At 37.6% G+C, this 288,358-nt stretch overlaps 1 protein-coding gene across 3 annotated transcripts; it reads left to right on the forward strand.

Moving 5' to 3' along the window:
* Nucleotides 1-96,448: 96,448 nt before the first annotated feature.
* Nucleotides 96,449-237,586, forward strand: LOC131046085 (nodulin homeobox). 3 transcript variants are annotated; one of them, XM_057979745.2, is made up of 19 exons: nucleotides 96,451-96,763; nucleotides 120,199-120,240; nucleotides 120,518-120,573; nucleotides 124,398-124,523; nucleotides 124,607-124,771; nucleotides 140,528-140,611; nucleotides 140,699-140,830; nucleotides 165,796-166,020; nucleotides 166,107-166,238; nucleotides 166,368-166,463; nucleotides 166,606-166,764; nucleotides 166,898-167,216; nucleotides 167,357-167,482; nucleotides 167,616-167,685; nucleotides 187,540-187,603; nucleotides 187,773-187,991; nucleotides 188,103-188,765; nucleotides 188,927-188,964; nucleotides 236,356-237,586. In XM_057979745.2, exons 4-19 carry the CDS (start codon nucleotides 124,452-124,454, stop codon nucleotides 236,996-236,998), a joined length of 3,207 nt encoding a protein of 1,068 aa, XP_057835728.2. In that variant the 5' UTR covers nucleotides 96,451-96,763; nucleotides 120,199-120,240; nucleotides 120,518-120,573; nucleotides 124,398-124,451; the 3' UTR covers nucleotides 236,999-237,586. The 3 variants fall into 3 exon arrangements, with proteins under 3 accessions (XP_057835729.2, XP_057835728.2, XP_057835727.2); XM_057979746.2 differs by lacking the exons at nucleotides 120,518-120,573; nucleotides 236,356-237,586 and adding an exon at nucleotides 234,384-235,143 and having other exon boundaries at nucleotides 96,449-96,763; XM_057979744.2 differs by lacking the exon at nucleotides 120,518-120,573.
* Nucleotides 237,587-288,358: the final 50,772 nt, after the last annotated feature.

A 288,358-nucleotide genomic window follows, 5' to 3' on the forward strand; every position in this document is an offset into this window, starting at 1 on the left:
ATCCACTGTCTATTACCCATTCATCCTTATCTTCAACTTTAGCAGCAAGGGCCTTTTGTTCAGGTCGATTCTTTTCCAGTACCAGATCATCTTCCTTGATAGCCAAGAATACCCATTCCTTTCCATTGTCGAAACCACTAGCAAAGTCTTGTGTCGGTTCATCATTAGAATCAGTCACACCTTCCTCATCCACAAAGTAACATGATTTATCTTTGTTTCTCCTATACTTATGCTTGTTCTGATATTCAAGATTAGGCTTAAAAAATCTTCTAGCTCTTTCTTCAAATCTTGAATTCCTTTCAGGACATCTAGATGCAAAATGACCTATCTTATTACATGCAAAACATTTAAAGGGTGATTTTCCTTCATACTTACTTCCTATCGGTCCTTTAGGTACTCTTCTAGCAAATAGGGCTTCAAGTTGCTCAAATTCTTCATCTTCCCTCTTCATATCTTCCAATTTCTTTGCATCCAAAGCTTTCCAATCTTGCTTGTCAGTTCATCTTCACTCAGAGATCCACCACAATATTAAATTCTCATGATAATTTCATTTACCCTTTCCATGAATGCAATAATCCTTTCATCTTCTTCCATCTTCAAATTTTCATATCTCACCCGGTAACCATCAATTTTAGCAATCTTAACAGTATGGTCACCTTCATTAAGAGTCTTCAACTATCCCATGTAGCTTTTGTTGTTGATTTGTCAGTCAATCCCATTATTTGTTGATCAGAAAGTGCACACAAGAGGACTTCTCTAGCTCTACAATCATTCTCAAGCTCCTTATCCAAGTTTATCAGAGAAGGATTTCCAGATGCTGGATTAAAAGGGGTTAGACCATTCTCAGTGATCTCCCAGATTTCCTTACCAAGACATCTCAGATGAATTTCCATTTGAATCTTCCATACTCTGTAATTTGTTCCATCAAGCCTAGGAATTTCTCTTTGAAAGACAACTGCAGATGAACTAGATGAACTTGAACTATTAGACACCATAGGATCTTCCTCAAGTGGTTAAGCTTTTGCAGAGAGGACCAGATCTCTTATACCAATTGTTAGATAGTTCAAATAACTGGAAGACAACTATGAGGGGGGATGAATCAGTTGTCACCAGATTACCGAAACCTTAAGCATATTAAACTTTAATATCAAAACACATAAGATCAATACTGGAATACATAAACCAATTACCAAAATAGCATATATACCAATTAAGCATAAGCAACAATTAGAGAAAAGATACCATCCACATGACACCAAGATTTGTACGTGGAAAATCCGGTAAAGGGAAAAACTACGGTGGGAAGCCTACCCACAATCAGATAATACTTCTGCAGTAAGTATGTGATTACAAATTGAGGGGCCTGCACTTGCAGGAAGGCCAGCAACCTAGAGCACACTGCTCATTACAAAAAGAGTCTCATTGACTACATAAAAATCCAGACTACAATCCAGAAGGAAGAATGAACTGCAATAATAGCATCTCCTATGCCTGAGAACAGTTCTGGTTAAGCTCAATACCTAAGCTCTTAAACCTCTTGCATAAACCCAACTCGATCACCTATGATCAACCAAATCCTCTGCATGAATGATTATTACATTATTCACTTGCATACCATTTTTCATGATCTACAAAGAGATTATACATACATACATATATATATATATATATATATACAAACCCTTGACCTTAACCAATTAGATCGGCTACCCAGACGATAAAACCTATTACTTAATTATAAAACATTTCAGCCTGAGACCAAACAAATATCATCCAACCCATAAGGCATCCTGAAAACACATCGAGAAGTGCCAACAACACGTTACATTAAGTCGGTCCATAACCTAGATAGCACAGACTAGGTTTGGTGCTAAATGCAACACCACCGATCAACTGGAACATGAACATGATAACCATTAGCATCCTGAATCGCTACTAGAAGCCGCACCAACACCACTTATGCATAGTATCAAAAGATCTTCAACAAAGCTCTGCCTGTGAAACCCTCACTCAATCAATAAACCAAGCTTACGAGCATATAAGATAGCATCCGATCACCAAATCAATACCAACTGACTGAACATAAATCTGAGTAGCTTGAATAGAAGATCTAAGCCAATTCCATAAGCCAAAACATATCGGAGTATACCGGATCAACATGATCTAACCAACTAGAAACCAAACATCCTATTGAGACCAACTAGATACCGGTAAACAACCAAAGCACCTAGTATTGACATCATTGACAAAACATCAATGCAACACATAATCAATTCCTCCAAATTGCCAACAACAACATTTACGTAAAAAGATATTACATCTAAGGGATGGGTTCATTTAAATTTTTAGTACCGCATTTGCATATTTCTTTACCATATTGCATCGCATATCTCCATTTCAGAGTGCATCGTAGTTGCTTTCATATCACCATTGCACAACATATAGTTGCATATCATTATTACTTTCTCATATAGTTACATCAATAAAACAAGGCAATTGTCTGAGTCATTCACCTGTCTGCACTAAAAGGAACAAAGGTGGTCTCATTTCCTAGATATTGTTACATGATTTTTTTAGGAAGCCTTAGGTCATTCATCTTCAATGTCACCTTGTGATTGATCTTTATCCATGGTTGTGTAGAGGTTTCACTATTGAGCCATGTTACCCAAAATCTATCGATTTCTATATCTCACACATTAATCAAACACTCTAGGTCATTACAGATACCTAGTTGGTCATGTGGCTAGTGAAAAATTCAATATTATACTTCAACGCCGCTATAATCGTCATACCCAAGTAGGTTTCATTACTTACAAGTCAAGGAAAAAAAAAAAAATTTAAAGTGTTATGCCAATATCCATATCAAAATATCAAGGCAAAAGAGCAATGATATATAACTGAAATATCATGCATTAAAGTACAATAAATTCTTGACTAAGGGAACATGTGAGTAACTCCATCAGGGCTATGGATGCCTACTGGCAATGGAGCAATATTCAAGAGATTACAATGTATAACCTCATCGGGGCTATAGACATTTGACTAGTAGCGAGGCTCTATCTAGGATACTTTTGAATTCTGAATAACTCACATAGCACCACATAGGATTCCAAGGGTCTCTAATGGTTACAAGAGTCAGAATAAATCCAATTACACACACATGGGAAAAATAAGATCAAAGTTTCAAGAATTGATGGAGAAGTTTTGTGCGCCTCCATTCATAAATCTTGGTTACATAATGTGTTAGGTTGGATGGTTTAAGGTTTTTTGAGAACGGATTGGACTCTTATCTCTGAAATGTTTCATACCTTTAATTCAATCAGTGCATTTCAGAATGAAAAACACATACAATCATCCTTGTTCGAATAAGAACTACATCTTTATCTTCATATTGCATTAGCATAGGTCATGCCTAAATTCATTATCTCCACATGCATCTCCTAGATCATCATGTCATATAGGTTTGCATATTGGGGGCATAGCTGAAAAAATCCTAAAAAATCAGATTAAATCTTTAAAAAATCAAATAAAGTCCTGAAAAAATCAGATAAAGTCCTAAAAAAATCCTAAAAAATCAAATAAAAACTTGAAAATATCATAAAAATCAGATAAATTCCTGAAAATATCCTAAAAATCAGATAAAGTCCTAAAAAAATCATAAAAATCAGATAAAGTCCTAAAAATCAGATAAAGTCCTGAAATCATAAAAATCAGATAAATTCTTGAAAATATCATAAAAATCAGATAAAGTCCTGAAAAAAAAATCCTAAAAATCAGATAAAACATGAAAAAAAAATCATTAAAATTATCCTGAACAAATACCAAAAAACATTGAAAAATGTAAAAATAAAAAACATTCAAAAAGCAATCCTGAAAAAAAGCACAAAAACATTGAAAAGCAAAAAATACCATCCAACGAAATCCTAAAAATCAGATAAAATCCAACAAAATACAAAAAATATAGAAAATCCAACAAAATACCCAAAACATTGAAAAATCCAACAAAATCAAATAAAAACATTCAAATACAATCATGAAAAAACCCTAAACATCGAAATTTAGCTCTTCAAAAAGAACTAAAAATAAAAAACAATCAGAAAACTTGCAATAAAATGTCTTGTAAGAATCAAATACCCTAGCGGATCTCCAACAAACACTTTGCATGAAGTTCGCAAAGGATAAAACTATCTAATCAATATCTGCAACCAAACTGATCAAATTGTCTTATCAATCGTATCAATATCCATATCAACGTGATCATTATCTTGTATTAAATAGAGATGGATACACTCAAAACTAGACAAGTCAATCTTAAACGAGATTCAAGCTTTCTGAAACTAGACAATCTATCAACCATCACATCAAGCAATTAAAACGAAGACATAGATCATCAAGGCTACCGAATCTTTGTCCTATTCTACTATGCTACTCAAGGATGTCCACAAGTGACTAGAGAAGCCATGATGAGCATGATTTTTTTCTTTGTTTGTTGTTTGTGGTGTGAACCAATGAAGTTCTGGAGCAATAGTTCCAATGGGTGTTTGTGATTGGTATGTTTATTTGGCAAGTATCCTATACAAAAAATGAAGTCAAGGATAACTATGCTTGTGACTATTGCACATACCTCGACCCCTGGTGCTATTCCCAAAATGGAGGGTGTTAGGACCCAAAGGCAACTGAGAGGGGGGGTGAATCAGTTGTCTATTAATTTCAACCCAAATATAACTTAATCAAACTTGATGCATAATACTGGTAAACCAAACTTAATGTTGGTTGACAGTTTAACAGTTAATAATAGTACCGATGAAGCTTAATGCATGAAACAAAAAGAGAAACAACATCCACAACACATAACATAGATATTTGTACATGGAAACCCTGTAAGGGGAAAAACCACGGTGGGAAACCTTACCCACAATCAGATGATACTACTGCAGATAGTATGTGTGTATAAATGGGGTTTGCACATGCATAAAGGCCAACTGCCTAGAACTCACTGCTCAAATGGGAGTCACAATGACTACAGTAGGATAGTTAAATCCTAGATAATGTACTGCTCAAAATAGCATCTTCATATACTAGATTCGGTATCGGTTAAGCTCTGATAATCTTCTTCAAACCTTCCTTGAATCTTCAAATGATGTCTGCGTGAGTAGCTCTGCTTATATTCACATATACCGAATATCACAACCTTATAATGCCTATGTCCTTTCCTATATCAATCTCACAATTGAGATCTTACATGTATACCAAAACCTAAGATCAAATGTGTAGGTCGGCTCACTAAGAATATTACAATTAAATCAATTACAAATGAATCAATATGTGATGCATCATGTCAGCTCAATGCATAGTCAATCAATAAATCATCTGCATAACGTGTTGTGCTGATCTGGAATAGATAACGCATGTCAGTCCATAACCTAGACCAATTTGTCGGTAACAACAAATATGCCAACTCGATTAGACCAATAACCAAATCTTCAAAACAAGTGTCCAAACCATGTCTTCGACATAACCAAGTAATCTCCAGATGATAATAGATCATCCTTAGTGCCGGTGAAAAATGTAAACTGCCCGTGAACCAAATACCAGTGATTGTGCATAAGTCACTCAACATGTCGGTGAACATAATGGGTCAGTTCAACATAACCAAAGATCTCTAAAAAGATAAGTGCTGGTAAGTGTTGACATCAATGACAAAACCAATGCAACACATCCATAATACCAACAATCTCCCTCTTTGGCATTGATGGCAACACAAGATGGAAAAACCATCTAAGTGCCAAAGCAGAAATGCCAGTAGACCAAAAACCAAATGATGCTCTACAAAACTGACAAATTAGATTAAAAACCTATGGTGTTATAACACACTAAAACAACAAGAAACAGGATTAATGTTAGTGTTATTCAACTAAAGATTAACCTAAGCAGACATATCAAAAGAGATACTAAGATCATGCTAACATATTTAACAAATGAAACAAATATAAGAAGACATCTCCAAATGTCTCTTAACATGTTCTTAGCTCCTTCTCCTTTGTTCCTCTCCTCTCCAAATTCCAAATTAGTGCAACTCTCAGCAGCTTTTTGCACTATGGATGCTTATGGAGGTTCAAGATTGTAGATGATTACTCTAAATGCTATGCAAATGTAGATAGAAGCTAATATTAGATGCTATAATACTAAAATGATTTATTTTATGCCAAAATAACAATTATATGAGTTGATTATGCTAAAATTCTCTCTAGAATTCACTATAGCTTAAATGCATACTATTTTTCAAAATTATGACTATGAATGTTAAATGCTTGAGGATTTGAAAATGAGGAATGTGAGCTCTATTTATAGGTAAAATGGAGCAATGGATGGTTGAGATTGAGTAATCTCAACAAGGGTCAGGATTGAATGAAATTCAATCCATGTGAGGGCTTTCAACCCAATCCCTAGTTGACAAGTGTCAATATGAGATGGGTTGAGAGGAGACGGAATAAGCATTAAATGTTTGACATGACCTGAGAGTTAGCTTGGGAGTTAAGGTCAAGGTTAGGTTGAGTGAATAAATTCTTTATTCAAAAATAAAGTCTTTATCCAATGGATAAACTCTTGTGCAAAGGCAAAAGGGATAACCATGGTCAAAGCAATAAATGCTTGAGGAGACATGTGAGTGCAAGTTGAAATAACCATAAATGGTTATGTAAGAGCCATAAATGGTCATGTAAGAGCCATTAGTGGTTTTGGAAGACTTTGGAGGTTAAATTGTTGAACACACAGCATTAAATATTTTTCAAAGTCTTTGAGAAATGACTCCAAGTTGCTTAGGAATGTGACAATAATTAGGGGATGAATTAGGCTAATTAGGAAGGATTTAGAAGAATCTAGAAGAGGGTTAGGATTGCAAGTGGATTTGGTGGGTGAGGGAAAATAGGATTTTTATTTAAAATAAATTAATTTATTTCAATAAATGTGTGCAAGTTGCATTTGTAGGAAAATGCAAGTGGGGGGGATTTATGATTTAAATAAATGTTTCATTTAATTTATTTAAAAGAAAAATAGGGGATTAAATGAAATAAATATGATTTATTCATTTAATTGATTTGTGAATTTGGTATAATGAATTAATTAAAATAAATTGAATAATTTATTTAATTAATAGGAGAATGTTTGAAGATGAATTAATTAAATGTTAATTTAATTAACTAATGGCTAGTGGATTTTTAATCAAATAAATAGGAAATATTCATTTAATTAAATTGGACCGATTTATGTGACTACATTTGCCTCTCTTTGAGATGGTGTGGTTTATCGCGTCGTTTCAAAGAAAGAGAAATAGGTATGAAGAAATGCCCCATAAAATGTTAATGGGTGGTATGCCCCCTCGAGAGAGGCCGAAAAAATTCGAAAAATTGAGCGATCGCTCGAAAAAGAATGAAAATTGGCAAGGTGATAGAAGAGAAGATTTTAGCAATATGGGTGAAAAATAGAAGAAATCGGAGATAAAATGGAGAAATAGGAGGCTCGGGAAGTTCACGGGGACCACGGCGGTGAGCGGGGGAAAGTTACAATGACGACGAATGGTTTATATGGAGAGAAAGGGGTGAAAACAAGGTCATTTGTTACCACGACCATAGTGAATTCAGAGCTCTGATAGTGACATTTTGGAGGAGCAAGCAGCAATCAGGATGCCGGTACCCATTGCAGAGCATTGTTTCGAGTGAGTCCGTCAATTCCAGCGGCCAGAGGACTACGGACCAGTGGTACACAAATTTGAAATTTTGAATTTGATACATTTTTGACATGTTTTTTGCTGAGTCCAAGTTGAGTCAGGACAATAGCGCTGAAACTATGTTTTGGCGCTTTTGTCCAATGAATTAGTGCTTTTGTGCCGCAATGGCACTAGTGTGTTGTTGTTTGAGCACTTTTGAAAAGATGAGCGCTATTGTATGCATGTTTGAGTGCTATTGTTTGAGTAGCGTGATTGAGGGGTCAATTGAGCGCTTTTGATGTTAAGTAGCGCTTTTGCGTAGCTTTTGTAGCGCTTTTGCGTAGCTTTTGTAGCGCTTTTGTGATTTGAGTGCTTTTGTAGGATTTATTAAGCACTTGTGTTAGGGGTTTAGCGCTATTGTTGAGAAAGTAGCGCGTTTGTTTGCAAGATAGCGCTTTTGTTTAGGAAAATAGATGCCCCAGTTTGTGTGAACAAAAAGCTCCCGATGCCAATGATGGATAGATAGGGAGGTGAAGTGAGAGTTGTTTTGAACCATAGCAGCCCTGATGAGACTTAGGTCATTAGGATAAATGTCTGTTGAAGTCTAGGTGTGCCATGATTGCTTACCTGTTGAGACCCAAAGATACTTGATCAAAGTATCTATTGATAGTCTAGGTTTAAACTTAAGAAAGTTTGAAAACAAAACAACTGATGATGATTGATTGATGCCCGTGTGCAAGAGGATCTACGCGTCTTACAGTTGCACGAGAGACATCCGGCTACACAGGGGTTACGCGATCAGCTGACAAAGGCTGAGATTGATTGCATTGCAGTGACTGGGCTGTATGATGTGATGCATATGCCCATGATTCGGATGAATCATGGTTTGATTACAGCCTTGGCAGAGCGCTAGCACAGTGAGACCTGCATGTTTCACTTAGCGCAAGGGGAGACGACGGTGACATTGGAGGATGTGTGGTGCATCCTACATATTCCCATTCGGGGTGAGCTGGTCACTTATGATAGAACATGGGGGACTCTAGCGGTGCAAAGATTCTTCGATGAGGACGTGTATATTGATGACGACTCCATAGCCTGGGAGGATATCATGGCATTGTATGAGCCATTACCAGGAGTTTTGTCTGGGATCGTAGGAGGGCTACTGTGTCCTGATAGGCGATCGCATGGTCTGGCCATTGGGTGGGGACAGGTGATAGAGCAGATGATGACAGAGGGGATCCGATTTGCTTGGGGACCATGCGTGTTAGCGCACATGTATCAGGAGCTGCATGAGGTAGTGTAGCATGGGAGAGGCTCCTTGGCAGTGGGAGTGACGTTGCTGCACATTTGGGCGTGGGAGCACTTATCGGTGACTCGACCAGTGAGTCTGAGATTTCGGGCAGTTGATCAACCCTATATGTTCATGTACAGCAGTATGATGAGTCAGCCCCACCTAGGGAAGTTAGAGTGGTGGCGGCGAGCGTTAGATGACATGGATGCAATGATTTGGAGACCCTACATTAAGTGTGAGCCCTGGGAGGATGATGCAGAGGCGATGCCATATGTATTTATGACCTGATTCCTCATTGGGTGGATATGCTATGATGTAGAGAGACAGGTGTCAGGCAGGGTGATGAGATAGTTTGGGCGACAGTAGGGATTGTCGAGGCGATTAGGAGAGTACACCAGAGTGGTCCGAGAGAGATATGCATGGGGGCCAGTACTTCCTTATGAACAGGCATTGGCGGAGTCCTAGATGCTTCAGGTGAGGCCATGGGATATACGACCGAGGGTGGTAGATGCAGGGGTATCGGAGGAGTATACACAATATATGGCGGCTCATCCGATTCTTCGGATATCAGATCCAGCAAAGTCGATTCCTGATTTTGAGGAGGAGAGGGGACGGAGATGGAGGAGGGGAGGAGGTCAAGAACCGATGATAGGTGGACGAGGGAGGGGGGATGGTGGTGATGGAGGAGGTGGAGGAGGTGGAGGAGGTGGCTGAGGTGGTCGGGTCCAGTGGAGAGGGAGAGGCGGATTTTGCCACTGCGGATATCACAGGGACCGTTGGTGCCAGGAGGAGTCAGATTAGGTGGCCGAAGTATGGAGAGGGAGATACCGATGGACAGAGGGGAGGGAGCCACTCAAGAGGCACCTATGGAGACAGGGGAGGGAGCGACAAGGGGTGGTGATCCTCGGGAGCATATGCTAGCATATTTGCATACTCGATTGACAGCAGCCGAGACATGGGTGGAAGATCTGGAGGTGGAGGTTGCAGCGAGAGATGTGAAGCTATTTGCATGAGAGTCAGAACTGTTTGTAGTGCTACAGGAGAGGGATAGTGCAGTGGAGAGATTAGCGGAGCTACAAGAGAGAGTCTAGGTTAGAATAGGAGCGCAGGGTCCTACTGGGGAGGTGATGAGACAGTTTGGACGGGCAGGGGCTGAGATAGAGTATTGGCGGGGATTATATAAGTAGGTGGTGCTAGCTAGTCAGCGAGCACTGAGCTATACACAGATGTAGCAGACCAGGTCATAGCGGTCTCAGAGGATAAAGAGTAGTGCGGGTGTGGTGGGTCCACGACGGAGAGAGGTGTCAGGTGGTGCAAGAGCTAGTGGGGGTTTGATGGGGCCTCCACGGAGAGATAGATCAGATGGTGCAGGGACTAGTGGGGGAGTAGGTGGCAATGGTGGTGCAGCATCTGGTCAGAGTGGCATCTGAGAGATTATTTTTACATGCATGTATTTGTATTGTTATTTTGGACTATGTCTTGGATGGCTCTTGGTAGCCGATTTTTGTAGACTTCATTGTACTCTGATACATGAGATGATATATATGAGGAGATCCCATATTTTTTATGATATGCATGTTGATATGTATGGATGTTATGCTTAGATGGATACTTGTATATGTATGCATTTATGAGATGATTCCTATATGCATGTTTTATGATGATTTGTGATGTTGGATACTGACATATGACTGCAGGTTTATACATGTGTGCATGTTTGGTTTGATGTAATGCTTTATGGATGTAATGCTATGATGACGATGTATGCTTATGACGATATAGACAGGATCTTGTGCTTCATGTTGATATAATGATGAGATAATGATATGCAAGGATGTTAATGCAATGTTTTGAATGAATGATTCTGTGTATGTAAATGCATCTAGATGGTTTTTAGATGAATGTAATATGGATAAACAAATGTAAAGTACAAATGTTTATATGATGATTTCTAAATGAATGCATATGTATAATGTATATATAAAATGGTATGAACCAATGTTTGAGACAAATGGTTTTATGATTCTAAATGCCTAAATATGATGAAGTAAAATGATAATGTGATGATAATACAACTTATGGTTTAATAACTGCACCTTAATGCAATTAAAAAGAGATAATGAATGCAATGTAAATGAATCCTAAAATGAGCATAATAAGACACTTAATAATGGATGGATGAATGCACTTTTTAACTAATGAATAGATAAATGAATGTATGCAACGATAAATGATAAAGGATAATAAAGGATGAGAAAATGATAATTGATAACTGACACTAAATGAATGCATAGTAAATGGCTAATACAATCAAGGACAATTGGTTTATATGAATGAATCTAAACATTATGTAATGATAAAATGATATAAGAAGACTAATGTTTAATAAATGATAATGAACTATATGCATTTTAAACAACTAAAATGATATGAAATGTTCTGGATACAAAATGCAACTAAATGTAATGATGATGATATGATCGTGATGAATACAAGGTGTTTTAGACTTTGCATGATGCATTGATGATGTATCAGAGTGCTCGGTCGCGATTGTATCCAAGACCAGCTTAATTTTTCACAAAACTACTCATTTTAACTTTGTTCACATTTGCATACAAAAACCATACATATGAATGAGTGGATGGATGGGCGCTATGCAACGGAATGCAACATATAAACAGATGAGATGAAATGACGATCCATAGTGCTTTATTTTTCATCATTGAGCTTTAAAATGTTGTAAGAAAATACAAGCATCTTGACATAATGATTCAAGATGACCAGAGTATTTCTTACATGGATTTGATATAGCAAGTTAATACAAACAACTTGATATAATGGGTCAAGTTGATCAGAGTATTGCTTGCGGAATAGACAAGGATCATCTCCGTTCATGCATGACTTGGATCGTCCTCCTTGATCTTGGACTGATCATATCCTGAGACAAGTTCATACCTTAATAAGAGACAAAAACCTTTATCCAAATTGGATGAGGAGGAACCAAAGAAGGAGCATTGTGCTTGCAAGCAAGCAGTATATACATAAAGAATAAAGAATATGGATCCTTGGTAATGGTTCATGCTCATATGGTCGAGGTATACGCTGTAGTCAGCAAGCCGTAGTGATCTATGACTGCATTTTGCATAAGATCACGTAGCTTAGTGAACTTTCCACATAGACACCATTAGTACATGCCCCAGAACTTCATCGAAATAATCTGCAGAAGATACACAAACAATGCTGTAGGAACTTGATATATATAAATGAATGAATAACTCACAAATCAATCAAGTATTTGATAGCTTTAAACAAAAAATTTCTTGTCAAAGAAAACGCCATTTTGTCTTTGTTTTGGTAAGGAAGGATGCATCCTTGTTGAAGACGGTTTGAGTGTTGATGTTGATTGTTTGGTCGATTTGAGAAGTGATCATCGTGCGAGTATTTTTCAATGCTTGTTTGGTATCTGCTTGGATGAGTATGTACAATGTGTGGCCATGTTTTTCTGTTTGATTTTTGATGTTTTCCGAGGTTTTTGGATTTTTGTGAGACATTTTGAATGTTTTTGGATTTTGTGAGACGATTTTGGAATGTTTTTGGTATTTTTGCGAGATAGTTTTGAATGAAAAACTTTAATGAATCACAAAACAATGTAGAATCCACTTCCATCAATAGGTTAAGGGTATTGCCCACAGTTTAGACTTTGACTATGAAAAAGCGGGATGCAAGATGCATGAAGTAATTTCTTGATTGCAGATTAATAACAAGCCATGGTTTGGATGGATGGATGTGTGTATGTAGTGGACGTGATCGCAACAAGTCTGAAAGATAATGGAGCCATAGCCTTTACGAGTGGTGCCTGTTTGTCAGGTTTTCACCATCGCACTTACCCAAGGTGCCACCGAAGTGGTTGTTCACCGTTTGGATGCATGATTTTTTCTTTACTATTTTGATGTTTTTATATTTTTCTCAGGTCATTTATCTGGATTTTTTTGGTATTTTTGCCAGTATAAATGGGAGGCTGATGCTCTGCGTAGCTTATGTATAAAATCATTTGAGGTGCATGTTGTTGATCAGATCTGCTAGTGATTCTCCTTCTGAAGTAGCCAACTGATATGCTCCGGACCCAAATACAGTAGTAATAACATATGGACCCAGCCAATTTGATTCAAACTCTCCTTGATGTTCTTGGTTGGGTTGGTTACGAGGATTTTCTCAAAGAACAAGATCACCTACCTCGAATGTACGAGGTCTAACTCAATGATTATAGCTTTTGCTCATGCGCTGCTGATAGGCCTTGAGGTGATTGTATGTAACTTGTCATTTCTCATCAAGTAGCTCTAAGTCTTGGAGACAAGATACTCTATATGCTTCATCATCTATGAGATTGTGCAAGGAAACCTGTAGTGATGGTATCTCAACTTCAATAGGTAAAATAGCTTCTGCACCATAGACCAATGAGTAGGGAGTTGGGCCTATAGGGATTCGAATGCTAGTTCGATATGCCCATAGTGCTAGATTCAATTGAACATGTCAATCACGACCGACATCATTGATTATCTTCTTTAGGATTCTTAATATGTTCTTGTTTGATGCTTCGACCTGACCATTGCCTTGTGGGTAATAGGGAGTGGAAAAGTGGTGTTGGATGTGAAACTTCTCACAGAGTTCACGAGCATCATGATTTTTGAAAGGAAGACCGTTATCTGTGATGATGGACATGGGTACACCATACCAGAAGATGATGTAATTGAGGATGAATGAGGCGAACTGCTTGCCGGTAACTTGGGTAAGTGGAACAGCTTCGATCCACTTTGTGAAATATTCGGTGGTAGTAATAATGAATTTATGGCCGTTAGATGAAGATGGATGGATTTTACCCACAAGGTCAAGGCCCCATTGACAAAAAGGCCATGGTGTTGTGATTGGTTGCAATTCTTGTGCCGGTGCGTGTATCAGGTCTCCATGAACTTGGCATTTCTTGCACTTTCTGACAAATTAGTAGGAGTCTTTTTCCATGGATGGCCAATCATATCCAGTGCGTAGGAGTTTCTTGGCTAGTGACGGATCGCTTGCATGAGTTCCACAAATTCCTTCATGTACCTCTTCCAAGGCCTTTGTTATCTCATCCTATTCCAGACATCAAAGGAGAGTACCATCAAGACTGTGTTGGTATAGGGTTTCAGCAATAATGGTATATCGAGCAGTTTGGCGAATGAAGGTTTTACGTTGGTTATTTGATTGGTTAGGAGGAAGGGTGTGATCGCGGAGATAAGTGTAGAACTCACCGTACCATGGGGATTCAGAACTGATTAGGTGACATATCATCTCGGATTCGGGGATATCATAAGCGGGGATCCAAAGCTGTTCTACCAAGAACTTGTAGTGTGTTGAATTTTGTGGAAGATCCAAGAGAGATGCAATGGTAGCTATAGCGTCAGCAGTGCGATTCTGATCTCTTGGTATCTGCTCAAAGGTGATAGTAGTAAATGATGCCTTTAATTTGTCCACCATTTGTTTGTATGGCATGAGTTTGTCATCCTTAGTCTGATATTCATTAGTTGCTTGTCGAATGACCAATTGGGAGTCGCCATATACTTGTATTTCTTGTAACTTCCATTGTATGGCGAGCCTGAGTCCGATGATCAAGGCCTCATATTCTGCTATGTTATTTGTGCATGGAAATGTGAGCTTGTAAGACTTCAGGATGCTGTCACCTTGAGGTGTGATAAACAGAATGCCTACCCCTGAGCCATGCCTAGCGTATGAACCATCAAAGTATAGTTTCCATGGTTGTGTTGTAGTGATCATGAATATCTCTTCATCTGGAAAGTTGGAAATGAGAGGATGATCACTTGTGAGTGGTACATCGACCAACTGATCTGCAATAACTTGACCTTTGATAGCTTTATGGTAAACATACTCGATGTCAAATTCATTGAGAATCATCACCCATTTGGGCAAGCGACCTGCCAATACTTCTTTACTGAGTAAGTATTTTAGTGGATCAATCTTTGCAATAAGTTGTACTTTGTGTGTTAACAAATAGTGCCTTAGTTTAGTGGTTGCCAAGATTACTGCTAGGCATGCTCGCTCAATGGGTGTGTAGTTGAGTCCATAGCCAACTAGTGTGTGAGAGATGTAGTAAACAGCACACTCTTTCCCTTCTACATTATGTTGTGCTAGAAGTACACCCAATGTTGTAATTGTTGCTGATATATAGAGTAACAGAGGTCTGCTTGGATCTGGTGGGATCAGCAATGGTGTATTCATGAGATAGTCTTTAAGCATCTGGAATGCTTGCTGGCATCTGTCATCCCATTAAAAGCGGATGTTTTTGTGTAGAAGATGTGTAAAGGGGTGACACTTATCTTCTAGTTGTGCAATGAATCTTCGGATGGATTATAGTCATCCTTGTAATGTCCTTAGCTGACTGATGTTCTTTGGTGGTGGCATGTCTATGATTGCTTTGACCTTTGCTGGATCGACCTCAATACCTTTTCTTAAGACAATGTATCCTAGAAGCTTCCCTGAGGTTACTCCAAAGACACATTTCTTTGGGTTGAGTCAAACATGATATTGTTCCAGTCTATCAAATATTTTATCTAATATGTCGAGATGACCTTCTCTGGTGAGTGATTTTGCTAATAAGTCATCAACATAATCTTCCATCATAGTATGCATCATGTCATGGAAGATGGTGGTCATTGCTCGTTGATAGGTCACTCCTGCATTCTTGAGACTGAAAGGCATTACATTCCAATAGTATGTGCCCCATGGACATGTGAAGGCTATCTTATGTTGATCCTCTGGTGCGATCTTTATCTGATTGTATCCTGAAAAGCCATCCATGAGTGAAAGCATCGCATGTCCTGCGGTTAGGTCCACTATAATGTCGATGTTTGGTAGGGGGAAGTCATCCTTAGGACATGTTTTATTTAGATCTCTAAAGTCAGTACAAATATAGATGCCCCCATTTGGTTTGCCGACAGGCACAATATTGGATATCCAATCTACATAATCAATTGGTCTAATGAAACCAACATCTAGGAGTTTCTTAAGTTCTTCTTTGACTAGTACTGTAATCTGAGGATGCATCTTACGAAGCTTCTGCTTGACAGGCTTGGCTCCTTCTACTACAGTGAGGTGATGCATGACTAAGTCAGGATCAAGTCTAGGCATGTCTGCATATGACCATGCAATGTTGATCTGACACTTCTGGAAGAACTCTATAAACTTAGGTTGTTCCTCTGGAGTTAGAAGAGATGTCAGATGTATGTGGTGAGGAGTTTCAAGAGTCCCCACATTGTATTCTTTTATTTCCTCAATGAGAATCATTGATCGTTCCCGTTGTGTGCTATAGGGAAGGATGTCAAACCTTTCATCCTCAAGCGCCTCAGAGAGGTTTTCACCATTGGATACGCTCTTTCTTTTTACTTTTGTTGGATCAAACAGTGCCACGGTGTGGTCTTCACTAGAAGATCCATGTTTTATTGTTATATTTTTGCAGCTGAAAGGTTTGGCATCCGCCCCGAAGTATGATACGCTATTAAGTTCAATGGTGAATCCAGCTTTGTGATCCCCACTTGGTATGTTATCCTGTAATTCCAAAAAGTCAATGAGTGCCTCATCATTTTGGAAAAGGTCAAGACATGGGGGATTAGGTTGGTTCCATTCGATGAGTTCTAGATGGATAATGGGCATTACTTCATCGATTAGGTTAAGTTCATCAGATGTGTCAGTGAGGGTTAAGACATTGTGGTGAAGGTCATTGATGGTACTCTCCCTGTCAGAATCAGGCATAGGATGTGATGTAGGGTCTGTGGAAGAAGTTTCCAACTCAGGAACCCAAGAGGTCTTTATCTGTGCTTCTCCGTAAATAGGGATGTCTTTGCATGGTGGAGGTAGTGATGTGTCTTCCTCATCTGAAGTATTAAGCTGGATGGAATCAAATTCCCATTCATGTGTGTCGGTCTCTAAGTCACTTTCCAGTATCTGATTACTATACCATACTGGGATGTCCTTTGAGTTAAACACTGCAGGTGTGATTGGTTGATGTACCTTTGTAGATGAAATGATCGGAGCTGTAGGAAGGATGATAGGGATCAATGAATCCGATACGGGGAGTATCGGTAGTGTTGACTCTGCTACTTCTGCTGGAATTGCTGATGTTGTAGATGTTGTTGTGGGTTCTGATATAGTTGTTGCTGCTAATGGTGCTATTGATGTTATTGTTGTTGCTGATGGGATCACTAGTTTGATTAGTGGGATGATGGGTATTGTAGGTGGTTGTGTTAGGATTTTTAGCCTCAGTGGGGCAGTTACGATGGTTTTCGATGCTGCTTTTATAATAAAAGGTGTCCTCTTTGCAATAGGCTGATATAGTGGTTTGCTGGGTTTTCCTTTGAATCTGAGCTTGGGAAAGATCTCCTTTTGAAAGCCTAGGCCTGTATTATCCTTGGGCTTCAATTCCGACAGCAGTGGTTCATGTCTTCCTTGTTTGCAAGGTCCCAAAGCACTCTGACCATCATAACCCATTCTTTGCATAATGAGAAGGCCTTTGCCATACTGATCTGTGGGAAGCTTAGCTTGTAGCATATCGGTGGTGATGGGATCTTTATAGATCCATTCTGCTAAGTCCTCATCTCTGGTTTCTTCTTCTTGACTCTTTCTTAGGATGAAAGGCATCAAAGTACATGCTAGCGTGATCAGTGGTTTTTGAAGTAACCGCTGAGGTTTTCCATGTGTTCTAGGAGAAGTAGGCATTTGTCCCACACAAAAGAGTTGACTCAATTTGTATTCTCTCGAGCCTTCCTCTGCTACTTTCATCTTGAGCTTTTCTTGCTTAGGTATAGTGATGTTTAAACTGGTAAGAGAAGTTGGACTTACATATGATGTGGAGGAGATGGCTTCTCTATTGTTGGGAACGGTAATCTCTGGTTGATGACTTATATTATGACAATATGCAAAGGGGTTTGCATCACCCAGGATTGTGATCTCTACACCATTATGTAGGAACTTGATACATTGATGGTAGGTGGATGGAATGGCTTGCATGGCATGTATCCAAGGTCTTCCTAACAATAGATTGTATGGCAGAGGAAGGTCCAGAACTTAACAGATGATGTGCTTCACCACAGGGCCCACTCAGATGGATAGTGTTATGCCTAGCATATCTATTTCCCCATTTGTTCTCCTTGAGTCAAAATGTGGCCCCCCTTTCTTGTTTTGTTTTTCTTCCTTTTTTGTTTTACCTCGGAACCCCGCGTCCCGAAGTTGCGAGGTCCCTTTTTGTTTTACCTCAGAACTCTGGAGTCCCGGAGTCCCGAGGTCTTCTTTGTTTGTTCTGACCTCGGAACTTTGGAGTCTCGGAGTCTCGAGGTCTTGGGTCTTTTGACCTCGGGACTCCGGAGTCCCGAGATTGTTTTGTTTTTCCTTTCTTTTGGCCTCAGGACCCCGGAGTTCCAGAGTCGTGTTTATGGTTTTCGTACGGACGGGTTTTCGGGAGGCTATAGATATGAGTTAATGAACTTTTAAGTTCATTTGCACAATCGACCTTCTCCTCCTTAGCTCCAAGTCACGAACCTCCGGTCTTCCGAAGCTCTCTCTCTCTCGGCGTTTGTTGGTTTTTCGATTCACCAGGTTGGTGAATCTTCCCTCCTTGCATGTTTTTCTTGTTTGGTTGTCTTTTTGTTTTTGTTTTTGTTGTTTTCCTTTCGTGTTTTGTAGTTGGGCGTGCCCTAGTGTCACCTCGGAACCCCAGGTCCCCGGAGTTCCGAGTTTCAATTCCATTCCACCTAGGAACCTCGGGTCCCCGGAGTTTCGGATTTCATTTCCAATCCACCTCAGAACCCCGGGTCCCCAGAGTTCTGAGTTTCTCTTCCATATCCACCTCGGAACCCCGGGTCCTCGGAGTTCCGAGTTTCTCTTCCATTTCACCTCGGAACCCCGGGTCTCCGGAGTTCCAGGTTTCATTATCATCCCACCCCGGGACCCCGTGACCCCGAAGTCCTGAACTAGATTAAGATTTATGTTTAGCATTGAGGACTAAGACTTGTGTTTTGCCTGCAGGTTCCAGTGATTAGATGGACACATCCGCCAACAAGAGGGGCAAAGAAATTGATAGACTGTCAACCACCATGAAGTACCAATATCAAGGACAGGTTCATGTTTCGAAGTTGGATGATCAAATTAGATGGGTCACAGACACCGAGGTGGGACACATAGAGATTGGGGATATTGTAACCCAACAGGATAAACCAAACCTAGATGCTCTCCACCGAAGAATAAAGAGGTCGGGTCTTGTGGAAGCTACTGTGTTCCCACAGTCCCTGCAAGCACCAGAGTTTATAATGACCATTGCCCCATTCTACAATCTAGACACCAAAAAGTGTACTGATGCACATGGAAAGACTGTTATTGACCTGTCACCGGATATGCTGGGTTCATCTTCAGAATCCCAACTAGGGAAGAGGCATTCTTATTAATAGAAGAAGAAGCTTTGAAGGCATGGAATGACAAGGTGTCAGCCAGCAAACGACACATGAATACCAACTGGCTAGAAGAAGAGAGAAAAACAAGGCTCAAAGCTACAAAGGTCCTAAGGGTGGATGTCAAAGAGCCTTAAAGGGACTTGATTATTACGCTCAGCAGGGCCTTCGGCAAGCCAGACTACAAACACTTCCATCCCTCGATGTTCTAGTTTATGACCACCATTCTAATAGGGAAATAATACTTTGACTGGCCACAGATCCTCTCTGACAATATCTGTAGGCAAATGAAAGAAGTGCAACAACCACAGAAATTCTTCTTCACATCATATGTCATCTGGGTAGCTGCCAGAGCTGGAAAATTCCCAGGCCTACAAGTGGATGGGCAGTTAGGAGAGAAAGAAGGATAGAAGAAGATATGGGAACATTATTCCCAGCTCACTCTAACAAATGCAAAGATACACTTTAAGAGGGTTAATGATGCTTTTGTCTTCCCTATAATCATTAAGTTGACTGGAGACGCAGGATACCGGATTAGCCCCAAGGCTATGGCTATCATCCAGGAGTGGGCGTGTTGGTTCATCCAGAACCCATGTTCCACTTACATCAGAGTTAGTGGATTCACAGGGAATCCAATGTTGCTGCCTCATTATTGCAATGATAGGGTGATCCTGTTGGAATATTTAAGACAACTTGTAGGCCTCCAATCACTCTTGTCATCAAAGCATAAGACAGGAATTGATTTCTCGGTGTCCATTGGGTACTTCGCCTGCTCTAAAATACAAGTGGCGAAATTGGCCAAGCAAGAGCTTTAGGATTTGAACCTGAAAGAATATAATCATACTAGGGAATTTTATGATCCCTACAGGAAACTTAAGCAAGCTATGCCTAAGGCATATGAGGGGCATAGGCCCAGCTTGGAAGACTTTTGGGCCAATTTGTAGGACAGCTTTGAAGTCAGGGAGAAGAATTATAACAAGTTGTCTGTACCGCAAGTCAGAGACTTTGGCATCGAGACTAACCTCCCTAAAGACCTGAGAGATGATGGAGAGTTACTTGATCCAATTTATAAAGAATCAGGGATAGACAAGAGGCCCCTCTCCCTAGTGAAATGGTCCACAAGAAAAGATACAGACACAGAGAAGGTCTCCCAAGTAGTCATCAATAGGACTAAGCAATGGTTAAGCTAGAGGGTCAGACCCAATGCATCAAAGACAAATCAAAAGGAATCCACCTCAGGGGTGCCGCAGTCGAGAGGTCATAAAGAGTATGCTCAGAAAACAAGGTCAGCGTCAAGATAGAATACCTCCACCGACCAAGGTGAGGAAGACAAGCCTCAAGAGAGCACTGAGGGCTTGTTGAAGAAACTCCAAGAAAAGATGAAGGAGTTTGAACTACTAAAGAAGGCTGCAGACCTAGGAGTGACCGATGGGCTAGGCGCAGTTCCACTTGCCAGAGTTCTCCCACCAAGGACTGCTATAGGCCACAAGGAAGGAGAGGGTACTCAAGATCAAGAGGAGAACCTAGAAGCCACCGAGGAGGTACCTGCTCAGCCACCCTCCATGGGTACAACAGGTCCTTCAAGCACCGCTGCTCCCGCACCACCAGTGAATGTTTTCACAGGGCAGCCTAGAGTGCAAGGATTTACATCCACTATTGAGGAAGTGAAAGTTAGAAATGTCGAGTCTGACTCTGACCAAGAGGAAGAGGACCTCGACCAACAATGGCCTCTAGGTAGTGAGCAAGAAGGAGGTGAAGCAGAAGATATCCTAAATGAAAGATTGATTCTAACTCCTCAAGACCAAGAGGATTTGCTTAAGGATATAGAAGCCAGGCAGATAGAGATGGAGCTAGGTGAAGAAGAAATGGCATTCAATCAGGAGGTAAGTGGTAAGCTAGGAGAGTTACATAAACAACAAGCTCTCCAAGCTGCTCTCCAGGTTAACTTAGCCCACCAAGTTTCATCATTCCAACATCCTAGCCAAACGAAAGCTGAAGCAGAGGAGCAGATAGAGGAGCAGGCAGAGGTGCATGTTATAACTGTTGAGATTGTGTCACATCAAGGGGACAAAGCTGAGGATATACCAAAATGGTTAGAGTTTACCTTTGAAAGAAAAAGAGAAAAGCAGAGCTTCCCAAGGTTACTCTACAACAAGCAATCACCGAGGAACCACCAAAGATTAAGAAGTTAAAGATGGCTCACCACCTGTCAAAAACTAGCTTCGATGAAGTGATTACAGATGTGGCAGTTCCATCACAGGCCGAAGGACAAGCTTCTCCCAAATACCAAGTATCACAGGTAAACCTAGGTAAGGAGACCAAGTGGGGAGAATTAGATACCTTGGAGCTAGCCACGAGTGTTGTTAGAGGGCGCATGGAAAAGCAACATAGTTCAAATGTAGAACTTAAAGCACGGCTTGGACAATATAAACATCTCTTGGTAGAAATGTGCAAGCCTTTGGACTCCTGTAAGACGGATGACTTGCCTTCAACCTCATCATTGCCAAAAGGGGAGGTAAAGGCACTACTGGAGGTGAGACGAGTAGCTGTGGCCGCCAAATCTTGGGCTCAAGTAAATGCAACCAAGATTAGATTGTTTTTATAGGATACAATGAAAATATACCGCAAGGCGGTACAGGCGGGAGGAGCTTTGGCAACATGCTCCACTCAATGGGAGCAGAAAGAGAACACCTTTAATAAGCAACTCCAAATTTTGAAAAGGATACTACGCTTAGGGGAGGAGATGATAGTATAAGAGGACCTTTTAGGATGGGATAGTTGTGAGAATCTACAATCCTACATATACATTCTGGAGTTGAAAGTAGAGATGTATTAGCAGTATATCAAGGAGATTACTAATATTCGGGACCCTCTCCTCAGAGAGATTTTGTCGTATGAGAATTTTGTGACAAATGTATTGGGGCCTTTTGGCATCTGAATAGCCGATACTGGAATAATGGACCAGCAGTGAGTTTTGAATCAATGGGATGCATATGAAGCACAAAACCTAGGACCTGCCGCCCAGTTCGGTGCCGCCCTTATGGATAGATATACACATTTGATTACTTAGTGTCAAGAGGTGGCGGCTATGGTGAAGGAGTTAGAGGAATAGGGAACACATGCAGATGAGGCCTTGAAGAAATATAAATTTAGAATTAAGCATGTGGCCAATCCGCCAGCCCAAGCAGTTGCATGTATAATTGAAAATTATAGGCTTTTTCCAAGAAATAAAGGATATTCCCAAAATTGCTAAAGATAGCAAAGCTTTTTTTAAAATTGCTCCTCTCACTCAAGTCCCAATTTTGAAAGAAATCTTGCATGATTACGAAAACGTGGCTCACCCAGCAGGGTCTTCGTAATGCTCATGCAGTGTCAGTTTTGTAGTTGTTATGTGGAGTGTCCAGGTAGAAACTTGCAAGTTAACTGTGACTCCTTTTTCTTAGTTCTTAATTTAGGGTAGAGTTATTTCCTAAATAAAAGGGTGAAAGAACTTCTATAAATTGAGAAGTTGAATTCATTTGTAGGGGTCCGCAAATTGATGATTTGAGGTCCAATTAGAGATTTTAGAGTATTTTTCAGATTGTTAAGAAGTTTGACTTATTTCTGTTATACATTCTTGGAGATTAATATGAAAAGCAGCTCGTAGATTGCCTGATCTAATTTATATTCTACCAAATTGTTCTATGTAATCCGGTAACGTCTATTATTTAGAGTTAGCAATGTGGTTTAATCTTTTTTTTGTCTATCACTTTATGAATCATATTGCGCATGACAGTGGTGTATGAGAATTATTGCGATAGGCCATATTGTTGATGATTTTTATTTCCATAGGCTTGTAAAATTGATGATATTGCAGGTTTGCTGGAGGTTCGTTGTTGAATGCTAACTTGGATAATATTTGATAATTGCTTGGATTGCAGGGAATTAATTGGATAGTTCATTAAGTTGTCATTATATTGGTCCTTATTGATGTCATGGAAATGGGGACAAGGCAACAACAAAGTTCAATGTTAATAAGTTAGTTTCAACCATAAAAACAAAACAAAGAACTAAAAACCATTCCAAACATATCAAGAGAGATTTCAAAAAGCATGAAAGAAGTTTAACAAAATAAAAGAAAGGAGAAGAGCCTCCCTAAGATGCTTCCATGATGCCTTTTGATACTTCTCCCTTGTTTCTCTCCTCTCCAAGTCCCAAATGAGTGTAGCTCTCAGCTTTTAGCACTAGCCATGGATGCCATATGGAGATTCAAGATGGTTGAATATGATAAGCAAATACTATGCAAGAGTAGATAGTGATGCTATGAAAAAGCTCTATGCTAATGCCAGTATAACAACAATACTCTAAATGCTTCTCCTTTTGCTTGAGGAGAAGGGTTCTATTTATAGAAGAAATGGGGAAATGAAGGGTTAAGATTGAATGGTTTAATCAAGGGCCAAGTTTGAAAGTTGGGGATCCATGTGCACAATTGGCACCAATAAAATGGTGACAAGTGTCAACATAGGATTGGGTTGAGAGAAGAGGTTGGAGGCATTAAAGGCCTGAGAAGACCTCATGGTTATCTAGAAGGTAAGGGTCAAGTCTAAATTAGGATTACCCACTGGATTAGGAGTTAATGCAAGGATAAACCTTTGTGCAAATGTTTAAGAGATAATCATGGTCAAAGCATTAATGGCCTGATGAGACCTTTGGGTTGGGTAGAGGTTGAGTCAAAACAAATGTTTTAACCATGTGGGAGGGTTGAATTAACCATTAATGGTTATTGGAGACTTTGGGGATTAAGTGGTTGAAGGTTGAAAGCCTTCAATGGTTATCAAAGACTTTGAGGGTTAATTTGTTGAACACACAAAGCATTAATTGCTTTTCAAAGACTTTGGAGTCTTTGAGAAGTGACTCCAATTTGCTTAGGAATGTGACAATATTTAAGGGATGGATTTAGGCTAATTAGGAAGGGTTTAGAATAATCTAGAAGGGGTTTAGGCATACAAGTGGATTTTGTAGGAAAATGCAAGTGGGAGAAATTTTGGTATTTTCAATTAAAATAAAATCATTTATTTCAATTAAATGGTGTAATTTGCATTTGGATAAATATTCAAATAAATATTAATTTATTTAAATGAGAAAAATGAAGATAAAGCATTAAAATGCTTGAAGACTTTGAGGGAAACCATTAAAGGCTTGAAGACTTTAAGGAAAACCATTAAAGTCTTAAGAAGACTATAGAAGGAAGCCATCAAGTTTGAAGACTTTAAAGCCATCAAGTTTGACTACTTTAAGGGAAACCATTAAAGGTTTCAAGTGGGTGAGGATAAATAGGATTTTAAATAAATAATTTATTTAAAATAGTTGTGCAACTTGCTTTTGTAGGAAAATACAAGTGGGTGGAGGATAAAGGTGATTTAAATAAATGATTTATTTAAAATAATTGTGCAACTTGTATTTGTAGGAAAATGCAAGTGGGTGGAGGATAAAGGTGATTTTAAATAAATGATTTATTTATTTAAATGTGAGAGGTGGGATTTTGGGGGTTTTAAATAAATATTAATTTATTTAAATGTGAGAGAAGATTTAATTAAATAAATATGATTTATTTATTTAATTAATGGTCTGAATTTGGTTAAGTGAATTAAATCAAATAAATTGAATAATTTATTTAATTAATAGGAGAATAGGGTTAAGATGAATTAATTAAATATTAATTTAATTAATTATTAATTGATGGTTAAATAATCAAATAAATACTAAGTATTCATTTAATTAAGTGGACATATTTATGTGACTACATTTGCCCCTCTTTGAGACGGTGCGGTTTATCGCGTCGTTTCAAAGAAAGAAAAATAGGTGTGAAGAAATGCCCCATAAAATGTAAATTTAATGGGTGGTATGCCCCCTCGAGAGATGGGCCGAATGTTTTTATTTTTTTTTATTTTTTTTAAATCGGGCGATCTCTCGAAAAAGAATGAAAAGTGGAGGGGAGGTAGAATAGAAGAAATTAGAACTAATGATGAAAGAATGGGAGAAAATGGAGTGAATATGAAGAAACAACAAGCCAGCGAGTACCCTGAGGTCATGCAAGAGATACGTAGCAGATGTAGTGTGGGGTTTGGATTGATGCTATACAATTGATCAAAATTGTTTGGACAATCTGGTGCAATCGGTTTAATTGCCCCGGTCAAGTCAAAGCGTGACAGTTGATGTCAGTTGGTCGCTTGAACATGATAAAGTTTGAGTAAGTGAATCAAAGTGACCTGATGGTGACTTAGACAATTGATGTAATTGCCCGATGAAGTCAAGGTATATGAAGCAAAATACTCGTTGAGATGTAGACAATTGATGTAATTGTCCGTTGGATTGTGTTTGATTGGTTGATCAATTGATAGTGTGTGCGTGTGATGGATGGTTGTGGGGAATCATGGCAACCCCGTTGAGACTAGGTCATTATGATAAATGCTTGATGTAGTCTAGGATTACCATAATCGATTACCTGTTGAGACCCGAAGATACTTGATCAGAGTATCTGTTGATAGTCTAGGTGTGTGGGAGTCGATGTACCTATAACTTGCTTGGCTTATTGGATGACTTAGGATAGGAAACACAATCCCTCCTATTTAGAGATGGATGGTGATGAACGTGGCTTGATTAGGTTGATTGAGACACGATGAAGGATATGTGATGTTGATTATTGAGATGGGGAGGGTTGGGGGGGTTCGATGTTAGAAGAAATGGAGGACCTATGACTCATTCCTATGGAAGAAGAGGAAAATAGAGTATGCATTATTATGACTATGTATGCATGATATGCAGCTATTTATAAATGTATGGATGGATGGAATGCAACGAAATGCAATATATACAGATGAGATGAGATGACGATCCATAGTGCTTTATTTTTCATCATTGAGCTTTAAAATGTTGTAAGAAAATACAAGCAACTTGACATAAAGATTCAAGATGACCAGAGTATTTCTTACATGGATTTTATATATAGCAAGTTAATACAAGCAACTTGATATAATGGATCAAGTTGACCTGAGTATTGCTTGTGGAACAGACAAGGATTATCTCCGTTCATGCATGACTTGGATCGTCCTCCTTGATCTTAGGCTGATCATATCCTTAGACAAGTACATACCGTACTAAGAAAATAAAACCTTTATCCAATTTGGAGGAAGAGGAACCAAAGAATGAGCATTGTACCTGCAACCAAACAGTATATACATAAAGAATAAAGAATAAGGATCCTTGGTAATGGTTCATGCTCATATGGTCGAGATATACGCTGTAGTCAGCAAGCCGTAGTGATCTATGACTGCATTTGGCATAAGATCACGTCGCTTGGTGAACTTCCCACGTAGACACCATTAGTACATGCCCCAGAACTTCATCGGAAATAATGCACAAACGATACAAAACAATGTTGAAAAGATCCCGATACAGATAAACGAATGAATTACTCACAAATCAACCAAGTATTTGACAGCCTAACAGAATTTTCTTGTCAAAGAAAACATCATCTTGTCTTTGTTTTGGTAAGGAAGGATGCATCCTTGTTTAAAGACAGGTTTGGATTTGTTAATGTCGATTGTGTGGTTTGATTGGTAAATGGTCATTGTGTGAGTATTTTGTCAATGTTTATTTTGTATCTGATCGGATAAATATGTACAAGGTGTTGCCATGTTTTTGTGTGATTTTTGATGGGTTTTCCGATGTTTTTTGGATTTTGTGAAACAATTTTGAATGTTTTTGGTATTTTGAGAGTCATTTTTTAATGTTTTTGATATTTTCTGATGATTGCCTGGATGAAGAGCGTAATGAATCATATGAGACAATGTAGAATCCACTTCCTTCACGAGGGTAAGGGTATTGCCCCCAGTTTGTAGACCTGACTATGAAAAGGTGGGATGCTAGACGCATGGAGTATTTTCTTAATTGCAGATCAAATAACAAGCCATGGTTTGGATGGATGGATGTATGTGTGCATGAATGTGATCGCAATGAGCCTGAAAGATACTGGAGCCATTGCCTTTACGAGTGGCGCCTGTTTGCCAGGTTTTCACCATCGCACTTACCCAAGGTGCCACCGGAGTGGTTGTTCACCGTTTGGATGCATGATTTTTTTTTTTACTTTTGTGAATGTTTTTGTATTTTCTTCAGGACATTTTCTGAATGTTTTTTGTATTTTCTGATGTGCAGTGGAGCCTGATGCTCTGTACACCTTAGGTATAAAACCTTTTGAGGTGCATGCTGTTGATTGGATCTGCAAGCGGTTCTCCTTCTGATGTAGCCAACTGATATGCCCCGGACCCAAATACAGCAGTGACAACATATGGGCCTAGCCAATTTGATTCAAACTTGCCTTGATGTTCTCTGTTTGGTTGGTTGCGAGGATTCTCTCGAAGAACAAGATCACCTACCTCAAATGTACGAGGTCTAACTCGGTGATTGTAGCTTCTACTCATGCGCTGCTGATAGGCTTTGAGATGATTGTATGCAGCTTGTCGCTTCTCATCTAGTAACTCTAAGTCCTGAAGACGAGATACTCTGTATGCTTCATCATCGATGAGATTGTGCAATGAAACTCGTAAGGATGGTATCTCGACCTCAATAGGTAAGATAGCTTCAGCACCATAGACCAATGAATAAGGAGTTGCACCTGTAGGGGTCCGAATGCTAGTTCGATATGCCCATAGCGCTGGATTCAATTGAACATGCCAATCACGGCCAGCATCATTGACTGTCTTCTTTAGGATCCTCAATATGTTTTTATTGGATGCTTCGGCCTGACCATTGCCTTGTGGGTAATAGGGAGTGGAAAAGCGGTGTTGGATATGAAATTTCTCACAAAGCTCACGAACATCCTGATTTTTGAAAGGAAGACCGTTATCTGTGACAATGGACATGGGCACACCATACCGGCAGATGATGTAATTGAGGATGAATGAGGCGATCTGCTTGCCGGTGACTTGGGTAAGTGGAACAGCTTCGATCCACTTGGTGAAATATTCGGTGGCGGTAATAATGAATTTATGGCCATTGGATGAAGATGGATGAATCTTACCCACAAGGTCAAGGCCCCATTGACAGAAAGGCCATGGTGTTGTGATTGGTTGCAGTTCTTGTGCTGGTGCATGTATCAGGTCACCGTGAACTTGACATTTCTTGCACTTCCTGACAAAGTAGTAGGAATCCTTTTCCATAGAGGGCCAATAGTATCCAGCTCGCATGATCTTCTTGGCTAGTGATGGACCACTTGAGTGAGTCCCGCAAATTCCTTCATGTACCTCTTCCAAAGCCTTTGTTATCTCACCTTGTTCTAGACATCGAAGGAGAGTACCATCAAGACTGCGTCGGTATAGGGTTTCGGCAATAATGGTATATCGAGCAGTTTGGCGAATGAAGGTTTTACGTTGGTTATTTGATTGGTTGGGAGGAAGGGTGTGATCGTGGAGATAGGTGTAGAACTCACCGTACCATGGGGATTCAGAACCAACAAGGCAACATATCATTTCAGATTCGGGGATATCATAAGCGGGGATCCAAAGTTGTTCTACCAAGAACTCGTAGCGTGTTGAATTCTGTGGAAGATCTAGTAGAGATGCAATGGTAGCCATAGCGTCAGCAGCTCGATTCTGATCTCTTGGTATCTGCTCAAAAGTGATAGTAGTAAATGATGTCTTTAGAGTGTCCACCATTTGCTTATATGGCATGAGTTTATCATCTTTGGTCTGATATTCATCTATTGCTTGTCGAATGACTAGTTGGGAATCGCCATATACTTGCAGTTCTTTTAATTTCCATTGTATGGCTAATCTGAGTCCTGTGATCAAGGCCTCATACTCTGCTATGTTGTTTGTGCATGGAAATGTGAGCCTGTAAGACTTCGGGATGCTATCACCTTGAGGTGTGATAAACAGAATGCCTGCCCCCGAGCCGTGCCTAGTGTATGAACCATCAAAGTATAATTTCCATGACTGTGCTTCTGTAATCATGAATATCTCTTCATCTGGAAAATTGGAAATGAGAGGATGATCTCCTATGAGAGGTGCATCAGCCAACTGATCTGCAATAACTTGACCTTTGATAGCTTTACGGTCCACATACTCAATGTCAAATTCACTTAGAATCATTACCCATTTGGCCAAGCGACCTGTCAATGCTGCTTTGTTAAGTAAATACTTGAGTGGATCAATCTTTGCAATGAGTTGCACCTTGTGTGTTAACAGATAGTGCCTCAGTTTAGTGGCTGCCAAGATTACTGCTAGGCAAGCTCGCTCAATAGGTGTGTAATTGAGTTCATAGCCCACAAGTGTGCGAGAGATGTAGTAAATAGCACACTCTTTTCCTTTTGCATTATGTTGTGCCAGTAGTACACCCAATGCTGTACTTGTTGCTGAGATATAGAGCAATAATGGTCTACTTGGATCTGGTGGCATCAGCAATGGTGGATTCATGAGATAGTCTTTAAGCGCCTGAAATGCTTGCTGGCATCTGTCATCCCACTGAAAGCGGATGTTCTTGTGTAGCAGATGTGTAAATGGGTGACACTTATCAGCCAATTGTGCAATGAATCTGTGGATAGATTGAAGCCGTCCTTGTAGTGTTCTTAGCTGACTGATATTCTTTGGAGGTGGCATGTCCATGATTGCTTTAACCTTTGCTGGATCGACCTCAATGCCTTTGCTTGAGACAATGTATCCTAGAAGCTTCCCGGAGGTTACTCCAAAGACACATTTCTTTGGGTTGAGTCGAACATGGTATTGTTCCAATCTATCAAAGATTTTATCTAAGATGTGAAGATGTCCTTCTCTAGTAAGTGATTTTGCTAGTAAGTCATCCACATAGTCTTCCATCATGGTATGCATCATGTCATGGAAGATGGTGGTCATTGCTCTTTGATAGGTTGCTCCTGCATTCTTTAGACCAAAAGGCATTACATTCCAGCAGTATGTGCCCCATGGACATGTGAAGGCTGTCTTATGTTGGTCCTCTGGTGCGATCTTTATTTGATTGTATCCTAAAAAGCCATCCATGAGTGAAAGCATGGCATGTCCTGCTGTCAAATCTACTATGATGTCGATATTTGGTAGAGGGAAGTCATCCTTAGGACATGCCTTATTCAGATCTCTGAAGTCTGTACAAATGCGGATGCCCCCTTTTGGTTTGCCAACTGGTACAATGTTGGAGATCCATTCTGCATAATCAATTGGTCTAATGAAACCAACATCCAGGAGTTTCTTGAGTTCTGTTTTGACTAGCACGGCAATCTGAGGATGCATCTTACGAAGCTTCTGCTTGACAGGTTTGGCTCCTTTTGCTACTGTGAGATGATGCATGACTAAATCAGGATCAAGCCCAGGCATGTCTGCATATGACCATGCAAAGTTGATCTGGCGTTGCTGGAAGAACTCGATAAATTGAGGCTGTTCCTCTGGAGTGAGAAGAGATGCCAGATGTATGATATGAGGGTTTTCAGGAGTCCCCACATTGTATTCTTTAGTCTCCTCAATGAGGATCGTTGATCGTTCCTGTTGTGTATTAGCAGGGAGAATGTCAAACCCTTCATCCTCAGGCGCCTCAGAGAGGTTTTCACCGTTGGATACGCTCTTTCTTTTTACTTTTGTCAGATCAAATAGTGCCACAGTGTGGTTTTCACTAGAAGATCCATGTTTTATTGTTATATTTTTGCAGCTGAAGGGTTTGGCATCCGCCCCGAAGTATGCTGCGCTATTAAGTTCAATGGCGAATCCAGCTTTGTGATCCCCACTTGGTAGATTATCCCTTAATTCCAAAAAGTCAATGATAGCCTCATCGTTTTGGAAGAGGTCAAGACATGGGGGATTTGGTTGGTTCCATTCGATGAGTTCAGGGTGGATAATGGGCATTACTTCATCGATTAAGTTAAGTGCGGGAGATGTATCAGTGAGGGTTAAGACGGTGTGGTGAAGGTCGTTGATGGTACTCTCCCTGTCAGAATCAGGCGTAGGATGAGACGTAGGGTCTGTGGAAGATGTTTCCAGCTCAGGTACCCAAGTGGTCTTTATCTGTGCTTCTCCGTAAACAGGGATGTCTTTGCGGGGTGGAGGTGGTGATGTGTCTTCCTCATCTGAAGTGTTAAGTTGCACTGAATCGAATTCCCACTCATGTGAGTCGGTCTCTGAATCACTCTCCAGCATCCGATTGCTATACCATACTAGGATGTCTTTGGAGTTAAATACTGCAGGTGTGATTGGTTTATGTATCTTTGTGGTGATCGGTGCTGTAGGAACCGTGATAGGGTTTAAAGGATTTGTTACTGGAAGTATTGGTAATGGTGACTCAGTGGCTTCTGCTGGAATTACTGGCGCCATAGATGTTGCTGCGGGTGCGGAGATAGTTGCTGCTGCTATTGGTGTTATTGATGGGATTACTGGTGCGATTGGTGGTATGTTTGGCACTGGTGATGGTGGAGTTGTGAGCCTTGAGGGGGCAGTGGGGATAGTGCTTGATGGTGCTTTGATTATGAAAGGTATCCTCTTTGCAGTAGGTGGGCAAAATGGTTTGCTGGGTTTTCCTTTGAATCTGAGTTTAGGAAGGATCTCTTTTTCAAAGCCAAGGCCTGTATTACCTTTGGGCTTGAATTCTGGTAGTAGAGGTTCGTGTCGTCCTTGTTTGCAGTATCCCAAAGCACTCTGACCATCATATCCCATTCTTTGCATAATGAGGAGGCCTTTGCCATACTGGTCCGTAGGAAGTGTAACTTGCGGTTTGTCAGTGGTGATGGGATCCTTATAGATCCAGTCCGCCAGGTCCTCATCTTGTGTTTCTTCCTCTTGACTCTTTCCAAGGATGAAAGGCGTTAAGGCACATGCTGGCGTGATTAGTGGTTGCTGGAGCAACTGCTGTGGTTTACCATGTGTTCTAGGAGAAGTGGGCATTTGTCCCACACAAAAGAGCTGACTCAAGTTGTATTCTCCAGGACCTTCCTCTGCGACTTTCATTTTAAGCTTTTCTTGCTTGGGCATAGGGGTGTTCGAACTGGCAAGAGAGGCAGGATTTACATATGATGTGGAGGAAATGGCTTTCCTATTATTAGGAACAGTAATCTCTGGTTGATGGCTGATATTATGGCAAAATGCAAAGGGATTTGCATCGCCCAGGATTGTGATCTCTACACCGTTATGTGGGAACTTGATACATTGATGGTAGGTAGATGGAACGGCTTGCATGGCATGTATCCAAGGTCTCCCTAATAATAGATTATATGGCAGAGGAAGGTCCAGAACCTGACAGATGATGTGCTTTACCACAGGGCCTACTCGGATTGGTAGTACCACAGCTCCTTTGGATGAACGCTCTGCATCATCATAGGCCTTGATGGTGATCTTCTTGCGAGGATCCACTGATTCTATTGCATATCCCAATGCTGTGACCAACTGTAGTGTACAGATGTTTAGGCCTGCTCCATTATCTATCAAGACTCGCTTGATCCTGTGTTGCTTGACAAAGCCTTCAATGTGGAGTGAGGCGTTATGAGGTTGTTGGAACGAAGAGTTGTCACTTTCAGAAAAAGTGAGACAAGGTGATGACTTTAGAGTTCCAACCATGGCTTGAAATTGGTCCGTGTTTAGGTTTGCAGGGACTGACGCCTCTTGGAGTGCGTGATCCAAGATTGTTTTATGAGAGGGTGACAGACGCAAAAGCTCCAAAATGGATATAAGTGCAGGGGTTTTGTCTAATTGTTCCACAAGATTGTATTGCTTCGGGACAGAGGTGGTGCCTTGTGGAGCTGCCTTGATGGTGACCTTGCCACGACGTGTAACAACATTGCAATTTGAGATGGGATTTTTGAAGGTGATAGTTGCAATTTGTTCACTGGCATCATACAGGTGATTTACAGTGTAATTATACGCAGCTTGCGTATAATCAGTGGTATCAGGACCTCGACTGGACGTCGAAGGACCCCTTTGATCTTGCGATGGAAGTGGATTCTTGAACATCTGATGATCATTATTGGTTGTTTTTGGGTCATGCCCTTCAATTTCAATTTCTCCTCGGTCAATAAGATCCTGAATGAGATCTTTCAATCGGTGACAATTACTTGTCTTGTGTCCTCTTCCTTGATGGAACTCACAGTGTTCAGTATCTTTCCACCATGCTGGTTTGACTTGAGGCTCATAGTTTGATAGCTTAGGTAGAGTGACCAAATTTTGAGAGAGGAGTTGTCGCAACACTGTTTCAATGGGTTCCCCTAAGGGAGTGTATGTGCGTTTTTGTTTTTGTGGACGAGGTCTTGGTTCATCATGAGATGTGATGCGACCTTGATTAAGAGGAACATTTGTGTTATTTTGAGGTGGAGGATTTTGTCCTGCAAACCGAACCACAGGTTGTGCATTTTGGACAGTCCGAGCATCCACAACTCCATCGTTAACGATATTCTTATTCTTGTTCCAGAAGTTCGGTTTATCGCTATTGAAGCGCGGGCGAGGACCATCTTTGGGTTCATTAAAGATTTTGATGAGTCCTTTTTTGATGAGTGCCCTTTCACATTTTATACCTTTGGTGATCATATCGTTAAAAGAATCTGTGTCTTTGACATCCAGGTGAAATTCCATTTCTTCGTTTAAGTTGGAAATGAAAATTTCCACTAGTTCTCGTTCAGGTAACTGAAGAGAACGTCTGCTAGACATTTGGCGCCATCGTTGCAGGAATACTGAGAATAATTCACCTGGTTTTTGTTTGGTGTTGCATAGATCAGCCATGGTGATGTCGCGTTCAATATTATAAGAGTAATGAGATAGGAACTTCTGGATGAGTTCCTCAAATGTTCTTATGCCACCTGGTAGTCGGGAAAACCATGATGTGGTTGTTCCTCCCAAGCTTTGGGGAAAAAGGCGCATTAAGTAGGTGTCTTCATATGCAACTTCGAGACAAGCGAAATGAAATTCTCGGACATGATCGCGGGGATCTCCCTTTCCTCTATATTTTTCAAATTTTGGTGTTTCGAACCCGCGTGGAAAGGGTGGCATATAAAGATTCCTATCAAACGGATAGGGACAGATGTCGTTAAGTGAGAATTGATTGGTCTTAACACCACTATGAAGTTGTTGGGCGAGATTCTCGACTTGTTGCCGCAACATCTCCATTTCATTTGGAGGAGGAGGTGGTGGGTTACCTCGAGGGATGTTATATCTGATGGGATCTCTACGCCTTTCCTCCTCATGGCGACTTTGTCTTTCTGATGCTTGTCTTAATTGGGCAAGATCAAAGTCAGAGGGGAGTTTGGCTCCTTCTTGAGCGAGTCTTAAAAAGTGAGCATCCGCATTGCTCCTTAATATTTCATCAAATAATCTGTTAAAATGAGGGTTATGCTGAACCCTTTCGATTGTTGAAGGAGTGGGTGTACCTGGGTTTTCATCATTCCCAGTTCCTCCAAGTGCTTCTTGAAATTCATTGAGGTTGTCCTCTTCTTCCTCAATTTCTATTTCTCGCTGCCTTGATCGTGATCGGGTTTGAGCCATTTTGTTTGCAAGTTTGTTTTGAAGTTGATTGAAGATGATGATGAGTTGGTGATGAAAGATTGATGATTGGTGATTTGTGTTGTATGGGGATCTCTAGCACTTTTAAGGTAGATGTAACCGAAATTCCTTTCTTTGAATTGCTTGTTTGTTTGATAAGTTTGGATGTGATAAGGTGTAGAGAAATCTGAGATGTGTTACAGATTTTGACTACCTAGGAATGAGAGGATTCACTCATGAACTAGTTTTAACCTGCGTAGATGTGTCTCTTAGGATGAGCTTATCCTAGATGTAGAAACAATCTAAAAGTGATGTGATGTGTTTTGATTTCAAGCAATATCTAAAAAGGAATCGTGGGACAAGAACCTCTTAATGTTTTGAGAGTTTTGGGATGGATTGATGATGGAGTGATGATGTATGAGTGAGATGATGGATGAAAATGTTTTCAACTTCAATCTTTCAATAAAAACTTTGTGTCACAAATGGGACAAACTCTATCTCTTCCCTTTCGGGCGTTGGTGGCACTTCTCGAGCTGTGTTGTAGGTGATACAGATGTTTGGGAAGAAATTGGGATTAATCTTTCCTCCTTGATTTTTGTGATAACTCAGAGCTCTATATTGCATAAAAGCTCTGCGGTTCAATGATTCTGAATCAAACTCGTTTGTTTTACCTTGAAGGTATAGACGCATGCGATGTAGAAAGACTCTATGGGAGACAAAGATTTGTCGATTGATATAGAAGAATTTCCTCCTTTTGATTAAAGCCTTTGAGCTTAGTGGTCTCCTTTTCAAGGTGATACTCTGATGACACTTCTTCTTTCGCAAGATGTGAAGAATGGTCATAAAAGTTGTGACTTTGTGTTGTTTGCACTTTGTTTTTGGTATTTTTGGTTGTGTTGACAGATGTTGGATGAATACTTTGTTTTTGGGATTGATTTTCTGATTTTCTTTGACAAGAAAACAAAGCAAGCACACAAACACAAGATTGTAGCCTCAAAGGCACAAATGAGTATGGGTCTAGATCAACCCAATTCTTGGACTTGTTTTTGACCCTTCCTTTAGATGTATTTTAAGGTGTATTTCCAAAGCCTGAAGTCGGCTCAATTCGCACTAGGTCTGTAAAATGAACACACTTCAAACATTTTTTATCCCTAAGGTCAAATGGCCAGTTGTGATAAATTTAGCCCACATCTTGATATTTCTTCGACTTTGGTACTACATACCTTATGAATCCCGCCGTGGCAGGTAAGGATGTGATATACTAAGTCTTGCACGAGCATAACAAATAGATGATCCCTATGATGGGGGAGTCACCACTTTTATCAAGCCACAAGTGACTTTTCAAAAAGCTATGTTTCTACTCAAGGAAATATGTATGGTGAGTATCTTGGGAGCAAAACCATCTATGCTCTTGCACTAAATTATACCTCAAATATCCTCAATCAATAGAACAGGTGGGCTACTACTTAAAGGTGTTTAGTCATGTTCGATGGCTTTGGACATAAGTTCATTCTGCAGTGACTCACTTAAGAGCCTTGTAACTGGTGGTGGGGCCCATTTGTCCTTTCGGCCAGTTACACTGTAGGAACAGCTATACCCAAGGCTACAGCTTTCGCTCTCACCTGATTTCTATAGCGGCTCGAAGGATTTACCGCTCGAGGTCGTTCCCAAGAGTATCGATCCCTTAGCAGGCCTCTCTTAAAAAGATAAAATTTTGAGTGTTACTAACACTTTTCTCTTGCACCTAGGACCACGAAAGCCAAGGGAGAGGATAGTGTGTGTTAGAAGTAGGACCACTCGACCAACTCTTTGCACAAGTGTGCCAAGCACGAAAAACACCTGTTCTTTTTAATCTATCATTGCAATGTGATCTAACTATTTGGAGATGTTGCTCCAACAATCATGGTGTTCTTTTTAATTTTCAAAGGCAATTGTTTGAGTAAACTAGAATTTGAAAATCCTGGTCAACTTAATGAAAAACACGTTTGCATGAAGTAAGATTGCTTTAAAAATGAGACAAGTTGATTGTGAATTTTATTTGCACCAAAAATGGAAGTGTGGATTGTGAGTTTTATCTTGATGCAAGAAATAAAATTTGCCTTGTTGATTTTAAGCACCAAAACGAAGTTTGTTTCCTAACTTGCAAAAAAAAAAATAAAGTTGTTTTTGTATAAGTTTGTGGTTCTTTTTACCTTTGAACAATGAAATTCTTTTTAAGAGCCCCAAACAAATGTGTGATTCTTTTTCAAAAGCCCAAATTTGAAATGTGAAGTTAATTTTAAACCAAAATAAAAAGTGAATTCATTTTTAAAACCAACTTCAAAAACAAGTTAGTAAAAAATATAAATCTACTCTTTAATCTAATTTAAATCTGCACAAAAGAGAAAAATAGTTAGTAAAATCTGCCTATTTGGTGGGCTTCTACAAGCCTAAATTTTTTATTTTTTTTTTTGGTTACAAGGTGATTTGTACAACGTTTTGTTACAATAGCGCTAGTCTGCGTTTGAACAGAGGCACTATTTAACACAAACGTATTAAAAGAAAGGGAAAGACAGAGAAGGGAAAAGCACTGAAACAGGGGGAATAGCGCCAAAATAATGCCAAACGCACCAAAACAGTGTCAAAATCGCAACCTGTGTGACATTTTCAACATTCAAACATGTTATTGGTTAAAAAAAAAAAATGATCTTTTTGGTGTTTGGATTCACGTCGGGTTCACCAAATGATGCTCTGCAAAAAGGATTAGAAAATCTGTTTGATGGCAACACACACAAGAGCACAAGAAACAAACGTTAGTGTTAGCAACAAAAGATTATCCTAAACAGGCATATCAAGAGAGATATTAAGCATGAAATAGAAAGCATATAAACATAAAATGAAATAGCTAATCAAGATGCTCATAGTTGCTCCTCCCTTGTTCCTCTCCTCTCCAAGTCTCAAATGAGTGTAGCTCTCAGCAGCTTTTTGCACTATGGATGCTTATGGAGGATTGAGATTTAATACTAAGCTTCAAATATGAAATGAAAAGCTAAATACTATGCTAGAGTAGATAGTGATGCTATGAAAAAGCTCTATGCTAATGCCAGTATAACAACAATACTCTAAATGCTTCTCCTTTTGCTTGAGGAGAAGGGTTCTATTTATAGAAGAAATGGGGAAATGAAGGGTTAAGATTGAATGGTTTAATCAAGGGCCAAGTTTGAAAGTTGGGGATCCATGTGCACAATTGGCACCAATAAAATGGTGACAAGTGTCAACATAGGATTGGGTTGAGAGAAGAGGTTGGAGGCATTAAAGGCCTGAGAAGACCTCATGGTTATCTAGAAGGTAAGGGTCAAGTCTAAATTAGGATTACCCACTGGATTAGGAGTTAATGCAAGGATAAACCTTTGTGCAAATGTTTAAGAGATAATCATGGTCAAAGCATTAATGGCCTGATGAGACCTTTGGGTTGGGTAGAGGTTGAGTCAAAACAAATGTTTTAACCATGTGGGAGGGTTGAATTAACCATTAATGGTTATTGGAGACTTTGGGGATTAAGTGGTTGAAGGTTGAAAGCCTTCAATGGTTATCAAAGACTTTGAGGGTTAATTTGTTGAACACACAAAGCATTAATTGCTTTTCAAAGACTTTGGAGTCTTTGAGAAGTGACTCCAATTTGCTTAGGAATGTGACAATATTTAAGGGATGGATTTAGGCTAATTAGGAAGGGTTTAGAATAATCTAGAAGGGGTTTAGGCATACAAGTGGATTTTGTAGGAAAATGCAAGTGGGAGAAATTTTGGTATTTTCAATTAAAATAAAATCATTTATTTCAATTAAATGGTGTAATTTGCATTTGGATAAATATTCAAATAAATATTAATTTATTTAAATGAGAAAAATGAAGATAAAGCATTAAAATGCTTGAAGACTTTGAGGGAAACCATTAAAGGCTTGAAGACTTTAAGGAAAACCATTAAAGTCTTAAGAAGACTATAGAAGGAAGCCATCAAGTTTGAAGACTTTAAAGCCATCAAGTTTGACTACTTTAAGGGAAACCATTAAAGGTTTCAAGTGGGTGAGGATAAATAGGATTTTAAATAAATAATTTATTTAAAATAGTTGTGCAACTTGCTTTTGTAGGAAAATACAAGTGGGTGGAGGATAAAGGTGATTTAAATAAATGATTTATTTAAAATAATTGTGCAACTTGTATTTGTAGGAAAATGCAAGTGGGTGGAGGATAAAGGTGATTTTAAATAAATGATTTATTTATTTAAATGTGAGAGGTGGGATTTTGGGGGTTTTAAATAAATATTAATTTATTTAAATGTGAGAGAAGATTTAATTAAATAAATATGATTTATTTATTTAATTAATGGTCTGAATTTGGTTAAGTGAATTAAATCAAATAAATTGAATAATTTATTTAATTAATAGGAGAATAGGGTTAAGATGAATTAATTAAATATTAATTTAATTAATTATTAATTGATGGTTAAATAATCAAATAAATACTAAGTATTCATTTAATTAAGTGGACATATTTATGTGACTACACTTATTGTTACTTTCTTATTTCCCTTATGCTTCGCATTTTATTTCCCCAGAGAGTCTTAAATCACAAAATACAAAAAAAAAGGAAATACAATTGTTCATAAACTAGCGGGATTTAGTTTTAACCAGCAGGCCCCTTTATAGGTATAACTACATCGGCCATTGAGCTATCCATCACCGTCGAGACCCGACAACAGAGACCTTGGGGTAGTGAGTTCTTCTGAACCCGTTACTTTTCAGGAGAGGTGGTGAGTGTTTGCATAAACTACCTGACTGTTGGTGAGTGTGTCCAAACACTCGTCAACAAGTAGTACCATAGCTCCTTTGGATGAATGCTCTGCATTGTCATAGGCTTTGATTGTGATCTTCTTGTGGGGATCCACTGATTCTATTGCATATCCCAAAGCTGTGACTAACTGCAGTGTACAAATATTCAAGCCGACTCCATTATCGATCAAGACTCGCTTGATCCTATGCTGGTTGATAAACCCTTCAATATGGAGTGAGGCGTTATAAGGTTGCTGGAAGGAGGAGTTGTCACTTTTCGAGAAAGTGAGACAAGGTGATGATCTTAGATTTCCGACCATGGCTTGGAACTAATCTGTATTTAGGTTTGCAGGGACTGACGCCTCTTGGAGAGCTTGATCCAAGATTGTTTTATGGGATGGAGATAGGCGCAATAGCTCTAAGATAGATATCAGTGCGGGTGTTTTGTCTAACTGTTCCACAAGGTTATACTGCTTTGGGATAGATGGGGTGCCTTGTGGAGCTACTTTTATGGTATTCTTGTTGCAACGTGTAACAACATTGCAAGTGGAGCTGAGATTTTTGATGGTTATAGTTGCAATTTGTTCACTGGCATCGTATAGGTGATTCACAGTATAATTATACGCAGCTTGCATATAATTGGTGGTATCTGTGTTTCTCCCTGAAGTAGAAGGACCCCTTTGATCTGGTGATGGAAGTGGATTTTTAAACATAAGATGATTATTGTTTGTTGTCTTTGGGTCATGTCCTTTGATTTCTATTTCACCTTGATCAATAAGATCCTGAATAAGATCTTTCAATCTGTGACAATTGCTTGTCTTATGTCCTCTCCCTTGATGAAAATCACAATGTTCAGTATCCCTCCACCATGCAAGTTTGACTTGAGGTTCATAGTTTGATGTTTTGGGTAGGGTTACCAGATTTTGAGAAACCGGTTGTCGTAATACTGCTTCGATGGGTTCCCCTAAGGGAGTGTATGTTCGCTTTTGTTTTTGTTGACGATGTCTGGGTTCATCATGAGATGTAATGTGGCCTTGATTTGGAGGAGCAACTGTGTTAGTCTGAGGTGGGGGATTTTGTCCTGCAAATCGAACTACAGGTTGTGCACTTTTGATAGTTCTTGCATCCACAACCCCGTCGTTGACAACATTTTTGTTTTTGTTCCAGAAGCTTGGTTTGTCACTATTGAAGTGTGGGCGAGGACCATCCTTTGGCTCATTATAGATTTTGATAAGTCCTTTCTTGATGAGAGCCCGCTCACATTTTAAACCTTTTGTGATCATGTCATTGAAAGAGTCTGTGTCTTTGACATCCAGGTGAAATTCCATTTCTTCATTTAAGTTGGAAATAAATATTTCCACTAGTTCTTGTTCAGGTAACTAAAGAGAACGTCGGCTAGACATTTGACACCATCGTTGTAGGAATACTGAGAATAGTTCACCTGGTTTTTGTTTAGTGTTACATAGATCAGTCATGGTGATATCACGTTCAATGTTATGAGAGTAATGTGCCAAGAACTTCTAAACTAGCTCTTCAAAGGTCCTAATGCCACCTGGTAGTCAGGAAAACCATGATGTGGTTGTTCCTCCCAAGCTTTGGGGAAAAAGGTGCATGAGGTACGTATCTTTGTATGCCACTTCGAGGCAAGCTGAGTGGAATTCTCTGACATGATCACGAGGATCTCCTTTTCCTCGATACTTTTTGAACTTGGGTGTTTCGAACCCTCGTGGAAAAGGTGGCATATAAAAATTTCTATCAAAGGGATAGGAAAAATGTCATTGAGTGAAAATTGATTAGTCTTTACGCCACTACGAAGTTGTTGGGTGAGATTTTCAACTTGTTGCCGCAACATCTCTATGTCATTTGGAGGAGGAGGTGGTGGTGGGTTTCCTTGAGGAATGTTATATTTGATGTGATCTCTACCTCTTTCTTCCTCATGGCGACTCTGTCGTTCTGATGCTTGTCTTAGTTGTGTGAGATCAAAGTCAAAGAGGAGCTTGGCTCCTTCTTGAGCAAGCTTTAAAAAGTGAGCATCTGCATTGCTCCTGAGTATTTCGTCAAACAGTCTATTAAAGAGAGGGTTGTGTTGAGCCCTTTCTATTGTTGCAGGAGTAGGAGTACTTGGGTTTTCGTCATTCAAATTTCCTCCAAGTGCTTCTTGAAATTCATTGATATTTTCCTCCTCTTCTTCTTCAATTTCTATTTCTCATTGCCTTGACTGTGATCGGGTATGAGCCATTTTGTTTATGAGTTTTTGTTGAAGTTGGGTGAAAATGATGATGAGTTGTTGATGAAATGAAAGATTGATGGTTGGTGTGTTGTTTTGCATGTGGATCTCTAGCACTTAAAGGTGGATGTTACCAAAGTTCTTTCTTTGAATTGCTTGTTGTGTTTTTGATAAGGTTTGATGTGATAAGGTGTAGAGAAATTTGAGATGCATTACAGACTTAACTACCTAGTAATGAGAGGATTCACTCATAAACTAGTTTTAACTTGCATAGATATGTCTCTTAGGATGAGCTTATCCTAGATGTAGAAACAATCTAAAAGTGATGTTTTGTGTTTGATTCAAGCAATATCTAAAAGGGAACTTTAGGACAAGAACCTCTTAATGTTTTGAGAGTTGAAATGAAGTGAAGATGATGTGTGAATGAGATAATGGATGAAATGTTTTAACTTCAATAAAAGCTTTGTGTCACAAATGGAACAAATTCTACCTCTTCCCTTTTGGGCGTTGGTGGCATTTCTCGAGCTACGTTGTATGTGATACAAATGTCTAGGAAGAGGTTGGGATTGATCTTGCCTCCTTGGTTTTTGTGATAACTCAAAGCTCTATATTGCATAAAATCTTTGCGGTTTAATGACTCTGAATTAAATTCATTTGATTTGCCTTGAAGGTATAGATGCATGTGACGTAGAAAAACTCTATGAGAGACAAAGATTTGTCTATTTAGATAGAAGAATTTCCTCCTTTTGATCAAAGCTTTTGAGCTCAATGGTCTTCTTTTCAAGTTGATGTTTTGATGAAGATTCTTCTTTCTCAAGATGTGAAGAATGGTCATATAGTTTGATAAAAAAAAATTTGTTTTTGATCTTTTGGTTGGATTTGAAAAATGTTTGGTTGGATGAATACTTGTTTTGATTTTTGGATTTTTATGATGTTTCTTTGACAAGAAAACAAAGCAAGCACACAAACACAAGAATGTTGCCTTAAAGGCACAAATAAGTATGGGTCTAGATCAACCCAATCCTTGGACTTCTTATGACCCTTTTCCTTTAAGTGTATTTTAGGTGTTTTTCCAAAGCCTAAAGTTGGCTCAATTTGCACTTGGTCTTGACTAAAAATGAAAAACACTTCAAACACTTTGTATCCCTAAGGTCAAATGGCCAGTTGCGATAAATTCAGCCCACATCTTGATATTTCTTTGACTTTGGTACTACATACCTTATGAATCCTGTCGTGGCAGGTAAGGATGTGATATACTAAGTATTGCACGAGCATAACAAATAGATGATCCCTATGATTGAGGAGTCACCACTTTCATCAAGCCACAAGTGACTTTTCAAAAAGCTACGTTTCTACTCAAGGAAATATGTATGGTGAGTATCTTGGGAGAAAAACCACCTATGCTCTTACACTGAATTATATCACAAATATCCTCAATCAATAGAATGGGTGGGCTACTACTTAAAGGTGTTTAGTCATTTTTTATGTCTTTGGACATAAGTTCATTCTGTAGTGACTCACTTAAGATCCTTGTAACTTGTGGTGGGGCCCATTTGTCCTTTCAGCAAGTTACACTGTAGGAATAGCTATACCCAAGGCTACAGCTTTCACTCTCACCTGATTTCTATAGCAGCTTGAAGGATTTACCATGTGAGGTCGTTCCCAAGAGTGATGTGTCTCTTGGCAGGTGATGGGATGGGGTTTGGGATAGACTAGCCTAGTTTATGCTTCTAGATCCTTCCCTGGGATCACCTAGTGTTCTCTCCACACCCTAGGGTCTCTAGGACTTCCCTTTGCTTGAGGAATCCCTTGACCTTGCCCAATCCACCCACCAATGAGTTGCTATGCTGCTCCTAAGGTCTCACCTACTCATGAGACTCAAAACCCCTTATTATGGCTAATAAGGGCTAAGGCTTGTTCCACACTTTCCAAGGTCTTAGTAAGGTTAAATCAGGCCCTAAACCATGTTTTGCATCCCTCCATGTGCCCCCAAGAAATGGCTACCTTCATCCTTCCTACCGATTTCACTGTTTTGTGTTTTTGCTTACAAAACAGGGCTACAAGGATTAGGACCAATTAGGCCTCCTACCCGGTCCTTTAGGGCTTCCTCTCACAAACAATGCTCAATCAACCCAAACTCCCAAAATGGACTACCATTCAACTGGCAAGGGCTCAAGGATTTTCTAGGTTTTGGGCCTCCAAGTGGTCGTACGGTGCCTAGGGTGAATTTTGGGGTTTTTAAGGGTTTTGTGAGGGTTTTATGGTCTGCCCGGGTCACAGTGAGTGTTTTGTGTTTTAGCCACCTTGTCTGGATTGGTGGAGGCTCCTCCTTCACACCAATGATGCTTCAAACACTCCTCTACACCTCCTCCAAAGGGTGTACTCTCCTCTGTCCAACCTTGCTCTCCAAGACCTCTGCAACTTACCCTTTCCTAGCCGGGCACTGTTCAGTCTCGCCTAGGATTGGGTCTTTGCTTGGCCTTCCTGCATTTTCAAGGGCCCTGCTTGTTTTGTAGTATGGTACAAGGTCTGCACTCTCTTTCCCCATGGTTTCATGGTGGTTCCACAATGGGGAATGGAGTTATGCAGCCATTTACACAATCCTGTCCAAAACTGGACAGAAAGAAGACTATTTACAGACTATTTACAAACACACTCAATCTGCAAATAAGAACCTAAAATAATTGCTTGAAATGAAAGTATTTACACCATGACAAACATTTCACACAGATTTAGATGTTTCTCAATCCATTAACTGGCATGTTTTCTTCATTCAAACTGACTGGTAACAGTTTCACAGTCTCAGTCTGATCTTTTTGCTAGGGTCGTACAATGTCTGTCATCCAACCCATTCATTTAGGGTTTGAAATTACTTATACCACCCATACCTCGATTGGTGTACCAAAATTAGGGCTCTCCACGCTCAACAAGGGTCTAAGACCATTTTAGGTGGAAAAGTTGCTTGACAACTTTTGCATCTTTTGAGCAACTTTGCCATTGTTGCTTTTCATGACTCCTAAGCCTATTTTGGGCTATCCTAAGGACATCAACATGCCAATAAGGCCTAACACACATCCAAGGCACACTTAACCTCTCCTGCACAAGAAATCACAACAAAACACTAAGGACCTAAAACTAGGACCTAGTCTAGAACAAATGAGCTCATGGCTCTTATTCATTTACAATGGCTTCAAAAGAAGCATAACACCAACAAAACAAAGAAGGAGGGAGAGCTTGAAAGGGTGCTCTTGCACCAGCAGGCCTCTCTTAAAAAGATAAAACTTTTGAGTGTTACTAACACTTTTCTCTTGCACCTAGGACCACAAAAGCCAAGGGAGAGGATAGTGTGTGTTAGAAGTAGGACCACTCGACCAACTTTTTGCACAAGTGTGCCAATCACGAAAAGCACTTGTTCTTTTTAACTTCAAAGGCAATATGTTTAAGTAAACTAGAACTTTGAAATCCTGATCAACTTAATGAAAAACACATTTTTTGCTTGAAGTAAAATCGCTTTGCAAAAAGAATGAGACAAGTTGATTGTGAATTTTATGTGCACCAAAATGGAAGTGTGGATTGTGAGTTTTTTCTTAAATTTGATGCAAGAAATAAATTTGTTTTGTTGATTTTAAGCACCAAATGAACAATTAAGCCTAACTTGCAAGAAACAAAGTTTGTTTTGTTTGATTTTAAAGCACCAAAAACAAATGATCCTAACTTGTAAGGAAAAGAAAGTTTGTTTTTGTTCAATTTTAAATCACTAAAAACAATTTTTTGATTTTTAACGAAGTTAGTTTTTAGACCTGCACAAAAAGAAAATAGTTAGTAAAATTCACGCATAGGGAAGGCTTCCAAAAGCCTAAAAAAAAACATTTTTTTGGTTACAAGGTCTTCCTTACAATGTTCTATTACAATAGCGCTAGTCTGTGTGAAAACAGAAGCGCTATTTAACCAAAAACACGTTATTACAGAGACAAAAGCGCTGAAAGAAAGACTTGACAGTAAATGCAAAAGCGTCAAAACAAACGCAAAAGCGCTAAAACAAACACAAAAGCACTAAATGAATGTCAATAGCGCCAAACTTGAGACAATAGCGCTATTATAAAAACAATAGCGCTAGAATAACAAGTTGCAATAGCGCTACAATGTGATCAAAAGTGCTAAAGCGCGGTCTGTGTGTCAAGTTCAACATTCAAACATGTTTGTTAGTTTTTTAAAGAATTGTTTTGGGTGCTTGGATTTACGTCGGGTTCACCAAATGATGCTTTGCAAAACTGACAAGTTAGATTAAAAACCTGTGGTGTTATAACACACTAAAACAACAAGAAACGAGATTAATGTTAGTGTTATTCAACCAAAGATTAACCTAAGCAGGCATATCAAAAGAGATACTAAGATCATGCTAACATATTTAACAAATGAAACAAATATAAGAAGGTATCTCCAAATGCCTCTTAACATGTTCTTAGCTCCTTCTCCTTTGTTCCTCTCCTCTCCAAGTTCCAAATTAGTGTAGCTCTCAGCAGCTTTTTGCACTATGGATGCTTATGGAGGTTCAAGATTGTAGATGATTACTCTAAATGCTATGCAAATGTAGATAGAAGCTAATATTAGATGCTATAATACTAAAATGATTTATTTTAGGCCAAAATAACAATTATATGAGTTGATTATGCTAAAATGCTCTCTAGAATTCACTATAGCTTAAATGCATAGTAGTTTTCAGAATTGTGACTATGAATGCTAAATGCTTGAGGATTTGAAAATGAGGAATGTGAGCTCTATTTATAGGTAAAATGGAGCAATGGATGGTTGAGATTGAGTAATCTCAACAAGGTTCAGGATTGAATGAAATTCAATCCATGTGAGGGCTTTCAACCCAATCCCTGGTTGACAAGTGTCAATATGAGATGGGTTGAGAGGAGACAGAATAAGCATTAAATGTTTGACATGACCTGAGAGTTAGCTTGGGAGTTAAGGTCAAGGTTAGGTTGAGTGAATAAATTCTTTATTCAAAGAATAAAGCCTTTATCCAATGGATAAACTCTTGTGCAAAGGCAAAAGGGATAACCATGGTCAAAGCAATAAATGCTTGAGGAGACACATGAGTGCAAGTTGAAATGGCCATAAATGGTTATGTAAGAGCCCTAAATGGTCATGTAAGAGCCATTAGTGGTTTTGGAAGACTTTGGAGGTTAAGTTGTTGAGCACACAAAGCATTAAATGATTTTCAAACACTTTGAAGTCTTTGAGAAGTGACTCCAAGTTGCTTAGGAATGTGACAATAATTAGGGGATGGATTAGGCTAATTAGGAAGGATTTAGAAGAATCTAGAAGGGGGTTAGGATTGCAAGTGGATTTGGTGGGTGAGGGAAAATAGGATTTTTATTTAAAATAAATTAATTTATTTCAATAAATGTGTGCAAGTTGCATTTGTAGGAAAATGCAAGTTGGGGGGATTTATGATTTAAATAAATGTTTGATTTAATTTATTTAAAAGAGGAATAGGGGATTAAATGAAATAAATATGATTTATTCATTTAATTGATTTATGAATTTGGTATAATGAATTAATTAAAATAAATTGAATAATTTATTTAATTAATAGGAGAATGTTTGAAGATGAATTAATTAAATGTTAATTTAATTAACTGATGGCTAGTGGATTTTTAATCAAATAAATAGGAAATATTCATTTAATTAAATTGGACATATTTATGTGACTACACCAACAATCTCCAAAAATCAATTCCAGAAATCAAAATACAAAGAGTAACAATCTATCCCCCAATGAATAATCTCTCCCCAAAGGATAATGTGTTTTTCCATAGACATCTCTCCCCCTTTGACATCAAATGCCAAAGCAATACAAATACCAAATATAACCAGTTCATAGAACCAATTACAAATACCAACTTATCGAACTACTCCCCCTGAGAAGTAGCTCTCCTTCATCAAAGCCAAAAAAAAGGTTTCTCTGTTAATTTTTGTCGATCTGATGCCAATCTCCAATTGTCTAAGTCTCTACTAGTGAGGGTATTACCCCAAGATGCTCTCTGAGATATTCAAAGGCTTCTTTAGGTAAAGGCTTTGTAAAGATATCTACAATATTCTCTTTAGTATTCTCATAAACCAATTTCACTTCCTTTGCTTCAACATTCTGTTTCAAAAAATTATATTTGATAGAAACATGTTTAGTTTTAGAGTGAAATACCGGATTCTTTGATATATCAATTGCTACTGAATTATCACAATAGATGATTATAGGTTCTTTGCATTTAACTTTTATGTCCTTCAACATTTTCTTAATCCATAATACTTGAGTACAATTAGTTTTTGCTGCAACATATTCTGATTCTGCTATTGATAATGTTGTACAACTCTGTTTCTTGCTCAACCATGAAATCAATCTGCTACCAAGAAAGAATGCTCCGCCGGTGGTGCTCTTTCTGTCATCTACATCTCCTGCCCAATTTGCATCGGTGTATGCACATAAATCAAAAAATTTATCTTTAGGATACCATAAACCAAGATTTGTTGTGCCTTGTAGATACCGAAAAATCCTTTTTACTGCTGATTCGTGATTTTCCTTAGGATTACTCTGAAATCTTGAAACAATACATACTGCATTCATAATATCAGGTCTCATTTATGTCAAATATAGTAAACCTCCAATCATAGATTTATATCTTGTCAGATTAACAAGGGTTGAATCATCCTTCAGTGATAGTTTATTAGTTGTAGTCATAGGTGTACTTACCGGTTTAGAGTTTTCCATACCAAATTTCTTTAGTAGTTCCTTCAAGTACTTTGATTGGCATATGAATATACCTTTATCAGCCTGTGAAATCTGCAATTCTAAAAAGAATTTTATCTCCCCAATCATAGACATTTCAAATTCTTCCTGCATCTTATTAGAAAAGTCTACACACAATCCATCTTCTCCTCCAAAAATGATATCATCAACAAAAAATTCAATAACCAAGATGTCATCATTAGTCACTTTGAAATATAAGTTGTTGTCAGCATTACCTTTAGTGTAACCAAGCTTCAAAAGATATTTGTCCAATCTAGTATACCAAGCTCTAGGAGCTTGCTTCAATCTATATAAAGCTTTCCTTAACCTACAAACCATATCTTTGTGATTTGTCAAAGAAAATCCATCAGGTTGTTCATTGTAAACTTCCTCTTCAAGATCACCATTCAGAAATGCACATTTAACATCCATTTGATATACTTTATAGTTCTTGTGTGCTGCAAATGCAAGAAATAGTCTAACTGCCTCAATTCTAGCTACTAGTGCAAAGGTTTCATTGTAATCAATTCCCTCTTTCTGTGAATATCCCTTACATACTAATCTTGTTTTGTTTCTGATTACCTTACCATTTTCATTAAGTTTGTTTCTGAATGCCCATTTAGTTCCAATTACATTTTTATTTTTAGGTTGGGGAAAAGGACAAGTTCTTTGAAGACACAATAAAGAAGTGCACATAACACATGAATACATAATTACGGACACTGAACTCTACAATTTTGGAATACAAGGAGCTTTACAAGGAAACATGCAAACCCCATCTTTTGACAGAGGACTTAGAAAATGAAATCAGCAAAGTACAGAAACAAATAGATGACATAACTGATAACATAGTTGGTTCATCCAAACTTATATCAGTTATTGAGCTGGAAATAGCAGGTTTTGAGGAAAAATTGGAGAGAAAAATACTTATTCAAAGAAGATCGTTTGCTCAGGGGAAGCACATCTTTTTGGAAACTTTTTGGACTTCAATTTTTGGAACAGGTTTTTGGATTTTTCTCATGAGTGTTGCCATCAATGCCAAAGGGGGAGATTGTTGGCATTCTACACTCTTATGAGAATAGTTGATGTTGTGATTGATGGAAACCATTTGGCAACCATTTGGTAAGCCACCGACAGTTACCGACACCGGCAATAGACTTCTACATACACCGGCAAGCACTTCACCGGTAGTGACAACAATGCATACCGACACCCCAGTCGACATGGAATAGACTTTTGTTTATTGTATTTTAATGTAATTTTCTTTTGTAAAGCCGACATGATATATTGTAAAAGACTCATATATATGTATGAGATCTTATAGTTTATTTTGAGCATGATAGTATGAGAGAATGTAGAAAATAAGAAAAAGGAAGGATGTTATATGCGAATGCATAAGGCAAATTTTGTATAAGGTTTTGGTTATAGACTGAGCTTAAACCGGCACTGAACCTGGCATAGTTGATGCTGATTTGAAGCAGTACATTGTATTGGATTTCATAATCCACTTTTGTAGTCAGTGTGACTTTTATTGAGCAGTGAGCTCTAGGCAGTTGGCCTTCCTGCATGTGCAGGCCCCTCATTGTAAGTAATATTTATTCATTGGCTAGTGAGTGAATATTGTGGGTCACAAATCCCACCGAGGTTTTTCCCACACTGGGTTTCCTCATTAGATATCTTGTGTTATGGTGTGTTCTCTATGCTATCTCTATTATTCTTATTTGCTACATTAATTCTTATTTACCGATACACTATTCTGGGATGCAAAGTTCTTAATAAGTTTAAATATTCTGCTAACTGGTTAAACACTGATTCAGCCCCCCTCTCAGTGTCTTTGGGACTGTCATTAATCCTAACAGAGGGTTCACTCCTTGTCTGCTACATGTTTGTTTTTTACAATGAGATATCTTTACATCTTGGTTATTTATACCCTATTGTACACAACTTCATTGTCACATAATAAGGCTCAATGATGAATATATATTGCACTAAAAAATAAAATTACAAAATATTGCGATTCCATCATCAATCTCATCATGTTGATTGTCTCTTCAGATCATTCTCTCATCAAGCATCTTTTTTGGATCAACCTTTTCAATTATTTTCAATCATTCTTTCATCTAACATAATCCCTCTCATCACTTAATTCCAATCTTTTCATCTATAATTCTATCATTTCCTCATATCAATTATTCTATCTATCAATTATTCCTCACCTTCATCATATTTCATTATTCATCCAATTTTGATCTATCATTTGTCTTATATGGGATTAGTCCTTCCTAAAACTAGACACAATCATCTATCTTTGTCTTATACGGGATGTATCCTTCCTAAAAACAAACATTTTGATCATCTGTCTTATACAGTATGTGTCCTTCCTGAAACCAGACTTTATCTTTATCAAATCAATCCTATCCATCAAATCAATCTAATCAATCTCATCAATCCTATCAATCTTATCATTTAGTCAATCTTCAAATCATTCTAACCATTTTGTATATCCAATCAAACCCATTCATGTCATAAGTTATGTTGGCATTATGTGAACCGGCATGAGCCTTATGTAAACTGGCATGAAGACATAATGATATTGTATGTTGTCATTGAATTCAATATGAGACATGGTGAGAACCGGCACACATGATAAGTGAAGAGAGAGGAACCGGCATATGTATGAACCGGTTTATATGCCAAAGTGAAGCGGCACATGTGTTCAAGGTGAACCGGCATGTAGTTATGTGAACCGGCACATGGAAGTATTGTATGGTTACCGGTTGGTAGGTAGCTTCCACTTCAGGGTTTCCGGTTGGAGCAACTCAAGTGACTCAATCGGTAATCTTTGTGTGATGAGTTAGCAGTATGATGGAGGACAGATCATGTTGCCACGTAAGCTCTATGCGTGTGAAGGATCTTGCATGAAGAAGACTATTCCTATCCACCTCGGGAAAGTGCAAAGTCTGTCAAACAGTGATAATGCGTGATGGGTTATCAGCCGCCATGAAAACGGTGGATAATGGATGATGGAGAATGTCTTGAGATCAATTCAAGATTGTTGCATTTAATGCAGTATGATTCAACGGTCAGGATCAAACGGTTTGAATTGCTTAACCTAACAAGTTTAGGGTTTAGGGTTTTTGCTACCGACCTGTATGTTTCCTATAAGGTCGATGTTGGGTTTCTATCTGAGGTTGTTGGCAAAGTTGTGAGTGTGTATCCAAGGAAAGTGATACATGATTCTTGCCAGACCATAGGAGAGAAGAGATACCTACAAAGTGAATGTGCAGAAGGAAAAGAGGAGCTTAAACGGATCTGCATTAGCATTAAGTGTTGTTAACAGATCATTGTAATACCTGTTGATCTCTAACAACTTCAACAGTTGTAAAATCCCCTAACAGGGTAGCCTTAACTGGCTTGATTCAAAATCCATTAAATTGGGTGGTCTTAACCAGCTTGTTTCAAATCCCTTAACCGGGTAACTCGAGGCTAATGAGTTATGAGAAGCTTGAGAAGCTTAGGAGATCCTTTCAGCTATTGAGTTCTTGAAATCCTCTAACAAGGTGACCCTACCGAGTTTAACCCTTAACCGGGTATCCCTTAATCGGGTGATCCCTAACAGGATCGGTTCCTACCAGAACCTATTGTAATGTCCTTAACCGGACAAGGCTCCTAACAGAGCGGACTTCTAAAGAGTTCAAAAAGTAGCTTGTGGGTATTCATCCCCACCGTGGTTTTTCCCAGTTGGGTTTCCACGTGAAAAATATGTGTCATATGAAACGCTTTTATCTTGTGATGCTTTGTCTTACCTGTTAAGCATATGAAGGTTCTATGTTTTATGCCCGTCTATAAAACACATTGAACTCACTATTGTGAAGATCTAATGGTTAAGTTTACTTATTTATGCATGAGAATATAATGATACTGTGGTATTGAGCCAAGAGGAAAGCTTATGGAGTGACCGGTTCATGACTGGTTGAGCTATACTGGATGTTGCCGGTTGCACTCTGTTTTACTGGTATCCCTGTTTGTTAGTCTTTTGGAGTATTTGCTGTCAAACCGGTTTTGGATGATATTGGTGTCTGTACTAATTCACCCCCCCCCCCCTCAGTACCGGTTTGGTACTAGTGGTTCATCATTGAGTTATCAAGTTAATCATTCTTCATCTTTCATCTAACATTCTTCTTCTTTCGAGAGATCATTCATGCCTTCAATGCACAAAAAATCTCTCAAGGGGGCATTATACCCTAGCGTCACTGGAGCATAGTAGAGAAAAAAAAATTTAATTTTCTTTGAAACAATGTTGTTTCGACATTGTCTCAAAGAGGGGCAAATGTAGACACCTAAAAATGTCTCACTGATCATTGCTAATTATTTGTCTTATTAATTGAATAATTCTTCAATTATTTAATTAAGCTAATTAATTCTTCTCAACTAACCTAATAATCATTATTCATTTTTCTTACTAATTATCCAATTTCTATCATTTAACCCTTTTTCAAATATTAATTAAATATTAATTAATTATGATTAATTTTATTAATTAAACAATCTTTATTATTTAATTAATCTTATTTCTAATGATTAAATAATTTCATTTAAATTATTTAATTAATTAATTCTGTCTTCCAATTCCCCAAATTCGAATTTCAACTCATTTCATCAAATTAACATTTCACCGGATTTGCATTTCAATGAATTTCAATAAATTGCATTTGAATTTCATCATTCGAAAATCAAAATGAAAATGAATTGAAATTTCAAAGTCCTACAACATATGTTGAAAATCCTAACTAGTTCATTAAATCAATTAACTCAATTAACTCTTCAATCTCCCCTTTTCACTCTCAATCACCTTTTTTGACTAATCAATCTATTTCAGTCATCTCCCTAATCAATTTAGTCTACTAATCAATCAATTGAGTCAATTATCCAATCAATCTTGTTAACAGATCAATCAGTCCACTTAACTGATCAATCAAAATTAGTGAACTATCAATCAACACTTCAATTTCAAATCTCACCTCATCTCACCTAAAAATCTATAAATACCAGATTGATTCATCAATTCAATCTAGAATCACTATCTTTGAAATAATTGTGTTTGTCATATGCAGGAATCCTAGTGCAACACCTAAGAGCCACCTACCACACAATTTGGAGAATAGCAATGGAAGCTTTGTTGAATCAATTGAGAGAGTTTAATTAGAATTTTGTTATTAAATTGATTTAGGCATTATTCCATTGCCATTTAGGAGTATTTCTAATTAGATTAGAATTGTGATTTGTTCTTATAATCTGATTAACTATGATTGAAATTACCCCTGAAAACACTTTCAATCAATTTGTTCATTTAATTGAGTAATCATTTTTCCTAGAATTTTGCATTATTCAATTATTTTGCAACTTAGATTCTGAAATTTCAAACTTCAAGTTTCAAATTTACAAATTCCCTCCCTTAGTGCATGAGTTTTACTACTATTAGTCCAACCTACAGTATCCCCGTGAGAAGAAGTTGTGGAATTAAGGCTTCCCAAGGTTTAATTACTGAGGAGATTGAGCCTAATTTGGATAACTTTTTCAATGAGGATATTGGTGGTTCTTCCAATCCTACAAATGTCCTCATTTATCTTCATTCTTTAGATAATTCTCATGATGTGGAGGAATCACTAACTAGGGTTTCAGTTGACCAATTGGAGAAGATTGACAATCAATTTTAAAATCTTCACCAATGGATGAGTTAACAATACCCGAAAAGTGAAGCTCTCCCATTGATTGAAATATTAAAAAGAATGGTTCAAAGTGATAAACTTGGTGTTGATATCTTGCGTGGTATTGCTCATATTGTTGATTTGAATATTATGCCCATGAAGAGTTGTTTTGAAGCCTTAGGTTATACACAGCCTCCTAGTCAAGTTAATCATTCTATTCCTTTTACTACTCCTATGGCTAGTGTTCCCACATTTACATCAAACATCATCGCTACCTCTACACAAAATGTCATACCTACAAATGTTAGTCAAGGGGGAAACTCCTCTTCTTTCATTCATCCTACCATGAGTCTTCCATTTGTTACCCAATCTTCTCCTATACCTACAAATGTTAGTCAAGGGGGAAATTCCTCTTCTTTCATTCCTCCTACCACAAGTCTTCCATTTGTTACCCAATCTTCTCCTATACCTACGAATGTTAGTCAAGGGGGCAACTCCTCTTCCTTCATTCCTCCTACAATGAGTCTTCCATTTGTTACCTAATCTTCTCCTATATCTACGAATGTTAGTTAAGGGGACAACTCCTCTTCTTTCATTCCTCCTACCACGAGTCTTCCATTTGTTACCCAATATTCTCCTATACCTACGAATGTTAGTCAAGGGGAAAACTCCTCTTCTTTCATTCCTCCTACCATGAGTCTTCCATTTGTTAACCAATCCTTTCCCATATTCTATCATAATGTTTGACCTCTTTATTCTCAAACCTCGCCTTCCTATAACAATATCCTTCCTTATTATCAACCCTTTCCTTGAATCAACAATGTTACCCCTCCCTCTCAATCCAACATCTCCAATTTCAATCCTTCTACTGAAGCTACTAGCAATAATCTAGCTCAAATAGTATCTTCCTTACAACAACAAATAGCTTCTATGAATCAATCTAAGTATAATGTGCCCACATTTAATGTAGCGAGCCCATTATCCAATGACATTATCCGATTTGTCCCTCCTAAACATGTGGAAGTCCCTCAATTAGAGCTTTATAATGGAAAAGGTAATCCCTTGACTCATGTTAAAACATTTCAAACTTTGTGTAGTGACCTTGCTCATGACCAAATATTGTTGGCTAAATTGTTTACTAGAACATTAAGGGATAAAGCTTTGCAATGGTATTGTTCTTTGCCTCCTTATTCTATTACTTCTTTTCAACAATTGGATAATGCTTTTATTCAACAATTTCACAATAATATTGGTCCTAAAATTACTTTTACTGATTTGATGTATTGTGATGCATGGAAAAGGGGACAAGCCAAAGACAAGATTCATGTGTTAGTATGTTAGTTTCCAACCATAAAACCCAAAACAAATGAACTAAAATCTTCCACATACACATAAAAAGAGATTTAAAATGCACACAAATGAAGCATGAACAAAATAAAAAGAAGGGAGAAGAGCCTCCCTAAGATGCTTTCATGATGCCTTTGTTACTTCTCTCTTGTTTCTCTCCTCTCCAAAATCCAAATGAGTGTAGCTATAAGTGTTTAGCACTAACCATGGATTCCAAATGGAGATTCAAGATGGTTGAAAATGAAACACTAATGCTATGCAAATGCTTAACTAGTGTTGCTATTGTTGGCATATTGGCATAACTGATAGAGATGATGATGTACCGGTAAAGGATGATGATGATATATTGATGGACTGTTGGTGATGATATAATTATGATATGATGCTCTATGATCAATTATTTATGTTTTCATTGATGGAAACCATATTTGTTTATGTTTGGTATATCATCTAAGTTATCTAAGCCTAACTAGTAATGGAATGAGTTGGACAACAAAACTACTAAGTTGCAGTCAACTGGTAAGCATGAACAGTGAAGGAGATGGTTGTGGTAGTGATCCATGTTGAGTTAAGTGTTGCGGTTTGGAATGTATGCTTATGACATTGTAATCAGTCTATGACTATAACTGCATCATGTTTGGAGAATCGAAAGCCATGTTTGTAATTGACTATTGTATATTCAGTGTAGGGTTTGAGAACCAGTAACAAGATCTTTAACCAGTGATGTTTTATGGTTTGGCGGTAAATCTTATAATGGTCATTACTTAGTGATGATGTGTCAGAAACCGTGTCTGATGATAAGATTACATTTAAGCGCGTACAAGGATCAGATTTCTCAGGAAACAACGAAGTGCTTAGCAGAATGTGTTAAAGGGTTTGATAGCTTATCAAATTGATGTGTGGTGATGTGTTATGATTATTCAACGACTGTAATTGTCTTGAAATTTGTTGTAATGATTTGTATGATGAACTATAAATGATTTGCAATGGTCTATAATGATTTGAAATGTAAATTCAATGTATTTTGAATGTTTCTAAGGTTTTATAACTAACCTAATTATAAAGTGTATTTAGGTCAAGTTTGAGAAGGTTTAGTGTGTCAGAGATCAGAGAAGAAAAGTGTGTCGAACCAGATTGAGATTGTTAGGTCCAACTAGGAAAGCTAATGTACTGAGAGGGGAGGGGTGAATCAGTACTTCAAAAAAATTCTTCAAAAACAATCTTACTAATAAATATAAACTGTGTATAGCTAATCTCATAATATATAATGCTAAAACATAATCATAGAAATAACATCCATACACATTTCACTCCATAACTCAAATATTTTGGTTACGCAGAAACTCTTTGTTAGAGAGAAAAACTGCGGTGGGGATGGCACCCACAACTTCACTACTGCAATAATAAAGGTTGCTCGGTTAGAGCTACATGTTTAGCTATTTCTGATATCTTACCCTGTTAGGAGTATCAAGATCTTTAGATCTACCTTGCTAAAGGATTTTATAAACACTTTTACAAAATGTTGTACCTGGTTAAAGGCTTTACAATTTATAGACTTTGTTAGAGTATTTTACCCTGTTAAAGGTTTCTATTACAAATCAAATAATTAATCAATCAAAAATCTTTACAAATACCTACAACTTTATATCTAAAATGTTATAGCAGACTCTATGTGGTCAATATGAAATTACCTTGCTCATAGCATCCCTCGGTAATTGATAAATCAACTCGGTGACCTCTTCTGTATACTTTGTCCCTTAAACTGTTTTTTGAAAAACCTTCTCGGTGACCATTGAATATCTCTGTCACTCTTCATATCTTATCTTCTCTCATGATTTTCATTTTCAAATCATCAATCTTCCCTCACTATATTAGATACTCAAATAACTCTGAATATATAGATCTTTGAGGCAGTGATCTTGTTCATACATCGATCATACAAACACGTTTTATCGAATGAATAAACATAGAAATTATTTCATTGGATAAACTTCCTCAAAATCATACAAAATCTTTAAGTGCAATTCCCTATGTAATAACGATTCCCTATTCTCGAATCTTGTAACACGTTTCCACATATGTGTCCAGGTTCATTGAATCTGGTAACACGTTTCCACTCGGTTCAAATTAACTCGGTATACCTTCTTTGCTGCTCGTCAGGCATAGGAACTTTACTCGGTAGGCAGCTCGGTATCTCTCATCTCGGTGACTAGCCTTTCTTCTGTAACCGACAGTCTTAGTACATACCGACTGAATATTTCGGTAGTATTAACCGACTAGAGTATATAGGATGACTTTGGACATAAAACTAATGATAACTTAGTAAATAGTAACAGAGATATCTGCATGTGTGAAGCAGATTGGAGTTGAAATGGATTTGTACTAGCAACCAGAGAGTGTTGTGATCAAGTCATTTACCTATTGTTTCCTAATAGTTGCAGCAGTATTTAAATCCCTTAACCGGGTAGGTCCTAACAGGCCTGATATTGTAAATCCCCTCACCGGGTGGCTCATTAACTTGAGTTTAAATCCTTTAGCAAGGTTACTCCTAACATGGTAGAGCTCCTAATAGGGTTGAGGTTAAAATCCTTTCACCGGGTGACTCCTAACAAAGTCTTCTCTTAACCGGGCATTATTGTAAAGCTCCTAACCGGGTTAGGCCTTTAATAGGGCACATTCCGAAAGAGTGCAAATTTTGTGGGTACCAATTCCCAGCGTGATTTTTCCCATTTGGGTTGCCACGTGAAAAATCTCAGTGTTCATATGGTGGTTGATTTATTTATGTGTGGATTTGATATCATTACATTGCTTACATGTTGATGAACACATGAATGAGTAGTTTGCTAAATCTGCTTTAAGTGTTTGATTGAGTAGTTACTGGTACTGGTTATGAACAATTTTTGATAAGTATTTTCAGATTGGTAAAAGATTTCAGTTTCTTTTTATTACAGATTCACCCCCCTCTCAGTGATAACCAGATCCTCGCAATAACAGCTATGAGAAAGCTTAAGTATCTATGATAATTCCATTATAGTAACAATGCTAAAATGCTTCCCTCCTTTGCTTGAGGAATGAGGCTCTATTTATAGGCAAAATAGAAGATTGGATGGTCAAGATTGATCTAGTTTGTGGAGGGCTAAGATTGCATGATTCATGATCCATGTGATGGTTTTCAACACAATCCCATGATGACAAGTGTCAACATGAGATGGCTTGAGAGGAGAGGCGAGGAGAATTTAACACTTAAGATGAGATGAGGGTTACCCTCCATGGTTGGGGTTATTGGATAAAGCTATTATCCAAGAGTAAGATTATTATCCAATAGGTAAACTCTTGTGCACATTTTACCCATGTTTAAGCCTTGACTAAAGGGTCAAGACCCATGTGGGTTAGTGTGTTGAAGAAGATAAGCATTTATGACTCTGTAAGAGTCTTAAATGGTTGAGATGATGGGTTGGGCGTTAATTTTGGTTTAGGATTGTGCAAATGACTAGAAGAGGGATTAGGCTAAATTAGAATGGCTTAGAAGAATCTAGAAGGAGGTTAGTGAGCAAGTCGGTTTGGCAAGTGGTGAGGATAAATAGGCCTTTTAATTAAATGTTTTATTTAATTAAAATAGGGAGTGCAACTTGCATTTGTAGGTGAATGCAAGTGGATGGGATTTTTAAATAAATATTGATTTATTTAAAACATAGATTTTATTAGGGTTTTTACATAAATGTTTAATTTATTTAAATGAGAGGAAAGGGGAATTAAATAAAAATATTAATTTATTTAATAGATGGGACCATAGTTAGTAATTAAATAAATTTATAAAATTTATTTAACTAGGATAGAAGAATAGGCTAAGGTGAATTAATTAAATGTAAATTTAATTAATAGAGGAATATTAGTGTATTAAATAAATATTAAATATTCATTTAATTAGTGGACATATTTATGTGTCTACACATTGTAAACAAGGTGTGAAAGAAAAAGTGACTGATTTTATTGGTAGATATAAGCATTTGTATTCTCAAATTTCTTTTCCTATGCCTAATCAAGATATTCAAAGAATTTTTATTTCTAATTTGCAAAAGGATATTAAGGATAAACTTCTCTTTTCTGAGTTTACTTCCTTTACACAATTGTGCGCAGTACTTCACAACTATCATCTTACTAAGAGTCAATTGGAACAATCATCCTCTTCAATGGCTTCAAATGATATAGGTGAAAGTGCTCAACAACCTTTTGTGAAGTTCAAACTGAATAAGAGATTCATCAAATTCAATGACAACAACAACACTTAAGTGGTAGCCGCAATAGGTGTGCCTCCTTTGTCCAAATACTTTAGAAAAGAATTCACTCCTCTTAATGAATCTTTCCATAGTATTATATCTCAATTGATACAAAGAAATGTGTTGAAACTTCCCCCTATCAAACCAATTGATACAACCAAGCCTTTGCTAGCCTCTTATGATTCCAAAGCCTTTTTCCAATACCATCGTCAACCTGGTCATGATACTAAAAAGTGTTATTCCTTAAGGAGTAAGATTCAAGATTCGATTGATAACAATACTATATCTATGGCTGGTGTGAATGATAAATGAAACAAATCAGTAGCTCCTCCTAATCAAAACCTTCAAATTTTCACTAATCCTTTACCTTCCCATTCCACTAATGTGATTGAGACTGATCATCTTTCCTTCTCTCCCAATGATGTTGGCCTTGAGTCTAATAATGTGGTGAGCCTTGTAGATCAAAAAGAACCTCTTAAGGACTTGCGCATTACATTTGATCCTAGTGAGACTACTAAAGCACTTGATGGCCCACTTTATATAACTGCAAGAATCAAAGGCATGCCTTCTTAAGGAGTGCTTATTGATACAACTTACTTGGTTAATGTGATAACAAAATAATTTCTTTATACTTTGCAATTGCATCAAGTGATATATGATGATACTAATGTGGTAGTTAGAGTTTTTGATGGCTTCTCTTGTCTTGGTATTGGTTCTATCACACTTCCTATTGATGTTCGCACTAAATTCTTAGATGTTCTCTTTGCTATCATTCCTACATCTGATCATTTTTGTGTGAAGTTGGGAGATCCTTGGATCTCTGCCATGAAAGTGATTGCTTCTCCTATTCATAAGTATTTCAAATTTCCTCATAATAATAAAATCATAACATATATCAACCTACGGTGAGGCCTAGAGATATTTGTCTTGATTATTTTTGGTCTGAACAATTCAACCTAGAAGTGATGCTCTCTTTAATTCATATCAAAAATGGAAAAATGAGATGATTTTGTCATTGGGTAAACCTAGAAACCCAACACTTAGCCTTACTCTTGATGATCATATACCTCTTCTTGAGGATAAGATTATTCTTCCTCCTAAGGAAAGAAATAATCTTCTTCCCAAAGAGGAATCTATTCCTTCTCCTATGGATGAGTCCACTCTTCCTCCCAAGGATAGAAATGTTCCTCCTCCCAAGTGTCAAGCTATTCCTCTTAAGGGTAGACCTATTCCTCCTCCTCATGATGGACCAAGTCTCCTTCCTACACCTCCCATTCCTCCTTTATATGGTGTGGTTCTACCTCCTACATCTTACAAAGGGAAGCGACTAGCCTCTCCTATTGTTCAACCTAAAAGAACTCCTCCTATGTATCCTTCCTTAAAAGAAAAGAAAAAAGCCTATACCTGATGAACATAAACCTTCACAATCCTTAGCTAAAAGTTGTAGTGTCATAAATTGTGCCTCCTGCAATTTTAACCACATTTTAGGTCCTCACCACGACGATGGCGTCTTCTTCCCCAACCAAGACCTCTTTCTACATTTTCACCCCTTGCCCCTTCATGTTTGAGCCCTGAGATAGCCTCAAGACCCTGTCCGAGCCCCAAGATAGGGTAGGATAGGGGTTTGGCACCCCTGTCCCACCCTCTTAGGGTGGCCCCAAGATAGGTCCCCTCGCCCCATCTGCACTTCGGGATCCCAAATCTCCCCGATGTCGGCCTTTTATGAGATGAATTAATCTTCAAGAGGCATGTATAAAAGGGAGTTGGTTTTCTCATTTGCATAAGAAGGAATGGGAGGCAAAATTCAAGTGAAGTGGATCATAAGCAAGCATTCAAGTCCTATTCATTCATCCATTGGAGAAATATTTCAACATTCATTTGCAAGAATGTATGTGTGTTAGGGTTTTGTCATGTTACATGCCATTCCATGCAACACTTGTGATTACATTCAAGAAGCAAAGCAATCATCATCAACAAGTTGCAGATCTACAAGGTATACATTTTCATTGTTTACATTCAAGCATTTGCAATTACTTTCTTTCAAGGTTGATTCCTCAACCGGGGTTTGACTAAGGTTAACCCCTATCCACAACCCCTTTTCCTCTCTTTTCTATGTGTAGGTTACAGGTGCGCAACTACAATTGTAGGTTTGGGCTTCATTTGCAGAGACAAGAGAACTCTTTTTTGTTTCACGGATTTTGTGGAGGACCATGTACATTCCCGCCATGGTCCCAATGGATTTTCTCCAAATTTGTAGGGCAGATCTGTATCAGTCTAATTAGCTCAAATCCGAAGTTACAACGCGATCCCGAACTGGTAGCTCTTCATTTCACTCATTTTCTCTCTCTTTTCCACATAGTCAACAAGTCAACTTTCTCATTTACAAAAGAGGGAAAATCACACTTAAACCCTTGAAATCCACTTGGAATTAACATCCTTGTCTCTCTTGGATTTGGATCTAGTGGATTCAAGCCCCTCTTTTAAATGTAAAGTTCTCCCAAGTGAAAATCATCCTAGTGGATTCCTTTCTCTCTCCTAGGTGGGGAGTCACTAGGATCCAATTTTCCACTTTACATTTTGGTGAACCCGATGTCTTACACATTAATTCTGATTTCTCATTATTAGATCTAATTAATTGCAATTTGAATTTCAAATTTTGATTTCCAAGTTTGATCTATTTGCAAATTTTAGAGGTTAATTGCATAAAAACCCTAGTTTTTCATTTTGAGGAAATTAAGCTTGTGAACTGCAACATTTTAATTGCTTGTTTCAGATCTGATTTCTATTTCAAAATTATCATTTAAATTTGTCTCTTTCTTCTAAAAATTCAGTGGTTAAATCATAAAACCCTAATTTTTAAGATCCTTTTATTTTCGACCTTTGACTGCAAATTTGATCGATCTAGACATCTCCAAATCAGCTATTTTTTTTTGGATTCCACAATAATATCATAATACCTATCATCCCTAAAAAATTTGAAAGTTGGAAGGACCGTGTGCACTTTCGCCATGGTCCGCGACTTTTTCCCAAAATTTTAGGAGACGGAATTGCCTGTGTTTTTCTGCTTAAATCCATAAAATTGGCGTACTTTATCAATTTTAACACCCTCTAAGGTCAAACAGAAATTCAAATTCAAATTTCAAATTTGCAGTTCAAATTCCATTTTCCCTGCTTTATTAAATTTTCTATGCATGTATGGGGTGAACATTATTCTTGTTTGATCATCAATGAATATGGAGTCCTTATCTTATTTTGCTAATTCACTTTTGAGTTACATTAAATATGTTCATGATGTTCCCTTTCATGCATATGGTGATAATTCAGTTCTCCCTTTCATTCATAGCTTTGATTTACCCTCTCCCAAAATTGATCCCATTCATGAGGGCACATTGGTGCAAAAAGGAAATATGTACACTTTTTTCATAGATCTCCCTCCTAAAGATGAATATTTGGAGAATTGTGTTCCTTCTTCTCCTAAAAAGTATCTCCATCGTAAGGATTATTTGGTGCAAGAGGATGATATTATGGCTACTTATCCTAGTGATACCATACCTTCTTTTCACGATTTGCCCTCTAAAGATGAAGCATTAATTACATATGATAGTCCTTTTTCTAATGAGTGTCTTGAACATAAAGATACCTTAGAATAAGAGGATGATATTATTTTTCATCATAATGCTCTCTCTCCAAAAAATCAAGAGCCTAACAAATATCAAATCAACTCCATTCATGTTCCTAGGAAACCAAAAATTCTTCTCGATTATCATGTTGTGCCTTACACATATACTAATGAGGTAATTGATGAGAACATAAGTGAAGCATCATATGCTATCTTAGTTCCTACAATCCTCTCTTCAATTCACTCAAATACCCCATCTCCTACCAAAGAAGTTCCTAAAGAAGAACTCTTAGAGGATGATTGGGGGTCCTTAGATTTCACTCCTACCTTTTCTAGAAAGTCTAAGATGCCTGAATTTCATATTCCAAATTTTTCTCTTAACACAAATCTTGAAATTGATTGGACCTCTTTAAAATTCCATCCAATTCCCCCTAAGAGTGAACCTTATTTTTGCATCTTATGCAATGGACAGATGCTTGAATGTGAGCGACGAAGTCATAAGAAATCACACTTTCCTTTGTCCACATATTCTTCTCCATTGTCTTGTACATCCACACCTTCTCATTCTAATTTTGAATCACAATAAGAAAATGTGTTGACCAATCTTCTAAATTCCAAATTCATATTTCCTCTTTGTCCTAAACAAAGAAGAAAGCATAAACAACATTCTCAAAATTCTTCTTTTTGTAAATATCATCAAACCCATGGCCATTCTACTAATGAGTGTCAAGCTTGAAAACACAAATACAACATTGCATTGATTTAGGCATTTTAAAAATAACATCTGACAATGAATGGCCTATTCATCATGATCATTTAAAATAACATTCAAGTTCCTATTATGTTGCTCCTCACTATGTGACATAGTTAGCCTACTTATTGGGGGCTCTTTGTCATTCGTGGTGGTACGATTTCAAGTGCAATCATACTTAGTGAGCAACATAATAGTCTATTTATTTTTGCCTCTATGCTTGGAGGACAAGAATATTTATTTTCCTCTTTCTAAGGTTTCACTGTTTTCTTTATGGAGTCCATTATTCATAAACTTGATGTCCTTTCTGGCATGGAGTATTCCTTCATGCAAGCGCATGTCTATTCCGTGAGTGGGATCTTCTCCTTGCTTGAAATGGTATGTCTATTATGAATAATCTCTATCTATAGAACCTTTGTCAACCTTCTTCTTCTTTCTCTCTCTTTGATGATTACCTCTTTTATTTCATTATTCATAAAATTGATGTCCTTTCTAGCATGGAGTATTCCTTCATGCGAGTGCATGTTTGTTCCGTGAGTGGGATCTTCTCCTTGCTTGAAATGGTATGTCTATTATGAATAATCTCTATTTAGAGAAATTTTGTGAACCTTCTTCTTCTTTCTCTCTCTTTGAAAATTACCTCTTCTATTGTGTTATTCATAACTTGATGTCCTTTCTTGAATGGAGTTATCCTTCATGCGAGCGCATGTTTGTTCCTTGGTTAGGATATATTCCTTGCTCGAAACGGTATGTCTTTTATGAATAATATCTCTCTAGAAGTTGTGTAATTCTTCTCATTTTCCTACACTTGGGGGGAAATGATCTCTCTCCCTCTCTCTTTCTCTAAGGATCAACTTTTCTCTATTGTATGGATGGTGTGAACTTTATTACTTGATGTCATTCCTTGTGTGAAATTGTTGGTTGTTTGCTCAAGAATTCTCTCTTATACAAGTGATGTAAGTCCTTGATTACAACCTCTTTTCCATTTGGTAATGTACATCTATGATAAATTCACCCATCTCTCTTGAGGCTAAACGTGAGTCATCCTTCATCAAGAATCCCTTTCACCTAGCAATAGGAGGAAGAATTTCATTCTTGTTCTCTTCTACGCTTCATTCTAGAAGATGTTATATTTGTCTAAGATAACTCCTCTTGGGGGTAGATGTCTTTTGAACAAAGATCTCTTCTCCTCCAAGGATCACCTTTACACTTACAACAAGATATCTCTTTTCAACTATCTTATCCTTGCTTGAAGAGTATTCCCTCTCTTGCTTGGATTTATGACATTGTTGCATAATGAATATCTTCTTTGTGATGAAGGTAGACATCCTTGTTCTTATTTCCTTAAGCTATCAACATTAATCTATGTTGACATCTTAAGGGGGGGGCACCCACGCTGCTCCTTTGTACTATACTTCTTTCATGCATTGTATAGTGGGACATTCTTGGAACCAGAGGGCGACCTCTTAGAGCAAGGTGTCATCACTTTTCTTGTACAACGGGACATTCTTGGAACCAGAGGGTGGCCTCTTAGAGAAAGGTGTCATCACTTTTCTTGTACAGTGGGACATTCTTGGAACCAAAGGGAAGCCTCTTAGAGCAAGATGTCATAACTTTTCTCTTGTACAGTGGGTCATTCTTGAAACCAGAGCACAGACTCTAAGAGCAAGATGATGCCACTTTTTGCAGGGTGATTATTCTTGGAACCAAAGCACAGACTCTTAGAGAGAGATATCACACCTTTCTTGACACATGTACCATACATTCTATATAGGTTGTAGTGTACTCGGGCATAGAATCCTATGAGGTGCTTTGAACCTCACTTGCACATACACGCATGAGGTTGAGTGGAACTAACGGTGTTCCCACTCTCTCTCTTTACATGGATCACCTAGACAGGCTCTAGGGGCGAGATTTTCCATGTCCTTCTCTCCATGGATCACCTAATTTTAGGGGCAAGATGTCCATGGTTTCTCTCTTGTTTGCCTTTCTTCTCATGGATCACCAAAGTGTGTATTCATGTTCTCTCTCTTCTTCCTCTCATGAACCCATAGTTTTTCTATTGATGGTTCATGGATGATGTCATCTTTTCTCTTTTATGTGATCACTTGTGTTTATCTGGTGGCAATGGTCTTTGTGTCCTGATTAGTTGTTGAGATATCTGAGTATAGAGGTCTCTTCAGCTAGTTGGTTTCTCATCTTGTATCTGTTGTGTGTTTTTTGCGCTTTGTTTTTGTTTTGTGCGTCTTGTTCCTTTTTGTTTTGTGTGCTCTTGTATATGTTTGAGTGAGTTAAGATCCTAAGATTGGGGGCTTGGTTCCTCAAGATTAGTGACGTCTTATACTCCTTGTGATCTTGCTCTGTATCTCTCAATTTCTTCTACTTTACCGACAATACTGGCGTAAGTCATACTCTCGCTAAAGTGGGGGCTAAATGTAGTGTCATAAAATTGTGCCTCCTACAATTTTAACCACATTTTAGGTCCTCACCACGGTGATGGCGTCTTCTTCCCCAACCAAGACCTCTTTTTATATTTTCACCCCTTGCCCCCTTCGTGTTTGAGTCCTCAGATAGCCTCAAGACCTTGTCCGGGCCCCAAGATAGGGCAGTACAGGGGCATGGCGCCCCTGTCCCACCCTCTTAGGGTAGCCCCAAGATAGGTCCCCCCGACCCCATCTGCACTTCAGGATCCTAAATCTCCATGATGTCGGCCTTTTATGAGATGAATTAGTATTTGAGAGGCATGTATAAAAGGGAATTGGTTTTTTCATTTGCATACGAAGGAATGGGAGGTGAAATTCAAGTGAAGTGGATCATAAGCAAGCATAGGTGAAGATATACATCATCAAGCATTCAAACATTCAAGTCTTATTCATTCATCCATTGGAGCAATATTTCAACATTCATTTGAAAGTATGTATGTGTGTTAGGGTTTTGTCATGTTACATGCCATTCCATGCAACACTTGTGATTACATTCAAGAAGCAAAGCAATCATCATCAACAAGTTGTAGATCTACAAGGTATACATTTCCATTGTTTACATTCAAACATTTGCAATTACTTTCTTTCAAGGTTGATTCCTCAATCAGGGTTTGACTGAGGCAAACCCCTATCCACAACCCCTTTTCCTCTCTTTTATGTGTGTAGGTTATAGGTGCGCAACTATAATTGCAGGTTTGGGCTTCATTTGCAGAGACATAAGAACCCTTTTCATTTCGCAGATTTTGTGGAGGACCATGTATGTTCTCGACAATTCTTCTCTAAATTTGCAAGGCAGATCTATATCAGTCTAATTAGCTCATATCCGAAGTTATAGCGCTATCCCGAACTGGTAGCTCTTCATTTTACTCATTTTCTCTCTCTTTCCACATAGTCAACAAGTCAACTTTCTCATTTACAAAAGACAACAAATCACACTTCAACCCTTGCAATCCACTTGGAATTTACATCCTTGTCTCTCTTGGATTTGGATCTAGTGGATTCGAGCCCCTCTTTTGAATGTAAAGTTCTCCCAAGTGAAAATCATCCTAGTGGCTTCCTTTCTCTCTCCTGGGTGGGGAGTCACTAGGACCCAATTTTCCACTTTACAAAAGTAAACAAAACCGTTGTGCGAGAGAATGTTGATGGAGATGTCGTGTGAGATCTCATGAACTTATAAATCATGGATAGTTTCAATATCAATTTTCTCTATTTATAAATCATAAGCAACAAGAATAATAAGAAATATAATAGAAGCTAATTTTGTATCATGAGAAAAAAATTCAGCAAAATCAACCCCTACAACTTGTTAATAGCATTCTCCCACCAATCATGCCTTATACCTTTCCAACTATTTGTCAACTTTGAATTTATTCTTAAATATCAATTTTCAACCAATTAGATTACTTTCCTCAAGTAACATAATGTTATGACCCCTTTTTTTTTCGCTAACTATTTCCTTATTGTAATAAAGGCTTGGATGCATATGCTTTGTAATTTGTCCCTTGAGCTATTACATGAATAATCTCATTTACTTAAAAATAGTAGTTAGATTAAATAGAATATGAATATAAGGGATAGGATATTGTCAAGATATCCATGAATTATATTATATTGAGCATTTCTCAAATGATTTTTCTCCCTCAAAGAGGCTAACAATATTAAATGTTATGTAATTTTGTTTATCAAGTATTATTCTCCTATCTCCATTTAGCATTTGTTTCTCTATATTTCATATTTATGGCTAACTTGTGGAAAGAAGGAACATTGCATCTACCATTAATTCTCTTTCTAGGTCCAAGTTATGTTGTAATAATCTTTCCCCTCAAAGCATATACAATTGTCCACAATATGTTCTCATCTTGACCTTTCAAGATCTTGGTGGCTATAAATGGTTGAAAAATTGAAGGCACTAAGATTTCCCCCTCCCCCCTTTTAGATAATATTTTCTTTTAATTTTTAGGAATCAAAATCTATAATAGGGCTCTTTAAAAGCACAAAATGAGTTAGTGTTTTGGGCAAAGTTGGGTCCCCCATAGAGATTCCAATGAAATTCAGAGGGAGATAGTGTTTTATTGCAATGTATTTGATATTAAGAAGTTTGTTTTCAAGATCTAGGTTTAATGATAGGAAAATGATAACTTTCAACAATAAGTAAACTACATAATAGAAAACCAACATAGTAGGCCAGATTTGGAAAGAGAACCCAAAAAGGAACCTGAAAGTGTCGGATTGGTGCGCTCTATGCCCCATTCTGATGGTGTCTATGCAAACAGAAAGGTGTACATTTGTTATTAGGAGGTCCTATAAGTTTGTCTATATGAAATTCAACTAAAAACAATCTGACACATATATTGGGCATCTTAGTCCAAGGGTTTTTGCTTATTCAAAATTTGGGAATGTTTGTCACTATTTGCTCTACAGATCTGTAACACTCCTTACTATTGGATCTAAATTTGCACACATGAAAAATGTGAAAGAAGGGTTATGTTGTATAGGGGCTTGCCTAAGTCAAACCTCATTTTTGTGTTACCACCTCCACAACAACTATGATTGATGAAAAAAGAGAGCTTGCACTTATAAGAAAAAAAGATAAAACAATAATGGAAATGCTTAAATTGACAAATATTACTTAAAATATGAAAATAACATAGAAATAGTCGTCCACTTTCTTTTATTACTCAATGAAGAAACAAATTACAATCTCATGACTCTTCACATTCCACAACCACTTTTTTATCAAGCTTTTTTGGTGGTTTACAAAGGTTGGTTTATATATAAAAATAACAACCAACTCCATTATTAAATAATGAGCAATTTTTGCTTCAGGGGAATTCCCTTTAGTAGCCCCCATTGGGGGCATTGTCCCCATACCTCTATTGTGGGCTTCGTGTTTGGTGTGGAACCTGATCAGTCTCCAAGCGGGAGATTGTTGGTATGTGGTGATTGATAATGCTATTAGGATTAAATTTGGGTGACTTTGTTAGCCACATTTTCTCCCCAAATCAATTAATCAAGGAGTGTAGGGGGGGTAGATCCCCTCTTGTGAGGCCCGAGGGCGAAGCCCATGATAGGGGTCTAGGGGAAATGCCCCTAGGCAGGGGTTTTGGGGGTAGCACCCCTAAAGCACAAAAAAGCCCATTATTTGATAAAGGAGTAAACTATTATTTTGGCATGTAAAATGACCTTTACAAACCATTAAAAGACTTGATAAATAAGTGGTTGTGTATTGTGAAATCGTCATATTATAATTTTCTCTTCACTGAGTAATAGAAAAGAAGTGGAAGATTGTTTCTTTGGTGGATGTAGCCCACATAGGGTGAACCACATTAAATATTTTATGTTATTGTGATTTGTTATTTTTGCCTCTCTTATTATACATTACATTTGATATTGTTTATTACCCTAATTTTCTTTAAAACCCTAACAACTGGTATTAGAGTTGTGTATTTCAGTCATTTGGTAGGAGTGTGTAGATTCAAGCGGGAGCGATAGCAAAATAAGGCAAGCTTAAGGTTGAGAAGTTCGAAAACCAAAACTATCAGCTATGGAAGATGCAAATAAAAGATGATCTATATCAGAAGGATCTTTATTTCTTATTGGGTGGAGCAACAAAGAAGTTGATGACTATGATAGATCCACAATGGGATGTTCTCGTTAAGAAGGTACTAGGAATAATATGACTGTGCCTAACATAGTTAGCGACTTTCAATATAGAAAAATAAACAACAATGTTGGATCTAATAGCGACATTAGAAAAACTATATGAGAAATCCTCAGCCTCTAATAACGTATTTTTTATGAAACATTTATTTAATATGAAGATGATAGAAGGTGGGTCTCTTGTTGATCATTTGAATGAGTTTAACATAATTTTTAGTCAACTAAGTTCTGTAAAAGTAATTTTTGAAGATGAGGTTAGGGCTCTCTTGATTTTGTGCTCATTGCTAGAAACTTGTAATAGCTTGGTCATGGTCGTAAGTAATTTTGTCTTTGGTTCAAACACTTTAATATTTGATGATATTGTAGGTATTATCCTTAGCAAGAAAAAATGATAGAAAAGCACAGGTGAGACATCAAGTAATGCTTTGATTATTGAGAACAAGGGAAGATAGAGGGAAAGAGGAAAGAGCAACAAATCATGGGAAATCTAGGAAGGGCAAATCCAAATCTAGGGCAAGGTTGGAGTGTTGACATTATGGGACAAAAGGACATGTGAAGAAAGATTGTCGGTCTTGATAGGAAAAACAAAGGGATGGACAAATAAGAAAATAATAAGGAAGCAAATGTAGCAGGTGATGTTTTACAAGATGCTTTGATTATTTCTTTAGATAACATTGCTGATTCATGGGTCTTAGATTCAAGGGCTTCTTTTCATGCCACACCCCATAAGAAATATTATCTAGACTATGTTCAAGGTGACTTTGGATAGGTTTATTTGGGTGTGATGAACCATGCAAAATTGCTGGGAAAAGCAACATATATATAAAGTTACTAAATAGAAATCAATGATTGCTAAAAGAGGTGAGACATGTTCCTAATTTGAGAAGAAATCTAATTTCAATAGGACAACTAGGAAGCGAAGGTTGCACAGTTACATTTACAAACAACTCATGGAAGGTTAGTAAAGGCTCATAGGAGGAGAAAAGGTAGGAACATTGTATGTATGTACTAGTAATTCTAACTATTCTATTTCCACGACTTCTATAAAAAAAATACAACATTATGGCACAATAGACTTGGGCACATGAATGAGAAGGGGGTGAAGATTGTCCATTCCAAGAATTTATTGCCAGGTGTAGACGTATAAAAATGACCATATTCCTAAATGAATATTTTATGTTCATTTCTATATTTAATTAAATCCAATTTAATTAAATCACCCACATTCCTCTATTTTAAGTAAATTGCTCAATTTATTTAAATTAAATTCACTAAACCCCTTTTGCATCATTTAATTAAATAAATCAATGTATTTAATTAAACCCCTTCCTAGCTACTTTTAATTAAATTTACATTTAATTAATAGTCCACCCCAAATTGAATAAATCTAATTTATTCAATTTCCCAACTTGCAACCAAATTGAAATAAAGCAATTTATTTTAATAAATTCTATTTTCCCTCAACCACTTGCATTTTCCTACATCTACCACTTGCCTCCTAAACCTCTTTCTAACCTCTTCTAGATTCTTCTAAACCTAATTAATTAACCCAAACCCATCCATTATCCCTTTCCCCTAAATTTGAGGAGGTCACATCTCAAATTTGGAGCAAAGTCTTCAAAATGCATTAAAGCCTTTATCCATTCAACGACCCCAAAATTTGGAAGGACTCTTATAAAGTTGTCCCCAAAGTCTTCATAACCATTAATGGTTAACTCAAACCCTCTTACATGGTTAAAGAATTTCCATAAACTCAACCCCCATCTAACCCAAGGGTCTCATCAAGCATTTATTGCTTTGACCATGGTTATCCTTGAACCTTTGCACAAGAGTTTATCCTTTGGGTAAAAGCTTTATCCATTGGATAACCTTAACCTAACCTTAACCCTTAAACCCTAGGGTAACCATGAGGTCTTCTCAAGCATTTAATGCTTCTTACACCTCCTCTCAACCAACCTTATATTGACAATTGTCACCATTTCATTGGTGCCAATTGCAAACATGGATTCCCAACTTTCAAACTTGGCCCTTGATTGCCTCTTCCAATCCTGACCATCCATTGCCCTATTTTTGCTATAAATAGAGCTCTCATTCCTCCATTTTTCATATATCCAAGTCTTTAGCATCTCACTTATACTCAAATCCATTCAAGCTTTCATATTTTATATGCTCATCATTTAGCTTCTCTTTTAAATAAGGAATTAATCTAAATATGCTGATTTAGAGTATGTTCCTTATCATATAGCTTAAATCATGAACTAATATAGCATGCTAGGATAGTTTTGTTTACTAACATTGTCATCTTATAGCTAGTTTATTGCATTTGTAGCATCATGCATAGCTTAGGATGCATCCCATATTAAAATCAACAAAAGCATCCCTTGTTCCTGCATTTGCCATCCCTAAACCATTTTGCTCAGTGATCTGAGAGCAAAAACATTGGTTTGAGGGACCGTGCAAGATAGAGAACCATGGAACCATCCTTGGGAAGCTGAGCCATGCATCATGACTCCGTAGCTTGCACCAAGAAGTCCTGTGGGTGTGTGAGCAAGGCTCCATAAAGCTCAATTTTTCACATATTGAGTTCTATCGGCCCGCTTTTCCCGCATACACCAGGTTTGAAGCAAACTGATTTGGATTTATGTAAAAAATGTGTTTATGGAAAACAAAAGAGAGTCAATTTTTTCAGAGTTGGAAAGGAAAAGAAGAGTGAAAAGTTAGAGCTTGTGCATTTAGATATATGGGGACTAGCTCAAGTATCATCTCTTGGTGGCTCTTATTATTATGTTACTTTTATTGAGGATGCAACTAGAAAGACTTGGGTTTATTTCACTCTAGAAAATCAGATGTATTTGATACTTTCAAGAAATGAAAAGCTTTGGTTGATAATGAGATAAGAAATAAGTTGAAGTGTCTAAAATTAGTTAATGAAGATGGATACTACATCAAAGAGTTTAATAGTTATTGCTCATACCATGGGATTCATAGACAAAAGATGGTTCCAAGAACACCACAAGAAAATGGTGCATCTAGAAGGATGAACAAAACATTCATGAAATGTAAAGAAGTATGAGATTGTTTGCAGGATTGCCATTACAGTTTTGGGCAGATGCTATAGATACTGTTGTTTACTTAATAAATAGAGGGCCTTTAATTTCCTTAGATGATGGTATTTTAGAGGAGATGTGGACAAGTGAAAAGTAAACTACTCATTTCTAAAAACTTCTGGTTGCAAAGCATTTGTCCATATCGACATAGAAAACATAACAAAGCTTGAGGCAAAATCTAAGAAGTGTACTTTTCTTGGATATGGAGGTAATGATTTTGGTTATAATTTATTGGATTATGAAAATCACCAAATCATTAGGAGTAGAGATGCCATATTCAATGAGAAGGTCATGTATAAAGACCAGTTTCAGGGAAAGAAACAAGAAAAGGAAAACACATAATACACGATGCTTGATGAGATTCCAAAAAAATATATACTACCATCAGTGCTAGAAAGAGCAACCAGAACACCAACAAGTACCTCAAACTTCTGTAAGAAGATCTACCAAGACAAGTGGACCCCCTGAACGACTCTCCCTCATTATATTACATTTTATTGGCTGGTTCTAATTAACCAGAAAGTTATGTAGAAGCCATGCAAGTAGAAACCAGAAAGAAGTGGGAGCAAGGAATGAAAGAGGAGATGGACTCTTTGATACAAAACCAGACTTGGGACTTGGTTGAATTTCTTAGAGGTAAAAGAGAATTTCCAAACAAGTGGGTTTATAGGCTAAAGGAAGAACATGGAGGCAAGAAAAGATATATGACAAAACTTGTGGTGCACTGGATAAAGGTATTGATTTTGATGAAATATTTTCTCCTGTTGTTAATATGACTTCATTCAATATGAACTATTGTAAGTCTTGTGGCTACAAAAGAATTGCATCTTGAACAATTAGATGTAAATATAACTTTTCTTCGTGGATATTTGGAGGAAGAGATTTATACGCAACAACCACAACAATACGAGGTCAAAGATTATTGTGCAAGTTAAATAAAAGCTTATATGACCTAAAGCAAGCACCTCAACAATGGTATTTAAAACTTGATAGTTTTATGGCTGAACAGGGTTACAACATATGTCATTTTTATCATTGTGTTTATTTTAAGAGATTAGATATTGGTAGCTATATTATCTTGTTATTATATGTTGATGACATGCTTGTTGTTGGATCTAATGTGTAGCATATCAATAAGCTTAAGAAGAAAGTAGAAAAGTCATTTACTATAAAGGATTTTGGTGAAACAAAATAAATCCTTGGTATGAGAATAACTAAAGACAAAAAAAATCACACATTAACATTGTCTCAAAGAGATTACATGGAAAAGGTATTGAAAAGATTTCAGATGTAGGATGCAAAACTAGTTAGTACACCTTGGCCCAGACAATTTAAATTGACTAAGGAAATGAGTCCCAAGATACAAGAGGATATGGACTACATTTCCAAGGTTCCATACTCTTTAGCCATTGGCATTTTGATGTATGCCATGGTGTGTATAAGGTTGAATATTGCACATGTAGTGGGAGTTGTAAGTAGATATATGAATAATCCTAGAAAGGAGCATTGGAATGCAATAAAGTATATTCTTAGGTATTTGAGAGGTACTACTACCTAGTCATTACATTTAGAAGGTTCTAACTCTACTCTACAAGGATATGTTGATTCAAATTTAGTAGGAGATATTGATAGCAGGAGGAGCACAACAGGGTATGTGTTTACTATAGGTGGAGCAATAGTCAGTTGGATTTCACGATTGCAAAAGGTTGTTGCACTCTCTACCAGAGAAGTAGAGTATGTTGCTACTACTGAGGCTAGTAAGGAGATGATTTGGTTACAAAGGTTTATGGAGGAGTCGGGAAAGAAGTGATAGAATATCAGGTTGTGTAGTGATAGTTTGAGTGCCATTCATCTTGTAAAGAACTCTGCCCTTCACTCCATGACAAACCATATACAATTTAGATACCATTTCATACACTCAATTTAGAGGATGGACAATTGAGGACGGATAAGATACACACTAGCTAGAATGCTATAGATATGTTGACCAAGGTAGTAACTCGAGAGAAATTAAATTCCTACTCAGTTTCTATTGACCTTCAAGCATGATAAGAGTGGCAATGAGAAACAAGCCAAGTCCAGGTGCCTAAATTCAGTGGGAGCTATACCTGTGCAACAATGTTTATCTACGACTAGTCTCCAAGTGGGAGATTGTTGGTATGTGGCAATTGATCATGTTGCAAGGCTTAAATTGTGGTGACTTTGTTAGTTGTGTTTTCCCCCCAAATCAATTAATGGGAGAGTGCAGGGGGCAAAGCTCCTCTTGTGGGACTAGGGGACTCATCCCCTCAATGAGGGCTGAGGGTAGAGCCCACAATAGGGGTCTAGGGGAAATACCCACAATGAGGGTTGTCAAGGGGCATCGTCTCCAACCAGGGGTTTCTGTGGCAACACCCCTAAAGCAAAAATTGCCCATTATTTGATAAAGGAGTTGACTATTATTTTGACATGTAAATAGACCTCTGTAAATTTCCAAAAGGCTTGATGTGTATTGTGAAATCATCATATTGTAATTTTCTCTTTGTTGGATAATAGAAAAGAAGTGGATGACTATTTCTTTGGTGGATTTAGTCCACATTGGGTGAACCACATTAAATCTTTGTGCTATTGTGATTTATTATTTTTGCCTCTCTTATTTTACATTACATTTGATATTGTTTATTGCCCTAGTATGCTTTAAAACCCTAACACTTCACCCCTAGGCCCCCACTGAGCCTTACAAGAGGGGCTTTGCTCTCCCTATACTCCCCCATTAATTTATTTGGGGGGAAAATATGATTGGAAAAGTCACAAAAATTTAAGTTTGGCAGCATGATAGTTGCCATATACCAACATTTGTATCAATCGATCTTTTTCATTATTCCTATTCTCTCCAAATTTACTCTTTTTTTCTTTGTTGTATTTTTTCTATCTAGTTTTATGAAAGCTCCTTTTTCTACTAAATTTATATAAAATATTTTTATATTTTTTATAATTCTTCTTCTCTTGGTTTTTATTTTCTCTTTTGATCTTTTTGCTTTGAATTTTCTTCATTATTCAATTTTGTATCCTCCTCCTTGTTCTTTCCTTAAGGATAGCTAGTTAATTTAATTTCTTTCCTAGAGAGAGCTCCCTCCCCCTCATATCTGTTGACAAATATAAGGATGAAATTTGGATGGAAGCAGTCCTCCCAAGAACAATCTGGGTAACAGAGATGGGCTATGAGACAGATGATCATATAATTGAGACTTATGCTAAAGCACTTCTGGAAGCACCAAATGAACCAAAGGAAGAAGTATTTGGTAGTGCTGAGACTATAGAAAAACAAATGCAATCTAAGAAGAGAGTGAAAAAGGTTGAGGCAGTTGTGAGAAGAGGCTCTAGACAGGCAAAGGCTATTAAAGAAGATGTGTTAAAACAAACCGGTATCACTAAGGATGAGCTAGGAACTCTACAACCTGAGACTCATATATCACCGGTAGGCACTTCTTTGAAGAGTGACATGCCTGCAGCTTTCAAAAGAGTTGTAAGGAAAAGAGATCCCTCATCGGCAACCACACCCTCACCTAGGAGGACAAGACAAAAACAACAAGCAGTGAGATCTTTGGTTAAGAAGACTACACCAAAGAAGAAACTGACACCCAAGAAGAAGAAGAGAACAAAACAAAACTTGGCTCCTCTTGACATACTATTGAATGAAATTACAGAGGAAGGGAAACTGAAGAATATAGAGAAATTGTATGACACTCTGTCTGCAAATGAAAAAGAACAAGTAGAAAACAGTGTTATATTGCATATGGACATGTATAAGAAATTTTTGATGGAAGTTGTAAATGAAGTACTAGATGAACTATTCAAAAGACTGGAAGCAAGGAGACAAGCAGTAATAGAACTTGACAAGAAAATCAAGATAGACGAGCTACTTGTTGTGTACCCAGTGAACTCACCTAAAGAAATTGATGATTTATTTGCTGAAGCCAACCGATCAGTATTGTCTACTGCACACCGACACATTACATTAATGGTTGGAAGATTCAATGAGGTGACTGAAGAAACAAAAAATGGATGGGATATATTCCTAGTTGAAAAATAAAAATAGGAAGAATACAAGAACCCCAAACTAATAAAGGTATATCAGAAAGAAAGAGACAAAGGAAAAGGAAAGGTTGGTGGACCTCTGAGTATCAAAGTAAAAGACAACTTACCCCCACCTCCTTTTACATCATCGGTAACAACAACTACAAAAGATCAACAGACAGTTGAAAGTATGGATCTAGAGGATGTCAATCCTAATCCTGAAGTCTTATACACAGTAGATGTTGATACACAAAAGATCAACATTGTGGTAGACAAAGATACAACTGGTAAGGCTGAAATGGCTAGTGAGCCACCAGTAGCTGAGCAAACTGATAAAACACAAGAGAAACCGACAGATGACAAAGAATAACAGACTGAGACAGTACAACAAGAAGAGCAACAGCAACAGCAACAGGCTCCAAAACAGGTACAGGAACAGGTTCATGAGGAGACAGTGCAACCGACAACTGGAGAAGTACACAAACCATTGCTTAAAGAAATGCAAACACAAACATACCTACCAGAGGTCACAACAAGCGTGGTTACTTCTTCCACCGACGGAATTCAAAATGTTGGTTCCTCCTCAGCAGGCCACAAATCAACAAATGTAACTGAAGTACTTTTGGATTCAATCAAAAGGATAACAGATTGTAGTTCACAGGCTTATAAAGCTATAGATGACACAATCCCAGTTTTGAAGGTAATTGCTCCTAACTGTAATATAGACAATAAAGATTCTTTAGGACAACTTGATACTTTGTGTAAATACATCACTGAGAACATTGAGAAAATAAAGGAAGAGACATTGAAGGACAAGGTAGAAATTGAAAAGAAAAAATTCATTGAAGATCAGATAAAGAAGTGTACTAGGGAATTTGACACACTTCTACCGGAACTGTGCAACTTATTAAAGGAATACAAAACTCTGTACAAAGACACCTGCAAGACAAACTTTTTGACAGTAGACACAGATAAGAAAATAAGCAAGGTACAAGATGTGTATATGGTGAAAATGGATAACAACAATGATGAAAGACTAAATGAATTCAACCACAAAACCCTAGCCTAACAACAACAAAGATCCACCATAACATATGAAGATTACCTAAGACAATGCAAATCAAATGAAATCACAAAGATTATACCATCACATGTCCAATAGGGTTTGAATCTCCATTCTTCCTATCTCCATTGATCTTGCTTGATATATTTGCTCTCAGATTTTATATGTGCACAAGAGCTCAACAAAGAACGGAAATGTGGTTGCAAGTAGGATTGCATATGAAAAGCGTAGTGTAGTCAAGTGCATAAATTGATTAGCCAGTCAGGGTTTGATAATGAAGGAAGCATCTCCTTATATAGGAGACACTATATGAAATGGAGGGATAAGATTGAGAGGTGTAAAAGAGGTCGGTTATGATTAGAGGGTAGGTAAAAGAAATAATAAAATAATGAAAGGGGTAGGTAGTGTGTGAATTAAGAGATGGATGACATGTGTCATGGGTAGAAAAGGTTAATGAATTAATTAAATAAATAAAGATTTATTTAATTAATAGAAGTGGGATCAATTAAATAAATTAGATATTTATTTAATTTAAGAAAAGGGTAGTTCAAATAAATAAATGTATTTATTTAAATGAGAAATAAGGCTAGAAGAGGATAAATGAATTAATTAAATAAATAAAGATTTATTTAATTAATAGATGAATTAGGCTAAAATAATTAAATAAATAAAGATATTTATTTAATTAGACGTGACAATTTTAGGTGTCTACATTTTGCCCCTCTTTGAGACAATGCAACTTGTCGCGTTGTTTCAAAGAAGATAAGATGAACTGATACAAAGTTGCCCCAAGATGGGAATGATATGCCCCCTTAAGAGATTGGATGATAATGTCTGAAAAGATCGCAGACAATCTCTCGATAAGAAAGAAAGGCTAGAATGGACTGACTGGATAAGATAGAGTGACAGAGTCATAGGATAATGAAGACTGACTCGGGAAACGAAGGTTAGGGTAGTCTATAAGATAGACCACGAGGGGAAAACATCCTCATTGTCATCCACACATCCAAGAGATCAGAGTGCAGAGTGAGATAGAGCAGCAGCAATGGCATTGGTTCACAGATTCGATCGCGTTCGCCGATTTCAGAGGCCAGCAGATGCAGGAGAGCCGGTAAGTATCGCAAAACTGCTTTGTACTTTGTCGCAATAAATGTTGTCATTAATGCATGCTAGATAGTGCATTTAATGCATGTTAGAATAATGTCCAAAAAATGTCAAAAAGTCGAGGCGCGTATGTGCTGGTGCCAGGCGCGTCTATGCTGGCTAGGCGTGTCTGTGTTTGTGCCAGGCGCATCTATGCTAGAAAAAGCGTTTGTGCCAAATGCGAGCGTGTCTATGTTGTTCAGGCGCATTTGTGAAATATGGGCACGTTTGTGCAGGACAAGCGCGTCTGTGCATAGCATAGGCACGTCTGTGTATTTCAGGCGCGTCTATGCTGAGCAGGCGCATTTATGCAGTCTTTAAGCGTGTTTATGTCATAAAGGCACGTTTATGTCTTCAAGGTCAAATCGACAGTTCTGTGATGAACATATGCTGTTGATTGTATAAGCTGTTGAGAGGATACACTCAAGTAGGTCCTCTAGGGAAGACTAGGATAGCAGATAGGGCTAGGATTGACAATTCTGTGATAGAACATATGTTGCCAATTAGGAAACTACTCAAGAGGATTCACTCAAGTAGAGGCCCTAGGATAGGATAGGTCAAGGCACGTTGTGATGAACAATGAGTACCAAGACATAGTACTTTGTGATGAATAGGGAGTACTAAAATATGAGTAGCACTTTGTGATGAATAGTGAGTGCAAATGTGAGCAACACTTTGTGATGAACAGGGAGTGCAAAACACGTAGTACTTTGTGATAAACATGGAGTACCACTAGGATAATCAACAACACTTTGTGATGAACAGTGAGTGTCACTAGAATAGAAGCAACACTTTGTGATGAACAGTGAGTGTTACTAGGATAGAGTACCATATGCACTTAGATAAAAAGTAGCATTTTGTGATGAACAGTGAATGCCACTATGACTGACATGATTGATTTGCTTGACTGCAGGAGTATTTGCCTATGCTGGAGTCGCAAGAGAGATTCCCGTCGACTCAGAGGTTGCGACCAGAGTTGACGTTCGACGACAAAGCTTCCATTGAGGGTATGGGCCTGCGATATATTATGTATGTGCCTGAGTTTCGGGCAAACATGGGGTTGCTGACTGCGCTGGCTGAGAGATGGCACTCATAGACATGTACGTTCCATTTGCCGATGGGTGAGATGACAGTCACCTTGGAGGATGTTTACAGGATACTGCGGGTACTGATTGATGGGGAGCTGATACCCTATGATCGAGAGGGAGATAGGGAGGCCCTGAGACGAGTGTTTCAGGATCCTGGCCTAGAGATGAGAGCTGGACACGTGGCATGGGACACAATGACAGCGACAGGACTGGCACTACCAGCAATGGTAGGAGGAGTGATTACTGGTGAGGCTGAGACAATGCTGAGGGCTAGGAGGCAAGCGACAAAGGATACAAGGGCTGGACATGCCTATGTTCTGCGGGCAGGGGAGGAGATAGGTTACTGGCGAGACCTATATTACGGGGTAGTGCCACCAGAGCAGCAGGCGAGGAGCTTCCGCAGACCATCACGGACAGCGACAGCTACGGGAGGGAGCCAAAGGAGACAGGCGTCTAGCGGTGGGGTTATGGGTCCTCCACCACCACCAGATGGAGGGGACATGAGGGATGATCCTGGGGCGGGTCCTTCTAGGGCTCAGACTCTGTTGAGGCCAAGCGGCTCTGAGGGAGGGAGTTCATCATAGCCGTAGAGGGCTCCCTATGTATCAGTGTGTTGGACCATTTTGTATTATGATGTAGACAGCTTCGGGTGATTTTGTAGCCATATGATTTTGACATCATTGTATCATGACACTTTATATATATGAGATGATTCATCTTTGCGGCAGCTATATGCATGTGTACCTATGTGATGAGATGTTTCATGATGTATGTTTCTATGTGATGGATTATGATATGGATGTAAATATGTACATAATGAAATGCAATATTTTTGTTCTTTTATGTTTTATATGTTATGTATGATGCAAATGTGAATGTATGAAATGCAGATGAATATGATAATGCAAATGATTATTTACATGATGAGAATGTAAAATGTGCTAACATTTGTTGTGTGCAGGATGTGATGCAATTGTAATATATATATGTATGTATGAAATGCTTAATATGTGGTAATGCAGGTGCAACTACATGAAATGCAAATGGTTTTGGCATGTCATTATACTCAATCATGTGATAGCAGGCTACACGGACTCAAGAAGGACGATGGAAATCAATCAAGAAAGGGGGATGGAAGATAGAAGATATGAAAGTGAAAGAGCTTCTTGTGCGTTATCATCATTGAGCTTTATTATGGCAAGTAGGTTATGACAATCAAGGCATATGTTTGACCCAGAAAGTCATTGTACCTGTTTGCATGGAGATAAGACAGTCGCAAACAAGGAATGCCCCAGTTCATACTAGACTCTCAGTGTCCTCATATCCTTGGACAAGTCATAGCATTACTAAGAGACAATCCACAGACAACAAAGAAAAATAGGTGATGATACCCCATCCTCGCCTTTCTAGTCAAAGACATCTTGGAGATAGAATCTCTAGTCAAAGACATCCTGGAAAAGCTAAAAGACATGTCACCAGAAAGATAAAATCAAAAGAAAACTAAGACTCGACACCAACATCCACTGTAGTCCTCAAGTTTAGTGTCTCTTGTCACTTGTATAAGTCTTATTTGATTGTGGTCACAATGTTTACTTTCACAAAAAGGATAGATAGCACTGAACCATAATGTTGTCTGAGTCTGTTGAAATATTTGATTTGTTAAAAGTCCATTATTGTTGTTGTGTCTCATCTGAAACTGACTGAATCCATGAAAATGATACTTTATTGCAGAGAAGACGGAACTTTATTGCGGATCTGTGATGCAAATGTTGCTTTATTGTGGATTGGCGATGCAAGTGTTGCTTTATTGCGGATTGGCGATGCAAGTGTTGCTTTATTGCGGATTGTGCACGGATAGACTGAAGAAAACTGGAAGAAACTGTACTCCTCAGAACGTGCGACTAGACGTAGGATTTGCCTTAGCCACAGATAGGAGCCGATTTATTATGAATGGAAAGGGATGAAAAGGGGGTTATTATGGATGGCTAACCAATCTTAGGTAGATCAATGACAAGCCATGATGGGAATGGGTAAGTTTATTGTGGATAGATAGGTTGTGAGTGTGTGCAAAGTGAAGAATGAAGGAAATGGAATCCTGAAGGAGGGAGGAGCAATGTCTCTACACATGGCACCGGTGACCTGATTTTCACCATTGTACTTGCCCAGGGCGCCACCGCAGTGGTTTTCACCGTTGGACGAAATTATTTCTCTTTACTTTTTTTTTTTTTTTTTTTTTGTGTCATAAGGCGCCTGTTTGCCAGGTTTTCACCAAGTAACAATTTTTTTATTTTATGATTTTTTTGTATTTTGAATTAGGATACTCTGAAGAGCTCTGTGTAAAACCTGCGAAGGTGCATGTTGTTGATAGGATCCTCTAAATGTTCACCCTCTGTGGTTGAGAGCTGATATGCCCCAGATCCATATGCTACTATAATGATGTAAGGACCAAGCCAGTTTGGTTCGAACTTGCCCTTCTTCTCTCTATCTTGCTGATTTTTAGGATTTTTTCTGAGAACTAAGTCACCCACCTCAAATATGCGAGGCTTGACTTTATGATTGTAGTTGCATTGTTCCTTGACTGAATGATATGTAGCTCGAGTGACTGTCTTCCTTGATGAAGGAACTAAGATAGAATTATTAGTGTGTGGACTACATAGGCCCATATGCATGTCACCTAAAGAAGTTTGGGCATCCCTAATAACAAAGTCCCTCGAGGAAGCTCCATTAAAGGTCCATGATGTATCACTAGAAGGGAATGGATGTCCGGAACAAGTGGATGAGTGATGAAGGCTTATGATTGTGAAAAGAAGTGAAAGTAGGATAGCATGATGGAGACTTAGGATCAACAAGTATGCTTTTTGACTTAAAATTGTAGAACTTTTGCCCCCAGTTATTTTGATATTAGGGGTGATCATCTCTTTCTCTTTTTCTTTCATAGGAGTTTTATCCTTGACTTTGATTTTTGTAGAGTCCAATGGCTTTTGGTTTTGATTTGTACTAAAGGACTTTTCTTTATTTTTGACTTTTAGATTTTTCTTTTCAAGGCTTGATTTTTTATCCCCAATGAGTAAGGGCTTTTGTAATTCTTGTTGATTCAAGTCTGGGAGTGGAGTGGAAATGGAATGAGCGAATGATATGGTAAAGCTATGTGAGCTCTCAAGAGGGCTGGCGATACGCTCAAAAGATTCTTTGCTGGAACCACTCTTAGGACTATTGATATCAAGAGTTGCTAGCACCACTAGAGGAGATTTGCATTTTGACTTAGTAGCCACAACACTAGGTGGTTCACACCCAATTCCTTGGTATTGGAAGTTGCTTGTAGACTATTCCTGTTGACTTGATACCTTAGGAGATAGTGGGAGTTGATCAACATGAAAGATATACTCACCACATCCCATGTCTTTAATCTTGAACTTTTCTTTGATCTCTGCTTGTTTTGATGTAAAAGATTTCAAGGATTCTGGATCCACATATGTCGATGAAGGAATAGCCTTTCGATTGGTTGGAATTGTCATTTCTGATCTAGGTCGCAGATTGTTGCAATATATGAATGGATTTGGGTCATCTTTGATTGTCACTTCAACTCCATTGTGAGGAAACTTGATACATCGATGATATGTTGAGGGTACTGCGCTCATCTCATGAATCCATGGACGTCCTAGCAATATGTTGTATGTGAGATCCAAGTCTAGGACTTGACAAACCACATCCTTCGTAACCGGCCCAACTCTGAGAGGCAAGGTGACTATGCCTTTGGATGAACGCTCTTCATCATCATATGCTTTGATGGTAATTTTGTTTGTAGAATTCACAGCTTTATTGGAATATCCCAATTGTTTAATAGTGCTCAATGTACAAATGTTTAGACCTGCTCCTCCGTCTATCAGGACTCGTTTTAATCGATGTTTGTGTATGAAGGCTTCAATGTGTAAAGGTGCATTATGTGGCTGACTCACAGAGGCATCGTCAGCTTCTGTGAATGTAAGGGAGTGTGGAACAGAAAGGTATCCCACCATGGCTTGAAACTTGTCCACGTTTAGATCAGTGGGGACCGAAGTGTCTCTCAAGATTTTGTCAAGAATGGCTTTATGTGCAGGAGATATGCGTAAAAGCTCAAGGATGGAGATGAGTGCGGGTGTCTTCCCTAACTGTTCTACGAGATCGTACTCAGGTTTGGTTGACAAGGAAGCTATGTTTTTAGCTGGAGCACTTTGAAAAGTGAATTTACCTCGACGATTTGTAACATTACATTCAGAGGTAGGTTAGAAAGAAGATCCAACGCCTTTTAGGACAATCTTGGGTCTTTGGGTAGAATTTTCAGGTGTTTTGTCCTTGATGATAATGGTAGAGACATAATTGTCCATCGAAATGTGATTGACAGTTGAATCATAGTTATAAAATACTTTGGTATAGTTGGTTTGGTCATCTATGGCTTTGTCTTTTCCCTTGTCATGTTTTGGGAATGGTTCTTTAAAAATTTCATGTTCTTGGTTGGATGAGTGTCCTTTAATTTCGATGTCACCTCTATCAATAAGATCTTGTACGATATTCTTCGGTCGATGACAATTTCCCGTCTTATGACCTTTGCTCTTATGAAATTCACAATACTCATCATCATTCCACCAATTTGGTTTGACCTTTGGTTCATATGGAGGAAAATTTGGAATTGTGATTACCTTATTTGCCACTAGCTTCTTGAAAACTGACTCAAGTGGTTCTCCCAATGGAGTGTACTTCCTTCGTGACTTTGAAGTTGTTTGAGTATTCACTTGATTGTTTTGATCCAGAAAAAAACAATTTTTGGTCATATTGTATTGGCATCAACAACACCATCATTGACTGTATTCTTGTTTTTGTTCCAAAATCTTGGCTTATCTTTTCCTTTAAAGTCATCTTTTTTTTCCTTGAATATCTTAATGACTCCTTGTTCAATTAGGACCTTCTCTGTTGCTAAGCCTTTTTCAATGACATCCTTGAAGGTGGACAAACAAGCTTTTCTTAGGTCATAACCAATGTCTTTGTTAACATTCTGGGTGAACATCTCTACCATTTGTTTTTGTGGAATTTCACAAGAGCATCTGCTGGCTAGATTTCTCCATCTTTGTAAAAATGATGAAAAAGACTCTCCATCCTTTTGCTTGGTGTTGCACAAAGTAGTGATTGATATGTCTATCTCTATGTTGTATGAGAAATGTTGGATAAATGCTTCTGCTAGATCACCCCAAGACTTAATTCCAGGTGGAAGTTGGGAGAACCATTCCATAGCTTGATCACCTAAGCTTTGCGGGTATAATCTCATCAAATATGTCTCTTCTGCTGCTACCTTAATGCAGGCTATGAAAAACTGTCTTATGTGTGCCTTAGGATACCCTTTTCCTCTGTACTTATCAAACTTAGGTGTCACAAAGTGTGTAGGAAATGGAGGCATTGTAATGCTCTTGTCAAATGGATAGGGACATATGTCTCTCATTGTGTAAGTTAGCTTCGGTGTATTTATGTCCTCCATTTTCTTTTGTAAGTCCCTGATTTGCTGTTCCAAATTGTTGTTGGGTGGAGATCGACTTCTTGGACCATACCCCATGCTTGAGGCACCAATTGGAGGAGGAACATGTTGCATATATGGATGATATTGATCATACACATGTTCATATGGAGGAGGTCTATAATGATGCTGCGTATATGGACCACTTGGTATAGAGTCATGGTGAGGAATGGAATATCTGCTTTGTCCATGTATACCATACTCTATAGGAATGTCATGAGTTTGTTCTAGTGTGTTGCCCCCAAATTTGACGCGGGGTTTCCTTGTGTCCAAATTTTGAGCATGCCTTTGAATATCCAATTGCTTTGGTGGTTGATCCTTAGCATTGGTATGTGATTGAGCATATTTTTCTGCATAAGACTTCCATAATGGTCTGCGAAGGTGATTATCATATGCTTGACCATGTGTGTATGGGACCTCTGGTTTTTGAAACAAAGATGATGGTGATTCAGGCACCATATGTGGTCCTCTATTGCCTCCACTATTAGGCCTCCTTTGATCCATGTTGAGGTGAGGTTGTTGCAAAGGTTGATTTTCCATTATTTGAGACATGTCTAAATTATGAGGTATCTTGGCTCCACTTTGTGCCATCATTTGTAAGAAATACTGTCTATCCCTCCTCATTATTTCCTCAACCAATCGATTGAAATGGGGATCCATAATGGAGTCTTCCACTTCTGCTGAATGTATTAAAATGTTGTCCATATTGTCACTATGTGTATCATTGTTGTTTATAGTGTCCATGTGCTCAACATTTGGAATGTTTCTATAGGCATCCATGTCAAGTAATGTAGTATGATCAGAATTGAAAAATATATCATTGTCATATTCATAGGCACTCATGTTTGCAGACTCTTGAGCCTCTTTAGCTTCTCTCCTAGATTTTTGGTAACGAGTTTCAACCATGAACTAGGTTTTGACCAAGATGTGTGAGACTAGATGAAAATGGAAAAGAGTATGGAAGACCAAGAGTTGGATGGAATGTAAATGAATCTGAGGTGTACTTGCAATGTCCAAAGTGTAAGACCAAGTATGTATGTAGTAGAGTAGGTGTGGCTTCCAAAGAGATGATAGTTTCTCTTGATGAGGTAAGTTGACCTTGACTCTAAGTAAGACCAAATGAGACCCAAAGGTGATAGACCTTGATGAGGGACCACTTAGCAAAATGTTGTTGTATGTAATGTGTTGACAAAGTATGATGAGGACAAGCAAGTGACCTTTTGACTCAAGTTTAGACAAATGTGAATGTAATGTAAGGTGTAAAGCAATTATGGACTTTGTGAGACCCAAAGATAGGTTGAATGCTAGATGAAAACCTGAAGAGATAGCCTAGGAAGCTCAAGAATTTTGAAACTGATTGCTCTTGTTTGATGGACCGTAAAATTTTCCAATTTGTGAAGTTGTTTTGTTGTGACCCAATCTGAAATTTTGACTATATTTCCGTGACAAGATGACATAGTGTTGATGAGGACTCAATGTTTGCAATTGTTTAGACAAAAATGACTTAAAGAAAAGTCTGTTGTTTGATGTAAAATTGTTTTGCATACACTTGAAGACACAAAAGACACAATGTTTTGTTGTTTGGTCTTGAATGTTTGACTGTTTAAAATAAGTCAAGCACAATTCTTATGGCTGGCCAAGACAATAGTTGTTGATCCCACATAGGGTTTTACCCCCAAGGCTACGCTATTCAGAGCGGATACTTAGATGCTTGACCCCACTTGCTCCACCCTCGGCACTCACTTCTCGAGGCAGCCAAGCATCAATCCCCACAAAAACTCCTTGTGGTGAACTTTGTATCTCTACTAAGAACCGTACGTGTGTGGGTCGCTACCAGAGGTCTGACCTCCTGCCCCAACAACTAGAAGGATTTGGGCTTCTAAAACAAAAAGGTGCTAGTAAGGGCATCCGCTCGTGTGGCCATACATGCGGCACTTTCAGCTCTATAAATACAGAAGGCTCCCAGCTGGTAGGGGTTACACCCTACAAATGATCAAATAAATTTGTTCAAACGGGTTTATGGGGAGACATAGTGTCGGTACGAACTAATCAGCACACGTTATTCATAGTTTTCACCATGAATATAGTTATTTATAGTGGTTTGGAAGAAGATGGCTTTTCTTTTGCTACCACTTGGGTCGTTCTCTCCTCACTAGTAGTCCTAATGACCACACGGGGAGACAAGCACTCTAAAGATTAAACAAAAAGAGCCTATTGCTCAAGACACAAAAGACAATGATTCAATTTTAAAGCACCAATTGAAGTGTTTGCTAGTCTATGAAAACAAGGCACACAATAAAAATCCAAAAACCCTTGCCAAGGTCCTGCAACAAAGATTTGTTAGTAGTTTGGATTGTTTGAAATAATCACCCCTTCCTCCAAGCACACAAGTTAGGTAAATTTTAGATCCAAAAGACTTTGTGAAAATAGGGGTCTTCAACAATGCATTTTGTTTTCAAGACAAGCTGCACCAATTTCGTTAGCTAGATCTGAAAATGTTAGCTCAAAATAAACCAGATCTAAAAAAAACCGAATGACTAAAAAACTGAATCAATGAAAATCCCCCCCAAAAAAACAAACTAAATCAGTGTGCACAGACGCCGGTATCATAAACACAAACGTGGCTTCTGGACGTAGACAAGCTTCTGTGAAACACAGACACGGCTCCGTAACGCAGACACGGCTTCTGGACGCAGATGCGCCTGAAAACCCCATAGATGCAACTAGGGAACACAAACGCGATTTTCGGAATCTGCAAAAAAAACTAAAAAAACTGTCAAAGGTGTGGATGCGATCCTAGATGTCGCAGACGCAGCTGAAAACCAAAAACGCGATCCGAAAGTACACAGACGCGAAAATAGCAAAATACTGTCGACAATGTCAAATCTGCAACTTCAAAACACAAAACCTGCAACAAGGATGTTAAATGCAAAAGGGACGAGTCCCACCGGGTGTGCCAAAATGTTTATGGTGAAAATGAATAACAATAAGATTGAAAGACGAAATGAATTCAACCACAAAACCCTAGCCTAACAACAACAAAGATCCACCATAACATATGAAGATTATCTAAGACAATGCAAATCAAATGAAATCACAAAGATTATACCATCACATGTCCAATAGGGTTTGAATCTCCATTCTTCCTATCTCCATTGATCTTGCTTATTATATTTTCTCTCAGATTTTATATGTGCACAAGAGCTCAACAAAGAACGGAAATGTGGTTGCAAGTAGGATCGCATATGAAAAGCGTGGTGTAGTCAAGTGCATAAATTGATTAGCCAGTTAGGGTTTGATAACGAAGGAAGCATCTCCTTATATAGGAGACACTATATGCAATGGAGGGATAAGATTGAGAGGTGTAAAAGAGGTCGGCTATGATTAGAGGGTAGGTAAAAGAAATAATAAAATAATGAAAGGGGTAGGTAGTGTATGAATGACATGTGTCATGGGTAGAAAAGTGTGAGATTTTGCCAAGATCAAGAGGCAATGGAAAGCACAAATAAGAGAGACAAAATATATGATAGAAATAAACTGTATTCTATCAAGATGAAAAATATGATCAACTAGATCATTATGCATTACATACAATGAATATAAGCCTGCTTATATAGGCAAGGCTATATGAATATGTGAGCACACAAACATGACATGTGGCTCAAAAGAAACAAGGGTAGGTAGGAAATAGGTGTGGGTAGGTAGGAGAAATAATATAATAGTCCACATGAGGTGGATCACCCATTGAATGTGGAGTGTAACAACAAGATCACACCATAAAAGGTGGAAATTCTCCTACACACACTATCCCAATGTGGCACAAACACCCAAGTGTCTCATACCCAAACTATTATAAAATGCATTTCCTAAGTAAACTTAAGTGTAATAATATCCATGATGAATAATTATTTACACCAACACCCCCCCTTAAGTGCAACTTAGGGGAATGCACTTAAGTCTACAATGCAACTAAGCAATGCAAGATGGGTCCCGGCTACGAGGCCATGTTAGGTACCCATGTACAAATGCAAATGCATGAAAACCAATGCAATGAAATCTCTCACAAAGTGGGGAAAGAGAGAAAAACCCAATGGGAAAAAACCCTCCCCCAAAAGAGAGATGAAAACATACAAGAGAACTCTCATAGAAGAATGTGAAGAACAAAACCCCATGTGAGGAAAAAGTCCCCCCCATATGAGAGAAGAAGAGAAGCTAGAAAGCCCCCCCTCAAAGTGGAATCTACACCAATGATAGAAGCTCGATGTATGAAGAAACTGCTCCACGAACGACGAACAACATTCCTCCCCTTAGGAAGAAACAAAACCAAAGGTGTATCCATGAAGTCTCCCCAATCATGAAGGGAAGATGTATGAAGAAAACTCATGATGAATGGAATCTCTGAAAAACGCTCAAGTATCCCCATGTCGATGCTGAAAGATACCCCCTCCAAAGGTGGTAAACTGTGCCACACTGCTGAAAAAGGCACTCTAAGATCTAGTGGAGATGGATGTAGAACATGTCCGAAAGACTCACATGTCTCCTCAAAAGATAAAGAGACCTCCTCCAACTGTTGTACATAAGTATCCACAATCATGTCAACCTCGAAAGAATGATCATGTAGAGAATGAACAAGAGGGTCAGAGTGTTCCCTCACAACAATCGAAGAAGGATCATCTTCATCAAAGAGAAGATGAATGTCATCAATGATGTCTCCCAAATCTGCAATGTAGGATTCCATAAATAAACCTACAATGTCTGTCAAGTAATCATCCCATGAATCTGAAGCTGGAAGACAATGAATATCCTGCTGCACTGAATCACATGAAGGCAAAATTGTCGCACTATTTGCATCATCAAGTGCAATAGGTGATGTGATATCAATACGAGGAGATGAAATACAAGACTCAAGAACGGGTTCACATGTGAGAATCCCCATGTTCAAGTGCCCAAAGTTCTCCTCAAAATCTGAACCATCACAAAAAGTGTGCTCATCATGTGTAGAATCATCAAATGTGAAATCATCATCATCAACAAAATCTGAAAAGGAGTATAACCGAGATGCATGATCAACCAGCCCAGTTGCAATGATAGCTCTAGTCTCCAAGTCTCTAATGAAAACTGACTCAGGTGTGAACTCCACAACTCTCTTAGTTGCGTCATGTGTGATTTGATAGATAGAAAGGAGATTGTTTGTCAAGTGGGGTACACACAACACATCATCGAAGGAGTTATCCCCAATGTCAATAGATCCTTTCCCAATCACATCCATGTATGTATGATTTCCCATCAAAATCTGTGGCATGGTGCAAGGCTCAAATGTAGAGAACATAGACTGCGAAGATGCCATATGATGAGAAGCCCCTGAATCTAGAAGCCATCTCTCTGAATCATGACTAATAGTAGCACATAGAGCTTTTCCTTTTCTTGTTCCAAAAGAGTGAGTCTTCCCACTTGTAGAAGCCATGAATGCTTGCCCTTTTCCTTTTGAATGTGAGGAAGTGGAAATTGATGAATCATCCTTCTTGTAGACTTTAGGCAAATCAATGTTATTCTTTTTAATGATATGTGTGAGCTCATCAATCTTCTTAAAATGGCAACGATGCTCCTCATGACCAACCTTTTTACAATAGGCACAAGTAGGTCTCTCCCTCTTTGGTGAATTATCTCTCTTGGAAGAGGATGAATCTCCTTGTTGTGGAGAAGATGGTGCTTTGTCCTTAGGCTTTGATTGCCATTTCTTCTTGTTTGAGTTGTCCTTTCCTTGATTTCCTTTGATCCCTTGATTTGCCACTAATGCTTGAGACTTAGAAGCCTTAAGAATGCCCATGCTTATCAACTTAGTTTGTTCCATCATCAACATTTCATTGAAAGCATAAAATGTAGGCATTGTGTAGCTTGAACCCATTGTCATCCTATGGGTTTGGAAACTAGAAACAAATGCTGCATATTCTTGTGGAAGCTTGCCTATCAAGTTGAATATCAATTGAGCATCCTTCTTATCAATACCAAAATCTTTGAGTTGTGCCCTCAACTCATTTGCCTTAGTGACATAATCTTGTATAGTATCAAAGTTCTTGGGATCCAACATGGTGAGATCACTATCAATTTGATATCCCCTAATCTCATCAACTTGACCATATAAGTCTTGAAACTTTTTCCAAGCATCTTTGATTATAGTACACTTCTCAATATGAAAAATGAGATCCTTTGATACATACTTTCTTAAGGTACAAATTGCCATGATATTTTTAGTGAGCCAATCCAAGTGACCAACTGGATCAACCTTAGGATCAACGAGAGCAACAATAGTTCCATCAATGTAATGAGTGAGTCCTTTTTCCATAAGTTTACTCCATGCATCAATTTTCCAAGTAGCATAATTATGAGGATTTAAGAGAGGAAACTTAGAAGAACCCATAGCAGCAAAAAGGAAGGAACACAAGAGTACAAAAGAACAAGAGACACCCCCCAAATTCACTCAATCAAAGTACCCCCCAAAATAATGATTTTGGCACTTTATATGTAGTGCATGTACAATAGGCCACTTGCAAAACAAGGCTAAGTGGACTTCTGATTTCAATTTACAACTTCTCAAAATGAGATCTAAGAGACTTCAACAAATACTGCTAGTGATCTAAACTGAGATCCAAGCAAAATGCAAGTACCAAATATGCCAAAAATGGCCAAATAATGAAAGTACAATTTCTACTTAAAATTATTGCAAACAAATGGCAGATTATGAAAGTAGATGAAAAAATTTGCACTTTCAAAAAAAATGGCACCTGAAAAGGAGTCCATATGAGCCCAAATGAAGCTTCCAAAGTTGTAAAAATCGGGATTTCATGATTTCTGAAAAACCTATATCCGAGAAACAGAAAAATCCTACACCATTGTACAGATCACGAAATTCTACCCCAAAACAAAAAAAATTGCTCGAAAAAAGGAGTTCGGATGAGTGAGATATCACTATTTGAAAAATGCCTGCAAAATTATAATTTCTGGAAAATTTTCGCCGCGGCTTCAAACTTCAAATGCCTCTAGATTTGGCCTCCGAAGTCCGATTTGGATGAAACAAAAGGCAAAACTGACTTTCTTGGACCTTCTCAATCCAATGATGACCTCATATTTGACCCATCAAGCTTCAATAATAACCTGCAATAGAAAGATCCAAAATGCAAACCCCAAATAGCATCAAATTTCTCTCAATTAGCAAACCAATGACACTCTAATGCCTCTGATACCATGTGAGATTTTGTCAAGATCAAGAGGCAATGGAAAACCCAAATAGAGAGACAAAATATATGATAGAAATAAACTGTATTCTATCAAGAAGAAAAATATGATCAACTGGATCATTAAGCATTACATACAATGAATATAAGCCTGCTTATATAGGCAAGGCTATATGGATATGTGAGCACACAAACATGACATGTGGCTCAATAAGAAACAAGGGTAGGTAGGAAATAGGTGTGGGTAGGTAGGAGAAATAATATAATAGTCCACATGAGGTGGATCACCCACTGAATGTGGAGTGTAACAACAAGATCACACCATAAAAGGTGGAAATTCTCCTACACACACTATCCCAATGTGGCACAAACACCCAAGTGTCTCATACCCAAACTATTATGAAATGCATTTCCTAAGTAAACTTAAGTAAGTGTAATAATATCCATGATGAATAATTATTTACACCAACAAAAAGGTTAATGAATTAATTAAATAAATAAAGATTTATTTAATTGATAGAAGAAGTGAGATCAATTAAATAAATAAGATATTTATTTAATTTAAGAAAAGTGTAGTTTAAATAAATAAATGTATTTATTTAAATGAGAAATAAGGCTAGAAGAGGATAAATGAATTAATTAAATAAATAAAGATTTATTTAATTAATAGATGAATTAGGCTAAAATAATTAATTAAATAAAGATATTTATTTAATTAGACATGACAATTTTAGGTGTCTACAAGATGAAATCAATAAACTTGCTGATAATTTTGTTAACTCACCTGATACATTATCAGTTTTTGAGCAAAGGATAACAAATTTTGAGGAAGAGTTACTTAAATTAGAAAGAGAAAAGGAGAGAATAGTGAATAAGGCAAAGCATTTGAGATTAAAACTAAGTCCAAGACTAGACTATCTAGCATCATTGCGGAAGGAAATATCTGAGGCACTAATACAGGGATAGAAAACACCGACAGATGAGCATATGCAGTACCTCACCGGTACAGTTAAAAGAACAGAGACAACAATAAGAGACAGTAAAAAGTTTATGGAGAGTATAAACTTGATTTTGGCGGATCTATTTCAAATTGTAACTACCCAGTTACAAGGTTGAAACTACAAACTCTACTGACATCTTGACAACCTTTGTCATTGATGCCAAAGGGGGAGTAGTGGTATGAGAAAATTCAATATCACATGAATCATATGCTCAGGGGGAGCACACATTTTTGGTAACATTTTTGACTTCACATTTTTGGATACACTTTTGAAATTTCTCATGAGTGTTGCCATCAATGCCAAAAGGGGAGATTGTTGGCATATGCACACTCCAATGAGACATTGTATGTGATTGAAGGTTTTGTCATTGATGGCAACCTTACAATCCTATGGCACCGGCAAGGCATTACACCGACAAGATAGTTCACCGGCATCAACAAATCACACTCTACACCAGCACTCAGACCACCGACACCTGCACAGAGAAAGGAAGCATACTGGCACAGAGGTCGACAGGATTTTTGTTATATTATATTTTGTTTATTATTGAAAAAACTTTGTAAGCTGACTTGGCAAGTTGTAAGACGACTCTTATATATAAGAGAGATCATTGTAGACATTTTGTAAGTGATGGAAGCAAAGAAAAAGAAGATATTAGGTAGACCTATTATGCGAAATATAGGTTAAAGGTTTTATGTAAAGAATAAAGTAGAAATCGGTACTAGATCAGGGATTATAGATGCTATTGTAAAGCAGTACAAGATATTTGATTTGTATAATCCACATTGTAAGTCAGTGAGACTTCCCATTGAGCAACGAGCTCTAGGCAATTGGCCTTCCTGCATGTGCAGGCCCCTCTTATAAGTAATATTCTCTTATTGGCTAGTAAGTGGATATTGTGGGTCACAAATCCCACCGAGGTTTTTCCCACACCAGGTTTCCTCGTTAAATCCTTGTGTCATGGCGTGCTTTTCATGTGGATGCTTTTAGTTCTATTTATTGCATTATTTCTTGCATATCGGTACACTGTTATAATATGTTTTGCATGTTTTAAGTTGAGAAATTCTAATTACTGGTTAGATACTGATTCACTCCCCTCTCAGCATCTGTGGGATTCCTAACAATATCTATTTAACTCTTTGGGTTTGCTACTAATCTTTTAGTTTTTTCCTAACACAATCTCATCCTTGATGATGATGATCTAAAATATTGATGATAAAAAATACTACACTATTACATTCATAAATGCATGCATTTTAACTTATCTTTATTCTTTAATCACAACACTAAATTTTCTTATCCTCCTTATTTCATTTCTTAAGATAAAATGTATAAATATACTCCTCATTTAATTTCTTAAAATAAGATATATAACAACTTATTTATTGTTTAGTCTAGATTAAATATATGCTTATATTCTATTAAATTAATCTAAACTGAGCTTAAAAATTATTCTTTTCCCATTTTAATATTAGATTTAATTAACAAATTTGTAGTGTGTTTAATATGGAAAGAAGATATCGGAACCACGTCAAGTAGAACTCTGTTTTTTGGAGGGCATGTCATGATGTAAGAGGAAAATCTCGGATGAAATGTATAAAAAGTCAACATGATTAATAGATGATACCGTCATATATAAATAGAGATTATCAAAGGCAAACAAATTTAGATATAAGGATAATCAGACAGAGAGCCTACACAGTTGTAATTTCCATAGCTGTAATGGCGTAAGGAGATAATTGATGATGGGCTGCTGCTGGGAAAAGCGCATGACTGGACATCCAGTGTGATTGTCCTTTGCTTCTTCGGGCCTAGGGTTTCAACTTTTCAAGGTTCCAGACTTAAAAGCTGTTCGGGGACAGAGTAGCTTTTCTGCAGATCCGGTAAAATGATTTTCTAAGCTTTCTTAAGTAAATTCTTTATTTGGTGAAGAATTTAGCTTTTTGGAGAGTAAGGTGAGGCAGTGTACCCTTGCTTTATTTTCTGCTGAAGGGCATAAGAATTTTGATAAACAAATAAGTGGAAAATTTCGGGTTTGAGGGTTTTTGATTTTGACATGGATTGCATTGCAATGCCACTGCTCCAAATTGTGGCAAGAGATTCTAAACCCGGGAGGAAGCTGCTAAAAAAAGAAAAAACGTTGAGAACTGTAGAGTATTGGACGAGACAAAACTCTGGTGCTTTAGTAAAAAATGCTAGAAGTTCAACGTTCTGTTTGCACGGTTAAAATGAATAAAATACATTGAATATATTGAATAATATTTTTCCTGTGGGCGTGTTTGGGTTTGGAAAAGGACCCGCCAAGCTTGCTGGTCTTCCATTTAAAATTTGAAAATTTGGGTGTTTGCCTTTATGTGTTTCTTTGTTGTGGGTTTTGTGTTTAGCCGTCATGTCACGAGTGTCTTTTTATAGGCGATTGTAATAAAAATTATTTCTAGGACTCTAGTCTGATATTTTTGCAATTGGTTTTAGTGCCCGAATGAACTCTTTTTTAATAATTCAAGACAGAAGGAAATCTCACAATCAATAAAATGATGAAAAAAGCAGTCTGAGAAGTATGAAGCCTTGTTAGGACCACAATGGCTCTGAGCAGTCTGAACCAATATTAAAGGTTGAGTATCAGAGCATCTTAAGTAAGCCTATAATGAATACTGATAACCTGTGGTATATCCTCTATTAATCAAATCAATAGGATTAGGCTGTGTTTATCTCTCAGCCGTACATGTCTAATATCTTGCTCTCTCCTCTTGGAAAAGTTAAAGAAGCAGCAGCTTACAATTTGTTCCAGGATTTGGACCAGAGCTGACTATAATTGTGCATAGAAAACTTGTGCAAAAATTGCAAACATATGTAGTGAAACTCATTTAGTACCTCAAGCTAGCCGCTAAGAGTATAGTAAATGGCAATAAATTTTAGCTTGAGCACCACTAAATCAAATTCTAATTAAATCTGTCATTTATGCAAAAATTGATGGCTATTTAACTACGCTGACAAGAGAAAATGCCAACAATATCATATTCTCTACAGTTCTTATATCTGTTATTGTTGAAAAGTGACTTTTCTGGATTGAGTTCATAATTTGCATACTGGTTTTATTTTGGCCAGTTTGGACTTAAATTACTATCATATATTGTTTCAGACATTATGTTCCATGTGGATGCATACCCACTGTTCCCCTCGTCCCTTTATCCATGGGTATCTAGTTTCCTCTGGCATAGTATTTTTGACAAACTTTTAGGCATCCTTTTCTTATCTTTAACACCTGCAAATGTATCACACTAATGTATCTCATCAAACCTGATCGATTCTCATTAAAACTAACCCTCATGTTCTCCTAAGTGTATGGATGGGGCTTATGCTCACATTTACACAAATACAACCATGGGAGTGCAATGAGATTGATGGTAGAGAGCTAGAGTCTTGTAAGGGTAACCCAGTCAGTATGCAGCATTTCCCAAACACAATGAACTTTTTTGTCTTAATTTGCCCGGTAGGCCATTCTACAGTGAACTTTGGTAATTGCCAAAATTTCATATTACAAGATTCTCTAATTTTTAAAATTCGAACACAAAAAATTTAAAAACTATAGCTTGCGACTTATTCGTTGATCAGCTTTGATGCCTTTTGTTTGCTGTGTTACATATTGATACATCTACAGAAAGTGAGTGGAGCCACTGCAACTGTCCAGTAAGTGATATGTGAAGCAACTCCATTGATTCATAGTAGAATAGCCAATTATTAATTTATTAATGAAGAGTTATGGGAGGGGATGATTTGAAAAACAGTTGGCAATGGTTCTTGGATTCTTCAGAGTTCTTGCAGCAAAAGATGGTCACTGCCAAAAAGTTGCATACATACAGTTATTTTTGGAGTTGAATTGAACAAGAAATTACTGTTGTCAAGAACATACTAGAGAAATATGAAAAGCCCTGAAAGCCTTAACAATAATATTTAGGTATCAAGTATCTATATTTCTCTATATTGTACCTTCAATTTGTTTGCTGGAAGTCCTTAATCAATAACATGACAGGACAACGTCCTTCATCTGGAAGGAATGGTGCAACAACCTGGACAACCCAGCAAAATAGATTGTTTGAAAAGGCCATACCCTTATGTGACAAAGATAGTGCAGACTGCTAGGAAAATCTGGCTGCCATGGTGATGGGAAATACATTGCTGAAGTGAAAATCCATATGAGATTCTAATACATGAATTGAATTGAATTGAGGTAGGCCAAATGCATTTCTCCAAAAACAAATCTTCAGTATCCAACAATGGGGAGGGCTTTGGAGACAAGAATTCTGGCAATTGGTAGACAAGGAAAGCAGGCATATCTAGATGTTATTTATTTGCAATCATTTAATGCCTTTTCTTAATGAAATTCATAAACCTTTACATGGTTAAAGGTGTTTGAAGTAATGATGTTGTGAGCTCACAAAGTGAAAGATGTTTCAGATTATTTCCTTCTTTGTTCTGAAGTGTTTTGCACCTGTTTCCCTGTTACTTGGTGTCTAACTCACTTGTACGGTGTAGATTATTGTCTTAAATTAGTTGGAAAATAGGTTCATTTTAAGAAAATGTGAGTGCTTTGGGTTTGATAGGGAATTTTTGGATCTCAATTATTTCAAGAGGTTGAAATTAGGGTTGTGCAGATTGTGTAGCACCCTTACAAGTAACTCTTTGGATCTATATATTTATATAAGCCTTGTGTATTAATTTTTCAGCACTGTCTTGTCAAGGCTACTAGAGACTTAAATAGCACAAACATATTGGCATTGTTTTATTGGGAACATTATGACATCTATCATACCATGCTAGTTTTTCAACCAGGTCAATTCTATTTTTCACTTTTTTGGAATACATGGTGACAAGGATATGGAGTTTTGTTTTTTATCATTAGGCTCCCTTTAATTAGGGGTTCAATATTCTATGCCATAGGAGAGCAAGATTGCATCTCTGTGAACATCCTCTACACACAAGTACATGTGGGTAGTCATGCTAGGAATTCTGAACTTATTTCCATTTCATGAAAGTGAAAAGAGAAAGTAATCTTTATGACATCTCAACCATTTGCTTTGGAAAGTTAAGTGAGAACCTACTAATGATTGTATATATTGACTTGTATTTAATTCAGCAAAATGAAGTTTTGTGGTCAATCAAGCTATTGATCACACTCTTTCAAAATCAATTAAATGTATGTTTCCTGCCTAACCGATAAAGTCTAAAAATCTACTGTTATCAATAACTTAAAGTGAGTTTTCTCTTCCTGTCCTCTTGTTGCCTGCAAACTTTCACTATGCTACATTTATTAAGCCTGGTAACAAATGATGCATCAGTTATTGTCAACTGGATCCCTGTTTTTTTTTCCATTTATGGGTGTATAATATATGCTCTGAGAGAAAACCTGTTGAAATAAACATAAAGAACCCAATTAAGCATGGCTAGTGGGATTTATCTTGTTACTTTAAGCAATTTTATAGGATTGCAGCCAAGAGTTGTTCCTATTTGGCTTTTGTATATATAAGAGAACAAGCTTTCTAGCACCACTCAATTAACAACTTGTTTGTGGCTGTGGGATTTCATTGTCAAGATTCCTGTGAGAACCCCAAATGTATCTTGAAGTTTTAATTTATCATAATTGTTTGCCAATAATCTGATTATAAAGATACTGTATCTCATTTTTTGGATTATTCCAGGTCACGAACTTCACAAAGTAGCATGTATGAGAAATTTTATCATCTTTTTGGCTACTTTTGCCTTAATGGAAGGTCAAGATATGGTTGTTGGCCCATGGTTCTTTTAGAATGCTGGCTTGTACATAAGACATTGAGCATCAGACATCAACCCGAAATGATTGTGTCTTCAGAGAAACGAAATACAAAATTCAACAGAGGAATTTATAACTGTGAAAGCTACACATTCCAAAAACCCTAGCTCTTACATAAAGATGTGTCAAAAATACATACAAATGTGGCCTTTGCCAAAGCAAAAGCAGCCAATCTCCATGCTGGTGAATCATTCTGATGAGAAGCTAGATTTTGAAAGCCTACCCTTCTCTTGTGGTTAATCTCCCATAAACAACATTGGATGCCCCCCCCAAAATGGATTACATACAAATAAGTAAATAATATACTGTAAGTAATTTGTAGTATGCATATGGAGCTGTTATCATCTACTTTCAGATATCTACTTCAAGAGAAAACAAAAGTTTATTTTGAAAATAAATACATTAAATGTAGTTTCATAAAGCTTCAAACATTTTAAATGTTGGAAGGCAAAAATGCATGCATTTGTAGATGTGTGTAAGCGAGGAGGAAATGGAGAGCATATATTATCAAATACCCTTCTAAGAAAAGTAATTAATACCATAATGAAGATCAGAGGGCAGAAAAAAATGCAATATGTAAAAATAATTAACAAAAAAAGTAAATAATGCAAAACACATTTATGCAAAATTAGTTTCATAAAGATTCAAAATTAATAGACGTCACCAAGGCAGAAATGAAGCCAATCCACGGCATTAATGATTATCATGCCCATTAGTTTGCATATTAATTGCTCTTAATCACAACTCAGAGTTGTGATGCATAAATTTCTGAAAATTAGTTTTCTTTGCATGTGCAAGTGTGGTTTCAGCGCAATTTCTTGACTTGTTTGTTGAAGTAATAGCTTTGATTATTTTCATTAGAGTGAAAATTGTAGGAATAATATCATTGATATGATATTATTATACATTTTGAATAAAATACCACATCGTTATGTAAATGTTAATAATAATAATAACACATCATTATTAACATGGGTAGTTTGGTAGTTAGATAGGCATGTCTGGCCTGATTAGTTATTCTCTTAAACTGAGGCTTCTTTGTATATTTTGTATTCTGCCTCCAATAGTGATAGTGCTATGATATTGATATTAGTATTCAATTGCATAGTTTTTGAGTCAAACTCATTGACCCATACTTCATGAGTAGTTGTTCACAAAAACCCATCTCTCATGAGAATGAATGGTTCACTTAGCACTCATTCCATTAAGATGATGCTCATAGGGGTGAAGCATTGAGACTTCCTAGGAGGTCACCTATCCTATTACTATTACTCAATCACACTTAACCATGAAGTTTCCCCCAAGGTCAAGTCCACTTAGCTGCTACCCAATTAGCAAAACCTTCAACAAGTGTTTTGCTTTATGAACCATTCATCATAGAGCTCCTTGAGCTCATTAATTGATAAGTAGGAGGTATTTTCTGCAATGTCATTATGATATTAATATCAAGAGTGAATTGCATAGGTTTTTGAGTCAAACTCATTGATCCATATTTAATGAGAAGTGGTTCACTCAAAAACATCTCTAATGAGAACGAATAGCTCACTTAGCACTCATTGCATTTGGGTGATGCTCATAGGGGTGAAGCATCAAGACTTCTTGAGAGGTCATCCATCCTAGTACTACTCCAACTCAACTGCACTTAACCATGGAGTCTCCCCTAAGATTAAGCCCACTTAGCTTATTACTCCATTTGCAAAACCTTCAGCAAGTGTTGTGCGTTATAAACCATTTGTCACAGAGCCCCTTTAGCTCATCAATTGGTTAGTAGGAAGTATTTTACACAGTGTGTCATAATGATATTAATATTAGGATTTAACTACGTAGTTTTTGAGTCAAACTCATTGACCCATACTTTTTGACCCTTTAGCTCGTCAATTGGTTAGTAGGAAGTATTTTACACAATGTGTCATTATGATATTAATATTAGGACTTAACTACCTAGTTTTTGAGTCAAACTCATTGACCCATACTTTTTGAGTAGTGGTTCACACAAGCCCATTTCTTATGAGAATGAATGGTTCACTTAGTACTCATTGCATCTAAGTGATGCTCTCACAAGGGTGAAGCATTGGGACTTTCCAGGAGGTCACCCATCCCAATACTACTCCGACTAAAGTGCACTTATCCATGGAGTTTCTCCCAAAGTCAAGCCCACTTGCTTGCTACCCCATTTGCAAAACTCTTGACAAGTGTTATGCCTTATGAATCATTGATTATAGAGCCCTTTTAGTTCATCAATTTATAAGGATGTGATGTACCCAAACTGAACCTCATCAAATATTGTTGATATTGAGAAAGCTCCTTGTATTATCTTTATAATGAAGTTGATGCAATTGAAACCAAATGGTTTGAGGACAATGTATTAATAATGATCAAGATTATTATCACATTGATCAGCATAACCAATCAGGGCTTCATATTCAGGCAGTATGATTATATAAGGAGATCTTTTCTTCACTACAGTTATGGTAAGAACTGAGAGATTGTCAATGAATCCAACTAGTGCCAAGTCTACCAAGGACAATACATACTATCAAAGAAGTCCATATCTTTGTCAGGATCAGTAAATGCCAGTTAGCCACTATCAATCATATGTAAATCCATATCAGCAACTCAATCATTATATGGGTACCACACATAAGCGTACTTATCATAATCGATCATTCATCCTTATTGTTGTACGATAAGGTTAAGAATATGGATCACCATATCAACAAGGCATGGTTATAGACAATGATCAACTAATCGGATGATTAGTTATCCGATAAAATTGAGTAAGATGATCTTATAATATACCTGTTAAGATGTGAACAAATGATCATCAATTAATAATTTGTGTTCATGGGGAAGGTGCGATTAAGCACAAGTAACCGACGGCCATGAAATAACAAATATTTATGGAAGATTGGTTAAGAGTGAAGGGTATAGAAACATAACATACTGCAGCCTAACAAGATTATTCTACAGCAATTGTACTTAAAAGGTAGCAAATACAATCAGTGCTAACAACGAATAATCATGGGGAAGTATGATTGGAACAAATAACTAATATCCATATATGAGACACGATTAAGGAAAAAGGATACGACTCTTCACCATCACACCCTCTCACCGCATATTAAAGGGACTGCATACCATTCACAATGAGAAAGGGGATGGAGTCGGGAGGAATGGTCTTGTGGAAATATTTGATAATTAAACCATTGTGCAAGAGTTCAGTGAAATTAAGAAGATCATTTGTAGCTTGTATCAGGCTGCCCTCAAACTCTTATACATCAGCAAACCGTACTCCTATAAGCTGGTCTAATCATTATTCAGAGACACCAGAGGAAGAGATTTTGCTTTTGTTTTTAGTATATTCTATGGGAATAATTCTACTGGACTCAAGCAGAACTCAGAAAATATATATTAATTCAGCAGCCTATATAATTATCTTGCAATGTGGAAGCAGATTATAAAGGAAGGACCGCCATGTGGGGGGGGTCTTTGATCTCACATAGATGTCAAAATTAAAGAAAGAGGACTTCAATAGGAATTCAGATTTATTAGTATTAGAATAAATTTGTCAAAAGTGTTTTGTGGGCCCCAAACAATAATTACTCAGATTCCAAAAATAAAAGAATTCTCAAATGGTAATTTCATCAATTAGAAAAGGTTTTGGAGATTCCACAATTATTTTGTGTTTTTTAGCAGCAGCTCCACTAAATGGAATGGGACTTCTTACTTCGAAGATTTTGAAATATTGGTAAAAGGGCAGAGAAATATGTCTGAGTAAAATAAATAATATATATTTAGAGAGTGGAACAGTGTGTGTTGGAGGTGGAGAAATATAAAAAGGAAGATTATTCAAGGACACTGAAATATGAATAAATAAAGCAAATATAATGAAATATGTGTAATATATTAATTAAATAAAGAAGATATCAAAAAGGCATGTCTTTTAGATGAAAGACACAGTTTAAGGGTATATAAGGAAGAAGTGAAAAGTATGAAGGATAGAAAGAATAGAATATATTCTACAGCAAGAGAAAAGAATAAGTAGATGCTGGGAGAGAAATAATATTATATCAGATCTACACATAAGACAAGAGGTTCATACAAAATAGAGGATAGGTATATGTATTAAAAAAGTCTATTTAACATAGGCATTGAGGACATGGATGAAAAAGAAGATTGCAGATCCGATGAAGAGAAGTGTACAGAACTAAGAAGACTATTGCAGATCTATGGAGGATTGTATTAATAGATTATATAAAAAGACAGTGAAGAATTTTATGAGAGACTTATGAAGAGGTTGTAAGAAGTTCTATAGTAGATTTGTAAGGAGATGGGAATCAGTTTATGGGAGGTTTATGATCAGCATAAGTCAGAGAAAGCTTCCAGATAAGTTCTATCTTCCAAGCTCTTCTTAGAATTTTCAGTTAAGTATTATAATGAAATGTATTCAGTTCTGATAAAATTATATTTATCAATATATTACAACTCTCATCTGAGTTAGAATTGTTGTCTTAGGAATAAAATATGGTAAATCTTATCGGGCTTCAACTAAATAGTTTTTGTGTCAAAGTCACTAATCCATACTTTTTGAGTAGTAGTTCATAGTGGGGTGAGCTAAAGGGGCTCTATGATGAATGGAACACTTGTTGAAGGTTTTGCAAATGGGATAGCAAGCTAAGTTGGCTTGACCTTGGAGGAAACTTCATGGTTAAGTGTGCTTGAGTTAGAGTAGTAATGGGATGGGTAACCTCCTAGGAAATCTTAATGCTTCACCCCTATGAGCATCACCTTGGTGCAATGAGTGCTAAGTGAACCATTCATTCTCATGAGAGATGGGTTTGTGTGAACCACTGCTCATGAAGAATGTGTCAATGAGTTTGATTCAAAAATTATGCAGTTAAATACTAATATTAATATTACAACACTATTATTATTGATGAGTCAAAGGGGCTCGATGAGATTACACCCTTGTTTGGAATGAAGGATAAAATTGGGGATCGAGTGTGTGTTTGGGTTGATTGGGATTACCATTATCAGTTTCATTACCATCAAGTTGGGTTAAGAAGATTCTCCTAGAAGGGGAAACCATTCTACGAGGGATTGATTATGGAAGGGATTTTCTTTAGGTGTGTCATGTCTAGCAGTTTGCCTTGTGCTGGGAGCTATTAGTCTTGGATTGAGATTTGATATCATGGAGGATGGGTATGGAGGACTTGATGGAATCAGATTTGTTTGAAATTAGTGATGAAGGGGAAGTCCTTTGAACTCAAAAGCTTGGACTTGTGATGATAATGTCAAAAAGGAAATTGATTCCTAAATGGGTAATAGCTTTAGGTGATCTTTGTGGATGACTTTGTAACAAATTGGATAGACAATTTAGATGGAGAGTGATTCCCAAAAGAGGGAACAAAAGATTGGGTGGAACGGATTTTCTTGTAAAACTTGAATTAAGGTATATATTACATTTTTGGATCCTAAGGATGGTTTGATTGGACTTGGATTTTGTACTATACAAATGTTTGTAGAATTCCAAGGATTGGACTATGGGCCCTTAGATAATTTAAGGGTTCCAAAGGATGGATTAGATGATTGATTAAAAAGAGCTCGAAAGGATATATTTCAAATGTGTCCAAGGATTGCTTTTAAGGATTATAGGATTTGGATTATGAAGGTGTATGGAGAATGGTGGTGAATTAATGATCAAGGATAACGTAAGTTTTTCAAAATTTTGGGTTTGATTTGAGGATGGCTAAGGTTGTGAACCAATTTGGACAATGGATAATGAGTAACAAAGGGATGAGTCTCTTGAACCCAAAGGTTTGTGGTTTATCAATTTGGAAAATGGAGGTGAGTTAAGATTTGGATAGTGGATATAAGACTAAGGCTTCAAGGGTGTGGGTAAAATGGATAGTTTGAAATGGAATAAGGTTTTGGTTTAGATGAGGAATTTAGGACAAAAGTCCTATGGCGTAGACTAATAGGAGAATAGTAAATGATGACAAAAGGAAAATGGGTAGTTGTTATAGATGATGGATTTTGGATGGACAAAAGGATGAGTATGAACGAGGACTAAGGTTTGGGGAAATGTGCTAGGTGTTTGTAAGGTATGGATTATGGTTTTATGGGCTATGTGTTTTGGAATGGGGTTATGACTTTTTGAACTAAGACAAGGTGAATTGACTTTTGGTACTAAGGTTGTGGATGCTGGATATCCTAAACTTGGTTTCAACCTTTTGTTTCAAGTGTGCCAATTTGAATTGTGTTTTCAAACAAAAGGGTTTTTGAAAAATTGGACTTGATTGATTTGGTATGAAGGTTTTCAAACAAGTACTTGGTATGCACAACACTCAATCAAGAAGACACAACAACATGCCTAATTGTTTAATAAAGGTGTATCAATCCTTGTGTGCCGACAAATATATTATCTATTGAGTGATGGATGGTTAGGGAATGCAAGGTCATGTACCACCAATGCATCCCTTACCTCGAAGGCGAAAGCCTTAACTAAAGCTAGCTCTATCTTCCCACTTCGAAAGTACGATGGGATTAGCTTCCTAGCCGATATCCAATGCACAATAGGAAAGAATGGCCAATGATCTTAAACTAGGCTACACAAGGATTTCTAAGCGTATCTTTGAAATACCACAAAGGTATGTGAGGCCTAATCCATGTATATAAAAGAAAAATTTCAAATAGCTTGTAGGAGAGGGTAAACCTCCCTCTTCACTTTCCCAAGTTATAAAGTTCTTGGGGGTGTAGCTCAAGTTACAAAATTCCCTTCCATGAGGTATGCCTTTCAGTTCAGTCCTCTCTTTTTATTTTTCATCAAAATGCTAGAGTTGAGATCATCCCCTTTGTGATTGTTGATGTGTATTTTGTACACAGCCATACACAGAATAAAATACCCAAATGGTACCTTATCCTCTCTTGAATAAAGCCTCTGAATGCTGAAGATATCGCGAAAAGGATCAATAAGGATGACTTCAAGGTTCTTCGTTGTAGGATCTCTACGTGCAGATAAGCACTAGTGGTATGATGTGATTTGCTGGAATCACAAGGGGACTTACACTTGACGACCTAAACGTCTGATTTGCTATGAATGTTGCTGGAACACAGGATTTTACTGGCTTAGATTTGAAAAAAAAAAAAAAAGGAAAAAGGACGAGGTCGAGGAAAGGATCTAATTCTGACACTAAGAATGTAGGAGCAATGAATGATCTTTGATGAAATTCTAACTAAGTCTTGTTTTGACATCCCAGGACCATCTCCACAAGGTTAGTGCGATCTTCGGAGGAAAGCTTTATGATGTTCAAATCATCACTACAGGCATAGATACCATCAAGCTGATGCATGTCAATGAAGAAGCGACAATTGAAGTTAAGCTTAAGCTTTCAAAAACACACATTTACACCAAATTTGTATAACATATATGATTTCCATGATATATAAATTAAATTTTTTTGGTAATACATAGCAACAAATGCAAGTATCATAGCATAAACCAAAAACCAAGTGCAACATATGAATAAGAGTTCAATACATATCAACGTATCATAGTGACAAACTCATAGAGTCATAGAGTCATAGACCACAAAACAAGAACCTCTGAAATTTTGATTACATATCAAGTTCAAACTTCAAAGTTTGGTATCAATGAAAATAAGAAATCATAAATTGCGTCTACGACTAAAGCTCAAAACAGATTGTGGCCGCTGGGTGGGTGGTGCTGAAGTAGTGGCAACATCCTCAACACTAACAGGTGCCTCTGCTGCATGATCAACCTCCTGCTCCTCCTCACGTGCTGCCACTTCCGCATCCCATTCCTCTCCTGCCCTCTCCAACTCACTCAGCTGCTCATTAGTAAGGAATGGATCCAAATCATTATCAACATCATCAAGAGAAGCAACCCATTCTGCTGCATATGGATCAATGTCATCCAAGTCAAGTGCTTCATGTGAATCTTGCCCTAGCACCTTATTCTCATGTAATCGAATGTTGTACCGCACATAGACAAGATCATTCAAGTGTTGTTGAGTCAACCTATTGCGCTTTTTTTCGTGGATGTTCTCAAAAACACTCCAGTTGCGCTCACAACCAGAAGCACTACAAGGCTGTGATAATATGCGGATGGCAAGCTTTTGAAGATTAGGTGTTGTGGCACCATAATCTTCCCACCACAAATCTGCAAGGATACAAAATGTGATTTATAACTTGTAAAGATTTCAATAATCTTAAAGAGAGAAATAAATGGTAAAAATTAAACATATGTTTTTTTTTACCTGGTCGTAAGGTGGCTCTCCTACGTTTGCAATCAGGTGAAGAAAACAATTCCCCTAAGGCCGTCTTATAGCTCTGCAACTCATCAAGTATCAGTTCTCGAAGGATCTCATCATCAACTAATCTCCGAATGCATGTGTCAAGGCCAATTCTAACCTCTGCATCTGCTCTGAAACTCGGAGAGTAAAAAAACTTGGGATTCAAGAAGTAGGCAGCAGCATGAATATGTTGGTGGAGTTGATGGTTCCACCTCCGATCAATTATGCGCCATATGGGTTCATACTTGGTCTTGTTTGACCCATACAAGTGTTGAATCGCCTCTTTGGCCTTATCCATGGCCTCGTATAGATACCCCATGGACTTATGATCCCCATCCACCATTCGTAGCACCCTCACCAACGGTTCCGACACCTAGATATAAAAAATCTAACAAAATCAGCAGATTGAAATATTAGAAAATTAAATAATAAATCATCAATTAAAGTTTCAAAACTTACATTGATGATCTCCTCCACTATCTTGGCAAAATTAGTATCAAAAATGGCAATCACAACCTTCTTTGCTTCAGGCTTTGTAGCATAAGGACTCCCCAACCATCTTTCACTCATGAACATCCGCTTCAGGTTGGGCAATGTAGCAAGTATGCTCTGCAAGGTGAGGAAATTGGTAGCAAAGCGTGTGACCCCCGATCGCACAAGATCCTTACCTTCAGTGTGCTCTCTCATAAGATTCAGGACCCATGTGTGATTGTAGATGTATTTGGTGATATTCCTTCCATCTTCAACCACTTTCTTTACCCAACTTAGTTTCCCTATGTCCTCAAGGAGCAAGTCAAGACAATGGGCAGCACAAGGGCTCCAAAATAATGTCGGATGTCTAGCCATTAGAAGTTTGCCGGCTGCCACATATGCAGCTGCATTATCAGTCACAACTTGGATGACATTCTACACTCCCACATCCATCACCACCTCATCCAACATGTTGCACAAGGTCTCCGCATTCTTCACTTCATTGGAGGCATCAATTGATTTTAAAAATACTAACTGTCCTCCTGAAGCAACTAGAAATTTGATGAGTGTCCTATTCCTACCATCTGTCCATCCATCAGAAAGAATGGTGCAGCCATTCTTTTCCCAAATAGTCCTTTGCTCTTCCACTAATGCATGAGTGTTTTGGACCTCATCCTGCAATAACGATCCACTTACCTCGTAACGGCTTGGGGACTTGAACCCCTTACCTGCCACAGTCAACGCGGTGACCAATTGGTCCCAAGATGGACTAGAAATAGCATTGAACGGAACATCGTTGTAGATAAAAAATCTAGCACACGCCACCTTGGCTTGTTGGTGAGCCTCTTTATTCCATGCAGTGCCAAGCAATCCATGTTGTGCACCAGGAGTGTTACGTGGAATAAAGAAGTTTTCCATGTTGCTGTCCAAAGTTCCCTTTGCTCGTATCCGTGGCCCAAGGGAAGAACCAGATGTCCCCACATCTGTATGTGACCCTATGGAACTCAAATCTGCCCTTGGGGCTGCCATTGCCTCTGCTGTTCTCTTTTTTGTTGCCTTCCTTTGATCATATGCTTCAAGCGTTGCTATTGCATCTCTCGTAGCCTCTTCAGTACATTCTGTACAGCTTGTGGTATCTCGGCATTGAATTTTTGCAAGGTGATATTTGAACCTATTAATGCCACCTTTTACAATTTTTTTGCAATGGTTGCAAAAAACATCTCCTTGTTTTGGACCTGGTCTCCCATGTTTCCAACAAGGGTCTCTCTTTTTGCCACCAACTTTAACTGTAGAAGCTGAATCCATTTTCTTTCAAAAAGATGTGGAAAAGAACCTAGCAAAAGAGAGACAACATTTAGAGATCAATAACATTGTTAACAAAAAAAATCACGAACATCCAAAAATTACAATGACTGTATAACTGTATTTTATTTACAGTCATCTATTAATAGATGACTATCTAAAATTAAAATTTTTAATTGGTTGTGTATTTTTTTAAGTTTTTAACTTCAAATTTAAATTTAAATGAAATACTTTAATACACATTGACATTACACAGTTGACAGTCATTTCAAATTAGACTCACGCCTGCTGTGACTAGAATCCGAGCTTGTGCGACCAAAAACACCCCTTCCACCGTGACTAGAATTTGAGTCCATGCGACCAGAAACACTCGCGTCTATTGTGATTGTAGAAACCTTCGTCACGGGACAAAGAGAAGTCGTCGTGCGTGGAAAGAACAAATGCAACAAAAAAAACGACCCATGATTTGTCGTAGAAAAGTAACCCACGATCCATAAAAAACAGGCCACGAACATGTAGGAAAACACTGAAAATTGCTGCCTCACACGAAAATTGCTGAAAGGAAACCCTTCATGCAACAAATTCTCAAAAATATCCTTTGTTTTTTAATAAAAAAATGGATAAAAACTTTTGAAAATAATTCAAGTAACAAGACAATTTTTTATAAAAAATCGTAAAGAAACTTTTGGAAATAATTTCCAGGTAAATACTTAGGATTTAAATTTTTTTTTTGTCAAAGAACTTAACCTGCTCTGATACCATGAAATGATAATTGATTGATTCCATATTTACAAAGGAGGCAAAAGCTCCTTAAATAGAGAATATAAGAGGATCTTTCCATAACGGAAACAATCAAGAATAGAAACACAAAAGACAAAGAGGAAACTTCCTAGCACTAACTAAAGACGAAAGACATAAAAGTAGGTGTCTAATTACTAACTAAATGACTAAAATGACCATTGTATCAATGTTACAATATTATTTTAATAGAGTTGTCTATGAAATGATATGGTTATATTGCATCTTGACAAGAATGGGTGTACTTGAGACACATCCTATAGTTTTGTTCTACAACAATTGTGGAGTGCTAAAATTTGGCCATAATCTAGTTTTTCATGAGCGCACTAAACACATTGAGGTTCAATGCCACTTCATCCATGAGCTTGTCTAGTACTAGAATATTCATCTCTAATATTGTTCCCCTCAAGAGCAATGTGTTGACATCTTTACTAAATCTCTTGTAGTTGTGAAGTTTGAAGCTTTTTGCACCTTCTTGATTTGTACTCTTGAGAAAATACTATCATAATTGGTGGATTGTTTTTGATAAGTTGGGAAAATGTTCGAGTCCCTTACATAACGCGAGAGTTCAAAACATAGCAGGTGGATTATTGGAAAAATATTATTGATATAATATCATAATATATTATCAATAAACTATTACAAATTTACAACATTGTATAAATTATAATAACACGGTATTATTAACATGGGTGGCTTGGTAGTTGGATGAGTATGCTTGTCCTTGTCATTTATTCTTCTATTTTGAGTCATCTTTGTAAATATTCCATTCTACCTCTAATAATAATATTGATCAATGCTTCTCCCAAATTCATTTGAAAATCTTATTTATACATCATATTGGTCATTATGTAATATGCACAATCAATGTAGTTTTAGAATTTAACTAAATATAACACTTTGTTGCAGCTTCCCTAACAAACTCTATACGTGAATGGAAAAGATGATATAGCTAATAACATGCAAATGAATAAAAAATTATCTAATTACAAAAATATAATGTGATATCTATGCTAACACTATTTTGGAATATCTATGCTAAAACTATGGTGGAATATCTATGCTAACTTGCCCACCTAATACATCATAGTCTTAAAAATTCTTGGAGAAGAAATCTTGAAATGCGTCAAACTTAACACATGCAAGTGGATTTGTGAAGATATGTGCACATTGTTCCTAAGTGGTGCAAAATAAGAGTTTAATCTTGTGTTGTTTAACGTGTTTGTGTATGAGATTGGCATTGAACTTCAATGTGTTTGGTATGCTAATTGAATACTAGATTATGAACAATTTTTAGAATACCTTGATTGTTGTACTTTAGGATTATTGGATTACTCAATGGTACACTCATACATGCAAGATGTTTCAACCATGTCTCTTCACAGACAACTCCTCTTATAGCATGTTATTCTGGTTTGGTGGAAGATTGACCAAATAATTGCTACTTCTTAGTTCCCCTAGAGATTGGTCCAAAGGTCAAAAAGAATAAATATCTAGATGTGTATTGTCTTTCATCAACAGATCTTGCATGATCTATGTCTAGTATCCCATCAAGAATAGTTGATCTCTCTGCTTTTACTCTAGTTGTACACAATAGTTGCATAGACATATCTTGACACTTGCATCATTGTGTTCTACTGACACACTTTTGGTTTTGGCATGAACTGCAAAAGATTATTGATTGCAAAGTTGATGTTTGACTTGGTATAAGTCAAGTAAATGAGATCTCAATCAATTCTTGTTTGAAAATAACATTTAGTTGTGGAGAAAATTCCTATTGTGAATGCTACAACTCTAGTTCCATGGGAGTTGGCAGTGATTTATAGTCTTTCATGTGAAATTTCTCAGGTAAATGTCTTAGCATATTTCATTTGCGAGATGAATATACAATGATTGTTTGCCACATCTCTAAAGCAATAGTTTGTCATGTGAAATCTCTTAGGTAAGAGTCTTAGCATATTTCATTTGCGAGACAAATATACAATGATTGTTTGCCACATCTCTAGAGCAAGTTAATGGTGTAATAGACCATAGTTGGTTGTATCAAATGGTTTTTTCAAATCTTCCTTAGCTACAAAAAGCATCTTTCTATGAATTCCTTTGATGACCAAGTCATTGACATACACAATGATTATAATGACCTCCCCACCATACTCTTAATGTAGAGGTTTGGATTAAAGAGACTCCATTGGAAACCATGTATTCTAAAATGCTCATTGATCTTCACCTTGTATTCTACAATGCTCATCAATCTTCATATACTAGGCTCTAGGAGCTTGTTTGAGACCATAGAAATTTGCAGTTCCTTTTTTTTTCTCCCTTGTGCAATAATTCCCTTAGATTGGGTTATGTACACCATCCTTCTAGTCTCCATTAAGAAAGGTAGTTTTTATTTGTGTGATGGACCTTCCAACCAAATGGTGGATCTAGAACAAATATCATCATGACAATCTTTATCTTTGTCATAATCAATGCCTTCCTTTTGAGAATTTTGGTTGAATCTTTCTTTCTGCTTATCTATGCTGTCTTTAGACTTATGTTTGGCCTTTAAGATCCATTTGCATCTTATAGCCTTCTTTCCCATTGGAAGATCAACTAGTTGCTAGGTATTGCTCCTCATCAATGCTTGATGTTCAATGTTCGTAACATTCTTCCAAGGTTTTGACCTGATAGCTTCTTGAATCGTAGATGGTTTTAAATATTCTACTAAAATGCTTACCTGGGTCATATTCACCTCATCACAAGGGATGTGACGTGTTTTGATCTTGTGGCAAATATGTCTACAACTCCATCAATCCCAAAATATCTTGAGGTTTTTATGTATCACTTGGGTAGTCTCCATTTGTGAAAGAGTAGATTAGGTTGATCCTATTACCATTAACATTGTCCATCATTGTTGTTTTTGGGTTTCTCTTTATCATCATGCTTATATCTAGTGTCCACATCATCAGGAAACACCATTGGAGTAGGATCATAAGTAGTTTATTGGGGAGAAGTTGAGAGTGGTTCATTCTTATCATCAAAGATCAAATCTCAGCCAATAGTCTTTAGGCCTTTGATTCATCAATATAGCAAAGTAGAATACATTGATGATATTTGTCATCCAATTTCCATTGTGTCTCCTTTGGAATGTGCATATATGTTGTGCATCCAAAAACATAAAAACGAGAGATTGTCTCCTTTGGAAAATGCACATGTTGTGCATCCAAAAAATCAAAGATGAGAAATTGATGGCTTGATGCTAGTCCATGCTTCTTCAGGAGTAATCTCATCAAGTGTGGTTGTGGGAGCATGGTTCAACAAACATATTGTAGTGCGCACAATTTTTGCCCAAAAATAAGGTGCATGGTTAGAGTCTTTCAACATAGTGAGCAAATGTAATACTATTTTGTTCTGGTGTGTAGGTAGTTGCAATGTGTTGGCAAATGCAATACTTATTCAGGAAAGTAAAAAACACACTGTTAGGGAATTTCCCTTGTGATTTGAGTGGAGTACATGGATATGATGTCTAGTGAAAATCTCTACTTTAGCCTTGAATTCTTGAATGTAGTAAAATGGCTTTATCTTTGTTCTTCAAGAAATATTCCCACATCTTGCAAGTGGGATCATCCACAAAAAGTTGAAAATAGATAGTTCAATGGAAGCTAGGGTCCATGGGTTTGCAAAGATTGGTATGAACCAAATCTAGAGTCCTTTTGCTTGTGAGTTAGAAGCCAAATGACCTAGAGTAGATGGTAATATTTGATCAGTGTTAGATAGAATAGATTGTAATATTTGACTAATTTTTTGTTTCAAGATTATTTTGGTGCTCCAATCAGTTAACAGTACTTATAAGAGATACACTAATAATGACCTTGAATTCTAGGGTCTATAGTCAAATTAAAAGGTTAAATGAGCCTCTATGATTAAGATACTAGCACATTGGGCCAATTGATTGGAGTAGGTTCGGTTCTTTTACACTTTGAGCTCAACAACATTCAAGGTGATGATCTTTACAAAGATCTCATAAATTACTTAAAGAAATTGTTATGAAGCCTATTGCAAACAAAATTAAAATCCTATGACATAGAATTGACCCCAATGAATTTGTCAATAATAATTTTGTCTCACTTTTGTGTGAAATTGCAATTAGAGATATAGAATTGTAGATAACATAATTAATCCATATATGCATGAGTAAAGGGTGAATGAACAATCACTTTACCAAGTGATCCTTAATACCCCTAAATTCAATGTGGATTTGTGAGTTAATAATTGCATAATTTACACATGAGAAATATGTCATTTAAGATTTGTAAGTGTAAGATCAATAGCTAATGTAAGACTAGTGCCAATTTCATTAAAAACAGAGTCAGCAAATTGAATTAATTACAATGATGCAAATAATAACTCATATTGTATGCACTTAACCTATTTACACCAAATTTTCAGGACAGGGATGGTAGGGGACATGTTTTTGGGATCGATTATTTAGTAAGCCATCTTTTAGGGGACGTATATTAAAAGAAAAGGGAAAATTTAAAAATATAAGAAATTTCAAATATTCTTATGATAACATTGATAAGCATTCATCATATACATTATAAAATTTTCATACATAACATTAGACTTGAATTGAAATTTCACAGATATTAAAAGAAAAGGGAAAATTAAAAAATATAAGAAATTTCAAATATTCATATATAACATTGATAAGCATTCATCGTTATATTATAAAACCTTCATATATAAAATTAGAGTTGAATTGAGATTTCATGATAGTCGACAAAAAAATTAACAAAATTTAATTGTTTTCATTATCAATGTGCATATATATATAATAAAAATTACAGCTAAAAATCTAAGGCTGCAAATCATAATAATAATTAATGTTATAAACATTAATATTATAATAATTAATAAAAAATCGGAATTCTTTTACCTTCAATGTACTTTCAATCATCATCAAGGATTTTTTGTTTCACAACTTTTCCTTTAGTAGTTTTTGCATCAGGCCATTGTCCCCACTTTAGATTAACTATCATCAATTGTAGAGCCTTCTACACCTCATGCATCCTCTCTAACAAAATGAAATAACTGGTATATTTAGTCTCCATACGTTTGAGGAATTCCTTCCTCGAGAAAATCTTGAAGAGGACAGGTGATGTGTAGTGATTGCAAATGCACATCTGAATATCTCTAGCTTCTACCATGATTTTCTTCACCCAGTCTATCTTTAAGGTGTCTTTCAATGCATTGTTCAATGGATGAAGTATGAACACAACATTTAAGCTTTAAAAGATGTGCTACCAAGCAAGCACCCTTCATCATCATGCTGGCTAATTTGCATGTGTCCTGAATCAGTATCACTTGTACAACATTTGAGGCCCCAACCTCCTCTATGATCTTCCAAAATCTGAAATTGGAAGTTCGCATCCTTGGACTTCCTTCACAGGGTAAATGAGGGACCAACAAAATTGCATCTTTGAACATTTGTATGTCATAGCTGATTGTGCAGACTCAATTGGGATTGGCATACCATAGACCTTGCTTTGCCGTCCATAAACAATCCATTAACCTTTGCCTTCTCAGTTGTCTTTATTTTTGGAAAAATCTTAACCCCTTGTCCTATAATGCCCAAGAGGTGACTATATATTGGCATGGCTCCATGTAAAATCTTTGTTTTGAATATGACACAACCACAATCTACTCTCTTTCAAATTTTTCTATTTGTCTTTGTCTAGAGTTGTCAGAAATTGGAGAAGAGGTTCAGAGAATTTGAAAGGGATCTTTGTATAAGTTCTAAAGAGGGCTAAAAGGCACTCAAATAGGTAAAATGTGGTTGTCCTTCACACACACCATTCACAAACTTTGATGAACCTCCAATTTGTGCTTGGAACTTTTATATTTCTTTCTTCTATGTCTTGTTCACTATTGTTACTGTTGCTATTGATGTTGTTTTGTGAAAAAAGAAAAATTCAAGTGCAAACTGGAAATAGAAAAAAATAAAATTATTCCTTGAAACTTCAAAAAAGAAATAAGAAAAAAAAAGAAACGTTACCTTTCTACTGCCCTACTTCTCCTTAGTGCGCACTGCTTGCTAATCATGCACCTTGCTACCCTAGTTTTGATACCTCAAGTTGCCTTGCTCTTTACAATGTGTTTTTCTTATTCATCAACTTTGTTGCTGCAATTTTTTCCAGGTATGTAAGTATGGTTTGGAATGGACAAGGGAGCTATGTTTTGTTGCATTTAGCATTAAGTGTGGTGTGGGGGCATAGCATAAAAAATTTATATTTTTAATTCAACTTGGGTGTTTTTTTTTGACTCTTTTGGAAAGTGGACAACTAACAGCCTCTAATTGCTTGATGTCATTTCCTCCTTGCTTCCAGGATGTTTCTGATTGATGTTGAGAGGCAAGGGATGTGTCCAAGATGTTCTTGCATCCCCAGTATGGGTATGCATCCAAAAGGGTGGAGAATGTGTCCCCTTGGAACATAGGTTTTAACCAATTTGCTCTGTCTTGTAGAGTTCAAATCCTCAAGTGCATTCTTTTTTAAAGCTTGACAAACCATTCTTTTCCATTACACACTTATTAGAATACTGCAGATATTAAGAGAAAATCTATAGCCACTACTTGAATGGAAAACTAACTAATCGTTAACACAGGCACAGCAAATGTGAGCCTAGTGCTTTTTTAGATTCCCTGAAATATTCAGTAAATTGTGGAGACAATTTGTAAAGAAAACAAGAAGATGTCTTACATTGATTTCTAAAAATAAAATTACACCTTCAGAGCACTATAAAAATTCATATTACAACAGAGCTAAGACTAATCCTACTCTACATAAGTGAATATCCTATATTTATAGGAAAGGGACAATGCTTACCTCGCATAGATGATTAACACTTGTCCCTGTGATTTAGAATATTAAGATGTGAATTATCACAAAATGCAACTTGTGATGAAATAAAACGGGGGCTACAATACACTCAATTACTAGGCCTTCAATGGAGAGCTTGCATTACCCAACGTTTAGGAAGGGGAAACAATAAAGGATAATCCACACCTTTTTCAAGGATTAGGGTGAGTGCAACCAAATGCCACACCTTTTTCACTGTCTTTGGTTCTTACTTTCTCTCACTAAATCATGTCTTTTTCCAACTAGTTTTGAGCATTAAGTGCAAGGCGTTTAATAGAAGGCAACAGTAGCTATTATTTTTTACCATCTAGCATAGAAGGCTGAAAAAGATGTAAGTTTGCTGCTTAGTTTCTGGATTTCACTGGGTAGACTTTTGTTTGCATCAACGTTTGGGATCATACTCAATGATCCATCATCAGGATGAGAGAGCTGTAGGATGTAAGTTCTCAATATTCACATATGAATACGTATTCTTATACGGAGGTTGGTCTAATATGAACGTGTCATTACCCACTTGTTTAGTAATTCAAAATGGACCATACCTAAGTGGCTTATGCTTCCTAGCTTTACCTCACCATGTTTTGTTTGCTTTGGCTTATCAGTTCCACTATTTCAGGTAGGGATGCAAATTTCTTTAGCAAATTTTGGACCATATCACATGAGAGCTTGGGCACAAGGCTGAAGAGGTCAACTGATTTTTGTCCACAAATAGATAGCCAAAGCAAAGTAGACAACATATCATTGGTGCAGCTAACGGCCGTGAAACACTAATTACTATGTGTAATAACAAGAGTAGTAAAAATGGTAATAAGACAATTAGGATTGTAACATTGTTTCTCCAACAATAGAGGATGCAGATATATATATTCCATTTCTTTGCCTACTCTTTGGGAAATGTACATGAGCAAATGATTAATGCATGGTTAATGTGGAATTTGTGTGGAGACTAGAAGGCTTTATCATATGGCATAAATTGAATAATCTATTGACCTAAATCAATTTTCTCTCAATTATTATACCATGCAAATACCAGATAAATACTTAGCCACATGATACTTAGCACTTGAAATGTAGTAAAACTAATCGTAAAGGTATTGGACTAGAGGAATGTTCCTCAAATTCCAATCATAACAAAGTAGTAGTCTAATCTACCTGTCTTGTCTAAGTGGAAATTAAATGTAAACTAGTCTAATCTACTTATATGTTCTGATTCAAAAATTTTCCGTGTTATTTACCATTTGAATTTATTTCAAAGTTTAATTTTTTTTTCTATTTTGAATTCCCTGCTTTCTCATTCATGACAATTTTACAGTTTTAGATTACTGAGTTTTTCTGGAAAATCCGTCAAGTTTGTTTTGCCAAGGAATGTAGGCATTCTGAAAAAAGAAGTAATAAAATAAATATGGATATCTCCTTTATAGGCTTGTTCACAAATACTTTTCAATTCATGGTTTTATGGCTGCATTTCTAACTATCACAGTTAATTCTTTTCAGATTCTATCTATTTAGCTATTTGTAGTATATGATGCAATAAAATATCATTGTACTCCTACGAAAAGTTGCCAACTGAATAGTTAAATTTTTTTGTTTGGATTCGCATTGAAGTTATAATGATATTGTTATCTCGAGTTTTATTGTGACAAAAAATAGTACTTTTTTAATTACGAGCAAGTGTGCTAACTATTGTTTTTTAATTTTATCAGATGAAACCTATGAAGGAAGATTCAGTAAGGCGTAGTGATCATGTGAGTAATTTCATTATTTGAATGTAGAAATATCAGTGCACCAATTGAAAGTATTGTATATGTTTTAGAATAATTGTTGTTATAAAATAATAATGTTTAAGGTTGTCTGTGTGCTAGATACTTCTAATTGATGGTAGTTGTAGTCTATTTCATAGGGTTCACCAAATTTTGGCCATGAAATTTGAAATTCAGTGAACATATTTTATCATTAAAATCATAAAAAATTGCGTATAAGTTCATATGGATTAAAAAATTTGATATGCGTTTTGTCGAATAGGTAGTAACTCCCTCATTTCAAGTGCTCGACTCTTGCAAACTTGCACAACTCTTCAGGTAGGGTACTTTTTAGGGTTTTGCTTTTTTTAGGATTTATGCATATTGAAATTGAATGGAAGTTTGGGGACTTGGAAATACTTGTTGCCTCCTTCCACATTCTTTTGTGGTGTGTGCTTCATTAAAAAGTGCATAACAAACATGGAAAATGCTCTGGATGTGTGGAAAACTATGGTGGGAAGCCCAAATCTTGCGCTCGACTCGTGAACTCACAATGTAAACATGTTGCTTATTATATAAATGGGAGGACATAGGGAAGTCTTGATCATATCCTCTGCATTTTTCATTCGCAGCTTCAGCTATTGCTTGAACAGGCCAGCTAGCTTTTAGCATGTTTCATAAGTATTCCACTCATATGAATTAGAACATTATCGATGCTTTTGATTCTTGGTGGCAGGGCTTTGATGGGAGGCATGGGAAGCAACACTAGTCATATGTCCACACCAGGACTTGAACCCTTGATCACTTTGTCCACTTGAGCGATAGGCACAACCATCTGTTTAATTGAGACCCAATAGGGCATCAACTTACTTTCATATCTGAACACTAAACATGATGTTCCACAACTTCAATGTGTTTTTTTCGTGGCTGTCTTTCATAAAATTTTATAAAACAATATTATCCAAACTTTTAAGTATTGTTTTATTTTATTTTAACAAATTAAAATATTAAAATTGCTCAAGTTAAAATAAAACAATACTACTCTTTAAATTTGTTAACAATCATATCCACAATTTATGTGTTTTCTTATAGTATTTAATTTTAACAAATTTAAATAATTAAATTAAATTTTAAACTTATTAATCTTTTAAATGTAATATAGTTTATTTAAAATTTTTAATAATTTTTTTACTATATATAAAAATAGCAAATTTAAATATTTAAGTTAAATTTTTAAATTTATTACTTAATTTTTTTTAACTCAAATTTATATAAGGGGAATTTATTATCGAATTTTTTTTCCCTTGCTTCATTCAAATTTATTGTTGTCGTACACAAATAAAAAATCAAACCTTGTGACACAGGTTGCAGTATGTCATTCTTTAGTCCAATTGGTGCCGGTGCAACACACTTGAGTAAATAAATAGGAAAATGGCTGAAACAAATATTTGAGGAATTGCTAAATTAGTTAACAGTGATGAATGAAAAAAACAATGCCTGATGTTTCGTGACTAACATGTAGAAGGATTCTTCTTAAGGGTTACTTGTTTTGGATGAGAATTTCATCAAATGATTTCAAATCTGATGCAGTCAAATTTAATTCATGATTATGGTTATAGATACACCATACATATTCTGGAGTAAAATTTTCCTTTATAACTTTCATACTTGAACTATAATACATTTAGATAAATTGTAAGCTTAAAGAACTCAAGGTGGACCTTAATGGACACCAACGTGATATACTAATTAATTGCAGTCATATAAATGAACATATTGTGGAAGACTGTTGTAAAAAGTCGGTTATTTGTTTAAAATTTTAGATGGCCAATAATATGCATCATTCTTGAGGTTATATCAATAGATATTTGACATGTTTGAAAGGCAATATTGCATTCAATGTTTTCACAAACTATCTGCAATAGAAAAAGCATAAAGGATTGGCATAACAGTTTGGCAACAAGATTGGGCTGAATTAGTGATACTCACTTATTGCAACTTTCTGTGATAAACACAGACAATCTAGTGCAATTCTAGGCAGAAATGGTCTACTCAAATAATTTAGTTGCAAAACCAAAATTAAGACCTCTCTATGTGGATGACACAGACCCGATGACTTGTAGTTGTTATATTGATAAAAAATTAAGAATTTACGACCAGTTAATGATTGCATATAACTTTACCCTACTTTTGTAAATATTTGAGACCATAGTTCAAAGACTTTGTGAGTACTTTGCAAGACTCAACAAACTCTCTAAGCTGGCCAGGCCAAGTCGACCAAACTCTCGTGCCAAGTGTGTCCGAGTCTTGAACATAACAAACATAGTGATTGAAATTTCAAATTTTGGGAGTTTGAGGATCATATGACATGTGCTATGTTTGAATTATGACAATTGTTAGTCAAATTAGACTTCTATGTTCTCTAAATGCACTGATTTCTTTTTTTGTGTAATTATGAGGTTTTTTTTTTTTTGCCAAGAATGTGCCGAGTCTCGAGTCCGAGACAAAATTTTGGGCTGCTGAGTCAAGTCCAAGTCCAAGTTTTGAAACTATGTTTGAGAGCATACCACAAAAAGTTCAACTAAGAGAGATTGGAAGATAATGCAATTTATGGATAATGATAGAACTCTTGCTGGATATTACAACCAGAAATGGCAATACTTGATTGGAAGAAAAGGCAAAGGTCATGTAGGCCAATATCTAAGCCTATGTTTAGATAGTACTTGCAGTAGTGCTATATAGAATGGATTTGCTACTACAAACAAAAGAAGAATAACAAAAAAAAAGGTGGACTAAAAAGTAAAATACATGGTAAGAAAAGCTCTACCAAGCCGTTGTATTGATATTGTAAAGATTCAAGAATTTAAATGGTGCAGGGCAAATGCCTATTTATACAATTAAGGAGGAAATCATAATTTGGGCATGATAATTTTAACTAGTAAGGGATATTGAAATTAATTTTTCAATATAGCTAATCTCACTTAACTATTCTGCTGTAGGCATCTTTGATTTTTTGTTGGCCTCTTGGTTCTTCCAATGTAGGTGCCTTTTATATCCTTTGCCCTGGGTGACTCTGGTAGCTGAGGAGTTGGGTCATCTGTCTGCACATTTTCTCTAGCACTGACAAGACATGAAAAGTAGTGTTGTAATTGAATGGATTATTTGGATTAATTTTGGATGGTACTACCTTGTCATAACAAAGATTTAATTTGAAGTGCCAATGCGACACAATTTGAGTATACTTTAAGCATCGCCTCATTGAACAGTCAAGGGGAAAATTTCTGGACTCGTGTGAGTTGATGTTCTCAAATTTCTTTTTCCATAGTCCATAAGCAGAGAACCTTCTTGTTTCTGAGCGGATATCTCCAGTCTTCCGCCTTAGGGAGATCTTCATTTCACTGCTTTCTCCATTGCCGTCGATGATGGTGTCTTCCATGATGTTTGCAGCCAGCACAACATTATTGTTGTCTCTTATTTTGGGCATCAAAACTTCAGATTTGATTTTTTGTTGTGTGGGGCATTTCTCAGTTGCTTGCCCCCTCCTTGGGCATTTATCACTTGTTATGATAGTGCGAGGTGATAGTGTTGTGCTCTACTTTATACATAGTTGCCATACTTTCCAGTCCCACTTGCAGTTTTACTTTAATTATATGAAGGCTTTTATATCTTGAATTTCTTTATATTCATGTTTTGTGGTGGTTATTTTTTCGTCACAAAAAAATTTCAACTATAAGCAATCACGGGTATTTGGAGCCAGTCCTGGTTCTTGTCTTGAAGCAATAAATAATAAGATGAAGCTCACTTTGAAGAAAAAATTCAACGGAAAAGTCCCCAGGAGGCTCACTGCAGATTACAGGATTTTCTTGACTGTTGTGTTGGAATCATGTTTAAAATTGGGAAGCTCAGTCGATCATTAATTTCTTGTGATTCTTTAATTAGTATGTTTGTTGCTATCATGGACATCCTTAGCTAGGCAGCTTGTTGGAAACTTTATAGAAAGTATTAAATAATAAATTTTATAATTATGTTAGAATCATCTGCATTAGCCATCTATATTTTGCTTTGACACTGGAAATGGTACCCCTCTGTTACATCATGTTGAGGTATGAACCTAATTTACAGATACTTTGTAATAATATATTTTTTTTTTTGGCGTTTGGCAGTTCCTGGATCCTTATTTGGCAGTGGAAGAATTACATGGCCTCAGTTCAAGGGAAATGAACAAGCTTTTGAGGGATTCTGACAATTTCTCTTTGCGTGTCAATACAGGCAAAGGTTCCTCCATGCAGGTAAAGTATTCATTTTATTTTGAGACTAGTGTCTTTCATAACTCTGCATGGAATTGCATTTTAAAAGAGATTGTTTTGTAAAGGTAAATATGGAAAAATTAGCTGGATGCTTGCCTCTGCACCTTTTAGCGGTGCTTGTATCTTCCAGTGGGGGGGAGGGACCCATACGACTGCGATATCTGTTACATAGTGTTCGACTCTTGTATTCTCTTGGTGATCTTGCTTCTCGACATGCCAAACTTGAGCAGGTATTGTATTCATTTATTTGATTTTTCCATGTTCATTTTATGTTTCTGGATCATATTTTTCATGTAGAGATGGAAGTTTTAGCTTTTTGATCTGTACTCTTTGCATATATTGATATTAATGGTTATTTATGGATGATTCAGTATTGATTGGCAATCCAGTGAATAATACACTAAATTGTTGGATCTTAGATTTGTTAGTAGACAGGAGCAATTAATCACAATAGTTTTAACTTAGACATTAGTCTAGAATTGTAACTAAATGAACCACAGATGAATGAAGTTAAACATATACATGAAAAAGGTCAATATCTAAACAAAATATTAAATAATTAAGTCATTAATTTGAGATTGAGGCTATTATTCTGATTATTACAAAAAGGTGGCAATCTTGAGAAGAGATATGAAGCTACCACTTTTCTCTTTGCTTTCTTTGATTTCTGCATGAAGTAAATGATTAAGGACCTCCCTTGATGTGCAACTGTATGTGTCGCCATGCGAGGAAGAGTAGATGAAGCAATTTGCATGTAGAATCCAAGGAGTCATTTTGGAAAGAAGTGACTTGTCTTGATTCCTTGAGTGTCCGAAATGCTTTGTAATGAGTGTGTCCCCCAACAAGTGAAGAGGATTTGTTGTGGAGTGGAACTAATTCAGACAGAATTTTTTGGTTTTCAATTTTTTTGGGATTCCTGATAAATTTTTGTATTTTGCATTTTTGGGGCTCAACGGATCTTTCTATAAAATTTGATGAATTATGAACTGCAACCCTAGCAAGGTGAAAGTCTTAAGAGGAGGTGCTCTGTCCTGAATTGCCTCTTGGATCAATGGAATAAACAATCAATTGCCCTAAAGCATTTTTAACACTGTATGTGTTCTCCTCAGGATTTTAGTGACACAAATTTTTTGCAATACGTGATTACTTAGCAAGCTGAATGATTTGATGCCTATTTATCCAAATTGCCCTAACGTATTTTTAACACTGTATGTGTTCTTAGGATTTTAGTGTCACAAATTTTTTGCAATACATCATTACTTAGCAAGCTGAATGATTTGATGCCTATTCATCCAAATTCATTCTTGGCAACCAGTTGAGATGAAACCAGCATTCCACTAGGTATTGGTCAATGACAGAATTTCTGATTGTATATAAATGCTGGAAGGTTTATGACATATAGGTCGTTTCTTTGTCAGATACTTGTTGTGACCTTTTCACACATCGCCCCATTGCAAATGGGGACCCCCTACTTTTTAGGCCCTCCCGGTCTTTTGGCTTGCGTTTTTGGGGTCTTTTCGCAGCAGTCTCTTCAATCTCTCCGCTTTGCGGATGTTCGGGGGTTAGTTAGAGTTAATCTGCTTCTCTGTCGAGCGAATTCTATGAAGTCTAGGGCCTGTTTTGTCATTTTTCTAGGGTTTTGCCTTTTGTCCTAGATTTTAGGGGTTCCTGTTAGGGTTTTTGGAAAACTGAACATATGATTGGAATCAGGACCCTTCAAGGGACCTCCCAGTAAAATTTGAGCCCAAACGGAGCAACTTTCTATTTTTAGAAAGTCCCTATGTTTTAGGGATTTTTCCGAGTCCCGGAATGTCGCCATTTTGCCAAAAATCAAACTTACTATTTTTAATAAATTCTATTTTTTAGTAAGTTTCTATTTATAGTAAGTCATTATTGCACCCTGTTGGGGATCTAATGCTGACACCTGGAAAGTTTCTATTTTTAGAAAGTCAATACTGGCAGGGTTAGTCAGACAAGGTGACAGGGATCAGGCATTCGCAGACATTTCTAATTCCGGAAAGTCAGACAACAGACAAAGATAGCCAGAAATGGGTCAAGTGCTGGAAATCCATGCCTAAAATGGAAAGCTCAGGAAAACACTTCAAAAGCACAGGAGGTCAAAATATTCTAAGTCTGGAAGCCATTCACAGGTGGGAAATTCCATGTATCCATGGACAGGGCTAAAATGCGCCCAAGACTGGGCTGGGGCGCTGTTGACGTGTATTTTGTACACAATCATACACAGAATAAAATACCCAAAGGCATCTTATCCTCTCTTGAATAAAGTCGCTAACTGCTGAAGATATCGCAAGAAGGATCAGTTAGGATGACTCCAATGTTCTTTTTAGTAGGGTCTCTACGTGTGGATAAGAACCAGTGGTCGTTGTGATTGCTGTGTCATCAAGGGGCCTTACGTCGCCGAAGATTTTTATGAATTAAACAAGCTTTTCAAAAAAAATATCAAAAGGATTGGGTTTGCAAGAGGTCTAATCTAGTCTAACCCTAAGAATGACTCAATGCGGACAAGACTTGGTGAGATTCTACCAACTTCAATATTGCCATAAATTAACAACTCAATTGAAATTGATGCGATCTTCTAAGGTAACAAATGATTTTTCAATACATCAAAGATCAGGGACACTACCATGAAGGTACATATCCAAGATACAACAATGATTGAAGATTTAAGCGATTCAAATATCTCCAGTCGACCACGCAAGGCGTTCCTACAATCAGCAAGAAGCTAGTGGTTTGGAAAGCGAATCCTACCAAAGATCAAGTCCAACACTTTGTCCTTCGAATTAACACACTACTTCGATTGAGAATGATTCAAGGAAAATGAACAACCATGAAGATAACCAAGAGAATTGCAACAAAACACCATAACTTCAATATTTCATTGATCTCAAAGCCATCATGTACAACAATTGCTTGAATTCCTTTCTCAAAGCTCAATCTTGCTACAAAAGTAAATTGCTTCTAAACTCTAATCTCTCTAATACATCAATAATTTCTAACTCTCTGATTTTCTAGTTTTTAAAATGAAATGAAATGAGGGTATAAATAGCATCCTCAATTACAATGAACGGTCCAGATCAAAAAGCAGATCAACGGCCAAGATTATGACACCTAAACCCTAATTAGGGTTTATTACAAATAGCCCCCTTTTTACTGAACAATATTAAATGCATAGCCAAATATTAAATTTGGCACAAAAATCTAGGAGACATAGACCAATGACAATTAAGGTGCCATGTCATCTATAACAACCTCTCATCTAGAATCTTATTCCCTTTCCAATGCTCCTTTTTAGCATATGCAATGAATCTTGATACAATTCCTTCGATCTCAGCAATTGGAATCTCGGGAAGATTCCTCATTCTTTCTTCTAAGTGGATGACCTGATCAAATGCCTTGAGAAGAGCAGCGTCCCACTCAGGTTCGAGTTCCTTAGTCTTTTCAATCAGAAGCATGGTAGCAAACATCTGGTCCCGTTGCTCATCTGTGATAACATTAGCATCCTTGCAAAAGATGGCCTTGATTCTATCCTCCAATTCCTGCAAATCCACATCTGTCTCAACTTCGATCCTCCTGCCAAGAATGGTACGTAGTACCTCAAATACTCTGTCCTGGATCGGGTGGATAACCTCCTCAACATGGCTACATCTAGTACAAATGTCCTCAAAGAGAACTTCCTTCATCTGGAGTAAGGTTGACCACTGAAGTAAACTGTGAGGTCCCCCATCCATGATCTTTTCCTGCGCTAAGACCTTCCTTGATGTTTGTCTGATTACTTGCAAGACAGGAATGATAACATCTTTGGTATGAGCAAAAGCGGCTACCGTTATCATCAAATTGTGGATGATCTCAAGAACCTGAATAGCCCTATGAATGGTCTTCATCATCCCTGTTGCAAATTCTACGGCAACTGTATGAGATTTGTCAATCCAAGTGCTCATAAGTTGGACCATACTCCTGAATCTCTCTGCCTCACTAATGGATTGAAGGGGAAGTGCCTGTACGGGTGATCTTGCTGGATCTTGACGTCCCAAAGGCTGATTGAGATGACTGAAATATGTTCTCCATGCACCGACCTCTCTTTCAAGCTTCCTATTTTTCTCCATTTCTTCTCTAAGCTTGTCCTTCAATGCCTCAAATGAATCGGTGGCATCATCCATTGTCTGCTCGGCTGTGGATGGACCTAGCTCAAATGTCTCTATATCATATTCCTCTGCTAGGATCTCACCTTCATACTTGTCCACTGCCGGTGTAGCTATCTGCAATTTTCTGGACCCAGTCTCATCTCTGATCATCTTGGACATCTTAGTAGCCTTCTTCTTTTCTGTCACTTCCTGGGAATGTCCAACAAGGCTCTCTAAATCAATCACATTGTCCTCGTCCTCGATCACAATTACCTTTGTTAATCTTTCCTTCAACCAATCTGGAATGACCGATCTTGTTTCTCTAACCTGTATCTCCTTATGTAATGTTTCTTCTTCTCTAGGAGGAGATGTTACCTCGTCATTGTTCTTGTCTTCATGTAGCTCATAATCTTGGAGAGATCCACTTGGTGACCTTTGATGTGCCTGTCCTTCTTTATCATTCTGTACCATCGACTCCATAGACTCTTCCACTTCAAGTGTCCTTTTCTCTTGTCGAGAAGATGTGCCGGATGAACGATCTCGGTTGGCCTCTTGCTTCTTCTTGGAAGATTCTCTCTTTTCAGGTCTCTCTTTCCTCTTTGAGCCTTTTGGATGGAGATTGCCTTCACTTGCACTTCGAAGATTGCCCTCACTTGTATTTCTAGGATTAGGATTGCCTTCGCTTACACTTGCTCCTCCTTCAGCTGGTCTCTCCTCCAAGGTGAAAGTCATAGCTATGCCCTGTTCTCTCAACTTCTGATGCTGCACATCAACCCATCTGCGAGTACAAGACAAGATTGGAGTCATCAAAGCATCAAGATCCACAACCTCGGGCTCATTCCAATCTAACCTTACTATTTTGCTTTCTCGATCATAGGATGATTGGAGATGTCTGCCGCTGTCCTGAGCTTGGTCGGCCACTCTGTAAATCTTGCATTTCCTGATGAAATCCAAAGGCAATCTAGAATGCATCTTTCTTTATACTTCAAGATCATCCAAGAGATTCATCACAAAATCCTCTATCTGAAACTCATGCTTAAATTTCCTACCGACTGTCTCCTCTATATATCCATGTGGATCAAAGCTTTCTCTCAAGGCAAAGAATGAAAAAGAATACAAAGCTAACTCCTTCTCTGCGTCATCCATGGCTAAAGCATTAGGACATACCTCAACTGAATTGCCCAATATGATAGGTACAGGAACTCCATTTCCATGTCTGTGTCTGAATGCCTTCACATAAGCTGCCAAGTGTCTTGTTACCTCAAGTAACACCATTCTGTCTGTCGGATATCTCGGCAACATGTATGGAGGTGAAGGACATCCATGGACTCTAACATATGTAAATTTCGGGAATTGGATAAACCAAGCACCGTACCTCTTTACTAGTTCTTGTGCATCCTGAGATAGTCTATTGTGAATCCCACCTTGCAACGACCTTGTGATATTCATTGTGAAGGTATCATTAACTAGCTTGTAGTTACTTCCTGGCGGATGATGCAAGTGAACATAGGAATCACAAACTCTGACCTCGCCGGGTCCTCTTCCAATCACTCCTCTGTGAGGTAGTCCTGCGTACTCAAAACTCCTGATCAAGGCATATATGACGTATGAACTCATGTGGAAGGACTTGGTAGCCTTGAGTCTCCTCAACTGTACGTCCAAGCAATGGCTAATCATTCTAGCCCAATGAATTGTTCCTTTTCCCTGAACTATCACCTGGATGAAGTAGAACATCCACTTCTCAAAGTAGAAGGCCTGAGAGGCTCCTGTGACTCGGTTGAGCATTGTAATCAAATCTCTGTACTCCTCCTGTAAATCGATCCTATGTGGTGTGTTCGGGATCTTGCTCAGGCGAGGACGACTCTTGAGTAACCAGTTCTTGTTGATGATGCTTAGGCAAGCATCTGGATCATCTTCGTACATGGACCTAGCTCCTTCTATGCTCTTGTATATCATATCTTTGTGTTCTGGCAGATGAAAAGCCTCACTTATAGCCTCCTCTGAAAGGTAAGCCAAAGTTTTTCCCTCCTTGGACACGATCGATCTGGACTGTGGATCATAATGGCGAGCACACTTGATCATCAACTCATGGCACTGGATTGCTGGAGGGAAGCCGGCCGCCTTAATGATGCCACTTTCAATTATCCTCCTGGCGACAGGTGATGGCTTGCCAATGTAAGGGGCCTCTCGAAACTTCTTCGTACTGAAGTTGTCCAAGTTGGTATCTCCAATGTTGCTCCACTTAGACACGATCTTGGTCTCCACTTCTTCGTTCTTTTGATCCTCCTTCACGAGAGCTGGACGACTGGTGGATGCTCCCGTCTTCGGGGTTGCCATTGTAACACCTACACAACATTTCATAATAAGTAATAGATTTTGCAATGTATAACTATAGATTAGAGATTAAATTTAGGAAACTTCATGATAAGTCCTTGAGTTATCATTTCCTAAATACGATCGAGCTACTGAAATTCAAAATTTCAAAATTCAAAATTTAAGGCTATGACGATCAACATTCAAAATTCAAGACAAGGGATCACATCGCCATACCTCTCTTGAGAGCTAACTCTAAAAAGCAAAACAAGGAAATTCGCCTAGGCAAAATCAAAATTTGAAGCTTTCCCACGTGATCTTCCTCAAGCGAATGTCCTCCCTAGCAATTCGCCACCTTTGGGGGGTCTTCAATCGAGATCTTGGCAAGTTCGCCTCACTTGAAACTAAGTTCGCACTCCCCTTTGATGATGTTTGGCACTTTGTATTCTTGATGAAATTCGCTCCTCCTTGAACACAATTCGCACTCCTCCAAAATCGCATATGAAAAGATGATAAAATAATGATTTGAAAAACAATATCACCTCCCCCCTTTATAGGCGCTTCCCTCATCAATCCCCATAGGCCGACTTTGTAAAAATAAAGTAATTAAAACAATTTTTAAATAAAAACCAAGGGCCGACTTTGTAAAATAAAGCAAATAAAACCCAAGCGTCCCAATTTAATTTTTATTTAAAATAATAATTAATTAATTAAATGCCTTCGTTTTTAATTAATTCGATTTTTTAAATAGGCAAAATTAATTAATAAATGCTCATGCGCAAATTTTAAATGCTAACTTCAATTGAATATTCAAATTTTATTGATCTTTAGCATTTAATATAATTTAAAAAATTGTGTGAGCGCCAAAATTTGGGAGTTGGAAAAATACGAACCATATCGCTCTGGTCCTTGGGAGAGGGACAGCAGCGAATTAGCACTTTAACCTTGATTCTCTTGCCTTCTACGTTCAAAATCATCTTCTTCACATTGCAACTGACATCTTTGACAAAAATCTTGTGCTTGATTGACTTGATTTCGTAGACGAATGTCCCTTGTGATCATTATCGCCCTGGTCCCTTGGTGAGGGACAGGAGCGAACTTGGATTTTCTCCTTGACCTTTGTCTCTTCGATCACCAATCTTCATCATGAGGCAAGTAACAATGTTATCCCTTCACTCCACACATACTTTACTCGTCCTTAACTAGGCACATTTGATGTTTGAATGATTTTCGCCTTGGTCCCTTGGTGAGGGACAGGAGCGAACTTTATGCTCTAGCCTAAATTCGTCGTTTTTACACCTTGGCTTCTTGTTCATTGCCTTCCAAATGACGTTTTCAACCTTATATAATCTTGCTTTGATGTGATCTTTGGACGATAATGAGTGATTTAATGAATATCGCCCTGGTCCTTGCCTGAAGGACAGGAGCGATTTGCCTCCTTGTTCAAGTTGACCACCTTTTGACGTTTAACTTTCTCGCATATCATCTTCTCAAGACACTTCTGACTTTGTGCAACCTTGTACGTCCTCGACTTAGCGTGATTTTTGAAAGAACTGGGTAGTATAATGAATATCGCCCTGGTCCTTGCCTGAAGGACAGGAACGATTCTTGGTATCCTGGGCTCATCCTTGTTCCTATCAACTTGCGATCGCCTTCACAATGTAGAATGAGGTCCTTTGATCCTTCTTGAACGTACGAAATGTGATTATCATTCAAATCTTAAGCCTTCATAGAAATTTCGCTCTGGTCCCTGACTGAGGGACAGGAGCGAATTTAGGCATATAGTGTAAACCTTTCATCATATTAACTTGCAATTGTCTTCAAGGCTCAAAATGATGTTCTTTACTCCCTTTCGAACATTTGAAATGTGAGTGGCAACTTGAATTTGGACACATTTGAACATTTCGCTCTGGTCCCTTGGAGAGGGACAGGAGCGAACTTGGGCATTTTAGTGCAAATCCTTCATCTTTGGCGGTCTTTGCAACTTTATTCTTCGTCGAGACACCTCAAACACCATTGCTACCTTGCACTTGGACTTAGAGTGGTTTAAATTTGGGAGGAAGGCAAGATAACTAACATTTCGCCCTGGTCCCTGGCTGAGGGACAGGAGCGAACTTGCATTTTCAAACTCAATCACACTTTGCTAACTTCCAAAATTATCTTCAATGGACTTGTTGTGCACCCTTTCATTCATCCTTGGCCTGGAGTTCGTTCTGACTTGGTGAGAAATTGGTCTAAGGGAGAAATCGCTCTGGTCCCTGGCTGAGGGACAGGAGCGCCTAGGACAATATGGAGTTCACCTGGCGTCTTGCAATCTTCAAATTATCTTCAATGGGTCCGTTACGCCACCTTTACTTGCCTCAAACTCAAAACTTACTTGCTTTTTTGTCCAAAACATGCCTTATAAGGAAATTCGCTCTGGTCCCTGGGAGAGGGACAGGGGCTATCACTGAATTTCGCCCTGGTCCCTGGCTGAGGGACAGGAGCGATTTAGCTTCTAGGTCCAATTTTCTTCACGAAGGCACTTCCAAATTATATTCAACTGATGAAACATATCTCCTTTGATCTCCTCAAATCGTCAAATCGTTCAAATCCTGCAAGGACAAGGTAATTTTAGGTTTTAAGCTCCGGTCCTTCAGTGAGGGACAGGAGCGATTTTTGCTCCTGGCAAATTTCCATGCTTGTGAAATTCTTCAAATTATATTCAACGGAAAGAACATGCCTCCCTTTATCTCTTCTAATCGAAAAATCATCTTGATCCTGCAAGGACAGTAAAATTTTGAAAAACAAGCTCCGGTCCTTCAGTGAGGGACAGGAGCGATTTTGCTTCCACAGGCCAAAATATCAAGATTTCAGGACTTTAGTCATTTCACAAGGCAAAAACAAGTCATTTCCCATGCCTGGAATCAATTATCAAAATTCTCAAAATTTGGTCAAAATTACTCAATCGGACAAAAATATCAAAATCTCATCGCCAACACTTAAGCAAAAAATGGGAGTTGCACTCAAAATTCCGACTGAATCCAGACAAACCTTCTTGACCCCTGGCGAATTTACCTCATTTCAAAACTGCATCCTACGGGAGGAAGCTCAAAAAGTCTCAAGATGGTCTGGACTTTGGCCTGAATACACAGAACGAAAACCCTAAGGCTTGACCCTAGTCCAGACGACTGGCACACTAAACCAAAACCCTAAAAAGCAGAGAAAAGAACAGGCAAAACGAGCAAAAAAGAGGGGGTCCCCATTTTAATGGGGTGATGTGTGAAATGGTCACAACAGGCGCTGAAACCAATAATGCATTCACAGGTGGAAAAATCCGTCACTCCATGGACATGTTGAAAATGCGCCCAAGTCTGGGCTGGGGCGCCAAAACCAAAAAGGCATTCACAAGTGGAAAATTCTACCAGTCCATGGACATGTTGAAAATGCGCCCAAGTCTGGGCTGGGGCACCAAAACCAAAAAGGCATTCATAGGTGGAAAATTCCACCAGTCCATGGACATGTTGAAAATGCGCCCAAGTCTGGGCTGGGGGGCCAAAACCAAGAAGCCATTCACAGGTGGAAAAATCCGTCACTCCATGGACATGTTGAAAATGCACCCAAGTCTGGGCTGGGACGCCAAAACCAAGAAGGCATTGACAGGAGGAAAATTCCACCAGTCCATGGACAAGGCTAAAATGCACCCAAGACTAGGCTGGGGCGCTGAATTCAAGAATGCATTCACAAGTGAAAAAATCCATGAATCCATGGACGTAGTGAAAATTCCACCTGAGCTAAAAATTGGAATTTTGCCTAAGGCATGGAATCCAAGGAGTCAAGGAGGAATAAAAAAAGCAAAATTCCCCTCGGGCGAATTTTCGAATATGCTATTTTTAGACACCAAATCCCAACCAAATATGGAAAATTTTATAGATTCGGAATCGGGATGAAATTCCCCATCCAATGAGGTTGGCTCCTAAATTTTAGGAAGATCCCTAAAAAATAGGGATGTGTTGAAGGAGCCATGAAAATTCCTTCGAAAGAACGAGATGACAAGTTGGAGTAGAATCGAGCAAATCCTGAGCAAGATCCTTCAAAATTGGAAAGAATGAAATCAACGAGTTGGCAGGAGGAATCTTCCAAGTATAACGCATGACTTGGAGCATTTAAGGAAAATTCTAAATTTGAACTCATACGCATGGGAAACCACCTTTGCATGGCGTAGTAATTAAGGAAAGTATGACGCATCATGCAATTACTAAATTAATGCCTCTTGAGAATTCTATATAAGTTGGGAAAGGCATTTCATTTTTCACGTGCAAGATTCAGGAAAGGAGGAGTGGAGAAGTGAAGATTGTTCATACTTAGTTCAGGAAAGGAGGAGTGGAGAAGTGAAGATTGTTCATACTTAGTCTCTATTTTCACCATTTCAAAGTGCTTCCAAGATGGCAGAACCCAACAAGGCAGCTACTATCTCCAGGCAGGCATTGATCAAAGCGGAGATGAGGGGTTTTCTTCCTCATTCCCGGTTGAATTCAAGATGGGAAGAAATCAGCGATACTAACCTTGGCACATTCAACTTGGCTACATTCAAGATCAGAATGTTCGGAAAAGCAGGGCATAATCCATCCCCAACAGCTGTCAGAATTGTGAGAAGTGGAATAGTTGCAGCAACTGGCTTTCCTCCCGCTATTCAATGCCCAGATCTGGTCTTGGAATGTGCAACACATTACAATCTGGAGCGGAAAACAATCTCAATGCCAGATGGCAAGTTACTGGCAACATTGACTCCAGAGTCAATTGGTGAAGCTTTCGGAATCACTTCACATTATTCCATGACGTACAGGACCAGCAGCGGAGCTCAAACGGTGTATGAAGCAGGCCCCGCCAGGTGTGCTGATTTGATCAACAAGCAATGGTTGCTGAAGCCTAGAGTGCACGCTTCCAAGATGCCCAAAACTCTCACAATCTTCGAGTTCAAGCAAGAGTATGTGGACCTGATAAAGATGCTGAGCAGAGTAATGGGATGCTCACATTCGGTGAACTTCGAGCCCTGGATGTTCTTCTATATAGGCGAGATCATGAATTCAAATACACTGATCTACTGGGCTAGATTGATCAGTCACTACTTGCATGAACAATTGAAGAACCTGAAAGAGAAAAGGTCTCAGTCCTTTTTCATGAGCTCCTACCTGGTCTATATGCTTGTACGAAGGGGAGGATTCGATGGGCTGCCAGCAAGAGGAATCATGGGCTGCAGACCAGCTCAGTTAAAAGTGCATGAGTGTTATCCTTAGCTACATCTCTCCAATGTTAGCTCTTACAGGCTGGCGAATGACACCTTCACCATGTACCTGACACGACTTATGCAAAATAAGTTACACATGAGGTTGTCTCCACAAGCAAGTGCCTTGGTCCAGAGGTATGGCGCTGCGTTCCTACAATTCCCCAAATTCACCTACATTAGGACGCAAGGGTTCTCCTTCCAGTCTTACAAACTGCCCAGATATCCGTCAGACAAACTTATATTGCTCGAGCTCATGAGGCAGTTAACTGCCTATGATCAGTTGCAGAAGAAGAAGAAGAAGCAATCAGTTGAATTTCCAATTGTCTTGGGGGATTTCATGGAGATATGCCCAGGTTTGGAGGCCGCTGAAAGTGCAGCAGGAGAATTGGCATTCTATCGCCTACCATTTTACACATCCAGGGCCCAATATGATCCTTACAGCCAGATTAGGAAGGTTGCCGGTGTCAAATTCATACACAGATTTCACTTAGAGGATTATTGGGCAAGTGCCGAGGATGACCTTGAGGTCAGGAGAAGAATGCATTCCAGACTCCCCCTCGACACCATCAGAATAAGTGAAATTCATCAGGTACCGGATCAGGTGAAGGAAGATTCAGATTTGACGCAACCCGAATTCGAGAAAGTGAAGGATCAACCTATCTAGTTGCCAGATTGGTCAGAGCCTGAGGAAGATGATTTGAACATCTTGGCTAGACCAGTGCTAAAATTCACCAAACATTGGATTGACAGGCAGATAAGAAAGTTGGTAGAAGACAATGTCCATTTGACATACCAGCTTATGGGAAATCTGGACTCCCACAGCGAGGGAACTGAAAGCTCTTCACAGGTTCAGGCAGAAAGAGAAGCCCAGATGAGCAAAGGAAAAAATGCCCCAAAGAGGCCAAGAGCAACAAAGATGAAGGATATCCAACAAGAAATCCCACACGAAGTTCAACAAGAAGCCCAGCAGAAAGGACCTCCACAAAAGAGAGCAAGGACAAGAAGGGAGCATTCACCAGTTCGCTCCTCGAGCGTACAGGAAGTGGAGATGTTTCCACATCCCACAGGCCCACTTCCAGGGAACGTTCCAGCACCGGATATACTCAACATCAATGCTTCACAAGGCCATCATCAACCAAGAAATCAGAGGCAAGAAAGTCCCCCGCACCAGGAAGAAGTTCACCAGGATAGCTTTGTGGAGACTAGCCCTGGTGAAATGGAAGAGGAATCTCAGGAACAGGTACATGCAGACGATCATAGCCATTCCATCCCCGCTCATGATTGGTTGATAGGCAGATTGGGGAATGAAGCAGAAGGAGGAACCAATCCTACTCAAGAGTTAGAAGAATTATTGAAGAGGATGGATCAACCACCGGAAAGGAAGGCTCCCCGAAAGTTTTCCAAGGTAGTCAGGGAAGAATCCGGATCCCGGACTTTGCACATCGCTGAACCTGCAGTGGATAAAGATAGGAGTGAGATTAGGCAAGAGGATTACATCATCAGACAGGTTGATCTTGGCCATGCTTCCACCGGTCAAGTTGTGGGGGATTTTGAAGATTCCTCCTTAGCCATGAAGGAGAAGTTGCTGAAATCAAAGGCAAAATGTAAGTGGCTGAGGGAGGAAAATAGATTTCTATGCGAATACGTCAGGAGTTTCAAAAGACCCCTCAGGGAAGCAAGTCCTTCATCCACTCCTTCTCCCTTCCTTCCCAAGGAAGTAGTTGATGATGCAGAACTTATTAGAGCAATGGCACAAAATTCTCGGGAATGGGTAGAGGATGTCTACGCCGAGGCAGGAAAATTCATTGAGGATCTAGCTCAGCTTCATTCTAAGTTCGTGGCCCTCCTAAGCAGATTAGAGACAGCAGAAGAACTATGGGAGGATGTAGATGTTTACCAAGACTTAACCATTTCCCGACTCAGGGCTCTAATGAAGACTCCAAGGCAAACCCTGGTGGACGGGAAAGTGATCCAAGAGAATGAAGCCTACGACTTTCCCCGATGGTTCTACGCCATCTGTTCAGGAAAGAACACCCTTGACAAATTCAGCATTGATTCTGTCACCTTGAAGGAGTTTATCAGAGGGATACAGGAAGAAATCCTTAGTGCCATGGAAGCTTTATTTTCAAGGAAACTCAATGACGTAGGAATAACGGTGAACTCCTTGAAATCCCAGTTGCACGATTTCTTCTTCTTCGGTTCGTTCCCTAAGGAACATTTTGCAAATGTTTCTTCATTCTTCGATATGATGAAGAAAACGCAGGAAGTCATGGCAGAGTGGGAGAGCTTCTTTTCCAGAAGCAAAGAAGAAATTGCCTTGATGGAATTCAACATTGAGAACGTGCCAAGTGTCTCCATTGGAGAACTAGAAGCCGTCGTCGGTAGATTCATTGCATACGCCATTAATGAACGAGATAATGGTCGTCCATTTTTGGACGAAAGTCTTTTGACTGAATAGTGATGGCGTATTTATTGCTGAAGGAATATTGACTAGGCGTGGACCAGTCAACGCATGCCACCATCGGATAAGGAATCTTCTTGCATGTCGCCTTCTCATTATGGTTTTATGATAGATTCTTTGTGCATGCCGCCGTCACTTGGAGGATGATGGGCATTTATGATGGTGTCGGTTATATTCTGGGCATGGTCAACATCATGAGGCATTTAATGTGCTGAGTGGGCGCTATTTTAGGCTCTTTTAATCAATTGTGCATGGGCATAATGGGTTATTAATTGCAGATTCCCATCTTGTTGCACCTTGAGTGGGGAATCTTTAGGGCAAACCCTAATTAGGGTTTTTGCATGTAATCATGGCTTGAGGCCTATATAAGGGGGTGACCCACTCATTTGTAATTAGGAGAGACTATTGTCAGAGATTGTTGCTAAGAGTTTTTGAAGCAAACACTTAATACATTGTTCAATTGTTGGTGTGTTCTTGTGTTGTTTTGGAGCTCGCATGGTCTCCTTCTCTTCATAGATTAGATTTGCTTTCATGCTGTTAGACGAACTGGATTTGATAGGATTGCTTGTTGCAAAATTCGTGCTCATACTTTTGGTATGCAGCTGATTGTTGCATACTGTGCAAAGTTAGCTTGAGCCTCCGTTATATGTATAAGTTTAACTTCGATTATCAGGAGAAGTTGTTCGATTTGATGGTTTCTCTTGATGATTTGAAAATCCTTAAACACACCCCTTGAAGATTGCACCGCCTTCGTGTAGTTGTGCGTTGCTGGCAAAGCGAAGCGTGGTTGGATTTTGCGCAAGTTATCCCGTCTCTTTGTTCATAGGTTTAGACTACTTTTAGTTTAGTCTTTCTCTACCCTATTCCTATTTACTTTCTGCACAATTCAAAGTCCAAAGATCCAAAACAAGAGCTTTTATTGCAAATCATCCGTACAAAAGATCCTTGAGCTTGTATAAGTTTCTTCAACATACGTAAGGCCCCTTGGGTTATCAGCAAACCCATCAAACAACTGAGTCACATCCACGCACTGAAGGAACCTTAGGAATTAGTCGTTTGAACTTTAAGTAATCCTAGCATACGGACTAATCTTGATCAAGAGAGAATAAGGTGACCGTTGGTGACTTTATTCTGTGTTAGACGCGGTCATAAAAAACACATCAACAATACTGAAGTGTGAATATACTTTAGGGATGTTAGTATCAAGCCATCTATTGTTTCCATTGCAGTGTTTGTTAATATGCAGTGGTCTCCATTCCCTCTCATACCAATTTTGTTTTAACACATTGTCCATGCTTGCAGGTAAGATCTGTTCTGACACTTCCCTTTGATTGCAAACATAAAAACTTTTTTACTTCTAAGTTCTATTCATCAATGTGGTGTACTATTTTCTTCACATATCAGTTTTTTGTTCCTTGACACAATTTCTCAGGTGGCTATTTCTTGCTTATTATACCATTTCCTTTTTTAATTTTCTTTAACTGACATGTTGGGTTTGATATCAGTCAATATGCTTCTGTGTAGATGCTTCAGTTATTTACAAATTTGTCATACATTGTTCTATGCTGCGAATAATTGTCTATTGTTGAGAATATATTTGAAGTTTATCCTTCTAATTTTTTGAGTATTATATACTATGGTTTTCCAAAATGTTACAGCTTTGTGTTTGTGTTCCCACATTTATTATTTCTCTATTTCCATAACATAAGTTAAATGAAGAATAGAGAAATGGAATATAACAATCATGTTAGTTGAAGTATGCTGCTGTGAAAAATATCTTGAAATTTTCTTGGTCTCCCCTCAGATGTTGCTTGAAGATCCGAAGGCAACTGAGCAAATTTTGGATTTGGTGATCTACATACTTCTGGTTCTTGCACGTTTTGAGCCGGTACTAGGTTTTTCTGTTTTGCAGCCGATAAATTTTTTTGTTATGTTGTTTCAGCTGGTAATTGTTGCTGATGGTTTCATTCTGTAGGAAGGCCGTGTTGGGAGCTTCTTGACTCTTCATCAACACGCAGCTTTGGTTGCATGCAGTCTTCATCTCTTAACTGTTTATGTGTCTCCTCAATGGCAAGATATTGCAAATGTGCTGCTTGCACATTCAGAGGTTCTCTCTCAACTTTGTTAACCTTGCAACTGACTTGAAATTTACTGCCAAATTCAACTATTCTTGTATGAGGTATGCAAAAGTTGGCAGAATTGATTGAAATTCATTTAGCTTCTTGGAAATTTTTCAATAATCATAAAGATGCAAAGGTGAAGCCATAGTTACAATGTTCCTTCAAATTTTGAAAAACATTTTACTTTCCATATTTTATATTGACATCATATAACATGGCAGATCACTTTTCCAACTCAAGCATTGGCTGCAAGTAGATAATATATTTTTTCCCAGGGTTTTTTCACCAAGGACAATATTTCAGTATCTTGACATCTCAACAAACACCTATCATACTGAATCCATCATCCTATTGTCTTTCTTGGTTAGGATAATAGGAAACATTACCAAGCCCATACTGGTTTCCGGAGATGAACAGCTCTTAGCTTTGGATGTGTTATCACATGCTCATTGCCTGCGGAACTGTGAGTTGACCTGTTGCAATGTAGAGCTTTGAACTTCAGTCTCATTCTTTATGAATGCACTACTTACAATTCATTGGGACCCTAGACACATTAAAAATTGATTGGAAAGACCATTACTGCTAGGAAAAATGTTTTTGAACCTTGAGCCATGAAAATTCATCCCATCATTCTTGAAATCCATTGATTATGCCAACTAAATCTCATTGAAATAGCACATTATCACCCTGAAGAAGGCTTCACCTTGAAAGGCTGTTAAGTATTGACAATTTTTGACAGCCAACCAAGGTAGCAACCACCTTATTTCACCCCAACTAAAATGCCTTGAGAAGATCATAACACACTTAGAATCGGTAATCAGGAGCAGAACCAGCAAGATACATTTTATACCTTCCTCTCCATTGGTTAAATGAAGAAACAGACCTTCCTCAAAACATGTTACAAATCTTATGTGAGAATGTATTTTTCCAAAGTCATTACATTTGCCCATAGAAAATAAAGAGAGAAGACATGTATTGATCCCTTCTATCAGTACTCATCCTTAGTTTATTTTGGCAGCTAAACGATAAAGGAACACAAAACAGTCATATATATCCAATTGAATTCTCCTTATTTGTATAATGCAGAGAACAACGGCTCCTTTCATTCTGGTAAAAGAAGATGCATTTCATTTTCTACAGAGCAGGCAATGCAGAATTCAATTGTCATAGTGCCAATCTCTTTTTTACTGAATTGCTTTCACCTTTCAGCATCTCATATTTGCAAAAGCAAATGAATCAATCCAAGGCATGGGTTGAACTGAAACATACAACATGCGAGAGTTGCTTTTTACTTCACGTCGTCCGATATCATAGAGAACTATATAAGCAGAGAAGAAGAGCCTAGAAGAAACACAATTTCTTGGCTATCTGTTTCTCACACTTATTTTGTTGAACAGCAGATGCAAGAATGAACGGGGGATGCCTTAATTTTTACACCATCTTATGCAGATGCATTTCAACAGTAAGTGAAAAATAATCAGATTGATATAACCACTTTTCCATACCCATCATTTTATAAAACCAAAAGGAGCACCTTCTGAAGTATATTTTAACAAGTCTTGATCAGCTAAGCATTGACAGAATCCAGAAATACAAAATCAATAACATAAAGGGGCTGCTTTGATATTGGAAAATTAGCCATTGACACTTTTGTTTGAGTGAGCTGTCTTAGTTACAGGTTATTGCAACCAGTCCTTAACAGATTACTGCAATATCCTTATCATCTATTCAAAACAGCGTTAATCATTCTATAAGTCAATTATTGTAGTTTTCACAGGACTAGCTTGAATTTCACTATCAACATTTGAATCTATGTTCCAACATTGGATGAGGGAGCTGAGGGAGCAGGGGAATTTCAATGTCCCCATTTTTACATTATCTTGTTTTGTGAGCGTTGGCCAATTTTCAGGATTTTTGGTAGGTTTCTTGATGTATTTGGGGGACTCTAGTGTTCTTGGTGAGCTTAGTGAGAAGCACATAGGAAATACTGGGGAATGGGAGGGGAATCAGTATTTCAGTAATTTTAAAACTATTAATGCATGAAACCACATAAAGCATAAAGAGAACAACCATTAAGACACAAACACAAGGATTTCTTGTGGAAAACCCTTTCAGGTAAAAAACCACGACATCAAATAGCTTTCATTAACATAAGAGGGCACCAACCCTGATTACACAAATTTTTTTTCTGAGAGCACCAACTCTCCAAGAAGCTTAATGAAGAAGCACCTACTCCATCATAAAGAGGCACCAACCTCTGAATCTCTGATTTTTGAAATATTTCTGAACTTCAATTCATTATGCGTCCTTCAACCTCTACAGATTGATCACACTTTCACTTACACCACACTCCATGACTATCTCATCTCACCAAGGAACCTCAATACCTTTCATGAAAACTTACACCTGACACCAAAAACAATTTCCCTCCTAAAAAAAAACTTCAATATGAACTTCACATTATTTTGATCTCTACGTTTTTTTGATTTTCTGAAAGCTGCATACAGTTGTTAGAGAGTGCCACCACGACTCTTTTCATTTCTTATTAGTTGGACGGGGACCAGCCCAAAATTCTTTTGAATAACAATATAACCTGTCATTTGATACAGCTTCAACAACCTTTCTGAGCATCGTATCTAAACATATATGTATGCTCTCAGCAGTAAGGTCAAAAAGAAATTTTAAATGTATACACTGTTTTTTAAAAACGCCCCTGTTACACATGTTAATCTGTATTCAAAAGATTGACTTTTTCAAAAAAACATTCACTTCACAGCAGGAGAAACACATTCAAAAAAATCTTCAGCAAGCATATATAAAAAAAACTTTACGCACTACTCTGAGAAATGTATATCAGATTCCTTTCTAAACAGCTCGCATTCATTGACAGCTCTGTAAAAAATAACTCTGCCAGCTCCAAAAAATACGTTTTAATGCTGATATTTCCTTTCCAAAAAGGGTCAGTATCAACCATAACACCCAAGAAGAGAATCGTGTGAACTCTTTCAAAAAATTCTGACAGCCCACGACTCATATGGCAATAACAGCATTAATTGATAAGTCTGAGCCATTACAAACAGCAACGTATAGCATCTATATCCAAAAAAAAAAAACCGGACCCCACGAAGCAAAGCTTCAAAAATCAATGCAGCTAAAAACATTTGCTCCACTCACACCTTGAAAAAATATTGGCTACTATAAACAAATTTCATTGAAGGAAAAGATCATCAATATCAAACCTCATATAAAAATCTCCTTTGACAATTCAAAGGTGACATGGCAAGAATTCTGACTTAGCAGCTGACAAAAAGACAAATTTGCACACAACCAGCTTAGCCACACATATAAGCTGCTGAAGTAGATAGGCAGGTGGCTGAAGTACACACCCAACCAGCTGAAGTATACATGCAGGTAGCCGAAGCAGGCAACCAAGTAGCTGAAGCAAACAAGTAAGCAGCTGAAGCACACAACCAACCAGCTCAACCAAGCAAGCAAGCAGGTCAAGCAGGCAGACAAGGGGCTCAAGTAGCTCAAGCTCGTCAAGCAGCTCAAGCAGCTCAAGCACGTCAAGCAGCTCAACAAAAATCTGATAAATAATCAGTAGCTTAAAAAATATTTCATTCCAATTCTCTTTTCAGGACTCAACCATTGACATCAATGACAAATTCTGCAACACTTTAGTTCTCAATTTCAGTGGGTTTTGACAACAATTCTATTTTTGGCATATGCTATTTTTAGTAATTGCCATTTTGGGCACTAGGCATCGGTTTCAAGTTCCAACTCCGTTTCTGTGTGAAGTGTTATCTTTTTCAGTGTCGTGGTGTTGTTGCGAAGTTTCAAAGGTAATGAAAAATAATATTTTATATTTCTTAAGTGTTTGAAAAGGTAACTTTAATATTATAACTTAAGTGATTAATATGTTATAAAAATGTCTCCGAAATGGGGACGCCTGGGCTTGGGAGACATAAGTTGTGTTTTGAAAGTCATATGGGGGGCTTTTGCAAGGGAATGTCATATTTGATATTCAAATTTGCTCAAATTTCTCCCTCCAAGTCTATATATTTGGATTTTGGCTCTCATTCTCTCATTTTGAAATTGCACCCATAATGAGATGCTGTTGAAATGAATCTTGAGAGTTCTTCTTGGGATTGTTGAGGATGATAACCCTCTACAATTTGTCTAGTTTCAGTGGTGCAACGTCCACCCTAGCTAGTTGTTTTCAGTCAGAGTTTTTAGTGATTTTGCTAGAGTTTGGTGATACAGGATTTGATGGAAATGAAGATTTACAAAGTATTTTGATTTGGGGTTTCCCTTTTTGGTGTGATTAATGTATTTTTTTGAGTGCTGGTTGATTTTCAAGAGTTTGAATGACATTTTCCATGGAAATGAAGATTTACAAAGTATTTTGATTTGGGGTTGCCCTTTTTGGTGTGATTAATGTATTTTTTTGAGTGCTGGTTGATTTTCAAGAGTTTGAATGACATTTTCCAGAGCTGGCTGTACTTTTCTATCTACAGAGGAAACCAGTTTTTTGCACATATCTTTTGGAGGACTCCTTTTCTGCTTATGGGTATTGTTTTAAATGATTCCTCTGTGCTGGGCAATTAGTTTCATACCATCAAACCATAGTTTCTTGTAGATGTTGAATTTTCCAAGAGGGCTGTACTAATCTTGTAGGCTGGATAGGTTTGGGAGGTTATGAGCAATATTTTGAAGGGTTAAAAGTCAAAATTTTCCTCAGAATTCTTCCTGAAACTGTGCGCCCTTGTCTAGTAAAGACTCACCAAAGGTTGTAGAGTGAACAGATGTAGCATGAATTTGTTATGAAGTTTTAGAGGCAGCCGCCCCTGTCCTGTAGCGCCATTTCCAGCAAGGATATGACAATGTTTCATTCCAGATCTTTAATGTGGGCAGTCTGTGAGATTTGGGAATGGTTTGTCTAGCTTGTAGGATGCTTGAATGGTGTTTGGGCATTGGGAGACATAACCTAGCATTGATGGTGAATCTACATGGCTTATGAACTCATAGTTTTAAAACTCGTGGACTCGCCACGGACTCGCGAGTCCATGGGAGCCACGAGTCGACTCGCCAAGGACTCGCAAGGCAAGTCCTGACGAGTCCATCTGAAAGACTCGCGAGTCTTTTGCACGGACTCGCGAGTCTTTCAGATGGACTCACGCGACCCAGAATAAAAGTCATGCAAGCTTTAAAATTGAGTTTTTAAAATTTTTTTTTGCCTTCATTTGACCCCAACTTGGGGGCGCTGCCCCCAAACCCCCGTTGAAAAATATAGGGGGAAACTGCGCCGATGGAAGTAGGGAAAATTTAACCTCCGAGTCTGATTAGGTTCCATATAACAGCATAATTAGCATTGAAGAAATCTTGGTGTTATACATTTTAGAGTTGAAAGTTTGAAACTACAAGTATGTGACATGTGTAATGTTCAATTATGGCTCTTATGTTCTTTAAATGCATTAATTTCTTTATGTTTTTTTGTAAAACTACGGTTTTTTTTTTGCCGAGTCTTTCACGAGTCCGAGTCCGAGTCCAAATTTTTGGTTTGCCGAGTCCATGGCGAGTCCGAGTTTTTAAACTTTGTAAGAACTCGCTCCTGTACACTTGCATCCCACCTGGAGTTTCCTGATTTCAGAATGTGTGAACAGTATGTTGATCATTAGTCTAGTCAATAGATTTGTCCTTTGTTGGCTCAATGTTATTCCTAGTTGGATACTTTCCTTATTATTTGCTTGAAAAGCAGTGTTCTATCATTATAAACTGTTCGCAGAAAATTATGACTGCCTTCTTTTAATTCTTCTGTAGCAAGTCTAAACGGCTAATCAATGTTGCAATTAAGAGGTGATTTAAAGATTTGATTTGTTGTTTCAGTTATGCTATTGATACATATTGAAATGCTTTGTGTGAAATGTCAAATCTTCAATAACATTGGAACAGAAATTTGAATGGTTATTGAAAGAATTCAAACCAGGAGTCTTAACAGAAAGAAACACTCATTTTGCATTGACAAGTTGACTCTTCTATTGGCAAATCATTTCGAAAACCAAGGGCTGATTGTTAGCAACAAACCAACTGGCAAACCATTGCAAGAAATTAAAAAAAAATAGGGGTACACATTACAGTGGTATCAGAGCTCAGTCATTCTTGCCAGCTCGTTGGGTTGAGTTATGCAACCACTGATTATACATCAGTATCACTTGAGAAGGAACAAAACAAATCCCAGCTTGCCTATCCAACCAGCAGAAGACATAAAGCCATTTTCAACCAATCAAACAGTGCAAGGGTTTTTGGATAGCAGCAGTGACAATTCAATGGAAAGTACTCCAAATTTCTCAAGTTTACTGGGTGGTATGGCAGAGGAGACACAAAGGGGGAGCTGGTTCTTTTAGTCCCAATACAAGGATGGAAAGAAAGTTTGATGCTATGATGAATATGATGTCACAACTATTGGGTTAAATCAATCAGAATATACCTCTAGTGATTCAGAACAACTCACAGGGCAATCAGAGACAAAGTGGGGAAACTAGTTTTTCAAATCAGCAGGGTAATAATGTGAGACAAACTACAACAGTAGGGTCTAGGTCAGTGCCTAGGTCCCTACGACCCATTTTCGTACGCAAAGATGTGGTTTGGGTTGCTCATTAGACTCCACTTCTGTTGGTAGATGAAGTGAGACATATTTATATAGAATATGACACCCTTTGTGAAGAGATCAAACATGGCTTAACATTTAATGAGTTCATGGATCAAAAGAAGAAAAGGGGAGAAGGTAGAGCTGAACAGAGAGGACTAGCAATACAAAGAGATTTACAGCAGGCCTTGAGCAAGATTACTATTGCTCACTTTGATGGGAGTGACAAATGCACAGCTAGATCTTGGGTCTAGAAGCTAGATAACTACTTGGCTCTTAGACCGATGGCTGAGGATAAGGCAACTAAGTTTGCCTCACTACGTTTGGATGGTATTGTACATGAGCGGTGGCACCATGGCCTAATCATATGGGTCATAGAGCAATCACCACATATGATGAGTTCACCAACAAACTCATCGAGAAGTTTGAGAGGAAGGACTTGGAATTGCATTTCAGGAAGCAAGCATAGTTGAGGCAACATGGTACTATGTATGCCTATATTTCAGAGTTTCAGAGGTTATCAGTTGTTACTTGTTTTGGATATCGCCGAGAGTAGTTTGATAGTCCTTTTCAGTGAGGCCTTTGATACACCTAGTTTGTAGTAGGCCATGAGGAAGGCTAGAAGCATGGAGCTTGCTATCCTAAAGAACAAATTCTCGTCTAAAACCCTTTAGGATGAAAAAGGGTAGGAAACATGATAACAAGCAAAATAGTCAACCCAAAGAGCCCTCCTCGAAGGTGTAATATGACTTCAAAATAGAGCTAAGGAAGTAAAATTTTTGTTTCACATGCAAGGAACCATGGCCCCCAAGTCATAAGTGTTTGGAAAAGGGAAAAAACTGTCAATTGGAGGTATATTCAGCTAATAAATCTGAATCGGAAACTTCAGACCAGCGAACAGAATTAGAGGATAGTGAGGGAGCAAAATCAGCAGAAGAGTCTGAAGAAGGGAAGGGAAATGGAGGTATACTTGCTAGACTCTCTAGTCTTAAAATTAATGATTCATTCAGAGTTAGAGGCATGTTGGAAGGACAGAAAATTGTTTCTCTAATTGATAGTGGTGCCACACTTAATTTCATTGATGAGGACATAGTAGCACAGAGAGGGCTAAAAAGTAAAAATTATGAAGTTTGGTTGCTTTAGAGTCATGATGGTGAATGGATACACTATGTCTTGCATGGGGAAGATTCCTCAATTGAGGCTCCTTTTGAACCACTATGAAGTCAATGATAATTTTTATGTTGTGAACACAGGAGGCTCATAGGTTGTTCTTGGTATGCAGTGGTTGTGTTCTCTTGATGATGTCACCCTGAACCTAAAATCTATGGGGCTGAAATTTCAAAGTGGTGGTGTTAGGGGGAATGACATAGGAGGCATCCCAAATCGCTACATGCCAAGTGATGTAGGGAGTATTCGATCATGTACCAAATACAAAGTCACAATAGGGAGGTAATGATGATTTTCAGATTTTGGATAATTCCCTTTTTGACGTTAATGTGGAGTTTGCATTTCATAATCCTCTTTTGAAGATGCATGTTGATAGTTTAGCTAAGTTACCGGTACCTCCAACTTTTTCGCCGAATCCGGGTACGGTACGTGTCTGATTCGGATTCGACTTTGAATCCCAATGGATTCGGACAGGGTTCCTCTTTTTTGCTCCTGAAACGCATCCCCGTTTTGACCCACGAATGCCAACGCATCTGAGGTTGACATGACGATTCCATGGAGTTTTTTTGGATGAATCCACGTCACACAATTTTCGAGGGGGTTTTCATTGAATTTGCAGAATGAAATTGGGTCGTTTAAAGTTTAAATCCTAAAACGAAAAGACAAAATGCATTTCGCTTGTCTTCGGTAGAGAAAAGGGCACGACGCACAAAGGAAAAGGCAAAGAAAACCAGCGACGACACAGAGGTAAACGACAGAGAAAACCAGCGAGGGCACGACGACATACGACACATGACACACGACACACAACACATGGCACAGAGGTAGACCAACGACGACCAACAACGACGGAACTAAAATCAAAATTGTTTAATTTGTTTCTATAGTTTTGTTGATGTCTTGTTTGTATTTTAATCTTCATCGATTTATTTTGTTTATGTTTATTTTCTATAGTTTTGTTTATGTAGTCTTTGTATTTTTATTTGTATTTTGTATTTTAAACAAAATAAATCGAGTCTTGATATAAATTTATTAATTAATGATTTATATATTAATTTATACAAATAATAAATATTAAATATTTAAATTTTATTTAATGTGAAAATAAAATATTAATTACATATTTAATTTTGATTTGTATTTTTATTATTTTAATAATGAATATTTTAACTATTTTGTAATTAATATTTTATTTTCACATTAAATAAAATTTAAATATTTAATTATAGGTTACTTTCATAATTATATTTAATTATGGGTTACTTTCGTATTAGAAGTTTGTAAATATTTAAATATTGTTATAGGTTACTTTCATAATCATAATAATTCCACTTTCACTTTAAATTAAATTTAAATGTTAAACATCTATAATTTATTGTTTAATATTAAATGTTAATAATTATTTAAATTAGTTGTAGATAGCATAATGGCAACGACTGCTAGCTCTATTCCTCAACGGGCTTTCAAAACCGATCCAAATTCACCCATATATGTATATATTTATGATTTTCATATCTTTTTGTACGGACGTACCCAAACTCCCCCCCCAAAAAATTGCCACACTGGCGTACCATACCCATGTACCCGTACCTGTACCGGCAACTTAGTAGTTTAGGGAAGAATAGGTTCTTAGTGATAGTTTGCTTCTTATGTTGGGTCATAATGGATGGGTTCAGTATGGCATGATGGATTACTTCGTGGATTCACCACAAGGAGAGGAGTACTATGGTGCCTTAGAGGTTGATGGACCTTTGCATGGTGGAGCCTTTTTGGGGGTGAGTATCTATGCCTAGGATTGTTTGCATGGCTTGTTGGGAATTAAACATGACAAGAGAGACATACCATGGAAGATCCGAAAGGTGAAAGAAATGCTACAGTTATCTCTTTGTACAGTCATTTGAGTCCATTTGTGTTCATACAAGTGGATTGTAGAGAAATTTTGAACAAAATTTGGATCTCGTAAGTGTTGGTGACTCATGGAAGTGGGTTTGCAGCCAAGGGAATGATTAAAAACCTCATTTTGGCCAAGGATTTTCAGTATCGCAGGGATTGTTCTTTTGGGGTGATGAGTTTTGAAAATCGATACTTAAACATTTGCAGATTTGAGCAATTTCAGACCATTCAGCCTCCAAACAGGGTTAGTTTTTGGTTTCACATGAAGGGATAAGTGTAGCAACTGAGCAAGTTTAGTGTTGGATGGGTATGTAGGCATCAATGAGTGGTTGCCTCTTGATTTCAGCTTGCACTTATGGATGGGACAACATGTTACTTTATGGTGATAACTGTAATCTTGATGTGCAGGGTATTGAGAATGAGAGAATTTACATTTACTTTCTTGAGTTTGTTCCTATGGTGCCTCAAATTTATGATTATGGAGAGCAATTGGCTAAGGGGTTGGCCGAGTTCTTGTGGTGTTTGGGTACTCTTCTTACAGGAGGATTTTAGGAGATCATTTGTGAAGTAGCCCAACATTACAGTGTTTTCAGCAGATGGAGCTACAAATCTCACTGAATTTTTTCTGGGATCTATCAGTTTATGAGTTGGCATTGCTTGGGGAAAAGCAATTTTTGGGGAGGGAGGATTGTAATGTCCCCATTTTTATGCCATCATGTTTTGTGAGCGTCGGCTAGTTTTTAGGGTTTTTTCGTAGGTTTCCTGATGTGCTAGGAGGGCTCCAATATTCTTAGTGAGCTCAGTTTTAGTTTTAGAGGGTGTTGACAATAATTCTTTTTTTGGCATATGCTATATTTAGAAAGTGCTGTTTTGGGCACTTGGCGTTGGTTTTGAGTTCCAACTTCGCTTCTATGTGAAATTGTAATTTGAACTCCATGGAAGAAATAGGAAATACAATGTTTGAATGGTTAATATATTGTTCATGACTCATAACATAAGATCAACATCTAACCCAACAATAGACTGTAAAGAAAACCTGTGTAAACTGGAATCCATGGCAGAAATAGGGAATACAATGTTAGAGTGGTTAATATAAATTATAATGGTCATGTTAAAGCCATTCTTATTTCATAAAAATACATTGATAGAGGAAACAAATGTACAGTATCAAAATGTAACATTATGCTTTATAAGTTAGGTGTAAAGGAAGATGTGTTTAATAATTAATCAAAGGTTAGGTGACATTTGGTTGGTCATCTCCCACTTTAGTATTCATCCATTTCATTTCTGATTTAAATGAAGCCTAGCACAGGAAACTGCAACTCTATTTTATGAATTTTTCTCCATTTCCCATTCTCCTATGGTATCAGATCAATAGGTGAAAGGATTTAGGGTAGATAAGGAGAGGTGTAAGGGAGGAAATGGATGTTTAAATTCTCAAGTTGTAGACCCACAATTAGTATTTGAGTCTCTAGCTGATAAAGGAGAAACTAGTACAACTTCAAGACATTTTTCATGGGTTTGGAAGTAGAATTCTGCCGTTTTTAGAGTGGTACTGCCAACATGGTTTCTTTGAATACTGTAACTCCAACCTGCCTACAGAGATTTATGATCAGATTTGATTCTTGAAGCAAGTTTTGATCCACCGAAACCTTTAGTTCCTCCAAATCAGATAAGCAGGCAAATTCAAATATGGCTTAAAATGCTCAAGCAGATTTGGACAAGGCCTAAACAGTGTCCACAACGTCAGAAATTGTAATTGAAGCCCTCAAATGTTAAAAATCTTCTTCAATCTTCAATTTTCTTCTTTACTTCTTTTGCCGTTCTTGCTTCTCTTATGCGATATGTTTAGTAGCTCCTTCCTCAAGCACATAGACTGAAACTGAAGGGTTCCTCCTTCAATTTCAGTGAAAAGTTGAGTGATCCAAAGAAGTATTATGTTTATGATTGGGAGTTTTATGCTATAGTTCAAGCAGTAAAGAAATGGAGACATTATCTTCTGTAAACAGTTATTTCAGAAATGGAGACATTATCTTCTGTGACATTTTGTTGACAGAAAATTCTGACTGTCTTTTAATTCTTCTGTAGCAAGTCTAAACAGCTAATCAATGTTGTAATTAAGAGGTAATTGAAAGCTTTGATTTGTTGGTTCAGCTATGCTATCGATACATATTGAAATGCTTTGTGTGAAATGTCAAAACCTTCAAGAACATTGGAACAGAAAGTTGAATGATTATTGAAAGAATTTAAACCTGGAGTCTTAAGAGCAAGAAACGCTCATTTTGTATTGACAAGTTGACCCTTCTATTGGCAAATCATTTCAAAAATCAAGAGCTGAATGTTATTAACAAACCAATTGGAAAATTATTGCAACAAATTAAAAAAAAATCAGGGGTATACATGACATGTGGAGATAGTTGAGCTTGTCATAGTTATTTTTTACGTTACTGGTGGCACTGTGTATGGCGGTTGGGTCTCGTTCTGGTTGGGCCTGGGTGTGGGTGCCAATTTGTTTCACCTGGGAGTCTGGATAAGATTCCATGTAATCCTTGCGGGGTTTGTCTTGGGCAAACTGAGATGAACCCGTGGTGAATTTGGTGGGTGCCCATGCCACATCTGCAAATTTTTTGCCATTTTTTTGACTTTTTTACCCTAAAAGCCCAATTTGCCCTCGAAAGCCAAAAATGTGGCATAGAAAATATCCAAAAGGCAAAAGCAAACTCATTTTTGATGTTGTGAATGAAAAATAAAAATATTTTCCTGCATTGCATAGAGTTGAAGATTGATCGTTGAATGCTCCAAGCTGGTTGTTGTGCTACTCCTCCACATCTGCAAGAGTTTGTTTGTTGCCAAGGAGAACGTAGAGGACGATTTCTTCAAAAGTGGTAGTTTTATTGAAGTTTTTGGTTTCTTTTTCCTACTTTTTTTTTTGAATAGATGAACTCTCTTGTTTTGTTTTGAAGTTTTTGGTTATTTTTCATTCTTTTAGGTATGTATGACACATGCTTAATTTTTTAAAATGTATTAACTATTAAGTTGTATATATATATATATATATATTTTTTTTTTTTCAAATTTCTTTTGTTTCAAATCTTTGAATGTGTTTTTTATTGAACCTGTTGTCTCAGGTATTACAATGGCAATTGATTCTAGCTCCGTGAGTCAACCCTGTTTCAAAATAGACAAAACTCTCCCCTTTGGAAATATGTTGAAATGGTACAACAACTTCTAGGTGGTTGGGGCTATGTTTGGGTTTTTGGTGAATGTAAAGTTAGATATTCAAGCTCATACAGTTGAGTGAAAAGGCATTTGTGCAAGATCCTTGCTCAAGTCGTCAAATTTTGTCTTGGCATAGATGGGAATAGCATTCCAGAAGCACAAGTGTTGGCATATTTTGAATAGCAAGAAAAAGCAGATAAAGTAGCAGGCTGTAAATCAAATCATCCTTTATAAAAGAAAGGATCTCAAGGGATGAAGCCCCCCTGCACCACCTTCTCATTTTCAACCTACAAAGGGCCATCCATTTTTGTCCACATCTGAAGAACCACTTGTGCCCTCTACACATAATAGATCAAAGGGACTGTTGGAAATGACATTTCATAACAAGTCTGAAGAGATTGTCAACCAGCACATAGCAAGATGTGTCTATGCAAATGGATTGGTTTTCAATGTCGTTCGCTCACCATACTGGCAACAAATGGTGAAAGTAATTAATGAGGCTCCAAAAGTGTACAAGGGCCTAGGTTGTTTTGAGCATAGCAGCAATAATCGTTTGGGGAAAAATTGGCAAATCAAAAGTATATTTTTTTTTTGAAAAAATCAGGAAAAAATAGGATTTTTTGGATTGAACGTATATTACTAATATGCAAAATTAAATGACATTATAGGTTAACTGTTTTTTGTCATCAAAGTTGGGTTCTATCTAACTGCAAGACCATGCAGGGTTTGTGCCACTTATGTCTGCTATTACAGAAAGGAATCCTTTATGGTTACAAAAATCTAAGCTTTAGGCTGTTTATATCTATAAAACTGCATATAATAGGTCTGTAGCTGTAAGTTGTAACTATTTATGATTGTCATTAGAAGTTCCTGCTGCTTCTCCACTGTAGGAGTCTAAACCATTCCAACCCATGGGTGGTTCACTTTTCGAAAGGTCGTGGTTAGATATCACCACCTCAATTGTGAAGTCCTCTACTTGGTTGACATGAAAATTTTCTCTTTCATTCTGCCCCAGGCCTCTCTTCAGTGTCTACACAGAGTATTTGTTGTTGTACTTCCTCTAAAATTTGTAGAATCCCTTTAGGAAGGGAATGCTATCTGATCTATTGAACAGCCAGTGCATCACATATTTTACTTCTGCTTTTTTTACATCCACAGTTCCATTCTTTATCAGTTCGACAAACTTCTTTTTGGATATCTTCATGGTTATAAGCACTTGCATATAAATATCATGAAAAGTGTGCCTTCTATTAGACTTAGTAAGTACCCTCCTATTACCTTGGAACCATTGCTCATTTCTCTTTATCCATGAAAACCATAAATTTCAGTTGAAAGAAGCCAAAAACAATTAATAATAAATGGTGAATTTAAAGTTAGATATTCAAGCTCATATAGTTGAGTAAAAGGCCATTTGTGCAAGATCCTTTCTCAAGGCATCAAATTTTGTCTCGGCATAGGTGTTAATGGCATTCCAAAAGGACAAGACTTGGCATATTTTGAAGAGCAAGAAAACGTAGATCAAGTAGCAAGCCATAAATCAAATCATTCTTTGTTAAAGAAAGGATCTCGAGGGATGAAGCCCCCTACACTACCTTCCCATTTTCAACCTACAAAGAGCCATCCATTTTTGTCCACATCTGAAGAACAACTTGTGGCCTCTACACATAAGAGATCAAATGGATTGTTGGAAATGACATTTCATAAGAGTCTCAAGGGATTGCTGATCGATACATAGTGAGATGCCTCTATGCAAATGGATTGGCATTCAATGTTGGTTGCTCACCATATTGGCAACAAATGGTGAAAGCAAGATTACAAGGGCCTAGGTTGTTTTGAGGATAGCAAGAAGAATAATTGTTTGGGGGAACGATCGACAAATCGGAAGTATAAGTTTTTTTGAAAAAATTGGGATTGGGGAAAAAATTGGATGTCACAAAAATGAATAATATATTATAATACAATAATATAATAGCTATATCGTATTAATATATTATAATAATATTTTATGATAATATATTATAAATCTATTATTATTGTATTATAGTTATACTATTTTATTATTTTAATAATATTATAATATTATATAATTTTATTTTTTGATTGGTAAAAGTTTTCAATTTATTAATTAAGAGCTAATTTTTTGCCTGTCCAGAACTAGGTGGGGCTACAACTAGGGAGCCGCCTCCCCAAATAACAAGGCAACAAAGTGCAAAGACCCTTCAACAGGTCATCAAATCAAGTCTTTTGCTTAGCTTCAATCATGTGATGTGAGTGAGGCAAACAATTGAGCGAACTGTCCTTCATTGCTCACTTGAGCCTCTTCCCCTACACCTCTATCTACCCTCCCCCCTACTCAGAAACTCCCAGAGTCACCTCAACAGAAACACCAAATGAAACCCCTATTCGGCTCCACTGTGCTATTTGAACCAGCATGGCTACCATCTCTATCCACCATAGAACATCCAACTTGTACATTGCCCCTAATTATTGACACCAACCCCTCTATCACTTTTGCAATTGAGGGGTCTGATCTTTGCATACCCTTGATTGTTTTATCAGCCTCCTTGCTTGCATCATCTAGATTCAGATTTTTCTTGTCGATTTTATCAACTTTCTTTCTGTTTCCCTCTTCTTGCAGGAAATATTTTTCTTTCTCAACCAAATAATGGTGGGGGGATACCACGCTCCACCAGGTAGCTAGTCCTTTTGGTTTTTTCTTGTCACATTTAGCAGCCATATGCTTTGTTTGAAAGCATCTTCTACATCTAAAGGGGATACTTTTGTAATCTACTAGCTCGACCTAGTTCTCCTTCGTTGATTTCAAAGATAAATATGTAGGAGTTGTAGACATGTCCATCTCTACTAAGATGCGTGCATAGGTAGTATGCAAAAAACCTAGAGAGCCCTCATCCACCCCCGAAGTGTTTTCTATAGCTTTGAAACGAGATTCAAACTAGAACTGTAATGGTCAATTTGGTAGTCTTACCCATATTGGGATTTTTTTGAAAGACTCCGTTACTGGGTTGAAGGTTGGATAACATGGTTTCAATAAAAGTACGTGCTTCTCTTCCTAGCACCAGAGAAACTCATAGAGGATTCTCTTCTTGTCCTTCACGTTGTTGAACACTACCACAAAAAAACCACAAGCACCTGGATAGATCTACTCACCCTCCAAAATGGGGCTTCAACATTCAATAATCCACTTGTGTAACTTTTCTGGGCTAGGCCAAAACCCTTTAAACCTCTCGATCAAACCCATCTCAACAAAATAAAGCTTGTTCTTCTTCACTTCTTTAGCAGTCTCAACATCAAAACACACAGATGGCCTAACATTCATAGGCTCAAACCAAAAAAATGGATAGCTGTACCTTTGGAACCCCCACTCCAACAAGCCCCCATGCCCATAATACCCATTTTAGCCTCTTTCGCCTGTATATTTTGAACTCCTTGTTGTTCCATCATCCTCCACGCAATGTTGCCATCATTGTGTACAGAAGAGGAGCCACATTTTTGGCTGCCTTCCTGCAAAGCCCTACCATCAATAGGAAGAGAATTGGTTGCAAAGAGAGAATAGGAGCCTTGCTCAAAACCACTTGAGGATCCACAAGATTGTTGGCCTACTTGAGAAACACATCCATGTTTGCGAACTCTTGTAGAAACCCTAACGGTCAGGGGGAAACACAACAACAATATCTTTACTCCTGTTCAAATATGAGCAATTTTACAATATTATATAATTATTAATATATTATTATATTAATATATTTATTATAATACAATAATAATTAAATCAATTCAATAATAATAGAATTATAATAAATTATAATTATATATAAAATAATAACTATATTATATAAATATATTTATTATAATACAAAAATTATAATATAGCATTATATCAATGCATTGATACAATAATAATATAATTATAATATATTATTATATTAATTTAATATAATCGTTATATTATATTAATATATATATTCATTATCATACATGTTATTATATTAATTTAATATAACTACTATATTAATATATAATAACTATTGTATAGTTTAAAAATATTAAAAAAAGTAGTGATGGATAGGGTCTACACACGCCTTGAGGAATAGGTGAACTTGGCTCCATGGCCACAGGCCCTTGTAGCTTTCCACACTAGGTATTGTGGCTCCTCGGAAGGCTGATAACTCACAAAAAGCACCTGGAATCTGCTCCTACCATTATGAGTTTTTTGGAAACCGTAGCTACGCTGCCATGGCAATTTATTTGCCAATTTATTTTGGATTTGAACGCTTGATGCTTCAATAACCCTCAAATTTTGTAGGTCAATGCATTTTAAATAAAAAGCGCGATAAATTGCTATTTCATGGGTTATTCTTAGGGTTTCGTGGGTTTTTTGTTGTGATTTTTAATGTTTTTTTGCCCATTTTTTTGTGATTTGAACACGATTAATTTGCAAAAAATCAATGAAAATTGGTTAACAATTTTTAATGTGATTTGTGATTTTCAAGGGGTAGAAATTGACATCATTTGTGATTCGTGATTAATTGCGATTCATTGTAGACTAGCTATGGTTTTGAAGGTGCATGGCACCTTATTGGAAAAAGTGGACTCCTTGAGGCCTAATTAGCCCGCTAGCCCTTTAGAATTGTAGGGGGCTAGAATAAGGTTGGGTGAGATTGTAGTTCTGAAAGCAATAGCCCATAGAATAGTAGGGGCGTGTGTGGGATTGGGTGGGGGGCTAAAGGGAATTTTAACACGTTCCTCATTCTAGCAGGCTAGCAAGTTTCTCGAATTCCCTTATCATTTGAAAGGGCTAGCGAGCTGATTCCTTTAGAATAGTAGGGCACTCACCCTACCCCCATAGAATTGTAGGGGGCTGGGACTGATTAATTAAGAGGTATCTCGAATTGTGGGGGGTAAAGTATCACCCTACAAAATAATGGTTGTGTGCATTCATGCATGGGGAGATAGTTAGGGCAATGGTAGGGAAGGGATTTGTGGGTTGCAATAGGGGTTTCCATCTTTTTTGATGGATGGGAAGATGCAAAAAAAGATGACCATTGATCAATGTTATTGTAGTGCTTGCTAAAGGGGCAAAGTATTTGAGAGCAATGGATTGTGAATGGGAGGTGAAGGATGATGCATTTATAGATAACATCCTTTGTCAAGCCATTGATGAAGTTGACGCTTGAAATGTTATGCATGTTATAACAAACAATGCCAAAATTTGTAGAGTGGCTAGGTTATTGGTTGAGGAGCATTATTCACATTTTTTTGGACACCTTGTGTTGTCAACTCCATCAACCTCATGCTACAAAAAATTGGCACCAAAATTGATTGGATCAAATAGGTGTATGTTGTGGCCAAAGAGATGCAAATGTTTCACCAATCACCATATGTCACAAGGCATATTTAGCACATTCTTGAAATTGGAACCATCGAAGGTAAGTTAAACAATAAATATGGTTCATTTTAGTAAACTTGTTTGTTTATTTTATATTAATTTTTGTAAATTTTAATTTTTTTTAATTTTTAATTTTCAAATAGGTAGCTAAGACTCGTTTTGCCTCCAGCACAATTGTGTTGAGACCTCCAGTACAATTGTGTTGAGACAACTTGTGTTGTTGATGAGGCACTATCTAACATGGTCATCAACCCAAATTGGTCCATATCGAGGCAATTTAGCACTACAAGGGTAGACAAGGTTAAACAAATGATCTTAGATGACATTTAATGGGATTGTGTTGAGTATCTCCTCAGTTTCATTGAGCCCATATTAAACATGTTCAGCTATACCAACATGTAGAGATTTTGTTTGGATGAGTTATATGATGGCATTGTCACAATGATTGAGAAAAAAAGAGGACGATCTTGAAGAAAAAATCTTCAAACAATTGCACAAAATCATTGAAGAGAGATGGAACCAAATGACCACTTGCTACATCCTCTTGCCTTTGCATTGAGTCCCAAATATTAGAATGTTGAGCTCCTTTTTGTTATAAGAGTTGCTCCGTATAAAGATGTTGAAGTCAATCAAGGGTACAAGACAACATGTCGTAGGCTCTTCATTGATTGTGACATACAGGATGTAGTGAGGGTTGAGTTCATAGATTTTGCATGTTCCAACATTTTGTGGTGTTGATGCACTTTGGGACAAGTATATGGTCGATGCTCATAGTTGGTAGTACTTTCATGGCCAGCCATTCACACACCTACAACCCCTTGTGATCAAAATTCTATTGCAAGTAAGTTTTATAAAAAAATCCTTGTCTTTTAAGTTTTATTTACATTTTAATTTTATAATACAAATTTTGTAACTCTTAACTCTCTAATTTTGTCCTAATAGGTTGTTAGTTCATCTGTATGTGAGAGGAATTCGAGCACATACTCTTTCATCCACTTAGTAAAGCACAATTGACTACACTCAAAAAAGGTAGAGGACTTGGTGTATGTGAATTCAAACTTGTGGCCCCTTACACACAAACAAAGTGGCTATAAAGAAGGGGACACAAGAAAGTGGGATATTGAATGGAATTATTTTCTATTTCGTGCACCTATATAAGGACTTGGGGAAGGATCTATTATCTAACATGATTGCTAACTTTCCTACATTGGTGAAGTCTGAACAACTAACCTTTTGTCTGTTTTCTAACTTCATACACCGAGGTTTGAACAAAGTCTGATAGCCTGTGATATGAGTTTGGATGAATTTACCTTAAGACAGTCCCTAGCATTGATAGAGAACTCTCTGCTCTTTGTGATATTTTTGATGCAGAGTTTAAACCAATTCTCCAATTTATTTAGTCAATTGGCAAAGTTCCAAAGGATCTCCTCATCCAAGAAATATGGGGCAAGCTTCTAAATTCTAGCCCACAAAAGAACATTAGACAAAAATTCTTCTTTGGCATTAAAACGAAGTGTCTAGGGTCTCAAATACATGCCAACACTACCATAGAAGCTCAACTAGGATCCACCATGAAATATGCCATATTTATCTGTTGCATACTGGAAGGCTAAGCTCTCCATTTTTAACCCATCCATCTCTTTCAATCGTCATTGCTTGGCCAAACCCAAATTTACAAATTAGGGCTTTCTTAAACAGGTCTTTTGTCACCTTATCCAAAATCTATATCTTTGACATGTTCAAGTAGAATCTGTAAGAAACTTGTAAGGACCCGCTAGTCCTAACCTTGGAAAAACTAACCTAATTGATTCCTAATTAAATCTAGGTAAATTTCTATTTCCATAAATGCAAGATTTGAGGTAAAATATTATGCATTTAATAAATATCAATTGCCATTAATAGGAGTGCATTCAATGAAAAGAAAGTAAGATCCATAAGTTATGAATAAGGAATGACAAAATGGATAAATGTGAATGAGTTAAAATAAGGATAACCACATGTTAATGTATATGAAAACTATGAAATACGACTTTTACAACTAACATCTAACCCGAGCATCGTGTATTCAAGGAAAACTCATCAAGAGAAACGCTTACGTAATAGTTCATGCGCGTGATTAATGTGAACAACTTAAACAAACATTCATGAAATGAAGGAAAACTAAGCATGAAAACACACATACCACAATCATACACAAGTAGGACATGTGTTAGTGGGTTAGTGGTTAGTAGTTTTCCTTATTTCTGTTAGTTACATCCTCTTGGCGACTTCTTGTTGCATTTTCGATAGTAGGTCTCATAGACCCTTTTACATAGCTTACATAGCTTGATCATACATAGCTTACTTAGCTTGATTATGAGACCACATTGGTCTATTACAAGAGATCATTAATATATCATACGATATTACATAAGATTTTACAAGATATACATTATTCTCTGTCTCCGGATGTAGTGTCTTCCTCGCTATCAGACTCACCTCCATCTGCGATCTGGAAGACGGACAAATAACCCAGGCATTTTATCCACCCAACCAATTGAAGCTTGCGCTTCCCGATGCTCATGATAAACTTTTGTCCCTCACGACGAAGTATCCTAGCAAGCCGACATCAACTTTTGGGAATGGACCAGTGTGTGCATGTAGTATCTTACAACAACCTGTTGAACTTATCTACATGTGATATGGTAGGGAGAAAAATTAATAAAGTATTGGCCAACTAAACCCTTTTGGGTAGGTGAAAACACCCTTCCCTGTTTAACCCATAATCAAGCACCCTATCCATTATACATCCCTCATAGACAAAGATAAAAATTACCCCTCTCGGGTATTTTGTTTATATTTACAATTAATGTTTTATTGTATCATGTTTGTCACTTCTTTTTAAATTTAAGATTCCATTCAATTGAATTAAAAACACGTCATATATATATATACATTTATGAAATTTTATATCCATTATAGACCAAAAGAGAATATTTACATCTCGATTAGTATTTAATAAATCAAAATTTCCTAATTATGTAATTTATATAACTGTTAGAATCTCTTTAATTAAATTGATAGACTCAAAAATCGACTTAGCTTATCACCAATCTATGTAGTTAGTTGTAGAGATAAGAAGGAAATTTAATCGACTTCTAGAAATAATCAGTTATCAACAATCAAAATTGAGATCCATTATATAACAGGTATATTGATCCTTAGAATAAAAACACAGAGGGAAGAAAGAGAGGAGATGAGGAAAGATTTAATCCACAAGGGGTATCGGCTAAGCCTGCTTCAACCGATCCATGCCAACCTACAACGATTCCTCTGTCAAGTTATCAGATTACAAAATTATCGATCCTTGTCCAATGCCTGACAGTAAAACAATTAAATCGACCTACCACAGAGATTGTTTCAGATGGGAAAGAAGAATAGTAGGGGCGTTATAACGTAGCTAAACAAATTCAAACAAAACTATATATATACAGATCGACCCATATTAAAATCACAGAGGGGAAGAGTGTGGGTCGATTTATTCCACAAGGAAATCGGCTCAGAAGAAAAGCCAGCCAAATTAAATTTGGTATCAAAGTCATTGCAGGTTAAAGAAAATATATCAGGAGGATCTATAAAATTGATTTGCCAGTTAAATCTGATTCAAACCAGATCAGATGCCAACCACATTGATGAATTTAAGAAAAAGAGATAAGGGGGGGGTGCGATATTCTTACTACCAAATTGGTCCACCAACAAAAAAATACAGCATCAATCCACCAAAGAATTTCCCAGAATGCTAGGAATTGATTTAGGCAAGTCATAAGTAAGCAAAGTAAATGCAAAGTGGCAGAATAAACAATTTTGAAGGAGGCGATAATAACAAATAAACCAAAGTTTACCATACAGCCCATGTGGAAGAGAGTTAGTTTTAGTCAAAAACCAGAATGCTTAGCCAAATGATTCGCCCAGGAAGAAAATAGGAGAGGGGGCGATAATAATAAACCCCACAATTTTCCTGCAACACGGGTAGAAGGCGAGGTATTAGAGAGGAGGAGGTCGCGCCTGGCTCCAGCTAACCTAGACGCCTTGCAAGCAACAACGGACTCGACACAAAATAATCCGATGGATATATGGAAGTCGTCCCCTCCAATATTCTTCCTGCATAAAATTAATGTGATTTTTGGATGTAAAAATATTGTAGTTGGATGCATATATTTATAATTATCTTTGTCTGGGGTTTGATCCAAGAAAAGTGGATCTTGATTGGAGAAATTCAGGAGTGATTGGTAGTTGGAGTGATGAGAACTAATTTAGATTAGCCAGTTAAGAAGATTGATCAAGAGTTGGACTAGATTTATTAGCTAGTCAGGAAGAGAAAGTTGAAAGTTGTCAGGAAGTTACTAAGAGTCAACTTTCCATCAAAATTTGAAACTCAAAAGTTAAATTTAAAACATGCTGGAATTCAAATAAGTCATTAAATTAATATTTTAAACATTTATTTAATATTAAATTTTAATATTTTATGCTTAAATTATATCATAATGTTATTTATTATCGACTTCCCAAATCGACTTTATTATTTAATTAATTACTTTAATTTATTTGTTTAATTATTACACGTGTGTGTGTGTGTGTGAATGCACATGCCATATTCCCTAGGTTACTGCCGACGAGCTAGAAGACGACTCCTCGGTTATTTGTCCACCTTTGACGGTCGACCCTGCATCCACCTCGCACTCAATAAAATTGTCAAATCATCATGATATTAGAAATTCACAACATAATTAAAATAATGTTGTTAATAGCATCATGACATTAAAATATTGTTTTTCAATTAAATAACATCAAAATATCATTAAATAGCATCACAATTTAATGTCAAACACATCAAACATTATTATAATATATCTCAAATTTAAATCAATCATCCATAATATCAGTATCCATCTTATCAACTTAGACTAAAAATTATTCATCTAAATCGAGTTGTGACAAAACTTGAATGGATGGATCTCCAATCTGCACTCCTGATATTCAGGTCCTAAATCATCCATTCCGATGAGGATATCAACCAACTCAACCTTATCTTCCTTGTCATTAATTTTTGTATTGCCCTTCTGCTGCAATGATTAGGGCCTTCTTGGAGACCCCTTAATCCAAGTGGTTGTAGCTTGAAAATCTTCACTATTCAATCTTCCACCAATATCCTTGTTTAGTGAATCACATCTCCCTTCGTCATTGTCTCTGCATCTACATTTAACATTGTGATCACTTGCAAGCAAATCAAGGCCAAATTCTTTAATTTACAAAAAAAAGTTATTGAATATGCAGATATCCTTGTGTATTATGGATAAATGACTGTTATGCTTTTACTATATAGTTCTATTTTGAGATTATTGTGTGGACAGCCATTGGTTATTCATTGAATATCTGTTTTTTTCACTTTTGTAATTTAGAAATCACACTAGAGGAATTTCCACTAGTAAACCAATCTTGTAAATACCTATGTTGTTTAGAGTTACAATTGAGTCCCTTTCATTGCATAGTGGAGGATTTAACATAGTCAAGCTTCAATCTTCTAAGTTACTGACAGTAATGTAATTGAGCTTCTGCCATTCCATCTATTAAGCCATCCACTGTGTCATGGAAAACAGTACTAGAAATTCCTTGATGACTAGAGGTACTCACGTTTATAAGCAATATTCTATGGGAATATAGCTAGAGCATGTAATGGAAATATTCAAAATTCTAAAATGATTTTGCATTATAATGTTACTTCATTTACATAGGGTGTTTTGGCTCAAAGTCCACGCAAGCTTCCAACATCAGTGTAGAAACCAGATTCTTAGGCAATGTTCTAAGATAATGAATATTCAGAAGAAGTTGAAGTTTTATAGCTATCAACTTGAGGTAATGGAATGATTTACAAGGCTAAGAGATTTGGATTCCAATTGGAGAACACATTATGGAGATGTAGTCCAAGACAATCATGCATACTTGTTGAGAGCCAACTAGGAGATTCCATTAGTATTTCTGTATTCTTAGAAAACCATCTATGGAATAATCTTTCCTTGATATTTCTGGATTTGTTTTCATTTTTCTGGATACCAGTTGCAGCAATGCTCATTTGTCACCATTTGTTCTGTGCCTTTGTACCCAAATACTGCATTATTTGTTGTATATTTTTTTTCGTATATTGAGTTTGTATATTTCAGTTTGTTCTGAATGATGAGAGGTTCATTATTCCTCCTTTCATTTGATGTATTTAAAAATTTAGAACAAGGATCCCTGTAGTGGTTTTAGCTAGTATTTGTTGCTTAGAAGTGAAAATGAGCTCATTACTAACATTAAAAAAGACAAAAGGATTCTAGTAATATTTTCATTCTAGTAATGTTTAGCTATTATTTTTTACTTGAAAAACAAAGGTTTGTTACTGCTATTAGAAAAAAATGCAGCATGAATATGGTATCTTGCAAGTTGTAGTACATATTTAACTTATGGCTTCTGGGCTTGCAACCATTTGAATATTTTAAAGCCAAAAGTTAGCATTTTTACATTCTGTTTAATCTGTAAAATAAGATACTATGCTGAAGCCTGAAACACAACCAAAGAGACTGACAGATGGTTTGTTGTAACAGGTGGACATATTTATGGATGCTGCATTTGATGCAGTAAGAAAAGACATTATTTATTTCCAAATTAAATTACGTACATTGAATGCCAAAATAATGACCAAGAAAACCACCCTTCTTGCTGCTGAAAGAATAGCACACATAGCTTCCCAGCATTGTGAAGCTTCTTTGCAAGTTCTTCAGTCACTTTGCCTACACACGTTATTTAGAGAGCGGCTTCTCAAAAATAAGGTCAGAAGTACTCGCCATGTTTCTTCAGGTAATGAAATTTTACTTTATCCTTTGCAGGCAATGACATATTGTGTCTAAATGCCCAGGAACTGTGTAGGAATGGAGGCATACTTTTGTTGGCATTATCTGTTCTGAAATTTCAAATGCCATCAAGTTTCACAGACTCATCATATGTGGTTGCTTCTGTGTCTCGTCTAAAGTCCAAAGTTCTATCAATTGTAAGTATCTGTTTGATGGCTTTTGAAGTTGTCTCTTTTGGGATATTTATTCAGGCCCCTGTGCGCTCTGTCCTCTTTAAAATCAGATGAATTGAATTTTTTTTTAATTTGATGTTTTCCTCCTGCCAGTTAATGCAGCTTTGTGAGACGGAAAGTTTCTCATATTTGGATGAAGTTGCAAGCTCACCTAGGAGTATGCGTTTGGCAGTATTAGTAGCATCAGAGGTGTGGCTCTCAAAGAAAGATGTTAAAAATTTATGGCAAAGAATGTTCTAAATTTCTAATTTACATCAGCATTGTTTGTTTTCAGGCTTCCATTTCTAGCTTCAGCTGTATCATATGTTTAATTTTTTTTTGTTGTTGTTAGGTCCTTGATTTGCTCAAAGGAATATTGCATAAAGAATCCACACAAGTTGAGGGTTCTTCAGACAATATTCCGAAAGGTCATCTGCTTCTCAATTCAATGCGACTGGCTGATATTTTCTCAGATGACTCTAATTTTCGTTCATTTATAATGAATAAGATTGTAAGTACCTTAATATTTTATAATGAATTTGTGATAAGTAGTTTTGAGATTCCTTTTGTGCTCATGAGGAAAAAGTGGAAGATTTTAATGGACTTGGCCTCCTTTTAACTTGCTTGCCGTGGTTTCTGTTCAGACACAAGATCTAGCTGATATATCAGCTTTACATCCATCAGATTTTTTAGCAAGTTGGTGTGCCGATGATACACAAGTGTTTGAGGAAGATGCAACTCTTGTTTATGATCCTTTCCGTGCTGCTGGTACTGCTATGCTATCACTTAAAGGTGGTGGATCTGTTTCATCAGGCCCAGCAGCTGGACTCCCAAATAAGGCCACCAGTATTCGCAATCTAGTAGGGAATTGCATGCCACCTACTTCTCATTCTCAGCAAAAGACAGCATTTCTGGTCAAAATATTTGCAAATTTACACTGCTATGTCCCAGATATTTGTAAAGGTTATATATGGTTTCTAGCTCCCCGTTCTTCCATACAATGATCTTTCTTGTTCTATGTTAAGTCCTCAATTGTTTCTTTCCACCATTGATGTGCTGGCTCTATAAAGTGGGTTCAACAGATCTTGTTTTTTTGTATGCAGAGCAAGAGAAAAATCAATTTTTCAAAAAGTTTATTCAATGCTTGTCCTTAGGACCTCTTAATCCTACAAGCAAACTATACTTTTGGTCAGAAGCACAAACTGCTGTTAGAATATGTGAAAACCTTTGTAAGTCTCTATCCTTGTTCAAAGTAGGAAAATGTGACAACATAGTCTCTTTCTAGGTTTCGTTATTAACATCTGCTTGAATTAAGGTATTTTCTGGGATGCATATTTTTATAATTCATAGTTTAATGTGCAGGTAGCTTATGGGATCATGCAATGCCTCTAATTCCCAGTTTGTTGAACGAGGAAGATGTTATACTTCTCAGGTGTTCAGAAAATCTTGATTGATCCAATTTGATGTTAAAATTCAATAACTTGGTATCCTATCATCATCAAATATACAATCTTAGTATGAAACTTATATTAAGATTTCTATCATGTGATTATTTTCGTGTCATTGGTTTTACTATAGCTGCCATTCAAGAGAGGATGGAAAGTACTTGTAGAGCACAGGCAAGGCAGTGCTAGATGCTAAGCAGGATGTTGCAAGAGAAAAAGATCGTCTGTCATAATGACATGCCCTCTTGTTTTTGAAGTGTTTTGATGTTGAGTTTAAAATAGTTCAGATAACGACCAGCACTCAGTGAAAATGGAGAGATGTTTATAAAACAAGAAATATGTTGTACCTATAGATGATGTAATGGCTATAAATCTTTGATACCTGGACAACACAGACCAACCTTCAACCCAACAATAGACCGTAAAGAGAAAACTGTGTTGATTGAATTCTACAGCAGAAATAGGGAATACCTTAGGGCCTCTTAATCCTACAAGCAATTTTTTCATTTGGTCAGAAGCACAAACTGCTGTTATAATATGCGAAACCTTTGTAACTCTTCATCCTTGTCAGCATGAAGTAGGAAAATGTGATAGCATACTCTTTCTAGGTTTCATCATAAGCATGTCTGTTTGAATTAAAGGTATTTTCTGGGATGTATATTGAAGCCATCGGCTATTTTATTTATAGATCATAGTTTAACGTGCAGGTAGCTAATGGGATCATGCAATGCCTCTAATTCCCAGTTTGTTGGACGAGGAAGATGTCATACTTCTCAGGTGTTTAGAACAGTTCCATTAATAATCAATGACTTGGTATCCTATCATAAAAAAATATGCAATCTTAGTATGAACCTACATTAAGATTTTATCACATGATTATTTCCATTTCGTTAGTTTTTTCTATAAGGGCCACTTGAGAGAGCATGGAAAGTAGAAGTTGTAGAGCACAGAAAAGGCAGTGCTAGATGGCATCTGCTTGAGGAAAAGATCATGCATCATAATGACATGATCTCTTCTCTTGAAGATTTCTGATGTTTGAAACTAAAACAGTGAAGATAATAGGCAGCAATCAGTGAAAATGGAGAGAAGATGTTTATTAGGGTAGTGAATTTCTTTTCTATACATTAGGAAAATAAGTAGGTTGTACTTATAGACGGTTTAATGGCTGCACGTCTTTGACATCTAGAGAACATAAGATCAACATCCAACCCAGCAATGGACTGCAAATAAAAAATTGTAATCTGAATCCATGGAAGAAATAAGAAATACAATGTTAGAATGGTTAATATAATGGTCATGACTCATAAGATCAACATCTATCCGAACAATAGACTGTAAAGAAAACCTGTGTAAACTGGAATCCATGGCAGAAATAGGAAATATAATGTTAGAGTGGTTAATATAAATTATAATGGTCATGTTAAAGCCATTCTTATTTTATAAAAATACATTGATAGAGGAAACAAATGTACAGTATCAAAATGTAACATTATGCTTTATAAGTTAGGTGTAAAGGAAGATGTGTTTAATAATTAATTAAAGGTTAGGTGACATTTGGTTGGTCATCTCTCACTTTAGTATTCATCCATTTCATTTCTGATTTAAATGAAACCTAGCACAGGAAACGGCAACTCTATTTTATTTTTTTTCTCCATTTCCCATTCTCCTATGGCATCAGATCTATAGGTCAAAGGATTTAGGGAAGATAAGGAGAGGTGTAAGGGAGGAAATGGATGTTTAAATTCTCAAGTTGTAGACTCACAATTAGTATTTAAAGCTCTAGCTGATAAAGGAGAAACTAGTACAACTTCAAGATATTTTTTATGGGTTTGGAAGTAGAATTCTGCCGTTTTTAGACTGGTATTGCCAACATGGTTTCTTTGAATACTGTAACTCCAACCTGCCTACAGAGATTTGATTCTTGAAGCAAGTTTTGATCCACCAAAACCTTTAGTTCATCCAAATCAGATAAGCAGGCAAATTCAATTATGGCTTAAAATGCCCAAGCAGATTTGGACAAGGCCTAAACAGTGTCCAAAATGTCAGAAATTGTAATTGAAGCCCTTAAATGTTAGAAATCTTCTTCAATCTTCAATTTCCTTCTTGACTTATTTTGCCGTTCTTGCCTCTCTTATGCAATATGTTTATAGCTCCTTCCTCAAGCACTTAGACTGAAACTGAGGGGTTCCTCCTTCAATTTTAGTGAAAAGTTGAATGATCCAAAGAAGTATTATGTTTATGATTGGGAGTTTTATGCTATAGTTCAGGCAGTAAAGAAACGGAGACATTATCTTTTGTCTAAGGAGTTTGTTTTATTTATTGATCATCAAGCGTTATAGTATTTGAATGTTCAAGGGAAGTTAAATTAAAGACATTTGAAATGGGTTAAATTTTTGTGAAGTTATACTTTTGTTTTGAAGCATAGGAGTGGAAAATCTAATAGAGTTGTAGATGCCTTAAGTAGGAGGCAAAATTTGTTCACAAAAATGCAGGTTCAAGTGTTTGGATTGTTGAAATAGTAGCTAGCTCGGATACCTATCTATTGTATTTTAATGTTGTTAATGATTATTAAAATACACATGTATTATCTATTATGTAAATTGAACTTAGGGCTGGGCCCAAATACATGTAACTTGTAATTATGTCTTGTTTGGGCAAGACCTATATATAATGTAACTTGTGGATAGGACAGGCCCTATAAATGTAACTTGCAATTTGGTCTGACCCTAATTGGGCGATGTAACTTGTGGTCCTATACTGAATGTAACTTGTAGATAGGGTAGACCCAAATGTAACAATTAACTATGTTTTGGGTTGGGCTCAATTGTAATGTGGTGGCTATTGGGCTGGACCCAACCTAACGTGGGAAAATGTATAATATCTTGCAAACCGACTTGAGTATGTTTAGCGCCAAAAAGGATGGTATATAATCCACTTGAAGATGAAGTCATTTATACAATCATCCTTAGGAAATGCAATCTGCTCTCCTACAATTTAGCGAACTCTTCACTTGTGCGAATTCAGTCAAGGATATTGTTGGGCGAAGTTGTCAAGATCTTCTGCAATTTTGCTCCAGCCTATTGTTGTCATTTGCTGCTGATCCTCTCTTTTGGTCATCTACTGTTGATTAGGGCTGCATCCTTCATTACCTTGTCAACTTGCTGTTTGGACAGCAATCTGAGATAAGTTTGCTATATTGTAATTGCCTACAATTGAGATAATACATATCATATTGAAGGCTGGGTTTTTCACCTCCAAGAGGGAGGTTTTCCCAGGGTATTGGCGTCTTGTGTCTTTTTGTTTTATTACTATTATTGTTTATTCACAGTCTGATTATAATTAATTGGTTAGATTAACATCTGATTGCTTGAAATTAACAGGATCCAATGAACTCAAGAGTTTGTATTCAATGGATTTTGACTTTTAGAAGCTTGGAATGCTTGTATGGAGCCGACTACATTCAATAGAACAAAGTGGTTGAATTACATAATCCAAGATGGTATGTTGTTTAGAGGAAGCCAGTTGTGCATTCCAAGAAGTTCCATGAGGGAGAATTTGATTAAGGAGAAGCATAGTGGAGGACTAGCAGGCATTTTGGTCATGATAAGATCATTTCACTTGTTGGAGAATATTATTATCTGCCACAATTGCAGCAAAATGTGAAGAAATTTTTGTAGAGTTGTAGAGAATGTTAGATGGCAAAAGGAACTAGGCAAAATACAAGGCTATATCAGCCTTTATCTGTACCAGAGAGCAAGGAAGCAATAATCGTTTGGGGAATTAATCGGCAAATCAAAAGTATAAGATATTTTCAAAAAACTGGGAAAAAATCGGGAAAAAATCGGATTTACAAAAAAACATAAAAAATTGTAGAAAAACAATCAAAAACTACTTTTTTTTATATATTAAGGCATTTCCATAGCATAGAGATATTGTAGGCAAATAAAGTAGACACTTGAACACATGAATTGCAGGAAATAGATTTCCGTTGTTTATATTCATATCACCGATTACGTTGCACAAAATATACTACACCATAAATAATATCTAGATGGTGATAGATGTCAAAATGTCAATTGCAATATAGTTTGTGACTTTGAACAAAGTCAACTTGTAAACTAAGTACAAAATTCCAAAATATCAAATGTAGGCAATCGCATGCTAGAGGGCAGGAGGCTCTGATGATGAAGCTCTTGGGTGAGAACCTGTCCTAATTCGATCCATCCATTGAGGAGCAAAGTTGGCTTGCCTCATGATATCAAAATCTTCAGTCTCAAGTGGACGATTAGCAACAACATCATCATCATCATAAACATCATCATCATCATCATCAGCATCTTCAGCAACAATCAACTCACACTCTGGATATATCTCATTGAGGTCAATTGGCAAGCCATCCTCAATAGTTCCTGATTTTGCCCATGTAGAAATTAGTGTTTCCCTTACAAGTGAAAAACACAATGAATAGTGAATAGTGAATAGAATTTCAAAAACTGCAACTATATATTAATATTCTCACCTAGAGCTTTCCTTATCTTCAAGCGAAGGTTGTGATGAACAAATACCAAGTCATTCAGCCGTTGTTGTGATAAGCGGTTGCGTTTTTTGGTATTTCGTCTCCAAAAGAAGCCCACCATGTAGCTGAAAAACACATCATATGGAGATGATATTGTAAGACTAATAATATCTTATAATCTTAACGAGCTTAATGAGCATGTTGGCAAAATAAAGAGATTGTTAAAAGTTTATAGTCTACCTGGTTGAATAGTCTTTCTATTTTGTATAGCAGCCCTAGAAGAGAGAAAACCCTTAGCATGCTTGTACACTTCCAACTCTATCATAGCCGCATCAAATTTTTCCAAGTCAGGAAACATTTTTTCCAAGCACTTGAAAAATCCTCGTTTGATCTCAGCATTGATTTCCAAGAAGTCGGTCTTATAGAATAATAAAGGATTGAGAAAGTATCCTGCAGCATGGAGAGGAGTGTGCATTTGTCCATCCCATCTCCTATCAATTATGTCCCACAATGGCATATACCTATCCCTGTTATTTTCCAGCTTACTCCTTATCACCTCCTTGGCCCTATCCATGGCCTCATACACATCCCATGGGGGGTTTTTCCCCATCGACTAGTCTCAAGACTTTTACTAAAGGCTCTGAAAATTTTACAATCTGCTCAGTTGATTCCCAAAAGGTTGTAGAATACATATACTCTGCAACTGCTTTGCCATTTGCTTGAGTTGTGAAGCCAGACTCCATCCACTCAGCTGAAACAAACATTCGCCTCAAATTACCTTTCTGTTCACATAATGTTTGTAATGCAAGGAAATATGTTGCAAATCTTGTCACCCCTGGTCGAACTAGCTCCTTGCCTCCTGTGAAAGAGCGCATTATAGCCAAAACCCTCGTGTGATTATAAACAAATTTGGTAACCTTGTGAGCCTTCTGAAAGGCCGCCTTAACCCATTCTATTTTTCCAATGTCCTCTAGGGTTAGATCAAGGCAATGTGCTGGACATGGTGTAAAAAACACAAAAGGGTATTTATCTATCAGAAGTCTCCCTGTAGCAACACAAGCAACAACATTGTCTGTGATAAATTGAACCACATTTTGTGGCCCTACATCCATAACTACCATGTCATACATCTCAAACAATGCATTTGTGAATTTCATCATATTAGATGCATCCACAGATTTTAGAAAAACAGTGCCAATCTCACAAGAGACAAGGAAGTTAATGAGAGTTCGGTTCCTTCTATCTGTCCAACCATCTGACATGATACTGCAACTAGTTCTAGCCCACTGTAACCGATGTTGTTTAACAACATCTTGAACATCCTCTACTGCATCTTTCAACATACCAACCCTCAATGACTCATAAGATGGGGCTTGAAACCCAGGTCCTATAGCTGCAATAGCATCTACCATGGGTTGCCAATATGGATTTCTCGAAGCATGGAATGCCATGTGAGAGGAGTACCAAAAATTACCAATTGCCTTCTTTGCTTGTTTAGTGACAGTTTTCCTCCATCCTGTACTCTCCAAAGTGGTTTGTGATCCTGGTGTAGTATGAGGTTGGAAGAAAGTATTAATGTTTCCTCCACCTGTGTTTGGTCCACGTGCTATAGAATTAAGAGTTGACCCACATTCCCTGAAACTCCCATCTTCGCCATCCTCCTCACCCAAATGGGTCGTCCTGGGATCTGCAGAACTAGAACCTAGTTCAACCCCAATTCTTGCCTTTTTTGACCTTACTCTCAGCAATCCCGACAAGAGATTGCTTTGCCTGATACGAGACATTTGCAGGGCATGCTTTGCATATCATGGTGTTATTTCCTCATTCTTTGGACAAATGCCATTTGAAACGATAAATTCCACCACTGATCTCTTCTAGACACCAATTGCACTTGATCTTCGTGCTACCAGGAACTGCTATGCAATGTGTCCACGCAAAGTCTTTTTAACGCGACATTCTGATCAAGAATCAGATCTGTAAAAACATTACACTCAGTCTTAAACTTTTGAGGGATCTAGGGTTGGGCTTGTGTATAATAATTGCATTTTAATTACATTGACATAGGAAATTGGAAACCTAAATGTAATTGAATTTCAAATTTACACCAATGGTATACTTCAATCATTGCTCAATACATGGGAAATAAAGCCATTGAAGAAGAATTTCAGACCCACTAGAAACAGCAATACATTCTTCTTAACCTTATATACAGTTAAATTATACGTTTTGGGAAGACAAATTTCTGTCCAACAGTAAAATATATACAGTATATATTTTATATTTAGTATATCTTTCTGAGTACTTGTATATTTTAGACACATTTTAACAGTATAGTTAGATAGATTTTTCGATTTTAACAGTATATATTTTAAGAATATAGTAAGACAAATTCAGTTGGATGACAGGAACTATGAAAGAAGAGTAACAAATCTGAAATGTTCCTTGCATTGCATTTTCCATCTTGAAAATGCGAACACATTATAAAATGCAATACAGTGCAGCTTATGACATTGTATTTGAAAGATTCAAAAGTTGGTCTCTAGAACATGGACTAGATTTCATACTACTTCAGTTATTACAATTTTATCCGAAGATTGAAGTAAATTGTTGTCTCAAGTAATGTTCAAATTAGTTATACTAGTAAATTTAAGTTAATTAGTTAAATAAGTAATTTTATTTGAACATGTGCTTAGGCTAGGGGTTGATTAGTTAACCTGTTATATTAAACTTAACTGTTACATATATATACTAACATACTGTTAAATTTAACAATTAAATTTAACTGTATATATTTAACAGTATATTAAATTTAACTATATATATTTAACAGTATATCTCTCTTGATATGTCTGTTTAGGATAATCTTTTGTTGCTAACACTAACGTTTGTTTCTTGTGCTCTTGTGTGTGTTGTCATTGAACATATTCTCTAATCCTTTTTGCAGAGCATCTGTATATATTTAATAGGTATATTAAATTTAACTGTATATATAATCTTTTGTTGCTAACACTAACGTTTGTTTCTTGTGCTCTTGTGTGTGTTGTCATCGAACAGATTCATATACAGTTAAATTTAATATACCAGTTAAATATATACAGATGCTCTGCAAAAAGGATTAGAGAATCTGTTCGATGACAACACACACAAGAGCACAAGAAACAAACGTTAGTGTTAGCAACAAAAGATTATCCTAAACAGGCATATCAAGAGAGATATTAAGCATGAAATAGAAAGCATACAAACATAGAATAGATAAATTATACTCCTCCAAATGCTAATCAAGATGCTCATAGTTGCTCTTCCCTTGTTCCTCTCCTCTCCAAGTTCCACATGAGTGTAGCTCTCAGCTTTTAGCACTAGCCATGGATGCCATATGGAGATTCAAGGTGGTTGGATGTGATAAACAAATGCTATGCAAGTGTAGATAGTGATGCTATGAAAAAGCTCTATGCTAATACCAGTATAACAACAATACTCTAATGCTTCCTTCTTTGTTTGAGGAGAAGGGTTCTATTTATAGAAAAAATGGGGAAATGAAGGGTTAAGATTGAACAATCTTAACAAGGGTTAGGATTGAAAGATATTCAATCCATGTGAGACTTTCAACCCAATCCTATGTTGACAAGTGTCACCATGAGGAGGCTTGAGAGGAGAGATAAAGAGCATTGAATGCTTGAGGGGACATGATGGTTACCCTAGGGGGTTGGGTTAGGGTTAGGTTAATGGATATTCCTTTTATCCAAGGGATAAATGAATGTGCAAGGGTTAAATGGTTACCTTAGTCAAAGAAATAAATGCTTTGAAGAGACCCATGAGTCAAAAGGTTGGTTAAGTTAGAGGAAAGTCTCTAACCAAAGGTAAAAGGTGAGTTAACCATAAATGGTTATGTAAGAGCCTTTAATGGTTTGGAAGACTTTAGAGGTTAACCATTTGAAGACTTAAAGCCTTAAATGCCTTTCAAAGACTTTGAGGGCTTTGAGAAGTGACTCCAAGTTGCTCAGGAATGTGACAATATTTAGGGGATGGATTAGGCTAATTAAGAAGGGGTTAGAAGAATCTAGAAGAGATTTAGGCTTGCAAGTGGATTTTGTAGGAGAATGCAAGTGGGGTGAATTTTGGGATTTTCAATTAAAATAAAATCATTTATTTCAATTAAATGGTGTAATTTGCATTTCAAATAAATATTAATTTATTTAAATGAGAAAAAGGAAGATAAAACATTAAATGTTTGAAGATTTTAAGGGAAACCTTTAAAGGCTTAAGAAGACTTTAGAAGGAAGCCATTAAGTTTGAAGACTTTAAGGGAAACCATTAAAGTCTTAAGAGGGAAGCCATTAAGTTTGAAGACTTTAAGGGAAACCATTAAAGGTTTCAAGTGGGTGAGGATAAATAAGATTTTAAATAAATAATTTATTTAAAATAGTTGTGCAACTTGCATTTGTAGGAAAATGCAAGTGGGTGAAGGATAAAGGTGATTTAAATAAATGTAAATTTATTTAAATGTGAGAGATGAGATTTTGGGGGTTTTAAATAAATATTAATTTATTTAAATGTGAGAGAAGATTTAATTAAACAAATATGATTTATTTATTTAATTAATGGTTTGAATTTGGTTAAGTGAATTAAATCAAATAAATTGAATAATTTATTTAATTAATAGGAGAAAAGGGTTAAGATGAATTAATTAAATATTAATTTAATTAATTATTTATTGATGGTTAAATAATCAAATAAATACTAAATATTCATTTAATTAAGTGGACAGATTTATGTGACTACATATACTAATAAATTTAACAGTATGTTAGACTTAGTATATATGTAACAGTTAAGTTTAATATAATAGTATATTAAATTTATTAGTATATATTTAACTGTTAAATTTAATATACTGTTAAATATAATTTAATATATTGTATATTATACAGTATATTAAATAAATTCTATAAGACAAACTAATAAATTAAATTAAACTATATTTATTATATAGTTAAAACTTAAATATACTGTTAAATATATTTAACTGTTAAATTTATTATACAATATATAGTATATTTAATATTTAACTATTAAATATACTGTATATTGTATAATAAATTTAACAGTTAAATTATTATACAGTATATTTAAATTTTAATATATTGTTAAATATATTTAACTGTTAAATTTAATATAATAGTATATTAAATTTAACTGTTAAATTTAACAGTATATTTAACAGTTAAATTTAATATATTGTTAAAACAAACTAAGAATTTAAATAAAATAAAACATAATATTAAATAAATTCTATTAAAACAAAATTTGTAAAACAAAAATATAATTTGTAAATACCTGGAAGGCTGGGTGAATGCAGTGTTGGCTTGCGGCTTGGTGATCCCTCTGCGCTAAACCGTAAGAAACAGTCCGACTTGGTGATCTTCTTCAATCACCGTAAGAAACAATCAATCTCAGAAAATCGAAAGCCCGATTAATAACGAATAGGGACTTCAAATTTTCGACTTGCAGACTTTGGACGAAAAACAATAGGGAGGCGGCATCCATTTGTAGATTTTTCTGCAAAACTTTGGCGCCTTTTTCGTGTTTTTAGGGTTTTCGTGCGAATATTTGCGATTTTATTTTTTTTCTGATTAATCGACAGATATTAATCGGGATTAATCGTGTTTAAACGAGAAAAAATCGTTGACCCACGGTCAACACGTATTTCGCTATTTTTTCGGGGAAAAAATCGGGACCCTCTACGATTCCCGATTAATTGCGATCAATCGTGATTTTTTACCGATCATTGCTTCTATGCCAGAGAGTCCATGGGAGGATGTTAGTATGGATCTTGTTTTTGCTTTACCAAGGACTCAGAGAGGACATGATTCCATTTTCGTGGTAGTAGACAGATTCTCAAAGGCGACACATTTTTTCCCTTGTAAAAAGACTAATGATGTTCATTTTGCAGAATTATTTTTCAGAGAGGTGGTGAGACTTCATGGTCCACTAAAGAGCGTAGTTTCAGATTGAGATATAATGTTTGTTGGTTATTTTTGGAGGACATTGTGGAAAAAATTGAAGATCGATTTAAAGTTAAGTTCAACACACCATCCACAAACCGATGGGCAAACAAAAGTGGTGAATAGAAGTTTGGGTAACCTATTGAGATGCTTAGTAGGAGTCAAGCCCAAGGGATGGGATTTGATTTTACCACAGATAGAGTGTCTTAGTCAATAGCAGTATTGGTAAATCACCAATCCAAATGTATATGGAAGTAGTCCAAGAACTACTTCAGAGTTAATGAAGATGGATAAAAGAGAAAAGAAGAGTTCTGAAGTTGAAGTCTTTGCAAAGCACTCGAAGAATTTGCATGAAGAGGTGAGAAAGCATATCAATAATATGAATATTCAGTACAAGGCTAAGGTAGATCAAAAGAGGAGATAAAAGGAATTTTAGACTGGAGATGAAGTCATGATCCATCTAATAAAAGAGAGGTTTTCCACAGGAACATATAATAAGTTGCAGATGAAGAAGTTTGGGCCATGCAGAATCTTGAAGAAGCATGATTTAGGAAATGCTTATGAGGTGGAGTTCCCAAGTGGGCTTAACATTTCACTTGTGTTTAATATTTCAGATTTGATAGAGTATCTTGGAGGCATTGAAGATGAATAAGTAGAAGCACAGTGGAATATTCCAACTACTACTTCAAAAAAGGAGGAAGATAGAAGACGTCTTGGATAGCCGTGTGGGTAGAAGCACAAGAAATAGGCAATATGAAGAGTATTTGGTCAAGTGGAAAGGAACGCTTGTTGAAGATTCACCAGGGTTGTCTAAGGCTGAGGTTGACCATTTTGGTTTTCCTTAAAAACCTGAGATGTGACAAGTTTACTTCTCAAATTACCTTGGGTGTTTGGTGCAGGAGCATTTAGTGGTGTAAGGGCAATCTCACATCACCCAAAAATATTGTATTTTTCTTTAGTTGTTTTGGAGCTTATGACACTTATGAGATGTAGGACATTTAGAAGCTTGAAACGACCATAAATGTTCACCTGCTATTTTTAGTAAGTTAATCTATTTGGGTTAATATGGACATGTAAATTGACCCCAAGGAGTGAAATTGAAAAATAAAATGATTGGTGAGAATCATCCCAATGTCTTGCACTTTTTTGAAGATATTAACGTTTTCATCTCGAAAAATTTCCATTGAAGTTACAAACTCAAAATTCGGACAAATAGATCTTCAAATGTATTTGGTGTTGTAAATCTCTTCATGAGCTTTCTAACAATATGTTATGATAGCAAATCAGATGCTCGAGTCAAAAGTTATGGCTCTTGGAAGTTATGACACCGAAAGTCAAGTTTCAATGAAAAATCCACTTGGGTGAGGAAATGAACTGCTGAACTGTTTGGTGTTAAAAGAAGAAAAGTTACACTCTGTAGAACATTTTAAGGTGGTTATTGGTGCTAATAAAGAGGTGAACTAAGGTTTAAAAGGAGACAGATCCATCAGTATAGATTGTGGCTCCAAATTGTAGGGTTTTCTTACAGATTTGATTTTCTTTGTAATCATTTGAGTCCATGTGGTTGTAGCTTGTAGTTTTCTCAATGTTGTAGTTCTCGTTTCATTGGGATAATAGAAAGAAGGTGTTTCTTTTTGGTATTTTTTGTTTATTTCTCTATTGTTGTTGTGTGTTTGGGTTTTTAAGGGGAGTACCCCTTATCACTAATCTTTTCATTTCCATAAAAATTCAACCCATTACATGTGGAGGATATTATGCCAATATTAGCTATACAAGCAATTGAATAAAGAATAATGTAAGAAGAAACAATTGTTGTTATTTTATTTAGCATACCATTGACTTTGCGTAGGAGACAACCATTTACCAACTTAGTGCAAATCATTATGCCACATGCATTTGCTAATTTTTTTGGATAGCAAATCTGAAGCCAAATTGAATGATAATAATTTGCTTACTTGAATTCCGAGTTGTTTCATTGCCACTATCAAACATGAGGTGACAAACCATTGTTCGTTTGTAAAATTGAATTCTATCATCATTTACAATGTTCTCCCCATGCTCATTTATGATCAATTTGGACCTTCCTCTTGGCTTGGTGTACATGTTGCTTAACTTATCAGCAACAATTATACTAAACTTATTAAAATGAATCTTTTCTTGCCTTAGAATCCTGCTTGGATCCCATACTCTAATGCATAACCAATCTTGAAGAGAGAAACCTACCATTTATGCATTTTTTTTGAGCAAAATATTACTCAGGTCCCGAATCCTTATGCATCGATACTTTTGAATTTGAACCAAAGGATCTTTTTCCCCTTCAATATGAATTATGCCTTTCACTTTCCACCTTCTTAGAGTGTCTTCCATGATGGAATGAATGCAATAAATTGCACTCTTATTTGATGGTGAAATCATAGGGGTAGCTGAGAAATTTGTACTTGTACCTTCTTTAGCTGTGGAATTTACTTCAATACAACCATCTTTGTGATTTAGAATTGTAGTGCTAGAATCAGAAACTTTTTCTTCAATTACATGCCTATCAATGTGTTAAATCTGAAATTTTATTTTATAGGGTAGAGGCTCAAATTTTAGAAGATTATTTTTAATTAGTGAAATTTTACATTCAATCTGTAATGTTTGTTTCTTCTTGACTTCATTAGTACATACATTTTATTTTTTAGAAGTTGCTAGCATACCTTTCTCCACCAAGGATCCTTCACCTTCAACTTGTATGGCAGAATCTTTTGGTTCTTTCTTATTGATTTGTTCCTTCTCACTTTTTGGTAGCTTTTGTTTTGTCTTTTCTTCTTGTTGCCTTGGTTTTTGGCACCCCATTTCAAAAACCATCATTTTGTTCATCAAATGGCTAAGTCAAGGTCTAGAGGTCTTTAACACTTAAAGTCATTTTATTCCATGTTGGACTTTTGTCTTGGTTTCAAAACCATTGTCGGGTTTTGATAGGGCTCTCACAACCCGCCTTTACCCTGATGAAGTTATGTCTTCAAAATGTTCTTTTCAAGTTAAAATCATTTGTCTCTATTTTTTGGTCTTGTATGTTGGTTTTGAAATCAATGTCGAGCCTCGACATGGTTTTCACAACCTATCTTGGACCCGACAAGTTCTTTGTCCTCCCAAATGCCAAAACTTTCAAAATAGTTTTTTTTCTTTTAAGCGTCAATCTTAGGTAAGGTTTCAATAACCATTTCGGGAGTAGTCGGGGTTTTCACAACTCAGTGGTTTTATAAGAGGGGTCTCTTTCAAAAAGAAAAAGTTTCAAGAAGATAACTTTTCTTTAGAAGTGGCACAATCACTTGGTTTTGAAACCAATGTCAGGAGTCGACAAGGTTTCCACAACCTTGTTGGGACCCAACATAAAACCAAAAACTCAAAGATGGCAAAGAAAGTCAAAAGAAAGAAAGAAATGAAAGTGCTTAAGGGCGTAAGTTTAAAGAGCTGTGACAATTCCGTCAGAAGCTGACAATTTTTACACAACTTTGTCGATGGCCAACACATGAGTCGACAAGATTTCCACAATGTTGTTGGCGGCCGCCACATAAGTTGAAACTTTCAAAAAGATCTAAGGCTACCCAAATCCAAAGAAAGGAAAGGGATTATGGAATTAAAGCAACCTAATTTGAGCCCAATACTCTTTGTCTAAATAAGTGAATTTGAAAAGTGGCACCAACCAAGGCTGACTCCTCTACATTTATTGTTGTGAGAGCTGAGGTAGTTGCACTGAATGTAGAAGATATAACCAAAGCAAATGCCCAATTTAACTCATTTTAAACAATTGCAAACTTAAATTTGGGGTTTGGAGAGCATGGAAAACACAATTGAAGCAAAATTCCACCAACGATTAAAAGAAGAATTATCTCTTAGTGCAACATCTCAGGCATCAAATCAGTAAGTTCTCACACTTGGTTATATAGCAATAGCTGCTATTGCTCATATGTAGCATTTCTTTCAAATTTTTCAAAGCAAAAATTGCCACGACCTAGGTGTTACGTTGCCAAATTTTTCCTAAAATCAATAGAGAATAGTTCTTAGCTAAAAACAAGTAAAGATTAAATACAAGTATGTGGGTTATGAGCATTTGTCTAGTTTAGATAGTACACTGCTTGTGATAGAGGATATGAGGTTAGGGCATATTAACCTAGGAGAGTTCAGGGAGATACTAAACAACCTGAACCAACACCCAATCACATAGAGAGTAGTAGAGAGTGGCCTACTTGAAGTTGCTGCTTTCCTAGTTGTAGTACAATGTACAAACTTAGTACTAGAGTGCATCAACCATTATAATCCAAGTACTAGGGAGATTGGAACGAGTGATGGCAAGTTACCAATCACTCTAGATAGAGCCACAATTGGTGGGTGTTTAGGTTGCCTGAGAGTATTGAATATGTATATTTTGACTTCACAACTTTACAGGGGCATTTCAGTATAAAGACAAGGGATTATAGAAATGTAATTACCAGAGAATGTTTGCAATTCTGAAGAAAGGCAAGTCTTAGTTGCCTAAAAACATGCATAAATCTCCTTTCAAGGGGGAAATTGCGGATATCATAACTTGCCGCACAAACTAAAAGGTAACATGAATGCTCATGAGTTTGAAAAATGGATGGTCTTCTTTGTGCAAATCATTTGTGCAAGACAACAATACTTGGATTGGGCAAGCCTAATTAGTGATAGACTTCGTTAGATGATTTCTAATTTTGCCCTTAATATTTTTTTTTATATGTCCTACCTTTTCTATGCATTGGCTTACACAAGACCATGGCCTGGACTTAGGCATGTGGAAGACTTTGATGATCATATCCAGATTTTCAACTACTACCCTAACCTTCAATTGGAGAAGAGCTATCACAAGTATAGAAGGGTGATGTTGAACACACCACATGACTGAGAGGGGGAGGGTGAATTAGTTCGGAGCACTAATAATACTTAGTTTCTGATTTTTAAACTTTAAACCTCAACCATATAATCATAGTAGTAATAAATCATGAAAGCATAAAGCACAACAAACACATGAACACCAGATTTACGTGGAAAACCCAAGTAGGGAAAAACCACGGTGAGAATCGAACTTATAATATGAATATAATTTATTACAATGTTGCATCCGGAACTCACTGCTCCTAAGAGGACTTGTAGAACTAAGGTACACAACCTTAGGGCAAGATACAAATGACTTGCAGAAGTGGAACACACTGTCTTAGGGCAAGATACAAAATACTGCCAAGAGATTCATTGTTCCGACAGAGAAAGGAATAGCTGAATTGAAAGTAACAGGATCTCTTGATCATGAAATAGTCCTTGCATCATTGTGCCAAGTGACCAAGATCATGTCAATCACATCTGACTTCAAATTCTATCATAATACATTGTCATACAGAAGATATTATCATCAAATCTCTTCACAATTGATTTTCACACAACTCCAACTTCAAATCTGCTTGCAAATCATTAACATCTGCTGCTTGTCAATTCACACTCCTCCCATACCTTCACCTTTACATCCACACTCCTTTATATACAAGATTAATCATTAAAACCCTTAACTAGGTCGGTCACATATAAAACAAACAATATTACATAAATTTGGCCACTTGGATCAATGACAACCATTACGGTCCACTCCAGGAGATAAATAGGACCCAAAAACATCATACCACATCCATCTAAATTGATTCTAACAAACCACACACGTTAACAAATCCTCCAAAGTCGACTTCAAATGAAATGTGTACATTGACATTAAAGCATGTTAACCAGTCGGCCCAAAACTATCCTCCAAAGCAAATTACACAATGTGGATCTCCACATGCTAGGGTGAGACCCAAAACACTAACCAAAATCATTCTCCAAAGCAAACTTGGACCAAAAGAATATGATCCAAGTAGGATACATCACCAATGTCAACCACAAACTAGACTAGCTAACAAACCAAAACTCAAAACGTCACAACTCCACTTGCCAATCAAATCATCTCTTAAAAAGTGAATCGGAACACTGCACAAACCACATGAATAAGTCTTCCAAATCGCAACACTTGAATCCACATATCCGGAAGCCACTAGGCATTCTTCGGACTTGTTTTGACAAACAACCTTATTGTTAGAGACAACAACAACCAATTCTACATTTTGAGCAACAAAGGACCTGCAAATCTGATAGTGCAATATACACAAATCATAAATATTGTATTCAGAGCCATAGCAATAATCTTCACATATCAGAGGAATGCAAAGCATTCTTCCATTGGGACATTAAATATTGTTCCTTGCATATTGAAACTTCCAGTGCACCAACCGTCTGGAAACACTTCAACATCTCTACAAGACAACTCAAGAATAATAGTTAATAAATTCTCTTTCCTGCATATTGAAACTTCCACTACACCGCCCTTACTTAAACATCAATGACTATAGAAGACATGTTGACATCAATGACAACACAACACAACTCAGGTTTCCAACAGGTGAAAGATGTATTTACCATGAGGCTGGTTAGAGAGCTATGAGGACATTTGGGCCAAAGAATTTCCCTTGAGGCCATTCATTTAGTAAAACACTATGGAAGCTATTTTATGTAGTTACAAAGTTCACCTATATTAGGGTAGGTAGTTTTGATGGTTTGTCTCTAAATTGCCTAAGTATGTAGAGGATAAATTTATTTTGATTGAGATCTGTAGGCAAAGTTTCATAAGTGAATAAAAGATGTGCTTAGAGAGAGAAAGCAGGTGTCCAATTCCCTATCTGGCTTTGATATTACTCATGCAAGTCTCGGTCAGGTGCCCTTAACATTAAAAGGGACTTGATCAAATGCTTCATCTCCACTCATGATGATTATAGGTTTCCTTTTGACAGTAAAGATTTTTTAAAGAATAATTTGCAGCTTGGCCCTACATTTCATCATATTCCACACACAGGATTTTTGGGTAGACTGTTTAGATGATTATGAAGTGAGGAAGAGAAGTTGGGTGAGAATGAGCTTGAGGCAAATTGTAGCATTCAGATGGGGTTGGGATATAGATGGCGTAGAAGATGATGAATAAGTTTTGAGTGATCATATCTATATTTCACACATCCAAATGCAGCCACTAGTTCCAATAGACTGGAGCCTCCAAGAGCATAAGGATCTTCAGTCAATAACTGCAGTGGTTCTGAGAAGAACACAATTTTGGTTGGCTAGGGAGGCAGATGCTTCAAAAGTCTATACAAAGGGAGGGAAAAGGCCAGAGGACAAGCCAATTCAAGTTCAGTAGGAACTTCTTCCTCAACGGTGCCCACTCCTACCCAACATACTGCTGCTCTAGAAGGAAGTGGAGGTGGAGATGAGCCACCTGAGAAGAAGAAAACTCCAGAATAGGCTTGTGGGGACGGTCCACCGAAGGATACTAAAGCAGATGAGTAGAAAGAGAAAGAAACGGAGAAAGACAAAGAGAAAGAAGGATAAAGTTAAGGACAGGACAAATGAACAAGAACAAGAAATTGAAGTTATGGAAATAGACTCCTCTATTCCTACACAAGATTCTGAGAAAACTCCTGAAAAAGATCGAATTCCTTATTTTCCATTTAACTTGCAAAATATGACAAGGACTCCCCCTTCGAAAAGGGCACTCCAATTTTCTCTTGATTCTTTATCACAAGCTTTAGGTTCCACTTCTTCTCCATCTTGGTTGGAGAACACATTGACTAAGAAGAGAAAAACTATACCCGTTAGCCTACCAGAGGATAACATTGTGAGACAACTTCTGCAAAGGTCCCCTAAACCCAAAATGTTGAAGACCACCTCTAGGCTCATGGAGGATGAAAATTCAGAGAATTTATTTGTTGAAATTGCACATCCATCAGTACAAAAAGAGCCCAGTCAGGCTACTATAGCTGACTACAACTTGATTAAGGTAGATTTGGGGCCTCTGAGCAGAGGTGGAGATGTTCATAACTTTCAAGTGGCTGCTACTAGGCTAGTAAGGAGGATAGAAAAGGACAAGCAAGATAAAGATGAATTGAAGGAAGTGGTAGAACTGCTTATTAGTTGTTTGAGATCATTGGTAGATTCATCTGCACAGCCTGTTAGTTCATCAGAGGCTTCCTTTGATCCAAATCTAAGACCTGGAAAGAAATGGTTGGCAAAGTACAAAAGGATAGCCATTTTGGTAGAACTACATAGTAATGGATTAAAGACTTGAAAGCTAAGGAACCTCCCTTCATTGAGAAGTTGAGAAGAGTATATAACAATCTGATTGTAGTAAGGAATGGTGGCAGTACACAAATAGCCAAGGCAAAGCAAGAAGAGGCTACATGACTACATATAGAACAAGGACTTAAGAAATTATTGACACGGGTATGGATAAAGCTGCAAAAAAAATAAAATTGTTCCTGATGCTAATGATACCAAATGCATAATGTGGAAGGAAAGTTTCAAGTGGAAAGACACCTTCCTCAAACAAAATATTAAGGAACAAAACAAGTTGTTGAGGGAATGCAGTCAAATGCAAGCAGATATCATTAAGAATTCAAAGATGTTGGATGTGAACTCAAAACAAATGAAAATACTGCAGACACCACTGTGGATGAGTTGAAACGTGAATTACAAAACACAATTGGTGTTTTCTTATACGAAAAAACTTTTAACAAAGCGAACTTGAAGAAGTTGGCAAGAATAGATTTAGTGTTAACCTGGTATTATGGCCATCCGACAAATTTTTCTGCTAGAATTGATGTTGTGCGTGCAAACAAAGCCCTATGGAGACTCAAGACTCAGAATCTGCTCACTCTTCAACATGAAGGAATCTATGCCATGATACAATCTCTAAATGATTACAAAGCTTGGGCGGCAGTACAACAGTAAGCTCAAGCTCAGGTGGATGGAGCCAATGTGGACCAACATCACTACCTCAGCCTTAGTTATCTTTTGTTATTATATAAAGTTTTAATATTTTGTAAAGTTATAAATGTATTTAAAACTTTATTTTAATGATTCATTTAAAAATAATCAGTTTCAAAGACTACTGGATGGTTACATGTGACATCTCTAGAATATTTCTTATTTGGTTTATCATTATGTATTTGGCTTTCTAAATAAATTTATGTTATTTTTATCAAAAGGAAGTTGCAACTCTGTATACTAATTTCATTAGTTTTCATTCTTCATAACTACTCTCTAATATGACTATAGTTGGACCATATACGTATCAATTTGTTATTTACTAATTAGTGTTAAATAAACACATTTTAATTGTTCCGTCACTTTGATGATGGTCAAGGTTTAGATAACAATTCATTTTATTTTTGCTGTTGGCTGGTTATATGTCTTTGCAGTGAGTTCCTTCTACAGTTGCATAAATCAATATGTCCTGGACAGCCACAAAATGGTGCTATTCAGGTGAGAATTTTTTAAAATACATTTCAAAAAAGGAATTTCAATCTACTAAATGCAAATTTTATGTTATAACCACTTTTTATGGACACTAGTACTTTTCCCATCCTCCCTGACTAGGTAATACAAGTTTAGCTTTGTCTAATTAGTACAATTTTGTATTTTTCATTTACAGGAGGAACCTATGGTTGAATATTTAAGAGAAAAGCATGATAACAAGTTCAAGGTCACATTTGAGAAGCACCAGCCATATGAGTGCTATACAAAATCTCACAATAGTCCTGAAATTGATGAAAAAGATCAGATAACCACCGGAATTTCGATTGACAGAGATATTGAGAATCAGCCATCTGCTCATGAAGTCTCGGAGAAAGATGTCCGCCAGATATCTGAGGTGACATTTATCATTAGCGGCTAATGTTTTTCACAAAATTTACTCAGAAAATTTGATGTTTGCATTAACATTTTCACTTTCATGCATAATCTGCCAAATTGTATTTTTCAGGAAGCTGTTAGCACTGGAGGATGTGGACCATCAACTGAGAGAAAACAAGAAGGAATAATGGTAGATGAAAACTCAAGTTTGCAAAATGTGAAGAGGGAGCCTGAAGAAAATAATGAAATAGATGATATCGATGCTATCTCCCAAATGGTAAATGTTCAATTTCAAGTGGCCCAATTTAAGGAGACAAAAGTTGATATTCAAGAAGTAGATCAATACAAGGAGATGGAAATTGAACAAGCAAGTACTAAGAATGAAATCTTAGATCCAGATGAGAACCAGGAGGCTATAAACAGTAGTACTAGAAGTGAAGTAGAAAGTGCTCCTGAGATTGATCACAATGATAAGAATCTTGAAATCAGAAATGAAGATAATTCAATGGCCATGGACAAGGTCTACTTTTACAACCAAGATGCTTCAAGGGAAACTGGAGAAAATCAAAACCGTGTTGATGGTGAAAAGGAGGATGAAGGTGCTGGATCGATGGCACAAGCAACAGAGAGGGTTGATACCAACATTAGTGAGGACAAACAACCAAAGAAAAGAAAACGGAATGTTATGAATGAGCAGCAAATAGCTTTAATTGAGGCTGCTCTCCGGGATGAACCAGAAATGCAGCGAAGTGCACATTTATTACAATTGTGGACAGAAAGACTCAGGGAATATGTAAGTATAACTGTTTACGCACAAATTCAAATGCAAATCTCAGAGGTTTCAAGCTGTATGTCGTTAAATAATCTCCTATTATTAGCTCAATTTACATGTAGTTTAATGTAATAGGGTGATTATATAGCTGGGTGATGAAGGTTCTTTTTATTTTATTTCAGGGTAGTCCAGACCTTACAACCTCACAGCTCAAGAACTGGTACTTTCTTTTTATTGTTCTGTATTATGATTTTCTAAGTATCCTGTTCTCAGTTTCATATAGTGCAGCTTAGTGAATTTACAACTGCATAGGGATGATGTGGATATAATGTGTGATTTATAGTTACAGCCGTTTGTATATTGTCTCCATAGTACACTTACAAGTTAACCTTGTGTGTTAAGTATATTGAGGTAGTTTCTTAAAGATCAGTTTTTCAGAATGCGAAATACAGAGCAGAATAAGTGGAAATATTGTGTGTTAGCATGTATTCTTACCTACTAGACTAAGGGGAAATTTTAAAACTCGGGATTTTCTTTCTAATAGCTTTAAGATGGATCTCTGATTTCCTAGCAAATGTAGATCTGAATAAGACCTCTTTTGGGATTATTGTTATTGAAATTACATAAAAACAGCAACAGCTATGATAAATCCAGAGCAAAATTTGTATACAAGGATAACAGTTTTGACTGCACTACTACAAGGAGTATTTATACATGAAGTAGTCATCGTACAAAGAAACACAGGTTGAGAGGTCCTTTAGGTCATAGGAGTCAATTTTTTAGGAAAGATTATGCTCACAGGAGGCCATCTAGAGGTAGGAGTTTAGAGGCAAAATGACTTGTGTGGCACAAGATTTAAGGAGACCAAGAAGGGAAAATGGCATAGGTTAGGGATATATTTAATTAAAAGTTAAAAGGGAAAAATTTTAAATTAAAAATTAAAATGAACAGAAAAGGGTAATGGAGAATGGGGAGGAAACTTAAATGAAGGAAAAATAAATAAATAGTGCTCCCAAAAGCCTTGTTTCCTATAGGGGATGTTTTTGGGATGTGGGGATGCCTAGGAAATGCCCCCTCCACGTCCCCTTTTTGTGCCTATTTCAGGAAATGTTTTGGTTTGGGCAGGGGATAGGTAGCTGTCTGCTACGGCCCAGCAGCGTTTGGCATGGTTTTTAAAAAGAAACAGCACATTTTTAAATTAAGAAAAAGGCGTAGGCACTTAACTCTGTATTTTCACGCCCAAACAAATGACAAATGAAACTACCAGTTGAGCCAGATACAATGATATTTCATATCTGCTCTCTGCTTATTTTACAAGGTGCAACTACTTTCTAATAATATGCAATGAATGAAAACCATGCGTGCTTTTAACCAGAAAGCAAATGAAAGGTGTAGCTTTTAACTAGAAAGCTTTAAAAGGCAATAATAACAACTAAATTTAGAAACAGATAGAATGCAAGGATTCTATACTGAAATATACAGATCACAACAACTTCCAATTAAATCACTGTTATAATATCCATTCAAAGATGAATCATCCATGACACATGCATGAATAAAATTTCAATCACTTCTAAAGACGATAAGAAATTATCCAAACAGTGATGCATTCAACATAATAAGAATAAACCATTCATCAACCATAACACAAAGTTCATGATTTTCAGAAACCTATTCAGATAGCTCTCACTGATTGTCCCTTAAGTAATTACATTAACACCTCCCCAAAAACAGTAAAAAGAAGGATCCCCTATAGAGGTACTCCCCACTCTAATTTTTAGCCAAGTCTTAATAACTGTCATAAACGATAACAGCTTCTTAAGGACAGCCATTTTAAAGGTAATGGCCCTCCAGAGCCTATAGTTTATGAGATGGAATAAAATCCTTTCAAAGCTTGCAAAATAAAGCTAATTAATTACAATGGCCGAATGTCTTTTCTCTCACTAAAATGATTCCATCCCCTTTCTGTGAATACATCCACCAATCGGTCCCGGTTTGGTATTTTCGAAGCTTGTGCGACAGTTTTTGAATCAACTCTTGTAATTATAGCTGTCATGAGCTCGAATTTTCTGGGAATCAATAGGAGAGATATTTTCATGCTGCATTTTCCTCAGGAGATCCTGAAGGCATGTGTCTCCCATATTTGTATCCTTTATACCATAAAGGTCGTCTTCTATTTTTGGTGACATTAGAGAGGACCAGGATTTCAAGCACAATAAACTATCAACCAGAAATATTGTAGTACTAGAGTTCAGTAGGTGAGTTTGCAAAAAGACTCAGAGGGATTGTATTACACAGACTCATGAGCGAAACACTAAAGCTTTCGAAACAACTCGCTTTGAAAGAGTGCTTACATTAAAAAGAGAGGGAGTAAAAGAACTGGGATAGATTGATTCTAATCTGTCTCTTTGCTTCTCTGCAACCTCTTTCCCGTCCTAGAAAACTCAGAGTTGTTGCTGTTGCATGCTTTTGACGAAATGAAATTAGAAAGATGGCAACCATTTTAAGGATCTAGGCATTAATTGCAGTTAATTCTGATGGCTATGGCATTGCATTCTTTCTTGAAAATTGTGTTAACACATTTCGCATGCCTTTGACCACCTAATGGCTATTATTAGACTAGATTGATTGACGTCACGAAAGGACAACACCTCGAGGGTTGGAAATGCTTTGTGTTCGGTGGTTGGTAAAATGTTGAACTGCTGAACCATGTTGGCGAGGGTGCACAACTTCCAATATCTCTCGACCGACCGACCATAGAGACTCATAGAGTACAAAAGACTGGCAACAAAGGCATATGCATTTAGGATAGTCGGGCGGTCAAGAATTTCTTGAACCTATGAACCGAAAGAAAAGGTTCAAAAGCTTGTTAATCTTGCCGACTGGATACCAAGACTAGACAAATGTCCGATTTCAAACAAGACTTAGCAACGTTAAGTGGGCAAGTCAGGATAAAGAGAGACATATGAGCCAAGTGTTGTGATATTTTCACACACCGCCTTATTGCAAATGGGGATCCCCACTTTTTTCGCTTTTTAGGTAGATCTTTTGCTTAGATTGTCTTGGCGTTGCAATAATTATTTGGTTTTAACCTTTGCTTTTGAGAGGGTGTTGTATCAAGATTAAAGTTGTCAATTAACTGTCGAATTGCAAGGAAGTCATCTAGAATGCTAAGTTGTCCAAGTGGTTGCAAGCTAATGTAAATTATGTGATGACAGATGAAAAGTCCCTATGGAGGTTGATTTTCCACTCCTGAGGGTTTGAATTGAAGAAATTGATGTTGAAAATCCATTTAGTCCCTATGGAAGTCGAATCTCCACTAAGCAAAATAGGCATCATTTTGTCCCTATGAGGTTTGATTCTCCACTACAAGCCTAAAAATCAACTTACCTAAGGGGGGGGGGGGGGGTTACGTCAAAAGTAAGGACAAAAATAAGGATCAATTTGTCCCTATGGAGGTCGAATTTCCACTCTTCAAGGCATTGAAAAGAATTTGAACAGATTCATAGGAACAAATCAACTTGAAATGAGGATAAATTCTGTCCCTATGGCTATCAAATTTCCACCTTGAAATTGTCATTAAAAACCGCAAGCGCTACACATTAATTGATCATTATTTAAATCGCATGAAAGGAGAAAATGCCAACCCAATCATTAAGTCCAAAGCAAATACGAATTTTAATTAATTTCAAGCAAACACAAAACGTTTGTAAATGCAGGTCAGATTTGCAAGGTAATGAAGGGATGCAATTGTTGATGATCAGACATATATAAGGAAGGAGGTAAGCGCTCATTTAAAACCAAACTCAAATCTGCTCTTCTAAATTTTCATCCAAGGGAATTATTTCAAATTTGTTTAAGAAGAAGAATATAACCAGTTCGCATAAAAAGAAAGAAGATATTTAAAGCCACAGCCAGCATAAGAAATTCAGTATTAAGAGGCGAATTGTGGGAGATTAATTGTTCCAAGAGGAATTCAAGAGGGCTGATCAAAGATCAAAGCCCAGGTCGTCCTATACCAAGAGGGAAAAATTTAATTCTAGGACAAATATTTAGCAATCTGAGTTAAAATCAGAACTTTTCCAGGAGAAATTTGTGAGAATTTTCATTTTCAGGTATTATCAAGCATGTTTCCTTGAAGTGTCATTTTTAATGTTGAATTTTGATCTTAGGATTTGAATTCTGAACTTATAGGTAAAATTAGAACTTAGGAAATCTTGAAATTGATTATCCTTAGCATTTCAATAGCTCTTTAAGGTCATTAATTTCGTGCTTCATACAGGATCATGTCAGGATCAAAGTTAGGAGTTGCTGCTAGGAAGACACAAATGAAGAAGGTGCGTGAAGGATTCTATCGAGAATCTCAAATGTCATCTAAGTGGAAGAAAGTTGGAGATACCAACTTCAAGCAGCTAAATATGGCCAAGATCAAGCAAGGGATGTATGGAACGAGGAATCAAATGCCATCCTCTTTCGTAGCCAACATGATGAAGAATGGGATATGTCAAGCAGCAGGCTTTCCACTAGCAGTGCAATGCAATGAATTGGTAGTTGAGTGTTCTAGATATTATGATCCACAATTAAGGACTATAAAGACACCTAAAGGAATGGTACTTGTGTTCCTCAATGAAGATTCAATAAGGGAAACATTTGGTATCCCTTATCATCAAGGAATGCTAACTCAAACTAATGAGGAATCTCAGGCAATGTTTGAGAAGCCGGATGCACGAATGACTCTCATCAACATTGAATGGGTCAGCTAACCAAGGAGACATCATTCCAAGCATGGTGATATGATATTCCTATTGAATAGGATCATGGGGGCTCCTCAAGGCTCACTATTTGAAACATGAACGTTCTACTTCACAGAGGAGATTTCAGCTGGATTGGAAATGATAAATTGAACAAAGATGATAAGTGACAACTTGTATATTCAGCTAAGGAACTTAGAAAGAACAAAGACATTTTATATGAGTTCCTATATAGTATACATGTTGGCTAGGCATATAAAACATAAAGGGCTGATATGCAAAGGTGAAGTGGGAGGTAGGAGAGTTCAACTCAAGGTATATGATTTCTATCCTCAGCTGCAATTGCATGAGAAAGGACAATATAGAAGAGTGAATGATATGTTCTCAATGTATCTCACTCATTTGTTACAAGGTGGATTACACAAAAGATTATCCAAGGAAGTGATGGCATTGATAGAGAAGTACGGATCGTGGTTTATTCAATTCCTGATCTTCACTTACATAAGGATTCAAGGATGCTCATATAATCCTTATAAACTTTTGAGGTATTTGACAGATAAATTGGTGTTGCTTGAGATAGTGAGACAATTGTCTGAGTTTGACTCCATCTAGAAAGAGAAGCATAGACCCGGTGTAAACTTCCCTATCACACTTGGGAAAATGTTAGGGATATGCCTTACAACTTTGGTAGTAGAAACGGCTACAGGGTTGCAATTCCATCAACTTGGAACATACAAGTCTAGAACTCACTTTGGTCCTTCTCATAAGATCCTCATAGCTGAAGGAAAGAGATACAAGCATAGAATCGATCTAGAGGACTGTTGTGACCATTTCACACATCGCCCCATTTAAAATGGGGACCCCCTCTTTTTGCTCGTTCTGCTTGTTCTTTTTCTCTGCTCTTTTTAGGGTTTTGGTAGTTTGTCAGTTGTCTGGATTTAGGGTCAAGCCTTAGGGTTCCCGTTTTGACATTTTCAGGCCAGAGTCCAGTCAGTCTTGAGAGCTTTTTGAGCTTCCTCTCGTAGGATGCAATTTTGAATAAAATGAATTCGCCAGAATGGTCTATCTTCAATTAGAATTTTGAATGCGGAGTCTTAATTTGTCTAAGTGTTGATGGTGAAAATGTGAATTTTATCCAATTGAGTAATTTTGACCAAATTTTGAGTTTTTTGATTTTTGATCCTGGGCATGGGGAATGATTTGTTTTTGCCTTGTGAAGTGATTAAACTTGTAAAATCATGATATTTTGGCCTGTAGGAGCAAAATCGCTCCTGTCCCTCAGTAAAGGACCGGAGCTCATTTTCAAAAATCTTACTATCCCTGCAGGGTCAAGATGAATTTCGAATTGGAAATGATAAAGAAAGGCGTGATCGTTCCGTTGAATATAAATTGAAGAATTTCACGAACACGGAAATGCCCCAGGAGTCAAAATCGCTCCTGTCCCTCAGTGAAGGACCGGAGCTTAAAATCAAATATTGCTTTGTCCTTGTAGGATTTTAACAACTTGACGATTTGAAGAGGTCCAAAGAGGTGCATTTTACCTGTTGAATATAATTTGAAGGCACAAACATGAAGAAAAATGGACCTAATTGCAAAATCGCTCCTGTCCCTCAGTCAGGGACCAGGGCGAAATCCATTGTAGCTCCCGTCCCTCTCCCAGGGACCAGAGCGAAATTCTTCATGATGCATGTTTTGGGCAAAGATCAAGCAAGTCTTAGGTTTGAAGGCAAGAAAGGAGGTGAATTGAACCCGTTGAAGAGAAATTGAAGATTACAAAACATCAACAAGGGACCCAAATGCCCAAGTTCGCTCCTGTCCCTCAGTCAGGGACCAGAGCGATTTTTACCTTAGACAAGTTTCTTGCCAAATTACAATGAATTCCAAGGCATGGACAAGTGAAACGGAGCGCTACAAGACCATTTAAGATAATTTTTGAAGTTAGCGAAGTGAGATGAAGCCTACAAGAGCAAAATCGCTCCTGTCCCTCAGTCAGGGACCAAGGCGATATGGTGATTATGTTGCCTTTTTGCTAAGTTTAAACCTCTCCGAGACGAAGTACAAGGGTGGTGAAGGCGTTTTGAGGCATCTCGATGAAGAACAAAGTTGCAAGGACCGCCAAAATGAAGGATTTTGCACCAAATACCCTAGTTCGCTCCTGTCCCTCAGGCAGGGACCAGAGCGAAATTCCTATAAAGGCCTAGATTTTGAAAGTTTACCAAGTATTAAGCGACCAAGAAGGATTAAGGGACTACGTTTTACCCAATGAAGGTAATAGCAAGTTGAAGAAGGCAAGGACGAGCTCAAAACCTTGAAATTCGCTCCTGTCCCTCTCCAAGGGACCAGAGCGATATATACTATATTTGCCAATTCATGCAAAATTCATGCCAAGTCAAGGTTTTGCGAGGTCGCACAAGGTCTAAGGCGTCTTAACAAGATGATATACAAGGGTTTTAAACGTCAAATGAATACCAATTTGTACAAAGAAGCTATATCGCTCCTGTCCTTTGGACAAGGACCAAAGCGATTTTTATTAAAACCTTCATGTTCCTTCAAATGCATGACAAGGCAGGGTCGCACGAGGTCAAGGACGCCATTTGGAAGACTATGAACAAGAGGCAAAGATCAAAAGTTTGTAAATTTGAGCCAGGACACAAAGTTCGCTCCTGTCCCTCACCAAGGGACCAGGGCGATAATCCTCCAAACATCAAATACGCCTTGTAGAAGTCAAGTGAGACAAGCATGGAATGAAGAAATAACATTATTGTTCGCCTTATTATGGAGATTTGAGATTTAAAAAGCAAGATCAAGGAGAAACTATGAAGTTCGCTCCTGTCCCTTTCCAAGGGACCAGGGCGATAATGGTCATAAGAGGCATTCGTTCACACAAGCAAGTCAATCAAGCTCGAATGACTCAACGAAAATGGCAATTTCAACGTAGGAATGAAGATTTTGAACGTCAAAAGTACAAGGATCGAGACTAAAATGGTAGATCGCTCCTGTCCCTCAGCCAGGGACCAGGGCGATGAGGTTTGTATTTTTCATCTTCAAATTTTGGCGCCCAAAGCAAACATTTTTTGAATTTATTTAAATGCTAAAAAATCGATAAAGTTTGAAAATTCAATTAAATTAGCATTTAAGTATTGCGCTTGATCATTAATTAATTATTATTTTGCCTTGTGAAAAAATCGAATTTATTAATTAAAAAAACGATGGCATTTAATAATTAATTATTAATTAATAAAAAAATTAAATGAAGCGCTTGGATTGTGAGGTCGGCCTTTATTATTTATTTAAAAAATCCATTTTAATTGCTATATTTTGCAAAAAGTCGGCCTAGAGGTAAATGGAGTTGAGCGCTTATAAAGGGAGGGTGAAAGTTTCATTTTTACATTGTCATTTATCATCTCTTATATGCGATTTGGAGTATGCAATGAGGAAGCGAATTTCATAAAGGAGAAGTGCGAGTTTCTATCCAAAGAGGTGCGAATTGTATTCAAGGTGGTGCGAATTTCATTTCAAGCAAGGAAGTGCGAACTTGAAGTTTGAATTAAGGCGAAAGAAATTGAAGAATACGTCAAAGACTCCAAGGGTGGCGAAGTTGATAAGAAGGACGTTTGTTTGAAGATCACGTTGAAGGCTATCTAACGTCAATTTTGCCTAGGCGATTTTATTCATTTTGCATTCTAGAGTTAGTTCTCTAGTGAGGTATGGCGATATGGTTTTATTGTTTTAATTTTAATTCTAGATCGTCATAGCTTAAATTTTGAATTTTGAAATTTTGAATTTCAATAGCTCAATCGTTTTTTAGGAAATGATAACTCAAAGACTTATCATGAAGTTTCCTAAAATTAATGTAATCTATGTTATGCATTGCAATATCTAGTTACTTATTATGAAATGTTGTGTAGGTATGGCGACCCCGAAGGCGGGAGCATCCACCAGTCGTCCAGCTCTCATGAAGGAAGATCAAAGGACCGAAGAAGTGGAGACCAAGATCGTGTCGAAGTGGAGCAACATTGGAGATACTAACTTGGGCAACTTCAGCACGAAGAAGTTTCGAGAGGTCCCGTACATTGGCAAGCCATCACCTGTCGCCAGGAGGATAATCGAAAGTGGCATCATTAAGGCGGCCGGCTTCCCTCCAACAGTTCAGTGCCATGAGTTGATGATCGAGTGTGCTCGTCATTATGATCCTCAATCCAGAACAATCGTGTCCAAGGAAGGAAACACTTTAGCTTATCTTTCAGAAGAGGCTATAAGTGAGGCTTTCCATCTTCCAGAGCACAGAGATATGGTCTACAAGAGTATAGAAGGAGCCAGGTCAATGTACGAAGATGATCCAGATGCTTGCCTAAGCATCATTAACAAGAACTGGTTACTCAAGAGTCGTCCTCGCCTGAGCAAGGTACCGAACACACCACATAGGATCGATTTCCAGGAAGAGTACAGAGATTTGATTACAATGCTCAACTGAGTCACAGGAGCCCCTCAGGCCTTCTACTTTGAGAAGTGGATGTTCTACTTCATCCAGGTGATCGTTCAAGGGAAAGGTACCATACATTGGGATAGAATGATTAGCCATTGCTTGGACGTACAGTTGAGGAGACTAAAAGCTACCAAGTCCTTCCACATGAGTTCATACGTCATATATGCTTTGATTAGGAGTTTTGAGTACGCAGGACTACCTCATAGAGGAGTGATTGGAAGAGGACCCGGCGAGGTCAGAGTTTGTGATTCCTATGTCCACTTGCATCATCCGCCAGGAAGCAACTACAAGCTAGTTAATGATACCTTCACGATGAACATCACAAGGACGTTGCAAGGCGGGATTCACAACAGATTATCTCAGGATGCGCAGGAACTAGTGAAGAGGTACGGTGCTTGGTTTATCCAATTTCCGAAGTTTACTTATATCAGAGTTCATGGATGTCCTTCACCTCCATACATGTTGCCGAGATATCCGACAGACAGAATAGTGTTACTTGAGGTAACAAGACAGTTGGCAGCTTATGCGAAGGCTTTCAGACACAGACATGGAAATGGAGTTCCGGTACCTATCATTTTGGGCAATTCAGTTGAGGTATGTCCTAATGCTTTAGCCATGGATGACGCAGAGAAGGAGTTAGCCTTGTTTTCTTTTTCATCCTTTGCTTTGAGAGAAAGCTTTGATCCACATGGACATTTAGAGGAGACAGTCGGTAGGAAATTTAAGCATGAGTACCAAATTGAAGATTTTATGATGAATCTCTTAGATGATCTTGAAGTGAAACGAAAAATGCATTCTAGATTGCCTTTGGATTTCATTAGGAAATGCAGGATTTACAGAGTGGCCGACCAAGCACAGGACAGTGGCAGACATATCCAGTCATCCTATGATCGAGAAAGCAAATCAATAAGGTTAGATTGGAATGAGCCCGAGGTCGTGGATTTAGATGCTTTGATGGCTCTAGTCTTGTGTTGTACTCGCAGATGGGTTGACGTACAACATCAGAAGTTGAGAGAGCAAGGCATAGCTATGACTTTCACTTTGGAAGAGAAACCAGCCGAAGGTGGAGCTAGTGTGAGTGAAGGCAATCCTAATCCTAGAAATTCAGGTGAAGGTAACCTTCGATGTGCCAGTGAAGGCAATCTCCATCCAAGAGGCTCGAAGAGGAAAGAGAGACCTGGAAAGAGAGAATCTTCCAAGAAGAAACAAGAGGCCAACCGAGATCGTTCATCTGGCACATCTTCTCGACAAGAGAAAAGGACACTTCAAGTGGAAGAATCCATGGAGTCGATGGTACAGAATGATAGGCAGGAGGAAGGACAGGCACCGCAAGGGTCACCAGATGGATCTCTCCAAGATTATGAGCTAGATGAAGATAGAGAAGGCAACGAAATAACATCTCCTCCCAGAGAAGAAGAAGTAGTACATAAGGAAATTCAAGTTCAAGAGACAAGATCAGCTATCCCAGATTGGTTGAAGGAAAGATTAACCAAGGTGATCGTGATAGAAGACGAAGATAATGCAATTGATTTGGAAAGCCTTGTTGGACGTTCTCACGAAGTAACAGAGAAGAGGAAGGCTACCAAGATGTCCAAGATGATTCGAGATGAGACTGGATCCAGAAAACTGCAGATAGCTACACCGGCAGTAGACAAATATGAAGGTGAGATCCTAGCAGAGGAATATGATATACAGACTTTTGAGCTAGGACCATCCACAGCTGAGCAGACGTTGGATGATGCCACCGATTCATTTGAGGCATTGAAAGGCAAGCTTAGAGAAGAAATGGAGAAGAATAGAAAGCTTGAGAGAGAGGTCGGTGCATGGAGGACATATTTCAGTCATCTCAATGAGCCTTTGGGACGTCAGGATCCAGCTAGATCACCAGTGCAAGCACTTCCACTTCAATCAATTAATGGGGCAGAAAGATTCAGGAATATGGTCCAGCGTACGAGTACTTGGATGGATAAATCTCATACAGTTGCCGTAGAGTTTGTAACAAGGATGATGAAGATTATTCATCAAGCTATCCAGGTTCTTGAGATAATCCACAATTTGATGATAACAGTAGCCGCATTCGCTCATACCAAAGATGTTATCGTTCCTGTCTTGAAAGTCATTAGACACACATCAAGGAAGGTCTTAGCGCAAGAAAAGATCATGGATGGAGGACCTCACAGTTTGCTTCAGTGGTCAACCTTACTCCATATGAAGAGTGTTTTCTTTGAGGACATCAGTACTAGATGTAGCCAAGTGGAGGAGGTGATCAATCCGATCCAGGACAAAGTATTTGAGGTACTACGTACCATTCTTGGCAGAAGGATCGAGATCGAGACAGATGTGGATATGCAGGAATTAGAGGATAGAATCATGGTCATCTTTTGTAAGGACGCTAATGTTACAGACGAGCAATATGATCAGATGTTTGCCACCATGCTCTTGATTGAAAGAACAAAGGAACTTGAAACTTCATGGGACGCAGCTCTTCTAGATGCATTTGATCAGGTCATTCACTTAGAAGAAAGTATGAAGAATCTTCCCGAGATTCCAATTGCAGAGATCGAAGGAATCGTATCAAGATTCATTGCATATGCTAAAAAAGAGAATTGGAAAGGGAATAAGATTCTAGATGATAGGTTGTTATAGATGACATGGCACCTTAATTGTCATTGGTTTATGTCTCCTAGGTTTTTGTGCCAAATTTAATATTTGGCTATGCATTTAATATTGTTCAGTAAAAAGGAGGCCATTTGTAACAAACCCTAATTAGGGTTTAGGTGTCATGATCTTGATCGTTGATCTACTTTCAATCTGGACCATACAATGCAATTGAGGAAGCTATTTATACCCTCATTTTTCATTTCATTTGAATAGTAATGTAATAGAGAATAGAGATAGTCAAGAGATTAGAGAGATTAGAGTTTAGAAGCAATTTACTTTTGTAGCAAGATTGAGCTTTGAAGAAAGAATTCAAACAATTGTTGTACATGATGGCTTTGAGATCAATGAAATATTGAAGTTATGGTGTTTTGTTGCAATTCTCTTGGCTATCTTCATGGTTGTTCATTTTCCTTGAATCATTTCTCAATCAAAGTAGTGTGTTAATTCGAAGGGCAAAGTGTTGGACTTGATCTTTGGTGGGATTCGCTTTCCAAACCACTAGCTTCTTGCTGATTGTAGGAACGCCTTGCGTGGTCGACTGGAGAATACTCGAATCACTTAACCTTCAATCGTTATTGTATCTTGGATATGTACCTTCGTGGTAGTGTCTTTGATCTTTGATGTGTTGAAGAACCATTTGTTACCTTAGAAGATCGCATCAATTTCAATTGAGTTGTTATTTTATGGCGAAATTGAAGTTGGTAGAATCTTGCCAAGTCTTGTCCACATGAAGTCATTTTTAGGGTTAGATTAGATTAGACTTCTTGCAAAACCCTATCCTTTTGTTATTTTTTGAAAAGCTTCTTAGTTTAGTAAAATTTTAGGCTTTCGGAGCGTAAGACCCCTTGAGGATACAACAAATCACATCATACCACTGGTGCTTGTCCACACGTAGAGACCCTACTAACCAGAACATTGGAGTCATCTTAACTGATCCTTCATGCGAATCTTCAGCAGTTAGAGGCTTTTTTCAAGAGAGGATAAGATGCCTTTGGGTATTTTATTCTGTGTATGATTGTGTACAAAACACACGTCAACAAGGACTATTGGGCAAACCTAGCTAATGAATTGTGGTCAAGAATATCCGTCGACTTCATGAGGAAGTGTGATCTCTTTTCAATTCCTAATCAAGTGAAAGACAGTGGGAACCACATACATCCTCAATATGAACAAGAGAAGGATAAACCTGTTCCGGCACCATGTTGGTCACAACTAGAAATAGCAGATTTAAACACGTTGATGAGAGAGGTGATTGATTACTCAAGGGAATGGGTGGACCAGCAAATCAACAGGCTAAGGAAACAAGGTACTCCTTTAACATATGGAAGAATAGAAAATGTTGAATCTTGCACTGAAGAAGATGAAATAATGAAGAGTAATGAAGAGGTAAATAGTGAAGGAGAAATTTAAGTTTCTAGAAAGAGGAAGGAAATGGCTGAAAGTTCACAAGTGAAAGACAAGGAAGTTGCTAGTCAAGAATCAAGGCATAAGAAGCAAAAATCCAATACCACTTATCCACAATGAGCACTTCATCCATTAGAGAGATTGATACACATAATACAGGAAATGAATCAAGGCAGGAATCCGAGACAAAGATGTTATCTCAAGGTGATCATGATTAGCACAAATCACCACAATTAGTACATCATGAGCAAAAGCAAGGTTCAACTTCTTCAACCATACGTCATTTTGAAAAGGAGATAGAAGAAAATTTGGGAGAATCCAACGATCCCAATCATAATGAGGAAGTCGATGAGGAAATCATTTCAATGTTGAGAGGACTTAATGATGATATTCAGCTTGAAGATGGGATGGAATTATCCATGGTTTCTGATTGGTTGAAAAACAACTTGAAAAAAGACAATAGTGGAGGAAATTCAACCAATTGAAGATATAGATGATTTTTTAGCTTGAATTGGTAAAACTAAGGAATAAAAGAAAGCTAAGAAATTCTCTCAAATTAGTAGAGACAGGGAAGGATCACTCATCTTGAGGTGTTAGTGCAAATGGTTGATAAGTCGAGAAGAAATCACTCTGATGGACTATGAAATCAAGACACTTGACCTTGGACCATCAACAAAGAAACAAGACTTTCAAGAACCCCATGATACTACCAAGGCAATTAAGGCAAGGATGGACAAAATTGAAGAAAAGAAAGAAAGGTTGGAATTGGAAAACATGAGGTTGAAAGAGCTCATACAACAGTTGATGAACTCAATGAGGCAAGAGGATTCTACATTTGTCTCACCAATGTCTATTCCTCAAGAATCATTTGATAGTTATGAAGAAATGAGGAGTACAAATCAGGAAGTGAAGGAATGGATCGAAGGCATTTCAAAGCAAGCGGAAGAGTTCCTAGCTAGATTCATCCAAGTATGTGATAAGACGGTAATATGCATGAGCAAAATACAAAGTTTGGAAGGAGTATGGGAAGATTTTCAAATAGTTCAAGATAAGACATTTCCACTGTTTACTCCCTCCTATGGTGAGTTGTTCAAGTTCATGGAATAAACAGGAAGTACACACAAAACATATAACCAACAACTTCAATTATATTCAGAACATAATTTAACAGTCATAGTCACAACACTATGGCAGAAAGATGTTTCCTTTATTGCATTCCAAAAACTAGTACATCAACAACATTGCCATGGTTCCCTTACATTGCACTAAATAAGACCCAACGGTTGGCGGAGATATCGACTGCCACAACTGTCGACTAATGCCTACTGTAACCAACGACTGTCTTATTACACAAAAACATAACTTAGCAAAATTATAAGTATTAGCCTAATTGCCGCGTAACATCACCCCCCCCCCCCCCCCCAAAAAAAAAAAAAAAAAAGTAGTTGTCTTCCAGACGATGAAGACAAAATGGGAGTTGGGCAAACTGAAAACTAAGACTAAGAGGTATTAGAAGATGTCCATGGGGTGGTAGAAGCTGGAGCCTGCTGTCGGGATTGTTGAAGTTGCTTCGTGCGGAGCCGTAGGTTCTTCTTGGCAACCAACTGGCGTTCACGAGCTTTCTTCACCATGATAGCTGCCTCCATCAGATTTTTATCATGGTGCTCCACCTCACGTGTCAGGAACGAGACCCTCTCCTCCAATGTCTTCATCTGAATACTCTGTTCCGCCATAGGGGTCTTCTGTAGTGCAGCCGCGTCCTCTAGCTCAATTCAAATCTGCTTTTCCACAACAGCAAGTTCTATACGTTTATCCAACTCCTTCTGGAGTCCAGTAGTCTCTTCCTTAGTAGCTCGTTGTTCAGCTTAGGCCCGCTACATCTGGAAATATAGCTCCCTGTAGGAGCTCTCCATACCATGCAAGGTGGGGCCAAGTGCCGCTTGGCTGTGCATGATGTGTGCTCCCCACTAGGTTGCCACCATCTCAGAAGTCTCGGTTGTTGGCCAGCCATGTTGGACGAACTTCTATGTGAACTCCTCTCGACATCCAGAGGTCATAAATGCCAGAAGCTTCTTCGCTTCTGGTAGGGCTCTTGCATCTACTCGTAAGGCTAGGTCCATGATGCCTCTTGCTACCTTTGTAAAGCCCTGCAACTCCGTCATGAACTACCCAATGGAGCCGACGGGGTCCTGTAAATTTGGCTGTGAAATGCGAAGACTCCCGAATGGATCCTTCCCAGGTGGCGACTCCGTGTCCATCATCTCGTCGTTCTCGGATTGGAGGCTCTCATCCTCCAAATTGATGACACTATGCGTATTCTCTTGTTCGTTCTCCCCCTTCCTCGGGGTCTGCCCCATGTTTTCGATCCCTTCATCCTGAATCTACTCCTCGCCAACTGCCATTATGCGTGGTGAAGGGGGAGGTGGTGCGTGGGGTGCAAGAGCAAACTTCCCCAACCAACTGTCCAGGGATGCATCCATGTCTTTCTCTTGATCTATCTCCCTTGCCACGAGAGCATCAAGTACAGGCAGTTCCTCTTGTATTGGCCCTTCATCTGTATGCACTACGCCGTCTACACCTTGAACTACTTCGGCCACAGTCACCTGTACATCTCCACCCGAAGGTACTGCCGTCGGTACACCTCCACCCGAAGGTGCTGCCACTGTCATCCGTACATCTCCCGAAGATGCTGCCACTGTCATCCGTACATCTCCCGAAGATGCTGCCATTCGTACGGTGAACTACTGGAGGTGCGCGTACGGCTCCCTCAGCTGACCGTACAACCCTGGCTATAGGTGTTTGTGCGGCTTTGCCCCTCGTCTATACTACCCCTTCGATGGCCAGCGCAACTTGGGGCAAGGACACTCGGACAAGTGCTCGTGGGGATCCTTTGGGAACTTTCAAAAATAACACATCGACTGGGGTGGCATCTCCCAGCGGCGTGGCCACTGTCAATACCTGCAAGGGTACCAGGTGAGCCAAAGGGGACAACTTTGGGGATGCAAACTTTACCCGTGCTATAGTTTTTTCCTATACTCCTCCTTCAGCCGTGGGCCACTCTACCTCTTTTCCTCCTCTTGATTGCACTTCCACCCCTTCCTTTTCTTCAACTTCATCTGAGTCCACACTATGCGGTGCCATCCAGAAGCCTTCCTCACCACTACGACTCTCCAAGTCTTCGGTCTCTTCCTCTTACACTTTTGTATCCTCGTCCGAGCTTTCCTCCTCTACATCTTGCTTCCTCTTCTTCCTAGCCGACTGGATAGTGTCACTACCGAGAGTGTCCCAGTGAATCTAGTAGTACATGGCAGGTTTATTTGGCTCTACTCTTCCCTGCGGCTGAAATTTCCCCCACTTCTTCGAGGGTACCTACGTATGGACAACTTTCGGGAACAGGCAGATGGTGTGGTGGCACATGTAGAATTTTTTATGTTCCAGGGGAAGAAAGTCATGGATTCTATCCGAGAGCAGTTGCGACCAATTATACACGCTACCCAAGCTGAGCCCATTCATCAGGCTTATCATCCAAATAGCAATATCCGAAGCCCTACTAGCCCTGTCAGCCTCCTCTTCACCAGGTCCATCAGACACTGCCTGTCGCCATTAGCAATGAAGGAGTGTTTTAGCCCTCTGCTATTGCTACTTGCCCACAAGCTCTTCCATTCTGCAGGACTCAAATTGCTATGACACACCAGCCTCAACAAAAAATCTTTCCTCTCCTTCGTTATTTTGGTGGTTGGTTTCCATGCGAACTCTCCTCTGTCTGGAATTCCAAATACCCTCTGGAAGTGATGCAGCTTGAAGGAAACGATGATAGTGCAACTCTGGTACTCTATAATGGATTTCTGTCTGTGGGGCTCATAACCAACCACCATGGTTCAGAGAACCGGTTCGAACTCCTTTATGTTGAAGGTCGGCATTTGAATGGCGTGATTTACTTCAGCCTTCCTGAGAGACTTCTTCAATGCGTAGTCCAGAGGGGTTTCCTCCCACCAAGTGCGACATTCACTTCCCGTGACACTTTCAAGTGTTAAAGTGTCCACTATCACTTTCTCTTGCTGGTCACGTTGAATTTTTGGCTTTATTTTGGCCTTCTTACTACTGCTACTGGGCTCTCCTGTACTTGTCGCCATCACTACTGTCTGCCTGGGATTTTATGCTTTTCCCTTAACTTTTTCTTGCCCTCTACCGTTATTATAATGGTCCGAATTCTTAGTGCAATTGGGGTCTCCCCAACTTGTTCTCACCACACTGCCAATTCCGACGGTTGTTCGTGGTACGGTGCCATACAATGCCGTTAGGTCTACACCATACGGACTCCCTTCGGCTAGCTCTGTACGAACTCCCTGCAATCTCATATGAATGTCGGCAAATTTTTGTTTGACTTTATCTCGCCTTGTATGAAATCTTCCTTCACACTGGTTCATTCCTCTGCTGGCTTCCTTTAGCTATACGGGTCCATACGAGACTAACCCCTGCGTGTTTGCTGCTTTTTGTACGGGTCTGTATGGATTCTCCTTTCCGTGTTTGTTGCACGACTCACTACTATTGTTGTACGGAGATTGATGCTGACACCAACACCGCGATTTCTTGCTGCCGGCATACGGATTTTTATGCTAACGCCATTCGTGTCCGTACGGCCAATGCCCTGCGTGATGTCTATTCTGTACGGTGTCGTATGACAACTCGTACAACAATCGTGGAAGCCTTTCGCCAATGCTATACGATGATTTCTCGTCCCCTCGGTTTGTGATGCCGTGTGATGTCATCTGTGGTATGAACTCGTACGGTGGTGTCTCCCCTGCCCTGCTTGTATGGATTCATACAATCTTGCCTTCCTTGCTCATGCGGGTGCATACAGATTTTGCTCATATAATCGTCCTTTCTACAATCGGCTGAATGCTGTGCCAAAACCTCTTCGCCTGTTTGCTGTGCTTAGAATGGCCATATACAAGCATTTATAAAATTTCTTTATTATTAGGCTTAGGGCATATTCTTCAATTTTCCATAAAATATTCTTTTCCTCACCATGTGCAATTTTCCTTTTTGTAACTTTACAATATCTCCCATTTGTTTTAATGTTTTAATATCTCCTAACCCTCTCTCTTTAATGTTTATTACTTGCCTTATTTTTTCTATTTTTAGTATTCTCCTTTTAAAATATTCCTTTAATATTTTTACTTGGCAATACTTTTTTAATTGTAGCCTTCGTACCTTTAATTTTCCACGGAGCTTGTCAATTTGCTTCCTCTGGTTTCTTTTCTGTCGCTTCCTTGTACCACCTTTTCTTTCTGGGCTTGTACTGTCTTCTTCTGTTTACGCAGCTTGGCTTTCTACACCCAACATTTCACCCTTTTACCCAGTGTTACTCTATTGCAAATTCCTTTCTCCCTTATCTTCTTGTTCGGTCCTTTGTCGACATCACTCTCATTATCCAAGTCCTACATTTTCCTCTTCACTCTAGTGGGATCTTCTTGAGGTCTTACTTTGATCTCCGAGTCATGCCACCATGCACATACATGCGGCTGTTGGTACCATGTCACTTTCTCACCATCTACCTGCGGTGGGCCCGCAGGGTTAGGGATCACCCAGTAGAGTGCATTGGGGCCCGCTTCCTGCTCACTAGGTCGTGATGCTATCACAAACAAGTCTTCAACTTTTAGTACCATTTTGAAACACGGTCCTAAGGTTGCACCGTACTCCAAATCTACGTCTTCTTCCAAGTCGACCGACTCCTCTTCCTTCTTGGCAAGTTCCGTCTTTCATTTAGCCTCTTCTTCTTCATCAATGTCGTACGCAATATAACCTTCGCGAAATCCTTCGTATGGAGCTCTCTTCCTCCAATGCCCCCTGATCCTTATCCATACGACCGGATCACCAAAATAGGCATTTGTAAGGTGCTTGTGAATTTTCGGTACTGCAATGCCTTCGACTTGTTTGGGCACGAGTCTTTCTTCTATGAACGTGAGTTGCTTAGCCCAATCTTCGTAATGTCTGTAAGGCTCTGCAGTGACCACAGGATCTTCCTCTACTTCCTTCTTCCAATGGTCTAGTCTCCCTTCATTGCATACCCCAGCATGTTGATTGATACGACTGGTTTATCACGTTCCCGATATAGTTTCAACTTTGAGCCGTTTACAGGGTTGCGTATTGGGTTATCATCCAGGGTGGAAAGTTTTACTGCTCCATTGTTCCCTACTTCTCTGATTTTATAGGGCCCCAACCAACGAACTTTGAACTTCCTAGGACGAAATTCGTTGTGGCCGTTATACTTGAGGACCAATTGTCCGGTACAAAAGTTTGTCTGTTGGAGATGTTTGTCGTGCCAGTACTTCCACTGACGTTGGGCCACTTCCGTTGCCCACTGGGCCATCTTCTGTTGTTCATCTAACTTGGTGAGGTTCATGAGAAGGACACTTAGACTCTCATCCCCGAGTCGGTTTTCCATAGCATTCTGTAGGCTTGGTACGATATATTTTGGTGGTACCACGACCTCTTGGCCGTACATAAGCTGGAATGGTGTATGGTCTGTGGCTACTTTGTACGTCGTACGGTACACCCATAGTACCACTAGCATACGCTCTTCCCAATCCTCTTGTTCTACTCTGCATGATTTATAAATAATGGACACCAACACTTCATTTGTAGCCTTCGCCTGACCATTTGCCTGGGGGTAGTACGGGCTTGAGAGGTTGTGAAAGATTTTGAATTCCACCGTCATCGTATGGATCACTTGATTGAGAAAATGAACTCCTCCATCACTCATGATTTGGATAGGGATCCCGAATCTGGTTACGATATGTTCATACAAGAACCTCGTCGTATTGATGGCATTGTTGTCAGGAAGAGCTTTGGCTTCTGCCCACTTGGTCAAGTATTCCGTGGCAACCACTATGTACCGACACCTATGCATGTTACTTACTTTCAAGGGTCCCACAAAGTCCAACCCCCATCTTTCGAACAATTCTTGTGGTTGGGAGGGAAACATGGGCATAAAGTCTCGCTTGAGGGGTTTTCCCGTACGTTGGCATGTATCACACTTAACAACCCATTCACGTGCATCGGTGTGCAGAGTTGGCCACCATAGTCTTGCCAGTAGTATCTTCTGTGCTATGGCATCAGGTCCCATGTGACCTCCAGCAAGCCCATCATGTGCCTCCTTCAGTACCTCGAGAATTTCTTCTTCCATGACACATCACCGAAGGATTTGGTCAGGCCCCATCTTTTAGAGCAGGCTGATGATCAATTGGAATGTTTTACTTTTTACTGCCAACTTACGATGGTCTCCTAGTGGCATGTCCTGTGGAAATGTGGAAGTGGACAAGTACTGGCCAATATTCTCGAACCACGAGGGTAACACTGCTATTTGAAACAAGTGTGCGTCTGGGAAGTCCTCATTTACTCCTTCTGCGGGCTCTCCGGATTTGATCCTCGACAATTGGTCCGCAATGACATGACTCTTTTCGGGCCGTACTACGATGATGAACGTGAAATCTTGAAGAAACAACAACCATTGGCTTACCCATCCTTGGATTATCGGCTTATTTACCAAATACATCAAGGCTTGGTGGTCCACATAAAAAGTAAATGGTGTCGCAAGGAGGTAGTGGCAGAACTTCTGTACAGAGTACACCATTCCTAGTGCCTCCCTTTCAATCGTGCTGTGGTTCCGCTCGGCCTTGGAAAGCAATCAGCTGGCGAAAAAAATGGGGTGATCCAATCCCTGTATGCCCACCCGCACCAGAGTGGCACTGATGGCATAATTGGAGGCGTCCATGAGAACGTGGAACTCCTTGTCCAGTCGGGGTACGCGAGGATTGGTGCACTCACTAGTTGCGATTTTAACTCCTCGAAAGCTTTTCTTGCTCCGTCCCCCACTTGAATGGGTCTCCCTTGTCAGCTTGTCCAATGGACAAGATACTTGCACAAAGCTCTTGATGAACCTCCTATAGTAGCCGACATGTTCAAGAAAGGATTTCTCCCCCGTGACATCCACTGGACCCATGTTCACAATTACCCCTACCTTGTCGGGGCTCGTCTTCAACCCTTCCTTGCACACAATGTGCCTCAACAACTTCCCTTGTGGTACCATGAATCAACACTTCTTGGAGTTTAGGGCCAGTCGGGCCTGTTGACATCTCTCCATGCATTCTCCGAGTGCATTCAAATGGGTTTCCTACTTACTGTAGATGGACCAGTCATCGAGGAAAGCCTTGAAACTTCCAACCGACATCCCCTAAAAAATGTGCAATATGATCCGCTGGAAGGTTGCTGGACCATTACACAGGCTGAAGGGCATTTGATTGTATGCATATACCCCATCCTCCACTATGAATCTCGTTTTTAGCTTGTCTTCTTCCGCGATACTAATCTGGTTATATCCAGAAAATCCGTCCAAAAATGAGTAAATCTCATGGCTCGCTACCTCCTCCAAAATGCTGTCAGTGAACGGAATTGGGAACGGGTCCTTGATAGTCACAACATTCAGGCATCGAAAGTCCACACATATCCTGATCTGGTTTGCTTCCTTCTTTAGAGAGATGACAATTGGCGATACCCAGTCACTGGTTTCTACCTTGAAGATAATTTTGGCCTCCATCATCTTTTCAATTTCTTCATTCACCTTTGTTGCATAGTTCTTATTTATTCTGTACGGTCTCCTTCGTATGGGCTGGGCTCCGGGTACGAGGGGTATGCGGTGTATGCACAACTTTGGAGGTATCCCCTTAAAATCTTTGTACGTCCAGGTAGAGACGTCCTTATACTCCAAGAATAATCTGAAGGCTGCTGCTTTGAGTATGGGGTTCCAATCATCCCCTATAAGTATCACCTTCGGATCGTCATCCTTGCCCAAGTTGACCCTCTTCACGTTTGATTCTTCGTACTTGATAGCTTTATCTCGTTCAAACCTATGGGTAGGTGTTTCATCCACCCGTGCCACACCCTCATGATACTCCCCGTACTCTAGAGGGAATGCTGCATCCTCCGTACCATCACCTGACTCTTCGATCTCACATATCTATAGCATGTGGCACTCCGGATGGAACACTTCGTAGTCTTCCATTTGCTAGTGGAAAAGTCCAGCCAGAGAACTGCTTTCATCCTCGGAGCATCCTTCTAATTCTAGTACCCCTTCGTCATTGGGTTCCATCCTCCCCTTGCCTTCCTGGGAACCCCATTCCTAGTTGTGTGGGTCATCCGAATTGGAATCAAATGATGCTAGTTCCTCGCTTATAGCTTGGTTCCCTAAGTCAATCACGTACTTTCGGCCTTCACTCTCAATGGAGAGTGTATTCTTCTTCCAATTGTGGTTTGCCTTAGCTATAATCAGCCATCCCCTCCCGAGGAGGGCGTCATAGGCCTTCCTCTCCAGCGGAATGACCACAAAATCAGGGAAGAAATGTTGTGTACCCACAACAACCTTCTGTGCCATGAGGGTTCCAAGAGGTTTGATGTCGTGTTGGTTTGCACCGACAAGGTGGAAGGTTGGTGGCCAGAGGGTTGGTTTGCCCAGACCCCTCCATGTCTCTTCTGGCAGTACATTCACTTCGCAGCCGTTGTCCACAATTTTGTTTGTCAATTTCTGTCCCATTATTTCCATTTCCACCACAACCGACTTCCGACCGATACTCACAATGAGTAGCATGGCGTCTGTGACAGTCGTGCCAAGAATTTTTGGTTCTGTTATGGGGTTTGTACTAGGTGATTTTGGCTGCCATTGAATGGCGTTCCTGGTCGACGGGGTTGTCACTGACTGCATTTGTGAGAGCCATCCTCAATTGTGGCATTGTTTGTAGAAGATCGGATACCCATACGGGTACGATGGTTTGCAACATCTGCTCGATGATATTCTTTTCAGGCACTGACCAAAGTGGGGTGTTGGCAACGTTGTGCGAGGCTCTTCTTTCCTCCGCCATCGCTCGTTCAATGTCTGCTTTTGCTTCTCGGAGTCTCTCCTCCTTCGTACGGGGATTGAGATACACTGCCTTCTTGCTCTGCAATCTTGTGATTGCCAGTACCTCCTCCGGTTCCTTCACGTCCAACATATTCACCCTCTTTTGTTTCGGGCAATCCGTGTCCTCGTTATTTCCCGGTCCGCACCTCTTACACAACAAGCTCCCATTGTTATTTCTGTTCTGGCACTCCTGAGCAAAGTGGCCCCATTCATTACATTTGTGGCATTGAATCATAGGCCATTGTTTTGCGTCGTACTTGATTTTACTCCTTGGCGTGTTGGTATTGGACCGATTATTCCCTCGCTGATTGTTGCGATATCCCCCTAGTGAAGCATTGGAGTTTGCTAGTTTGGGTGGTGTGGCTGGCGAAGTGATTTGCTCCGGTTGGGTTAGGAGAACTTGTGTGCTCCGCGTTTTTAGATTGTATGGGCTTTCCTTGGTGGAATGCCCCAGCACTTGACAGATGCTGCAAAAGGATTTCCGTGGGCATGTTCCCTTAGTGTGACCTTCTGCCTTGTAGTCGGCACACCAGAGTTCTTTACCCTCTTTGCCATTCTCCTTGTCGGCCTTCAACTCTCTCATCACCCACATCATATCCCTATGGAGGGCCTGTACGGTCTTGGACTCGCCATCACTACCTTCATCCATACCGTCATTGTCGCTCGCCCTCCTCTTCCCTTTTGATGTTTTGCTTTCACTTTCAATGTCCATTGCTCTATTGTAGGCCTCATCATATGACGACGGAGGGACCACCTTCATCTTCCTTCTGAGGGATGGTACGAGGCCCTCCACAAACCATCTTTTCTTCAAGCCATCAACCGACTGATTCTCCATCTTGTTTAGCAACTCCTTCAACCTACCGTTATAGGCTAGGACACTTTCACTTTTCCCTTGCTTAGTACTATAGATCTCGGCCACGATCTCATTATCATCCCTCAGGAGCTTGAATTCCTCCTGGAAGGCCCTCTTCAAAGTATTCCAACTTGTTTTGTGTTGGGCATCCAGGTCTGTATACCAGTCAATTGAGATCCCTCGGAGAGTGGCTAGGAACGCTTTTAACCAATAATCTTGGTCGTCTTGGCTGTTCACTTCACATATGGTTACACATGTTTTGCAATGCCGTACGGGGTCCTTTGACCCGTCACCCATGAATCCTGGAAGTTTCTGTCTCTCTGGAGTATTCTGGTTGTGTGCCATTGCTTTTACTTGGAAGGTACTCTGTCCCGCCTGGGAGATGTTATGTGCCGCTTGGAAGGTGTTATATGCCACCTGGAAGGTATCGTATGTGTTCAACCAGATTGGACTGTTCGGCTCCGTACGCAAGCTTTCTATGCGCCCCCCTCTATCCTTCGCACCTTGGTTACCCTCACTCCTATAATCCTTCCTTCCAAAGGTTTTTGGCTCTGGCACTCCTAGTTTTGGTTGTTCCGTGAGAGACAAACTTCCAATTCTATACAGATTACTTTCAAAGAGTTCGGCGACCTCACCCTACAAATCCCGTGCAACCTCTTCGTCATGGTCAAATTGCTCTCAGATTGAGTTCCGGTTTCTTCACTCGACGTCGAGTGAGCGGCTTGGTCGACGAGATCTTCCTCTGCTACGTCCGATAGTGGTAGGTTGCTCGCAACCTTTACCAACTGGTTCCACGTACGCGGTTTTTGCCTCTCCCAACTGCGGCTCCGACTCACGTTCCGACTCACGCTCCGACTCTTGTTCTGCCTTTTCGGACTCTCAGAGCCTTCAACAATCTCCCTGAGCTGACGTCTCCGCTCGTTTTGTTCTCTGATATGTAGGGATCTTCGTACTGACCCCTTGCCTGCTTCTTCGTTGGTTCCACACTGTCGGTCTTTATTGGGACGTAGGGGCATTAATTGCCACTGGTACATCGTCTGCTCGTATACCTCTCTTCCTCTTCCCTACGGCTCCTTTCTTCGCACTGTTGCATGATTTGTTGCCGACGACGTTCATGACTGATTTCTTCCCTCTGCTCTTTCCGTTCAATGAGGTTCTGTGCCAGCAGTCTAGGAAGGCTTCCAAGAAGATCAAACACGGTAGAATTTACTGTGAGTTCCTCACGTACCGTGCCCTTAGGGACCGCTCTCTCCCGAGCCTCCCTCTGCACGTACTGAGTGACGGAAACGTCCCACAGTTCCACCAAATCCTTCGTCAGTTGATCCTCCAGTACTTCCGCCTGGGTGGCCTCTTCATGCGTATCACCTTCAGTGACTACCAACTGTTGTTGGAATGGTCGGCCCATTAGTGGTTACCGCTTGCCACCATGTTGATCTCCGCAATTCGAATTGGCAACGACGCCAAAATGTTTACTCGCTATGGTGAATTGTTTAAGTTCACGGAATAAACAAGAAGTACAAACAAAACATATAACCAACAACTTCGATTATATTCAGAACATAATTTAACAGTCACAGTCATAGTCACAACACCATGGCAGAAAGATGTTTCCTTTATTGCATTCCAAAACTAGTACATCAACAACATTGGCATGGTTCCCTTACATTGCACCATATAAGACCCAGCGGTTGGCGGAGATGCCAACCATCACAACTGCCAACTAACCCCTACGGAAACCAACGGCTGTCTTATTACACAAAAACATAACTTAGCAAAATTATAAGTATTAGCCTAATTGCCGACTAACATCCACGCCTTAAGATGTTGAAGAAGATTCCTATGCCAACATTGATCCAAGATGGAGTAATTGAAGGAGATATATATGATTTTAATCATTTGTATTGTTCCTTGGTGATGAAGAAATCAACATTTGATTGAGAAAAGGAAGATTGTATTGATATGGAAGGATTGATTAGGGAAGTACAATCAAGGATAATTACGTCAATTGAAGAATTTTTTGGTCAAGAGGTTACTACCAGGAGTGGTATGAACTTAGAGGAATTGAAAGAGAGGCTGAATATTGTTTATTTCCAAGAGCTGGAATCCATCAAAAGGAAGTGTTTGGATGATCTTCTTTCTCTCATGATCTACATCAACAATTTTTAGAACAAGCTGATTGGGAGAACATCTTTGATGCTTGTATATGTATAGAGAGTTTGGACGTGGTAGAGATTCAATAGGATATCTTGCCAAGTGTCATGATGGAAGAGCTAGAATTGGTGATGACCAGATTCATTTAATATGCCATCAGGGAAAGGGATAAGGGCAATCAGATTCTAGAAGATAGTTTGTTAGATGATTGAGTGTCATCTAATTTTCTCATTGGCTCTTAGTCCTCGTAGTTGGTGATGACGATAATGTTCCACTTTTGTTGCATTGCATTTAATTATCTTGTTGTAAACCCTAATTAGGGCTTAGATGGTTTAATGAATTTTGTAGAACTCGAATGAGAGTTTGAGCAATTTTGTATCTCATTAGTGCTAGGGTCTTCATTGGACACTTGGGCATTTGGGGGAGAGGGTGAGGGTCCTTCTTTAATAAACTTGACAAGTCTATCCAATTCAGCAGGGTGGAGTTTAAGATATTTGGCTTGGGAAATCTGAATTTTAGTATTTTTACATGACTCCACAATATCAAAAGATGAAAGGATCTCATTGGAACAAGAATCGGAAGGTACCTTGGTAGAAGTGGTTTTGATTGCTTCTAATCCCTTGTCCTTATGGTTTGAGCTAGCACCCCTTGATATGATGAATTTAGGACCTGCTGAAGCATCACTGCTCTGTCCTTTAGGCTCTTTTTCCTTATTTTGAGTGTATCGTTCTCTAGTGAATACAACACAATTGGAGCCATCTACCTGCATATATATATCTTCTCTTTCAAAATCAGATTCATATTCAAAGAAATTTACATTGGCATCAACACTCTCTAAGGGCTCTTCTTCTGCTCGATATGCATTTTGTTGCTTGCCTATCAAGACCATCTGCATAAACCTTGTCATTTCAAGACAAGGTGAGCCATCATTATCTATAGTCAGATAAAAATTACATGCCATGTGGTTTCCCTTACTTGCTGAGGGAGGAGCTTCTATGGCTAATCTTTGTGTGGGTCCAATTAAAGACAACTGCTTAGGGAAAGTCCCTTGCTGACTATAGACTTTCCTTGACATCTCCTGTTACAATGGTTGATGGGGACCTTTAGGGATCTAGCTTTTCAAAGTAATTATATTATTAGCCAATCTTTGATTCACAGGATCGGTAGAACTGGTTACTTGAGGTTTACCAGTTTGCAATTCTTTTTTCCATTTCCGAATAGTTATTAAATCATCTTCTATTGATATAGCCAATGTTTGTGCTATTGCTAAATCAGTTGCACCTTCTCTTTTGATAGAGAAGCTGACATATAAAGGAAGAGTATCATTAAAAGAACTCTTTTGAAGAGCATCTCCAGGTTCGAGGTTATTTGGGATCCAATTAGCCACTTTATTAGATTTTGCTACGAAATCACACATTGGCTCATGCACCTCTTTCTTCATTGAAGATAACTAAGCAATTAGAGTGTGTTCATTCTCAGCAGACTTAAATTTATCTTCAAATTTAGTTCTCATAGTGGCCAAGTGTCAATTGTTGCATTAGGTAAATGATAAAACCATTTAGCTGCCATCTATTAGGGACTCCACAAATAACCTAACGACAATGTCTTCATATTGGACCCCCAATATGGAACATGCTGCAAAGAAGGCATCGATATGTTCTTATGGAGTGATCCTTCCATCTTCTCCAAAATTGGGTATCACCTTTCTTGAGCCTTTGGGCAAATCATGTAACTATGCCCCCAAATTGAGAGGTCTAATTGCAGCTCCCCAAGGAATAGGCAGTGGAAGAGCCATATTGATCAGGTTAATAATGGGGAAATTTACTTGCAAGGGTAGGATAGTTCCCACTAGAAACAATGCTTGATAGGATGGGCTAGGTAGAGCTGTTGGACGAGGAGAAGGTGGCCTGCTCAAGGATTTAGTTTTGCGAGTAGGTGGAAATGCGGAAAATTTAATGGATTGGAGAAAATCAAAATTAGGATCAGGAATACCTTTCTTTCGATCACCTCTAGTGTATCTTTTAGAAGCTAGCTTTCAAATCAACAAAAAATTACAGTCGCCGACCTTCCTCAAATTATTTGGGAGAGGATTTGGTTGATTATTTGGATGGTCTCAAGGTGGTACTTGGTTTCTTCTATGGAATGGGTTTCCCAGTATAGCCGCAATGGGGTATCTTTTTGTTCTAAGTATTACCAGTTTGGGATTTTGGGCCAATTGTTCTTCTTCTTGTAAAGATCGACCGACACTCTTGTAGTCTTCGGCATCCCTCCTACAACTCCAAGCCAAAGTACTTAGTTGTGAAACTAGGTCTTCTTGTTCATCCTGCCAGCCCAAATTTTGTTGAATGACTGGAAAGATATCCTCGTGTGGTAGTACCATTCAGATTCATCTCACACAATAAATTAGTCAAAATCACCATGCAGGAGCATTTATTTCTTTTTCTTTTTCATCCCCAGCGGAGTTGCCAAAATTTTTTTTAGTTTACAAATTTGCTAGTTAACTCTATATTCTCACACCTAAACAAATGACAAATGAAACTACCAGTTAAGCCAAATACAATGATATTTCATATCTGCTCTGTGCTTATTTTACAAGGTGCAACTATCTTCTAATAATATGTAATGAATGAAAATCATGTGTGCTTTTGACTAGAAAGCAAATGAAAGGTGTAGCTTTTGACTAGAAAGCTTTAAAAGGCAATAATAACAACTAAATTTAGAAACAGATAGAATGCAAAGATTCTATACTGAAATATACAGATCACAAGAATTTCCAATTAAATCGCTGTTATAATATTCATTCAAAGATGAATCATCCATAACACATGCATGAATAAAATTTCAATCACTTTTGAAGATGATAAGAAATTATCCAAAGAATGGTGCATTCAACATAAGAAGAATAAACCATTCATCAACCATAACACAATGTTTATGATTTTCAGAAACCTATTCAAATAGCTTTCAAAGATTGCCCCTTAAGTAATTACATTAACACCTCCCCAAAAACAGTAAAAAGAAGGATCCTCTACAGAGGTACATCCCACTCTAATTTATAGCCGAGTCTTAGTAACTATCATAAAAGATAACGGCTTCTTGAGGACATCCGTTTTAAAGGTAATTAAATAAGACACTGAAATAGAAAGATGGCCCTCCAGAGCCTATAGTTTATGAGATGGAACAAAATCCTTCAAATCTTGCAAATAAAGCTAATTAATCACAATGGCCCAATGTCTTTTCTCTCACTGAAATGACTCCATCCCTTTTTTGTGGATACATCCACCAATTGGTCCCGGTTTGGTATTTTCGAAGCTTGTGCGATAGTTTCAGAATAAACTCTTGTAGTTACGGAGCCGTCATGAGCTCGAATTTCCTAGGAATCAGTAGAGATATTTTCATGTCATATTTTTCTCAGGTTATCCTGAAGGCATGTGTCTCCCATATTTGCATCCTTTATACCATAAAGGCCATCTTCTATTGTTGTGACATTAGAGAGAACTAGGATTGCAACTGGTCATGGGTGTCTTTGATCTTCGTAAGGTGTGCCTGGATAGATGACTTCCCATCCATCATGATAGAAAACAACATATTCTTGAGAAAGAAAGCTCGGCTCTCGTCAGACGTTTCATGAAGATCCTTCAAGAGATCCCAGATTCCTTTAGCTGTTTTACCTGAAGGCACTTGAGGGAGTTGATCATCTGTAACTGATAACTTGATAAGCATGACAACCTCTCGAGTGCGCTCATCAAATTTATCCCGATTTGCACCTAAAGCTGTAGGATGAGTAGGTTTGCCTAAAACAATTTGATCAAGGCAACAATACTCAAAAATGGTCAACATGTGCTGTTTCCAGGTGTTGTAGTTGCAGCCATTGACCTTCTGATTGTGTTCCAACATGATGTTGGTCAAAGATGCCATCACAAAAATCGAGGTTGAGTGAGGTCAACCTAGTGAAGGCACGAGACAAAAGTAACTGATTAAAAATCAGAATAGAAGCAACTTCACAAAGAATCTGAAACCTTGGAATGGAATTCGAGGCACAAATCCCAATGCACAAATTTGGAGGTTTTCTGAAAAACCCTGAAATTAAAATTTCCTGCAAATTTAAAACCCTAGGCATTGGTGGAAGAGCACACAGGAAATAAGTCGCGCCTACAATTAGAAAAGAAACTCGCGCGAAAAATCCCCTCATTGCAGGCCAAAAAAAAAATTGCGCAAAATTTGAGGGAAAAATCGTGGGTCACAGAAAAGAATCCCGCCAAAAAATCGCCCATGGAAAGAAAACATGCATGGTGCATAAAGAAACCCTTGGCAAAAAAAAATTGCGAAAATATCCGTTGCATCGTGGTGCGAAAATCCACAGTTGCAGCATCTGAAAAAGAAAAACTTCGGCGAAATAAAATCTGCAGAAAGTTGTGGGTTCAGAGGAAGGGCGCTATCAATCTCACAGGAAACAAATCACGCCGAAATCCGCCGAAAATCGCAGACATAAAATCCACGCGTGCAGAGAAACCCTTGGTGCAAACAAAAATCCACGTAGGCGGGCCGAAAAACGCGAATTAAGATTGAAGTGAATACGCCTAACAAACCCATGAACTGGAAAATGATTTGCCCCCAAAAGAACTTCCAAACTCGTGAATTTATTTTTTAGAACTCCACGAACTTCTTGGAAACAATTTACCTTGAAAAAAACTTTCGAAATTTTTCACTTGAGAAACCTATCGATTTTTTTTAATTTTCGTGCTTTGATACCACGAAAAATAAAATCATGTGCATCAACAACTTCCTCATTGTTGCCCTCAAAATCTGTATCCTGAATATGCTCATCATCCACATCTGAATGAACCTCAATGAGACGTGCCTTACCTTTCCCAAGGCATCTATGTCCAGGCTCCCAAGGCTCCTTACACGAGAAGCATAGCTTCTTCTCAACTCATTACGAGTCTCTTGATCCATCTTGGGAGGAGGTGGTGCATTCTGGTGCTGTGCAGAAGACCTTTGAAAAGTCTTGGGGCCATCGAAAAATTTCTTATTCTGCTGATGAGAAGTAGGTGGTGGTGTAGTCTCAAGGTCCAGGGTAGTCTGAATAGCCTCATGAAGGGTCCTAGGCTTAAGAGCCTTGACCAATCCCCATAACCACACATCTGTTCGGCATCTCAGGAACCATAACAACGATACATTGAAACTCATTAATGTAAGTTTCAACGTTTCCAGTTTGTTGCAACAGTGCAAGATCTTTGTAGTATAGTTCAACATCCTTACGGTTGAATCTAGCAATGAACCGCTCAGTAAACTTAGTGTAAGAATGTATAAGTCCATGGTTTTGGGTGACCAAACCATGGTGCCACCAGTCATAAGCCACACCTTCCAAATGTAACACTATAAATTGTATGGCCTCATCCTCAAGCATCGACTTAAGTGACAAATAAATATCTAGTTTGTGCACCTAGGCTCGTGCACTGGTCTTCCCATTGCCATCAAGGGAAGATAAAGTAAACTTACTGGTAGCCCGCTGAGATCACTATTCTACTATTGTCTAGGCCATCTGCCACTCAGGTTCCTCATATTGTCACTGCACTGCATACAGTATTGGTGTAAAGGAAAGGCATCTCTAACATGCTTGAGGAAACGAGCCCATGTAATGTCCCCATTTCAGACTTAACATAATTTAGCCCTGAGACATCAATTTTAAAGTAAAATGAGAATGGTAATATATTAATAAACATAACTTTATTAAAACTGAACACATTTCATTATAATATTGAATTTAAAATTTAAGAGAGTGGAACTTATCTTGGTAACTCTCTCTGATTTACCCAAACAAAATTCTTCAGCATGTTGTTGACTCCTCTTAAATATTTGTTGACCCTTTGGTAATGCTGATTGCTCAAATCACAAACAATAATCTACAAATTCCTTGTAAAAGCTTAAATGGGGCTGGAGTTAAAACACAACCAATATCTCCAAGTATTACAAATGGGTCCCATTCCCTTTAGTGGAGCTGCTGCTAAAAACACAACAAAAATTGTGAAATCTTCAAAACCTTTTCTGCAAATACTGTTGGAAGATTCTTTATTTATAGGAATTTGAATAACTATTGTGTGGGCCCCCCAAGCACTTTGGCAAGCTTAAAATCTGAATTTCTACTGAAGTTCTTTTTCCTTAATCTTGATATCTCTGTCAGATCAAGAGCCCCCCACAACGTGGAATTCCTTCCTTTCTAATCCGCTTCCACATCACAAGATAATTATAAATGATGCTGAATTAATATATGTTTTCTGAGTGTTGCTCGAGTCAAATAGAATAATAAAATCTGATTATGTATTTCAGATATATATCTGCTGTAGCCTCTTAACATATTAATTAGTGCATATTATAATCGCTGCTGTCTGGAGATGTATTGATGTCCATTCATAACTAAACTTATGGAATTTTCACTGCTGCCTTCTGTTGATGTGTTTTTTATGCACATGCGAACACAGAATAAAATACCTAAAGGTACTTTATCCTCTCTTGAATAAAGCTCCCGAATGCTGAAGATATCGCAGAAGGATCAATTGGAGAAGCTTCAAGGTTATTTTATGTAGGATCTCTACTCGTGGATAAGCTCTTCGTGGTATGATGTGATTTGCTGGAATCACAAGGGGACTTACATTCAATGACCTGAACATCTAATTCCCTGGAATCACAAGTCCTATTAACTAACTGGAAGACAAACAAATGGCAAAAGATGCAGGGTTCAAGAAGTCTACTCTACTACCTAGAATGCGAGAAGATGGATGAATGACTAGGTGGAGTCCTACTGGGCTGGGTCTCACCATCAAGTTGAACAATTCAACACCAACTCAGTGCGATCTTTTAGGGAATGCTTCAAATATATTCAAATCGGACACCATCAGATACTGATCATCATTCAAGTTAATGCATGAACAATAGACGTGTAACGACTTGAGATTAAGCTCATTTTATGCCAGTTGACCACGCAGGGCGCACTTACAATCAGTAAGAGGCTAGTGGTATGGATTAGACGGATTCCACACAGGTGCATTCAACAACTTCTTTCATTCAAATTAATTATCTATCATCTAAAATGAAGATTCAACAAGAGACCATGCATATTGCAACGAAACGACATATTTCACCATATCTTCAATGAAAAAAGAAGTCTTTACAATTAAGGCAACAATGTCTTGTCTTCTCTTCCTAGTCTACTCTAATTGCTATTCTATTTGCTATTCTACCACCTATTCACCGACTATCAACTATTTACTAACTATTATCTTCTAACTACTGACTAACTATTGACTCCCTATTCACTAACTATTTACCCACTATTCTTCCACTATTCACTAACTACTTTCTATTAGCCTTTACAAATGAAGAGTCGGGGCTTATATAGTGCCCTTAATACAATTCAATGGCTAAGATCAATTTGAGATCAATGGCCAAGATTCTACAATGAAAACCCTAATTAGGGTTTGCTATAACAAACTCAATTCTGACCAATGAAATAGTTGTATTAATTGGACACATGTCTTCTTTGGAATATTCGACCAATGGATAGCTGGGGTAGGTACATCGAAGTTTGTGCCACCTTTAATGAGTCAAGTACATTGAATCTGGACACGCTGAGGTGGACCAACCCGACTGGAGGAGTGATGACTAGGATGCCACCTTGTCTGATACTTGCAACTTGGTAGATATCCAATTCGATGATGCTGAGAAGCTAGCTTCAATTAATTCATCTACTATTTGCTTCCTCAACGAACCCATGCTCTGACTTCTTTTGTCTTTGATGTGCAGGATGATGATGTACCTCGCCTTGGAATGCTGGATTGGAAGAGGTTATTCCTGATGATGCTTGACCGAAGAAGGCCGTCCTTGTCGATGCTAGATGGGAGGAGGTCGCTATTGATCCTTGCTTGATCTTCTTTGATGATACTGAGCTGGAGGAGACCGTCCTTGATCTGGCTTGATTTTCTTTGATGAGAGTCTGCCAAGTAATAGATCCTCCGGCTTTGGGTGGTTATTTGAAACCTACACAAAAACTTAAAATTAGTCTTTGAGCATCATACCCTAAAGCATGAAATTTAAGACCTTTCAAGGGTATAACTTAAGATATTAATTTGAAAAAGACATGATAAATCCAGAATTCTAATTTTTCAAATTAATTATGAATGGAAATTGGATTTTCAAGACTTAGACTTTACAAATTGCTATGAAATCACAATAAGTCTTGAATAGGAACTTCAAAAAAATGATTCTTCATACCTCCTCCTTGAATGCTTAACTATGAACCTCGAAAAAAATGGAAAAAGAAGATCAGACTTTGCTGGATGAGGATTTGAATTGCTTGGCCTTCTTGGATGAATTATGTCTTGATCAACCTTCAAAAGAACGTCACCTTCACTAGCCTCCAACACTTAGCAAATTCTGGAAATTTAGCCTCCAACACTAAGCAAATTCTGGAAATTTAGCCGCCAACCTGCTGGATTTCGCTCCTCCAATCTGCTCCTCTAAATTCGCATAAGAAGGAATGAAAGAATGATTTGCATTTGCTACAACACCCCTCTCTTATATAGGGCGCTCACCCTAATTAACCATGAGGCCGACCTAGGTTTTTAATAATAAAATAAGATAAAATCCCACCTAAAAGGAGGCCGACTTGCTTGTAAAAGCAAATAAATGCTTTTGAGCGCTCACCTTTTATTTTTTTTAAATTTTAAAATTAATTTCAAGGCCCAAAGGTGGATTTTTCATTTATTTTAAGGCTTAGAATTTAATTAATCAAATTATGAATGCCTTAATTAATGCGAACTTGCTTTAGTCTTCCAAATGTCTTAAAATAGGCAAATTTAATGAAAGGCTATAAGCTAGCTTAGGAATGTTAAAGCTTGATCAAGACTCCTTAAGCATCAAGATATCCAAAGTGATGGTTTGAACCCCTTGTCTAGACTTGCTCACTTGATAAAATTGAAATTTTCTCAACCAATATTTGCAAATTTCCATGTCTTTGTATTCTCAATCTTGCAATTTGCCTTAGACCCAATCAAACAAGGTTGAATAATAGATTTTTTGATATTTTCGCCCTGGACCCTCTGGAAGGGTTAGGAGCGAAATTCTCTCCTGAGCTCAAAATTCTCATTTTTCAAAGTTCACAACCCCTTCAAGGCATCCCAAATAGGCTTTTTCATTGCATTCCAGACTTAGCCTTATTCAACTTAGGAGGAAAAGTGTGATTTTAGGGTTTTTCGCCTTGGGCCCTCTGGAAGGGTCAGGAGCGATTTTCCTTGCTTGGGCTTACTCTTTCATCATCTCAACTTCAATCCACTTTACAAAGCTAGGAAATAGCCCTCTTCATTCACCCAATCCAAGTTTGATTTGTTTTTGTAAGGCAAAATAGGGGATTTTCAAATTTTCGCCCTGGGCCCTCTGGAAGGGTCAGGAGCGAATTTTGAGTTTCTAGGCACATTCCTTCATTCTTTTAACTTCAAATCACTTCTAAGGCATAAAACATTATGTCCTCCTCCCATCTAAGTCATGAATAGCAAGATTTTGTCTTGAATTTGCAAGAAAAAGGGGAGGACTTGGAAATTTCGCTCTGGACCCTTTGGAAGGGTCAGGAGCGAATTTCCTTCTTGGCTTCAAAACTTTCACTTTCAACAATCTCTCTTCACTTCAAGGCAATCTAAACATTGTTCTAAACCCATGCCTAGGCTCAGCTTCGCTCAAACTTTGGAGGAAAAGATAGGTTTTAGGATTTTCGCCCTGGACCCTTTGGAAAGGTCAGGAGTGAATTTCCTTTTCTAGGCTAGGTTGCTTCTTCTTGACCATCCAAATTATCTTCAAAGGACAAAACATGCTTCCTCGCATCCACTCCAACCACAAAAATCGTTTTGATCTTGCAAGAAAAAGGTGTTTTTGAGAATTTCGCTTTGGACCCTTTGGAAGGGTCAGGAGCGAAATTCCTCTTCCAGGCTAAAATCCATCATTTCTCAAGGTTTTCGAACATTTCCAAAGTCCAAACATGTCCACTTTTCCCTTCAAAATGCCTTGCAAATCAAAATTTGGTCCAATAAGGCAAGAAATGAATCCTAGGTTGATTTTCGCTCTGGACCCTTTGGAAGGGTTAGGAGCGAAATTCCTAATCTTGGAAAAAATCCTGACTTCATTTTCACATTTTTCCATCCAAACAAGTGTTTTGCCCTCAAAGATGCCTGGGAACGAGTTGGTTCTAGGTGTGGGTCAAACTAGAATGTCTTATGGAGATTTTCGCTCTGGACCCTTTGGAAGGGTCAGGGGCGAAATTCGCTTTGGACCCTCTAGAAGGGTCAGGAGCGAAATTTGACCTTTTGAACTCTTCGTCAGGATCTTTTTATGGAATATAACATTTAAGTATAAGTTATACTTTAAGTTATATTCCATATATGCTTTCAGGATGTTTGAGAGTGGTTTCAGACCTTCAGGAGCTATATTGCAAAATCTAGTTTTTGGAGGATTTTCAGTTTTCCAAACTTGGTCAAATTTCAGGATCAGGACATTCCAGACTTGGCCAAATTTCAGGATCAGGACATTCCAGACTTCATCACTCATCAACTTGACCTCACTCAAGCAGAACCTGCTATCCAGGTGATCCCCTTGGCGACACTCGAAAGCTAAAGGCTAACAGACAAAACCCTAAAAGACCTAGAAAACAAACCCTAGAAAGCAAAAAGCAGGGGTCCCCATTTGCAATGGGGCGATGTGTGAATACGTCACAACACCTTCATAATCCCCTATTTCTTCAGACACTCTTCCCATTTTATATCTTATCTTCTTATCCCCAACCTCTACATATGCCTTTTGACTTATATAGAAAGGCATTCTTTTGAAAGGTCATAGCCTTTAGTTATAGTTACTTTTTCTTAATCACATCTTTTACTTATTACTAATCGCTGCTTTTGGTTAACTTTTAAATGTTGTATCCTTCCATCAAATATTCTTTTATTTATACATGGGACTCCGAGTGCATATCCCCTTTCATACGAATCGCATCTCTTCTGAATAGAAGTTTACTGCATCCTTATTCAAATATGTTACTTATAAAATCCACACTTTTGTATTGTCTTTGACAATCGCCATTATTAGATGTTAGCATAAGCTATCGTTGATGCTTCTGATTTAACACATCCATATACCCAATAGTCTCTATTAATTCGTAATAAATAATCCTGTGGAATATTTGATGGCGCCATGACTCCTTTATTTCTTCTTGATCGTTGTATTAGTTTGTCGAATTTCTAATTAATTGATTTGTCAGCTAAGATAATCTCCACTTTCCAACACACTAATATTTATCGACCATGGTATTTGGTCATTTGCATCTTGATTTTATGTGTCGATAGTACTTTGTTATTGAATATATATAAATTATATGTTTATTACTTTAAATATATAAATTATGTTTATAATATAATATTAATTTATCTTTTTATTTGAATATTTCAAGATATTACTAGTAATAAACATTAATAAATATTAATTAAATAATAATATTTAATAAATAAATAAATTCCAAATAATCATTTTTTGGTAGTTATTATATTAATCAATAATAATTATATATATAACTATCTAGGAGGTAACATGACAGTATTATTATAATATTAATATTATTTTTATATTAACGAATGATTAATATTACTATTAATATTATTAACATCAATTATTAATTACATAATAAATGATAATTTATTATTATGATGAAGAATCACAAAATCTATTATTAATTACATCACCAGGATGTGGGGTTATGGCAACCCTCTCACTTTAGAGGAAAATCGTGAAGTCTCATAAATGAGACAATTTTCCAATATTATTAAATGTTAATTAATAAATGTTTTAATTATCATATTTATTTAATCACAATAATCCAATGTCCAAAGAGGGGTTATGACAGCCCACTTATCACTAGCTACCATAACCATATCTTGAAACTCAACACGCTCCTATGGGTCTGCTGGTGGTGGCTCATCTCTCGAAGGGAAATGAGGTTGCATAGGTTTGTTAGCTGTCCGTGTATGAGCCCTGTCATGCCTAGGAGAAATAGATGCACTGCCCAATGGTGAAGGAGGCTTGCTATTGCCACGGCTCCCAGCTATTGAAATAGACCTATCATTTCTGCCATGCCTATCCTTGTGATGAGTCAAGTCCAACCTATCCAGCGTATCCTGAAGTCTGTCTAGTGCCTGCACAATCTTAGGTTGAGAATTAGCCAGAGTTCTTAGCACTTCGTTTGGATCAGGAGGTTTTTGTCTCCTTTTTTTGAGGACTCCTATTACCCTCAAGTCTATCACCCATGTAAAAATCCAAGTGTCCCTATGCTCTTTTGCGTGTATAGAATCTGTAAGGTCTAGTTCTTCCAGGATGCATAGAAATAATCAGAGAACCCAAAGGCTGGCAGGATCATTGCTCTGATACCACTGAAAGACCCCCAGCCAATTTTTATACAATTATTTCTGAATTTTAATGTTGTTGGTTTGAGGTTTTAGGATAGTTTTCAAGTGGTTTTGATGTGTTTTAGGATGCCAATGATTGAAAAACTCTTGGAATTGAATTATACACCAGATATATAATACTTCTCAACTTAAAACACTAAAATATAATTGACTGATAATAAAACTCAGAATTCTGAATTTTGGTGCAGCAAAATGATAATTTCAGAATTAATATATCTATTTCACCAGGATAGAAGAATGGCATATCTCTAGAATGCTTTTATTAAAGAAACTGAGGCAGAATACAATCTAAGAATGCACAAAAGCTGGAAATGGCTCCAATGAGCTTTATTTGACCCAACAATAATTGCCAAAAACAATTCTTGGATATTTATTGAATTCCACGCATAACTCCCAGACATGATTATTCCATCTACTAGCGAATTCATTGAATGAATGATAAATGTGCTCCTGTTGCTTGCCGAATTTATTGAAATACTGATGTGCAGTGCTGCTGATTAGAATTCCATGAAATCTAAACCCTCGATAGTCTGAAATTTGAATCGAATAAGTGTAGCAAACTGGGGAAGCTGCAAATACGATCGACTGCTGCAAATGAAGGTATGGCTGCCTTCTAAAGTCCCCAAACTCTCTCCAATCTACAAATAATTCTCAAAACTGCTGAATAAGACTGAATTGAAGCACAATTAGGAATTTGAATGAATCCCTCCATTCTCTGAATTGCTGTATCGTCCAAACCCACTTGTCTTCAAGGAGTTTTTGTTCCTCAAAGCTGCTATGCTGCTGAAATGTGTTGTAGAGCATAATTCGCAAAAAGTGGATTGTAAAAATGATTGGCAGATGAATGAATGAAGCCTCCTCATGTCTTTTTAACAACGCCAAACCCTAATTCGATTTGAGGGTTGCAAGACTTTATTTAAATAAAGTTTATTAAATTTTATTTCATCCTCTTATTAACTTTATTTCTTTCCCTTATGTCTCCCCCAAGTTGTACGACCCCCTTAGACTCCCTTTATTAAAAGAATTAAGTTGTGTTAAAAAACAACTCAACTCATGTCTCCTAGGTGTCATGGCACAAGGGGGCCCCCTTTATTATAATTTATTATAATATAAAGTGACTTAATTAAATCACTTTAATTTTATTTAAATCAAACTTTAGACAATAAATTGTTTAATCCAGATTTATTCATAAATCTATCACCTGAATCTCCAAACTAAAAACTGAATGCTGTCATCTGTCCAAGGATGATGACTGGATGTGGTAGTGCAACTGGTAGTCTCCTCCTAAAAAGTAGGGATGCTCCTAAAATTTAGGATACTGTCTCAAATCGATGATAAAACACTTCTAAGCCACTTTGCTATGCTCCTCGGCCCATTTGATGGTCAAATAGTCAACTGATAGTCTTCTCCTAAAAAATAGGAACCCTCTTAATAAATAGGAAAACTGCCCCAAAACGCCCAAAACGTCTCCAAGTCTCCTTAGAAGGTCACCAAACCCCCAAATGGGCTCCCTATCTACCACGTTGGCCCACAAGAACCTTGATTATAGGCTAATCCATGCTGAAAACTGGACTGTCTAAGGAAGGGACATTACACCATTGCCACCATCCAATAGTGGTTTTTTATGCCATTACTGCTCTATCCATCGTTGCCTTTGGTGTGTTGAAGTTTGGACAAACAAGATTTGAGAAGGTAACCCATTGTTCCTAAAGAATATCAACCTGCTCAGGTGAATACATCTTTTGAGGTCCCTGCATGAATCCACATCTCACCTCAGTATTATCAAAAGGAGTGCACCTACCAAGCTTGGGCTCATACCATTTTGGATTTGGTGCAAAAGCTGCCATGTGAAGTGGAGTGTTCATAGTGTTCCACCTCCGCATGATAATGGGTTCAATATACTCCTCATATAAGTCCAAATTATGATCCTTAGCCAAAATTATTTGCTTCATGTTTTGAATCATGCTGTCAAAAGTCTCATATATTTCTCCAAGATTACAAGAGTCGGTATTAGCATATCTAACGACATCTACAATAGGCGAGATGATGGAACAAACATATCTGCAAAGTGTAAAAAGATGATTTCAAATAAGAATAAGATTAAAGAATAAGAGTAAGTTAATTGAAAACTAGAACTTAGAAACTTTCGAAGATAAAATAATAATATTAAAATTAGATTTCTTTTAATAAAATCTGAAAATCAGCAATTTCTTACCTCATAGTGGACCACCAATCATCATTAGGTATCCTTTGTTTGATGGATTTTCCTTCAGCAATGTTTGCATTAGGCCATCTATTCCACTTTGTATTCACCACCATCGACAGTTGAGCATCATGCACCTTAATCATCCTCTCCAACATAATGAAGTAACTGGCATATCTTGTCTCCATAGGTTTGAGAAATTCCTTCTTTGAAAGTGTCTTTAAGAGAGGAAGTGAGGTGTGATGGTTACAAATGAACACTTGAATATTTCTAGCTTGTGCCACTAGTTTACTCAATCTAATTTCTCTATGTCCTTCAATGCATCAACACAACAAAGAGTCCAAAAGATGTGCTTGTAAGCACCTTGCACCATCAAGCCAGCCAACTTGCACACACATGCTGAATCAGTGATCAGCTGAACAACATTTGAGGCCCCAACCTCCATGGCCTTTTTCAAAATGTCGAATTGAAAATCTGCATCCTCGTGTTTCCTTGAACAACCAATGGCTCTAAGAAAATAAGAGCCGACTGTGCCTATGACTATGATGTTGATGAGTGGCCGATGTCTAATATCAGTCCACCTTCCACCCATCCATTACAATAGAACAACCTATCCTCATCCAAGTATGCCTCATGCCCTCCATCATCAAACTCACCTTAGAATATGCTTTGTCAATGATGTTACTACGTAGTTTATGATCTCCAGTGGGTACAAAAGAGAGACCAACATTAGCTATGTCCTTGACCATTTTTTTGAAATAAGAACGGGCCGCATGAAATGGGATGGCATGGGCATAAAAAAATCACCAATAGAAGTCTCTGTCATTTCCCGTGCATGCACATTGAACATATTTGAAACTGACCCTGGTTGCCCGCCATCACTAGCCTTCCTCTCTCATTTTTGGCATCCACATTATGAATAGCACTACAACCTGATGACATAGGCTGAAACGTAGATGGCTGTGAATGAAATTGCATTGGCATTTGCTACTTTTTAATTTTACACTTGTTTTTTGCCTTCATATGTAATTTATAACACTCTATCTTCTCATGCTCCTTTATTTCTTTACAAAATTTAACTCTATTGCCCGAAACACCCAATAAATGAGACCACACCCTTGTGTAGCTCCCTTTAAAATCAATATTGCTTATGTGACATAATTATACCCTACTCCCTCCCGAGTTTTTCTTTTTGACATCTATGGGATGAACAAGGTAAAGAAGAGGTGTTTTGGGGTTAAAAGGGCCTTGTGCATAGGGTTTTAAGGTATCCAAAGGGCACTCAAATCGGTTTTGTGGATGCTTTGCTTCACCCCCAACACCCTCACTCTCACCTTGAGTTACATTTATTTCATTTCCAACTTCTTCCCCTTCTTGGTCACTACTATCATACCCAGTGCTGCTCATTTTTATGTGTGTGATGCAAGTTTGAAGTACTAAAATATGAGAAAAAAAAATCAGACATTTTTAGCCATTTCTTCTTTAAAACTTAGAATTTAAAAAAAAAAAAAAAAAAAGTTGAAAACAAAAATTAAAAAAGAAACAACTGACTCACCTGCCGTTCCTGTCAATGAGTCCCTGCTGTTCCTTCTGTCACTATCTGATGCAAGACACTATCTTCAGCTTACTGTCCAATGAGTCCCACGAACCATCGAGGAAAATAGACTGTGCTGAAGCTTCAAAAGAACAACTCGATTGGCACACATACATCCAACTAAAGATGGCGGCAATGAGGATGTTCAAAAATGAGCTCAGTCAATGATAAAATGAGATTGCAAATACCAAATCAGGTTTTTTACCTGTGAAGGGAGAGCTGGAAGGTGTGGGGCCCAGTAAAAAGATGTAATAATTGGTTTTTTTTGAAGCTGGGCATGTTTTTTATTGAAAATCATGTGAGACCTAGGAGGAGGGTCGGCTGTCCCCGGGACGGTCTAGGGACGTCTGAGATGTCCCTGGCCGTCCCCCCAGGTTTCCGGTGCTGTCCCCGTGCTTAGGAGATGTTTCCTGCTATTTTATGCAAACTGGAAATGGGGAGGAAATGTGTCCCCACATCCCCGGACAAGTACCTGTCCCCGAAACAGGCCTCATTCATCCAGAAATGCGTCCTTGGGTATTACTTGTTGAGTCTCCAGAACTTGCTTGAGACCCGAGTCTTGAGTCCCCAAGATTCGTTTGGCATAGCTTGCCTTGAGACTCGCTGAGTTTGGGTGAGTCTTGAAACTATGATGGAAACACAAACAAAAAACTATATTTGCTGCTGTGGACTGTTCTCTGCCATTCTTGGATTTATTTGCAGCTGTTTAAACTTTCCTCTTCTGTTACTGCTGACTATACAATCCAGTTATAAAAGAAAACTACCACCTACTAGGGTTGTTGTCCCTGAACAAGACATAGTATTAAAAATACTCAAAACATTTGAGTGGCTTTTTGGTATTCTTCGTCTACTTTTGAGAAGGAAGATAACATGTTGTACTTCCATCATAAACACTTCAGCTTGACTACACTTCTGAAGTGCATTGAGTCATTGAATGCATTCATTAAAACAAAATTACTTTACTGTGTAGAAGGTGGGGTCAAATTGTGGCGAGTTTGTTGTTAATTTTGAAGTTCCAATGTTATTTAATTGAAATGTTTTCCCTTGTAAAGCTCAGGTTCATATATAACTTGTGAGATGGGAGAAGATAAATGGGACACGTGGCTAGATGCTTCAACAATTACTAAGTGATTTAAAGCTTATAATCACAGCAATAAACATTGGCATTTAAGAAGGGAACCTCTTCAATATTATGGGTAATTGGAAATGGTTTTTAATATGGTGTAGGTCATTCTAGAGAAAGTTAGATGTACATGTGTATCTACGTATGTGTACACACACACACATACACACACACACACATGTGCATACATACATACATACATACATACATATGTACGTATTCTTTTGTATGGATGTACCCAGCCCACTTTGTTTTTGCCATATTGGCATACTGTACCCAAGTGTCCATACTTGTGCCTGAATCCAATTCGGTAACTTAGAAAATGACTGCATTACCAACCCACCGTGCTAGAATTTCTAGATATGCTACTGATTCACTCTGGCTTATGACTCCTCAGTGTTGAATCCTGAGTGCTTACTACAATTGACTTTGAAATTGATATGCACTGACGCGACCCCATAAATTTTATAAGAATTTAACAATGAACTTATGTCTTTAAAATGCTCTTTAATTCTTATAACTATTTAAGGGATTTGTTTGATAGGGGACTCAAACCCACAAAGGTTGCATACCTCGCAGACAGCACCCAGTGCTGTAGGAAATGGAATCATTGCTGTTGCATGGTTTGATTGTTGCTTTTTCAAATGGAACGATGCCATTTCAGTTGGCAATAGTGAACCACAGGGATGCATTCCCCCCACATCTTCGAGACGGGGGGACGGGGATGGGGCATCCCCTGCCATCCCACCACCACCACCGGGACGTCTGGAAACGCTAAGGATGTCCAGAGGTCTCGGGCACTCCTAGGAGTCTCCTGGCCGTCTCGGGGATGCCTAGGAGTCTCCCATAGACCCAACTTAAAAATTCTAACCCTAAGTAAAAATGGTGGAAATTTTGTGAAAATGGCATCCTTGTCTTCAAGCCAGTCTCATTCTCTTCATCAGATATATACATGAAATATAACATTTAAGTATTTCTTATACTTTAAGTTATATTTCATGTATATATTGGTAGGATGTTTGAGTGTGGTTTTAGATCTTTAGGAGTTATAATGCAGATTCTAGGTTTTAGAAGATTTAAATTTTTTCAGAATTAGTCAAATTTCAGTAATCAACAATCTCCTATCAGTATTCTTTCGCTCTCTCTATCTCACTCTCTTTGTCTCCCTTCAACGCTAGGCCTATCTCTCTACCTATCACTCTTCCTCTAACCCTTCTCTCTACCTCTCTCTCACTCTCTTCTCTTTCCCTCAAGATCTAGACCTATCTCTACCTCTCTCTCTCTCTTACCCAGTCCCCTGCCAGGGGTGCTACCGTCAACCTCGTCTTGGTGTTGTCCGCAAACCCTCATCAAACTATAACTCTAAGCAAGTAATAACTAATAAGCCAATGATGAATCATGATCATAAATCATATTTTTGATATAATAGAAATCTCTAATTCGATAATTTCATTTGTCAAATTTTATCTAGTATTCAAGAAATCTTAGTATTTAGTATTTGCAATTTTGCTATTTTACTAATTTTCCATAGTTTCATTTTAAATATAATTCTTATACATCTTTTCATAACTAGTTTTTCAAGTTCTATATGTATATCAACACTATGCCCCCACCCCTCCCCCCCGATGCTGTCCCCTTGTCGTCCCCAAACTTAGGCCCTTTGCCCCCCCGTCCCCGAAACCCATCCCTGCATCCCCCTGTCCCCAACGGCCATGGAACACTGGTTGGCAATGACTGTTCAACATTGCAGATGGGTTTCTGTTCTAAACAATGTGAAACAGAGCCAATCTGTTGCATGTCTTGCCATGTAGGTGATAAGAGATGCAACTTTTAGTTCTTTTTCTTACTGTGAAGTCTGCTATTTCCCTTTTCAATTGGCATTCTTCATTTTGTCTTAGTTGCTTTAAACATTCAAACTTGCCTCCTATGCTCTAATTCTCCCTTTCTATGTCTTTGCATAGGTGCTAGAAGTCCCTAATCATGCACTCAAAGATCTTCTTGCATGAAATGAAGAGATAAAGTCAATCTGGTTATTTCATCTTCTCATATGTTGAGTTGGGAGGAAATTGCCCCTTTCATTAGACTGATAGTGTTGTAATCATCATCAGTTTTGAAATTGCCTCTTGTTGGAACTAGCTATTTCATACTACCAGTTCCTCAGGGCTGTTTTGAAGCTTGAAAATTCAGAAGTGAATTCTCTTGTTGACACTTTCTTTTCCTGGATTTTTATGGATCACTTGAAGCTTCTGAAAGAATGAGTGCATTCCTTCTAGGGTGCTGAGCAGATTATTTCTTTTCATATTTCATCACCCAGGGCAACTTTTGAGTTGTACAAATGTGAGATGTGTTTGGAAAGGGAATTGCTTTTCTTCTTTCTTCAACTTTATTAATATGAATTAACCTCTTCTTTCAACAATCTTTAGAGCATGGCCAATAAGGTAACAGATGGTGTAAGAAAGTTGTATATTGTTTACATCCACAATCATTGTCATTCCATAGAAGTGACTGGTATGAAAGGGTCAACCTAGCATGTCATGCAGATCAATGGATTCCTCTGTTAGGTTGTTAAAGATGAACTAATCAGGCTGGATTTAGTTTATACAAGACAAGACTTGGTTATGGTGAAGCAAGTTTGACTAATTATTTAAAGGTTATCCGGGACATAGTCATGAGAAGGTAGCTTCAATGGGCTTAACACTAAGTTACTGCTGAAGATTTGAGACTTAAATTATGTGGGACCTTATTACTTTTATTGTCTAGTTTCTTGTAATCAAATATCACTTCAGCTGTTGTATTTGGTTTCTGCTTTTATACTTGCATGTGTGTGTGTATGCTGAATTACTGTTAGAATATGTCAATTAATATTGCCATTAAGGCCTTGACTAGTTTTACACTAATTTAAGTTTCATATAAGACTTATTATGAGACATCGGAAAGAGGTCATTGAATACCCATGAACATCATAACTCTTAATTAAAATTTAAGAACTAGTTTAGAGGCTTGGAAAAGTGGGAACCCTCTTATAGTCTTCATCAGCACTTCTTTGAGTTTACAGGAATGGGGGATGTAGTTTCAGGATGGCAAAACTTTTCCTAGATTTTGAGAACTGTTATTAAAATAACTTAAACAAAACTAAAAGAAGCTGACATTTCAAAAGGTTATTAAAATGTGCTGAATGTTCAATGACATTCCTTCCCTTTTTAAAGTTTTGGGGATTTTTAATAATTTATTTTCTAAAAGATTTACCTATTTCTATTTTATGCACCAAATGGTGCAGGCTCTCCAGTCCTTTAGAACAGGGAATGTCAATTCCTTGTCCCTGAGCCATCAACCAGACGATGGGGATGTGCCCATGGAATACAGGGCTACATTCATTTACATGTGTGCTTTACAGTAATCTAATGGTCTCTTAATACATATATTCCCATCCCCAAAATATGGCATCTGTAAACTACTAATGTGCTAGATTAATCTATCAGCATAAAAATAAGATGGTATATGAAGGTAATGTTGCCATCACAAAAACAAACAATTCCATGTATTTATACTGGTAAAATTGTAATACTATTTCAAAGCATGTTGCATCTAGAAGGAAAAAAACATTAAAAAACATAACAAACTAAAGCTATAGCTGATTTTGCAGAGTTCTCGATGACAGGCATACCTTAGCACTTTTATTTTTAAAATATAATTGTAAGTCTTGAATGTGCCTAGAAAAGCTAAAACAAAATCCAAAGATAAAATTATGCTAGTTATAATTTCTGCAAAGAAAATTAGCTGTTGCCACCTGCATCAAAAGCTTTTTTTTTCACATTTTCTTTTTAAATCTAAACCAAGTTCCCTATAGTGCTGGCATTTCTCTTATAATGGGTAGTGATATGGACAGTTTTTTTTCAACTTTTCAGTTTATAACTGTTCAAATTCTATTGTTAGGCTGAATAATAGGAAAGCCAAGTTAGCTCGTCTGGCACGTGAATCTCGTACTTCTGATGGTGAAAATATGTCAGATAGGATTTATCTACCAAGGTCTTCTCCTGCTATAAGTGGTGAACATGGTGTTGTGATGGGATCGTTTTATGACTCACCGGAAAGCAATACAGGTGAGGACTTCTATGGAACATCTGCAGGCCCAAGAAGAGGTAATCAGTCAGGACGGTTTCCCACACCAGTAAATTCAAGATCTTCAGCTGAAGATCTTCATGGTATGCCTCCTGTAGAATATGAATTTGCTGAACATGTGAGAGTTTCAGTTACTCCTCCACCTTTGTATCCATCCGTAAGGTTTGTCCCATGTGAAGCTGGACAGCTTGTCTCACTAAGAGATGAGTCTGGTGTAGAAGTTGCTCATGGGATTGTTCTCCAAGTAGAAGGTAGGTGGCATGGCAGACAACTGGATGAGCAGGGTCTGTGTGTTGTGGAAATTATTGCCCTTAAGGTTGACAGAAGGGAAAGGTTGCCACATCCATCAGATGTTTCTGGAACCACCTTTGAGGAAGCAGAAACCTTGAATGGAAGAATGATAGTTGTTTGGAACACACACAAAATACTTTTGTTGCCACCTCCAAATATAGAGTAACTGAACAGTTTGTATGTTTTGTACTGGTTAGGCAACAGGGCCCAAAATGTGATATATATGTGACAAACACAAAACGCATCTGAATGGTGTATTTAGATTTATTTTGAGGGATTCAGTTATATTTCCTCATTCTGTGTCAGAAGGCTCTGCTGCTCTTGGATTCCAGGGAGATGAATTATAGGATCAAAAGCATGAGGGATCTTTCCAAATTGTAAGTATTACGAATTGTGGCGAATTGTTTTGCATGAGATACACAAAATCAGTGACCGTTGGCAAGGTAGTCCACAGAGCTTCATACTTCACTAACATTTACCATTCCACAAAATACAGGAAGACTGAAGCATTGGTCTGTGGAATTACAATACTCCTAATTGTTGGAGTTCCAAAAAAACAGTTAATTAGCCATATTGTACAACATATCGTTCTTTTCTCTCTTCTCAACTGTAATCTGTAAATGTGCTTTTTTGAAGTTTTTCCTTCATTTTGTTTTCAGTGATGCAGAATGTTGAAGAGATGATTTAAATTCATTATTTGAAACAGATGTATTTTTTATATAATCATAATCAGCAGGGCATTCTTTTCACCATGTTTCAGGTTTGTTATGTTCACTTGTTATGCTAAAATTGTTGAATGGATGAAAACAAATGATAAGAAATTAAATTTGAAGATTTTACATAATTACAAATGTTGTATTATTTGTCTCGAAACTATCGCAATCCATATTACAAGTGTTATTCAATTCACTATCAATGCAACAGTAGCTTGCTTTAGAAATCCAATACGTGTGTATAGTTACAGCTGGGTTGTAGGTCCTATTATGCTTAAGACGTGGAAGTTTGTTAATCTCTATACTGGTCTGGAGTCGGATTTTGGGCAGGAAAAATTATTTGATCTAATCAACAAACAAGGTGCGATGTTGCTGCAATGTGGCTCAGCGATCATAATTTTATGGTATTTTAAGTTCATAGTAACTGGTTCAATGAAATGATACTGGGAGTTTGTATTTCTAGCAAATATCTTCATAGGCATTTATTCTAAGGCATTTACTGATTTTCAATTGTCCGTTCTTTGCAATGAGTATTGATTTAGCTGGTCCTTGTCTCGTTAATGACTGTTGAATTTTAAGTATATGTAGATTTCATGTTTTTGCTTTGCATAGTTGTTTGAGCTTTAAACAAATTCTGTGGATAAAAATGTGTCAGTGTTTAAATTACACGATTGTTTCAGGTCTCTTCGTGGTCCTTTATCAGGATTCTCATTGATTGGATTGCAGAACAATGAAATCACATATAAATAACTATTTTCATAATCACAAAGATCTAAAACTAAAAGACAAAAAGTTTCACTCTGTATATGTATGCTTATCAGCATTTTTAGGTATTAGTGATTTGCAGTATGAATACTCAAATATGGAGCGCTGCCACAGAGCTTCTATGACTACATTTCTAATCATATAATTAGATCTACATTAAAATTTGAATTTTCTTTCTGGAACATAAGTTCAGTTTGAAGAAATTTTGAAGAGGATTCATAACCCAAATCATGTATCTCCAGTCCAAAATTTTTCAGAATACAGAATTTCAGTCAATTTTTAAAAGCTTTTTTGGACGTGATGATCTATTCTTTTCTGGAGAAGGTAAGGTATGCAGGTTGAGCTGGTCATAGTTGAACCTTGGTATCTTTTCAATAAAGGCCCCAACCATACCAGCCCATCAAGCCAAAATGATCAGATGATGTCATGTTTTAATGACCTCTGTGCACCATAGCTGTGTAAATATTACCCATGGACAAATAATTTTTCTTGCATTTATTTGTGTAAACAATTGTCCTGATTTATTAAATATTCAAAATGTTTTTAAAGATGGGGATTTTTTCATGGTTCCTATGCATGCATCTTCTAAAGATGCTGCAAGAAAAGCGGTAAAAGTTTCCATTGAAGCATCATCAGCCTATTGTCACTTTATGATTTTGTATAATCTAATTTCCGGGATAGATCTTTGCAACTCAAATGTCACTCTGCTGGGCTGCACTTTTTTTCTAAATAGCCACATAATCCATCTCGTAAGTGGTAATCAAGTAAGCTAAATAAGCTAAAACTGCTCACATGACAAACATACCAAAATCTACAACCAGAATCAAGTGAATATTAACGAGTCTGCAGTAGAAGTGTTGATTATCGAAACAAATTAAGTTGAAGCTACTCCAAGGGGCTGTTGTATAGTATAAAACCGTTTTTAAGACCTCTAGAGGGGAAGTAGAAGGCCTGTCAGATGTGTCACAATCTTACAGATTACCGTTCTTTCGATTGGTCACAGTGGACTTTGTTGGCAAAGGAACCAGTAATAATGGTGCCACAGTGAAAGAGGATCCGTATTCACATGGACTGAGTTTGTGTGGGAGGTAAAAGACAAAGGAATTTGAACCATAGACTGTAAAAAGTTGTCATATCCCCATGCTAAATGAACCAAATATGTATACAAATAATATAAATATATATATATATATATATATATTTCTGATGTTAATATCTGTGTCTCTCTGTACAGAAATAATCCGCTCACAGCTAATGCGATATTAAATTAATTATAAAATGTTGAATATCAAGTTATTATTATGAAATAATGATATCTTTAATTGTTTACGCCTTGTTAACTGTTAATCTTAAATGTTATTCTGATTACGCAAACCATTAATAACTAATAAATCTAATACGAATAATAAACAAACTGAATAACAAATCGCACTGGGCCGGTCATCACGACCCAGGCGATTGTTTTGATCATATGCGAATTGGTATACGTTACGTCTCTCCTGCAAGAGTCGCGACTCTCAATTTCCGCCATCCGTCCTTTTTATACCCCGCATAGGACTCCAAATGGGGGACAAGAAGAAATGAGGATTGAAGCACGAGATAGTAAAAACAAGAGGGAATTTGAGCACTCAGGTTCTACACAGCATTAAACTGCATCGATAAGTTACGATAATACTATAAGCTGCTTCTAGTTGAATTCGTATGGTATGTTTCTTGGGAAAAAAGAGAGAGGAAGAACCGTGGTAGAGAGCATTAGGCTTTAGAAAGACTAAAGTCGCTTCAGGTATGTTTCTAACCTTTCACAGAATGCATAATTCGTACCTTAGAGGGTAAAGAACACTAAGGATAATTCGTACCTTTAAAGAACAGTCACAATATGACACAAACATGAATAGTCAACACACAAATGATAAAACTGAAATAATATGCCGTTAAAAGATACAATAATATACAGTGTTTATAATTTGATAATATGCATGTGGATGGACAATAAAGTAGAACATGATGTAATACAGCGTGTTTCCCATAAGAATCGTATTCTGTCTTTATAGTATAATAAATATGAAAACACATATAAGGGGTATGCAAACTGATACTAGCAGATCATTAATATAATTTGTGCAACTGACACCATAAGTAATAACTTAATAAATCTGATCCGTCATAAACAAAGTCCAGAGAGAGGGGATCTGTAGGGGGGTCGATTGCCCACTCAAATACTCCACCTACTGTGTAAGGATGAACCAGTAGGCCAGGAGGGCATGTGACTGCTCCTGGGTTTGGGTCTGGCATGATGAACCACTCCTACCATCCGCTGTCTCCTTTGGAAAAGAGAAGAGTTATGATAAGTATGTAAATTATTTTTCCTGCTAATCTCTCTCTTGCATATCTGATTCATTATTTCTGTAGTTGTCTGATTTACTTATTCTGATTTTTCCAGGCAACTATACTGATTTAATAGTAAGGAATCTTACAATATCTACATCCAATTCCGCTGTGCAAAATAAAGCAACATAGCTGCATTCATTAATTAGGAAGGGACATTACAAGTGGCATCAGAACAGCTCATCCTGCCAACCTGTAGGAACTATTAATGCATAGACGGGGTAGTAAAATGGGTGATCAATTGAGTAATGACCTTAGGGCATTCATGGAGCAAAATGAGAAAACCAATCAGTTGATCCTGCAAACACTCGAAAACCTAAGCAATAACAATTCTAGAGCCATCCAAAGTAATGGGCGGGACACAAATTCCCATCATTCTGAAAATAATCATGGAAATGTCAGTAGGAAGAAGAAGAAAATAACTCCTCTTTTGATAATGTAGATGAAGTATTAAGAGCATATTCAAATCTAGATTCGAACTAAAAGCAAATGTATCCTTCAGAGACTACCATGAGGCCAAAATGAGAGCTACTCTCCAAATAAAAAAGGAAAAAATATGGTGATAAGGACCTTAGGGAAATAAGTAAGATTACCATTCCTAACTTTGATGGTTCAGGAAAATTCTCCACCCAGTCATGGGTTCAAAAACTTGACACCTATCTTTCCCTCAGCCCTATGATGGAAGAAAATGCAATCAAATTCGCAGTTTTACATCTCATTGCGGCTGCACATGATTGGTGGCACCACGGTCTCATCACCCTAGGCCACCAAAACATACCTTCATATGAAGAGTTCACCTAGAAGATTATTAAAAGGTTTGATCAAAAGCACCCGTAAGGAGTTGACCGGATTAAAACAAGAAGGGATGGTGGAAGACTTTGCCACCGAGTTTCAAAAATTAGCAGTAATGGTACTGGAAATTTCACAAGAAAGGCTTACCTTTCTCTTTGTGGAAGGGCTAAAAGATTCAATCCGTCGTATAGTGAGTGCCATGGATCCTAGCACTCTAGAAGAGGCAATTATGAAAGCAAGGAAATTTGACACCCCTTCTTCTAAGAAGAAATCTAAAATATTCTCACCTAACACATTCAAAAAATCAGCATAAGGGAGGCAAGTATAAGAAAGAATATCACAATGCAAGACCCTGCCAATATTGTAAAGAACCTTGGGAGAGGGGGCATACTTGTGATGAATATCAGAAGCATTCTGATGACTTAAAAAGGAATAAGTTATGTTTCAAATGTAAAGGGCCTTGGGAAATGAATCACCAATGTAAACCGGTCCAAGTACATCAATTGGAAAGAGAGTTGGTTGATGGTACGGAAGAAAATCCCACAAAAAGAACGAAATATGAAAATACTGAACTTGTTACTCTAGCAACTATTTCAAAAAATTCTGAACATAGACCGCTTAGACTCAAGGGCACCCTTCAAGGCCAAAGGGTAATTGCCTTGGTTGATAGTGGGGCATCCCACAATTTTATCAGCAAAGAATTAGTGGCTCGAAGGAAGTTAAAAACTCAGGAATTCGAAGGATTCAAAGTAGCATTAGCCAATGGGTTCATAGATCCTTGCAAACAACTCATTCCCCAAATGGAGCTCAACATGGGGAATCACACAATCAAAGGCGACTTCTATGTGGTTACCCTTGACAATGATGTCATTTTAGGAACATCATGGATCCATTCTTTAGGCCGCTTTATTATGGATCTACCAAATATGGAGATTTGCTTTCAGCACAATGGAAGGGAGGTCACACTAAAGGGACTACTTGATGGAGCAGCCAAGGTAGTAACATGCAAAAAAATGGAAAAGATGCTTAGACATGGGCAAGGGAAATGGATTGCTCGATGTCTGATCTTGGACCAATCAACTCCACATGACAAGCCCATCCATATTGACATCTAACCAATTTTAAATAAACACAAGAAGGTTTTTGAGGACATCCCAACCGAACTTCCTCCCAGTAGGGGTTTTGAACACTCGATTGATCACCACACCTTATAGACACCTCATAAATTTAAGGAGGAAATTGAGAAAACCATTGGAGATGGGTCATATACAACCAAGCTCTAGTCCGTTTGCCTCTTCAATAGTATTGGTGAAAAAGAAGGATGAGACAATGAGAATGTGTGTGGATTATAGGGCACTAAACAAAAAAAAACTATAAAAAATAGGTACCCTATTCCACGAATTGATGAACTGCTCGATAAGCTTCATGGAGCCAAATATTTTTCATCAAATAAGAATGAGGAAAGAGGATGTGCCAAAAACTGCTTTTCATTGTCACTATGGGCATTTTGAATTTCTGGTGCTACCGTTTGGCCTTACAAATGCCTCGACAACATTTCAATCTTGCATGAATCACACTTTTCACAAACTCCCAAGGAAATGTTTACTTGTGTTTTTTGATGACCTCCTCCTCTACACTAGAACATGTGAGCTCATTGTATGCCAAAGCATCCAAGTGTGAATTTGGCTTAGAGGAAATTCTTTACCTTGGTCACAAAATTAATTCCCAAGGAGATAGTGTTGATGAAGAGAAAATTAAAGCCATCAAAGAGTGGCCAAAGCCAAGGAATTTGACCCAATTAAGAGGATTTGTAGGGTTATGCAGCTACTACCGGAGATTTGTTAAGGGGTTCTCTAAGATAGCAACGCCTCTTACTGATTTGACAAAGAAAGGGGCTTTTTTATGGAGTGAAGTATCACACCAAGCCTTTAAAAAACTTAAGGAGGCAATGAGTTCATGTCTGGTGTTAGCAATTCCAGATTTCACCCAACCCTTTGAGTTACAATGTGATGCTTTCAGTGATGGAGTAGGGATGGTTCTCGTGCAAAATAAACACCCTATAGCCTTTGAAAGCCGTAAACTGCCAAAAAAAGAAAAAAACATTATTCCATCTATGAGAAAGAAATGCTGGCTATTATGCACGTATTCGCCAAGTTCAGGCAATACCTAGTTGGGGGTAAATTTTATGTAAAGACTGATCACAATAGTCTTAGATTTTTCATGAACCAAAAAGATCTCAATGACTGCCAACAGAAATGGGTGAGCAAAATTTAGGCATATGATTTTGATATAGAATATGCAAAGGGAGCAAAAAATGTGGTAGCAGATGCTTTATCCAGGTGGTCCTATTTGAATTCTCTAACTAGTATTATCGGGGATTGGAGGTCTCAAATCACAGCAAAATATGCCAAAGATTCTTTAGCCACTGAAATAATGGAAGGGAATTTTCCAAGTGAGGATTACAAGGTGGTGGAAGAATTGATCCTCTATAAAGGTAGAATTTTCCTTACATCTAATTCTAAATTTAAGGGCACAATTTTGAAGGAATATCATGATAACCCTTTGGCATGACATCAAGGATGTTATAAAACATACAAACAAATAAGAGAGAAGTTTTCATGGAAAGGACAAAAAGGAGACATTCTTAAGTATGTTCAAGAGTGTATGGCTTGTCAGAGAAACAAAGTTGAACAGACACACCTTGCAGGGCCCTTACAACCTCTACCCATTCCAGACCAAAAATGGGAAAGTGTTTCTATGGATTTCATTATAGGCCTACCAAAAGTTCAAGGTAAAGATTGCATACATGTATTGGTGGATCGTCTAACTAAATATGCACATTTTTTGGTAATATCTACAAAGTTTAGAGCACCCCAAGTGGCATAAGTGTTCTTTAAAGAAATCTTTCATTTGCATGGGTTACCTAAGAGCATTGTCAGTGGTTGTGATAGCTGCTTCCTTAGCCAGTTTTGACAGGAATTGTTCAGGTTAGTAGGTACAAATCTTATGCCCAACACCAGTTATCATCTTCAGACGGACAAGCAGATAGAAATAGTAAATAAATGATTGGAGGGATATTTGAGAAATTATGTCACAAATCAACAAAATGCTTGGATCGGGTGGTTACACTTAGGGGAGTATTGTTACAATACAACCCATCATATGTCTATTGGTATGAGCCATTTTAAGGCTCTCTATGGATATGATGCTATGACTTTTGGAGGATTGGCCGTTCAGGAAAGCAGGGTACCTGGTGCTAAGGATTTTATGCAACAAAATGTTGATATTTTAAATTCACTCAAAGATAACTTACAACATGCTCAGAATTAGCCAAGGGTTTTTTCATTGCTAAATTTGAATATGCAGAGGACAGATCGAAAATCTTAGGGATTAATCCTTTCAGATGGGAGGACAAATATGTTTTGATGGTTAAACCCTGATTCTCAGGCTTTAACCCATCTACTGGTTCATTTAATGAGATTCCTATTTGGGTTAGACTCCCTAACCTTCCCCTTCATCTATAGATGGACTCTCTGCTAGAGGAAGTGGGAGAGGCTTTAGGCGAATTCCTAATGATTGATAAGGAATCTTACCAAATTTATCATTCTACTTATGCTCGTATTTTGGTTAACATTGATGTCTCTAAAGGGCTTCCAGCTAAGTTAGAGATTGATTCTTCCTTGGGATCTTGGGTCCAACCACTCGACTTTGAAGGTATCCCCTTTAAATGTCGAAAGTGCTTCCAGATTGGACATGTTGCTGCAGGGTGTGAAACAGATAAAAAGAAAAAAAGATCTGCTTCTTGGTGGAAGGGTGCATCCTTTGAACACTATTTTGTTAAAAAGAAAAGCTTCTCCCAGGTGGTGGCACAGGTTCTTCAGGGTGAGGGTACGCCTCTGGTTGCTGCCTCTGTTTCTGGTGTTGCCTTGCCTCAGGAATGTGTGGATGCCTGCGATGGCATCCCGAGTGATTGTTTGAAAAATGCTGGATCTTCCTCTTCGATGGATGACCCTCCCGTATCTCAGATTGCTGTTGGATCTTTTGCTGTCTCTGCCTCTTTGGATGCTAGCTCTGTTCCTCCTGATGATGGGAGGTCCTCTATTCTGGACCCATCCTCTTGGCAAAAGGCTGCTGCTAGGGTTGAGGAGGGATGGAATACTGTTAAAAGTAAAAAATCTAAATTGTCCCAGTCGTCTTTTGATATGACCCTTCGAACCCACAAGGGTAGGTCAAATTCTTGATCCTTCCTGGTTGGGTTAGGGTTGCTAGTTTGTTGCAGCCTGGTGGTTTTTGGTGGGGGTTTTTATTGCTGTTCCCCTTCTTTTGATTGGCTGAGCCAATCTCTTTAGTGTTCCTTTTTCTTTGAGTGGTCTTTCAAGTTTATCTTTCGGTTCGGGTTGCAGGTCCTTATAAAACTTGTCTTGTAAAGGGTTTTTAGTCCCTTAAAAACTTAAAAACTTGCTTTTCCTTAATCAAAAACATGCTCAGAAGCAGCAGAAAATCTATGCTGATTGGAATCGATAAGAAATAACTTGTGAAGTAAGGGACTTTGTTTTTTGGAGGCTTCAGCCTTATAGGCAGTCTTCCTTAAAGTCCAGTGGTGTTGAAAAGCTTAAACCACGATTTTATGGCCCTTACAAGGTACTACGGAAAATAGGAGAAGTGGCCTATGAGATAGAACTTCCCGAGAACAGTTGAATTCATAACATCTTTCATGTATCACAGCTTAAGAAAGTCTTGGCACAACAGATTGTTCCTTGCATAGAGTTATCCCTTTGGATGATGAAGGTAAACTTATTTTGGACCCTGAGACTGTCTTCAATATGAGGGAAAAACGGTTATGAAATAAAACCATACCAGAATTCTTGATTAAGTGGAAGGGACTGCTCGAAGAAGATGCTACCCGAGAAGGAGAGGAAATTTTTAATCATCCACAACTCAAATTGCTTGGGGACATGCAAATTCGGGTGGGGAGGACTGTCATATCCCCACTTAACCAAATATGTATACAAATTTTATATATATATATATATATATATATGATGTTAATATCTGTGTCTCTCTGTACAGAAATAATCCGCTCACAGCTAATGCGATATTAAATTAATTATGAAATGTTGAATATCAAGTTATTTTGAAATAATGATATCTTTAATTGTTTACGCCTTGTTAACTGTTAATCTTAAATGTTATTCTGATTACGCAAACCATTAATAACTAATAAATCTAATACGAATAATAAACAAATTGAATAACAAATCGCACTGGGCCGATCATCACGACCCAGGCGATTGTTTTGATCATATGCGAATTGGTATACGTTACGTGTCTCCTGCAAGAATCGTGACTCTCAATTTCCGCCATCGGTCCTTTTTATACCCCGCATAGGACTCCAAATGGGGGACAAGAAGAAATGAGGAGGATTGAAGCACGCGATAGTAAAAACAAGAGGGAATTCGAGCACTCAGGTTCTAGCATTAAACTGCATCGATAAGTTACGATAATACTATAAGCTGCTTCTAGTTGAATTCGTATGGTATGTTTTTTTGGGAAAAAAAAAGAGGGAGAACCGTGGCAGAGAGCATTAGGCTTTAGAGAGACTAAAGTCGCTCCAGGTATGTTTCTAACCTTTCACAGAATGCATAAGAACTATGATATAACAGAACACTAAGGACAATTCGTACCTTAGAGGGTAAAGAACAGTCACAATATGACACAAACATGAATAGTCACACACAAATGATAAAACTGAAATAATATGCCTTTAAAAGATACAATAATATACAGTGTTTATAATTCGATAATATGCATGTGGATGAACAATAAACTAGAACACGATGTAATACAGCGTGTTTCCCATAAGAATCGTATTCTGTCTTTATAGTATGATAAATATGAAAACACATATAAGGGGTATGTATACTGATACTAGCATATCATTAATATAATTTGTGCAACTGACACCATAAGCAATAACTTAATAAATCTGATCCGTCACAAACAAAGTCCAGGGAGAGGGGGATCTGTAGGGGGGTCGATTGCCCACCCAAATACTCCACCTACTGTGTAAGGATGAACCAGTAGGCCAGGAGGGCATGCGACTGCTCCTGGGTTTGGGTCTGGCATGATGAACCACTCCTACCATCCGCTGTCTCCTTTGGAAAAGAGATCTGGTTTGTACAATCATTCTGGGATAGATAATGGAATTAGCTTATTAAATCCAAAATGAACCATTATGATAAGTATGTAAATGAATTTTCCCGCAAATATGTCTCTTGCATATCTGATTCATTATTTCTGCATTTGTCTGATTTACTTATTCTGATTTTTCCAGGCAACTATACTGATTTAATAGTAAGGAATCTTACAATATCTACATCCAATTCCGCTGTGCAAAATAAAGCAACATAGCTGCATTCATTAATTAGGAAGGGACATTACAAAAATGCCTAGACTAACATAAAACTTTGATCAAATGATGTATAGAGGGGATTGTGTTTGCACCTAATCCTATTGTGTGTATTGTATTATGAGTAGTTGGCTTTTGGTTACTTCAACTTTTAAATAAGCTTCATAGTAATTATTATAATCATTAATATGTATTTAGGTCATCCTAAATATATTTAAGTGTCTAACTCGATCTAGGTGGTATCCAAGGCACAAGTAAGGGTATATATAGAAGGTATAGAGTATGACCTTGGCGTCATGAAGGGAAGGCTTTTTCATCAATCTTGAAGGTCATTTTGAAAATAGTATATTTTTTAAATTGAAGCAAATGCAATTTTTTAAAATCAATGTCTCATAATTCACAAAAAGCAATGGAAGATGATTGCAAGCTTTAGTGCGTTGATATTTTACCCTCCTCTGTTGTACCTAAGTGTGAAGTTGTCACTTCTCCCAATCGTACGTGCAAACTTTAGAATTCTCAGGGCTCGATGATAGTCATTGGTGGCAAGTTGCGTGCACTGGCGGAAGATTACATCACCGTCTATATACGCAAACTGAAATAGCTTTTCTGAGAGCTTAATATTGGATTTTGTGCCTGGAAAAATGAAAGCAGAGAGCCTCCATTACTGGCTTATTAGTACGGACAGTATGGCATTCATTTATTGGCTCTCGAAATAGGATTTTTTCCATTTTAACTTTTCCTTTTGGTGGTCGTGTGATTTTACTCGTGTGAGGTCAGACAATTGTCAATGATAGCTAAGATGTGGAGCCTACATATTGGCCACGAATGGAAGCATGTAAAGCTTAAAACAAACCACAGATTCCCCCTTAGAAAGAAAATAAATTTCTTCTGTTAAAAAGCATTTATATTTTACAAACTGAAAAATAGAAGATACGAACAATAGGATCCATGGTCTTGAATATCAGTGTAGAGTGATTACTGTAATGACCAATATGGAATCATCTTCTTAAACTCTTATTCTTAAAATCTAGTGACCAATCTGTGACTATATTCTTAAATCCCACAAAATCCACTTGTCCACTGATTTTCTTAAAATCTAGGTGTTCTTCAATCAAACCCAAATCGAGCAAAAGGTTTTGAATATCTAAAGGGCAGATCAATCCATCCATTCTTATAAGACAAATCAAACGCCTCTCTTACATTCACGTCATTGAATCCATTCCCTTTACATGGCAATAAAAATCTGTACATGTTAACAAAATCTGTGAAATTCAGGCAGACATCTTGGTCTTCATCTGTGCAATCCATCAGACAATCAACTTCCTCTTTCGTCAATTTCACGCCCAATTTTTTCATCAGCAAATTCATTTCTTTCGTGGTTTGAAAAAGCCAGGATTTTTCACAATATCTGTAATCCCTTATTGTGGTTTTGCAAAGGTTGAAGGTGGTTTGAATTTTTACAGCGGAAGTCATAGAAATTCTTGTAGTAACTACTGAGATCTATTGTACCGATTTCTTGCATATATTCTCCCTAATTATTTTTGTCCGCAGATCTCATTTATGTGGTAGCTTCGATATCGGTCACCTGTGTGTAGGAACTCCTTTTGAGCTTATTCATGTGTAGGGTGGCTTTGAGAGGGACGTACAAAATAGACAGGAGAGGAAAACCAGCACAAAGATTAACAGACCTTTATCGGCAACCGGGAAAATTTTCTGGCGTGAGAAATGTGGAATTCGGTGGGAAGATTCCCACAATATAAAGTCTATCGGCTAACTATCGGCTAATAATAAGCTAAGATATGGAGACAAGTATTACGAGAGGTTATCAACTAATATTATGAATGCTAGACTAAAAACTTTCATACCAATTATATAATAAAATTGATAAATAGTTACATTAAAATTTAATATAAAATATAATCTAAATAATATTTTAAATAAAGATAAGGCAGAAATATTATTATTACAATAAAATTAAATTTAGTTATAAATCAAAAGGAAGTCATATTGTTGATTCACAAAGATGATTGTAGAGGTGCAATATCAATTGAGGGACATCCGTTTAAGGAAAGATGAATAGGAATCCGATAATGAAACAATAAAGTTGTTGTCACATTCCTCTTCGAATGCTGAAAATTACATTGCGCAACAAATAATGGAAACAATGATGTGGATTGAGGAATGGTAAATAAAAATGAAATGATCTCCCATCACCAAGTCATAGACTTCCCATGCCTCGTCTTTCCAAATATAAGCTCCCAATAGTAATACATAGAAAAGGCCGGTGATAGAGGCACTACTTCTTGCCATATTGAAGTATGAAGATCTCTAAATCTCCTCTAGAAGCCTAATAGCACCAACAAACCAAGTTGTAATATAGATTACCCACTAGAAGTTCTCATCATCAATTCCAAATGAGAAGAATGCAAGCGTTAAAATTTGTAACAAAACTCTTCTTTTGCATTACAATGCCCTTCCATTTTTATTTAAAACAAAACTAGTTTGAAAATGTACTGTCATCTCTATCTCTATCTTTCTATCACTCCTCTCTCTCCCTCTCTATATAATTATCTCGTTCATCTCTATCTATCCCTCTCTCCTCTCTCTTTATCTCCCCCTTTCCTTATTTCCATAGCCCTCTCCTACATCTCCATCTCCAACTTTATTTCCTTTCCCCTCAAACTCCCCTCCTATTTATCTCTCTTTCTATCCCTATCTCTCCCTATAGGTGGATGTATAGTTGATTTTAAGCTATCACTTCTCCATTGAGACCTTTGTTGCACAAATAATATCATACCTACTAATTGACCACACATACTACACAAATGTATTAAAAAAAAAAATACTAAAATCCTCCCTAATTAACCTTCTAGACCGTTTCGGCGTACCCTTTGTACACAAAGGTGCAATTGCTAGTTTAAAATCATATTGGTGAACCTTAAGTCTATTTTTTAGAGCAATTGGAGCAGAAGTGAGCGAGATATTGCAGAATTAGAGTTTCTGCCCTAAATTTTTGTAAAACATGTATCTCATATATCTGAACAAGTTTCTGCTTAATTCTTAAAGGGTTTGTGAGGAGGACATTGGAGAGTCTACAATTTTTTTTTTTGAGAAATTGGAATAGAAATTGCAAAATTACTTTGGTGGAAAATTTTCACAAGAAGTAGCAAAAGAAGAAGAAAAAGGAAAAAGTATAAGAAGTAGAAGAACAAGAAAAAAAATAAAGTAGAAGAAAAAGAGTAAGAGAAAGAGGAGAATAAGCAAGAGCAAGAGTAAGAGAAAGAAAAAGAGCAAGAACAAGAGACAGAAAGAGCAAGAATAGGAGGAACAATAAACAAAAAAAAGTAGACGAAAAAAAAGGAGATGAAGAAGGAAAAAGAAGTTAGTATTAATGACAAAGCTTTTGTAAAGAAGGGAGCAATGTTATGCACCTAACCCTATAGTGTGTATTGTGCTATGAGTAGTCGACTTGTGGCTACCTTAACTCTTAAATACCTTTTATAATAATCATTATTATCATTAATATGTATTTAGGTCATCGTAGCTGTTATATTTAAGTATATAAGTCAATCGAAGTGGTATCCAAGGCATAAGCGAGGTATATATAGGAGGTATAGGTTAGTTATTATCATCATGTTGAGTATTAAGTTGTTATTGAAGACTATTGGAGATATCCCATCGAAGTGAATTAGGAGGTTGCCCCTTCAAAGTGGCATATTATTATAAGTTATTTGCAACATATTTCATATTATATTATTCTTCTGCAAGTTATTCATTATAGATTGGATTCCATATAGACCAACATGATGTGTTTTTGTTTGAATGGTTTTGATTGTTGGCCAAAGAGATCATTATGATTTCTCATGTGCTACCTTGGATTGCTTGGTTTCTATGAAGTTTATTTACATATCCATTGCTTGTCTTTTGCTGCCCTTCATATGTTTATATGGCCAACTCATTAGCTTTTTATTTTATATTAAAAATAATAAAGAAAACATTATTTTACTATATAAGGAGCTAGAGCTCCATTAACTCCATACTATAGATCACCTATCCAAAAGACGGATCACATTATTATATTGAGTAACTATTACATCATGATAAAGTTTCAGTTGGATTGTAGTTACTCCCAACAATGCCTATCATTACTTCCTAACTCCATATTGATCACACTCATAAGTCCCTATATGCGGCTCAATTAAATTAGGATTAACATCCTTTACCATGGGTTGGAACCTTTCTCTTGCATCCATCTTAGGCCTTTTTTCTCAATAGGCTTTTAAATGTTATGTTTATCCATGCATTGCTCTAAAATCTCCAACTCCTCTTAGTTCACATTGTTTTTCCCTTGAGGGAAGAAGTGAGCGCTTTTGATCTTTGTTTTGTAATCAATTGTCAGATGCTCTTGCAATAGGATCATACATTTATCTTTAGTAATATTTGTAATAGCATAGACTTACAACACACCATTAAGATAGGTGAGCACACTATGGAACTTTGTAAGACACCTTCAAATGCCTTTGAAAAACTCTCCATTCCTCTTTTTCTAGATAAACAATAAAATCTCATCAATCAATATAAACCAAAAAATATTAAGGTCAACAAAAAAGTATGCACATAATTAGCATGAATTTAGACCAAGTGAAACCATCTTTATTGTCCCCCCCAATATGATCCCCAAGAAACATTAACCAAATAGAAAAAGAAAAAGGACATTCAAAAAATAAATGCTCAAAGGTTTCCACTTGGTCACAAGTATACAAGTTCTACCAGGAATACCACAAGACTAGAACATAGAGTTAACAAATAGTTTTTAAGTGTAGAGGGGAAAAAATGAACCTCTTCCACGGGCGGATAACAACCTCTCAAAGATTCACTAACTGACCTCTTCACTCAAGATGTAGCATGTCTCCATAGGCCCTCTGATAGCTCTCTCCACAAGGATGCACACAAATTATGGACAACAGTGCACCGCGCTAGCGTCCTGTACAGACATAATGCAGAGTTCACATAGACGGGCACAATGTAATAGACATGTGTTCTAGATTAATTTAAATACGATAAATGTATATAAAAGAAGGTAAAACTATTATATAAATGAAATGAAAGCCACAAAGGAAAGGAAGAAGATAATCTCACAACTGGTCCACAATATGAAGCCTCTAGCCAAATAAATCTTCTCTAATGCAACTTGCACACAAACCAGAAAGGAAAAATGTTTGGGGCTACCCAAAGACAAGATAAATAGATAGTAATTACCAAAGAGGCTTGAGAAAGCCAAATAATAATGTGAGAGCAACACTCTAGAGATTGTTGTAGCAAGCGAGAGAGAGAGAGAGAGAGAGAGAGAGAGAGAGAGAGAGAGAGAGAGAGAGAGAGAGAGAGAGAGAGAGAGAGAGAGAGAGAGAGAGCCAAGAGAACGAGAGAGATTGTATGGAGGAATTAGAGAGATTGAAAGAATATAAAAGATGGATTTAAAAGAGAGAAGAGGAGGGAAAAGAGGGCTGGTGAGCCGTTTGAAAGATTGGGGGTTGTTTCCACCGACATGCGCAAGTGTCCAAATGAATCATGCTAAAAAATGGTAGGAGACATGGGAGACACATGACTAATAAGACTAACACCACAAGGGAGCTCATGAAAGGGGGGTCTCGAGCATCCAGAGAGTAAAAAGGCCGATGCAAGGTCTGAAGTGAGCCTATTCAGGTGCTAGGGGAATGGACACCAAAGTGGTTACAAAAGATGTAGGTCAAATTACAAAGGGGTATGCAATTTTTGATACTACATTTTGCCCCCACTTTAGGGGGCTAATGAATGAACATGAATATGCATACTAAAGGAAGTCTACTGAACAATAAATAACATCATGATACCAAAAGAGGAAGCAGATAAATCTCCAAGCCAAGGAAGCATGCCCCCAAGCTGAAGACCTACAAAACAGATGCATTAGATAAAAAAACCTGCACGAGAAAACATGGTTAGAGAATAAGGGAATCCCAAGACGACAGGGTTAGAACATGAAAGCACAAAACAAAGAAACTACGATCTCGAGTCAACAAAGTAAAATAGACCTTGATGTAAAAGAATGCCTTAGTACCATGCGTTGTCCACAAAATAACAAGAAACAACAGATAGAAGAATTCTAAAATGAAGAGAAGAATGCAAGGATTGATCACTTCAAGGAAGAATGCACCCAGAAGTCAGAGAATCAATCAATATCAAAGAGATAGTACATGACCCATACATTAGCTTGATGCATCACTAGTGGTCATGTAGACATGATGATGATAAAAAAGATAGATCTAGCAAGTTGTGTTATGCTAGATGATCAAAGATAAGTAGCACCAACGTCGCTCAGAAGGAAGGCCACTACCAAAAGATAAGTAGCACCAACCTCGCTTAGAAGGAAGGCCACTATTGATAAGGATAAAAAATATAGATATGAAGCTAAAGTAGAGGAAAATAAAGAAGAGAGTTGTGATAGAGAGGCAAATTTTTCATTGATCAGACGAGATTGCCCCCAACGAGATGAAGCTGAGATTTGGAATAGATTTACTTGATACATTGTAAACACGTTGGCTGAAGACTAAAATGTAAGCTGATAAGATAAGGGATAGAGATAAATGATATATAAGACAACGTAACATAAATGAGCCTTGCTTTGGAGGAAAACCCCTTGTTACGAAAAGATACAATATAAGCAGCCACTGTTGGTATGAGATACACCAATATGGATAGCAAGGCGTGTTATGCTAGATAGCCATATGATACAACAATAAGATATGCTGGTATGGATAACCATACGATAAGGCGATGAGATAGATAGATTTTCCGCCATGGGTAGTGATATGCTAGATAGCCATGCGATTGGGCGATCAAAGATAGATATGCTGACATGGGTAGCAATATGCTAGATAGCCATGCGATTGGGCGATTGGGGATAGATTTGGCAAATAGTAGATTGGCCCCTACAAAGGCAAGAAAAAGTGATAGATCAAATGGTTTGGGCCCCATCTAGGCAAAGAAAACGATAAAGAAAAAGATGAAGTGGTTTGGCCCCCACCTAGGCAATCCTGAAAAAGGAAAAGTTCGAGTGGTTTGGCCCCCACCTGGACAAACATGAAAAAGCGATAAAAGGACAGTCACCACGGCAAGTGAAGAAGAGAAATGATAAGAATGCAAAGCAGGTTGAAATATGATAAAGAACAAGATAAAGATACACCTCAATGTCACGTTCTCTGCAAAGAAGAACAAGGAGGCATGTCAATACAGACACCAGATTGATGAAGTTGTTGTATCTTGTCCGTCAAGACCTTACATTCGCTTGTGGAATGGGCAAGCACTTGATGGTATGCACAGAAAGAATCATTCTTAGGAAACATTATGTGTAGGAGGAGGAAGAGCAATCAAGCGAGCTTTATGAAGCCGCAATAAAATAAGCTCTTGATCAGATAAAGGATGAGGAGCAGGAAGCAATGAAAACCTCTAGTGGTGATGGTTGTGTGTGGTTAGTGAAATAAGCTGGTGGTTACCGTAAGAAGTAAAGATCGAGAGGATGGTAGAAGATCCGATGGACAATGCTGTTTCACATGAGTAAAATGCGCAAGGTTTACCTTTCGCGAAGCAGCGAAAGGAAGGTAGGGCCTGTTTTTAAGCAGAATGACTGGGTAAGGTAAAGGACGTGTAGGTCTTATGGGATCTGATGAACATTGTTGTTTCGCAATGAAAAGGTGCGAGGATTTTAACCTCCGTGAAATAGAAAAATGTGAAATACTTAGAAAATTTTATGATCCGTTGGAACCATTTTTTGAATTCAATTGCAAATTCAATTCTGAGTTGATTGCCGAAGCATGCGGTTTTAATGTCTCAATTCAATGCCCAGTTGCCGTATTAAGCTTCACATCAACTGCATATTGGCACCATTTCGAAGAGTTTTGCAGAGGAGCCGATGCACAACACGAATTTCTTCAGGCAAGTAGTAAGTTTCCGCATATTGATTGTTAGTTACAGTCTGAATTGGTATCACTGCATGCTTGTTTTCTTAGAAGTTTGTCCAAATTTTAATTGATATAACTACAATTTTGAGATGACACCAAGAAGGGATTTCACAGGAAAAGTGATTTATCAGGATAGAGTGATATGTGATGATTTCTCGGAACAATTAACCATGTCTACAAATGTAGCTGCTAAGATTAAAGAATTAGTGCCCAAGGCCCCCCGTTCGAGAATTGGAGATGGTTTGTATGACAAAGGGAATTGGTTGAGGGATTCACAAATAGGGATATCTGGGTTGGGACTTTTCAAGGTGGGTTTTGGTCAAAGACATTCCTCTGCTCCGATAAACAACATATGGGAATTAGATGTGGGAAAGCTCATAGTCCCTGGGGTTTTCATGGATGTAGATTTATTAACCTAGATTGCAAGTAATTATGACCCTGTTGCTAAATGTGTGAGAAATGTGAATGGGGGAGCTTTAATTGAGATCAATGATGATGAGTTTAGGAAAGTGTTTAAGCTTAGTGAGGTGTCTAATGATTTAGAGCCCATAAATTTTGATACACTGGCCCAGGTTTACAATATGCAGAAAGATCACCTCAGGAGTGGCCCTTTGAAGGAAATTTTTTTGTCAAAATAGGAGGGCTAACTGTTGTGGGCCCTAGTACCATGGAACCTTTCTCTCTAAATTTGTTTACTCTGAGAGCTAAAGGGATGTATTGGTAACTTTGTCATATTTTTGGGGAAGATGCTGAAACCACCATGCCAACTCACTACATGCTAATGATAGCACAGATTCTGAACCCCTCTCTGGTAGTAACTTTCGATTATGCACCTTATCTTACTGATGCAATCCATGCATGGCTAATAGGGATTAAAAATGGTAAGGTAGACAAATCTTTTGGGTGGTACTCTCTTCTCATGCATATGTTTTTGTTTAAAGGTGCTGATTATTTTGCCAATGAAATGGACCTGGTGAAGGAAAAGGATGGTGAAGAGATGCCTGTGCAATTGTGGAGCACAATTTTGTCTTGGGATAGAGAGGATGCCAGCTACTTGAAGTTTGACAGATTCTTTGCATTTAGACTTAGGATTCTCTTGTGCCAACAAAACCCTAGGATCCCTAAGGCTCTCTTAGAATTCCTTAGGCCTAAAGAATTTGTTGAAGGTATAAAAATTGTTCATAATTGGGGAGACATATATTTATACCTCGTCTGTACTGTATTAAGAGTTTATGGTTTCAGAGGTACTCCATACTTACTCACATATCAAGTCCCATTGAAGATAGGAATTGTACGGTTTTTTGGAATAAGAGGTTAAGAAAGTGAGAAACTCTTGGAAAAGGTTAGTTCAGTTGAAAGAAAAAAATTGTTATCTTCTCATGGCCTACTGATGACGTGTTCCAAGAGTGAACAAGAAAGTATGCGGTGCAAGAAGAGGAAGTCCTAGAACAGTTAGAAGATGCTGCAATGTAATAACCAACTAAAAGGCTGCTAGGAGTGAAAGTGATTTGTAACTTCTTTTGAAAAATTGCGGTTGTAACAAACTATTCTTAGGAATGTCCGAAGCTTGTATGCATCCATATTGTTATAAATGGATACCAGGACTTAAGAATAAGAGATCAAAAGAATTTGTAAAGGAACTCTGTTGAAATATATTGGGTTTTTTTCTAGTTCTCTCAGAGATTACCTCGAATTATGTAAAATTTTCAAGAATGAATATGAATATACAGATCAAAGTTTCAGGCCTGAATCTTCTTTGTCTTCTGGCGTGCATTCATTAGTTTGCTGGTTTTATTTGGATAACCTAGGGTTATTCGAATGAGCATGGATTGTAAGGCAATCTTATAGATATATTTATGGCTTTTCTCTTTAGGAGAGGGATTAAATATGCATGGATTATTTTTGTCAGTAGATCAATTATTTGCTGCTTTGAATATGATGAACTATTTTAGTTGAAAGGGAAAGAACCTATGTATATGTTAGGCTTGTATGGGGTTCATGAAAGCCGAAGTGATGAAATGTATGAGAATGTTCAGTTTTGAAAACTCTTGCTTGATTTAGGTGACTCTGTAGCCTGGATAAGGCACTAATATCAGTTATGGAATCCTTTGTATCTTTCTTGAGGATCAATACTGAAAATGATCATAAGTTTTTCTTTTAATGTTTTAGTTTCATTGAGGTGATTAAATCCATAGGCTTTTAGCATTGGTTTACTGTGGATCTCAATTTAAAAGTGTGAAAGTATTCACAAAAGGTATACCCACCTGAGCTTTGGATAAGTTCAAAGTGTAGAAGGTTTTGTTGAAACCTTGTTATATGTTATTCTGGAATTCTATTTTCTTGGTGCCCTCTTCATATGCAAACAGAGTTATCAAATCTTATTACAAGGAGGAAAAGAGAGATTCAGAATTTGAGAACAACAAAAGTGGCGACTCTGTTGGGGAGAGTCATAGTGTGTATCTATGTTACAGATTGGTGCTTGTATTAGCTCAAAAGTTTGTTTGATTCTCTGTGTGTTTGTGGTAGATTGCGTTGTATTTCATTTGTGCCATCTCTCTCTCTGAAAATCTTCCTGTTATCTAAATGTCTGCAAGTGATTTGTCAAAACTTGTTTTCTTATTTTCCCATATTTTTTGTGGGTGGCGACTCTGACAAGTATAACCAGTGCTATTGAATAAGTATAACTCTTTTGAGAGAAACAAGTATAATGCAAAGAGGAAGAAACACTGGGTCATTCATGAGGAAACATCCTCAAGATACGTTGCAAGAAGGATTACCTGAATAGGCACAGAGAGGCCAGAAAAGATCAGTTGCACATGAGTCATCTAGTGCTGCCTGGGTACAAAAGAGCATTCATACGGGTAAGTCATTTGATAGACCCATATATGAAAATTCAAATTCTTCTTCCCGTGAATCTAAGCAGGACATTTTGGGTTTCCATTCTGGTTTGTTTGGTAATAATGAGGATGTCCCAGTTTTGAATCAAAAGATTTCTCATACTAGTATCTCTAGGAAGGATAGGAATAGCTCTAATATGAAGATGGACTCTATACCAAGAACTATAGATGGGAATAGTAGTTTAATTGATATCGACCAATTCAATGTGTCATATTCTGAGGAAATGTTCCCTGATGAAGATAAGGTGTCCCAAGAAATTGAGGCTCTCAATCGAAGAGTTCATCATTTGATCTCCCTAAGGACACAAAAGGAAGCAAATAAGGAAAAGGAAGTGAAAGCTAAATTGATTGAGAGAGATTGGCTTTTAAGACAGATTGCTGATCTTGAATTATTCACCCAAGAAGAAGCTAAGAGTGAGGATGAAGCACCAGTCATCAGAGAAAATTTAGTTGCCAAAATTAACCCTGCATACAAATCTGTTGTGCAACCAAGTAGGGAGGTCCTTAGTGACCGACAACCTGTTAGGAATGTTGTTGAAAAAGGAAAACATAAATGTATTGAAGATGGGTCTGGGTCTAAGACTACAGTAGAAGTTTCTCACATGCTGTTTGCACATGAGAAAGAAATAGAAAGAATGAGAAAAGAAAAAGAAGACTTGCAAAGGGAATTGGAGAAAAGTGAATTAGAAGCAGCCAATCAAGAGGTTAAACGGAAAATTAATTATGTAAAAGCTCCTCCTATAATTTTTCCTTCAACAGACTTAAGTAAACCTTTACCTTAGTCTGCTAAAGATTCACTCAGCCTTACCCGTGAGCACTCCTCCAGCAAATCAAGTTCCTATTACCAATCAAGGTAACCAAATCCCTCTGACTCATTATTCCAATGTGATAATGAATATGGGTAATAACTCTAATGCTAATCAGTTCCAGAGAAGACCCATTAACTTGGAATTATATAGACAACTCTTTTTTGATGGAATCCTAGGGTATCCTAACCATGTTCTTACTGAATTAAGAGATAGGCTTCATAAATTTGCTGGTAATAATGCAATTAGTGTAGAAGAGCATCTAAAATCATTTGGTGACCTGATAAATGATTATAAAATTGTAGATGATGTTATCATGAAACTATTTGTACAATCCTTGGTAGATGATGCAAGGGATTGGTATAGAGGTCTGCCTGTGAATAGCGTTGGTTCTTGGGAGGATTTTAAGAATTGCTTCCAGGAAAAAAATGGTGATAAAACAAATGTGAGCTTCATTCTCAACGAGTTCAATAATATTAGGAAGTCCGACAATGAAATTGTCATAGATTTCAATGCTAGATTTCAGAAAGCAATGCATAGGCTTTATCAAGTGATGAGATTAGATGATAATATGTGTCTGAACACTTATTATAATGTTTTTGATTCTAAAATGGCCTATATTCTGAGGGATAAGAAACCGTATAATCTAAGGGATGCTTTTAGGATTGCCATTAATGTAGAAAGTAATAGGAAAGCATCTGGAAAAGTAGGAAGGAGAACTGATGGAAGGTTGTGGCAAGAATCAAAACAACAACCAAATAAAGTTGCCAAGGAGGATGACAAAATAAAGAAGTTGACGACTACCATGAAAGATCTTACTCCTAAGGTAAGTAAAAATGATAAGCCTCATTACAATTGGCAAGATAGGCCTCCTAGATTACATGACATGCCTTACAACACTGCTTGGAAGGATGACAAACCTCAAAATGATAAGCCAAAAAACACTCAGAGCCAAGATACCCCAGATCCTTTGAAAGGAGGAAATATTCATAATATGGAAAATACTCCCTGGTGCACGACCTGTGATGGACCACATTCTCCTCATCAATGTGTTGTAGCTCAAGCCCTTGAAGAATCTATGAGAAAAGAAGGTAGGACTGATATTAACATGTTTGAAATTGTTATTGACAGTGATGATGAGTTTTCACAAAGTGAGTCTACTGAGTGTGATGTGCTAAATAATAATAAATGTTACCAAGGGCAGCTGGCACTTGATTGGCATCCTACTTTAAATGTGGTAACCATTGAAGATGAAGAGGTTCATCTCAGAAGACCCAGTGATGAAGAGGTAAGAAATCTTACTAAAGCTGCCATAGCCAAAGCCAAGCATAACTACAACTTGAGAAGTACTAAAAAGGATGGAGATCAAGGCGAACCTAGCTCAATGTTCATAAAAGAGATATCTCGAAAGAAGACAACATGCAGTGATGCCATGCCTCAAGATGGTCAGGCAAAGAATGACCAATCTAAAGATGTAGCCAAGAGTGTGGATCATAATACTACTGGTGAATTACAAGGGACTACTACTATAAAGAAGGAAAGTCAGCCTAAAGTAGAGAAAGACAAAATTAATACTGGGTTAATTAGTAGTCCCCCTTTTGATATGACTCAGGCTTTGACCCAGATGAAGGTTACAGTTCCATTGGTAGAATTATTGAAAATAAAGGAACATAGAGAATCTGCTTTGTCTTTATTTTCTAAGATATCTGATAATAGTGCAGCTTTTCCTACAACTACCATGAAAGATGAAAAGGATCACGAGTTGCAAACTCCAGAAGTATATGTGGGAACAACCATTACTCAAGAACCTTCATAGGTGGATCCTTTCTATGTAACTTTATTAGTGAATAATAAATTGATTAAGAATTGCATGATAGACTCTGGTGCTGCTGCAAATGTGATACCGTATGGTGTCATGAAAGAATTGGGATTGTCAGTAAGTACTGTGTATGGAAAGTGTTATGCTATGGATAACAGAGAAGTACCTGTAATAGGCACAATGAAATATGTGGAGGTAAAAATAACAACATTTCCTGAAGCAACATATAAGATGGATGTCATAGTAACTGATACAAAACCTCATTATGGCATGCTACTATCCAGACAGTGGGCTGCAGTAGTAGGTGGAAATGTTCAGTTAGATCTGTCATATGCTACAATCCCAATCAATGGAAGCTAGGTTAAATTGTATAGAGAACCATGTGCCCCTAGGGTAATTGAGAAAATATACCCTAGTATGTTAAACTGCATAATTGATGTAGATCTTGATAATTTTAGAATGCAACCAATTTTACCTCAGTTAAAAAATACTGATTCTATTGTGACTGAATTAGAATCTCAACAACAAGGTTTGTGGCACATGTACTTTGATGGAGCTTGTTCTAAAGAAGGATCTGGAGCAAGAGTTCTTTTTGTGTCCCCATCAGGTATAACTTTCAAATACTCTTTTTTGCTAGCCTTCTAGTGTACAAAGAACACTGCTGAATATGAAGCCTTGTTATTGGGGCTTGAAATTGCTAAAAGGCATGGAATTTAGTTATTAAGAGTGTTTGGGGATTCAGAGTTGGTTGTTTCTCAGGTAAGGTCTAAGTATGCATCCAAGAATGATGGGGATTCAGAGTTGGTTGTTTCTCAGGTAAGGTCTAAGTATGCATCCAAGAATGATCATTTGAAAAGGTATAAACATGTTGTTTGGGATGTGATTGAACATTTTTGTGCTTTCTCTATTAACTGGATAGAAAGATCAAAGAACATCATGGCTGATTTCTTAGCAAATGTTGCATTAAAGAATGATGATGTAACACTAACCGGAGTATCCACAGTTGAGATAAAAGCTAGGCCTGTTATTCTTGATAATGTATATAATTGGCAAGTGTTTGCGGATGATGAAGACATTCTCAGATTCATACAATGCATTGATGACTATGATGGACAAAAAATTGATTGCAATGCATTGGTAGAAGTGGTGGAAGATAGAGAAACAGTGTTTGGAAATGACATGGTTCAGTTGGAAACTAATGAAATACCCAAAGGATTAGTAGAATTGGAAGGTATGTTTAGTCACAGTGACAGTCATTTGCATCAGTAGTCAACCACCAAGTTAGATGAATTGGAGGAAGTGAACTCGGGGACAAAATCATCCCCTAAGTTGGTATATATTGGAAAAAACTTGTCACTTCACATTAGAGTTAACCTTATTAATTTATTGAAAAAACATAAGCATGTTTTTGCTTGGTCTTATGAAGACCTGAAGGCGTATAGACAAGATCTGTTTCAGCATGAAGTCCCTTTGCTTCCAGATGCTAATACTTTTCGATAGAAACAGAGACCCATCAACCCCCTTTTGGAAATTAAAATGCAACAAGAGCTAACCAAGTTGAGGGAAGGGGGGATCATTAAGCCTATAAGGTATTCATCATGGGTGTCTAATTTGGTCCCAGTTAGAAAGAAGAATGGGGACATAAGGCTCTGTGTTGATTTTAGGAACTTAAATGTTGCTTCTTTAAAAGACAACTATTCTTCTCCCAATATGGAAGCAATGTTGCAGAGAGTAACTGGCTGTGACCTGTTGTCTATGATGGATGGGTTCTCAGTATATAACCATGTGTTAGTGAAAGAATTTGAACAATTCAAGACTGCTTTTACCACCCCTTGGGGAACATATGTATATGTAAGAATGCCCTTCGGGTTAAAAAATGCTGGAGCTACTTTCCAAAGAGCAATGGATGTAGCTTTCAAGGAATTCATTAACATTATCATGGTTATGTACCAAGACGATTTAACATGTTTCTCCAAAAGGGCGGATGACCTCTATGGGCACTTGGAAAAGGTTTTCAATAAAGCTCTGGAATTTGGTGTCTCTTTAAATCCAAAAAAGTGTCATTTTGCTGTCACTAAAGGAAAGTTGCTTGGGCATATTGTCTCCAAGGAAGGGGTTAGAATAGACCTGAAAGAATTGAAGCTATAAAAAATGTACCTGAGCCAAAGAGTGTCAAAGGTATCCAGTCTTTCTTGGGAAAGGTAAATTTTGTTAGAAGGTTCATTGCCAATTTTGCAGAAATAGTTAAGCCTATTGTTAGATTGCTCAAGAAAGATACAAAGTTTTACTGGGATGAAGAAGCTTCAAAAGCTTTTGGTGAAATTAAAAGGGATATTCATGAGGCACCAGTGTTGAAGTCCCTTGATTACAATAAGCCCTTTTCTTTGTTTTCTTTTGCTTCTTATCATATAAAGGCTGCAGTTCTTCTACAAAAGGATAATGAAGGATATGTACACCCTATAGATTTTTATAGTAAATCTCTACAAGCTGTAGAGCTAAAATATGAAATCATGGAGAAAAACGCGTATGCTTTGGTTAAGGCTGTAGAAGCATTTAGGCCATATCTTGTAAATGCACAAGTAATTGCTTATGTCCCACATGCGGCTGGCAAGGACATTTTATCTCAGTCTGAGGTCACTGGTAAAAGGTGCAGATGGATAACCAGAATTCAAGAGTTTGATCTAGAGATTAAAATTACTAAATTAGTAAGAGGTTTAGGTCTTGCTAAGCTAATGGCTGAATCAAACCTTCTTAACGTTGAGGTGAATAATGTTGAAATTAAGGATATCCTGGTCACAAGTATTGAGACACAACCCTGGTACTTAGAGATAGTACATTTTTTAAGGGATGCAACATATTCAGAGGGAATGACTCACAACTAGAGAAGGACATTGAGACTAAAATCTCAAAAGTATGTCCTTATTCAGGGTGATCTATATTGGCGTAATAGAGATGGGGCATTGTTGATGTGTTTAGATAAATCCCAAGCTAAAAGGATGTTAACTGAAATGCATGATGGAGTATGTGGAGGTCATTACTTTGCCAAGACCACAACTGGTAAGATAGTCCAGGATGGATACTATTGGCCTAATTTGTTCAAAGACGCCCATGAACATGTTCGGAGATGTGACCCATGCCAAAATTTTTCTTCCAAATTGAAATATGAGGGAGCTTTTCCCCTCAACCCAGTTACAGTGGAAGCCCCTTTTGTTCAATGGGGGATTGATTTTATTGGGGAAATAGTTGAGAAATCAGGAAGGGGTCACAGGTGGATCATAGTGGCCACTGATTATTTCACTAAGTGGATCGAAGCTATAACCACTAGAAGAGCCACTAGTAAAGTTGTTATTGATTTCTTGATGGATAATGTTATAACTAGATTTGGTGTTCCTGTGAAATTGGTAATGGATAATGCCATGAGTTTCAGATCAGAGGAGTTCATTGAATTTTGCACCAGTCATGGAATAATTATGTCTTATTCTTCACCATATCATCCTCAAGGTAATGGACAAGCATAATCTAGCAATAAAAGCCTTCTGAATATTATTAAGAAAATCCTTGAAGAGAACAAAAGGTCTTGGAACCAGAAATTGAAGTTGGCCCTATGGGCAGATAGGGTTACTGTCAAGAAAGCAATTGGTGTATCACTGTTTGAATTGGTTTATGGCATGCAATCTAGGGTTCTAGTCAATAATCTTCTTCCTATATACAAGTTCCTACAAGCTGAGGATATGGAGTTATCTGAACCTATGGAAGACATAATGATTCAAATGGTGGAAATGGAGGAAATCAGGACTTTCGCCCATAAAAGAAATTTGAAGATCCAGTTGCAATCCAAGTATTTGTTTGACAAAAGAACCCCACTGAGAAAGTTTCAAATTGGTGACATGGTTCTTGAATGGAATGCAAGAGGGCAAGATAAAGGAAAACATAAGAAATTTGAGTCACTATGGGTGGGCCCTTCTGTTGTTTGTGATCTGAATGGAAAAGATTCATATGTTTTGTAGACAATGAATGGTGAGGTACAAGAATTTCTAGTGAATGGACAATTCCTGAAGCATTACTTCTCTTAAGTCCATGCACAGTAGGTCTTAGTCTGTATATATTTAGGTTTATTTCTGTTGGTTGTTTGTGGGTTTGTCTTGGTTTGTTCTCTAGAGTTTTCTATATTCTTGTGTTGATCTTGCAATCAACCATCCCTAATCAGAGCCGCTATTATCACTGTTTTGACTTTTGGGTAATTTTGTTCCTTAATCTGCTAAACCTATAAGGTTATTCTTAGTATTTCATCTTGCCTCTGAGTTTTTTGGGTCAAAAGGGTTTAGGTTTTTTGAAATTTACCCTTTCTATGTTTTGGATTCCGCGCGTTCTATTTCTGTGTTACTTTTTCCACTTAAGTGGAAGGGTCGCTCCACCATGAAAAGAGGTTCTCCCTTTTACATTTATCCTAGGTGGGTCCCTAAAATGTTTTATTTTTTTACGCCTTCCCCTAAGTTTTATTTCCTTGTCTGGTTTCCTAAAGATCACACAGGTTTTATTTGATCTGACGGTGCACGTTGTTTCATGATGAAAAGATGTGTGAAACTTACCTTTCGCGAAGTAGTGAAAATGTGGCGGGCCTGGGTAAAATGGTTACAAGGAAGGCTAACAGATGATCATCTCTCAGAAGATATAATGGACCGTGTTGTTTCGTAGCCCGGAGATGCGCGAGACTTACCTTTCACGAAGTGGCGAAAGGAGTGCTGGACCCGGGTAAATTAAAGAATGAATCTAAAGATTGAGCATCTTGATCAAGATCTAACGGTGCACGTTAATTTGCGAAGTAAAGTTGCTAATGATTTATCTTACACGAAATGGCGAAAGGGTAGTGGGACCGATGGAAGGTTTGCTTGAAAGGTAAAAGAGGTGCATCTTGAGGTAGATCCAACGGTCCTCATTATTTTGCTAGGAAAAATAGCACGTGGTTTATCCTTCACGAAGCAACGAAAGGAGGATGGGTCCAACATATAGGCAGTTCATGGTTTTAAAGACCAATCAACTTGGAATTGATCAGATGACCCACATTGATTCATAGCCAGAAGCAACACAAGATAAAGATACACCTCAATGTCACGTTCTATGCAAAGAAGAACAAGGAGGCATGTCAATTCAGACACCCGATTGATAAAGTTGTTGTATCTTGTCCGTCAAGGCCTTACATTCGCTTGTGGAATGGGCAAGCACTTGATGGTATGCACATAAAGAATCATTCTTAGGAAACATTATGTGTAGGAGGAGGAAGAGCAATCAAGCGGGCTTTATGAAGCCACAATAAAATAAGCTCTTGATCAGATAAAGGATGAGGAGCAAGAAGCAACCCTTTCTCTTGGGAAGAAGAGTTTGATTGATTACAAGAAGAAGAAGAGATAGGAACATTAGAGAATGAATGAGAGAAAGACAAAGGAGAAGCTTTGTAACCTAAACCCACTGTAAAAGAGTGTAATTTTTATTCCAAAGGAACCTTAACTCCTTGACCCATGCACCCAAGACCATCTCTTTTGTATCCATACTTCGAAGTGATATTGAATCCTGGACCATAACGTGATTACAAGTCCTCCAAAGGGGGAGGATCACCTTGAATGGTATAGCCAATGGTGTTCACATGCTCTTGCGCTACAAAAGAATAGTCATCTTTGGTAGCAGGTGTGAATGACACTTTTAGAATATTAACGTGGATAGGGTTGACTTTATTTTCTCCAATGAAGGAGATTGTAAGATAAAGGTCTACCCAAGAGAAGATTATAAGATATAAGATTATAAGATAAAGGTCTTGGCATAACATGCACTAGGGTTGGAATAATAACTAGTCCAACCTTTATAGGCAAAATAACAGTGCCCAAAGAGGTTTTACCAGTATTATCAAAACCATAGATGAACATAAAAGATGCAACAAGGTACTTAGAATCCACTTTGATTTTGGGCAATAGGTCTAGACTACAAACATTGAGTGCTGAACTAGTATCAATGAGAGTCTGTCTAATGTCGACACCGTTAACATAAATGATTATCATTAATGGATCTTCTTGATTTCTTACGTATTGAGGTGGGAGTTCATGTGGATAGAATTTAATATTTGGTGAGTCCACACGAATATGATCCATCAATGTATTTAATGTTATCACTGTTTTGACTTTTGGGTTATTTTGTTCCTTAATCTGCTAAACCTACAAGGTTATGCTTAGTATTTCATCTTGCCTCTGAATTTTTTGGGTCAAAAGGGTTTAGGTTTTTTGAAATTTACCCTTGCTATGTTCTGGATTCCCCGCGTTCTATTTCTGTGTTACTTTTTCCACTTAAGTGGAAGGGTCGCTCCATCGTGAAAAGAGGTTCTCCCTTTTACATTTATCCTAGGTGGGTCCCTAAAATGTTTTTTTTTTTTACGCCTTTCCCTAAGTTTTGTTTCCTTGTCGGGTTTCCTAAAGATCACGCAGGTTTTATTTGATTTGATGGTGCACGTTGTTTCATGATGAAAAGATGTGCAGAACTTACCTTTCACGAAGTGGCGAAAAGGTGGTGGGCTCGGGTAAAATGGTTACAAGGAAGGCTAACGGATGATCATCTCTCAGATGATCTAATGGACCGCGTTGTTTCGTAGCCCAGAGATGCACGAGACTTACCTTTTGCGAAGTGGCGAAAGGAGTGGTGGACCCGGGTAAGTGGATTAAAGAATGAATCTAAAGATTGAGCATCTTGATCAAGATCTAATAGTGCGAGTTAATTCGCGAAGTAAAGTTGCTAATGATTTATCTTACGTGAAATGGCGAAAGGGTAGTGGGCCTGACGAAAGGTTTGCTTGAAAGGTAAAAGAGGTGCATATTGAGGTAGATCCAACGGTCCGCATTATAGCATGCGGTTTATCCTTCGCAAAGAAGTGAAAGTAGGATGGGTCCGACAGATAGGCAGTTCATGGTTTTAAAGACCGATCAACTTGGAATTGATCGGTCGGCCCGTGTTGATTCGCAGCCAGAAGCAACATGAGATTTACCTTTCGTGAAATGGCGAAATGAGCTGGTGATTACATGGCTGATGATGTGGCAATACAGGTGGATGCCTGGCTAAGGTAAAAGGTGATATGCCAGATGGACACATGGCTCTATAGGATTGGGAAGGGCCCACTTTGATTGAGCGACGATGGTGATAAGATTCGTGGTTAAAGTAAAGCACGTGGTAGTTAAGATGTGGAGCTCGATAGAGTTCTTGGGTGATTGGGTGACTGACACGTAAGAGTTATCTGCCCAATCAATAAGGCAAGTGGAATCCATGTGGAGGGCCCACTTTGAAGGTTAAGGGATGATAAAAGGGGTGCATCTCGAAGGTGATCCGACGATCAACGCTGTTTCACAGCCCAAAGAGGTAAGGTTGTTAGCCTTTGCGAAACACCGAAAACCTCTAGCGGTGATGGTTGTGTGTGGTTAGTGAAATAAGCTAGCGGTTACTGTAAGAAGTAAAGATCGAGCGGATGGTAGAAGATCCGATGGACAATGCTATTTTGCATGATTAAAATGTGCGAGGTTTACCTTTCGTGAAGCAGCGAAAGGAAGGTAGGGCTTGCTTTTAAGCATAATGACTGGGTAAGGTAAAGGATGTGCAGGTCTTACGGGATCTGATGAATGTCGTCGTTTCACAATGAAAAGGTGTGAGGATTTTAACCTCCGTGAAACAACGAAAGGTGAAACACTTAGAAAATTTTATGATCCGTTGGAACCATTTTTTGAATTCAATTGCGAATTCAATTTTGAGTTGTTTGCCGAAGAATGCGGTTTTAATGTCTCAATTCAATGCCCAGTTGTCGTATTAAGCTTCATATCAACTGAATATTGGCACCATTTTGAAGAGTTTTGCAGAGGAGCCATTGCACAGAGCGAATTTCTTTAGGCAAGTAGTAAGTTTCCGTGTATTGCTTGTTAGTTACAGTCTGAATTGGTCTCATTGCATGCTTGTTTTCTCAAAAGTTTGTGCAAATTTTAATTGATATAACTACAATTCCCGGATGGCACCAAGAAGGGATTTCACAGGAAAAGTGAATTATCAGGATATAGGGATATGTGATGATTTCTTGGAACAATTAAACATGTCTACAAATGTAGCTGCCAAGATTAAAGAATTAGTGCCCAAGGCCCCTCGTTTGAGAATTGGAGATGGTTTGTATGACAAAGGGAACTGGTTGAGGGATTCACAGATAGGGATATCTGGGTTGGGAATTTTCAAGGTGGGTTTTGGTCAAGACATTCCTCTGCTCCGATGAACAACATATGGCAATTAGATGTGGGAAAGCTCATAGTCCTCGGGGTTTTGATGGATGTAGATTTATTAACCTAGATTGCAAGTAATTATGACCCTGTTGCTAAATGTGTGAGAAATGTGAATGGGGGAGCCTTAATTGAGATCAATGATGATGAGTTTAGGAAAGTGTTTAAGCTTAGTGAGGTGTCTAATAATTTAGAGCCCATAAATTTTGATATACTAGCCCAGGTTTACAATATGTAGAAAGATCACCTCAGGAGTGGCCCTTTGAAGGAATTTTTGTCAAAATAGGAGGGCTAATTATTGTGGGCCCTAGTACCATGGAACCTTTCTCTCTAAATTTGTTTACTCTGAGAGCTAAAGGGATGTATTGGTAACTTTGTCATATTTTTGGGGAAGATGCTGAAACCACCATGCCAACTCACTACATGCTAATGATAGCACAGATTCTGAACCCCTCTCTGGCAGTAACTTTCGATTATGCACCTTATCTTACTGATGCAATCCATGCAGGGCTAATATGGATTAAAAATAGTAAGGTAGACAGATCTTTTGGGTGGTACTCTCTTCTCATGCATATGTTTTTGTTTAAATGTGCTGATTATTTTGCTAATGAAATGGACCTGGTTAAGGAAAAGGATGGTGAAGAGATGCCTGTGCAATTGTGGAGCACAATTTTGTCTTGGGATAGAGAGGATGCCAACTACTTGAAGTTTGACAAATGCTTTCCATCTAGACTTAGGATTCTCTTGTGCCAACAAAACCCTAGGATCCCTAAGGCTCTCTTAGAATTCCTTAGGCCTATAGAATTTGCTGAAGGTATTAAAATTGTTCATAATTGGGGAGACATATGTTTATACCCTGTCTCTACTGTATTAAGAGTTTATGGTTTCAGAGGTACTCCATACTTACTCCCCTATCAAGTCCCATTGAAGATAGGAATTGCAAAGATCTTGAGGCAAATTGGAGGTGTTCAAGAGGCAGAATTATCAAATAGGGGAAAAGGGACGATTTTCCCAACTGTCACTATGGCTCATCAATTTGTAATCACCAAGGGTGGTTGGAAACACTTTGATGATTTCTTTTAACCATATAGGTTGTCTACTGCAGTATCAAGGTTTTCTAACCCCAAAGATTTCTTCAATGACATGTTCAAAAAAAGGGCAGTATGTAAAGGTAGACCACATCAGTTCCATTTTCCTGAGGATCTGATTAGAAATGATTTCAATTTAGATGAGAAAGAATTGAGAAAAGAAAAATGGGTAGCCTACAAGAAAGCTCTTGATTTAATTCACCAATTTGATAGTTGTTATGACCCTTTGTCTAGTTTTAATCCTTTTGAGGAAAAGGTTAAATTCTTAATTCTTTATTTTGAAGACCTAATGCAAACTCTGAAGGAAAAAAGGGAAGCTATAATAAGGAATAATCCTGACAACGCTAAATTATTTTTAGCCATGCTTGTCTTTGCTAAAGCCATCCCTCCGAGTGATTATGTAATGCATAAGAAGGCAAGATACATTATGTTGGTTCCAGTAACAGGTGAGCCCTCTACTTCAATAGGGAAGAGAGCAATAGAAGATGTCATTGATATCCAAGAATCCCCTAAGAAGCAAAGGGTGGGGAAAGAAGTGTAAATAGGTTAACCTTTGTATTCTCCATCCCAATCCACTATCCATGTGGGAGATGAACAGGCAACGACAGAGCAATTGTTGTAGTTAGGAAGTCTCGGGGAGATTGCCTACACATATGAGGAAACACAAGAGGGAATGCCTGAAGAGTCACCTAGTGCCAAGATGAACTTAACTATAGATGAGTTCAAAGGCAAAGAGCTTGACCTTGCTATCAAACAAGCCAATGAGGAGTTCCTAGCTGATAGTAATTTTGTCACAACAGGGTCCTTTATGCAATTTGTTTGGAAATAAAACATTGAGCAATTTAAGGAAAGGTGTAAGAAGAAAAAGAGTGAGCAACCTCACAAAGATGCAACTATAGTAGAGGAGGAGGTGAAGCAAGAAATGATGGCAGAATTCAAAGCCATTACTCTTGAAAAGGGGAGAGAAATGGTGTCAAAGGATGGTGTTTTAATCCTCCCTGAATGGGATATAGCAAATGCCTTAGTACTTGAAGCAGTCAGAAAAGAAACCAAGCCTATGGAAGGAGTGACATTCAGAAAGGATAATGCTGCTTTGATCATGTGGTCCTTCAAGAGGGATAAAAATAGAAGAAGGAAGGACACCTTAGAGTTAAATTTCCTTGGAGGGATGATTGTTAAAAGAGTGTAGGACATAGGGGTGGTGGAAGCTGCCAACACAGTTCTAGAAACTACAAAATTCAGTGTGGCAGTGGCTGAGAAAGAAGCTAAGGAGAGAGTTGATCTCCAAGTAAACTAGAGACAATTCTAAAGGCTTATAATGAAAGCAAAGGGGAGGTAGCCAAAAGGGATAACATCATTGCTAAATTACAGAGTCAACTAGCTGGACAATACCAGAAAGGTGAATCCTCTACTCTAATGATTTCATCTTCTCTAGCAAGAGCTCCACCCACCAGTCCCATAATTGAATTTCCCCCTTCTCCTATGTCTTCTGGTTTTCAACCAGCTTAGACCATTCAACATGAATTGGAAAAGTTAAAACAGGCTCAAGCCCTGTTTGCAAATAAATATGAAGAAAAGGTAAAGGCCACAATTTTGAGTTTTGCTGATACAATTGGAGCCCCCATTGTGCACACTAACATGAAAAGAATTTTGGATATTTTGAGTGAGTTGAATGAAGATAAGGCTACTCTGGAGCCAATTTTGAATAAGTGGGTGCCTAGAGAAGTGGATGTAGAACTTATGTGTGCATCCTATGATGAGGCAGGATCTGACGCCATTATTAAATCCTCATGTGAGTTAGAAAAAAGCATGACCGGGCTAGCAGAAGGAAGAGCTGGTGTAGAGAGAAAAGCCAACTTGTACAAGGAGTATACTGAGCATAAGTTTGAACTGTTTCCTGGGGGTTTTGTTAGTCCAAATCAGTTGAAGGACAAACAAGTATGTCTTGATGAGCTAGGAGCTAACTTATCTCTAAGAGTGAATGAAATCATCAATACAGATGACACATCCTTGTTTGTTAAGACAATTGAAGAAATAGAGAAGATAAAGTCACATTACAGTTTTTTGGAATTAGAGGTTAAGAAAGTGAGAAACTCTTGGAAAAGGTTAGTTAAGTTGAAAGAAAAAATTGTTAGCTTCTCATGGCTTGCTGATGACGTGTTCCAAGAGTAGACAAGAAAGTATGTGGTGCAAGAAGAGGAAGTCCCAGAACAGTTAGAAGATGCTGCATCGTAATAACCAACTAAAAGGCCGCTAGGATTGAAAGTGATTTGTAACTTCTTTTGAAAAAATGCGGTTGTAACAAACTATTCTTAGGAATGTCTGAAGCTTTTATGCATCCATATTGTTATAAATGGATACCAGGACTTAAGAATAAGAGATCACAATAATTTGTAAAGGAACTCTATTGAAATATATCTAGGTTTTTTCTAGTTCTCTCAGAGATTACCTCAAATTATGTAAAATTTTCAAGAATGAATATGAATATATAGATCAAAGTTTCAGGCCTAAATCTTCTTTGTCCTCTGGCATGCATTCATTAGTTTGCTGGTTTCATTTGGATATCTAGGGTTATTTTAATGAGCATGGATTGTAAGGTAATCTTATAGATATATTTCTGGCTTTTCTCTTCTGGAGAGGCATTAAATATGCATGAAATATTTCTATCAGTAGATCAATTATTTGTTGCTTTGAATATGATGAATTGTTTTAGTTGAAAGGGAAAGAGCCTATGTATATGTTTGGCATCTATGGGGTTCATAAAAGACAAAGTGATGAAATGTATGAGAATGTTCAGTTTTGAAAACTCTTGATTGATTTAGATGACTTTGTAGCCTAGATAAGGCACTGATATCAGTTATGGAATCCTTTCTATCTTTCTTGAGGATCAATATTGAAAATGAACATAATTTTTTCTTTTAATGTTTCAGTTTCATTGAGGTGATTAAATCCATAGGTTTTTAGCATTGGTTTACTTTGGATCTCAATTTAAAAGTGTGAAAGTATTCACAAAAGGTATACCCACCTGAGCTTTGGATAAGTTCGAAGTGTAGAAGGTTTTGTTGAAACCTTGTTATATTTTATTCTAGAATTCTATTTTCTTGGTGCCCTCTTCATATGCAAATAGAGTTATCAAATATTCTTACAGGGAGGAAAAGAGAGAATCAGAATTTGAGAACAACATTTACATCTTTCAGCCTAGCAGAAGAAGACAATAAGATATTTTGCAGAGCTTCCTGTAGAATACCTTGATAAACTGGAGTAGTTTGAAGAAAATCCCAAAGTATGATCTTAGCGGGAGTAACACGAAGTTGCTCAATAAGATCATAATCACTAGATTTCTTAATTGAAGGCTTAGGTGCTTGAGGAAGATCTGGTTGAGAAGGTGGTAAAGAAGGTTGTTGATGATCAAGATGTTTCTTATTTCTTCAAGTATTATAAGTATTGGCTACCATTATATAAGAAGGAGCCTTAGACTGTGCATATCTTGTAAAAAAGATTTGGTGAGTCATTTTCAAAAGGAACACCATGAATATATTTTACGTTCTTTGGAGAAGGACTAGATACAATCACATGAATGATTGGTCTCTTAGGCCTTTTAAGGGCGAAAAAGACATAAATGACATTTAGAGACTCATTATGATATGCAGAAGATTAAGATGAAGGGATTTTATCAACTTTGACCTTTGGAAAATCAGATATGAGTCGAGACTCATCATTCACTACTGCATTATCTCTAGAATAGAGTGCACTAGAATGAAGAGATGATAGAGTAACATTAAGAAAAGTGTCAATGATTTCATCCTCTTATAACAAAATATCCTCTGAAATAGAAGACACATTACAAGAAGGATCAAAGGCATAAAGTGACATAGGTAGAGATAAGTCACCATCACAAGCATGAAAAGGAACATCATTAGTACTTTGAATAAAATTAGAAATAGAACTAATAAAAGAAGATAACATATTCATTTTAGAAATAGTTAACTGATTTAAAGAAGCAATGCATGATTGAAGGAATGACAAATAATGCTTTTGAAAATGATACAGAAGAAGTGTTCACGTTGGGTTCACCAAAATGTAGAGGGGGAAAAATGAACCTGTTTGATAGGTGGATAACAACCTCTCAAAGATTCACTAACTGACCTCTCCAATCAAGATGTAGTATGTCTTTGTATGTCCTCTAATATCTCTCTGCACAAGGACACACAGGGATTATGGACAATAGCGCAATGTGCTAGCGTCATGTACAAATAGAATGCAGAGTTGGCACATAAGGGCACAATGTAATAGACATGTGTTCTAGATTAATTTAAATTCAATTAATGTATATAAAAGAAGGTAAAATGATTATATAAATGGAATGAAAGCCACAACGGAAAGGAAGAAGATAATTTGACAACCAGTCCATGATATGAAGCCTCTAGCCAAATAAATCTTCTCTAATGCAACCTGCACACAAGCCATAAAAGGAAAAATGTTTGGGACTGCTTGGGGACTTGCCTCAATCAAATCCCTGTTTTGGTGTTTCCACCTCCACAAAAAACCAGATAAATTGATAGAATAAAAGATAAATGCAAGATAAATGATAAATGATAAACGATAAATGATAGAAGAGGGATGTGATAAATCCCAAGATGCCCAAAGACAAGATAAATAGATAGATATTACCACAGAGGCTTGAGAAAGCCAAGAGATTTACAAAAGAATACTGTGAGAGATTGAGAGTGCTGTAACAAGCTAGATATTGTTGTAGCAAGCGAGAGAGAGAGAAAGAAAAAAATGAGAGCCAAGAGAATGAGAGAGATTGTATGGAGGAATTAGAGAGCTTGAAAGAAGAGAAAAGATGGATTTAAAAGAGAGAAGAGGAGGGAAAAGAGGGCTGGTGAGTCATTTGAAATATTGGGGGCGATTTCCACTAACATGCACAAGTGACAAGTGGAAAGGCGTGCTCCAAATTGACATTCAAACGTTGAGATTTTACAAGACTAATGCGCGACACGAAGACGTTTGCATGGTGCACTGGTGTCCAAATGAATCATGCTAGAAAATGGTAGGTGACAAGGGATAGGGTTACTTAGGATCACTAGATTTAGACCATATGTGAAATAACCTAAAAGACCAAAATGATTTAGACCAATCAAGATTCCAAGACTTGTTTAACTAGTGAAAAAATAACCCTCATACCAGTTAGCATGCAATAAATCTTTTTAACTGAAATTTGATCAAAGGGGGTGCCATCTTTCCACGAGGCTTGAGAAATCAAGTCACTATATTTTATTAGAGATATATGAAACACAACTTTCCCCAAGGTACTTTTCGAAACATAATATATTCACTTGTGAGTACTAGAGATATCAAAATAGGGCCTAACCTATTCTCAACTATTCAAACACCATTTTCAATAATGCCCTAAAAGGCTAAAATCCCTTTGGATGCCCAAATATTAGCATAACACCCTTGAATAAGGGTCAAATGTTTTCCACTTAGGACCAAATTCTAGCAAATAGATCTATTGTCCACATAGGATCCAAAGTCTTGATAAAGAGCATGACAATTACAAATCAAATGCTTTCATTTCTTCTAAGCCTTCCAAATATTGTTAAACATTACAAGCCCAAAAATTTTGACATCAAATTTATCAAACATAAGATTTTGAAAATGAACAAACATCCATGCTTTGCCTTTCTTTAGCCTAAAGTGAACCTTTTCAAGGCTCAAAATCATCACAAGCTTTTATAATCTATTAGACAACTAAAGCATCACCTTGAATCCTTAATTAGATCCTTTAGCCCCAAAGCACTAGAACTTGTTGGTAAACATCATGACCAATTAATAACATGCCTCTTTCTATTTTTTGGCATATTGGCATAATTGATGGAGATGATGGTGTACCGGTAAAGGACTGTTGGTGATGATATATTAAAGGAATGTTGGTGATGATATATTGATGGACTGTTGTTGATGATATAATTATGATATGATGCTTGATGATCATTTATTTGTGTTGTCATTGATGGCAACAATATTTGTCCATGTTTGTCTATGCTTGGTATATCATCTAAGTCTACTGGTTAAGTCTAACCGGTAATGAATTGAGTTGGAAAGCGAAACTGCCTAGTGATAGTGAACCGGTAAACAAGAATAGTGAAGGAGATGATTGCAGTAGAGATCCATGTTGAGTCAAGTGTTGCAGTTTGGAATGTGTGCTTATGACATCATAAGGAGTCCATGAATTGAACTGCATCATGTTTGGAGAATCAGAAGTCATGTTTGTTATTGACTGTTGTATAATCTACTAGGGTTTGAGAACCGGTCTCAAGATCTTTGACTGGTGATGTTTTATGGTTTGGCGGTGATTATTTTCATGTTCATAAGTTGATGATGACGTGTCAGAATCCATATGAAAATATAATATGCTGTTTTGGTGCGTACAAGGATCAAATTTCTTGGGAAGTAGCGAAGTGCTTAGTAGAATGTGTTAAGGGTTTGACAATTTATCGGATCGATGTGCGGTGATGAGTTATGATCATTCAATGACTGTAATTGTCTTATAATTTTTTGTAATGATTTGTAATGATTTTTAATATGATCTATGATGTTGATTCACTGTAGGTTATGGTTTTGTAACTGACCTAATTGTAAAATGTATTTAGGTCAAGTTTGAGAAGGTTAAGTGTGTTGGTGATCAAAGAAGTGTGTGTGTGTGTCGAACCAGATTGAGATGTCTGCATGAGAGAAGCAGATTGGAGCTGACAAGGATCTGTAATAGCAAGCTATGAAGTGATGAGTCCAGATCATTTATCTGTTGTTTCCTAACAATTGCAACAACATTAAAATCCCTTAACTAGGTAGGTCCTAACATGCCTGATTGTTAAAATCCCTTAACAAGGTAGCTCAACAACTTGAGTTTAAATCCTCCAATGAGGTTACTCCTAACATGATAAATCTCCTAATAGAGTTAAGTTGTAAAATCCCTTGACTGGGTGACTCCTTACAGGGTTTTCTCTTAGCCAGGCATTGTTGTAAAGCTCTTAACCGGGCTAGGCTCCTAATAGGGCTCATTCCAAAAGAGTGCATATTTCGTGGGTACCAATTCCCATCGTGGTTTTTCCCATTTGGGTTTCCACGTGAAAGATCCTTGTGTTCATGTTGTGGATGGATTGTTGAGTTACACATTTGATGTCTTTACTTGATGAACACTTAAGTTGCTATCAATAATATTTTGGTAAATCTGCATTACGTGACTATTTGATAAGCTACTGGTACTGGTTATGAACTGTTTTGTGAAGTATTGTTCAGGTTGGGGAAAGATTGCAGGTTACTGTTATCACTGATTCAACCCCCCTCTCAGTGTTAACTAGATCCTCACATTAACAATTGGTATCAGAGCATTAGGTCCTCTTTATGCAGAAGATTAACCGCTTGAGGAAAAGATCCGAGGAAGATGATGAAGAAGGAGGGTCCCAAATTCACTAAGGTTAACTACTAGATATGGAGTGATAGAATGAAGATATATATCAAAGGTATGGGTGCTCATTTTTGGCAACATGTTATTACTCAGTATGTACCTCCTACCGGTCCTTTGACTGCAGACTAGTTGAAGGAGCAACAAGAAAACATTCAAGCACTGGAAGCCATAGTAAGTACACTGGCTGATACTGAATATATTGATGTCCATGTTTTAGAGACTTCTTTCTAAGTTTAGGAGAAATTATAACTAATCTATGGTGGTGATAAGCATGTTCAAAAGGCTAAAGAAGAGAGTCTTAGAGGAAAGTTTGATGACATGAGAATGATGGAAGGTGAAAATATTACTCTTGATATAGATAGAGGATTAAAGAAGTTGTCGATGGAATCAAAAGTGCTGGTGGTACTATAAAAGAAGACATTGTTGTGAGTAAGATGCTTAGAACCTTATTTCCTACCTATGCCATCAGAGTGTTTTCTATTCGAGAGTTGAGGTCAGTTACTAAGAATAAGGTTACTATTGATTCTTTGATTGGTAAGCTCACTACTTTTGAGTTAAATAGTTTTGATAACAATGTACCTAAGACAAAATCTGCTTTCAAAGCATCTGTATCTAGTGTACTGGTGATAAAAAGAAAATATGCTTGTCAAAGTCATGAATGCAGGTCAAGTCATCTTGGCAGTAGTAAAGCTGATGTGGATGATGGAATTTGAAGCTCTATTGGCTAAAAGAATTCCTATAGGTACTGGTAAGTACAAAGTTAAGTTTCCTCTCAAATGTTTCTCTTGTAACAAGATAGGACATATTGCTACATACTGTCCTAATAATGATCAAAAGGAAAAGTTTAGAAAATATAAGGAAAAAGGAAAGAAAGAATGTTATGTTGTAGTTGATGAAGGTGCTACTGATGAGGAATCTGAGGATGAAGACAATGAGGAGATTGCCTTTGTTTCTATTAAGGAAGATCTGTCTGATAATAAGGCTTTAGTATCTCGCATTGACAATAGTGATGAATGTATTATTGATAGTGGTTGCTCACACCACATGACCAGTGATAAGAATAAGTTTATTTCTCTTAAAGAATTTGATGGTGGTGTAGTAAGATTTGGAAACAATTCACCTTGTATGGTTAAAGGTAAAGGTTATATCTCTTTGAATGGTACAAGTAATGCTGATGATGTATTTTGGGTTGGATTTTTAAAACATAACTTGTTGAGTGTTGATCAGTTGAATGACAAAGGTTATCATCTTGAGTTTAAGAGTGGAGTTTGTAGGATCTTAGGATGCAAAGGAGAACTGATTGCTATCGATAAGCAAACTAAAGGTAAATTATTCCATCTAAATGCTAATGTGAATAGTTGTTTGGTTGCTAAGGTTGAAGATAGTTGGTTATGGCATAGAAGGTTTTGTCATGTGAACTTTGATAATGTGGTTAAGGTAAGCAAATCTAGTATGGTGAGAGGTATGCCACAACTTGTTAAACCAAGAAATGTGTTGTGTAAAGAATGTCAGTTGGGTAAGATGAATACATCTTCTTTTAAGAGCAAATATTTTTCTTTTGAGCATATTCTAGATTTGGTGCACACCGACTTATGTGGTCCTATGATGACTATAAGTTTTTATGGTGACAAGTATTTTATGATATTTACTGATGATTTTTCTAGAATGATGTGGGTTACTTTTTTGAAGGAAAAGTCAGACGCTTTCAGCAATTTCAAGACATTCAAGGCCTTAGTAGAAAAGGAAACCGGTAAAAATCTTAGGTGCCTGAGATCTGATCGAGGTGGAGAGTTTACATTTGATGAGTTTGTGAGATATTGTGATAAAAATGGAATAAAGAGGTAGTTATCTGCTCCAAGGACACCAAAATAGAATGGAATTGTAGAAAGGAGAAACCAAACCATTGTTGAAGCAACAAGGACTATGCTGATATAAGGAGATGTACCTAAGATGTTTTGGAGAGAATCAGTCAGTACTACTGTTTACACATTGAACTGAGTATTTGTGAACAAAGGTAATGATAAAACACCCTATGAGTTATGGTATGGTAGAGCTCCTAGTGTTAGTTACTTCAAAGTTTTTGGTAGCAAATGTTTTATAAAAAGAGATGATTATGCTGGTAATTTGATGCTAAGAGTGATGAATGAACATTTCTTGGCTACTCCACTAAGAGAAAAGCTTTCAAGTGTTACAACAAAAGGACAAAGAAGATTTTGGAGAGTGTGAATGTAAAAATTGATGAATATACTGATAAAACTGATGATACCAGCAAATCTGATCCAGCAGATGATGAACAAAAACTGGTGTTTATTGAACTGGATGTACAATAAGATGTTGAGAAGAACAATGTAGTGGAAGAAGCTCAACTAGTAGATGAAGAAGATGAAGAACAAGAAGAGGTTGTTGAACTGGAACAAACAATTCCTACGTATGTAAGGCTAAATCATTCTGAAGACCAGATAATAGGTGACAAAAATGTTGAAGTGCAGACTAGAAGAAAATTCAGCAAAAGCTCTTGTTTGATTTCTATAGTTGAATCGAAGACAATTAGAGAATCTCTTAAGGATGATGACTGGTTAAATGTAATGAATGAAGAACTTGACCAAATTGAGAAAAGCAATACATGGTCACTTGTTCCTAGACCTAATGACAAAAATGTAATTGGTACAAAGTGGGTATTTAGAAATAAGCTGAATGAAGATGGAGAAGTCGTTAGAAACAAAGCAAGACTAGTATGCAAAGGGTATGCACAAGAAGAAGGTGAAGATTATGGAGAGACCTTTGCACTGGTTTCTAGGCTTGAAGGACTTAGGATGCTACTTGCATTTGCAGGTTTTAAAGGCTTTGAATTCTATCAAATAGATGTAAAGTCAACATTTTGAATGGTATTCTTGAAGAAGAGGTGTATATTGAACAACCGAATGGGTTTGCATTGACAAAAGATAAGGATATGGTATGCAAACTGCATAAGGCATTATATGGATTGAAGCAAGCACCAAGGGCATGGTTTGAAAGACTTCATGCACATCTGATAAAGATAGGATTTCAGAGAACTAGTGAGGACAACAATATTTACTTGAAGACTAAAGGAGACAAGATGTTGATTGTAGAAGTATTTGTTGATGACATTATATTTGGTGGAAATGATGATATGAGTATGACTTTTGCAGATGAGATGAATAAATAATTTGAGATGTCTCTTATAGGTGAGATAATTTTTTTTATTGGATTGTAGGTCCAACAATTGAAAGGTGGTATTTTTATCTGCCAGTCCAAGTATGTGAAGGAAGTGTTAAAGACCTTTAGAATGGAAGACTGTAAACCAGTTGGAACACCTATGGTTACCGGTTGTAGATTGTCAAAAGAGGATGATTCGCCCTCTGTGGATGAAAAGGAATACGGGTCCATGATTGGGAAATTGCATTATGTTGTTCACAATAGACCAGATATTGCCCATGCAGTTGGTTTAGTAGCAAGATTTCAGAAGAGCCCTAAGGAGACACATATGACAACAGTGAAGAGGATATTCAGATACCTTAGAGGGACAGTTGATAATGGATTATGGTATCCATGCACATGCAATTTTTCTTTGTAGGTATTCACTGATGCTGATTGGGTAGGAAATGTAGATGACCAGAAGAGAACAACTAGTGGTGCATTCTTTCTAGGTGGCAGACTAGTAGCCTAGACCAGTAAGAAATAGACTTGTATATCTCAGTCTACAACTGAAGTAGAATATGTAGCTACATCCATGAAATGTACACAAGCTATATGGATGAGACATGTATTGGAAGGATTCAAGCAAGATATGACAGAACCAATGATTATACATTGTGATAGCACTAGTGCTATTAACATATCCAAGAACCCGATACTACATGCAAGGACTAAACATATTGAGTTGAAGTATCACTTTCTGAGAGAAAGCATACAGGAAAATAAAGTGAGATTGGAGCATGTATCAAGTAAAGAGAAGTTGGTAGATATATTCACAAAGCCATTGACTAAGGCTACCTTTGAATATCTCAAAGGTAAGTTAGGGGTTATACCCGTACCCAAGATCAACTAGGATGTCATTGAAGAATCAATCCAGTGAATTCATTGAATATCTTTCACTGTGGATTGATGAGAAGTGGGCTACTCCTCAGGGGGAGCAACTGAGATGATGATAGAAGATGCCTTTGCACCTTTAACATTGTTGTCAAAGGGGGAGAAAAAATGTAACAACCATGGGGAGAAGAGCAAAAATAGATAAGGAGAAGAACTGATGACCGGACAGTGATATAAAAGGTTTCATGATGAGATTTTGGTGTTGTATTTTTTGGTGTTGCCATCAATGCCAAAGGGGGAGATTTTGGCATATTGGCATAACTGATGGAGATGATGGTGTACTGGTAAAGGACTGTTGGTGATGATATAATTATGATATGATGCTTGATGATCAATTATTTGTGTTGTCATTGATGGCAACCATATTTGTCCATGTTTTTCTATGCTTGGTGTATATGGTGAAAATGGATAACAATAATAACAATATTGAAAGGCTAAATGAATTCAACCACAAAACCCTAGCCTAACAACAACAAAGATCCACCATAACATATGAAGATTACCTAAGACAATGCAAATCAAATGAAATCACAAAGATTATACCATCACATGTCCAATAGGGTTTGGATCTCCATTCTTCCTATCTCCATTGATCTTGTTTGATATATTTGCTCTCAGATTTTATGTGCACAAGAGCTCAACAAAGAATGGAATGTGGTTGCAAGTAGGATCGTAGTGTAGTCAAGTGTATAAGATTCATTAGAATGTATGATTAGGGTTTGATAATGAAGGAAGCATCTCCTTATATAGAAGACACTATATAAAATGGAGGGATAAGATTGAGAGGTGTAAAAGGAGGTCGGCTATGATTAGAGGGTAGGTAAAAGAAATAATAAAATAATGAAAGGGGTAGGTAGTGTATGAATTAAGAGATGAATGACATGTGTCATGGGTAGAAAAGGTTAATGACTTAATTATAAATAAAGATTTATTTAATTAATAGAAGAAGTGGGATAATTAAATAAATAAAATATTTATTTAATTTAGGGAAAGGATAATTTAAATAAATAAATGTATTTATTTAAATGAGAAATAAGGCTTAGAAGAGGATAAATGAATTAATTAAACAAATAAAGATTTATTTAATTAATAGAAGAATTAAGCTAAAGTAATTAAATAAATAAAGATATTTATTTAATTAGACATGACAATTTTAGGTGTCTACACTTGGTATATCATCTCAGTCTATTGGTTAAGTCTAACCAGTAATGAATTGAGTTGGAAGGAAAAACTGCCTAGTGACAGTGAACCGGTAAGCAGGAATATTGAAGGAGATGATTGCGGTAGAGATCCATGTTGAGAAGGGAAAACTTCAAGAAACCCCCCCCCTCGGACAAGGTGTAAAAACCTAGCGAAAGGTGTATAATTGCCAACGAAAATATTAATTTTATTGGCAAAATTTTGCGGTTTATGGAGAAAAAATAATAATATCCATTGGTGAATCATTCGTGATCGCTCAAAGTTTGTGAAAAATCCTAGCAAATTGTAATGTTTTTAAAACCAAAAAAAGTATTTGGATGGGCAAATTGTAGTTTTTAAAACCAAAAAAAAATATTTGCATTGGCTATTTCAACCTATTTTCAAAACGTAAAAAAAATATATTGGTGAATAAAAATATTTTTTAAAGCATTAAATTAATTATGTGGGCGAATTTAATCATTCATTGATCTGGAATTTTTAAGGCTTGGATGCCGACTCATTCCAGAGGGACTATTTTGAAGGTTTCTCCTGAGTTGAGGTTGATTAGACAAGCAAGGATGATGGTTTTAGAGGCATAAAAGGATTGGATAGCTTTTGAGTTAGAAATGGGAGATCACAGATTTCTCTGAGAAATCAGAGGTTGCTTGTTGTCAAGGGTTCTGAAGCATAATTTGTACAATCAAGGAGGAATAAAATTAGCACAAAATTGTTCACGTAAGATGAGCCTTAGTAGGATGTAGTGGATTTTGATAGGCATGACTTCTAGAATCCATAGCTGGTAGGGTGAGTTGAAAAGCACCAAAATGATGATTTTTCATGTGAATGAGCATCACCAGATGAAGTGTTAAAAATTTATAAATACAATGGGGTGGTGACTTAATTGGTAGAAGAAAAAATAAACTTATTTCATTTTCTGAGAATGGGTTTTTCCTCAGAAAGGAAGATGATGTTTGAGAAAAATCATGCATGGAGTCGTTGTGTGCTTCGTGATACTAGATGGGTGTTTTCTTTCTCCTATGTGAGTTTGTTTATTGTTAGAGGGGTTGTGAAAGTGAGAAGGATTGCCAGAGGGGGCATGAAAGCCTTTTCTTATCAAGAAAGGCTACGCATGTCACATCCTCTATTTCTACTCTACCACTGGATGGCAAGGAGTTCGAAGAAGGAGCCTGCAGAGGAATGAAAGAAGGATTTGTTTGGGTAGGGAGTGGTAGCTAGTCATCTCTATGACAACATGGAAGCTGTGACCCCTCCCCAACATATTATGTTTTCCCTTAAACTCCCCCTTCCACTTTCTCTGATCCTGGGCATGAAGGCTAAAGCTTTTCCTCTATTTTAGGGGCGACTTTACTTCTTGCCAGGACCTAGTATCCCTTCTGACAAGGGAAACACTTTATTGGACAAAACGTAACATCTCACACTCCATTCAAAGGCATCAGGGTGATAATGGCACGACTTAAGAAATTTTTCTTCTACCAATTTTCAGTTGAAAATTTTGATTCATGGGTGCCAGCGCATGGATAAAGAATATTTTTTTAACAAAATTGCATATGGCCTTTTAGGCCTAATTGCTGAGAGTAAATCTTCTGTTGACATGTGTCTCTTGGCCTGAAGATTTTTTCTCCCTTTTCTTCTATAAAAAGGGAAAACAAGGGCATTAGAAGGGTTCCTTTTTGGGGGGTCTCTTGAGGGTTCCAAAATTTTGGTGCCTTTGGGGTTCCTTTTCTAGTTCCAGCAGTGAGTCTAGGTGAAGGGAGCAAGTTGTAACATCATTTATAGAGAAAATGAAAAGCATTTAGTGTCAAGCTTTGTGCAGGGTATTGAAGGAGTTATATGTAAATTTATTTTGTGACTGAAGTAGTAATTTTATTCAATAGAAATAAAATTATGATCTATTTCTCTCCGATGTATAATTCCATCATCTTTCAAATGAACATAATCAAGGGTTTTTTCATTTGTTGCATTGTTATGGTGTATGTAATTTTTCATTTCATGCTTCGATCTAAGGGGTCGATTAAATGCTTGAGTGGAATTACAGAGTGGTAGGGATTACACAAGGATTTAGGTAAGTAGTTAAGGTTGGGATTGCAGATGAGATATATTGTAAGGCAATATTGTCTTAGATCTTATATTATTAGATAAAATTCTGTCACATTTTCACTTTACATCTTGTAACTTCAGGTACCCAATGGAGTAAGGCACTGATAACAACTTATAACTGTCTTTAAATATCAGTTTTGTTTTTCAATTTCATTGATAAATCGCTATAATTTGTTGAATATTAGAATACATTTCTTTTCATGTCTGTTATTGTCTTTTCTACCCTTCTCATGCTCCAATTAGGTTGAGGATCACTGGAGGACTTGCCATCCTTGAGAATTCTCCATGTCGTTGAGCCTGTATATTAGGTCAACTGCCTTGTTTTAGTGAATATTGGAGTGTGGTGCAGAGATCATAAAATTCTCTAAAGGGATCACCCTCTCGGGTTGTGCAGAGCCCAAAGTGTAGAAGGATTTGCAAAATCCTTGTTAGTTGGTCCAAGTTATTGAGGATTTTAATAGTTGGAGTTGGTTTCTCCATAGATATTTGAAGAATCAACTTGGTTTTCACCTCTTGCAGTATAAACCCATTTGGGAACCAACAATTGGAAGGTCACTTCTTTTGTGACATCTCCATATTGATGCAAGTATCATGGTATAATAGACTATATATGTGATCTCTTATTGAGACAATGATCATATAAAAAAGAAAACATTCTCATCCACAAGGAATCAACTATTATATCAATTGAAGGATCATTTCTATTGTGACATCTCCCTATTTTTATTTCTTATGGAGGTTGTACTTATTCACAACTCAGTGATTTGACAAAAAGGAGATAAATAAGCTGCAAATCGTACTTGTGTTGATATTATATAATTACTTTCATCATACAATGTTCAGAGATTCAAAATTTGCAACTCAAAGACTCGAAGAACACTATTTAGACTTCTATATTTCTCTATAAAATTATATATAGTTATAGAATACTCATGCTACCATGTATCTTTCCTATCAATGATTGAGACTTATGACTCAATAATATTGGACTTTACATAATTTCTCAGCCCCTTCCTAAGTGATCATGGTATTCCTTTTATAACCAAGGAATGCAAACAAGCTATCAATCACTTAGGAAACTGGAAACTTGAGTAACAACTAAAACTCTGACTTGGCACCTTTGTCTATGGGTATTCAGGATAATGTCTTTAACTCAATGAAGGTCAACCACAACTATCACAATGAAATCAAGATGCCTTTTCAAACACTTATCCTTCCTATTAGCATCGCTCAGGTGCCAGGTCATTCTACTCAGAACAAACAAAAAGAAAATAATCAGTCAAATTTTAGTTTGGGCCCTTTTTCCCTTGTTCATAATTATTTCCCATTTGGCTACTTTCTTATCTGTAGGCCAAGAAAACTTCTTAACCTCCTCTAACTATCCAATGACCTCATTCCACTGAGCATTAGTTACAGCTCGTGCATCAACAACAAACTTTAAAAAATCCACCTCAGCCTTGTATGGTGCATCCAACACTTCATTAAAACCAGGAATATCTGTGTCATTGCCTAGGTGGAGTAAAGTCTCTATATTTTCTACTATCATCTCCAATTCATATTTCCAAAAATCCAATTGCTTCAGATTTCCCTCTTTGTCATATATGGCATGAACAAAAACACTGTAGCCATCAACAAATTTATGCAGTTTTCCCTTTATTAGCCAGTCCTTGCCCTTGAAAAATGAAAACAACGAGTTCACAGTGCCTACAATCTCCTTGGTGTCAGTTATTTTCTCTAGTAGGTCATCCCTGTAAACTATAGCAACTTCCAATTTATCCATTAATCTGTTCCTTCTAGACCACACATTGAATAATGGTTCCAAAAATGAAATGGTAGAAAAACACACATAACAAGCTTCCTTTAGAGAAATGTGAAAGTTATGAACATCTTTAATTTGACCTTTTAACATATCAATTCTATTTTGGAGAACCTCCAATAGAGAAAACACCCCTTTCTCATTTCTGGTTTCCTCCACCATCTCTATCCTCCCAACATACTCCTCAAGTTGAATCTTGATTTGGTCAGGAAATTCAACCTCAATAGAAACACGAACAAACTCCTCAGGTACATTGGTGGCAACATCCACCATCTCCGCAGTATGGCCATGGGAATACTCTATATATTGGCCAATTTTTTAGTCAACTCCTTTATTTGTTCCTCCATTGCTGCACTCTTCATTATCTCTTCTTCACACTTCTTTGCAATTACAACTAGCTCCTCATGTTGGTATTATGGATGTGTTGTATTGGTTTTGTCATTAATGTCAACACTTATCCTTCTAGAGATCTACATTGTTGATTTGGCACTATGGTTATATTGGTTTATTATTGAACTGACACATTGTGTTCATCGGCAAAGTCAGTGACTTATGCACAACCATCGGTATATGCTCACCGATAGGTTATATGGTTCACCGACACTGATGATGACTTGTTATCATCTGGAGATCACTTGATTATGTCAAAGACATGGTTTGGATACTTGGTTTTGGTGTTTTGGTTATTGGTCTAATCGGGTTGACATATTTGCTGTTACGGGTACATAGGTCTAGGTTATGGACCGGTATACGTTATCTATTCTAGATTTATTGATTGGATATTATTGTAAATGTATTGAGCTGACTTGTTGTATTACATCTAGAATTATTTGTAATTGATTTAATTGTAATATTCTTAGTGAGCCGACCTACACA

Source organism: Cryptomeria japonica, chromosome 1 (genome assembly GCF_030272615.1).
Source record: "Cryptomeria japonica chromosome 1, Sugi_1.0, whole genome shotgun sequence".
In the NCBI taxonomy this organism is placed as follows: domain Eukaryota; kingdom Viridiplantae; phylum Streptophyta; class Pinopsida; order Cupressales; family Cupressaceae; genus Cryptomeria; species Cryptomeria japonica.

Bases quoted from the DNA above. Each gene is read 5' to 3' on its own strand.
- LOC131046085 (XM_057979744.2), top strand. From the start codon at position 120,199: ATGAAACCTATGAAGGAAGATTCAGTAAGGCGTAGTGATCAT. The intron at 120,241-124,397 runs GTGAGTAATTTC...GGCGTTTGGCAG, and splicing joins CAGTAAGGCGTAGTGATCAT to TTCCTGGATCCTTATTTGGC. The intron at 124,524-124,606 runs GTAAAGTATTCA...TGTTTTGTAAAG, and splicing joins GCAAAGGTTCCTCCATGCAG to GTAAATATGGAAAAATTAGC.